Source organism: Rhododendron vialii, chromosome 1a (genome assembly GCF_030253575.1).
Source record: "Rhododendron vialii isolate Sample 1 chromosome 1a, ASM3025357v1".
NCBI classification, from domain to species: domain Eukaryota; kingdom Viridiplantae; phylum Streptophyta; class Magnoliopsida; order Ericales; family Ericaceae; genus Rhododendron; species Rhododendron vialii.
Genome location: NC_080557.1, coordinates 42,396,221 through 42,655,639, shown reverse-complemented (window position 1 = coordinate 42,655,639; position 259,419 = coordinate 42,396,221). Strand labels below are relative to the sequence as shown.

The window sequence follows — 259,419 nt, the reverse complement described above, 5'->3', positions numbered from 1 at the left end:
GGGTTTGTAGGCCCCTGACCAACACGCAATCTGTGTGAAAATGACAGGTGTTGACCATCGCGCGATGAAGTGAGACCATCGCGCGAGGGTCCAGCCAACCCCGCGAGGGTCAATGGTCAAAGCTTTGACTTTGACCACCACCTGGCAAATGAACCATCGCGCGAGGGTTCCAGTATGTCGCGCGACATTCAAACCCAAGGTCCAGGTTCTGATTTAAGGGTTTAAGAGCTAAGGATGGGTTCCTCACATGCCAAGCTCAAGCCATTCCAAGTTCTCGGGACTGTTTCGACCTGACTCATCATCGGGGAATCAAGAAACCGAAGAACAAAATAAAATGATCGGGAAGTCAGATTGGGGTGTCTACAGTAGTCCCTCTTTGACGGCACGCGGAGCACCATTGGCTGGTACGGGTAACGTCAAAGATTTCTAGACACCCATCCAATCCACCCAAAAGCCGATTTAAACAAAAAGTGCTAGCAAGTATATACAAATACCGTGCACCAACGGATCGGTGAGCAGATTGATTGCTGATCCGAATTTGGACGGATGGATCGTCGCTGATTGAAATTGGACGGATGGATCGTCGCTGATTGATAATTGGACGGATGGATCGTCGCTGATTGATAATTGGACGGATAGATCGTCGCTGATTGAAAGTTGGACGGATAGATCGTCGCTGATTGAAAGTTGGACGGATGGATCGTCGCTGATTGATAATTGGACGGATAGATCGTCGCTGATTGAAAGTTGGACGGATAGATCGTCGCTGATTGATCGTCGCTGATTGAAAGTTGGACGGATGGATCGTCGCTGATTGATAATTGGACGGATAGATCGTCGTTGATTGAAAGTTGGACGGATAGATCGTCGCTGATTGAAAGTTGGACGGATGGATCGTCGCTGATTGATAATTGGACGGATAGATCGTCGCTGATTGAAAGTTGGACGGATAGATCGTCGCTGATTGAAAGTTGGACGGATGGATCGTCGCTGATTGATAATTGGACGGATAGATCGTCGCTGATTGAAAGTTGGACGGATGGATCGTCGCTGATTGACACTTGGACGGATGGATCGTCGCTGATTGATAAATGGATCGTCGCTGATTGATAATTGGACGGATGGATCGTCGCTGATTTTGGTTCGGGCAGACCACTGCTGGGGATATATCAATGTGTTTCGGATTTTAAAAAGACATTGACTCGTGATAATCCTCAAAATCGTTGTGGGGCCTAGGCGAAAACCCGTGTGCTTTGAACAGACGGATAAGCAGGATCGGGCTTGTCCAGAAGCTGCATTGGGCCGGGAGGCCCAACCAAACCATCGCGCGACATAGTCATACCATCGCGCGAGGCTTCTTTGTTCAGGCCTGGGTCTGCTAAGAGCCCAGACCCGGCCCGGACCTGCTTTCTCCCATACCATCGACGGGGACGTTACAGAAACTGATATTCAACGGTTTCAAAACTTCGAAAACTCTCAACTTCTCTCAAACTCTCCAAATCCTAACTCTAACCCTTTGATTTCTTCGCGAAAATCGAAAGGAACCCACGTACAAACACTCACCCATGGCAGAACATGGCAATGGTGGCGGTGGAGGAGAGGGAGTTGGTCGTCGAGAGGACGAACCTATGGAGGTCGGTACAAGAGAACAACAGCAGTTAGAGGAGGCCACGAATACTGGCGCAATGGCCACGGGCGGCGGCGATGGCGTTCAGGGCCACGAGGAGGAGGTGGTTGGCGACGAGAATCGTCGCGCGACGCAGTCAGACCGTCGCGCGATGGTTGAGATCGGGGCCGTGAGGGCTGGGGTCGTGCAATTGGACCCGAGCGAGGCCGTGAGTGGTTCGGTGGTGGTTGGTAGCAGTTCCGAGGGTGTAGGCAGTGGAGGTACCGAGGATGGTGGTGCCGAGCCAAGCGAGACTCCGCCAAGGGATCCGGCGAAGGGTAAGGGCGTAGCGAGCGAGGAAGAGGAAGCCACGGAGGCTCCACTGGAGGAGGTACTGTTTCGGCCGGGGGCCACGTCATCGGGCCACAGGCCGATCACAAGACAGGATCTTGCGGAGTTCCTGAGTGACGAGAGGCTAGCCCGGCTGCTTGAGGAGGATCCCATGATTGGGGCCGCCGTTTTGGAGGCTCGAGAGGAGCGAGAGCGGGAGATAGCTGCTTCAGAGGCTACGGCGAGGGCCGAGAGGGCGAGAGCCGCTGAGGAGGAGGTTTTGAGGGACGCGGAGGCCGAGGAGCGGGTTGGAGCGAGGGGGGAGGGACCCAGAGTGACCGCAGTGTCAGAGGCGGAGAGCTTGACTCGTGCTCCGTTTTCAGCGGAGGGATACAGGTCACCAGTTCCACACCTGTTTGTACCGTCAGGATTTGCGGCATACAAGCCACGGCAAGCGGAGTATGACCCCGAGCTCGTTCTGAGAGACCCCGATACCCACATTTCTAGCAGCTGGGCTGAGGTAAATTTCTGAAAATCCCTCATTTACTTTTGTGATAGTCATTTGAATACAATGCATGTGCTTGAAAACTGAGGAACATAGCGCAACCCTTTGAAGTAGATACGAATAGTGAGACTATAGTTTCACATTGAACGCCATGCATGAAACATAATAACTTGAACCAACCACCTACTGCCAAGTTGTATTGATTACCTAGAACTTGAGAATGAAAGCTTTGCATGCTGATATATCCTCTGTTGCTTGTTTCCGTGTCTAATGCAGGAGAGAGCGAGACAGAGGGACATCCGGGGTTTCGGGGGCGCCTGTAGCTCCTTGGCGTTGTACCAGGGCTTGCCGGAGAGGGTGAGGCAATTGGTGGATATGGCAGGCTTTGGGGAGTTCATACAGACCTTGACTCGGGCCAGAAACGACCACGCGGTCTTGGTCGCGCTTGCAGAGAGATGGAGAGATACCACCAACACTTTCCACCTACCGCTCGGGGAGATGACAGTGACGCCTACTGACTTTGCGGCGCTTACCGGTTTGAGGATTGGAGGTGACCCTATCCCGTTTGACTCGGGCATTCAGGAGGACGAGGCGGCCCTGGAGTGGTTCTTGGGAGAGGTGCCCAAGGTTGAGGAGGGGATGGCGAGATATGGCCAGTTCACGAGATACCTTGCAAAGGAGGTGGCGACGGAGCAGGAGGCGGAGCAGATGGCCCGGGCGTACCTGTTGTACCTTTTTGGTGCTACCCTGTATCCGAACAGGCGCAGCAAGGTCCACCTATCGTACTTGCCTGCATTGAGGGATCTGAGGACGGCCTCACGTTTTGACTGGGGAGGAGCTGCGCTTGGCGCGGCCTATGGTTTCATGGGAGACTCGTCGAGGACCGAGATGAGCACAGCTGGATACTGGCGGATTTGGGAGGTATGATCATTATTGAGTAAAGTACATTTCCAATATGCGCTTATCTTTTTGAATACATAAACTGCTCAAGAATATTCCTGCATTGTACTAATGATTTGAACCTTGACAACTGTGCAGCTCTGGGCCTACGAAGTTCTGAACATGTGCCGTCCAGTGACAAAGAGCCTGGACCTGGGGATCCTCCCACGTGCTCATATCTGGAGCAAGAAGAATATGGGAGAGAAAGAGGGCGAGGCGATCTGAACGGCTTCAGGGTATACCTAGACGAGCTCCGACCCTCACAGGTATGTCACGACTTCATCAAATTTAAATATGAGTCCCTTTTATTGCTTTAATGCTGTCGCTGACCGACATTTGCGTTGCTTGCTTGCACAGGTAGAGTGGGATCCTTGGAAAGTGGCAGAGTCAGAGCCCGAGTACTTGGCCAAGAGCAGGGCCGTGACGGCGAGCAGAGTGCTGCTGGAGTCAGCTTTTGGTTGGCAGTGGTACTTGGGTGACCAAGTGACACGCCAGTCGCTGGGCCACGCAGGGTTCCAGGTGCCCGGACCGCTTCCACCACGGGCCTCACACACAGGGGAGTACACGTTGGCCGAGCTAAAGGTCTTCACACGGCCCGACACTGACTTGACACGCTATCTGCGTCCCGGCATGGACTATGTGGTTTACCAGAGAGAGCGCTTGGCGGGGCCGTTGAGAGTACGAGAGTTCAGGGAGGTCCGGAGTCAGGCCCGGGGAGCTGCTGAGGAGAGGAGGGCCGTCGCTGCGAGGCAGAGCAGTGGCGAGAGTCGCGCGAGGCGGGGTCCGAGTGGACCTGTGAGAGGTGGGCCACCAGAGTTGACATGGCGTATAGCCGTGGTGGATTCTCAGGGCAATCCGGCCGAGCTACACCTAGTTCCTGCCATAGTTGAGCCAGCGCCCGTCACTGTGTCGGTAAGGCATTGTACCCTTCATTATTGTACTTCCATAAAGCCTTGAAATATTGCCCTATTACTTCTGCTCAAGTTATTCTTGCAGGTGCCCAATGAGTGGGCGAACGAGGCCGTTCGGCGCATGCTTGCACTGGAGAACGTGATAAGGCGGGCGGCAAGTGGCCTGCCTTTGGACTTGCGCTATCCATCACCGGCAGCTCAGAGATCTCAGGTATATACCCTTCAGAGAAACGATACATTCCTGCATTCAATACTTGACATACGCATGCTTTGCTCGATACATAGTGTACTTTAATTGCCGTCAACTTTGACATAGATTGTACCTGCTTACAAACATACAACATATAGAATGTATACTAAATGTGCAAAATTTTTACAATGCAGACACAGGGACAGGCGGCTCCTAGGAGGAAGAGCGCGAGAGAGCCTCCGCAGAAGAATCTAGCCAGCAGGACTCCTGCTCCTCCACCTACTACTAGACCACAGACGCGGGGCGTACAGCCACCCGTCGCGAGTGAGGAGGCGGCCCGAGAGGCCGTGGCGCGCGCAGAGAAGAGGTATCAATTGAAGATGCGCCAGAGGCCCTCGCAAGATGAGCCGATCCGCAAGAAGCGGCTGATCTTGCCCGAGGATTCTGAGGAAGAAGAGGAAGAGGAGGGAGAAGAAGAAGAGGAGGGCGGGGAGGTGCCTGACAGCAGTGGTTCAGACGATTCAGCCGATGACCCTGGTTTTAGACAGGATCCTAGAGAGGGAGACGACGACGACGACGACGACGACGGGGATGGTGACTGGTTCGGGGAGGACTGAGGGCTACTAAGAAGCCTCACTTGTTTCTCCGCATCTTTGATTTTTGCTTTTGGGCCTGCGTGCCCGCGTAGATAGATGGAAGGCCAGAGTGCCTTAGTTGATACTTGATACATGTTTTTGGGGCCTGTGCGCCTTTTTGATTTGATGGGCGAGTGTGCCCGAGCTGACATGATGACTTTTGACTGGCCGAAGTGCCGCATGCATAGTAGTATTCCTTGCTTTGACATGGATAGATATGGATTAGCTATAAGATTTGCATTTTCAGTTTATTTTACTCTTGTAATGATCTTAGAATAAATAAACGCTTGCCACTAATACCATGCTTGCATTGATAATGTACCGAGACTGTTCACAAACGCACACACACATGCGGACAGAACTAATTTCAGAGAAAAACGAAAATGAACCCCAGGATACGGTTAGGATACGAGGATACGAAATATTGGACATTTAAAAACCAAAACCCAAAATACCCGAACTCGGATAAAAGGGACGCTTCCGTGAGGTCATGAATACACAAAATGACTCAAGAGAGCCGACGGACTCGAGGAATACCTCCCGAAACGCAAAATTGCCCAAAAACCTTACGAAGGACACAAAAGGGACACGAGATGGGAAAACAAGACTCTATTATGTCCCGGACCGAAACCGACACCTCCGTACAGTCACAATAGGTCACCATGACCTGTACGACCTGAGAGAAAAGGACACGACCCTCCGGAACGAGTTTCGACCTTCCGAAACACACATTTGGCCTTGAAACGAGCCACCGAGGGTTCAAAAACCTCGTTAAACGTGATAACTCGAATCCGATGCTTGGATATGGTTGCATATGCTCACATTGACTTGCCAGAACCACCAAAGTTGCAAAAGTACCCTTGGAATAGGACGCGACCAAAATTGGACAGTAGCTGGTGAAATCTGTCAAAATGCAGACTGAACCATCGCGCGAGGATTTGAAAATGTCGCGCGATGGAGTGGATGGTGCTCTGTCGCGCGATGGACTGAGACCATCGTTGAAAATGTCGCGCGATGGAGTGGATGGTGCTCTGTCGCGCGATGGACTGAGACCATCGCGCGATGGTTGGGCCGTGCCAGGCCACCTTTATTTGACCATCTCAGATTTTTGGACGTCCAAGCCTCGTCATCAACCTTTAACTGCTCAGAGTACTTCAGAGGGGGGGGCAGTGCAGAGGTGCCCTCACTTTGAAGAAGAAAATGCCACATGGCATGGATGTTTGCACTGGAAAGGGACGACACTCTATGCATTCTGCCTATAAAGAGGCCAATATTCTGCAAATGAAAGGCATTCCTCCCACAGTTTAAGAGTCCCACGAGAAAGCAGAATGGCAAATAATCTTCCGGCCTTGATTAGCCCTTGGCTTATGGCCTTTGTTGCTGGAGATTGGCTGTCATTCCGATTTCACGGGCTGGCCGCATTCCGTTTCCTTCGCAATGTGAGGGTCCGTCCAGAGCTTCTGAGGGCAGCCCTACAATTCTGGGACCCAGAGGTTCACGTGTTCAGGTTTGGGGTTGACGAGCTGTGCCCAACCGTGGAGGAATTCCAAGCATACCTCCAAGGAGTCGCCTCGAGCGTGATTGTCGTGCCGCCTTATAGGAAGAGCATGCCAAAGCTATTACAGTCAAGTCTTGATATTACTAGAGGGGCGGCCGAAAGTTTGCTAACTGGAGGGCAAATCAACATCATGCGCCTAATGGAGTGGTATGGGCCAGAAGGGGACGCAGAGAATATAGCCGCGCAGGCTCGACGTCGATTTGCCTTGGCAATTGGCGTGCTGGCTGCTTATTTACTGGTATCTCCAAATGGGCAAGTCAACCCCATGCTGGTGAGCGTCGCCGCTCAAATGGGTGCTCGGAGAAATGTGGTACCACTGGTTTTGGCAGAGACACTCATAGGTTTGGATTTGGTTTCTTCAGGCCAAACAGACGTGTTCGGCGGTAGTCCACTACTACTGCAGGTTAGCTTAATTCTCACTCAGCTCTCCTTTTTCTGGCTTTCACACGTTCTGTTTTTACCTCATCTCTCAGCTAAGGCTATATCAAAGCTCCTTACTTGTCTTTTCTCTCAAGCTTTATGTGGCTTCTCACTTGTTTTTTCCACTCATGCAGCTCTGGCTATCTGACAAATTGGGATTGCTCACAGCACCGGAAGCAAATTGGCCTCATCTGCCCGGCCGAATGCACCAGCGGGGTATGATCTATCCGGAAATGTCTGTGAATCAATGGTGCGCATTTATGAGGGAAATGCGGCCGAACGAGATCATATGGCGGCATGAAGCTTTAAACATTCCAGACATGGCGCTGAGTTCTGCAGGATTCGAGAGGGTAGTGATAGCTGGGCTGACTGCTTTCACATTCTACATCCCCGGACGCATCCTTCGTCAACTAGGAATGAGCCAAGGACTCCACCGAGCTGGGACCGAAGGTTTCCAAGTCCCCGCTTTCACTGCCCAGAATCTGAGAGGATATGAGCACGACTGGGGCCTGCGGCAACTCGGAGGAGCTGACCCAGACTTCAGCACGGAACTTACGCACCGATATCAAACATGGCTAAGAAGGGAAATCGCAAGCAGGCAAAACAACAATTGACTTCTGACGAATCCTGATGATCTAGAATAAACCGTGAGCCTGTTAAGGCCTCGTGCACTTTGTTCTGTTTTTATGCTTTAATCTTTTTAAGACTGCTCAGCCTGTGTAATAGAAGTTATAATTTGAATAAAAATGAAGGTTCGAGAGTTGTCCCCTTTTGATCCAGGTGTTGAACCGTCGTGTCAACTAAGTATCGCGCCAACCCCTGGTAATGGGAAACCGTGGATCAAGTTGATGGATTGTGACCGAATCTCACAGAGAGATTGCCTACGTATCCCCTTTCAGGGAATCAGGTCAGCACGTAGTTCAGGCCAAGGTTCACTCGAGTATTTTAACTCTCCTTTTGCGCTCTAAATTTTGCCTAGTGCTGCCACTTCGGGTTTTCAGCCTAGCGAGCTTTGATTGATGCCTATTTATTTTTGCCTAAACCGCCTTCTCAGGTTTTCGGTCTAGCAGGCTTGCTCTAATTTTTGCTTGGAACCGCCCACCCTTGTGGTTTTCGGCCCAACGAGCTTCTCTCAGGGATAGTATCGTTTGAGTTGATCCAGGTTAACCAGAGAGCTGAATTCGTTGCCGTCAAGATCAATGAGCTGAGCTGCTCCCCCAGAAAGGATGGTCTTGATGATGTAAGGTCCGGAACGCTTGGGTCGAAATTTGCCACGGGGGTCAAAAACTGGTGCCCGAATCTCTTTCGTAACCATGTCCCCTTCGACCAAGTCTCTAGACTTCACTTTTTTGTTGAATGCCCGGGCGATTCTCCGCTGATACCCCTGAACATGATACAGGGCCCGAAGCCTCCTTTCATCGAAAAGCATGAGTTCAACAAATCTCCCACTGAGCCATTCAGACTCCGAGAGTTCTGATTCTACCATGATCCTCAAAGACGGCACCTCAAGCTCTATAGGGAGAACTACTTCCATCCCGTAGACCAAGGAATAGGGGGTTGCCCCCGTTGATGTTCGAATCGACGTTCGGTAACCCCAAAGAGCTAAAGGCAGTTGCTCGTGCCAGTCCCTGGCGGACTCTGCAGACTTCTTGATGATTGTCTCGACATTTTTGTTGGCCGCTTCAACCGCACCGTTTGTTTGGGGACGATAGACCGTTGAGTGATGGACTTGGATCTTGAATTCTTCAAAGAGCTCTAGAACCCTGCCTTTGAAATGACTCCCGTTGTCTGATACAAACGCTTGCGGAACCCCATATCGGTAGATGATGTTTTTCCTGATGAAGTGAGCGACTTGAACCGCGGTTAGGGTTTTATAAGATTCGGCCTCCACCTATTTGGTAAAATAATCTATCGCCACGAGGATGAATCTATGGCCATTTGATGCAGACGGTCTAACCATGCCGATGACGTCGATACCCCATACAGAGAAAGGCCAAGGCGAAGCCATGCCAAATAGGTTAGAGGGTGGAACATGCATTAGATTAGCATGAATTTGGCATTTGTGACATCGCCGCACATAATCTACACACTGAGATTCCATAGTAGACCAGAAATAGCCTTGGCGCAAGATTTTCCTAGCCAGCATGACGCCGCTCATGTGTGGGCCACAGACCCCCTCGTGGATCTCTTCCATGATTCTGACGGCCTCGGCCCCGTTGACACAGAGCTTGTGCATTCCGCAATGAGACCTCCTATATAACTTTCCCCCACAAATGATGTACTGGGCGGCTATTCTTCGCAATGCAGTCTGATCCTTCTTAGAGGCCTCAGCCAGATATGTGCCATTCTCGACGAAATTCCATACGTCATGGTACCAGGGTAGGCCATCATCGACATCATCGATGGCGTTGACATATTGATAAGCGGGGCGGTCCCGTTGTTCAATTAAGACTGGGCGGAGTTTGACTCCGAAGGGTAGTTCGACCATGGAAGCCAAAGTCGCGAGGGCATCGGCAAACTGGTTCTTCAAACGGGTGATGTGGGTGAAAGTCACTTTGTTAAAGCGAGGAATTAGCCCCTCCAAATCTTGATGATAAGGTTTTAACCCCTCTTCACGCACCTTCCAGTCCCCATTGTCTTGAGATACAACGAGATTAGAGTCCCCGATGACTTCGAGTCGTTCAACGCCGAGTGTGAGTGCAGCCTCCATACCCACGATACAGGCCTCGTATTCAGCTTGGTTGTTTGTAACATCGAAGTTAAGTTTGAATGCAAGCGGAATATGAGAACCATCGGGGGCGATTAGCAAGACCCCGATCCCAAATCCTTTCTGATTGGCTGCCCCATCGAAGTACAGAGTCCAGACGTCCTCGACAACTGCTAGCACCTCCTCATCTGGGAACGCGAAATCCGCATCTTCCGATCCATCCACAGGGTGATCAGCCAAAAACTCAGCGATGGCTCGCCCCTTTACCGACTTCCTCGTGATGTACTCGAGGTCGAATTCTGCCAGAAGGAGCAACCAGCGTGCTAACTTACCAGTGAGAGCCGGTTTTTCAAATAGATACTTGAGTGGATCCATCCGAGAAATCAATTTCACTGGGTAAGCCAGCATGTAGTGTCTCAACTTCTTAGAAGCCCAAACCAAAGCCCAACACGTTTTCTCCAAGGCGGTGTAGCGCTCTTCAGACCCAACCATTTTCTTACTCAAGTAATAAACGGCCTTCTCAACTCCTTGGTCACCCTCTTGAGCTAGCAAGCATCCCATGGATGTAGAACTCACAGATAAGTATAGAATCAAGGGCTTTCCAGGCACCGGTGGCATTAAGACAGACGGGTTTTGCAGATAGTTCTGAATGGACATGAAGGCAGCCTGACATCTGTCCGACCATACGAACGGGGTGTCCTTCTTGAGTAGACGAAACATCGGCTCGCAAGTTAAGGTTAACTTGGCGATGAATCTGCTGATGAACTGGACCTTCCCCAAAAAGCTTCGCACTCCCTTTTCAGTTTCTGGTGGCTTCATTTCAAGCACCGCTTTGATCTTGGATGGGTCGACTTCAATCCCACGCGAAGTGATCATAAAACCGAGCATCTTACTTGCTGTGACCCCAAAGGTGCATTTCTGTGGATTAAGACGCATGCGGAACTTTCGGAGCCTCTCGAAAAACTTCCTCAATATAGGAACATGCCCTTCCCGAGTTTTTGACTTAGCAATCATGTCGTCCACGTAGACCTCAACTTCTTTGTGCATCATGTCGTGCAGAATGGTCGTAGCGGCTCTCTGGTAGGTGGGACCAGCATTTTTCAAACCAAACGGCATGACCAATTAACAATAAGTCCCCCATTCAGTGATGAAAGTCGTCTTCTCACGGTCTTCGGGCGCCATAAGAATCTGGTTATATCCGGAGAAACCATCCATGAACGAAAGCAGGGCATGGCCTGCCGTATTATCAACCAGTACATCGATATGAGGCAGAGGAAAATCGTCCTTGGGGCTCGCCTTGTTCAAATCCCTGAAGTCCACGCACACTCGAATTTGCCCATTCTTTTTAGGAACTGGAACAATGTTGGCAACCCACGTAGGGTACTGAGAAACCATGAGAAAACCGGCGTCGATCTGCTTAGTGACCTCTTCCTTGATCCTCTGCACCCAATCTGGCCTCATCCGCCTCAACTTCTGCTTCACAGGTTTGGCATTCGGTAGCAAGGGGATTCGATGCTCCACTATCTCTGGGTCGATGCCGGGCATGTCTTGATGAGACCACGCGAAGATGTCGCTGAATTCTGAGAGCAGCTCTTTGAAATCGTGATGTTCCTCTGGAGATAAAGTGGAGCCCACCTGAACCATTCGGGGATCATTCTCGTCTTTCAAGTTTATTAAAACTATTTCTTCTTTTAACGGCTGAGCATGCCTTTCGTCTTCCCTTTCGATGAGGGCACGGATTTCCTTGGGAATGTCCCCATCGAAATCTATCCCTTCATCGTCGGGGTCGACACAGTTTATATAAAGATCATTCAAGTAGTCAGAAGAGGATTCCTTCATTTCATAAGACCCTGCAGGGTTGCCAAGTACAAGGGAATCAAACTCAAAGTAAAAGCCATGACGTGGAGGGCCAAGAGGCTCAAACTCCGACTCAGAGCTAGACTTAGACTCAGAGGACTCAACAGACTCAGTGTCAGACTCTGATACATCATCAATGCAAGTAAGGCGTGGTTTGAAAATGCAATTTTTAAGACTACCCTTTGCTTCTGTGATGAGGGAGAGGGGATCCTTGAGATCGTCGGAACCGAGCATGAACACCTCGGCCTCTTCAGCTTCCTTGGCCAAACCCACCTGGGAGAACTCATAAAATAGCTGCTCCAAGCTCCCTTGATCAAAAGACACCAGCCAATTAGTCTTTAGCTTAGGCTGGCTAAGCTTCCTTTTGAACTCCGCCCTTGCTGGCTCTTCATCACTAGAGGGCCAAGTGTCATCAGCGAAAACCTCAAACCCAGGCAGCAAATCCCCAGTGACTGAATCGACAAAAGGCTCAGGCTATCCGGTGTAGACGTCATTCCCCACTTCGCGCACAAAGTAGCTGTCGGGTTCACCATAGAGAGATCGAGGTTTTCCCGTGCATTTCCTTCTTTTGGCATCCTTGGTAGAGGAAGAGTACCCCAGACCAAAGCGGCCCTCGCAGGAAAGAAAGGCAGGGAACTCCGGGATCCCTTGTTGGTGAATCCCAAGGCCAAGACCAGGCAGATAGGACATCCTCCTCATGATGTCTAAAGCAACAGAGCTTATGATGAAGTCCCCATCCACGTTGATAGCCAAAACCGAACCAGAAGTGTCGAAAGAGAAACCCCTGAGATCAACGTCTTCCTTGCCGTGTGCAATCCCCAGAACAGGTGTGCCATCTTCCTTAAGCAGGCGAATGCCCGAGTCCCCGCAAATAGTCAAAGTTCCAGTAGGCAGTCCCAACATAACCTTTTGGTGAAGAGTAGACGGTACAGCCATGATGTCAAATCGGTGAAGCCACGGCCTTCCAAGCAGAAGATTAAAAGTGGCGGCGACGTCAACCACATGGAACTCAACATCCATCTCAAATCCCTCAGCGTCAAGTTTGAGCACGAGCGTGCCCTCGACCATGCGACGAGTGCTGTCGTATGCCTTAACAGCCAGATTGGAAGGTGCAAAGTCTTTCTTGGTTAGTCCCAAGCGGTAAGCCACTCTCAACGGGCAAACATTGATCGCCGATCCGTTGTCGATCAGAACAGTTGGAATCCAGAGTCCCTTACACTTAACAGTGATGTGCAAGGGGCGATTGTGATCAACCCCTTCAATCGGTAGATCCTTGTCGGTGAAGACCACAGTGTGCTTCGAAGTAGGCAGGAGAATTATGGATATCATAGCTTCAGGCGTGACATCAGGTTGAATCTCAAGGCGAGAGAGAGTATGGCAAAACTTCTGACGATGCTCGCGGGAGGAACAGATTAGCCCCCAGAGTGATATAGCAGCAGGAATCCGCTCCAGCTGCCTCTGAATCAAGTCCTCATTCGGGGAGCTGGGAGGTGCCTCAAACGGTGCGGACCTTGAGAACGCAGAAGGTTCGTTCCTTTTGTTAGAAGGATTGGACGAGCTCCCAGCCTGAAGATTGGAAGGCTGAAAAATTCGTCCACTCCTCGTAACGTTGTGAACGTTCTCTGAAGAGGGTATCGCCTGAAGGTCTTGACGGTCATCCCAAAGATCAGCAGGGACCTCCCCCAATTTGCGTTTTCCTTTGTCAGAAGGCAGTGGGGCTACAGGTGCTTCCATGCCTAGATCGAGGTCTTGAGCTAAATCATTCCACAGCAGCGACTCCCAGAAATCTGGCTCCTTAACAGCTACAGCCTCCCCAACAGGCTCCGTGTTAGCAATAAACGGGACGTCCCAGAGTCCCCCATCGGCAAGAGAGCGGTTGACAGTCCAAACCTCAGACCCAACTTGGATATTAACCACATCATCTACATCCCAGAGATCTGCTGGCGGAACAAGGTTCGTAACCATAATGCTGTGATCTTCCTCGGTCGGATAAGGCGGTGCGGGGCATGAGAGCTCCTCGCTAATGATGTAGAATGTAGGATCGTACTCAGTGTTGGTTACAGAGCCCACCAGCCTGTCAAGAGTAGAAGGGAGAAAGCATTCCCCCAAGACGCGAGTTTCCTCCTGAACGAAACCTTCTTCTATGAATTGAATCTCGTGATCGGGCAGAGCATATCCTTGAGGAGGATTAAGGTCGAATTCTAATGGAAACTGCCACGCGGGCTCGGGATCCCAATAGTACTCCTCCTCAGGCAGAACGGGCTCAGGCTGTTGAAAAAGCATGTTCAAAGAGAATCCATCCAAAGGGTCAAGCATGCCTGCCTCATAATTAGCCATCCAGGCGTCATACCAAGCATGGTTAAATGGGACATATTCGGGGTTCTGGGGGAAACCGTCTAACTCTAGCTCCGTCCATTCATTGATTATGGGGGCCGCATAATCATCATTATCGGCGATAGCCCATCCTACTGCTTGCATATCAACCTGCTGTTCCGGTAGAAAAGGGACGGCAGACCTAAAGCGGCTTATCAAATTCAGAAAGGAGTTTGGATCCGTCACATCAAAATACGGGCTGTCCAAGGAAGAAGCAGAGTTGAGCTGCACGGCAGGAATGGACTGGTGAAACAGCTCGCTGATGGAGGCGTTGAACACAAACGCCCCATTCTGCAAGCGTGCGAGAGGCACATCGGGATTAGACGACTGTCTTTCTTCAAGATGGATGTAGGAAATCTCGGCTTCGGGCTGAGAAGGGATAGGCACGACCGGCCTGGGTTGGTTTGTTGAGGTTATATGGTCAGTGGGGTTGAATATAGTGGAGCTAGGGTTGATATGAGTGGAGCTGATGGATATTTGGTTGATGCGGGGAGCAGCATTGTGCTTTGGCAGGGAGTTGGAGAGGATGTTTGGTTTTTGGGTTGGTGGAGGTGGAGCATGGAGAGTTCCTTCATCTATGAGATCCTGGATCGCATGTCGGAGGCGGAAACAGGAGTCCGTAAGATGTCCAACCCCTTGGTGGTAGGCACAGTAAAGGTTAGCTTTGAAGTTGGGTGAAGGGTTCTTAGGCAAAGGAGTCGGGTCAAGGGGCTTCAGATGCCCTGACTGGATTAACTTCTCCATGACGGATGACAGTGGAGCTTCGAACGCGGAGAAACTGCGGGACTGACCGCGGGGCCGGTTATTTTGTGGGGTTTGCACCTGGTTAATCTCAGCGACGCGATTGGTTGTATTGGAAGAGGAAGCATTAGTGCCGCTAGTTGCTGTGTTGGAAGATGTCCCACTGCCAAACAACGCATTGGTGTTTCCTGAGTAAACCCGAGGCTTTGGTTTCGAAGGGTTAGAAGACTCCCCTCTTGACAGAATCCCGCTTTGTAGTGCATCCTCGATGGCCATTCCAGATTCGAAGAAAGTATCAAAGTTCGAGGAGGCTTGGACAAGAACCAAATGCCTAGCATAATCAGGCTGAAGATTGCGAGAGATGATTCGGAGCTGATCTCTCTCACTCGGGCGATCGGTCATCTGAGCAGCCTTCGTCCTCCATCTTTTGACAAAATCCGCAAAGGATTCCTTAGCTTCCATTTTCGTGGACTCAAGCTCTCGGGTTGTCATCTTGAGCTGGGAGTTGTAACTATACTGCGAAATAAACGCAGCACCGATATCCTCCCACGTCCTCCTTTTAGCGATGTCGAGCGACAAAAACCAGTGAAAAGCGGGTCCTGAGAGAGTCTGAGGGAATAGCTGTGACATGGCTTCGGGTTCAACAGCCAAGAGTTTCATGGCGGCATGGTAGCCATAGAGATGAGTCTTCGGGTCGCCACGTCCATCAAACTTGGCGAGATCAGGCATTTTGAACTTGTCGGGGAGCTTAGCATTAGGATACAAGCAGAGGCGATCTAAATCAATTCCCCCGGCGCTGATCTTTTCAGATTTGGACACAGATTCCTCCAGCTTGACGATCTTTGCCATGAGAGCAGTCATGTTAGGATCCAGAACGGGTCTTGCCACAGCGAGATTCAGATTCGCAACCTCCGGGTGAGCCTCTCTCGGGTTGGGCTGAATTATGATCCGCCCCGCATGGTTAGGGTCTTCAACAAAGATTGGTTCCGCATGGTCGTCCTCATCGACCTCGCCCCCCACTTCTGCAGCTGGTGGAAGATGAGTGTTGATAAGGTCATTAAGCCTGGTGAGATTTGCATCAGTCTGAGCACCCCTTTGCTGCATGGTGGCGATACTGTTCTGGATGTTCATGAGCATGGTTTCAAGACTCAGTGGTTGCGGATGATCTATCATAATGGAAGTCCCGGATGAACTTGATGAGGACGGGGAGGTTGGTAACGCCGGAGATTCAATTTCCTGGAGAGCTGACGGTGATCCTGATCGTAAAGCGGCCAAAAGAGAGCCCGGAGAGTCTTCCGTTGTGACTGACTGAGCTTGCAACCTGACTAGCCTTTGAACGGAATTCTGATGCAGACGTTCCCAAGTGGGTTTGGCTTTCTGCCTCGATACTTTCCTTGGCGGCGCAATGGTTCAGAATTTTGCTTTGCTTTGCTATAAGAAAAGGTTCGATAAGGGCCCTGCAGCAACCTTACTCTAAGCAAAAGACTTTAAAGTGATAATGCAGCCATCGTCGTTAGTGTCGCCCTTAGACTCTAAGACTACAGACGGGTCTGTCTCATGATGTTCGGACGCTGCTAAAATCCTCGGATTTCTTTTCGAGAGTGTATCCTCGTTTGGGTCGAATAATACTAAGAGATGTCGAAAATAGTCTAAGCCTTTGATTTTTTTCGCTCTTGAAGTTCCAACTTTGAACATGGAATAACTCGGGGTGAATGACGTGATACCTTAACTGGGGCGGCGTAGGCAACACAGTGCCATAGCCTGAGCGGTGTACGTGCTGCGCACGGTAACCAGGGTGGTGTGAGCATCACGGCATTCTCTTCGTCGTTCCTTGTTTTCTGTTTGAGACTTCAATCGGGACATGGACAAAGACTTAGAAAGTTTCAATTTCCCGAAGTCTTGTTGATCCTAGGACTTTTGAAAATCTGACAACATGCACCGCGAAGATGCATGACTCTTCATTGGACCTAGCAGCGTCCTAATAAACATAAGACAGACTCGAAAGAGAGACAACCTAGAAGCCGCCCTAAACATGCCCCTACGCAAAACGGTATGTATGTACAGTGCATGCAATAGGAAAAGCAGTAACACATAGACAGTATATGGGGGTTAGATGCAAGTAGATCTTACCCTGCAGGTACCTGTCCTAGTTTGGAGAGTTCTAGTGCTTTGTATATGCAAAAAGGCTGGTTTTGGCTTGTAACGGGTTCCTCGGACTAAAGCCAAGATATACCTCCCACTGCCCGCGTAATCGCAGAGCAACAGTCAAACGGTAGAATGACTCATCATCGTCGAAGGTTGTTGGTCATTCGGGGTCCCCGAGCTCCGGTAAACCGTGCCGGATTGCCAAAACGATCCAACGAGGCTTTATCCCACATTGATGCAAATGAAGATGCTAAAGAAGTTGACTAATGAAAATAGAATCGCAAATTCGCAAACGCCTTTTTCAAATTTGGCTCACTTTATTTAATCAATGCTTAGAAGAAACTACACGAGAGAACAATCGGAAAAGTCCCAGATTGGATTGGCCGGACACGAGGTCCCGTTAAATCACCATTCCAACCTTCGGCAGCGCGAAGCTCACCGTTTTGACAAACTTTTACGGGATTGTTCCTCAAGTGAATTGAAATCTAAACATAGACCAATATTGGTTCGCTTCCCCAGCAGAGTCGCCACTGTGGGCATGCGTGCCCGTTTTCGGAATTTTTGGATTCCGAGACGCGAGGCAAGGGGCCCGGGTCGAGGGAGCGTGAGCGGGGAAAGCAAGCGCTCGCAAAATACAGAGTCGCCACTCGGGTTTTGAAGGTCCGACACCCAAGGAACCGTATTTCGAAGCACTTGCTGCGCTGTTTGATTTGAAAGAGTTAAGGAACTAGTCCGTCATAACCATATCTGGGTTCGGGAGCCAGGTTACGAGAGGGGAAGGGTTTTATAGCACCCCTCTCGCCCAATCCGGAGATCGGTCTCTACTTAGGCATTTACGAAAAATGTTTGTTTGCGATTCTGTTTCATTAATCAATTTTTAGCCAATTAGGGCGGGGGAACAGTTAATCGGGGATTAAAACTGTAACAGTTTGCAGGATGTGATGGATAGCATGCATGAGCGAGATGACGAGTAATAAATAGAACGAAGTTCAAAACATTGATCATACATCAAGACAGCGCTGTGTATGAGTTTGACACGAAGAAATAGCCAGCTTGCATGCGTGAGTTCATCCGCATGCAAGCAAACCGTCGCGCGACATTCCCATACACTCACGCGAGTATTCATGTTTCACCAATGGTTTGAATTTCATTCCCTTCTGGGCTCTGGAAGGACCAGTGCTCACCCAGGTGCAAACCAAGCAGTTTATGGGTACTTGAAAGTAAACAATATTACAGTCAACAGATAGAAATATTATGAAAATGCAACCCCTAAACAGTGGGGGTGTCTAAACAAAGGCCAAGGCCAGGCTGCTCATGCAAGGGCGGTCCCTGGGAGAGAGAGAACCATCGCGCGACAGAATGAGACAGACGCGCGATTGTTCTGACTGGATTTCCAGGAATTGCTTTGCATATTTAGGGCTCTGAGACATGTTCAGGAGCATCCCAAAAGCATTCCAAACCAAGAGGTGTTATAAACTAAGCCTAACAATGATTTTCAACATGCAAAACAGCAAAGCAGTGGGCTAAATCTCCTTTAAAGACTTTTAAAAGAGCTATATGCACAATAATAAACTTAAAGACCAGGGTCCCTTCCCCACGTGGTCCATTCTCACGCAGACAGAATCGTCGCGCGAGGATACGGGACCATCGCGCGAGGGTTTCCCAGCCAACAGCCCTTGAAACTCTGCCGGCTTTAGGGCCAGAACTGGTATCGATTACCAGCCTTGACCCTGCCAGCCCCCCTCAGGGGATCGAACAGTGAGCAGAAAGATATTATACCTTTGCTTTGAGTGTCTTGGAGATGGCTTGAATGATGAGATGGTGAGATTTGGAGGGTGATTATGTGGGTTTGAGTTGTGTGAAGTGTTTGTGCTTGAGTTTTTCTTCTTCTTTCTTGGTGAGAGCTTTTTTTGTAACCCTTTGCAGGGAAGCATGGGGGGGGGGGGTATTTATAGAAAAGAAGGGGTTAGTGGATGGCTAACCAAGCCCTTGTAACCAGCCAACAATGCTGGTTACAAATGCTTGGTGGAGGAGTGGGTGGCAAAGGTGATAGGAGAATGGGGGGTGAGGTGGTGCAAGGGGAGCCCCCCCAGAACGCTGTTCAGCCGAGAAAACGGGGTCACATGGGTCTGTAGGCCCCTGACCAACACGCAATCTGTGTGAAAATGACAGGTGTTGACCATCGCGCGATGAAGTGAGACCATCGCGCGAGGGTCCAGCCAACCCCGCGAGGGTCAATGGTCAAAGCTTTGACTTTGACCACCACCTGGCAAATGAACCATCGCGCGAGGGTTCCAGTATGTCGCGCGACATTCAAACCCAAGGTCCAGGTTCTGATTTAAGGGTTTAAGGGCTAAGGATGGGTTCCTCACATGCCAAGCTCAAGCCATTCCAAGTTCTCGGGACTGTTTCGACCTGACTCATCATCGGGGAATCAAGAAACCGAAGAACAAAATAAAACGATCGGGAAGTCAGATTGGGGTGTCTACAAATATGTTGATTAGTACATAGATATAGTATTTTATGGGTTTATAAACACATGTGCAAGTACATATATGCATTGTTTATTGGATATTCTTCTACCCCTCCATTATCCTTTGGTTAATAACCACAAAGGGAATTATTGTCCATTGGATAAAAGCTCTAATCTTCCTACTAGGTTCAAGGTTTTGTTTAAATAATCAAGATTGGGATTCCCATGTACTTTTATGCATTAAAATATTGGGGTATATCTAAACCCTAGATTTATGAGTACTTTATTTAATAAACTAGTACTAGTACTTTATGATTATTTTAATGGAGAGAATCCTAGCCTATTATTTAATTAGGGTACTTGGTACCACTTATATATTTGAATATTGGGCATTTGTACACATGTATCAAAATCCTAGATTTGTAAAAGTACACTATTTATTAGTTTAATGGAACATGTGTCTAATTGGATTTCTTTAATGGGGGATTTGGATTTGGAAATCTAGTACTTTGTACCTTTATATTATATATGCATATATATATATATATATAAGTGTACTTGAGAGAGAGGGAGAGATTGCCGAGAGAGGGAGAGAGAGAGTGACCCGAGAGAGAGAAAGAGGGAGAGAGAGAGAGAGAGAGAGGAAGAAGGAAAGAAGAAAGATTGGGTTGTACATGCATTGATCACCATAATCTTCTTACATCTTTTCAAATCCTTGGTGATATCTTCTTCCTAGCCAAAAATCTATCCTCTCATTGTCCTTCTATGTTTGTTTAAAGACCAAATCTTGTACAAACTCTCCTTCCATCCGCCAAATCTTCCAAAAATCCCATCCAAGGTACACAATCTAGCCATGCAAGCCTAGGTAGCCCCATGACCCAACCCATCAAGCTTTCAATCAAGTTTGACATTTGAAAGATTGAAATATGGAGAGAGAGAGAGAGGGGGGGGGGGGCCGGCCTTTAGAGAGAGAGAGGGAGCTCAAGTTTTGGCTATAAATAGAGCCACCTCCATGCTATTCAACACACACATTCCATTCTTCAACTTCTCTCTCTAGAAATCCTTTGTTCTTGCATTGTTCTTCTTGTTCTTGAGTTCTTCTTGTGTTCTTCAAGAAACTCATCCAAGGACGCCACTAAACCGCCACCCAACCACCTCTTCGATCCAAAAGTAGTAGTAGTTAGTCAAGAAGAAGTTTCGAGAGAAACCATTCTCTTTCGAAGCTCCCGAAGGCATACCATAGGAAGTTACTCCGTTCGATCACCGACTAACCTTCTGTAGCCGACTACCGCCAAGAAGTAAGGTAGGATTCCTTTATCGTCCACCCCAAGTATAAAGTAGGTTATTCCTATTTACTTTCCATCTCAAGTATAACATATGTTGTTTTGATCTCTAAGAAAGAACGGTTTTCGAAAATTAAAACTTTACTATTTGAATCGAAGTATTCGTATTTTGATATTTCAAGAAGTTGAGGTTGTATACATGAATTGTTTGTTTTGCTTGTGGAATAATATAGAGTTGGATGATCTTATTAGAATGATTCCTGCTTACTTTTGTTCTACCGCGGAGTCTTTGCATGTAAACGAGACACGAGAATCGAGAAAGTAGAAACATGACACCTAGGGTGTGATTAATGAAAGGGAATGTATTCCGAGGAAGGAAATATTTTGAAACTACATAATGACCGGTTTTGGTGGCATTATGTGAGTTGTGTGTGTGTGCCAATGGGAACCCGGTGTGGTGGAACCATTGTGAGGATACTCGGGAACCCGGAACGGCGGAACCGAGGTTGGGTGTGTGGCTTGGTTATCTGCGGAGAGGAGCCAATGCAATTGTGTGCCAATGGGAACCCGGTGCGGCGGAACCATTGTGAGGATACTCGGGAACCCGGAACGGCAGAACTGAGGTTGGGTGTGTTGAACAAAAGATTTTTTGAAAGATTGAACGGTATATGAAAAGGATGACACGGTCTACGACGATGAGTCGCGTAGGAAAAACACGTAAGGACATGGACACCAATGCTAATTAATGAATGTGGATGTGGATGTGTTATTGTTATTTGTTGTCGTTCATGTTTATATCGCTTGTAAGTTTAAGGTTGGTGGGTAAGATTTATCCTATTGAGCGTTGTAGCTCACGGTGTTGCCTTTTTGGTAACCCTGACATATTATATTGGTGGTGACGCCGGTATAATGTGTCAGACCTTATAGACGAACATGGTGAGCTGTACACTCTGGAGGCTTTTGGAGCAGAAGAGCTTGCTAGGATGGAAGAGCAGGCGGAGTAGTATTAGGAAACCTAGATTTCCCTACATTTGTGTAAAAATTGAACTATTGTGGGAGTTTTGATGTAATAACGAGCTAGACTCACTTATTTATGTAATAAAATTCCTATTTAACGTTCCCAAAAATCGGGGCGTTACATTAATCAAATGCAAAACCGAATGAAACGCCGGGAAAATTAAACAACTAACAAAATCAATAAATTTACAGAAACTAAATTGAACAAAAATATAGACTTTAAATGGATCAAGATACACAAACTGAAGTCTGTGACATTTACCTCAGCTGTTTCACAGTAGCAGTCACACCTACTCCGACCAGGTTGGAAGCAAGCCGAAGCCCAAACCATCAAGCTTCTGGGTAGTAGTAGAATAAAGATAAGGGCAAATTTTCGTAGTCATCCCTCTAGTTTCAATTGTGTCAATTTTGTCCTTGTAGTTTGTTTTACGTTCCAAATTGGTAAAATCGTTAACACTGTTAATGAAACTAACAGAAAAATATGATTAAAAAATTAAGTGCTCCAATTTTCAATCCGGTTAAACCGGTGCGAAGATCTTATTTTTTTAATCATTTTATCCTAAATGGTCTTAATGAATTTTTGGCTCTAAGGCCTTTCAACGATCACCCGAAGACTCCTTATTTAGTTTCAGGGCTCTCTTAGGGTGCTCATTGAAAGGCCTTAGAGCCAAAAATCCATTATGACCATTTAATAGAAAATGATCAGAAAAATAAGATTTTTTGCACCGGTTCAAACTCATTGAAAATTGGAACACTTATTGTTTTACACCCTTTATATATTAAAAAATTTAGTGTTCCATCTTTTAATCTGTTTGAACCAGTGCGAAAATCTTATTTTTCTGATCATTTTATCTTAAATGATTATAATGGATTTTTGGCTCTAAAGCCTTTCAATGAGCACCCCAAGAGAGCTCTAAAACTAAATAAGGAGTCTTCGGGTGATCGTTGAAAGGCCTTAAAGCCAAAAATTCATTACGATCATTTAGGATAAAATGATAAAAAAAATAAGATCTTCGCACTGGTTCAACCGGATTGAAAATTGGAGCACTTAAGTTTTTAATCATATTTGTCTGTTAGTTTCATTAACGGTGTTAACGGTTGAACCAATTTGGAACGTGAAACAAACTACAGGGACGGAATTGAGACAATTAGAACTAGAGGGACGAAATTGAGTAACTGTAAAACTAGAGGAACGACTACAAAAATTTGCCCTAAAGATAAGGAACATTTTAGAGTAAAAATCAAAGATAGATTGTCCTTTCGTTTGTTTAAGATCTCGAATATCCATCTCAAGCTTGTATTTTCTTGCAAAGTAGTAAGTTTGAACACAATGCTAAATCCCGAACTTGTTTTTGTAAAATCCCGACTTTTAAAATTCTAGTCATGTGATCCGAATAGAAACTCCACACTCTAATTTAATTCTAATAGTAAGTTAGGCTACGCGAAGCGTATCGTAATCTGAATGAATGTGTGAATTCTGATTTAATTTTGTAAATACTATGGGGCAATAGAGTTACATCTTATACACGGCACGAGTTACGCGACATTGGAATCTTTCTTTAAAATCGGACACCGCCACGATGATTCTCATATCTTTATCAGTCTACGTTGGAATTTCAAATATTTTTTGGAAATTGGAATTCGAAAACGTACGGACAGAAGTTGCGACCAACGGATGCGCCACACTACGTGTCACGGCGTAGTGCTTTGGAATTACAGGTGTGATTCCTTTCACCTGTATCATCGGATCATCCTTATTCCATATATATATATATATATATATATATATATATCTTTTCAGGTCCAGTCGCCCGGATTTTCTTATGGTCCGGATTTCTCATTTCCCAATCTATTTACGATGATCCGAGCCACTCAATGTGTTCATAATGTGATTTTAAGGGTACCCGCAAGAAATCAAAAAAAATAATTGATCGGAAAGGGCTTGATCCAAGCAATTTTTTACTGAACTGTTCAATAAAAAACTATTCGGATCAAGCCCGTCCTGATCATTTTTTTTTTGATTTCTTGCGAGTACCCTTGAAATCACGTTCTGATCACATTGAGAGGCTCGGATCATCAAAAATTGATGGGGAAATGGGAGGTCCGGATGGTCCGAACCTGAAAACAACTGTATGTATGTATATGTGTGTGTGTGTGTGTGTGTGTGTATATATATATCCATTATGGGTAATTATTAATTTAGAAGACAAGACAAAGTAAAAAGAGATAAAAAGAGAATAGTAAAGCAAGAAAGAGACTCTTGTATCTATACTTCATCCGAGATTCACCGCAGGCCATACAGCTCAATCTCACCTGGGAAAATCTACCATTTTGTTTGGTAATCTCTCACTCACTGATTTACTTCCAATAGGTATTATGATATGTACTATGGTTAGATATTAGAGGATGTAGAATTGGGGCAAACCACATACAACACCACGCACAACGCATATAGCATCAAGAAATGGCAGCTATGGCTGCCGGCCTGTCACGCCCTCGTTTTCCAACATAAATAACAATACCATTTGAAATATAAATCCTCACAATAGTACATATAATACCCCAAAATACAGTACTATTCCCAAGTCCTCAAACTTGTCCACAATTACAACGTTTCAAATTTTGGCATTCCAGTACAGTACGATACAATTTATTTTACAAACATATAGGTAGCTCCTGAAAACAACCTTTAAAAAAATGATGCCAGTCATGCACTCCATGCACTTCATATCACTGCCCCTGTATTGTACCTGAAATGATAATAGGTTTGAGCAAACACGCGCCCAGTAGAGAAATCTTTACACGAGCTATATGAAAATGCGATGAAATATGCACCAGAGATGAATGAGTTTTCAATGAACAAACACGAACCACGAAGATTTGCCACAATAGACAAACAGACATCAACTTCAAAGTTCTAAGCATCTTTTCGGGATTCCTATCATGGCACATGTCAAACTAGAAGCTGTACTAAGTTCACATCAAACCAAACAAACCTACAATAGACTCTCAACCATTTCATTTACTTCATGTGCGAACACCACAATCTGTCTCAATTTCACATTACTGAATATCAAATATTTTTCCCTTGAAACTTTCCCTTTGATTGCAAAATGACTTGTGAAAACAAAAGCTGACCAATACGGGTCAAGCTGCATGATTCGAGCTTGAACATCGGAATCTGTTGATTTGTACCCAAATGCCGGAAACCGTTGATTCACTCAAGAATACCGGAGGATTTTTATCAAAATCCTTTAACCAAAACCAAAATCCTCCCATTAACTTCATAAACCAATAACGTATCATTAAGGATCTGAGCCGAAGCTCCTGCCAGGCATTTACTCGATAACGAGCCCTGAAGACAAATGATATGAGCATCTAGCTCCTGCCAAGCATTTACTCATTTAAGAGCCCTGAAAGCATACAATATGAGCATTTAGCTCCCAAGCATTTACTCATTTAAGAGCCCTGAAAGCATACAATATGAGCATTTAGCTCCTGACAGGCATTTACTCATTTAAGAGCCCTGAAAGACCTCTTTGTGTCCATTTAGCAATTACATTCTTTCCACATTCCCATTTCACGAACATCAAATCATTCAATCGAATCCAGGGCCGCTTAATTAATCAATCACAACTTAATCATCCCAAACAGTTCTATCACAACATCGATTAAATTTCAAGTATTCTAAACGATTTACCAATACACCACATTGATTACATTTCAAAACGTTCCAAAATGTCAACCATAGCATGACTCTGGCTAATAAATTAATACACGTCCTTCCCTTTAAGTAGACCATAATACCACACCTTACGTACCAACCCATCACCACCCTACGGCATATCTGTTGCTATTGTTGACACCTAGACCTCATGGGATGAGCACCCAAGGAATTAAAAGAAAACAACAAGACGGATCGTGAGAACATGGATCTCGGTATTACCTTTCTGATCACTAGACGGTCACCCATCTACCCACTCGCACTCTCTACAATGCCTTGCTTAACCTACGACACTCCTAAACAGCCATACAATGTATCATTCGTTTACAACGTTACCCAAGGTTATGTTTTACAAGTATCTCGGGAATAGGAACGATCAATGAGTCACCAAAGGACAAGCCACCAAGCTTAGAGATGGTTTAAGGGTGTTTTAGAAGTGCTAGAAGTAATTAATTATGGTAATTCAAGAAATTGTATTCTATGATATGGGAATGAATGAATCGCGTGATTAATCGTATCGCTTGCGCGTATTGAATTGAAGAAGTCCGCTTGGCTTCGAAGATGTAAAGCAATATTTAGGCAATGCTATGTGTATCCACAAAAAAGTATTCAGAAGACCATATGAGTGTAAAATGAAAATTCAACTTTGACGTAAGTAGAATAAATTAACTCGTGGCCACGCCCAGAATGAATCTAGCTAGCTAGTTCCTATATTTTAACTTCATTTCTAAGTATGGCCGGCATATACTGTATTATATACATCATCATCATCAGCTAGAATGAATTAGGGTCAAAACAATGAAGTTCGGAACAAAACAACAAAAATATGTTTTTAGGCCACTTTGTATCGATACTAGCAATTCTAAAAATATTTAAAGAGACATGATTTGATTTCTCTGAATAAATCAGGTCAATACTACTGTAGCAATGACCAACATGCTGAAAAATATAGCCATGTGATGCCTAAAAAAGCTGGAAATTCAAGTTACCATTGTAAAGTTGTTGACAAGAGCGCTCAGGAGTAGATCAGAGCGCTTGGGAGTGAAGCTCCCGAGCGCTCAGGAATGAGCCAAAATCTGAGTTTTTGAGAATGGGTCTTGAGCGCTTGGAAATGGTCCTGAGCACTCAGGACTCAATTATTTGAATTGAAATTGATTTTTGAAACCTCCAAGAAGCAATGTTCACCATAATTGAGGTACGCGTTGATCGCAAATTCATCATCAGGAGGTCATAAAGCCGCGAATTAAAGGTTTTTAATAGGTTCAAATTGGGGTGTCTATAGGTACATTGGAGGTTTGCGTGAGCAATATCAGATTACGTGGAATATGTTCAATCTATATTCTGTTTCAGATGCCCATCAGAGGGCCTTGCAGTTGGAGAAGCTAGCAAACCACAGGTCTGCTGCACCCGTCTGCGGTGTCACTGCCCGAACAACGCCCGGCCCAGCGCCAGTTTGGCTAGCCTCAGTTCGGTCGGATTTGGTTCGGCCTACGGGCAATTCAGTACCTGTTGTTCCGTAGGCCAATAGAGTGGGTGCTTCGGTGTCTAAGTGCTTCAAGTGTGGAGAGCCTGATCATCGTGCTGTTGAGTGCCGGAAGGGGGATAGACCGGGTAAGGCCTTGTTTATGGATGCTGATGGGATTGTTAGCGAGTAGTATGAGCAGGAAGCGACGTATGACGAATCCCAACAGTCGTCAGATTCGCCGAATGGAGATGTGGAAGAAGTTGTTGGGGATGTTGGGCCATTATTGGTGGTTCGAAGGTCCTACTATGCTCCTCGAGAGGTTGAGGGCGATTCTTGGTTGCGTGGTAATGTCTTCCAGTCCACTTGCACAATAGGTGGAAAGGTGTGTCATTTTGTGATAGACTCGGGTAGCTGTGAGAACGTGGTGTCCGAAGAGGCGGTGTAAAAACTCGGGTTGAAGAAGGAGCCGCACCCCAACCCGTACAAGATGGCGTGGTTGAAAAGGGTAATGAAGTTAAGGTAACCAAGCGCTGTTTGGTTTCATTTTCTGTTGGTTCTAAGTATAAGGATTAGATTTGGTGTGATGTTGTGGGAATGGATGTGTGTCATCTCTTGTTGGGAAGACCATGGCAGTTCGATCGTAAGGTGATGCATAACGGGGGTTCTAACATGTATACCCTTAAGTCCGGGGGTACGGCGATTAAGTTGCTACCTTCTAAGGAGGTTATATCCAAACCACAAAGTGGAGAGGCTACTAACCTTCTAACAAAGGTGCAGTTCGAAGAAGAGATCTTGGCCACAAATTAAAGTTGTGTTTATTGTTTCATGGCAAAGGAGAGTTCACCAGCGATTTTTGAGCAAAAAGTGCCAGTTAAGATTCAGCCCCTTCTTGTTGAGTTTGCGGATGTGTTCTCGACTGAGTTACCCGATGGGTTGCCTCCGTTACAAGATATTCAGCACCAGATTGATCTGGTGTCGAGTTCTAGTTTGCCCAATCGACCCCATTATTGGATGAGTCCAAAGGAGCACGAGGAGTTGCGAAAACAAGTGGAGGAGTTGCTGTCCAAGGGTTTTATCAGGGAGAGTCTTAGCCCTTGTGCAATTCCAGCATTATTGGTTCCCAAGAAAGATGGGTCATGGAGGATGTATGTGGACAGCAGGGCAATTAACAAGATCATAGTGAAGTATCATTTTCCGCTGCCGAGGTTGGATGATTTATTGGATCAGTTGGGGGGTGCTCAGGTTTTTACCGAGCTGGATTTGAAAAGTGGTTACCATCAACTTCGTATCAAACCGGGGGATGAATGGAAGACAGCGTTTAAGACCAGAGAGGGGCTTTACGAATAACTGGTTGTGCCGTTCGGTTTATCCAATGCGCCAAGCACTTTCATGCGAGTGATGAACTAAATGCTACGGCCTTTCATCGGTAAATTTGTTGTCGTTTACTTTGATGATGTTTTGATTTATAGTGTCACTCCTGAGTTACACTTGCAACATTACGTGAGGTTATTACTGTTTTGCGTGCTGAAAATATGTATGGGGCTGTTAAAAAGTGTGTTTATGACGGATTCTGTGCTCTTCTTGGCTATGTTGTGTCCAAGAATGGGATTTCAGTAGATGAGTCTAAGGTTTGGGCAATTCATGACTGGCCACAACCTCGGACTTTGTTCGATATTCGTAGTTTTCATGGGTTGGCTTCTTTTTACCGTTGTTTTATCCCGCACTTTAGCACTATTATGGCTCTTATCACGGATTGTATGAAGGGTGGAAAGTTCTTGTGGAATGAAGCAGCCACCAGGGCATTTCAATTGATCAAGAAAAAGTTAACTTCTGCCCCCGTTCTAATGTTACCGGATTTTTCACAGCCTTTTGAGTTGCATGGTGATGCGTCCAAGGTTGGAATTGGGGCTGTCCTTAGCCAAAGTTCCAAGCCTGTGGCTTATTTTAGCGAGAAGCTGAATGGGGGAAAGCTGAACTATAGCACTTATGATGTGGAATTCTGTGCCTTGGTTCAGTCGTTGAAGTATTGGTATCATTATCTCATACACAGCGACTTTGTTTTATATTATGATCATGATGCATTGAAGCATCTCAACTCGCTGGACAAACTTTCTAGTCGGCATGCTAAATGGGCTGCTTATGTGCAGCAATTCTCTTTTTCTATCAAGCACAAGTCTGGTGCTTTGAATAAGGTTGTTGATGCCCTCAATCGCCGCTGCAACCTGCTCACAGTTATGCGCAGCAAGGTAATCGAATTTGATGCTTTTCGTGAGTTGTTGTTGGTTGACCCAAATTTCTCTACTGTGCATGAGAAGATCGCAAGTGGTGATCAGTCTGACTTTCATGAGCATGGAGGTTTTCTATTTAAAGGGAATGCATTGTGTGTTCCAGAGGGTAGCCTTTGTCTAAAAATTATTAAGGAGCTGCACGATGAGGGGCATGTGGGGCGTGACAAGACCTTTGCGTTGGTGTCTGCTTCTTATTTTTGGCCAACTTTACGGAAGGATGTTTACAAATTTGTGGGAAGCTGCCACATTTGCCAAGTCTCCAAAGGTACGGCTTCTAATGCGGGTTTATACATGCCATTGCCCATCCCATCACAACCTTGGGCTGATGTCAGTATGGACTTTGTCTTGGGATTGTCAAGGTCACAACGAGGAAATGATTCTATCTTTGTGGTGGTGGATCGGTTTTTCAAGATGGCTCACTTCATAGCTTGTAAGAAGACGATCGATGCGGTCAAGGTGGCCCAATTATATTTTTCGGAGATTTATCGCTTGCATGGACTGCCCCAATCCATTGTTTCAGACCGCGACACGCGATTTCTGAGCCATTTTTGGCATTGCTTGTGGAGGATGGCGAACACCAATCTAGCTTTTAGCATGGCTCATCACCCTTAAATAGATGGCCAGACTGAGGTGGTAAACCGTTCTTTGGGCAATTTACTCCGTAGCTTGTATGCGAACCATCGTGGGAATTGGGATCAACACTTATGCTAAGCTGAGTTTGCATTCAACCGTTCTGTCAATCAGAGCACGGGTCTCTCTCCATTCCAGATTGTTTATGGTTTCAATCCATGCGCCTCGATTAATTTGGCTCTTGTTCCTTACTTGAAACGAGCCAGTGTGAAAGCTAAGGAGTTTATGAGAGATCTGCGACAAATTCATAAAGATACTAAGCAGCGTTTGCACAGTGTTACTACGAGATACAAAGAGGCCGCGGACAAAAAGCGCAGGGTTGTGGAGTTTGAGGTTGGTGATTTTGTTTATGCAGTCCTTACAAAGGACCGATTTCCAGATGGGGAGTATAACAAGCTGAAGGCTTACAAGATTGGTCCTGTGGAGGTTATCGAGAAGATCAATCTGAATGCTTACCGTTTGAAGCTTCCGAGCCATGGTCGTACCGCCGATGCGTTTAACGTCAAGCATCTAGTTCCATTTCGGGGTGATAGTTATTCTGATGAGGATGCAAATTCGAGGGCGAATTTCTTTTTAGAAGGGGAGGATGATGCAGTGCGCATAGAGGAGGAATACCATTTAACACATCCAGTGGCATAATCGTAAATAAGTGGCGGCGCAATGGTGGAATTAGGAGTTAGGCCTACCTAGGTTCGAACCGAAACGGCCCAACGGTCAGGACATATGGCCAAAGGCCATGTGCTGTGTGTTTTTTAGCTGTTTTCGGCCGTTTAGGGCTCCGAAAGATCAAATTTGCAGTTTTAGGAAATAATTTTTTTGCTTATAACTTTTAGTAGGAAAATCCAATAAAGTCCGTTCTTGTTGGAAAAGTCTTGTTTTTTCTTATATTTTCAGAATATGTAATAATTTTGAAACTTTCCGAAATTGGTATTTTTTCCTTTTCCTAGTAGGGATAGGGTTTGCTTTGTTTTTAAGGAGTTGTAAGCCTTAGGACTGTATAGTTTTTGATTATTATTGATTGACAAAGTGTCTAGAGAAAGTTTGTCTATATCTATCCCGTTTGTGATTGTCTTTGTTGCACGTTTGTTCTTTGATTCATAGTTCTGCCTGCATCAGCCTTAAAAACCTCCAAATGGATACAGATTTTCTAAGCAATCTCTAAAACTGAGTCCTTCAATATTCCAACTCGGGTCCCCACTAACTTGCTCTCTGCACCTGAAAAATATAAAACACCTGGGTAATATATGCAATACGAGGACAAGAAACGTGACTAACAATAAGATTATGCTCAATAAACGAGGATAGCAAATCAAGTAGCCTCATACCCGGCTCATCTCGGTAACATGCCAAGCATCACCCAAGTCAAACTCTATATTAGGTACATGGGCCCCATAAACATTCTAGACTCCCCGTGAGACAGTCCATCTTACATCTTTCATAACTCTGTGACCCGGTGGGCTTAAACATGTACCAATCTGTTCCATGGGTTTCAGTCAAATACTTTCTGTGTCACGATACAATAAGTGACAATAACTGAATCAATAAGCTTAGACATCAAATGAGTACAAATATAAGAGAATCAAAGAACACTCTTTGCAAAGAGATTTAACTAGGAATGTATTGCACACTACCCGGTACCTCAAATAGTAATAGTTGTCATTCTGATCCAATACGACCGATTGATTCCCATGCTCACTATCAATATTGTCAAGTATTCTTCAAAGCCGAAAGGCTGTCCATGAATGCTAAAGTGTTTTCTCATTTTCTTTATCTTGAAACTCACCTATTTCTTCTTCTAATACACCACGAGACCTCCCTTTATAAATAGAACTTAATTTGTTTTGTTTTTGCCTTCTTTTCTCATATTAATACAGATGTCAAGAGCACATGCTCTTTAAGACATATGGGTACACCTCACTTTCCCTTCTAAAGGTCCACATTTTGCCATCTATACACACACATGCATAATGCCTCCTCTATTTTCTTTCCTTTATTGTTTCTAAAACGGCAAATACACCCTTGCTTGATATAATATTATTGAACTATCTCAAGAGTAATAGTAGTTCTTTTTTTTTTTTATTCGAAATCTAAAAGTAATGATAATTGTAAATACCAAAATATGGGTCGTTACAGTTTTGCAGTCTCAAATTTACGTCGTTGCATTCTAATAGAGACACTAACAGAGTTTGCAATCCAGGTAATGATTTTACTGTTATCCATATCCCATTCAACCACTTTTCAAAGGCATCATCTCTTTGATCATTAGATTTTATGGGATTTGTTTTCTTACCAATGACTGTAATTGAGACCAGCGAATTTGACGGAGATGTTTTAAATAATATCAGATGAGGCCATATTCGTAGGAAAAGACTAATGAAAACAGATATCAGAGCAAGATGCAAGAGTTATACTGATTACCGGGTCTAGACACGTCAAAGAGGGCTTATAAAGCAAAAGCGATGTAGTACTCAGAAGTGAGTCAGAACCAATCAACTAACTGAGATTGGCTTGCACTAGAATAAGAGACAATCAGGAGAGGAAGACAGCAAACGAAACAATGGGCTCTGATACTATGTTTTTTTTTTTTTATCGGCAAAAGAAAATTTTATTAATCTCCGCAAGATTACAAAGATTAAAAGGACAAGAGCAAATGGAAATTAAAATTACTTAAATTCCAAGACTACCCGAGAGTCCGAGACCCAAGCGATGGTCCGAGACCAACAAACCCCAAACACCCAAAAGACAAAAAAAACCCCAAGCCCAAACAGCCGCCCTACCAGAGAAAACTACCGAACCACCGATAGAACCCGGGGAACCCAAGACTTAGCTGCCTCCAGAAACCAAAACGCCACCCAATTAATCCACCACTGATACCATGTAAATTGCAGATTATTGATATATTTTTATGAATATATATATATTTTTATATGTGCAATCGTTTACTTATTGAACTCTATAATCCTATCTAGAGTACAATGATAAGATAGGAACGCGATCCTTCAGGATCTTCTAATAGCTTAGGCAATAAATCTAGACTAGACTACATGATCACACTTGAGCAACAAAGTCAAGACATGTGCACAGGCATATCAAAATATGATATATAGCTAAATACCTCAAAGTCAATAGAAGCTATCCTTCATTTTAGTCTCACACATTCAAACTATTCCTTCCGTTCCATTTCGTTGTGCCTATTTGGACGTCTTGAAAGGTCTAGAGCTCTTAATTTATAATATTTTGTATATTCAATATGGATCTTATTCGATAAATTTTAATTAATTTTTTTAAACAAAGTTTTTTAAATGATAAAAAAATATTATAGATTGTGAGATATAGACAATTTTTTGTGAGATGCAAAAAAGGTAACAACACAACAACAAAGTGGGACGGAGAGAGTATGACGTGGCGAGCTAGCCAAGTAGTTGCGTGCTTGTTCCAAATTCATCTAGTCTTAGGTTCAACTCTTCTAGGTTCAACTCTTCACTAACAAACTAGCATTTCTTGCCTTTACTCCAAAAAAACACACCATGATCTAGCATTATCCATTTCCTCTAAAAAAAACACCAAGATCTAGCTGATGTAGGTCAAGACCTGTGAGGATAGGATAGTCCTGGGATGCCACTCAATCGGGGGTAGCGGATGTCGTTTGACGATACTAATCACGGATGTCACTCAATGCGACCATGCCACCCATTTGATTGTTGGAGGAATCACTCACTCCAAACAAGACGCACTTGCACAATAATTCAATAATCAACTCACATTAAATCCTTTTCATTCATGGCTAAAACTTCAATAGATATCTTGAACATCCCTCCAAGATAGGAATAAAAGCATTACAAAAATGATAGAAAAGAAAAGACAACCAGACTCACGGAAAATGATAGAAAGATTCATAAAAGAAATACAAAAATAACTAGACTCTTTGACCAGAAGCTAAAAAGTTTTCTCAGCATAATTATAATACGTTACTTCCCATAAGCATTAATACGCACCTGCATCACTAGCATTATCCAAGGCATTGCAAACTTTCAAATCTACCGACCGCTAGTGAGTATTGACTCTGTGCTAGCTACAGAGGGAGCTGAAGACTTCACAATGGTTGATGGAAATGACATAACAAAATCAGAATATGCTTCATTACCTAGACCTGTTGTACCAATACTTGTGCTATCGTGAGTTATCTCCGGCAATAGGGCATCTCCATCAAGGTATTGCATCACTTGCCGCATGCTAGGTCTTGTCACTGCATTAGACTTTGAGCAAAGCAAGCCTAGTTTCAAAACCAACTCCATTTCCTCCTCCAAATAATCTCCTCCCAATCTAGGATCACTTGTCACGAGAATCGCTCCCTCTTTCCACTTCTCGAAAACCCAATCAACCAAAATCACCTCGTCAGGCAACTGTTGTAGCTGTACTGGCCTCATTCCACAAGCTACTTCGAGAATGAATGCACCGAAAGCAAACACATCAGTGCTTGTCGTTGCCTTTCCGGTTCTAGTAAGCTCTGGTGCAAGGTACCCAACTGTCCCCACCACATGGGTTGTTTCTGGGTTTTCTCCATGATCGTATAACTTAGCAAGACCGAAATCCCCTAGCCTTCCATTTAGATCAGCATCCAATAGAACATTACTAGCCTTCACGTCTCTGTGAAGAACAACTTGGTCACATTCTTCATGCAGATACAGAAGGGCGGATGCTACTCCTCTGATGATACGATAACGTTGTGCCCAGTTGAGGACCGGCATTTCATTGCTAAATAGGAACTTGTCAAGGCTTCCGTTTGGCATATAATCGTAGACCAAGAGCAGCTCTCCCTTCCGCCGGCTATAGCCAAGGAGCTGCACCAAGTTCCTGTGTCTTAGCCTTCCCATGCTAGCGATTTCGGCCACAAACTCCCTCATCCCTTGTTTTGAATCATGGGAGACTTTCTTGATTGCCACTTGTTCCTTCGAAGATTGAAGTACTCCTCTATAAACCTTTCCAAAACCTCCTGCTCCAAGAAGCTCTTCATCTATGAAACCTTTGGTAGCTTTGAAGAGATCCTTATAGGAAAACCTATGAGGGCCATATTCCCTCTCCCAATCTTCACGTACTTCTTCATAATTTTTCCTCCTTAACACATAAAATGTCCCTGCAATTGTGATAGTCAGCCCAATGACTACTATTGTCACTGACACTATAATTCCTAGACCTATAATTCCTAAACCGGGTTTTCTTTGATGAGGAAGTGAAGGAAGCTTTGAAATTTTGAGGCCCTGTGCTTTCCCACTTTTATTGAAGCTCCAACCAAGAATATAATGGTTCCCTGTAACTAATCCCGTAGCAGCGGAGAAACCAACATACATGGAATCCAATAGAATTGAAGAAAGATTGATGTGTGTTGACAGAAGAGATTGATCTGGTTTTGGGCTTCTAATAGGAGCTAGTGTAACATTGAGTACATTCTCAAACCCATCATAATCTATCCAAACGTGCATTGGACTCCCACTTACAAGATGCAAGCTCCGATTTATCCGTTCCCTATTGGAGTAATACATGACAGTAGCAGATACATTTGATACTAAGCTGTTAATATCAATTCCAACATGGTTTTCATTTGTATCATTGAATTCAGGATTTGTAAGGGTATCGAACTCAATTGCCAATAGATGGTTGGAAGTGAGCCCATTGTTAGAAGTATTGAGGAGCCCAAAATACTGGGTTGCTAGGGCTTGGGTGAAGTCCGTAGATGGTGAGATTGCAAAGGCCATTCCACAACAACTAAGATTTGTTATCTCAGGAACAATGGCAAACACAAAATGGGTGGAAAATGAAAGATCTTGGCGTAACCTGGACGAAGATGTATCAAATCTTATTGGAAGCTGGTAGAAAGCACGACCGATTTGACGCCTTGAAGTGTTGGTTAGCTGCAAAAGACCATTGGAATGGATTTTTGCTCCATCAAGGTGAACATTGGCTCCATCAAAACCATTGTACACGAACTGGTTTTCATCTACAATCATGGCTAGGGGATTCAAGCAAAAAAATAAAAGTATCTGAAAATACACTGATATTGGTGTGGAAGTCATTTTACCAATTTCGAGAAGAGGTTCTTGCTGCAGCAGTGGATGGTTAGTTTTGTTTGCAGATAGATTCTTCTTTGTTATTAAAGATCAGGGTCTCCTTCCAAGGGTAAAACAGGGATTTAAGGAGTTAGCACCGTTGCATAGAGGGCATCAGGTCAACTAAAGAAAACGAGGTTCGTGACTGCATGATAATGACTTCACCGTCAACACCCTTCCATAGTGGGCAGCAGGTTATTATCCTTCGATAGAGAATGGTAATGGAAGACCACACCAGAAAACCATAAGTTAAATGAAGGCTACTTAAGGAACAAACCAGGATCATCTCCATTTCATAGATGGGATTGGGATCACTTCTTGAGCAATGACCCAAATATTGGATTTGTGAATCTTGATTCAGTTTGGTTTGTCACTTTGCAAACTATTATGGGTTTGACGGCAGGGGCTCCAGTATTTGGTGAGGCAAAACCGTAGGATAAACACTTCGCTTTTGCGCAGCATACAACTGTAGTCTCTTGTAAATTTGATAAATAGTGAAAAGCTGGTGTGAATCGTGGATGTAACCTATTAGGCAGTAACTCCTTAAGTCTTTATGCCGTGCTTTCTTCGCCTGTTTTGATTGATTATTCTTCGTGTGGTTGTGTGTACTTTTGGGTCGGATTTCTAAAATAACCACAGTATCAGAGCTCAAAATAAATGGTCGATCTGTTGCTGTCATGTGAATCATGTGCTTGCGATTTTTTTGTTGCATCAGCACGATATGTATTTTCTTGGACTCAATTGTGATTCTGAAAGAGTAAGCAAGTTTTGGGCTAACTAGCTAGATAAAAGTTTATTGAAACAAAGACACTGCAATTAACAACCATGATTCGGCTAAGTAATGACTTTGGGGATTTTTGAATTTTTTTTGTTTCATCTTTATTCAAATTTTTTAAGTGTTTATTCGTTTTGTGAAAACAATTTGTGAACTATTGAAACAATAGTCCACACAAATTTGTTGCGAAATGAACAAACACACAAGGACAAAACAAAAAAAAGCCCAAAAATCTCAACAAAAAAAAAATCCCTTAGGCTCCGTTCAGTTGTCGAGAAAGTTGTGTGGGAAATTGATTCCCAGAAAAAGTGAAGTGAGGTGAAGTAAAAGAAAAAGAAAATTATTTTCCTGTGAGTGTTCATTTGACAAAAGAATTTTGCAAGAATAATTAAGGTTTAGTTGTTCATTTGTCAGGAAAAAGAAACTTTCGGGAAAATTTTGTGAGTGTTCACTCATTTTCCTTTTCCTGCGACGCAAAATCCTGTGTTTTTTGCAGGATCACTTTTGCAAGAAAGTAATTCCTGCAGGAAAACTTAAAAACATGTTTCTCACTACTTTCCTGCCAACTGAACATTACAAAAATCATGGAAAAATTGATTTTCTCATCCTTTCCTGTACTTTCTTGAAAACTGAACGGGGCCTTAGCGAAACTTAGCTTTTACTTAGCAAAAGAAAAGATCTACTCGAAGACTTTTCCAAAAGAAAGGTCATGTACCAAGAATATACAGAATTGTGATGGAGATATCTTAACAGGACATGAAGATTTTTCCAAAAGACATTTGTAATAATGTAATGGGACTTTCTTTTTTTTTTTTTTAGTAAATGAAAAAAAAAATTAATTTTTTTCACTGTATTAAAGATCTCAATGAGATCTATCAAATAAGATCCATATTGATAAGAAAATTATTTGTGTAAGCACATGATTTGTGAGCTTGAAATTGCTTTCTTAAAAAATAAGGAGTTGTGCTATGAGTAATGGGCGCTGAGGAGGGAAATTGTACCAACGGCAGCGTCGGGCCATCTCCGGCCACCGGACGGCCGATCCGAGCCGTAAAAAAATTATACAAAAAAAAAACCGAGGGGGCCTTCGTAAGAATCAACGGCATCCGAGCTGTGTAGGGTGCTTGATCCGAGCACCCCTTTTTCGTGTGAAATCATATACACGAAAAAGAGGTGCTCGGATCAAGCATCCTACACACCTCTTGATTCCTGCTTTGGCCCCCTCGGTTTTTTTTTATAATTTTTGGACGGCTCGGATCAGCCGTCTGGTGGCCGGAGACGGCCTGGCGCGGCCGTCGGTACGATTTCTCTCCCCGGCGCCCATTGGTACCTATATAAATTCTGAAAAAATAAGTACCCTCTTCTTATTTTTTTGGAACAAGCCTTATTATTGAACAAAAAATAAGTTCTTATTTGATTTCTGGAACGGGGCCTGAGGCTATTTGGTGTTGAACACTATAGTAGGGCAGAAATGATTCTCACACAGAGAATTTTGCACATATCTTGCACATATATTTTTATGGGGTCCATATCGGGATCCCACAAAATGATCCGAACCGCTCATCTTTTTCAAAATATTTTTTGGAGGATTCTTGTAAAAAATCAGCTCCAACGAATATCAGTAAGGTCTTTCTCAGAAATCGTAGGGCGAATCATTCTGTTTTGCCCTACGAATTCTGAGAACACCCTTACCGATATCTGTTGGAGCTGATTTTTACAGGAACCCTCCAAAAAATATTTTAAAAAAGATGAACAATTCGGATCATTTCGCGGGACCCCGAAATGAATCCTACAAAAATGCATGTGCAAAATATGTGTAAACTTATCTGTGCAAGTAGCACAATTGATAGTAGGGGTGAGGTTTTAAACGCTATGAAATTCTTTCCATTTTCCTTGAAACGCTATATTAGGCTTTTCCCCTTTCTTGTATCAGTTGTATGCTATTATTGGTCCTCTATCATATCATTATTAAAAGGACGCTATAAAATTATGTTATTAAAAGTCATAATTGTTGAAGTGGTTGGGTCTACAAAAATTCCCTACCTGCTGCCATTAACCATATTTGGTGTGAGCGTAACCGAGGAATTTTCCAACATAACTACCTCAGCTTTGACAAAATAATTTCATTCAATAAAAATTGATAATTTATTTTTAAATCATCGTAAGACGAAATGAAATGTATGTGCGGTATTTCGTCCAATTTACATAGCGAGCCATTTTTTTTTACTTTAATTAATGACATTACGAGAATACGAGTCATGGACTCATGATGTAGCAAGTCAATTTATTTATTAATAACATTAAAATTATTATCTGTATTTTTGTGTTGTGCCGTGCCCGTCCACGTGCCCACTTTAACCGTGTCGTGTCGTGCCGTGCCGTGTCAAGACTACGACCGTGCCTGTGTCGTGTCGTGCCACATTTAAACGTCTCATGCCCATGCCGTGTCGTGCCGGCCTGGCCCACTTGACGAGCAGGCCCTACCCAGTGTACCCAACCCTCGAAACACATCTGTTTTGGTTCATTTTTCCTGTGCTATACCTTGTGAAATTATACTAAGCACTAAAAGAGTCCTAGAGGAGGTGAATAGGACGATCAATTAAAAATTCATGCAACCTCCTATTTTAATCCATTAACCAAGTACCATGTTATTCTATCAATTCAACAACTAAAGACAATAGCAATAAAACTAAAGAACTCGAATGCAAGGATATACGTGGAAACTACTTAGGGTAAACTCACCCTAAGCATAAAACCACGGCCTAATCTACCAAAATACTATAAATCAAAAGGTTTACAAAGAGAATACAAATTAGGAATTACCCACAAGCCTCTTGTGACACCTAACTCCGCTCTTTGATATAGCTCTCCGAGCCCCTTCTTGATTCCATAGCCACCACGAGTTCACCGGCCACCTCGATCTCCGGGTCAAGCCGGCTCCGGAATCATCCGGCCATGTAGAGTCATAGGCAACAATGTATGGATTTAAAAAGAGATGAAGTTTTTTGTGAAAAACAAATCAACCTAGAAAGAATACATTGAATATTAGAGTATTTCTCTAGGATGACAAAGGATGATCAAATACTCAATTTAGATCATCTCAAATGCATAAGGACACAAGGGATATGAGTGAAAATGTTTTTCTCTCTCTAAAGTGGCTGATGCAAAAATGGGTTACCCTAAAAGAGTGAAAATTCGGAATATATATGTGCTGAACCGAAACCTAGAGCTAGCCAACGAGAAACAGACATGATGGGCGCTAGCGCGCTGCTGGGGCGCTCTTAGCACGTGAGCTGGAGCTAGCGCGCTGCTAGAGCGCTCCGCGAGCACCATTCAAATTCTGGCATTTAAAATTAAATCAAAAATCAAGAACACTTTGAATGGCGCCACCGGAGAGCCCTAGCACTCTTGGGCCGCATACAAGAGCTAGTGTGCAGCTGGGGTGCTCCGCTAGCACAGCGTTCTGTTCCCTTTTTGCCTTAGAAAATTTTTCTTGTTTCAAACCAAAGCCAGCCAACACTGTATGCCTTAGAAAATTTTCCCATCACCCACCAATGCAAACAAAGAAAACTAATGCCATGGAATTAAAAAGCGTGGTTACTGTATTAAAATTTATGCATAAAACTTAGAAGTGATGCATGGAAAATATTACACTAAATGCATATGAATGCATATACCTCTTTCGAACATAATCTGAGCATCCTTCAAGGCAAGAGCTTCTCAATATTTCTTCATTCACCGGGCGGAGTATCTAGACAAGATAAAATAAAAGAACCACCTCCCAAACCCAAATGAGAAAAGAACAATACAGACTCTAATGGTTTTGACATAATCCGGAAAATGCCAATAATACTAACACCTTGTGCTCACTTCTAGAGGCCGGGGCACCCATGATGTGTGTGCAAGTCAAATAACGCCTCTCTTCTTTACTCCATTCGTCCCATTTTGATAGTCTCTTACGAAAAGACATGTAATTTTTGGATAAAAAAATAAAGTAGTTCATTTTTTTTTTTGCTTTTTGTTTTGCACCAAATTAAAAGCTTATTGATAATATATTACTTACTTACTAAAGGAAACTAAATCGTTTAATAAAAATATACAATTTAAATTTCAAAATGTTTTGATGACCGTATATTTTTGTTTTGGATGGACGGAGTATTCTACGCGAGAAACATAGTCATTTTCAATCGGTAATTGCCAAAGGATATGCATATACATGTGTGTTTATGTATACACACGCATATGCACTATTTTTACTCTTAACTCGATATCAATTACACTAATAGCTAGCCGTCGTTCTTTTAAATTTTTGAAGTCATTTATAATTGAATCTACGGTAACATCACGGCAACATTCTTTGCAATGAATAACATCAAAATATCTGTAATTAATTCATACTTCAATTTGTTGGAAAGCCTAGTCTATAAATATTCAACGTTAAAAAAATTTGTTATGTTGTATCAATATTTGCAGAAACTAAAAGCATAAGAGCGTGCACCATATTGCGCTCCCCTTTCAACATTCTTTATCAAGTAAAAAATAAAAACCCAAAAAGTAATGCAAAATCATTAATTTAAACAGGAGTGAAACACACTACAAATTTGAGTTTCAGATATTAATTTAATGACTATATTTTTAAATCAAATAAATCTAAATAGTATATTTTCTTTCGGACACCCCCTGTAAGCAAAAAGGGGGGGAAAAATCCCATTTGTTGTTCTGTGTGAAAGAAGAACCTAGAGGCCCCATCCTCTCCCTAGAAAGGTGCGAATTCTATGGCTTTTTAAACACTAAGAGCAAGTTTATTAATAATTAGGTAAAAAAACTTGTGAACAGTGCATATTTTTTATTTTACCTACTCATATTTCTTTCAACACTACACCAACACTATCTATTTAACTTATCTTCTATTAAAATATACCTTTTTCTTTCTCAAAAAGTACAACAAAGGACAATTTAAAAAAAAAAGAAAAAAGAAACAGGGAGAGAGAGGACGCTGAGAGGAGAGAGAAAATAATTTTTTTTCCTTACCTGATGAACAGTTGCTAGGTAAAAATGCCGAAGCACTGTTCACAAATTCATTTTAGCTCTTTGTTTACCTAATCTAGTGTAGGACTACTTTTCCTCTTTTGATGAGTTAAAATAGCTACAAAGCTATTTTAGCTTTGCTGGTAAAGTTGCTCTAATCCCTTTTTTTTGGCTAGTAAAGGACCGAAGGAGTGATAAATGGAGCAAGGTGTTGGGGACTTGTGCTGAAATTAACGGGCTGAGCTGTTGCTACGTGTTAATCAATGAGTTGCCTTTATTTGGATTTTTTTTTGCATTTTGTTAGTTTTGCGTCTAATGTTCTTGAAAAGCATTTTTTTTTAATTTCATCCAAATATTTTAAAAAATACCACTTTTTAGCAAAATAAGTGAAATAAATTGATTTATTTTGATAAAAAGTGGTTATAGGCCTTTAGTTTGGTTCTTTTTGCTTTTTTCTTCTTCAAGTAAATTCAGGACCACAGATTTTTAGGGATGGCAATCCCAGCCACCCCACCCCGCCCCGCCCTATTCCCGGAGGTGGGGGGGCTGCTGTCCCGGGGTTTCGGGCCCACTCCGGTCTCGCTTCGATGATCGAAAACGTTCACTTTGTAGAGCTCGTCGAGTAGAATAACTATGCAAAAAATCAGCTTAATTGGATATCATTAAGTACTTGATTGAAACCTTTTTATCTTAAAAAGAATGGATCCGAAACACTGGATCAAATCCACTGTAACCCATGGACCGAGAGTTATATGGGCTCCGATCAGGTACTTAATGATATCCAATTAAGCTAATTTTTTGCATAGTTATTTTACTCGACGAGCTCTACAAAGTGAACGTTTCCGATTATCGGAGCAAGACTGGAGTGGGCCCGGAACCCCGGGACAGCAGCACACTGCTGCCCCCTTGGGACAGCAGCCCCCCCGCCTCCCCCCATTCCCCACCCCAAATGGATTGGGAATTCGGGGATTTTTCGGAGATCGGGTAGGGGATGAGGATAATTTTTTAAAAAAAAATGGGGAACGGGTAGGGGATGAGTATGAGTCTGTCCCCGCCCCGCCCTGTTTGTGTATATATATAAAATAAATAAGTTATATACATAAATGAAAATTATATAGGAGTACTATATATACATAAGTGAGGAAGAAAGAAAGAAACTAATTTCACTGTCAATTAACATAGAAGTAATTGAAATTCACTTACCACGGATAGAAGATTAGTAGAAAAAAGAGCTCAAATCGATAGTTCTAGTCAGATAAATATTGTTCACGTCTGATAAATATTGTTCACGTCGGAAACTCATGAAATAACGTCGTGTTGAGAGATTAAGAAACGAAGCTTTAAAGAGCTTTGCGTGTGTTGTTTGTTCTTGGTGTCTTGCTGCAGGAAGGATACCGGATTAAGAATACCGATTTTGCCTGTGGTTCCAGTTGGATCCCCGATTTCTCACGGGGATCCCCATTCCCCGTTTGGGGAGGGGATGAAGGGTAAAAATAATTCCCCGGTGGGGATCGGAGAGGGGATGGGGATGGATTTGGATTCGGGGATCAGGGACAGGGATAGTGGTATTCACCCCCTACCCGCCCCATTGCCAACCCTATAGATTTTGCATAGAGTACTGCTATTGGTACCGATGGTACCGTAGAGAAAATGCACCGATGGCCACCGGACAGCCGATCCGAGCCGTCCAAAAATTTAAAAAAACAAAACCGAGTGGGTTGCATGAGAATCAACAGCATCCGAAGTATGTAGGGTACTTGATCTGAGAACCCCTTTTCGTGTATATACACATATATACATATATAGACGAAAAAGGGGTGCTCGGATCAAGTACCCTAAACACCTCGGATGCCGTTGATTCTCCCGTAAACCCACTCGGTTTTGTTTTTTAAAATTTTGGACGGCTCGGATCGGCCGTCCGGTGGCCGTCGGTGCATTTTCCGGACGGTACCATCGGTACCAATAGAATTTTCGTTTTGCATATCTACGTACATGTTTTGCATATCAAGTAAAAATATTTTTTCCCTTTTATTGTCTTTTCTTATTATCCAAGATTTTCCAAGAAAGGCTCAATTATCTTGCTTTTACTATGATCAAGAACCGTAACAACCTTGCCGGTAAAAAATATGTATATTACTACCTCTATCCCATTTTGATAGTTCTCTACGAAAATCATTTTTCGAATATCTTCGGACCAAATTAAACATCTCAATTAATCTTTTAATTTGGTGCGGAAAAAAACCCAACAAATTTGAATTACTTTATCTTCGGGGAATTGATTTGCCACTTCCCTTTTTGTTAATGCCACTCTACTTCTTTCACAAAACAAATCATCTAATCAAGACTCAAAGGGGAGTGACATTAACAAAAAGAAGAGTGGCAAAATCACTCCCCTATTTTTTTATCCAAAAATTGCATGTCTTTTTGCAAGGGACTATCAAAATGGGACGAATGGAGTAAAGAAGAGAGACGTTTATTTAACTTGCACACACATCGTGGATGCCCTAGCCTCTAGTCCCCATTCTATTGATTAGTTATAGGTCCTTCTTTGTGAATTACAGTTTCTTTTCAAAAAAATTAAAATTAGTGTTGTGCCCGCTCGATATACAAAATAAAAAAAATAAATGTAAACTTTTTTTGTTGTCGTATGCATAGAACATGTATCGATTGTCGAAAAGACCAATGTTATTTTTTTATCCCGCGCATAGAACGGGTACGTTTGATACACGGGGTCTAAAAGACCAATGTTATTTTTTATTCCGTGCATAGAACGGGTACGTTCGATACACGGGTTTGAAAAAAACCAATGGTTGTTTTTTAATCCCGTGCGTAGAACGAGTACGTTCGATACACGGGGTTGAAAAAAACCAAAGTTGTTTTTTAATTCCGTGCATAAAACCGATAGAAGCGCTAGTTCCACATAAAAAAGAGTAAAGTTTTTTGCTGAGTATTAAAAAAAGGGAATTGATTTTGCCACTTTCATTTTTGTTAATGTCACTTCACTTCTCTGACAAAACAAATCATTATATATAGACACAAATGGGTGTGACATTAACAAAAAGGGAAAAAAAAAAGTAATAAATTTACTTATGTTTAAGAGAGAAAAGTAAAAGTACTATTACTTATGTTCGCTGTGTTTGGTTGGCCTTTTTGAGAGTAACTTTCAACTCTCGACACAGTTTTCAATAAATCTTTCTCTCTATCTCTCTCTACTCATTACCACTCCAACTCTCAAAAATAACTTTCTAAAAGCTCAACCAAACAAAGTGGTTGTATCCCAGCCATTAAATCAATGTGATTGAATCCAAGCCATTTAGATCAACGTGAATGGATCAAAAAAGAAAACATTTGTTGGTATTGAATCAAAATTCCTCTCAGATCTAAACCCAACCACCCACCACCGACTTCTCAATCTCTCTCTCTCTCTCTCCCTCTCCGTCGAGCACCCAGTGACAGAGTCACTCTTCTCCCTCTCTCTCTCCACGTACCCACACCCACCTATAACCACCGCCCCCCAAATTCCACAAATCCACAACCCAATCGATCACCGCCGGTGCCCCCGTTCTCTCTCGTCCATCTTCATCTTCTCCAATCACAGTAGAGGAAATGCAGCCATTTCCGTCACTTAATGGATCTGCGCTAAAATGGAACCTTCGGTTCGGCTATGGCGGAGAAACCCAACCCCAAACGACGCCCACGAAGCCGGCGCCTGTCCGGCCTCCACCGTTGCCGCCGTCGAACCTACTCTTTCTCATGTGAGTTCTTTCAAATCTAGCATTCGATTTTTTTAGTAAATACTCATATTTCCCCCATGATTTCTGCACAATCTTAGAAGAGAGTGAGAAATAGAGTAAAAAACAGAGTGAGAGATATATAGCACACCTCATTGAATCCGTAGAGGATTATTATTCAGATTTCTGTAGATTCTTTCATTACTCTCCTGACCAAACAGATTCTGTTTGGGGAAGGCGAACAAAATCCAGCCATGATTTTACCAAAGCAACCCCACACAAAAACCCAAACCGAAAACTGAAGTAAGCAAAAAAGGACATGGAAGGAAAACATTGAAAGTCCAAAAACCCATTAAAGTAAAAGTAAAAGTAAAATAACCAAGGTCTGCACACCCAAACACCAATCGGAGGCTGCAAAACTACCAAACAATCCTCAGCAACACTACCCAACCATACACACTCACGGCATGCACACAAGGGTATTTGGGTACTTCAACAAAATGGCTTCGTCCGTCCTTCCAAACATGCCAATCCACTTTAAGGAAAGCAAGAAGGGATGAGAGAAAAGCCACCCAACCCCACGTCTCTCTTGTTAATGATATGTAGTCCCACATTGCTTGGGAGTGGAATGGACGATCACTTAATAACATTCGGGACCTCTCCACTCATTGCCAATTGGTGTTTTGAGATGGACATAAAGTTACCACAGGGAGGCGATGGCCCTTCGTGAAGGAAGTTCTCAAACATAGATGAACGCGATCCTTCAGGATCTTCTAATAGCTAAGGCGATAAATCTAGACTAGACTACATGAGCACACTTGAGCAACAAAGTCAAGACATGTACACAAGTATATCAAAATATGATATAATAGCTAAATATACCTGAAAGTCGAAGAAAGCTATAGAAGCTGCAGAATTCAACATTCATATGCTTCTGTATATACAAAAATATCAGAAATACTCCTCTATCTTCCCAACCGAAATTTGAAGTAATTATGTCACCTTCACCCAATAGAATCTATCCTTCCTTTTAGTCTCACACATTAAAACTATGAACTTTTGAGCTAGCCCAAGTGGTTGCATGCTTGTTCCAAATTCATTTAGTCTTAGCTTCAACTCTTCTAACTCCCACTACCTAACTAGCATTTCTTGCATTTCCTCCGGGAAAAAAAAAAGATGTAGCATTATCCAAGGCACTGGAAACTTTCAAATTTACCGACCGCTATTGAGTATTGACTCTGTGCTAGATATGGAGGGAACAGAAGACTTCACAATGGATGACGGAAATGACATGACAAATTCAGAAGATGCTTCATTACGAAGACCTATTGTACCAAAACTTGTGCTGTTATGAATTATCTCCAGCAACAGGACATCTTCATCAAGGTATTGCATCACTTGCTTAATGCTAGGTCTTGTCGTTGCATCGGACTTTGAGCAAAGCAGGCCTAGTTTCAATACCAACTCCATTTCCACCTCCAAATAATCTCCTCCCAATCTAGGATCACTTGTCTCTAGAATCACTCCCTCTTTCCATTTCTCGAAAACCCAATCAACCAAAACCACCTCGTCAGGCGACTGTTGTAGTTGTATGGGCTTCCTTCCGCAAGCTACTTCAAGTATGAATGCACCGAAAGAAAACACATCAGTGCTTGTGGTTGCCTTTCCGGTTCTAGAAAGCTCTAGTGCAAGGTAGCCAATTGTCCCCACCACATGTTTGGAGGTTTGCTCCATGATCGTATAATCTAGCAAGACCGAAATCCCGTAGCCTTCCATTTAGATCAGAGTCCAATAGAACATTACTAGCCTTCATGTCTCTGTGAAGAACAACTTGGTCCCATTCTTCATGTAGATACAGAAGGGCGGATGCTACTCTGATGATGATAGGCCTGTCAATGGACCTGAAACGATCCGAATCCGATAACGTCGATCTGATAATCCGAATCCGATAATCCAAATACTGATCGGATTGAATTTGGATCGGATCGGATTAAATCCGTTATAAGTCCGATCCAAACTTTATTTTTTTATTCTTTAAAAAAAAAATGTCTAAGAAGTTTTTTTTTTATTTTAAAATTTTTATTTAAACTTGTATTTTTATTTAAAATTTCTTTTTTGGGAAAATAATTTTTTTTGCTGAAAATTTTGAAGTAAAATAGTTTTCAGATCGGATTCGGATTTTTGGATCAGATCCGATTTTTTCGGATTCGGATTACCACTATCGGATTCGAGTCTTATTGGATTCGGATAGGATTCGAGTCTTATCGGATTCGGATCGAATCCGGTTCATTGACAAGCCTTGATGATGATACAATAACGTTGTGCCCAGTTGAGGATTGGCTTTTCATTGCTAAATAGGAACTTGTCAAAGATTCTGTTGGCATATAATCATAGACCAAGACCAGCTCTCCGTTCCGCCGGCTATGGCCAAGGTGCTACACCAAGTTCCGGTGCCTTAGCCTTCCCATGCTAGCGATTTCGGCCACAAACTCCTTCATCCCTTGTTTTGAATCATGGGAGACATTCTTGACTGCAACTTGTTCCTTTGAAGATTGAAGTATTCCTCTATAAACCTTTCCGAAACCCCCTGCTCCAAGAAGCTCTTCGTCCATGAAACCTCTGGTAGCTTTGAAGAGATCCTTATAGGAAAACCTATGAGGGCCATATTCCCTCTCCCAATCTTCACGTGTTTCTTCATACTTTTTCCTCTTAACACGTAAAATGTCCCTGCAATTTTGATAGTCAGCCCAATGACTACTATTGTCGCTGACACTGTAATTCCTTAACCAGGTTTTTTTTGACGAGGAAGTGAAGGAAGCTGTGAAATTTCGAGGCCCTGTGCTTTCCCACTTTTATTGAAGCTCCAACCAAGAACATAGTGGTTCCCTGTAACTAATCCCGTAGAAGCAGAGAAACCAACATGCATGGAATTCAACAAAATTGAAGAAAGATTGATGTGTGTTGACAGAAGAGACACATCTGGTTTGGGGCTTGTAATAGGAGCTAGTGTAACATTGAGTACATTCTTAAACCCATCATACTTCTATCCAAACGTGCATTGGATTCCCAGTTACAAGCTGCAAGCTCTGATTTTTTCGTTCCATATTGGAGTTATACGTGACGGTAGCAGATACATTTGAAAATAAGCTGTTAATATCAATTCCAACATGGTTATCATTTGTGTCATTGAATTCAAGATTTGTGAGGGTATCGAGCTCCATTGCCAAAAGATGGTTGGAAGGGATCCCATTGGTAGAAGTATTGAAGAGCCCAAAATGCTGGTTTCCTACGGCTTGGGTGAAGTCTGTGGATGGGGAGATCGCAAAGGCCATTCCACAACAACTGAGATTTGTTATCTCAGGAACAATGGCAAACACAAAATGGGTGGAAAACTCCCTGGATCATGCGTTGCAGACTGGATTGGTATAGTAAAGTGAAAACTAAGATTTGTGAAGTACAGTAAATAGTTGGGGTAAAATCAATTTTAATCATTAACTTGTGGGCAAAATAGTAATGAAAACAATGAACACTAAACTGATTTATTAATTAAATGCAAAACCGAATGAAACGCTGGGAAAATTAAACAACTAACAAAATCAATAAATTTACAGAAACTAAATTGATCAAAAATATAGACTGTAAATGAATCAAGATAAGCAAACCGAAGTCTGTGGCGTCTGCCTCAGCGGTTTCACAGTAGCAGTTACACCACACTGTACTCCAACCAGGTTGGAAGCAAGCCAAAGCCCAAACCATCAAGCTTCTAGATAGTACTCCCTCCGTCCCTTTTTTAAAATCCAGTATTTCATTTTGGGCTGTTCCTTAATAAGTGTCCATTTTTGTAAAATTAGTGGGTAAAAGTTTGTACTTTTTTCCATTATGCCCCTAAAAGTAGATCCCATTTTGAAAAAGTTAGTAAGTAAAAATGTAATGATAATGTCTCTATAGATGGTAAGTAGGGAAATTGGAGGTAAAAGTTGATGTGAACGGTGTAATGATGATGTTTTCTTAATAAGTTGGAGTTACGAAGCGAAACACTTAAAAATGGACAGAGGGAGTAGTAGAATAAAGATAATGGACATTTCAGAGTAAAAATCAAAGACAGATTGTCCTTTCGTTTGTTTAAGATCTCGAATATCCATTTTAAGCTTGTATTTTCTTGCAAAGTAGTAAGTTTGAACACAACGCTAAATCCCGAACTTGTTTTGCAGTCTCAAATTTTCGTAGTTGCATTCTAATAGAGACACTAACAGAGTTTGCAACCCAGGTAATGATTTTACTGTTATCCATATCCCATTCATCCACTTTTCAAAGGCATCATCCCTGTGATCATTCAATTTTATTGGATTCGTTTTCTTACCAATGACTGTAATTGAGACCAGCGAATTTGACGGAGATGTTTTAAACAATATCAGATGAGGCCTTATTCGTCGGAAAAGACTAATGGAAACAGATATCAGAGCTAGGATGCAAGAGTTATACTAATTACCGGGTCTAGACATGTCAAAGAGGGCTTATCAAGGAAAACCGATGTAGTACTCAGAAGTGAGTCAGAACTAATCAACCTACCGAGATTGGCTTGCACTAGAACAAGAGACAATCAGGAGAGGAAGACAACATACAAAACAATGGGCTTTGATACCATGTAAATTACAAATTATCGATATATTTTTATGAATAATTTTTTTTATAAGTGCAATATCAATATCGATTACTTATTGAACTCTATAATCCAATCTAGAGTACAATGATAGGACAGGAACGTGATCCTTCAGGATCTTCTAATTGCTAAGGCAATAAATCTAGACTAGCCTACATGAGCACACTTGAGCAACAAAGTCAAGACATGCACACAGGTATATCAAAATATGATATATAGCTAAATACCTCAAAGTCAATAGTAGCTATCCTTCTTTAGTGTCACACATTCAACTAGTCCCTCCGTCCCATTTCGTTGTGTCTGTTTCCTTTTTCGGACGTCTCGAAAGGTCTATAACTCTTAATTTATAATATTTTATATATTCAATATGGATCTTGTTTGATAAATTTTAATTAATTTTTTTAAACAAAGTTTTTTAAATGATAAAAAATATTATATATTATAGATTGTGAGATATAAATAATTTTTTGTGAGGTGCCAAAAGGGAAATAGGCACAACAACAAAGTGGGACGGAGAGAGTATGAAGTGGCAAGCTAGCGAAGTAGTTGCATGCTTGTTCCAAATTCATCTAGTCTTAGGTTCAACTCTTGTAAGTTCTAACTCCCACTAACAAACTAGCATTTCTTGCCTTTCTCCAAAAAAAACACCATGATCTAGCATTATCCATTTATTCTGGAAAAAAACACCAAGATCTTGCTGATGTAGGCCGAGACCCGCGAGGTTAGGATAGTCTCGGGATGCCACTCAATTGGGGGTAGCGGTTGTCATTCGACGCTTCTAATCACGGATGTCACTCAATGCGACCATGCCACCCACTTGATTTTGGAGGAATCACTCACTCCAAGCAAGACGCACTTGCACAATAATTCAATAAGCAACTCAAAACTCCTTTTCATTCATGGCTAAAGCCTTCAATAGATATCTTGAACATCCCTCCTAGAATAGGAATAAAAGCAATTACATTTTCAAGACTCTAAATAAACGGTAAACAAGACTTTGACTCCAAACTACTAGGATGACTCGTAGAGAAAAGAAAAGACAGCCAGACTCACGGAAAATGATAGAAAGATTCATAAAAGAAATACAAAAATAACTAGACTCTTTGACCAGAAGCTAAAAAGTTTTCTTAGCATAATAATAATACGTTATTTCCCATAAGCATTAATATGCACTTGCATCACTAGCATTATCCAAGGCACTGGAAACTTTCAAACTTACCGACCGCTACTGAGTAATGACTCTGTGCTAGCTACAGAGGGAGCAGAAGACTTCACAATTGGTGATGGACATGACATAACAAAATCAGAATATGCTTCATTACCAAGACCAGTTGTACCGATACTTGTGCTATTGTGAATTATCTCTGGCAATAGGGCATCTCCACCAAGGTATTGCATCACTTGCCGCATGCTAGGTCTTGTCACTGCATCGGACTTTGAGCAAAGCAGGCCTAGTTTCAAAACCAACTCCATTTCCTCCTCCAAATAATCTTCTCCCAATCTAGGATCACTTGTCTTGAGAATCGCTCCCTCTTTCCATTTCTCGAAAACCCAATCAACCAAAACCACCTCATCAGGGGACTGTTGTGGCTGTATGGGCCTCCTTCCGCAAGCTACTTCAAGTAGGAATGCACCGAAAGAAAACACATCAGTGCTTGTGGTTGCCTTTCCGGTTCTACAAAGCTCTGGTGCAAGGTAACCAATTGTCCCCACCATATGGGTAGTTTGGAGGTTTACTCCATGATCGTATAATCTAGCAAGGCCGAAATCCCCTAGCCTTCCGTTTAGTTTAGAGTCCAATAGAACATTACTAGCCTTCACATCTCTGTGAAGAACAACTTGGTCCCATTCTTCATGCAAATACAGAAGGGCAGATGCTACTCCTCTGATGATAAGATAACGTTGTGCCCAGTCGAGGATTGGCCTTTCATTGTTAAATAGGAACTTGTCAAGGCTTCCATTGGGCATATAATCATAGACCAAGAGTAGCTCTCCCTTCCGCCGGCTATAGCCAAGGAGCTGCACCAAGTTCATGTGCCTTAGCCTTCCCAGGCTTACAATTTCGGCCACGAACTCCCTCATCCCTTGTTTTGAATCATGGGAGACTTTCTTGATTGCAACTTGTTCCTTTGAAGATTTATGTACTCCTCTATAAACCTTCCCAAAACCTCCTGCTCCAAGAAGCTCTTCGTCTATGAAACCTATGGTAGCTTTGATGAGATCCTTATAGGAAAACCTATGAGGGCCATATTCCCTCTCCCAATCTTCACGTACTTCTTGATACTTTTTCCTCCACAACACATAAAATGTCCATGCAATTGTGATAGTTAGCCCAATGACTACTATTGTCACTGACACTATAATTCCTAGACCGGGTCTTCTTTGATGAGGAAGTGAAGGAAGCTTTGAAATTTCGAGGCCCTGCGCTTTCCCACTTTTATTGAAGCTCCAACCAAGAATATAGTTGTTCCCTGTAGCTATTCCCGTAGCAGCGGAGAAACCAACATACATGGAATCCAACAGAATTGAAGAAAGATTGATGTGTGTTGACAAAAGAGACTGATCTGGTTTTGGGCTTGTAATAGGAGCTAGTGTAACATTGAGTACATTCTCAGACCCATCATAATCTATCCAAACGTGCATTGGACTCCCACTTATAAGCTGCAAGCTCCGATTTATTCATTCCCTATTGGAGTAATACATGACGGTAGCAGATACTTCTGATACTAAGCTGTTAATATCAATTCCAACATGGTTATCATTTGTTTCATTGAATTCAGGAGTTGTTAAGGTATCGAGCTCAATTGCCAATAGATGGTTGGAAGGGAGCCCATTGGTAGAAGTATTGAAGAGCCCCAAATACTGGGTTCCTAGGGCGTGGGTGAAGTCCGTAGATGGTGAGATCGCAAAGGCCATTCCACAACAACTAGCATTTGTTATCTTAGGAACAATGGCAAACACAAAATGGGTGGAAAATGAAAGATCTTGGTCTAACCTGGACGAAGATGTATCAAATCTTATTGGAACCTGTTGGAAAGCATGACCGACTTGTTGCTTTGAACTGTTGGTTAGGTGCAAAAGACCATTGGATTGGATTTTTGCAACCCCATCAAGGTGAATAGGGGCTCCGTTGAAGCCATTGTACACGAATTTGTTTTCATCTACAGCCATGGCTAGGGGACTCAGGCAAAAAAATAAAAGTATCAGAAAATAAACTGATACTGGTGTGGAAGTCATTTTGCCAATTTTGGGAAGAGCTTCTTGCTGCAGCAGTGGATGGTTAGTTTTGTTAGGAGATAGATTCTTCTTTGTTTATAACGGGGATTTGGGGAGTCAACAACCTTGCATAGAAGGCAGCAAGTCAACTAAAGAAACCAAAGTTTGTGAGTCATTGACAATAACTTCACTGTGATTCCAATGTATTAGTCACCATGTCATTCTCCTCATAGTTATCCTTTGATAGAGAATGGAAGACCACACAAACAAACCATAAGTTAAATTTGATATGCAACATACGACTAAAATCTCATTTAAATTTGATACACAGTGAAAAGCTGTTGTGAATCATGGATGTACAAAATTGGGGAACTCTGCAAGTCTTTATGCTGTGCTTTCTTTATGGGTTTTGATTTATTATTCTTACGTGTGGCCGTGTGTACTTTTGGGTCGGATTTCTTTCACAACCACATTATCGGAGCTCAATATAAATGATCTATGTCATGTGAGTCATGTCCCTTGCAAATTTTATTTTTTCTAGTATCACATGATGTATTTTCTTGGACTCTATTGTTATTCTGAAAGAGTTTCAAGGTTCCGTTTTACTTGATTTAGAGAGGCGGCTTGTGGAAAAAAAAAAGACAGCTTTTTGTGGCCATGGATATTTTTCCATGACAGTATATAAGCACTTGACAAAGCACTACAAACACAGCAGTGAATAGACAGACCAAAGGAATGTGAGATATCATAATAAGACATGAAGATTTTTCCCAAACAATTGTCATGGTACTGAAAACAGCTTTGCTAGAGGTACATATGCATAGGTACGTACATTGCTTATATGAGCATTTTTCACCCATCTCGGGTCCCAAAAAATTGATCCGAGCCGTTCATTTTGTTCAAAATGGGTTGTTTAGGGTCCTTTTAGAAAATAAACTCTATTTGAAATCGGTAAAGGCATATATGAAACATTAAACTTTTCTTCACAAACAAAGCCTGAATTATGAAGCAAGGTTAGATGTTTTGAAAACATGTTTACCGACGTTGGATTGAGTTTATTTTGTTTTAGGAACCCTAAATAATCCATTTTGAATAAAATAAGCGGCTCGGATCAATTTTTTGGGACCCGATATTGGTCCAAAACGCGTATGTACGCGATGTATGTACCTATGCGTATGTACTCAATAGACTTTTCCGTAGTGAAAATGAGAGAGAGCTTAATTAGGTCTTGAAGACTTTTCCAAGAGAAAGGTCACGCACCAAGAAATATACAGAATTTCGACCATCGAGATTCAACTTATATTTTTGAGTTATCCCTGAAAATAAAATAATGTGGACTAGATTCATTCCTTGACTTATGTTTGCGTCAATATTTTGCATACGTGCGTGTGCGAGAGAGAGGGGAACAATTTTTTGGAGGGTCTGAGACGTGAACAAACCGGAAGGAAGGGAGGGGGGGCGGGGTGGTGGGGATGGGTGTGGTGTGGGTGCTCTTGCAACGCGACCACAAGTAGTGGTCCACAAGAAGGCTGCGTTTTTCTATGAGGGAAACGACGCACAATCAACCCCAAGGCCAACCCACAACAACCTCCAATTAAAGGGCAAAATTGAAAAAATCAGACAAAAAATGACAATCTCTTTTACTTTAAAAGAAATAAAGGTGAGGATAATAAAATCAAAATCAGTTAACTGAGATGGGCTTGCACTAGAACAAGAGAAGACACCAAACGAAACAATGGGCTCTGATACAACGTAAATTGCAAAATATCAATCTTTTTTTATTAGCATATCATCTAGTCTTAGGTTCAACTCTTCTAATTCCCACTAACAAACATACATTTCTTGCCTTTCCTCAAAAAAAAAAAAAAAAACATGATCTAGCATTATGCAAGGCACCGGAAACTTTCAAATTTACCGACCGCAAGTGATTATTGACTCTGTGCTAGATATGGAGATAGCAGAAGACATCAAAATGGATGACGGAAATGGCATTACAAATTCAGATGATGCTTCATTACCAAGACCTGTTGTGTCACGAATTATCTCCGGCAACAGGACACCTCCATCAAGGTATTGCATCACTTGCCGCATGCTAGGTCTTGTCGCTGCGTCGGGCTTTGAGCAAAGGAGGCCTAGTTTCAAAACCAACTCCATTTCCTCCTCCAAATAATCTCCTCCCAATCTAGGATCACTTGTATCGAGAATCGCTCCCTCTTTCAATTTCTCGGAAACCCAATCAACTAAAACCACCTTGTCAGGGGACTGTTGTGGCTGTATGGGCCTCCTTCCACAAGCTACTTCGAGTAGGAATGCACGGAAAGAAAACACATCAGTGCTTGTGGTTGCCTTTCCGGTTCTACAAAGCTCTGGTGCAAGGTAACCAATTGTCCCCACCATTTGGGTAGTTTCGAGGTTTGCTCCATGATCGTATAATCTAGCAAGACTGAAATCCCCTAGCCTTCCGTTTAGTTCAGAGTCCAATAGAACATTACTAGCCTTCACGTCTCTGTGAAGAACAACTTGGTCCCATTCTTCGTGCAGATACAGAAGGGTGGATGCTACTCCTCTGATGATACGATAACGTTGTGCCCAATTGAGGATTGGCCTTTCGTTGCTAAACAGGAACTTGTCAAGGCTTCCGTTGGGCATATAATCATAGACCAAGAGGAGCTCTCCCTTCTGTTGGCTATAGCCAAGGAGCTGCACCAAGTTCCTATGCCTTAGCCTTCCCATGCTAGCGATTTCGGCCACAAACTCCTTCATCCCTTGTTTTGAATCATGGGAGACTTTCTTAACTGCAACTTGTTCCTTCGAAGAGGGAATTACTCCTCTATAAACCTTTCTGAAACCTCCTGCTTCAAGAAGCTCTTCGTCTATGAAACCTCTGGTAGCTTTGAAGAGATCCTTATAGGAAAACCTACGAGGGCCATATTCCCTTTCCCAATCTCCACGTAATTCTTTGTACTTTTTCCTCCTCAACACTTAAAATGTCCCTGCAATTGTGATAGTCAGCTCAATGACTACTATTGTCACTAACACTGTAATTCCTCGACCTGTAATTCCTAGACTGTGTTTTCTGTGATAAGGAAGTGGAGGAAGCTTTGAAATTTTGAGGCCCTGTGCTTTCCCACTTTTATTGAAACTCCAACCAAGAACATAGTGATTCCCTGTAAGCAATGCCGTAGAAGCGGAGAAACCAACATGCATGGAATTCAACAAAATTGAACAAAGATTGATGTGTGTTGACAGAAGAGACACATTTGGTTTTGGGCTCATAATAGGAGCTATTGTAACATTGAGTACATTCTTAGACCCATCATACTCTATCCAAACTTGCATTGGACTCCCACTTATAAGCAGCAAGCTCTGATTTATTCGTTCCCTATTGGAGTAATGGTGGTGGTGGTGATGGAGTGATAGGGGAGTGGTGGTGGTGGTGGTGATGTAGTGGTGGTGGTGGAGGAGTGGTGGTGAAGTAGTGGTGGTGGTGGTGGTGGTGGGAGTCATGGTGGTGGTGGTAGTGGTGGTGGTGGTGGTGGTTGTGGTGGTGGTATGGTGATTAAATGCAAGTATACAAGAATTCAGCAAAAATTAAGTAGCTCAAAGCTACTTAATTTTTTTTAACTTTTTAGCCTACATTTTAAGTAGCACTTAATTTGTTAAGCAATGTATAATATCGTTATCAAACCTACTGAATTACTTATTATTTAATTGATTCAATTTTAAGTGCTGAATTTTAGGTTATCAAACAAGCCCTAAGTGATGACCGGTTAGAGAGGGTGCCCTTTTTTTAAATTAAAAAATAGAACGGTTAAGATTAGATTATCTCAAATCCAAGGGAATATATAGAAGGTGCGTACGGTACACACTTATTAAGGGATGTGTACCATAGGTCTACCCTTTTCTTGGACTTGATTGTTATTCTGAAAAGAGTGTTTCAAAGGTTCCGTTTTACTTGACTTAGAGAGAGGCGGCTTGTGGAAAAAAAAAAAGACAGCTTCTTGTGGCCATGGATATTTTTCCATTACAGTAAGCACTTGACAAGGCAGTACAAACACAGCACTGAATAGACAGACCAATGGAATCTCGTGGGTAGAATGCATGTGAGATATCTTAATGAGAAAAACTTATTCACCGTGAGTAAGTTTTTATGGAGCGTGATCTCGGCCATCCGTCTCGGCTTCGGACCGTCCAAAGCCGAAACTGACGCACGAGGGTGAGCGGCTCGGTGAATGGGATGTTTACGGAGGCTCCGTGAATAAGTTTCTCTCTATCTTCACAAGACATGAAGATTTTTCCCAAACAATTGTCATGGTACTGAAAGCGAGAGATAGCTTAATAAGGTCTTGATGAAGACTTTACCAAGAGAAAGTGGTCACCCACCAAAAAATATACAGAATTTCGACCATCGAATTCAACTTATTTTTTTGACTTATGTTCCAGTGCGCCCTTGACTTATGTTTGCTAGTCTTAAATTATGTTCTAACATGCATAAAACTATTTCCATCATTAACTAGTGCTTTTCGTCAATATTTTTGAAAATTTTAGATCACATTTGAACGGCCGCTGGTCCCGCATCTTTTCCTCTCTAGGGATGATAAACTAGCCAAACGAGCCAAGCAGGTATTTGATCATGTTTGGTTTGAAAATTTAATGAGTTTTAAAAATATGTTCGAGCTAATTAACTTGTTTATGAGACAAGCTGATCTCAAACGAGTTTTAATCAAGCCAAACACTAGTGAAATTAGAGTAGCTTGTATTTTTTACACAATAATCCAAACAAGCCAAATAGTAGCTTGTTCAAGCTTGGTTTGAAATCTTAAGGAACTTAAAAAAAAAATGTTTAATCTTTGTTTGTTTATGCAACCAACCAATTTTGAACAAGCTTTTAACGATCAAACGCGAGTTCAAACTCAAGTAGCTTGTTTCGTCCAGCAGCCCTATTCCTTTTCCTCTTTCTCTCTCTCTAAAACCTAACGAGTTGGATTACCTCTCCCTCTCCCTCTTCCTCTGCGTGTGTGTGTGTGTGTGTGTGTGTGTGTGTGTGAGAGAGAGAGAGAGAGAGAGAGAGAGAGAGAGAGAGAGAGAGAGAGAGAGAGACGAACAAATTTTTGGAGGGTCTGAGAGTCTGAGACGGGACCAAACCGGAAAACACCAAACGAAACGATGGGCTCCGATACCATGTAAATTGCAGAATATCAAACTTTTTTTACAAATAATTTTTTTTTATAAGTGCAATATCAATCACTTGTATTGAACTCTATAATCCAATTTTTAGTACAATGATAGGATAGGAACACAATCGTTCAGGTTCTTGTAATAGCTAAAGCAATAAATCTAGACTTAGACTACATGAGCTGATGAGCACACTTAAGCAAACAAAGTGAAGACATGTACACAAGTATATCAAATTTATGATATAATAGCTAAATACCTGAATGTCAAAGAAAGATATAGAAGCTGAAGAATTTAACAACCGAAATTTGAAGTACTTATGTCTCATTCACCCAATAGAAGCTATCCTTCGTTTTAGTCTCACACATTCAAACTGATGAACTTTCGAGCTAGTCCAAGTGGTTGCATAGTTCTTCCAAATTCATCGAGTCTTAGGTTCAAATATTCTAACTCACACTAACAGACTAACATTTCTTGCATTTCCTCTAGGAAAAAAAAAAACAGAACATGATCTAGCATTATCCAAGGCACTGGAAACTTTCAAATTTACCGACCAGTAGTGAGTATTGACTCTGTGCTAGATATGGAGTAAGCAGAAGACTTCACAATGGATGAAGGAAAGGACATGACAAATTCTGATGATGCTTCATTGCCAAGACCTATTGTACCAATACTTGTTCTGTCATGAATTATCTCCGGCAACAGGACATCTCCATCAAGGTATTGCATCACTTGCCGCATGCTAGGTCTTGTCGCTGCATCAGACTTTGAGCAAAGCAGGCCTAGTTTCAAAACCAACTCCATTTCTTCCTCCATATAATCTCCTCCCAATCTAGGATCACTTGTCTCGAGTATCGCTCCCTCTTTCAATTTTTCGAAAACCCAATCAACCAAAACCTCCTCGTCAGGCGACTGTTGTGGCTCTATGGGCCTCCTTCCACAAGCTACTTCCAGTATGAATGCACCGAAAGCAAACACGTCAGTGCTTGTCGTTGCCTTTCCGTTTCTTGAAAGCTCTGGTGCAAGATACCCAATTGTCCCCACCACATGGGTAGCTTCGATGGTTGCTCCATGATCGTATAATCTAGCAAGACCGAAATCCCCTAGCCTTCCATTTAGATCAGCGTCCAATAGAACATTACTAGCCTTCACATCTCTGTGAAGAACAACTTGGTCCCATTCTTCATGCAAATACAGAAGGGCGGATGCTACTCCTCTGATGATACAATAACGTTGTGCCCAGTCGAGGATTGGCTTTTCATTGCTAAATAGGAACTTGTCAAGGCTTCCGTTAGGCATATAATCATAGACCAAGAGCAGCTCTCTCTTCCGCCGGCTATAGCCAAGGAGCTGCACCAAGTTCCTGTGCCTTAACCTTCCAATGCTAGCAATTTCAGCCACAAACTCCTTCATCCCTTGTTTTGAATCATGGGAGACTTTCTTGACTGCAACTTGTTCCTTCGAAGAGGGAAGTATTCCTCTATAAACCTTACCGAAACCTCCAGCTCCAAGAAGTTCTTCGTCTATGAAACCTCTGGTAGCTTTGAAGAGATCCTTATAGGAAAACCTATGAGGGCCATATTCCCTTTCCCAATCTTCACATATTTCTTCATACTTTTTCCTCCTCAACACGTAAAATATGCCTCCAATTGTGATAGTCAGCCCAATGACTACTATTGTCACTGACATTGTAATTCCTAGACCTACAGATCCTAGACCGGGTTTTCTTCGATGAGGAAGTGGAGGAAGCTTTGAAATTTCTAGGCCCTGTGCTTTCCCACTTTTATTGAAGCTCCAACCAAGAATATAGTGGTTCCCTGTAAGTAATCCTGTAGAAGCGGAGAAACCAACATACATGGAATCCAACAGAATTGAAGAAAGATTTATGTGTGTTGACAGAAGAGACTGATCTGGTTTTGGGCTTCTAATAGGAGCTAGTGTAACATTGAGTACATTCTCATACCCATCATACTCTATCCAAACGTGCATTGGACTCCCACTTACAAGCTGCAAGCTCCGATTTATTCGTTCCCAATTGGAGTAATACGTTACGGTAGCAGATGCATTTGATACTAAGCTGTTAACATCAATTCCAACATGGTTATCATTTGTATCATTGAATTCAGGATTCATTTGGGTATCGAACTCAATTGCCAACAGATGGTTGGAAGTGAGTCCATTGTTAGAAGAATTGAGGAGCCCAAGATACTGGCTTCCTACGGCATGGGTGAAGTCCATAGATGGTGAGATGACAAAGGCCATTCCATTCCAACTAAGATTTGTCATCTCAGGAACGATGGCAAACACAAAATGGGTGGAAAATGAATGATCTTGCTGTAACGTGGATGAAGATGTATCGAATCCTATAGGATGCTGGTAGAAAGCACGACCGATTTGACGCCTTGAAGTGTTGGTTAGCTGCAAAAGGCCATTGGAATGGATTTTTGCAGCCCCATCAAGGTGAATACGGGTTTCGTTGAAGCCATTGTACACGAACTGGTTTTCTTCTACCGCCATGGCTAGGGGATTCAAGCAAACATATACAAATATCAGAAAAAAAACTGATATGGGTGTGGAAGTCATTTACCGATGTTGGGAAGAGCTTTTTGCTTGCAGCAAAATGGATGCTTAGTTCTTGGTTGGAGATAGATTCTTCTTTGTGTATTAAACATCAGGGTCTCCTTCCAAGGGTAAAACAGGGATATGAGGAGTCAACACCTTTGCATAGAGGGCAGCAGGTCAGCTAAAGAAAACAAAGTTCGTGACTGGACGATAATGACTTCACTGTCAACAGACTCAACACTGTTGCATAGTGGGCAGCAAATATCCTTTGCTAGAGAATGGAAATGGAAGACCACACCAAAAAACCATAAGTTAAATGAAGACTACCAAAGGAACGAACCAGGATCATCTCCATTTCGTAGATGGGATTGGGATCACTTCTTGAGCAATGACTCAAATATAGGATTTGTGAAGCCTGATTCAGTTTGGTTTGTCACTTTGCAAACTATGACAGGTTTTGACAACAGGGGCTCCAGAAATTGGTGAGGCAAAACCACAGGATGGACACTTCGCTTTTGCACAGCATACAAACTATACTCTCTTTTAAATTCGCTATATAGTAAAAAGCTGGTGTGAATCGTGGACGTAACCCAATTAGGCAACTCCTTAAGTCTTTATGCCGTGCTTTCTTCGCATGTTTTGATTGATTATTCTTTGTGTGGTTGTGTGTACTTTTGGGTGGGATTTCTAAAATAACCACAGTATCAGAGCTCCAAATAAATGGTTTGTTGCTGTCATGTGAATCATGTGCTTGCGATTTTTTGTTGCATCAGCACGTTATGTCTATTTTCTTGGACTCAATTGTGATGCTGAAAGAGTTAGCAAGTTTCGTTCAGGAATGGCTAACTAGATCATTTCTGACATTTCAGTGTGCTTTTAATGTTTCAACATGAAAATTTTGGGAAAAAGCTTATTGAAACAAAAAATAAAAGTTGCACCTGATTCTTCTTTTAAGGTTTCACTTTACTTGACTGAGAGAGAGGCACGTGGGAGAAAAAAGAGCTAGGTGTGTCCACCACATTAAATACTTGACACAGGCACTGCACCTACCATGATTCGGCTAAGTAATGACTTTGGGGATTTTTGAAATTTTTTTTGTCTTTATTTAAAATTTTTAAGTGTTTATTCGTTTTGCGAAAAAAATTTGTGAACTATTGAAACAATAGTCCACAAAAATTTGTTGTAAAATGAAAAACACGCAAGGACAAAACAAAAAAAGCCCAAAAATCTCAACAAAAAAAAAAAACCCTTAGTGAAACTTAGCTTTTACTTAGCAAAAGAAAAGATCTACTTGAAGACTTTTCCAAGAGAAAGGTCATGTACCAAGAATATACAGAATTGTGATGGAGATATCTTAACAGGACATGAAGATTTTTCCAAGACAGCTGTAATGGGACCTTCTTCTTTTTTCTTTTTTGGTACACTGGAAAATATGTAATGGGACCTTATGGTACTGAAAGACAGTTGATGTGAAAGGTGTATTCGTGGATCGCGAGGATTTCAAAAGTTTTTTAAATGGAATTCAATTGTTAAAGTTGTAATCCTTTGGGGTGTGCATCATCCGACTTCCTGTTGGATGATTTGGTTTCCTTTTCTCTTTTGAGTTGAGCTATTTTAGTCCTTAGCTTTTCCCCTCAATGTACCCCTTCGAGTTTAAATAAAATTTTCTTTTGCGGAGGAAAAAGAAGACAGTTGTAATGGGACCTTATGGTACTGAAAATGTGAGACAGCTTGATTAGTCTTGGGACAGTTGTAAGGGGACCTTATGGTACTGATCAAAATGTGGGACAGCTTTGATTAGTCTTGAAGACATTTCCAAGAGAAAGGTCGCATACCAAAAATATAGTACCAAACTTCGCCCATCCAATTCAGCTTATTTTTTTAAATATAAACCCGGAAAGTAAAATATTTGGAGCAATTGAAAGATCTTCTTTAATTTGGTGCAAAGAAATTGCAAAAATTTGCACAGAAGTAAATTACTTTGATGACACATTTTTTTTCCTAAGGTACACTTAAAAGGAACGGATGGAGTATTTTTTCCTCATCGATGCACAACCTTTAGTGTGAAAATTGGATTAAAAGAGTATGTCTGAATGATAGGTGAAGTTTTAAAGTTCTCTAATTTTTTATTTTTTTTATTAATATCAAGTGGAAAACCAATAGAGGGAAAGCGAATAGTAATGGCCAAGGTGGATTTTCATGAGATTTTCTAAATTTTTTTTAAAAAAAGGAGGATGTACCATGCATCATTCAAGTGTTCAACATATAGCAGATGAGAGAGGCTCCACACAATCTCAGCCGTCTGTTTCGGCAATTAATGGTCCGGATTTAAAAATGAACTCTTCTAGCGAAGAATTAAACTCTCCTAACGAATAGTTTTTCTAAAATCCAGACAATCCAAAACACTTTTGAACGAGCGCGATTGAGCGCCGTAAAATATATTCAAAAAAATTTATCTCATAGCAGATATATAAATTCTCCACTTGGATTAGTGGTCAAAGCTAAAACCTGCATCCATCCTCATCAAATATGACGATCCACTTATGTAGTAGACCGTATTATATCTGGGAGCACAAAAAATAATAAACTACTGGAGTATATTATGTTTAGTGATATTTATCCCTTATCGATGCACTAGTTAACCATTAATGTGAAAACTACACTAAAAGGGGAAGTGTTTTTGCTTTTAGTTGTCGTGAGTGGAAAGCAATAGAGGGAGAGTGAATACTATAATTTTTTCCAGGTGATATACATCGGGGGTTAGTAAGGGATGTTAGGGTTAGCACAGGGGATCCCACCCCTCGTGAGACTCAAACCTTGGTCACCATTGGGAGGAGGGAGATGAGTTACCAACTTCACTAGAAGTAATTCTCAGAGAGTGAATACTATTGGCCGAGGTGGATTTTTGTGGGAGTTTCTTATTGACGCAAGGAATTTATGATAGTTAGCGTATTGATCCAAACGAGATAAGCACTCGAATCCATGAGTAGTTCTTGAATCCACAAGAAGAGAGTAAACTCTGAGAATATTACTAAGCAAACAATAAGGTAACTTCTTAGAGTGGAAACCAAGCGGAACAATTGCTTGGAAACCAAAACTACAAGGAAAAGGGAATAATATCTTAAAAAAATAGAAAATAGGAAAATTAGAAACGTGCAACACATTTAGCACAAATAAGATTTCCTAATATTATTTCTGATTAAAATCCTAATTCTTGTAGACCAAGAAATATTTTTAAATAAATAGAAAAATAGAATAAAGATACATAAGTCTAAAGCTAAAAGGAAAATTCCTACTCAAGATCTAATTCTATAATCATAAAAGTAAGAATATAAAATCTTTCAAAAGCTTGTCCAACATCACTTATTTTTTGTTTAAAAACAGAGAATGTGTCGCGGATGACTCACGTGCTCAGTATCTGGTATAGATAGATTCGGCCACCATGAAAGAATTACAGGAGACACGGTGTGCTTGCGATGGAGAAAAAAAAAAATTTCAGCAAACTTCCTTTCTCATGGTAGGAATGTGTGGAAAATACTATCCTGGTCTATCCAGCAGAAGTAAACACAAGAATGATTACCCATGACTTGACTTGAAGCTTCTCAAGGGGAATCACCTTAGTAAAATAATTCTTTCAAAATATCATGCGCTCTAACTCTCTATCAGTGGCGACTCCAGAAATCGTGACAAATGGTGTCATTCTATAACTTCTTAACACCACTTCTAAGATCCATCATCACGTTTCTAGTCGGAATCTTCTGTTTCCCACCAGTCGAATCCTTCTTCGAAGCGTTCTTCCAAATCCATTTTGTCTTCTAGTTCCTGGAGTTAGGCTCTTATCTTTTCCAAGGCCATTCTTTCTTCTTGGAGGTCGGCTTTTTCCAAGAACAATCCTATTTTTTCTTCGAGTAAGGAAATTAGTTTCTCATATTCGAATAAGTCGCTTTGTTCCCCCGAAAGAGGTCGTAATAGAAATATAATATTTAGGACATCTCCACTTATTACTAATTGGTTTTGAAATAGATATTCCCTCCGTCCCAATTTAATTGTTCTTTTTGGGAGTTAGCGCCACTTTTTAATTGATTATATCTTGTAATTTATAATGTTTTAGGTGATTTCGAAAATATTGTATTATAGAACTAATTAAAATCTATCAAACATGATCTATATTCGATATGAAATTCATTACGGATTTAAAGATATAACCAGTTAAAATATAATGAGAGACAATTAAATTGGGACGGGAGGAGTATAAAGTTTTCACATGGTATTGGAGCACGGCCAATTCCACCCCATATTTAAAAAATAAATAAAAAAATTCACAATCCACGCCCCGTGATGACCGACCAACAAAAATGCTGCATGTGAGGGGGATGTTAAGTATATATCGCGGGATGTGAATTGTGAATTTTTTAAAATATGGAATGAAATGGGTCCCGCTTTGATATCATATGAAAACTTTAATTTAGACAGTCAATGATAGTTTATTCTTAGCTCACATATACTCGAATTCCAAAAGATAATTCAAGCTTCTAGAGAAAATACATCACTACGACATCGATTGATTTAACAGGTGCAAAATATCTTAAATCATTGATTATAAAGTTAGTGGTGGATGTGATACTCTAAATTTCTTTTCACTTGCTAAAAAAAATCTTAACTCTCTTTTAAGTAAATCTAGTTCTAATTGAAATCAGCAAATCTTTATTCTTCCATTAATTTAGAAATCGATTTCTAGAGTTGAACTAATTCTTGTCCACGTGGATCACCTTGCACATTTTAAGGGTTATTCATCTTGATTTTGACATGATGAGAGCCCCTGCCGTCAAACCCCGTTATAGTTTGCAAAGTGACAAACCAAACTGAATTAGGCTTCACAAATCCAACATGAGAATTATTGCTCACAAAGTGTCCTTAATCCATCTATGAAACGGAGATGATCCTGGTTTGTTCCTTAAGTAGTCTTCCTCTAACTTATGGTTTGTTTGTGTGGTGTTCCATTCTCTACCGAAGGATAATCATGAGGAGAATGACATGGCGACTGTTAACATTGGAATCACAGTGAAGTTATTCAGTCACAAACTTAGGTTTCTTTTGCTGACGTGCTGCCCTCTATGCAACGGTGTTAGACTCCCCAAATCCCCGTTTTACCCTTGGAAGGAGACCCTTATGTTTAATAACAAAGAAGAATTTATCTCCAACCAAGAACTAACCATCCATTGCTGCAAGCAAGAAGCTCTTCCTGAAATTGGTAAATGACTTCCACACCGGTATCAGTTTATTTTCTTATACTTTTATATGTTTGCTTGAACCCCCTAGCCATGGCTGTAGATGAAAACCAGTTTGCGTACAATGGCTTCAAGGGAGCCAATATTAGCCTTGATGGGGTTGCAAAAATCCATTCCAATGGTCTTTTGCAGCTAACCAATTTTTCAAAGCATCAAATCGGTCGTGCTTTCTACCAGCATCCTATAGGATTCAATGCATCTTCATCCACGTTACCACAAGCTCTTTCATTTTCCACCAATTTTGTGTTTGCCATTGTTCCTGAGATAGCTAATCTGAGAGCTCATGGAATAGCCTTCGCCATCTCACCATCTATGGATTTCAACCAAGCCTTAGGAAGCCAATATTTTGGGCTCCTCAATTTTTCTAACAATGGGCTCCCTTCCAACCATCTATTGGCAATTGAGTTCGATTCCATTTTAAATCCTGAATTCAATGATACAAATGATAACCATGTTGGAATTGATGTTAACAGCTTAGTATCAAATGTATCTGCTACCGTCATGTATTACTCCAACAAGGAACGGATAAACCAGAGCTTGCAACTTGTAAGCGGGAGTCCAATGCATGTTTGGATTGAGTATGATGGGTTTGAGAATGTACTCAATGTAACACTTGCTCCTCTTACAAGCCCCAAACCGGATCAGTCTCTCCTGTCAACATACATCAATCTTTCTTCAATTCTGTTGGATTCAATGTATGTTGGTTTCTCTGCTGCTACCGGAGCAGTTTCAGGGAACCACTATATTCTTGGTTGGAGCTTCAATAAAAGTGGGAAAGCACGGGGCCTAGAAACTTCAGAGCTTCCTTCACTTCCTCATCGAAGAAAACCCGGTCTAGGAATTACGGGTCTTGGAATTATAGTGTCAGTGACAATAGTAGTCATTGGGCTGACTATCACAATTGCAGGAACATTTTACGTGTTGAGGAGGAAAAAGTATGAAGAAATACGTGAAGAATGGGAAAGGGAATATGGCCCTCATAGGTTTTCCTATAAGGATCTCTTCAAAGCTACCAGAGGTTTCAAAGACGAAGAACTTCTTGGAGCAGGAGGTTTCGGCAAGGTTTACAGAGGAGTACTTCCCTCTTCGAAGGAACAAGTTGCAGTCAAGAAAGTCTCCAATGATTCAAAACAAGGGATGAAGGAGTTTGTAGCTGAAATTGCTAGCATGGGAAGGCTAAGGCATAGGAATTTGGTGCAGCTCCTCGGCTATAGCCGGCGGAAGGGAGAGCTGCTCTTGGTCTATGATTATATGCCTAATGGAAGCCTTGACAAGTTCTTATTTAGCAATGAAAAGCCAATCCTCGACTGGGTACACCGTAATCGTATCATTAGAGGAGTAGCATCCGCCCTTTTGTATCTGCATGAAGAATGGGACCAAGTTGTTCTTCACAGAGACGTGAAGGCTAGTAATGTTCTATTGGATGCTGATCTAAACGGAAGGCTAGGGGATTTTGGTCTTGCTAGATTATACGATCATGGAGCAAACTTCAAAACTACCCATGTGGTGGGGACAATTGGGTACCTTGCACCAGAGCTTTCTAGAAAAGGAAAGGCAACGCCAAGCACTGATGTGTTTGCTTTTGGTGCATTCATACTTGAAGTAGCTTGCGGAAGGAAGCCCATACAGCTACAACAGTCGCCTGACCAGGAGGTTTTGGTTGATTGGGTTTTTGAGAAATGGAAAGAGGGAGCGATTCTCGAGACAAGTGATCCTAGATTGGGAGGAGATTATTTGGAGGAGGAAATGGAGTTGGTTTTGAAACTAGGCCTGCTTTGCTCAATGTCTGATGCAGCGGCAAGACCCAGCATGCGGCAAGTGATGCAATACCTTGATGGAGATGTCCTGTTGCCAGAGATAATTCATGACAGCACAAGTTTTGGTACCATAGGTCTTGGTAATGAAGCATCATCAGAATTTGTCATGTCATTTCCGTCATCCGTTGTGAAGTCTTCTGCTCACTCCATATCTAGCACAGAGTCAATACTCACTACTGGTCGGTAAATTTGAAAGGTTCCAGTACCTTGGATAATGCTAGATTATTTTTTTTTCCCCTGGAGGAAATGCAAGAAATGTTAGTTTGTTAGTGTGAGTTAGAAAAGTTAAACCTTAAGACTAGATGAATTTGGAACAAGCATGCAACCACTTGGGCTAGCTCAGAAGTTCATAGTTTGAATGTGTGAGACTAAAAGAATGATAGCTGCTATTGGGTGAAGGAGACATAAGTACTTCAAATTTCGCTTAGGAAGATAGTATATACTGAAGCATATGAATGTTAAATTCTGCAGCTTCTATAGCTTTCTTTCTGTCTTTCAGGTATTTAGCTATATCATATTTTGATATACTTGTGTAGATGTCTGGACTTTGTTGCTCAAGTGTGCTCATGTAGTCTAGTCTAGAATTATTGCCTTAGCTATTAGAAGATCCTGAAGGATCATGTTCCTATCCTATCATTGTACTATAAATTGGAATATAGAGTTCAATACAAGTAAGTGATCGATATTGCACTTATAAAAAAAATTGTTCATAAAAAAAAGATTGATATTCTGCAATTACATGGTATCAGAGCCCATTGTTTCGTTTGGTGTCTTCCTCTCCTGATTGTCTCTTGTTCTAGTGCAAGTCAATCTCAGTTAGTTGATTGGTTCTGACTCACTTCTGAGTACTACTTTGGTTTACCTTGATAAGCCCTCTTTGATGTGTCTAGACCCGATAATCAGTATAACTCTTGCAGCCTTGCTTTGATATCTGTTTTCATTAGTCTTTTCCTACGAATATGGCTGCATCCAATATTATTTAAAACATCTCCGTCAAATTCCCTGGTCTTAATTACAGCCATTGGTCTCATCTCATGCGTAGTTTCCTGAAAGGAAAAGGCAAGTTGATGTATGTCACTGGTAAGAAAACGAATCCCATAAAATCGAATGATCAAAGGGATGATGCCTTTGAAAAGTTGATGAATGGGATATGGATAACTGTACAACCATTACCTGGATTGCAAACTCTGTTAGTGTCTTTATTAGAATGCAACTAGGTAAAATTGGGACTGCAAAACAAGTTCGGGATTTAACATTTTGTTCAAACTTACTTTGCAAGAAAATTCAGGCTTGAGATGGATATTCGAGATGTTAGACAAAAGAAAGGACATTCTGTCTCTGATTTTTTACTCTGTAATGTTCATTATCTTTATTCTACTACCCAAAAGCTTGATCGTATGGGCTTGGGTTTGCTTCCAACTCGGTTGGAGACTTGGAGTACAGTGTGGTGTGACTGCTCCTGTGAAACTGTTGAGGCAGACGCAAAGGATTTCGGTTTGCGTATCTTGATCCATTGGTTTATTTTTGTTCAATTTAGTTTGTGTAACTTTATTGATTTTGTTAGTTCTTTAATTTAGTTCGGGATTTAGCATTATCTTCGAACTTACAGCATTATCTTCGAACTTACTTTGCAAGAAAATACAGGCTTGACATGGATATTCGAGATCTTAAATTAAAGAAAGGACAGATTGTCTCTGATTTTTTCTCTGAAATGTCCATTATCTTTATTCTACTACCCCAAAGCTTGATGGTTTGGGCTTGGGTTTGCTTCCAACTCGGTTGGAGTACGGTGTGGTGTGACTGCTACTGTGAAACCGCTGAAGCAGATGCCACGGATTTCTGTTTGCGTATCTTGATCCTTTTACAGATTATTTTTGTTCAATTTAGTTTATGTAACTTTATTGATTTTGTTAGTTGTTTAATTTTCCCTACGTTTCATTCTGTTCTGCAAAGAAAAGCCTATCCTCAACTGGGCACAACGTTATAATAGTATTATCAGAGGAGTAGCTAGCATCCGCTCTTCTGTATCTGCACGAAGAATGGGAACAAGTTGTTCTTCACAGAGAAGTGAAAGCTAGTAATGTTCTATTGTACGCTGATCTAAACGGAAGGCTAGGGGATTTCGTTCTTGCTAGATTATACAATCATGGAGCAAAGCCAGAAACACAACAAAATCACTAGACATGCATCCACTGAGCAGGAAAATATGGACAATAAAGTTCCTGCAGGGTGAAATTAATATGAATGAAAACCAGCTTGTTGTTTTATTATCACTCTTACTGTTTCTGTAATGATATTGTAGGAGATCGAGTGCAACTTGAGCGGGTAGTTACACGCAGACTTGATGCTTTTTAGTTAATTCTGTAAAATGTGTTTGTGTACATTGGAATTCGAGATTACATTTCTAATCATTTTTCCTGTAGATTCAAAGTTTTGATTAACTTGGCACAAGCTTAACTCGTGGAACTCAGCTTCTATTGTTGCTTAATTGGCGATCCTGAAAAGGCTAGACATGGTTGGACTTCCAAAATTCTTAGTAAGCCTTTCTAGTTGCATTCAAAAGGGGTGATCTGGAATAAGGAAAGACACAAGGTGTCACCGCAACACATCGCATACTTCCTTGTTACGCTGAAGTGGAAAGAGGCTACTGCTGTATTATTCTGGTCTTCGCAAATGGCAGCAAGACATTAAGTTTATTCTTGACCCATGTTTTGGTAAACAAATGATGTTGTATGATGAATTGATAACTCTATTAAACCTTGTTCTTCTTCAATAAGCTGAAAGTTAATCATCAGACAGCAGTTGTTGAATGCTGACTATTGCATGTTCTTATTCCTCGGCTTTCTTTCTAGTACGGTATTTCTTTTCCTGGTTTTTTTTGTTCCCTTAACAACTACGTACCAGCATTACGTCTTCAACATTTGGTCATAAATGCGAAGTATTTCGTTTTGTTTTGATTCCAGTACCATTTTCACGGTGGAATGTGGTTTCTGGGCATATTAATTATTTCTGGTCTGCTAGATCTCAAGACTTCAAAGTGTACATCCTTTGAGCCGCTCTTGAACTAATGCAAGCTGGTATTAATACATTACTGAACTCTTTTTTGAAATTGCAGCGTCTATTTCTTGATGCAGTGATTGAGTAAGTCAAAATTCATGTGCGGGTGTGGAAGCGCAAGCGCAAGCGTGAAAAGATGAGAGAAAAGCCACCCCACTCCGCCGCGGACAACCTCAGTGTCCCAAATTAAGCTTGAATTTGCGAGGCAAAATTAATCATCCATGTTAAGGGTTGTGACCCCAAGGATATTCCGCTCAAGCAGGAAGGAGTTCCCTCTCATTCTTATAATCATCATGATCTGTTTGAACAACACAAATTACATGTTAGTCATATGTACTACGCCTAGCTAGTAATTTAATAGCCTGATGACATGAAATTAATTTTTTTATCGGCAAAAACATTTATTAAATCAAAATAGAAATTGAAGTACAAAGCATCGAGGCTACAGAGGCACAACCAAAAAAAAAAAATGGCAAATACCACCTAGCAAAACATGAGCTTAATTAGCTAACAACCAAAGTGGAAAGTTTGTGTAAGATGAACCCAGTGGCCTCCAAGATTTTACATTTTACTGGGTGTTAATCTTCTCCTTTTGAGAACCTCTACCTACTACATGTCACCACTGAAGAAGACATTTTCAAACCGGGAAATTTGGTAAACTAGATCCAAAGGCTGTCAATCAAAGGTAGGTGCTAAGTGCAAAGAAAATGGGCAAAGAAAAGACCCTTAAAGTGTACATGAACGGCTCAGATTAACTACACAGTGAATCTGAGCCGTTCATGGTGTAGTTAATCTGAGCCGTTCATGTACACTTTAAGGGTCTTTTCTTTGCCCATTTTATTTGTCCCTAGCACTCCTCTTTTCCAAACAAGATCCAAAGGCTGTCAGTGTCATATAGCCATCTCATGTTTGAAAAGATGAGAGAAAAGCCACCCCACCCCGACCCACGTCTCTCTTGTTAATGGTATGTAGTCCCACATTACTTGGGAGTGGAATTGGCGATCACTTAATAACATTTGGGACCTCTCCACTCATTGATGAGGAACAAGGTTTAATAGGGTTATACTGATTACTGGGTCTAGACACGTCAAAGAGGGCTTATCAAGGAAAACCAAAGTAGTACTCAGAAGTGAGTCAGAACCAATCAACTAACTGAGATTGGCTTGCACTAGAACAAGAGACAGTCAGGAGAGGAAGACACCAAACAAAACAATGGGCTCTGATACCATGCAAATTGCAGAATATCAATCTTTTTTTTATGAATAATTTTTTTTATAAGTACAACAATCACTTGTATTGAACTCTATGATCCAATTTCCAGTCCAAGGAACGTGATCCTTCAGGATCTTCTAATAGCTAAGGCAATAAATCTAGACTAGACTACATGAGCACACTTGGGCAACAAAGTCTAGACATGTACCCAAGTATGTCAAAGAAAGCAATAGAAGCTGCAGAATTTAACATTCATATGCTTTTGTACATACAAATATCAGTAATTAATATTCAACTATATTCCTAACGAAATTTGAAGTACTTATGTCTCCTTCACCCAATAGCAGCTATCCTTCTTTTTAGTCTCACACATTCAAACTATGAACTTGCAAACGCAAGTGGTTGCATGCTTGTTCCAAATTCATCTTGTATTGGGTTCGACTCTTCAAACTCCCACTAACAAACAAACATTTTTTGCTTTTCCTCTGGAAGAAAAAAAAAAAAAACCCATGAACTAGCATTATCCAAGGCATTGGAAACTTTCATATTTACCGACCGCTCGTGAGTATCGACTCTATGCTAGATATGGAGGGAGCAGAAGACTTCAAAATGGATGATGGAAATGGCATGACAAATTCAGATGATGCTTCATTGCCAAGACCTATTGGTACAATACTTGTACTGTCATGAATTATCGCTGGCAACAGGACATCTCCATCAAGGTATTGCATCACTTGCCACATGCTAGGTCTTGTCGCTGCATCGGACTTTGAGCAAAGTGTAGGGGTCGCTTTCTTCGTGATCTTTCCTGTGTGCCTTTCTTCGTTTGCTGGGCCGTAGAAGACGGCGTTAAACTTGGTGCAACTGCAGAATCGGAGGGGGGTGTTCCTCCGGGAAGAAGCTCCGACGAACTTGTCAGTAAGTGGAGAAGACAAGAAAAAGTTTAGTAAGAAATATGCTAGTAGAGAGGAGAGAGTGCTGTTGTGAAGGAGTTCAGAGAGAGTTTCTTAGTGATAATGCCCCTCTATTTATAGGCGAAGGGGTAGAGTGCTGAGCAAGTTGGCTTTGCTTTCCACGCATCGAGTAATGCTCGGATGACGTCATGTTGCAGGGCCATTTAATGTGCGCCACTTCCCAGATCTTACAGAGTCACATGGGTCGATGTCAGAAAGGTCACATTGCTCAGAGATGTCACTTCGAATATCATAAAAGACAGCTTACTTATCAACATATACTTCTGGAAGGTTCCATAAACGATGATACTCTGTGGAACTCCCTCTTGATGGACGAAACTTCTCTGAGCATTTGATGTGCTATCCGAAGAACAACTTCGCCGAACGAGAGGACATCCCCGGGCAAAAGATAAAATCACCGAGCGAACTCGAGTTTATGTGCGTTCGGATAAGCGTACAACGTTCGGAGAAGCACCTGGGGATCCATCTATCCTTCGGAAGATTAATGACACATCACGCCTAAGCTCACCTTTATTTAGAGATGAACTGAGACAACTGGACGATGGGTCAAATAGCGTGTGAACCTGTTCCCCCCATTGGACCTTGTGAACCCTATGAACCTTCGGATATTTCGGCCCCCTACACAAAGCAGGCCAAGTTTCAAAACCAACTCCATTTCCTCCTCCAAATAATCTCTCCCCAATTTAGGAATCACTTGTCTCGAGAATCGCTCCCTCTTTCCATTTCTTGAAAACCCAATCAACCAAAACTACTGCGTCAGACGACTATTGTAGCTGTATGGGCCTCCTTCCGCAAGCTACTTCGAGTATGAATGCACCAAAAGCAAGCTCTGGTGCAAGGTTTGTGGTTGCCTTTCTGGTTTTAGAAAGCTCTGGTGCAAGGTACCCAATTGTCCCTACCACATGGGTAGTTTTGAGGTTTGCTCCATGATCGTATAATCTAGCAAGACCGAAATCCCCTAGCCTTCCATTTAGATCAGCGTCCAATAGAACATTACTAGCCTTCACGTCTCTGTGAAGAACAACTTGGTTCCATTCTTTGTGCAGATACAGAAGGGCAAATGCTACCCTTCTTATGATACGATAACGTTGTACCCAGTTGAGGACTGGCTTTTCATTGCCAAATAGAAACTTGTCAAGGCTTCTGTTTAACATATAATCATAGACCAAGAGCAGCTCTCCCTTCTACCGGCTATAGCCAAGGAGCTGAACCAAGTTCCTATGTCTTAGCCTTCCCATGCTAGCGATTTCGGCCACAAACTCCCTCATCCTTTGTTTTGAATCATGGGATACTTTCTTGACTGCCACTTGTTCCTTCGAAGATTGAAGTACTCCTCTATAAACCTTTCCAAAACCTCCTGCTCCAAGAAGTTCTTCATCTATGAAACCTCTTGTAGCTTTAAAGAGATCCTTATAGGAAAACCTATGAGGGCCATATTTCCTTTCCCAATTTTCACGTATTTCTTCATTCTTTTTCCTCCTCAACATATATAATGTCCCTGAAACTGTGATAGTCAGCCCAATGGCAACTATTGTCACCGACACTGTTGTAACGAACGCTATGAATGCAAGCTAAGAACGAGAAATTGAAAACTAAACAAGAAATCACAAAGACACAAGATATACGTGGTTCCCCAAGATGGGTACGTCCACGGGCGAGGAGAGAGAGGATTCACTAACCAACGTGAAGAAGAGATACAAAGAGCCGGCTATAATCCGTAACTCTAGAAAGGCCACAATATGAAAGCCCAAAAGATAATTCCTAGAAGTCCCCCAAAAGCCCTATTTATAATAGGCTACAAAACGGGAACAACATAATTAACCAATGTGGGACTAAAGAATACAAGGCATTCCTAACAATTCTCCACCTTGACTTGAATTCCACTGAACCAAATCACCAAATATAGCTATCCCCTTCTAACCTCTCACTCGCCAAATGCCCCCGAGGGGCGATCAACTGCAAATACCAAGCAAGCCCAAGCAATGCTTGAACTTGGCAACCGGAACCGGTTTAGTCAACATATCTGCTGGGTTATCTGCCGTACCCACTTTCTTCACCTCAACTTGCTTCTGTGAGATGATATCCCGAACGAAGTGATACCTGACATCGATATGCTTAGTCCTTTCATGATACATCAGATTTTTAGTCAAATGTATAGCACTCTGCGAATCACAAAATACTGAACTCACACCCTGTGCAAGACCAAGCTCACAAAGCAAACCTCTCATCCACAATGCCTCCTTCACAGCTTCAGCAATGGCCATATACTCCGCTTCTGTTGTAGACAGCGCAACTGTAGCCTGTAAAGTAGCTTTCCAACTAATGGCACTTCCGGACAGAGTAAAGACATAACCTGTCAGAGACCTCCTCTTATCGTGGTCACCGGCAAAATCCGAATCAACATAACCAACAGCATGATCACCAGAATTGACAATCCCAAACAATAGACCAACACCTGCAGTTCCGCACAAATACCGTAGTATCCATTTCACAGCCTCCCAATGTGCCTTTCCTGGACGCCCCATATAACGACTAACGACACTAACTGCATGTGAAATATCAGGACGAGTACATACCATGGCGTACATAAGGCTCCCAACTGCGCACGAATATGGAACCTGAGACATATACTTCTCCTCATCCTCCGACTGTGGTGACAACTCAGCTGAAAGTCGAAAGTGTGCTGCCAAAGGGGTACTGACTGGCTTCGAGTTCTGCATGGCAAAGCGCTCAAGCACTTTAAGAACATAAGACTTCTGATTCAAAAATAGTTTGCCAGCTACTCGATCTCTGCAAATCTCCATACCCAAAATACGTTTTGCTGCACCCAAATCTTTCATCTCAAATTCACCACCTAACTGTTGTTTCAACCTGTTGATTTCTGATACACTCTTGGCAGCAATAAGCATATCATCAACATACAACAGTAGATAAACAAATGAACCATCTGGAAGTTTTCGAAAATACACACAACTGTCATACTCACTCCTAGAATATGACTGGCTTATCATAAAAGTATCAAACCGCTTATACCACTGCCTAGGGGATTGTTTGAGGCCATACAAAGACTTACGAAGTAAACAAACGTGATCCTCCTTACCAGAAACAACAAATCCCTCAGGCTGACGCATATAAATCTGTTCCTCAAGCTCGCCATGCAAAAACGCAGTTTTGACATCAAGTTGCTCTAACTCAAGATCATAACATGCAACAATAGTAAGTAAAGTGCGAATGGAACTATGTTTTACAACTGGTGAAAATACCTCATTGTAGTCAACACCTTCCTTCTGGCTGTATCCTTTCGCCACTAGCCGAGCTTTAAACCGAGCGTCTTCTACCCCTGGAATACCTGGTTTGCGCTTGAAGATCCACTTGCATCCAACAATCCTCTTCCCTTTCAGCTGTTCTACTAACTCCCATGTCTGATTCTTCTGAAGAGACTCAATCTCCTCATTCATAGCAACAAACCACTGTGCAGACTCAGTGCTCGAAATAGCTTCCGTATAGCTGGAAGGCTCTTCATACTCAACTGTCTCAGCAACTGATAAAGCATAGGCCACCATCTCAGAATAAGCCGAATACCTTTCAGGAGGCCGAATCTCCCTCCTTGGCCTATCTTTAGCAATAGTGCGTGGTTGCTCAACTAATGCATCAACCTCTGTGTCTGAACTCTTGAACTCCTCTTCAATTGGCTTCTCAATGTGCTTCTTCCCTGAGTCGGAAGCTTCACCCAAAAACTCCACCTGCTTTGGAACACTATGTTCCTGAACTGTATCATCAACCTGTACCCTTTGACACCTGCTGCATAACCCAAGAAAATACACTTCTTGGCCCGTGGCTCCAGTTTACCTTCATTCACATGAGCGTAAGCTGGACACCCAAAAACACGCAACACAGAATAATCAGCCGGATGACCTGACCATACCTCAAACGGAGTCTTACACTCAATAGCAGTCGACGGAGACCTGTTCACCAAATAGCATGTTGTGGAAACGGCTTCAGCCCAAAATTCTTTGCCCAATCCGGAATTGGACAACATACAACGTGCCTTCTCCAAAAGAGTCCTGTTCATTCGTTCAGCCACACCATTTTGCTGAGGGGTTTTTCTCACTGTGTGATGCCTCACAATGCCCTCATCACTGCAAAATCTATCAAACTCGCCAAGACAAAACTCCATACCATTATCAGTTCTCAAACGTTTTATTTTCTTACCAGTCTGATTCTCAATCAAAGTTTTAAACTGTTTGAATGTATTAAAAGCGTCACTCTTATGTTTCAACATATACACCCAAACCTTACGAGAGAAATCATCTATAATACTCATAAAATATCGAAAACCACCTTTAGAAGTTACCTCTGCGGGACCCCAAAGATCCGAGTGAAAATAATCCACCGTGCCTTTGGTGCGATGAACAGCTGTACTGAATTTTACCCTGCACTGCTTGCCGTAGACACAATGCTCACAGAAATCCAGTTTCTCAATTTTCTGGCCACATAGCAAACCCTGTTTGCTCAAAACTGTCATCCCCCTCTCGCTCATATGCCCAAGGCGCATATGCCACAAACGAGTCAAGTCTGAATCTGAAACCTTGGATGAAGCAACCGTTGCTGCAGCACCTAAAACTGTGCTGCCCTGGAGTGTATAAAGGTTACCACGCTTTTGACCCTTCATCAGTACTAATGCACCCTTTGAGACTTTCAAAACTCCACCTTCACCGAGGAATTTGCAACCATGAGAATCAAGAGCACCCAGGGATATAAGATTTTTCTTCAAATCCGGAACATGTCGAACCTCAGATAAAGTCCTAACAATACCGTCATGCATCCTAAGCTGAATCGTTCCTGAACCAACAGTCTTACAGGCCATGTTGTTGCCCATCAAAACTGTACCACCATTGACCGCCTCATAAGTAGAAAACCACTCTCTATGCGGACACATATGGTATGAACATCCAGAATCTAGAACCCACTCGGTATTAGAGCGAGAATCGCCCTCTGTAACTGATAACACATTATCTGACTCATCTGAACTTTCAGCAATTCCAGCAATTACTTTACCCCTTTTCTGGTCTTCTTTTTCCTTCTCCTTGAGTTTTAAACAGTCACTTTTCCAGTGCCCGGGTTTCTTGCAATAATTGCACTTTCCCTTCTTCTTACCTGATGATCTGGATCTTCCCCTATTACTTGACTCCACCCTTTCTGTTGTTCTTCCCCTAACAAACAAACCCTCCGCATGTGCATCACCCTCACCTGACACTTTTTTCCTCAATTCTTTCGAATATAGGCTGGCCTTAACATCCTCCATGGATATCGTGTCTTTACCATACAATAGGGTTGTAACAAAGTGCTCATACGAAAGTGGTAAAGAACATAGCAAAATTAGGGCTTGGTCCTCATCCTCAATTTTACTATCAATATTTTTCAGATCCATAATAATACGGTTGAACTCGTCTAAATGATCTTTAACAGGTATACCTTCTCGCATACGAAACGTATAAAGACGTTGTTTGAGATATAACCTGTTGGTGAGCGACTTCGTCATATATATGCCTTCCAACTTCAGCCAAATTCCTGCTGCTGAAGTTTCTTCTTCCACCTCGCGAAGAACGTCATCTGCCAGACTCAACTGAATAGAACTCAGAGCTTTGGCATCCGTATCATCCCAATCTTCCTCTTTGATTCCAGAACTAGTCTTGCCTAACAAAACCTTGTGCAATCCTTGTTGGGTTAGCAGAGCCTTCATCTTTACTCTCCAAAGACTGAAACTGCTGCTCTGCCCATCAAACTTCGCAATCTCAAATTTAGCCGCCATAGCCACAATCGGAAACGAAACCCTAGTTTTTGCAACCTAAGGCTCTGATACCAGTTTGTTGTAACGAACGCTATGAATCCAAGCTAAGAACGAGAAATTAAAAACTAAACAAGAAATCACAAAGACACAAGATATACGTGGTTCCCCAAGATGGGTACGTCCACGGGCGAGGAGAGAGAGGATTCACTAACCAACGTGAAGAAGAGATACAAAGAGCCGGCTATAATCCGTAACTCTAGAAAGGCCACAATATGAAAGCCCAAAAGATAATTCCTAGAAGTCCCCCAAAAGCCCTATTTATAATAGGCTACAAAACGGGAACAACATAATTAACCAATGTGGGACTAAAGAATACAAGGCATTCCTAACAGACACAATAATTCCTAGACGGGGTTTTCTTCGATGAGGAAGTGAAGGACGTTGTGAAATTTCGAGGCCCTGTGCTTTTCCACTTTTATTGAAGCTCCAACCAAGAATATAGTAGTTCCCTGTAGTCAATGCTGTAGAAGCGGAGAAACCAACATACATGGAATCCAACAGAATTGAGGAAAGATTGATGTGTGTTGACAGAAGAGACACATCTGGTTTTGGGCTCGTAATAAGAGCTAGTGTAACATTGAGTACACTCTCAAATCCATCATACTCTATCCAAACATGCATTGGACTCCCACTTACAAGCTGCAAGCTGTGATTTAATCGTTCCCTATTCGAGTAATAAGTGACAGTAGCAGATACATTTGATATTAAGCTGTTAATATCAATTCCAACATGGTTATCATTTGTATCATTGAATTCAGGATTTGTAATGGTATCGAGCTCAATTGCCAAAAGATGGTTGGAAGGGAGCCCATTGTTAGTAGGATTGAGGAGCCCAAAATACTAGTTTCCTACGGCATGGGTGAAGTCCATAGATGGGGAGATCGCAAAGGCCATCCCACAACAACTAAGATTTGTTATCTCAGGAACAATGGCAAAAACAAAATGGGTGGAAAATGAAAGATCTTGGTTTAATGTAGATGAAGATGTTTGAAATCTGACCGGAAGCTTGTAGAAAGCGCAACCGATTTGATGCTTTGAGCTGTTGGTTAGCTGCAAAAGACCATTGGAATGGATTTTTGCACCCCCATCAAGCTGAATATGGGCTCCATCGAAGCCATTGTACATGAACTGGTTTTCATCTACAGCATTGGCTAGGGGATTCAAGCAAACACATAAAAGTATCAGAAAATAAACTGATACTGGTGTGGAAGTCATTTTACTAATTTCTGGAAGAGCTTCTTGCTGCAGCAATGGATGGTTAGTTTTGTTAGGAGATAGACTCTTCTTTGTTTATAACAGGGATTTGAGGAGTCAACACCGTTGCATAGACGGCAGCAAGTCAGCTAAACAAACCTAATTTTGTGACTCAATGACAATAACTTAACTGTGATTCCAATGTATTAGTCACCATTTTATTCTCCTCATAGCTATCCATTGATAAAGAATGGAAAGACCACACCAACAAACCATAAGTTAAATGAAGACTACTTGAGGAACAAACTGGGATCTTCTCCATTTCATAGATGGAATTGGCCGGGACCACTTGTTGAGCAATGATTCCAATATTGGATCTGTGAAGCCTGATTCTGTTTTGGTTGTCACTTTGCAAACTATGACGGGGTTTGACGGCAGGGCTCGATGGTAGCACCCCGAGGTATTGCATTAATCGGTGATGTAAGACCCTGGGAAAGATACTTTACTTTACGCAGCATACGACTATACTCTCTTTTAAATTCGATACACAGTGAAAAGCTTTTGTGAATCGTGGATGTACCAAATTGGGGAACTCCGCAAGTCTTTATGCCGTGCTTTCTTTATGCGTTTTGATTTCTTATTCTTATAATGTGTGGCCGTGTGTACTTTTGGATCGGATTTCTTACACAACCACATTATCGGAGCTCAATATAAATTATCTCTGTCATGCGAGTCATGTCCCTTGCAACTTTTTTTTTTCTTGTGTCGCATGATGTATTTTCTTGGACTCGATTGTTATTCTGAAAGAGTGTTTGAAGGTTCCGTTTTACTTGACTTAGAGAGACGCGGCTTGTGGAAAAATAATAAAAAAGACAGCTTGTCGTGGCCATGGATATTTTTCCATGACAGTAATTAAGGACTTGACAAGGCACTACAAACAGAGCAGTGAATAGACAGACCAATGGAATTGTGAATATATAATGTTGTTTGGGTATTTTATGTTAAGGGTAGTCTAGTCATTATAGTTTTAGGGTTTTTTCCTTGTGTATTTATCGTTGTTCTTTTTCATTGTAAATGCTAGAAGTTGTATTTGAAATGTTTCAACAGACGCGTAACAATAGGTAATTGAAAAAGAAGTAACACGATTCCTTCGGTCGTTCGTTCTCAAAAAAAAAAAGGTCCAAAAACTATAATGACTAAACTACCCTTAACATAAAATAAGATTACAAAAGCAATAAAGATATTGGTACTGACCACCACCATCCCGAAATCGTACTAACAGCCTAGCCGGGCCCACTCTGGCCACCGGATCGGCCATCCAAAAATTCTAAAAAAAAAAACCGAGGGGGCCCACTCGGGAATCAACGGCACATACTCATATATGCGAAATGGGGTGTTTGGATCGAGCACCCTACACACATTGGATGTCAATGATTCCTGAGTGGGCACCCTTGGTTTTTTTTTTTTTATAGAATTTTTGGACGGCTTGGATCGGCCGTCCGGTGGCCGGAGTGGGCCCGGCGAGGTCGTCGGTATGATTTCGGGATGGTGGTGATAGGTACGTATAGCACTACTCTTACAAAAGAACCCAAACAACATTATATATTCACAGGAGTCTCGTGGGTAGAATGCATGCATGTGAGATATCTCGGTCATCCATTTCGGCGTTGGATCGTCTAAAGCCAAAATTGATGTGCAAGAATGAGTGGCTCCGGGAATAGGATGTTTACGGAGGTTCCATGAATAAGATTCTCTCTATTTTCATAATACGTGAAGATTTTTCCCAAACAATTAATTTTCATGATACTGAAAGCAAGAGATAGCTTAATTAGGTCTTGAAGACTTTTCCAAGAGAAAGGTCACGCACCAAGAAAATATACAGAATTTCGACCATCTAGATTCAACTTATATTTTTTACTTACGTTTGCTTGTCTTAAATTATGTTCCAACACGCATAAAACTATTTCCATCATTGACTAGTGCTTTGCGTCAATATTTTTGAAAATTTTAGATCGCTTTTGATTTGCCGCTGGTCCCGCATCTCTTCCTATTTAGGGATGATAAACGAGCCAAACGAGTCAAGTAGGTAGTTGATCAAGTTTGGTTTGAAAATTTAATGAGTTTCAAAAATATGTTCGAGCTAATTAGCTTGTTTATTATGAGACAAGCCCATCTCAAATGAGCTTTAAGAGCATCTCCAGCCTTCGCCCATATTTTTCCTTAAATTTGAGTCAAATTTTGGATAAAAACCCATTTTGGGTAGACACATCTCCAACCATCAAACCCAAATTTTACACATCTCCCTCTTTCTCTCTCTCTAACTAGCCGTTAGAGAAATGGGTCAAGGCAAAAGTTGTCTCAGATTTGGACAAAAAATGGGTAAAACCCAAAATAGGGAAGGATTTGGGTCAAAGATTGGAGAGAGATTTTTGTGATTTTTGCCTCATTTTTAAATTTGAGTCTTAAAATGGGTCAAGGCTGGAGATGCTCTAATCAAGCCAAACACTAGACAAGCTTGAGGAGCTTGAATTTTTTACACATAATAATCCGAAACGAGCCATGTAGCTAGTAGCTTGTTCAAGCTTGGTTTGAAATCTTAACGAGCTTAAAAAAAATGTCTAATTTTGGTTTGTTTATGTAACAAACCAATCTTGAACAAGCCTTTTCAGCGAACAAATGCGAGCTCAAACTCGAATAGTTTGGTTCGTTTAACAACCTTATTCCTCTCCCTCTTTCTCTCTCTCTACAACCTAACGAGCTGGATTGCCTCTCCCTCTTCCTTTGCGTATGTGCGTGTGCGAGGGGAGAGAGAGAGAGAGAGGGGAACAATTTTTGGAGGGTCTGAGACGTGAACAAACCGGAGAGGGGGAGTTTCTCTTGCAACGTGACCACAAGTGGTCCACAAGAAGGCTGAGTTTTTTCCATGAGCGAAACTACGCAATTGCCCCCATGGCCAACCCACAACAACCTCCAATTAAAGGGTAAAATTGAAAAAATCAGACCAAAATTGGCAAGTCACCAATATGATCATCTTAACGTTCTTTTACTTTAAAGGTGAGGATAATAAAAATGAACGCTTTTTCCATAAAATCAAAATCAGTTAACTGAGATTGGCTTGCACTAGAACGAGAAGACAATCAGGAGAGGAAGACACCAAACGAAATAACGGGCTCTGATACCATGTAAATTGCAAAATATCAATCATTTTTTACGAATAATTTTTTTATAAATGCAATATCAATCACTTACTTGTATTGAACTCTATATATAATCCAATTTATAGTACAATGAAAGGATAGGCCATGGAACGCGATCGTTCAGGATCTTGTTATGGCTAAGGCAATAAATCTAGACTAGACTACATGAGCACACTCGAGAAAACAAAGTGAAGACATGTACACAAGTATATCAAAATATGATATAATAGCTAAATACCTGAATGTCAAAGAAAGCTATAGAAGCTGCAGAATTTCACAACCGAAATTTGAAGTACTTTGTCTCCTTCACCCGATAGAAGCTATCCTTCGTTTTAGCCTCACACATTCAAACTGATGAACTTGCGAGCTAGCCCAAGTGGTTGCATGCTTGTTCCAAATTCATCGAGTCTTGGGTTCAAATAGAAAGAGAAAAAGAACATGATCTAGCATTATCTAAGGCACTGGAAACTTTCAAATTTACCGACCGCTAGTTAGTATTGACTCTGTGCTAGATATGGAGGGAGCAGAAGACTTCGCAATCGATGACGGAAATGACATGACAAATTCAGATAATGCTTCATTACAAAAACCTATTGTACCAATACTTGTGCTGTCAAGAATTATCTCCGGCAACCGGACATCTCCATCAAGGTATTGCATCACTTGCCACATGCTGGGTCTTGTCGCTGAATCGGACTTTGAGCAAAGCAGGCCTAGTTTCAAAACCAACTCCATTTCCTCCTCCAAATAATCTCCTCCCAATCTAGGATCACTAGTCTCGAGTATAGCTCCCTCTTTCAATTTCTCGAAAACCCAATCAACCACAACCACCTTGTCAGGCGACTGTTGTGGCTCTATGGGCCTCCTTCCGCAAGCTACTTCGAGTATGAATGCACCGAAAGCAAACACATCAGTGCTTGTCGTTGCCTTTCCGGTTCTTGAAAGCTCTGGTGCAAGATACCCAATTGTCCCCACCACATGGGTAGTTTCGAGGGTTGCTCCATGATCGTATAATCTAGCAAGACCGAAATCCCCTAGCCTTCCATTTAGATCAGCGTCCAATAGAACATTACTAGCCTTCACATCTCTGTGAAGAACAACTTGGTCCCATTCTTCATGCAGATACAGAAGGGCAGATGCTACTCCTCTGATGATACGATAACGTTGTGCCCAGTCGAGGATTGGCTTTTCATTGCTAAATAGGAACTTGTCAAGGCTTCCATTAGGCATATAATCATAGACCAAGAGCAGCTCTCTCTTTCGCCGGCTGTAGCCAAGGAGCTGCACCAAGTTCCTGTGCCGTAGCCTTCCAATGCTAGCAATTTCAGCCACAAACTCCTTCATCCCTTGTTTTGAATCATGGGAGACTTTCTTAACTGCAACTTGTTCCTTCAAAGAGGGAAGTATTCCTCTATAAACCTTACCGAAACCTCCAGCTCCAAGAAGTTCTTCGTCTATGAAACCTCTGGTAGCTTTGAAGAGATCCTTATATGAAAACCTATGAGGGCCATATTCCCTTTCCCAATCTTCACGTATTTCTTCGTACTTTTTCCTCCTCAACACGTAAAATGTCCCTGCAATTGTGATAGTCAGCCCAATGACTACTATTGTCATTGACACTGTAATTCCTAGACCTGTAGATCCTAGAAAGGGTTTTCTTTGATGAGGAAGTGAAGGAAGCTCTGAAATTTCTAGGCCTTGTGCTTTACCACTTTTATTGAAGCTCCAACCAAGAATATAGTGGTTCCCTGTAAATAATCCTGTAGAAGCGGAGAAACCAACATACATGGAATCCAACAGAATTGAAGAAAGATTGATGTGTGTTGACAGAAGAGACTGATTTGGTTTTGGGCTTGTAATAGGAGCTAGTGTAACATTGAGTACATTCTCAAACCCATCATACTCTATCCAAACGTGCATTGGACTCCCACTGACAAGCTGCAAGCTCTGGTTAATTTGTTCCCTATTAGAGTAATACATGGCAGTAGCAGATACATTTGATGCTAAGCTATTAACATCAATTCCAACATGGTTATCATTTATATCGTAGAATTCAGGATTCATTAGGGTATCCAGCTCAATTGCCAACAGATGGTTGGAAAGGAGGCCATTATCAGAAGAATTGAGGAGCCCAAGATACTGGCTTCCTAGGGCATGGGTGAAGTCCATAGATGGTGAGATGACAAAGGCCATTCCATTCCAACTATGATTTTTTCTCTCAGGAACTATGGCAAACACAAAATGGGTGGAAAATGAATGATCTTGCGGTAACGTGGATGAAGATGTATTGAATCCTATGGGATGTTGGTAGAAAGCACGACCGATTTGACCCCTTGAAGTGTTGGTTAGCTGCAAAAGACCATTGGAATGGATTTTTGCAGCCCCATCAAGGTGAATACGGGTTCCATTGAAGCCATTGTACACGAACTGGTTTTCATCTTCTGCCATGGCTACGGGATTGAAGCAAACATATACAAGTATCAGAAAAAAAACTGATACGGGTGTGGAAGTCATTTACAGATGTTGGGAAGAGCTTCTTGCTTGCAGCAATGGATGGTTAGTTTTGTTTGGAGATAGATTCTTCTTTGTTGTTAAACATCAGGGTCTCCTTCCAAGGGTAAAACAGGGATTTGAGGAGTCAACACCGTTGCATAGAGTGCAGCAGGTCAGCTAAAGAAAACGAAGTTCGTGACTGCATGATAATGACTTTACCGTCAACACCGTTCCAGAGTGGGCAGCAGGTTATTCTCCTGTGATAGAGAATGGCAATGGAAGAACACACCAGAAAACCATAAGGTAAATGAAGGCTACGTAAGGAACAAACCAGGATCATCTCCATTTCATAGATGGGATTGGGATCGCTTCTTGAGCAATGACTCAAAGATTGGATTTGTAAAGCCTGATTCAGTTTGGTTTGTCACTTTGCAAACTATGACCGGTTTTGACGGTAGGGGCTCCAGTAATTGGTGAGGCAAAACTGCAGGATAGACATTTCGCTTTTGTGCAGCATACAAACTGTACTCTCTTTTAAATTCGGTATATAGTAAAAAGCTGGTGTGAATTGTGGATGTAACCTATAATTAAGTAGTAACTCCTTAAGTCTTTATGCCGTGCTTTCTTGCGTGTTTTGATTGGTTATTCTTCGTGTGGTTGTGTGTACTTTTGGGTCGGATTTCTAAAATAACCACAGTATCAGAGCTCAAAATAAATGGTCTGTTGCTGTCATGTGAATTATGTCCTTGCGATTTTTTGTTGCATCAGCACGTTATGTATTTTGTTGGACTCAATTGTGATTCTGAAAGAGTGAGCAAGTTTTGTTCAGGAATGGCTAACTAGATCATTTCTGACATTTCAGTGTGCTTTTAATGTTTCAACATGATAATTTTGGGAAAAAGCTTATTGAAACAAAAAATAAAAGTTGCATTTGATTCTGCTTTTAAGGTTTCACTTGACTTGACTGAGAGAGAGGCACGTGGGAGAAAAAAGAGCTAGGTGTGTCCATGACATTAAATACTTGACAAAGGCACTGCAACTACTTGATTCGGCTAAGTTCCAGTAAGTGCTTTTTTGGAATTTTTTGTTTTGTCTTTATTCAAATTTTTTTTGTGTTTGTTCGTTTTGCGACAAATTTTTGTGGATTATTGTTTCGTCTCAACGAGGGGAATCAGAAAAGTAAAAGTATGACTTTTACTTAAATATTTTTAGAAATATCTAAGCTAAAGCCAAAAAAGCCGGCTTTTGGGACTTTATCCTAGGTATTTCAAAAAATATTAGGGTTAAAAGGAAAAAAATTTACTTTTTTGATTCGTCTTGTCGAAACGAATCAATAATCTATAAAAATTTATCGCAAAACGAACAAAACGCAAGAACATAACAAAAAAAAAAAACCCAAAAATCTAAAAAAAAAAAAACCCATAGCAAAACTTAGCTTTTACGGTACTTGGCAAAAGAAAGGACTACTTGAAGACTTTTCCAAGAGAAAGGTCATGTACAAAGAATATACAGAATTGTGCTGGAGATATCTTAACAGGACATTGTGTTTAAAGGGTTCATTCTACCTCTTTCTAGTCAGCAATTGTCTTGGTGAGTTGGTAGGTAAAATTACTCTCTTGCCCTCTCTCAAAAAAATATCTTAACAGGACATGAAGATTTTTCCACGACAGTTGTAACAATGGGACCTTATTTTTTTTGGTACACTGGAAAATATGTAATGGGACCTTATGGTACTGAAAATGTGACACGGCTTTGATTAGTCTTGGGACAGTTGTAATGGGACCTTATGGTACTGAAAATGTGACACGGCTTTGATTAGTCTTGGGACAGTTGTAATGGGACCTCATGGTACTGAAAATGAGACACAGCTTTGATTAGTCTTGGGACAGTTGTAATGGGACCTTATGGTACTGAAAATGAGACACAGCTTTGATTAGTCTTGGGACAGTTGTAATGGGACTTTATGGTACTGAAAATGTGAGACAGCTTGACTAGCTTTGAAGACATTTTCAAGAAAAAGGTCGCATACCTAAAATATAGTACCAAACTTCGCCCATCCAAATCCAATTCACCTTATTGTTGAAGACGTTATGTATGAAGTATAAAAATCGTGCAACCTCAGTCATCCGTTTTGTCAATCAATGGTCCAGATTTTAAAAAAAAAACTCTTTCAGCGAAGAGTTAAACTCTCCTAGCGAATAGATTTTTAAAATCCAAACGATCCAAAACACTTTTGAAAGTGTGCGATTGAGCGCCATAATATATTATGTTTCATGATATTTATCCCTCATCGATGCACTAGTTAACCATTAATGTGAAAACTACACTAAAAGGGGAAGTGTTTTTGCTTTTAGTTGTCGTGAGTGGAAAGTTGATAGAGAGAGATTAGTTAATGTACTAATTCAAACGAGATTGGTACTCGAATCCACGAGTAATTCTTGAATCCACAAGAGAGTAAACTCTGAGAATATTACTAAGCAAACAATAAGGTAACTACTTAGAGTGGAAACCAAGCGGAACAATTACTTGGAAACCAAAACTACAAGGAAAAAGAAATAATATCTTAAAAAACTAGAAAATAGGAAAATTAGAAACGTGCAAAATAGGTAGCACTAATAAGATTTCCTAATATTATTCCTAATTAAAATCATAATTCTTGTAGACCAAGAAATATTCCTAAATAAATAGAAAAATAGAATTAACTCAAATAAAGAAACATAATTCTGAAGCTAAAAAGAAAATTCCTACTCAAGATCTAATTCTATAATCATAAAAGTAACAATATAAAAAATCTTTCAAAAGCTTGTCCAACATCACTTATTTTTGTTTAAAAACAGAGCATGTGTCGTGTGTGACTCACGTGCTCGGTATCTGGTATTGATAGATTCGGCCGCCATGAAAGAATTACAGGAGACACGGTGTGCTTGCGATGGGGGAAAAAAAAAATTCAGCAAACTTCCTTTCTCATGGTAGGAATGTGAGGAAAATACTATCATGCACTCTAAAGGGGAATCACCTTAGTAAAATAATTCTTTCAAAATATCATGCACTCTAACTCTCTATCAGTGGCAACTCCAGAAATCGTGACAACTGGTGTCATTCTATAACTTCTTAACACCACTTCTAAGATCCATCATCACGTTTCTAAGTCGGAATCTTATGTTTCCCACAAGTCGAATCCTTCTTCGAAGCGTTCTTCCAAATCCATTTTGTCTTTTAGTTCTTGGAGGTAGGCTTTTACCTTTTCCAAGGCCATTTTTTCTTCTTGGAGGTCGGCTTTTTCCGAGAACAAGCCCATTTTTTCTTCGAGTAAGGAAATCAGCTTCTCATATTTGAATAAGTCACTTTGTTCGCCCAAAAGAGGTCGTAATAGAAATATAATATTTAGGACATCCTCACTTATTACTAATTGGTTTTGAGATAGATACTCTCTCCGTCCCAATTTAATTGTCCTTTTTGGGAGTTAGTGCCACTTTGTAATTGATTATATCTAGTAATTTATAATGTTTTAGTTGATTTCGAAAATATTTTATTATAGAATTAATCAAAATCTATCAAACATGATCTATGTTCGATATGAAATTCATTACGGATTTAAAGATATAACTAGTTTTTTAGCCGGTTAGAATAGAATGAGAGACAATTAAATTGAGACGGAAGAAGTATAAAGTCTCCACATGGTATCGGAGCATGGCCAATTCCACCCCATATTGGACAAAAAAATTCACAATCCACACCCTGCGATGACAGACCAGCAAAAAGGTTGCACATGAGGGGGATGTTAAGGATATATTGTGGGGTGTGAATTTTGAATTTTTTAAAATATGGGATGAAATGGGTCCCGCTTTGATATTATGTGAAAACTTTATAAATACAATTGTTTTCATACTACCAAGTATATGATAAGTTAAAAATGTAGAGTTTAGTGTTAATTTAGCGTGGACAATCAATAATGGTTTATTCTTAGCTCACATATACTCGAATTCCAAAAGATAATTCAAGCTTCTAGAGAAAATACATCACTACAACATCGATTGATTTAACAGGTGCAAAATATCTTAAATCATCGATTATAAAGTTAGTGGTGGACCTGATACCCTAAATTTCTTTTCACTTGCTAAATTTTTTTCTAAACTCTCTTTTAAGTAAATCTCGTTATACTTGAAATCGGCAAATCTTTATTCTTCCATTAATTTAGAAATCGATGTCTAGAGTTGAACTAATTCTTGTCCACGTGGATCGAAACCCGTACTACCACTTTTCACATTTTACGGGTTATATTTTTCATGATGAGAGCCTCTGGAGTGCAATTTTGTTCACCCTCCTTAAAAGATGGTGAATATTACCCTCATTCTTATTGGTTGAAATGATGTGGATCCCACTACAAAATGATGTCATGCTTATCATGCAATACACTTTTTGGTAAGTATGACATCACTTTGTGATGGGGACCACACTATTTTAACCAATAAAGAGGAAGGTAATGTTCACCCTCTTAAATGGAGGGTGAACAAAACTCAACTCGAGCCTCTGCCGTCAAACCCCGTTATAGTTTGTAAAGTGAAAAACCAAACTGAATCAGGCTTCACAAATCCAACATGAGAATTATTGCTCACAAAGTGATCCTTAATCCATCTATGAAACGGAGATGATCCTGGTTTGTCCTTAAGTAGTCTTCATCTAACTTATGGTTTGTTTGTGTGGTGTTCCATTCTCTACCAAAGGATAACCATGAGGAGAATGACATGTTGCAAGTTACATTGGAATCACAGTGAAGTTATTATCATTCAGTCACAAACTTTGGTCTCTTTAGCTGACCTGCTCTGCTGCCCTCTATGCAAAGGTGTTGACTCCCCAAATCCCCTTTTTACCCGTGGAGGGAGACCCTTATGTATAACAAAGAAGAATCTATCTCCAAACAAAGGACTAACCATCCATTGCTGCAAGTAAGAAGCTCTTCCTGAAATTGGTAATGCCTTATTCTCTTCACTTTTCAAAAAGAATTTTTTAAAAAATTCCCCCTAGATTCTCCCTACTTTCAACATTTCTCTCCCTATCACTCTCCAATTATTACCCCTACTATTTTTCAAAAATAAAAAATAAAAACCCAATCCAAACATAGCATTAAATGACTTCCACACCAGTATCAGTTTATTTTCTTATACTTTTGTATGTTTGCTTGAATCCCCTAGCCATGGCTGTAGATGAAAACCAGTTCGTGTACAATGGCTTCAATGGAGCCAATATTCACCTTGGTGGGATTGCAAAAATCCACTCCAATGGTCTTTTGCAGCTAACCAATTTTTCAAAGTATCAAATAGGTCGTGCTTTCTACAAGCATCCTATAGGATTCGATACATCTTCGTCCATGTTACCGCAAGCTCTTTCATTTTCCACCCATTTTGTGTTTGCCATTGTTCCTGAGATAACAAATCTGAGAGCAAATGGAATAGCCTTCGCCATCTCACCATCCATGGATTTCAACCAAGCCTTAGGAGGCCAATATTTTGGGCTCCTTAATTTTTCTAACAATAGGCTCCCTTCCAACCATCTTTTGGCAATCGAGTTCGATTCCCTTTTAAATGTTGAATTCAATGATACAAATGATAACCATGTTGGAATTGATGTTAACAGCTTAGTATCAAATGTATCTGCTACCGTCATGTATTACTCCAACAGGGAACGGATAAACCAGAGCTTGCAACTTGTAAGCGGGAGTCCAATGCACGTTTGGATTGAGTATGATGGGTTTGAGAATGTACTCAATGTAACACTTGCTCCTCTTACAAGCCCCAAACCGGATCAGTCTCTCCTGTCAACACGAATCAATCTTTCTTCAATTCTATTGGATTCAATGTATGTTGGTTTCTCTGCTGCTACAGGAGCAGTTTCAGGGAACCACTATATTCTTGGTTGGAGCTTCAATAAAAGTGGGAAAGCACAGGGTCTCGAAATTTCAAAGCTTCCTTCACTTCCTCATCGAAGAAAACCCGGTCTAGGAATTATAGGTCTAGGAGTTATAGTGCCAGTGACAATAGTAGCCATTGGGCTCACTATCACAATTGCAGGGACATTTTACGTGTTGAGGAGGAAAAAGTATGAAGAAATACGTGAAGATTGGGAAAGCGAATATGGCCCTCATAGGTTTTCCTATAAGGATCTCTTCAAAGCTACCAGAGGTTTCATAGACGAAGAACTTCTTGGAGCAGGAGGTTTCGGTAAGGTTTATAGAGGAGTACTTCCCTCTTCGAAGGAACAAGTTGCAGTCAAGAAAGTCTCCAATGATTCTAATCAAGGGATGAAGGAGTTTGTGGCTGAAATTGCTAGCATGGGAAGGCTAAGGCACAGGAACTTGGTGCAGCTCCTCGGCTATAGCCGGCGGAAGGGAGAGCTGCTCTTGGTCTATGATTATATGCCTAACGGAAGCCTTGACAAGTTCCTATTTAGCAATGAAAAGCCAATCCTCGACTGGGCACAACGTTATCGTATCATCAGAGGAGTAGCATCTGCCCTTTTGTATCTACATGAAGGATGGGACCAAGTTGTTCTTCACAGAGACGTGAAGGCTAGTAATGTTCTATTGGACACTGATCTAAATGGAAGGCTAGGGGATTTTGGTCTTGCTAGATTATACGATCATGGAGCAAACTTCAAAACTACCCATGTGGTGGGGACAATTGGGTACCTTGCACCAGAGCTTTCCAGAACCGGAAAGCCAACGCCAAGCACTGATGTGTTTGCTTTCGGTGCATTCATACTTGAAGTAGCTTGCGGAAGGAAGCCTATACAGCTACAACAGTCGCCTGACGAGGTGGTTTTGGTTGATTGGGTTTTCGAGAAATGGAAAGAGGGAGCGATTCTCGAGACAAGTGATCCTAGATTGGGAGGAGATTATTTGGAGGAGGAAATGGAGTTGGTTTTGAAACTAGGCCTGCTTTGCTCAAAGTCCGATGCAGCGACAAGACCCAGCATGCGGCAAGTGATGCAATACCTTGATGGAGATGTCCTGTTGCCGGAGATAATTCATGATAGCACAAGTATTGGTACAATAGGTCTTGGTAATGAAGCATCATCAGAATTTGTCATGTCATTTCCGTCATCCATTCTGAAGTCTTCTGCTCACTCCATATCTAGCACAGAGTCAATACTCACTAGCGGTCGGTAAATTTGAAAGTTTCCAGTGTCTTGGATAATGCTAGTTCATGTTCTTTTTTCATTTTTTTCCCCTGAGGAAATGCAAGAAATGTTAGTTTGTTAGTGTGAGTTAGAAGATTTGAACCTAGGACTAGATGAATTTGGAACAGGCATGCAACCACTTGGGCTAGCTGGCAAGTTCATAGTTTGAATGTGTGAGACTAAAAAGAAGGATAGCTGATATTGGGTGAAGGAGACATAAGTACTTCAAATTTCGGTTAGGAAGACGATTGAGTATTACTGATATTTTGTATATACAGAAGCATACGAATGTTAAATTCTGCAGCTTCTACAGCTTTCTTTGATTTTTGCAGGTATTTTGCTATATCATATTTTGATATACTTGTGTGCATGTCTTGACTTTGTTGCTCAAGTGTGCTTATGTAGTATAGTCTCGATTATTGCCTTAGCTATTAGAGGATCCTGAAGGATAACGTTCCTTGGACTAGATATTGGATTATAGAGTTCAATACAAGTAAGGGATTGGTATTGCACTTATGAAAAAGAAATATTCGTATAAAAAAAGAGAGATTGATAATCTGCAATTTACAAGGTATCAGAGCCCATTGTTTTGTTTGGTGTCTTCCTCTCCTGATTGTCTCTTGTTCTAGTGCAAGCCAATCTTTGTTAGTTGATTGGTTCTGACTCACTTCTGAGTACTACTTCGGTTTTTCTTGATAAGCCCTCTTTGGCGTGTCTAGACCCGGTAATCAGTATAGCTCTTGCATCCTTGCTCTGATATCTATTTTCATTAGTCTTTTCCAACGAATATGGCCTCATCCGATATTATTTAAAACATCTCCGTCAAATTCACTGGTCTCAATTACAGCCATTGGTCTCATATCATGAGTAGTTTTCCTGAAAGGAAAAGGCATGCATGTTGATGTATGTCACCGGAAAGAAAACGAATCCCATAAAATCGAATGATCAAAGGAGTGATGCCTTTGAAAAGTGGATGAATGGGATATGGATAACAGTAAAATTACTCTGTTGGTGTCTCTATTAGAATGCAACTCGGTAAAATTGAGACTGCAAAACAAGTTCGGGATTTAGCGTTATGTTCAAACTTACTTGGCAAGAAAATTCAGTCTTGAGATGGATATTCGAGATCTTAAACAAAAGAAAGGACAATCTGTCTCCGATTTTTTACTCTGTAACGTCCATTATCTTTATTCTACTACACAAAAGCTTGATGGTTTGGGCTTGGGTTTGCTTCTAACTCGGTTGAAGTACAGTGTGGTGTGACTGCTACTGTGAAACCACTGAGGCAGATGCCACAGAATTTGGTTTGCATATCTTGATCCTTTTACAGATTAATTTTGTTCAAAAGAGTTTATTTAACTTTATTGATTTTGTTAGTTGTTTAATTTTCCCAGCATTTCATTCTGTTCTGCAATGAAAAGCATTGACAAGTTCCTATATGGACAATAAAGTTCCTGCAGGGTGAAATTAATATGAATGAAAACCAGTTTGTTGTTTTATTATCACTCTTACAGTTTCTGTAATGATATTGTAGGAGATCGAGTGCAACTTGAGCGAGTAGTTACACGCAGACTTGATGCTTTTTAGTTAATTCTGTAAAATGTGTTAGCGTACATTGGAATTCGAGATTACATTTCTAATCATATTTCCTGTAGATTCAAAGGTTTGATAAAGTTGGCACAAGCTTAACTCGTGGAACTCAGCTTCTATTGTTGCTTAATTGGTGATCCTTAAAAGGCTAGACATGGTTGGACTTCCAAAATTCTTAGTAAGCCTTTCGAGTTGCATTCAAAAGGGGTTGTCTGGAATAAGGAAAGACACAAGGTGTCACCGCAACACATCGCATACTTTCTTGTTACGCTGAAGGGGAAAGAGGCTACTGCTGTATTATTCTGGTCTTCACAAATGGCAGCAAGACATTAAGTTTATTCTTGACCCATGTTTTGGTTGACAAATGATGTTGTATGATGAATTGATAACTCTATTAAACCTGGTTCGTCATCAATAAGCGGAAAGTTAATCATCAGACAGCAGTTGTTGAATGCTGACTATTGCATGTTCTTATTCCTCGGCTTTCTTTCTAGTACGGTATTTCTTTTCCTGGTTTTTTTTGTTCCCTTAACAACTACCAGCATTACGTCTTCAACATTTGGTCATACATGCGAAGTACTTCGTTTTGTTTTGATTCCAGTACCATTTTCGCTCGTGGTGGAATGTCGTTTCTGGGCATATTAATTATTTCTGGTCTGCTAGATCTCACAGCTTCAAAGTGTACATCCTTTGACCCTTTCTTGAATTAATGCGAGCTGGTATTAATACATTACCGAACTCTTTTTGCAAAACTTGCAGCGTGTATTTCTTGATGCAGTGATTGAGTAAGTCATAATTCGTGTGCGGGTGCAGAAGCGCAAGCGCAAGCGTGAAAAGATGAGAGAAAAGCCACCCCACCCCACCGCGGACAACCTCATTGTCCCAAATTAAGCTTGAATTTGTGAGACAAAATTAATCATCCATGTTAAGGTTTGTGACCCCAAGGATATTCTGCTCGAGCAGGAAGGAGTTCCCTCTCAATCTTATAATCGTCATGATCTGTTTGAACAACACAAATTACATGTTAGTCATATGTACAATGCTTAGCTAGTAATTTAATGCCCTGACATGAAATTAATTTTTTTATCTGTAAAAACATTTATTAACTCAAAATACAAATTAAAGTACAAAGCATCAAGGCTACAGAGGCACAACCAAAGAGGAAATTTTGTGTAAGATGAACCCAGTGGCCTCCAAGATTTTACATTTTACTGGGTATTAATCTTCTCCTTTTGATAACCTCTACCTACTACATGTCACCACTGAAGAAGACATTTTCAAACCGGGAAATTTGGTAAACTAGATCCAAAGGCTGTCAATCAAAGGTAGATTTTCCAAACAAAATCCAAAGGCTGTCATATGCCCATCTCATGTTTGAAAAGATGAGAGAAAAGCCACCCCGCCCCGCCCCACGTCTCTCTTCTTAATGATATGTAGTCTCACATGACTAGGGAGTGGAATTGGCAATCACTAAATAACATTTAGTTGGGTACAATAACAATCACTTACTTGTATTGAACTCTAAAATCCAATTTCTAGTCCAAGGAACGTGATCCTTCAGGATCTTCTAATAGCTAAGGCAATAAATCTAGACTAGACTACATGAACACACTAGAGCAACAAAGTCAAGACATGTACACAAGTATAAAAAAATACGACATATAGCTAAATACCTGAATGTCAAAGAAAGCAATAGAAGCTGCAGAATTTAACCTTCATATGCTTCTGTACATACAAATATCAGTAATATTCAACTACCATCCTAACGAAATTTGAAGTACTTATGTCTCCTTAACCCAATGGCAGCTATCCTTCTTTTTAGTCTCACATTCAAACTATAAACTTGCGACGTAACGCAAGTGGTTGCCTGCTTGTTTCAAATTCATCCAGTCTTGGGTTCAACTCTTCAAACTCCGACTAACAAACAAACATTTTTTGCCTTTCCTCCAGAAGGAAAAAAAAAAAAAAAAAACCCCCATGATCTAGCATTATCCAAGGCACTGGAAACTTTCAAATTTACCTACCGCTAGTGAGTATTGAATCTGTGCTAGATATTGAGGGAGCAGAAGACTTCACAATGGATGACGTAAATGACATGACAAATTCATATGGGGGGCTTCATTACCAAGACCTATTGGTACAATACTTCTGCTGTCACGAATTATCTCCGGCAACAGGACATCTCCATCAAGGTATTGAATCACTTTCCGCATGCTAGGTCTTGTCACTGCAACGGACTTTGAGCAAAGCAGGCCTACTTTCAAAACCAACTCCATTTCCTCCTCCAAATAATCTCCTCCCAATCTAGGATCACTTGTCTCGAGAATCGCTCCCTCTTTCCATTTCTTGAAAACCCAATCAACCAAAACTACCGCATCAGGCGACTGTTGTAACTGTATGGGCTCCCTTCCGCAAGTTAAATGAAGACTACTTGAGGAACAAACCAGGATCATCTCCGTTTCATAGATGGATTATGGATCACTTTGTGAGAAATCATGCTCGTGTTGGATTTTTTAAGCCTCATTTAGTTTGGTCTGTCACTTTGCAAACTATGACGGGGTTTGACGGTAGGGGCTCTCATCGTGTCAAAATCGAGATGAACATAACCCGTAAAATGCGCAAAATGGAATTTGGTAGTAAAGCGGTAGTACGGGTTTCGATCCACAGGAGCAAGAATTAATTCAACTCTAGAAATTGATTTCTAAATTAATTGAAGAATAAAGACATGCTGATTTCAATTATTATAACTGAATTTACTTAAAAGTGGGTCAAGATTTTTAAAGCAAGTGAAAAGAAATTCATGTGGATGGTTTAGTTCGCCGTTTGAAATAGGGATTACTGATTTTGACTTGGGAGTTCAGTGTTTGCTTCTTTGGGGAATTATTCAGACAAATGAGGACCAGCTCCCTTCTATCTTTTTCCATTTTCCCTGGAAGATAGGTAGTCTTTTTTTTTTTTCCTGCTTCGACTGCCCTTTGGAGACTTATGTAAAAAATTTATTTTATTTTTCTTTGTTTTTTCTCCCCAGGAGAGCCCCCTTTCTCGCCTTGAGAAGTTTTTGGGTGCAAATAAGGTATGGGATACGTGGTGCCCGACGCACATTCAAGCCATTCAAACGTGTTTTGAATGGCCAGGATTTGAGAGAGAGAAAGAGGAGAGAGAGTGTTTGGCTGAGAAGGAGAGAGGGTGTTTGAGTCCGGGCTGTCCAAAACACGTTTGGACGGCTCGAAGGTGTTGCACTGGTACCACGTGGTACCCGATTTGCAACCAAAAATTTCTCAAAAGTATCTGATGTAAGATACCTTTTGAAATCTAAATCATTAAAAGCACTTGTAGATGGCTCGGATCGTGCACCATACCTCTATAGTGCATTCATGCACTACAAGGTCTCCTGTTCGTAGAATCTTTGTGCCACAGAAGGCCCGAAAGGGAATCACTACGTCAAAAAAAATACACGCTGCAGTCATACCGAAACAGAAAGAGTTCTGTACTTGTATTAACAGTCAGTCCCACATTACTAGCTCGCATTAGTTGAAGAAAGGATCAAAGGATGTACACTTTGAAGTCGTGAGATCTAATAGACCAGAAACACTACCAGTACTTCTCTGTACGACAAAACATTGAAGACGTAATGCAAGTAGTTGTAAAGGAAACACGAACTAAAAAGAAAGCCGAGATGATTAACTTCCAGCTTAGTGATGAAACATCATCATTTGTTAATCAAAACATGGGTCAAGAATATATTTCCTGACTTGCTGCTATTTGCAAAGACCAGAAACAATACAACAGTACTCAAAGAAAGCTATAAAAGCTGCAGAATTTGACATTCATATGCTTCTGTATATACAAATATCAGTAATATTCAACTATCTTCCTAACCGAAATTTGAAGTACGTATGTCTCCTTCACCCAATAGCAGCAATCCTTCTTTTAAGTCTCAAACATTCAAACTATGAACTTGCGAGCTAGTCAAAGTGGTTGCATGCTTGTTCCAAATTCATGTAGTCTTAGGTTCAATTCTTCTAACTCCCGTTAACAAACTAACATTTCTTGCATTTCCTCCACACACACACACACAAAAATAATTTTAAAAAACCATGTTCGAGCATTATCCAAGGCACTGGAAACTTTCAAATTTACCGTCCGCTATTGAGTATCGACTCTGTGCTAGATATGGAGGGAACAGAAGACTTCACAATGGATGACGGAAATGACATGACAAATTCAGAAGATGCTTCATTACCAAGACCTATTGTACCCATACTTGTGCTATCATGAACTATCTCCGGCAACAGGACATCTCCATCAAGGTATTGCATCACTTGCCGCATGCTAGGTCTTATCGCTGCATTAGACTTTGAGCAAAGCAGACCTACTTTCAAAACCAACTCTATTTCCTCCTCCATATAATCTCCTCCCAATCTAGGATCACTTGTCTCAAGAATCGCTCCCTCTTTCCATTTCTCGAAAACCCAATCAACCAAAACCACCGCGTCAGGAGACTGTTGTAGCTGTATGGGCCTCCTTCCGCAAGTTACTTCGAGTATGAATGCACCGAAAGAGAACACATCAGTGCTTGTGGTTGCCTTTCCGGTTCTACAAAGCTCTGGTGCAAGGTACCCAATTGTCCCCACCAAATGGGTAGTTTCGAGGTTTGCTCCATGATCGTATAATCTAGCAAGTCCGAAATCCCCTAGCCTTCCGTTTAGATCAGAGTCCAATAGAACATTACTAGCCTTCACGTCTCTGTGAAGAACAACTTGGTCCCATTCTTCATGCAGATACAGAAGGGCGGATGCTACTCCTCTGATGATACAATAACGTTGTGCCCAGTTGAGGATTGGTTTTTCATTGCTAAATAGGAACTTGTCAAGGCTTCCATTGGGCATATAATCATAGACCAAGAGCAGCTCTCCCTTCCGCCGGCTATAGCCAAGGAGCTGCACCAAGTTCCTGTGCCTTAGCCTTCCCATGCTAGCAATTTCAGCCACAAACTCCCTCATCCCTTGTTTTGAATCATGGGAGATTTTCTTGACAGCAACTTGTTCCTTCGAAGAGGGAAGTACTCCTCTGTAAACCTTGCCGAAACCTCCTGCTCCGAGAAGCTCTTTGTCTATGAAACCTCTGGTAGCTTTGAAGAGATCCTTATAGGAAAACCTACGAGGGCCATATTCCCTTTCCCAATCTTCACGTATTTCTTCATACTTTTTCCTCCTCAACACGTAAAATATCCCTGCAATTGTGATAGTCAACTCAATGACTCCTATTGTCACTGACAATGTAATTACTAGACCTATAATTTCTAGACTGGGTTTTCTTTGATGAGGAAGTGAAGGAAGCTTTGAAATTTCGAGGTCTTGTGCTTTCCCACTTTTATTGAAGCTCCAACCAAGAATATAGTGGTTCCCTGTAACTAATCCCGTAGACGCGGAGAAACCAACATACATGGAATCCAACAAAATTGAAGAAAAATTGATGTGTGTTGACAGAAGAGACTGATCTGGTTTGGGGCTTGTAATAGGAGCTAGTGTTACATTGAGTACATTCTCAAACCCATCATACTCTATCCAAACGTGCATTGGACTCCCACTTACAAGCTGCATGCTCCTATTTATTCGTTCCCTATTGGAGTAATACGTGACCGTAGCAGATACATTTGATACTAAGCTGTTAATATCAATTCCAACATGGTTATCATTTGTGTCATTGAATTCAGAATTTGCAAGGGTATCGAGATCAATTGCCAATAGATGGTTGGAAGGGAGCCCATTTTTAGAAGAATTGAGGAGCCCAAAATACTGGCTTCCTACGGCTTGGGTGAAGTTCATAGATGGTGAGATGGCAAAGGCCATTCCACAACAACAAATATTTGTTACCTCTGGAACATTGGCAAACACAAAATGGGTGGAAAATGAAAGAGCTTGCGGTAATGTGGACGAAGATGTATCAAATCCTATAGGATGCTGGTAGAAAGCACGACCGATTTGATGCTTTGAAAAATTTGTTAGCTGCAAAAGACCATTGGAATGGATTTTCGCAACCCCTTCAAGGCTAATATTGGCTCCTTTGAAGCCTTTGTACACGAACTCATTTTCATCTACAGCCATGGCTAGGGGATTCAAGCAAGCATATAAAAGTATCAGAAAATAAACTGATACCGGTGTGGAAGTCATTTACCAATTTCAGGAAGAGCTTCTTGCTTGCTGCAATGGATGGTTAGTTCTTGGTTTGGAGATAGATTCGTCTTTGTTATTAAACATAAGGGTCTCCTTCCAAGGGTAAAACGGGGATTTGGGGAGTCAACACCGTTGCATAGAGGGCAGCATGTCATCAAAAGAAACCTAAGTTTGTGACTGAACGATTATAACTTCATGTGACTCCAATGTAACAGTCACCATGTCATTCTCCTCACGGTTATACTTTGATAGAGAATGGAAGACCACACAAACAAACCATAAGTTAAATGAAGACTACTTAAGGAACAAACCAGGATAATCTCCATTTCATAGATGGATTAAGGACCACTTTGTGAGCAAAGATGCTCGTGTTGGATTTGTGAAGCCTCGTTCAGTTCGGTTGTCACTTTGCAAACTATGACGGCATTTGACGGCAGGGGCTCTCATCATGTCAAGAATCAATTCAACTCTAGAAATTGATTCCTAAATTAATTGAAGAATAAAGATTTGCTGATTTCAATTATAACTGAATTTACTTAAAAGTGAGTTAAGATTTTTTTTAGCAATTGAAAAGAAATTCACGTGGATGGTTTAGTTCGCCGTTTGAAATGGGAAATACTGATTTTGACTTGGGAGTTCAGTGTTTGCTTCTTTGGGGAATTATTCAGAAAATGAGAAACAGCTCCCTTCTGTCTTTTTCCATTTTCCCTGAAAGATAGTTAGTCTTTTTTTCCTGCTTGGACTGCCCTTTGGAGACTTATGGTAGAATTTTATTATTTTTTCTTTGCTTTTTTCTCCCCAGGAGAGCCCAGCTTCTAGCCTTTCTTTGGTTTTGATGGTCTAAGTGTCCAGGCCAGTTTACACTTACCCCAACTAATCCCCTATCCGATCTAGTCAAAGCCAGGTCATTCCCACTGTGATTAGAAAATTCACAAAAAAATATTTTTTTCGGCCTGACTTGACGAAACTAACCCTTGGTGCTCCCTTTTGTTGCCTTCTATGTATGCAATTTATATGGTGTATCAAGGACCACTGTCTCACCACATGATGCATTTTATAGGTCGAAGAATGGAAGTTGTAAATTTTGACACTCCGGGCATCTTGTCCACAGTGCAGTACCCCTGATCTGGGGTGATAGTCTAGTTGGTCAAGGCTTACTCCGTTGGGTTTGCGTGAGGTAGGAGGAACCAAGTTTGAGTTGTGCCAGCGGCATCCCTCGAATTTGATCCTTCTCTTTTGTCTGGCTTTGGCCTGTTAGCCCTTGGTGGAGCGGTAGTTGCTATGGCTCTTTGGTCTCTCTCGGGATCCGCCACAGGTTTGGAGTCCCTATGGTCACATTCAGAAGAGGGTGCCCGGTCGCCTCCTCCTCCACCCTTTTTAGCTTAGCAAAAAAAAAAAAAAAAAGAAACTACTCAACAGTGAATAGACCAAATTAATCTGGTGGGTCGAATGTGAAATGCATGTTCCAATAATAAGACACTAGAGGCTGGGGCACACGCGATGCGTATGCAAGTTGGATTTTCACAACATTTGTGAAAATTTGATCAAACAATAAGTGGGAAGTATTTTTACAAAAATATTGTGAAAATCCGACTTGCACACGCATCGCGTGTGTCCCGGCCTCTAGTATTTGTTATTAGCAAATATGCACGTTAGGTAGAAGGCATCATTCCAAAGTAAGAACAAGTTCAATAATTTAAAGATTGTACACTGATGTTTTGCCTTCATTAAACAACGGTTTTGCCTTAATTATCATGTCTTGTAATTAGCTTTTATTATTATGCACAGGCGAAACTAACATAATCTATCAACATAACTAAAAAAAAAACATACATAATGGTAGCAATAAATATGGAAAAAAAAAAATCCAAACTGAACAGTAACAAAAAAAGAAACAACTCTTGGTACGATAATGCTAAATTTTGAAAATGAGTTATGATAACAGTCTCATACTCTGATACTCATATCTAAACTATTAAAGCACGATGAACTCCTAGAACAAAATAAATGAACTCCTAAAACAAAATAAATTGACAAATTCAAATAATTGGATACATGCAACTCCAAATGTTGTGGAGCTATAGTTCATCAAATTCCAATCTTCGCTTCGCTACCTGCAAAAGGAACACATGAGAACATTTAATCATTTGTTAGTGTATGATTTGTATTGAAGTAAAAATTAACTGAATGGGTAACAAACAATTTTTTCTTTAAAAAAAATATATTATTACCGTTTGTCGGGGTTTTTTTCCCTACTTCTCCTCTTGTTTTGTAAATTGTTGCTCCACTTCGTCCAAAGCTTCCGAACATATGATATCAGTCTTGATCTCCTCAAGCATAGCTCCCAATGCTCTCATATCCATGAAATTTAGTTTCAAGTTTTTGAAGATTGTTGCTTTATAGGCCATGTGGGCGGAAGGTTATTAACTATAGCCTAAACCAAATTCTTAATGTTTGGCTTGCAGCCTTTTTTCCTTAGACTATGAAATTGATTTTCTTTATTTAGAATGTGCGCTCTCACAATTGAGTTTGGCATCATTGGCCCTTGCTCAAACTCCATCCACAAATAGTGGACATTATGCTCGTCTTCCATCAAAGCATTCATCAAATGTGTAGCATTTTCTATAACATGTCTTTGAAATATTGGTCGCTTCACATGCATTCAGCTTGGTGATAGAAGGCCTACTATTTTTCCTATAGGTATTGTTCACTTATATTTTCTCCAACATTTTGCAAGGCTCGACATGCCTCTATTTTCGTCGAACACAATTTTCAACTGGTAAGCCCTCCCTCTGACATTTAGATTCAAAATCGTATACTGCATTCAACATATCTAAGTGATCATCACGACGCAAACATGGAGGAGGCCTCATGAAAACCTGCATAAAATGTTATATATACAATCATTTGAACCTAAAAGTTCTCAAGCAAAACAATTTACGACCTATGTAAGTTTCAAAACTTATTTAGAATCTCTGTAGGGGTAAAAAAGAAGGTGTTCATAATCACATACTAGTTCAGGCTCTCCATAAATAGTATCTTTCATCTCAAGATTTAAAAAAAAAGAATAACACCAACTTGCATGCGTATATAACAAATTATCTTTAAAATGTGGAAGGGAAAGAAAATAGAAGTTATAAGCAACATATTTTGTTTTTTTTTTTTCCATTGAAACCACTTGGCTGCTCGTTTTCCTTGCCCTTTGTGGTTGCTCTTTGTCTTTGTTGTGCTCCTCCTTTATATATTAGAATAGATAAAGATGTTTCCAATTCCACGACAATTGCCATGGTACTGAAAATGTTGAGGAGCTTATTTAGGTCTTGAAGACTTTCCAAGAGAAAGGTCACGTACCAAAAATTTACAAATTTTCGCCAACAAATTCAGCTTATTTTTTAAAAGGTAAATTTTACAAATGGTCCTTCTAGTTTGCATAAATTTTTATTTTCGTCCCTCTAGTATCAATTGTATCACTTTTAGCCCTATTGTTTGCATTTTGTCTCAATTTTGTCCCTCTCACTAACGGCGTTAATGAAACAAACGAAATTGGAGGACAAAATTGTCATTTCTCCTCAAAGAGGGACTAAATTGAGATTTCATGCAAACTAGAGGGACTATTTCTATAATTTTATTTTTTTACTTTTGTTTTTGTAAATAAATTTAAAATGCATCATATGTAATATATTTGTCATCTCATTTTATATTGAATAATCAAAATATGTTGAAATTTTTTAAAGTTTGTATTATATATATATATATATATATATATATATATATCACAAAAAATATGAGAAAATTTGTATTATATATATATATATATATATATATATATATATATATATATATATATATCACAAAAAATATGAGAAAATTTGAAAAGCAACCCCTATGTTAAATGTCTTGGTATTGTATTTTTTTTTTCAATTGAATTTTCACTCTCGTTATTTTCGTTGTCACATGATTAAAAAGAAAAAGTTGTTCAGTAGTATTTAGAAATCTTGTAATTGTGTTTAACTATGGAATATTAAGAGATCAAATACATTAAAATATGGGTATAAGTGTATTTATTTTGGGACTTACTCATAAGATCACTCATATAACAAATAAACACGAATTTTGAACATTTTTTTATCGGGTGAAAAAATAAGGAGATTATAAGAACATGATACAAAGACATTAGTTAAAGGGTTGATTTGTGCATTTTCCAATATTTTTGTAATGTGTAATGAAATATAAAAAATTTCAATATAGTTTGACTACCCAATAAAAATAATTTAGTTGTCAAATACATTACTTATGGTCTTTTTTATTTTATTTGCAAAATACGAAAGTAAAATGTAAAATTTTAAAAATAGTCCCTTTGGTTTAGATAAAATCTCAATTTAGTCCCTCTATGAGAGAAAATGACAATTTTGCCCTTCAATTCTATTTGTTTCATTGACGGCGTTAGGGAGAGGGACGAAATTGAGATGGAATGAAAACTATAGGGTTAAAATTGATACAATTAATATTAGAGGGACAAAAATGAGAACTCGTGCAAAATAGAGGGACCATTTATAAAAATTTCCCTTTTTTAAATAAACCCGGAAAGTAAGATATTTGGACCGAATGAAAGTTTTTCTTTAATTTGGTGCAAAGAAATTGAGAAATCCACGGAAGTATTTTATTTTATCCTCCAAAAATTTGACGTCTTTTTTGAGGGGACACTAATTAAAACATAAGAGATGAGTGGGGAGTGATTTATCAATGTACTATTTAATCTTGGGGAGTGATTTTGTCACTCCCCTTTTTGTTGTTGTCACTCCCATTTGTGTTTATATAAGATGATTTATTTTGTGAGAGAAGGGAAGCGGCATTAACAAAAAGGGGAATGGCAAAATCAATTCCCTTAATCTTTTGCATGAAAATCGTATTAAAGAGAAAGTTTGAATGTGAGGTCAAGTTTGAAAGATTTTTTTGGGTTATTAAGTGGAAAACAAATAGAGGGAGATAGAATATTTGGGGCCGAGATGGATTTTTGTGAGACTTACCATTTATTTTGTGAGAATGTACCATGTGTCTTACACGTGTACTTAGCATATATTGAAGATATACAGGTTCTCCACTTGGATGAATTGTCAAGCAAAAACCGTAACTACATCCATCCCTATGAAGCATACGACAATCCTCTCATCTGGTTCAATCGGCCGGGATGGACCGCTTGTCTCTTTCACCATAACATTATTCCACAAGAAGAGCGGTACCCATACTATAAGAAGAGCGGTACCCATACTATATGGTAGTACAAAAAAAATTTATTACTTTTAATACAATATTTATCCCTCATCGATGCACTATTTAACCTTTAGGTTGAAAATTGTATAAAAAGAGAGAGTTGAATGTTAGAGGAAGTTTGAAAGATTTTTTTCCAGTTGTTAAGTGGAAAACAATAGAGGAAGAAAAAATATTAGTGGCCGAGGCGGATTTTTGTGGGAGTTTTTAAGTCTTTGTTTAGAAAGGAAGAACAAACGTGCAGTGTGTTACTCACTTACTTAGTAGATAGTATAGATAGATTTCGCCATAAAATTAAAGTGTGGTTGCGATGAAAATGGTAGGAATTGTGGGATTGATAGTAGCACTAATACTGTCCAGTAGAAGTAAACACAAGAATGATTACACCATGACTTAGACTTCAAGCTTATCGATACAAAGAATAGAACCCCTGCACTAAAGGGGTGTAGTGCACGATTCGTACCGTTAAATGTATTTTTAATGGTTTACATTTCAAAAGGTATCTTACATGGATACCTTTTACACACATGGATACTTTTACACACACCATTAAAAGGTATCTGACGTAAGATGCCTTTTGAAATCTAAATCATTTAAAACACTTTTAGATGGCTTGAATCGTGCACCATACCTTTGTCGTGCACCCATGCACTCCAAGGTCTCCAGTTCCTAGAATCTCTGTGATAGAAGGCCAGAAAGGGAATCACTGCATCAAAAAAATACACACCGCAACTTTTTCTCAGATTTCATACCGAAACAGAAAGAGTTCTGTACTTGTATTAACAGTATGTCCCACATTACCAGCTCGCATTAGTTGAAGAACGGATCAAAGGATGTACACTTTGAAGTTGTGAGATCTAGTAGACCAGAAATAGTATGCCAGGAATCACATTCCCCTGCTGAAATACTATCGGGATCAAAACATTGTTGGAAAATAGAATTTAACCAAAGAGAATTTGGTAGGACCCACACGTGAGGTGGGCCGAACAGCCGTGATCAAATCCCATTTAGAGATGAATGAGAAATTTCTCATAATAGGAATTGGAAAACCCAAGGGATGCGCGCGCGCTCGCCGTCGCCGAACATCTAGTTGAGACTTAGGCTGGGGCCGAGACTTAGGATTTGTAGGCCCGGGACCTGTTGTCTATGGTCTAATCTAGATTGGTTTGGAATTGATTGTGCTTTATTGGGTTTGTACCATTCGCGTTTGGATGGTCCAATTCCAAAATCAATTGTGCGTGATTAACATTGGGTTGAATGCCTAGAATAAAACCCATAATTTGATTATGGAATCAATTGTTGGATTAATGGCTGTAGCAGTTTTCTACAGAAATTGAATTCCCCGTATTCAATTTCCTATATTCAATATGAAATATTGAATTGACCCTATTGAATGGGCAGGCTTCCTCTATTGAATTCTTGTATTCAATGAGAAGGCTCTTCCTCTTTTTTATAAAGGAGTTCGGCTCCTTTGTTTCAACACCAAGAAATCCAAAAGTTTTTCCTTCTTCTAGAGAGAGTACAAACACAATTTGGTTCGACGGGCTGTCTGCGGCAGTGCTCCAGTGGCTGAGTGGGAACCGAGTCAATCTTAGGAGACAAACACCGACTCAACCTCCAGTACCGGTGAGGCGGCGAATTTGTTTTAAGGGCACCGTTGTACAAAACAGGTCTCGGTTTGCAAATTCTTGTTCCCTACTTACAGTTTATGTTTCATATTTTGTAATTCCAATTCATGTAATAGGAGTATTCTGTTCAACTGTAAATTTTCAGAAATTAGTAAAACCGATTACTGTTTTTCCGCGCTTGTTTTTCCTACAACCTTAAGACAAATTCCTTGGAAAATCAGTTTCGGCTATTTTGAAAACAGTTTCTGGATTTCCCATTATGAACAGGTTTTGGAAAAAGGAAAACAAATGTTTCCCTGTTCTCGTAACAGGTTTACCGTACTTATACTTACACGGTCTGGGAAATCTCCCACTGGCTTTTATGATCACGAACAGATTTCGGTTTTGAGAAAACATACTGCTCGGAGAAAAGGTTTTTGAGGAGACAAGTTGTAGTGCAAACTTGGTGTAATTCTTGAATTGGCTTTGCATGTTAAACTTTTAATGACATGGATCGGTGGACTTTTGATATGCTATAAAAACCAACTGTTGATACTTCTGTGCTTTTATGGGTATTTAGAGTTGACTGCTCTGCTTGGGTTCCATAGTAGCTGCTAACTTTCCACTAAATGATTCTGTACTCTTAATATGGAAAACTGCTATGATTCCATTGTGGTAGAGTCATGAAAACAGATAGGACTGTTGGAATTCGTATTGATGCGGCACTTAGTGATGCATTAACAGATTACATTAGAAATTGGTTATGCTAAGTAATATGGCTATTTGGACTACCGTCTTATTCTAGGGGCAGTGGATTCCTAGTTCATGATTATGTTTGGTTTATATCTATTCACATGAGTTATGAGGCAGGAAGTATAGCCAGGTTCGGTCTTTTTTATGGGAAAAAAAAAAAAAAACAGTTTAGAGAGTGATTGGTCTCGAACAGTTTACTGTTTTGGGAGGTGGAAAAAAAAAAATTGGAATCCGCTTTTTGCTTAATATGATCGGAATCTGTTTGTTTTAAAATCTAATTGGTTGGGGAAAAAAAAAAAACAGATTTGGTTTTATGCCATACTGGTGTTGGTTAACAGTTTTGCTATTGGGTTGACAATTACTGTTGCATCTTTATATTAAGATCCGGCTGCTAAGTTGTGTTTGATCTTAATTTTAGTGATCGGAAAACAACATGTAGTTTAAGTGTTATAATTGTTAATTTTAGTGATCGGCGTTTGCTCGGAGCAAAAGGAGAAGTCGTGTGGGTTCGGCCTCGATCAGTCGTGCGCGACTGGGCCTCGAATCAGTTTTGTGATAAACTGTTGGGCTATGACCTCGGTTAGTCATGCGCTACTCAATCTTGGATTGGCTTTGTCGTAAAATTGTTTGGCTTCGGTCTCGATCAGTCGTGCGTGACTCGACCACAAATTATTGATAAATTGTTCAGCCTTAGCCATGGTTAGTTGTGTGCAACTCGGCCTAGGATCACAGATCGTTCGGCCTCTGGAGTGGTCTACTTGGCTTCAGCCTTGACACTGCTCGGCCTCGGATCATGGATCGTTCAGCCTCTGGAGTAGTCTACTTGGCTTTGGCCTTGACACTGCTCGGCCTCGGTCTTGTGTTTGATCTGCTAGGTGTAGACATTTTCTGTACTCGGCTCCGTTGGGCCAAGTGTTTTCAAAAATATGTCTAAATAAGGGAATACTTGTGTTCGTATTTTCCTAAATGGTTTGACCGTAACTATTTGGTGCGCCGACAATGGTTCCTGCGGGAACAAGTTCCTCTCATTTAAGGAATGGGCAGGATAGGCAAGTGATTGCCTTGTGAGTAGGGTTATAAACGAATCGAGCAGCTCACGAGCTCGGCTCGGCTCGGCTCGTTTGCTAAACGAACCAAGCTCGAGCGTGAATTTTCTGCTCGTTTACTAAACGAGTCGAGTAGAGCTCGGCTCGTTAAGGGAGGCTCGACTCGATTAAATAGGCTCGTTTAGTAAATGACTAAGTTTGGCTCGTTAAGGCTCGAGCTCAAGTTTTTGGCTCGTTTAGTAACGAGCCGAGCTCGAGCTTGCCGAAGCTCGGCTCGTTTACACCCCTGCTTATGAGGGTCCAAGTGATAGAGACTTCTTATCAATGAGTTGAAAGAAGTACTGAACTATTGGATTTAATCCACACTGAGGTGTGTGATTTACAGTTACCTTCGAATGTGGGGGCGTCTCATAAAGGTAGCTATACCTTCACCTAAAAAGGAGAAGATAGGGCCGAGGACTGTTGATTGTGTGTTTATTGGTTAAGCACATAACAGTACTACCTATCGATTTCTTGTGTATGAATCTGTGATACTGGATATTCACAAGCACCATCATGGAATCTAGGAATAGGACGTTCTTTGAACACACATTTCCATAAAGATCTATAGAAGAGTCGAGTTACGTTAAGTGAACTTTGCAGATTGCATGTGAAAGCAGTCAAGACCAAGAGAAAGAATGTGATGTTGAGCCAAGACAAAGCAAACGGGCTAAAACATCAGCATCCTTTGGTCCAGAATTCCTAACGTATCTGTTAGAAAGTGAGCCTTAGACATTCAAGGAAGCTGTGAGCTCTCTTGATGGTCTTTTGTGGAAAGAAGCTATTAAAAGTGAAATTGATTTCATTCTGCAAAATCATACATAGGAACTTGTGGATATTCCTCCAAGCAGTAGTGCTTTTGGGCTACAAGTGGATCTTCAAGAGGAAGATGAAGGCAAATAGATCAATAGATAAGTATAAAGCTAGGCTTGTCATTAAAGGATATAGACAAGGCCTAGACTATTTTGATACTTATTCTCCTGTCACTAGGATTACATCCATTTTGAATGATAATCGCAATAACGGCTTTGCGAAATTTTGAGATACATCAAATGGATGTGAAGACAACTTTCCTAAATGGCAATTTAGATGAGGAAATCTATATGGAACAATCCGAGGGCTTTTTCACGCCAGGTCAAGAAAGGAAAGTGTGCAGACTTGTTAGATCTTTGTAAGGTCTAAAACAAGCACCCAAACAATGGCATGAGAAATTTGACAATGTTATGATGTCAAGTGGTTTCACGATCAACGAGTGTGACAAATGTGTATATGTCAGAAACACAGATGAAGGGTACGTCATCTTGTGTCGCTAGGTTGATGACATGCTCATTGTTGGTAGTAACGATAAGATTATCAAACCTACCAAGAAGATGTTGAACTCGAAGTTTGACATGAAAAATATGGGCCTTGCAGATGTAATACTAGGTGTTAAAATCTCTAGAACATCTGATGAATTTGCACTGTCTCATCTCATTATATTGATAAGATTCTTGAGAAGTTCAGCAAGTCTGATAGCAAGGAGTACTCATGTGGATGTAAATCTCCACTTATTCAAGAATGTGGGGGAAGGAGAATCCCAATTTGAGTATTCTTAGATAATTGGGAGTCAAATGTACCTAATGAGTTGTACAAGGCCCAACATAGCCTATTCAGTTAGCAGACTGAGTAGATACACGAGTAATCTAGGGGATGACCACTGGAAGGCGATAGTGAGAGTACTACGCTATTTTAGCAAACTCGTGATTTGGGACTACACTACCTGGAAAACTTCAAAACATACATGTATTACACGGTCTATGATAGAATATGAATTCATTGCTTTAGATAAGGCAACTAAAGAAGCAGAATAGCTATGCCAGTTTCTAGAAGATGTTCCAAAATGGTTGAAACCTGTGCCAGCAATTTACGTTTATTACGATAGTCAATTAGCAATTAGAAGGGCAGAGTGTAATATGTATAATGGTAAGTCTAGGCATATGTCGTAGAAATAATACCATTAGACAACTGCTCTCAATTGTGGTTGTTACTATTGACTATGTGAAGTCAAAGGACAATATTGCAGATCCGCTAACAAATGGTTAAACAAAGAGCTAGTTAAGAAAGCATCGAAGGGAATGGGGCTAAAGTCTACTACGCTCGTGTTACTGTGAAGAAAACCCAGCCTAGATGACTGAAGATCCCAAGATCTAGGTTCAATGGGACAACCTACTTGCGAGAAACGGAAAACGATCACTGTGGAGACATGCTCTCCTGCTCATTCCTATGGTGCGAAACAGTGATACCTGTAAAATGAAAATAGGTTAAGCGTTGCTTTTAATGACTCTTATGCGCTGGAATGCCAAGCAGGGTATAGCAAGATACCCTTTAGGATAAGATCACCGATGTGAGTATGAAGTGGGGCTGCTTCTTTGAGAATTTAGAAAGGCAAAATTCTCAAGAAAATACTTGAAGAACCAGGAAGGGGTGTCATGGCCAAAACGAACCCAACAGTGAGAACTAAACTGTAGAGACCCGTAATTTCATCATTTAATTTTTGGTATTTATAATGCAATTGGTCTATAAAATATATATATATATATATATATATATATATATACACACACACACACACACACACACAGTCGGGTTCCGGTGAGGGATCCCGCATTTTTTTAAAATGCGGGACTCCCCTTCCCGATTGAATTTCGATGATTCGAGCCGCTCAAAGTGATCAGAACGTGATTTTAAGGGTCCCCGGGAGAAATCAACAAAAAAAATGACCGGGAAGGGCTTCATCCGAGCAGTTTTCATTGAACGGTTCAAAAAAAACTGCTCCGATAAAGCCCTTCCTGGTCATTTTTTTCGCTGATTTCTCGCGGGGACCCTTAAAATCACATTCTGCACACATTGAACGGTTCGGATTTTCAAAATTTGATCGGGAAATGAAAGTCTCACATTTTAACAAAGTGAGGGATCCCTCACTTGATAATTTGTGTATATATATATATATATATATATATGAATTTAAGTTTTGAACAAAATGTTGTTGTTAATGTGTGAGGGTGTATGAGTTGAGAGTTATAATGTGATGTTTGTTGAATAGAGGGGTGTTAGTGCATTAGGGCTATATGTATCAACACACACCAAGAGAACACTTCACTTTCCCCTTTTCTTTTTTTAACGCAAGCTCTCTCGCTCCTCTCCCTTTCTCTCGGTCTCCTCTCTCTCACTCCCTCAACCAAATTCTTGCTACTCCACCATCAATCCTTGAAAACCCACGCACATCTTCATCCTCGGCCCTCGGATCGCGCGTGGGAAGAGCTCGGTGGAGGCATATTTCGGATTTGGAGGCTAGGGTTTGGTTTGAGCTCAAAGCTTCGTCTTGATACTTGAGGTAGGGATCTCCAGCCTTCTTTATATGTGTTAAGTGTTGGTTTGATGTGCAAGGATTAAGTTTGATCATCTATTTTGAGTCTTGAATAAATCTAGTGTATGCTGAAAATTTCGTGGGTTCTGGTAATCTGTCTTTTTGGGGCCCTTCTGCTAGGAATCAATTTTTCGTGTCTTCATAACTATTAAAGTTCGTTTCAATACGAAGATTTCGGTACCAAGATCATGGGAAACCTATAATCACACAATTAGTTATGATTTTTTTGAATACTGGCTGGTTGTTGAATGGGCGAATCTGTGCGTGGCTGTCTTCTTTTAACTTTCTGGGCATGATGAACACTTTGGGTGGCTTTGGGTCTTTTACAGGAGCTGCATATTTAAGTTAATAAGGGATTGGCGTTGGAATCAAGTAATTTGGTTAAGTATACAATTTTTGGTGAATTTCTAAAGCAGGGATGGTTGACTGGGGCGAAAATGGTTGCGAATCGGTTTTTCTTTTGATTGTTGGGTTAACCTCCTCTCGTTTCTGAACCTGGGATTTTAACTGAGTGTAGGGCTTGTAGTGGTGCAACTTTTGGTGTTGGTTTCAATATTTTTGGGTTTAAGATGAAAAGAGTTATGATTTTTCAATCAATTTTACTTATTCCCGCGTAGAATCTGACAGCACCGACGGACTTTGGTATAATGGCCATAACTCCTAGCTCGGGACTCGAAATGACTCACTGTTTGTTTTGTTAGAAACTAGACACATAGAGCTTTCCAACGATACATCCCATGCATCATGGGTATGTCCGAGCGATAACAGATTGGCATCCAAAGTTGACCTAAATTCTGCCTTTGCACCAGTTTTTACTGTTATGTTGAAGCTATAATCGCAAGGCCGTAGTTAGGTTACCCGAACTCTGTTTTTGATGTATGACCTTTGGATTCAAAGAAGAAGTCTACTTTTCAATGGTTTAAGTGTCGCCCTGGAATTCATGTTGTTTAATTGGATATGGTCAAATGTAAATGATTAATTTTGCCAGTTTGATATGTGGGGATAGGATGAGTTGATCTAGGTGACTAAGTGTTGGTTAAAGAGAACTGGTAAGTATAAAAGTTGATGTTATCATTTGAGATATGATGATGTGGTAGGATATATGGATTTCAAGGAAAGGTGTGGGAATAAAATGGAATATGAGTAGTGAAATAAATGGTCTGCTTAGGTTTGATTGTTTTGACTTACTTCCATGAGATTGAGATCTTATAGGATTGATTGACATGTTGGGGTACGTATTGACTAATGATTAGTTTGTTAATGAAATAGAAAATGAGAAGTGCTATGTAGATAAGTATATTGAAACAAGAATACGTGAGAACTTGTGGTGTATAAGGGATATACAATATTGGTGTATGGATATGCGAGAAAATGATCTGATTTTGATGTTAATCGGTACTCAGAGAAAAATGAACAAATTTTCCTCTTTATGGGTTGTATCCATGGGTTGGTTTATTATGTGTCTTTGCTATGTGTGGGAAGTGGAGAAATGTTGGATAATGAAATTACTTGCTCAATGAGAATATGTGACATCATATGAGTGGCATGGTGGATAATTGAATGGTAACAAGAAAGTCACGGATCCACTAAAAGGTGAGATGCCGGAATGAATATTGGGCGCACGGGGTCCTTAATGCCCGGAAGTGCACAAGAAAGCCACGGATCCACCGAAAGGCAAGATGCCGGAATGAATATTGGGCGCATGGGGTCCTTAATGCCCGGAAGTGCACAATAAAGCCACGGATCTACCAAAAGGTGTGATGCCGAAATGAACATAGGACGCACGGGGTCCTTAATGCCCGGAAATAAAATCGAAACGCGTGACATGGTGAAAACGGAAAATCTTGTTATTATTTATTATCATACTAAGATTGAAAATGTCAGTTTGAGTTGGTAACTTGGAACGTCTAATGTGTCAATACATGTTTTCTTTTATTTTTCCCTTTAGACCACCAAATCATTGTGGCTTGTTCTCCTGATGTGTGATAGGTAGTTTTGTGTGAATGTATAATTGGTACCTCGTGGTGTGATGCATTGTGAGAGTTTCATGTATGGTATTTGCTTGTCAGACTTATAAGGGAAATCTTAATGTGAAGGAGTTTTGCTAGATGTTGAGATTTGAAGTTTGATTTGGGATTGACGGGTGAGTTTCCTTGTTGAGGTGCGGTATTGTTCGACTTGTCATTGCTTACCTTATGTTCTAGCTCTACATGCCTAGTGTGTATATTTTTGGTGAGAGGTTGGTTGGTTGTATGAGAAAAGGAAGTGAAAACATTTTGTTAAAGAACTCAGACTAATCTTTAGATCATTGAAATGGAAATGAAAAAGCAGGGATTGGGTTGGGTAACGCCGTAGCGGTAAGCTGAGATTTTTAAGAATATTGGTGTGTGTGGGGGAGAGTGTTGGTGTTTGAGAAATGGAGTTAAATATTTTCCAGCGTGAGTATGACATTTTGAGCTTCACTTTTGACAAAACAAGTATGCTTTTGGAAAATGTTTTCCCTTGTGATCTGTCTTCACTTCTGCATGTAATTTAGGTATGGATATCTCTACGAGCTAGTGTAGCTCACCCTATCCTTTTAGGTACTCACCATGGCACTTAGCTTGGATTGCATGGAGTGCACATTGAGACGTCTCTTGAGAGCTTCATTGGAATTATTAAGGAGTTGTTTATCATCTAGTCTAATTCATGTTGTGTACTTCACCTGCAATTGAATGTAGTATCTTTTGGTTTGAATATATGTAAAGCTATGTATAAACTCATCTCTTTGATTATTGTGAAGCCCTTTTAATGGAAGACGTTTTGGAGACTTTACGTAAATAAAAAAAAAATTTAGAGAGAATAAGAAGAGACTTTGATTCTTTATTTGGATTGGCATGACAGTTAAGGGTAAATATAGTTTGAGAGGAAGACTTTTGTTGTGGAAAATATATTATTATTTTAGCTGAAAATCGAGGGCGTGACATAAACTGTGTTTGGAGAAGTTCCGTGTGAGGCCTATTGTCTCAGTTTACACAAACGCCAGAACAGTTCAAGACATCATGTTCACTAGTCAGCCAGTAAATCCGATAGGTCTTCACAAGGGAATATTCAAGGCCAAAAGCTACCTATCCTATGCGGGATTTTTCCGTTGTACTCTCTCTCGTGTCAACTTTGTCTTTCAAGTCGGTTTTCGCCAATTATTTCATTCATGCGGGGGATTGTTGGAAAATGGAATTTAACCAAAGAGAATTTGGTAGGACACACACCGCGTGAGGTGGGCCCAACAACGGTGATCAAATTCCATTTAGAGATGAATGAGAAATTGTCTCATTACGGTAATTGGAAAAGCCAAGGGACGCGCGCACTCATTGTCGCCGAACATCTAGATGAGACTTGGGCCAGGGCCGGGACTCAGGATTCGTGGGCCCACGACTTGTGGTTCGAGGTCTGTGGTCTATGGTCTAATCTAGATTGGTTTGGAATTGATTGTGCTTTATTGGGTTTGTACCATTCGCGTTTGGATTATATAAAGGAGTTCGGCTTCTTTGTTTCAACACCAAGAAATCCAAGAGTTTCTCCTCCTTGAAATCCTTCTTTTTCTAGAGAGAGTACAGACATAAGTTGGTTCGACGGGCAGCCAACAGCAGTACTCTGGCGGCTGAGTGGGAACCGAGTCAACCCTGTGAGACAAATACCGACACAACCTCCAGCACCGATGAGGCAGCGAATTTGTCTTAAGGGCACTGTTGTACAAAACAGGTCTTGGTTTGCAAATTCTTGTTCCCTACTTACAGTTTATGTTTATAAAGACTACTTAAGGAACAAACCAGGATCATCTCCGTTTCATAGATGGATTAAGGATCACTTTGTGAGTAATGATTCTTATGTTGGATTTATGAAGCATGATTCATTTTGGTTTGTCACTTTGCAAACTATGACGGGATTTGATGGTAGCGGCTCTCATCGTGTCAAAATCGAGATGAATATAACCCATAAAATTCACAAAATGGAATTTGGTGATAAAGTGGTAGTTCAGGGTTTCGATCCACAAGGACAAGAATTAATTCAACTCTAGAAATTGATTTCTAAATAAATTGAAGAATAAAGATTGGTTGATTTCAATTATAACTAAATTTACTTAAAAGAGAGTTGAGATTTTTTTAGCAAGTGAAAATAAATTTAGGGTATCACATCCACCGCTAACTTTATAATCAATGGCTTAAGATTTTTTGCACTAATCTTGTTAAATCAATCAATATGTTAGTGATGTATTTTCACTAGAAGCCAAAATGCTATCTTTTGGAATTCGAGTATATGTGAGCAAAGAATAAACCATCATTGATAGGCATGGACTGTCTACGCTAAATTAACACTAAACTAGATCATTTTTAACTTACCATATACTTGGTAGTATGAAAACAATTGTATAACCTTTGTAGTTATACTCGGAAAACAAATACACCTACATATATACACCGTAAATTGAGTTCATTCTCAAACCCGTCATACTTCTATCCAAACGTGCATTGGACTCCCACTTGCAAGCTGCAAGCTCCAGTTTATTTGTTCCCTATTGGAGTAATACGTGACGATAGCAGATAAATTAATTCCAACATGGTTATCATTTGTGTCATTGAATTCAGGATTTGTAAGGGTATCGAGCTCAATTGCCAAAAGATGGTTGGAAGGGAGCCCATTGTTAGAAGAATTGAGGAGCCCAAAATACTGGTTTCCCACGGCTTGGGTGAAGTTCATAGATGGTGAGATGGCAAAGGTCATTCCCCAACAACTAAGATTGGTTATCTCAGGAACAATGGCAGACAAAAAATGGGTGAAAAATGAAAGATCTTGGCGTAACCTGGACGAAAATGTATTAGTACATCTTATTAGAAGCTGGTAGAAAGCATGACCGATTTGTTCCTTTGAAGTGTTGGTTAGCTGCAAAAGACCATTGGAATGGGTTTTTGCCCCATCAAGCTTTATATGGGCTACATCGAAGCCATTATACACAAACTGGTTTTCATCTTCAGCCATGGCTAGGAGATTCAAGCCAAAAAAAAAAAAAAAAAGAAGTATCAGAAAATATTGTGATACTTGTAACTTGTATGGAAGGGCTTCTTGCTTGCAGCAATGGATGTTTTTAAGCTAGATTCTTCTTTGTCACTAAACATCAGGGTCTCCCTCCAAGGGTAAAACGGGCATTTGAGGAGTCAACACCATTCCATAGAGGGCACTAGGTCAGCTAAAGAAAATGAAGTTTGGACTGGATGATAATGACTTCACTGTCGAGAGTTTTGCATAGTAGGCAACAGGTCATTCTACATGTCTCCTCAATGTTATCCTTTGATAGAGAATGGTAATGGAAGACCACAAAAAAAAAAAAAAAAACCATAAGTTAAATGAAGACTACTTTAACTGAGATTGGCTTGTACTAGAACAAGAGACAATCAGGAGAGGAAGAACAAAAGAAATAAAGAGCTAGGTGTGTACATATTAATTGATGTGAAATTTTAATGTACTCACAAAGGCACGAATCGTACCAATAGTATAGTTATGCAAGTGCGAGGTCGAATCTACAGGGACTTGTGATTTTTTTATAGGAAAACTAAATAAACTTAAATCGATTATACCCTAACCTAGTTGACAAAAGTATGATTGGTTTTTAAACTAAAGATTAAATAAAGCAATGACAAAATAATAATTAAACTAGCACAGAAAAATAGTGAGATTGCCGGTTGAGAAAAGTAATTAAGGTTTTGGAATTCACACCCACAAATATTTAGCAACTAATCTTATGCAATGGTTTTTCCTATAATTTCTACACAATGATTTAGAAGCTAATCTTAATCATCATGGATAATATGTCGTTAAGCCCATTTTATTTATAACAAAAATATGTTCCTCCTCTGCTTCGCAAGTTTAAGTCAAAATCCACGTAAAACAAATCATAGTAGATATCCCGTACTTAAATACTCCCTCCGTCCCTTTTTAAGTGTCCTGTTTCGTAATTCTAACTTATTAAAAAGACATCATCATTATACCTTTCACATCAACTTTTTCCTCCACTTTCCCTACTTACCCTTCATCATTACACTTTTACTCACTTATTTTTTAAAATAGAATCTACTTTTAGGGACAAAATAGACAATTCACTAACTTTTACCCACTAACTTTACAAAATTGACACTTATTAAGGGACAGCCCAAAATGGAATACCGGACTATAAATAAGGGACGGAGGGAGTATTAACAATGACAAACCAAGCAATTCGATTAATATGGTGCTATCAAATCATGGAAAAAACCCATTCCGATTGAATCCATATCCGAGTTTCAACCAAATTAATTAATGAGTTCAGAACAATAAACTATGAAAGCACGTAGAAAAAATCAAGTGCATAAAACCAATCAATAAAATTCATGGGGTTTCATCCCCCTAGTTGAGGATTTTAGCCTCTCATGGATGAAAACAAATCAAGCTTTTGACTAGAATCCATAAAAATAATACGCTTACAATAATTTCTTTTGCTCCTCTATTTTTTCTCTCTCCGAGCCGTGCTCACTCGAGATCTCTGAGATGATGAAGCTGCTGCTGCTGCTGCGTGGTGCTCTGCTCTCGCTAAACTCCCCCCTCCAAAAGACTCTGTTGCCTTCTTTAAATAGGCTGCCGAGAATTCTCATGCAAATGGAATTCCCTTCCCTAATCAAATCCTATATTTAAGGCAATGACTTAGATTGCCTAATCAGGCTCCAATTTTCCTTGGCCTCTGATCCTTATAACACTTCTTATAAAATCCAATTGGCCATAGTGAATAAAGGCAACGGGTAAGCTGGCCCCATGACTTGGAACTATTTCGACCATCATTTGCCTTGAAATTATATACGTCAAGCTCCAATGCCAACAATGTACTCTATTTCCGGACCGTTCGATACTTGTAATTTCAACAGCTGTAAAAGTTATTATTCTCATATTTTCCTGCACATTAAACAATATAACATAATTATCAGAAAGATAATAGAAGTACTCAACTAAGCACATTAAATACTTGATATTGGGGCCTGTAAGTGTCAATATTATGTGCTCATCATTAATGATTGGAATATGACAATTAATATATTTTAAAATAGCTATTCAAGACTTTTCGATGACATTAAATACTTGACAAAGGCACTACAACTACTCAGCAATGAATGGACAAAAAAAAGAATGGACCAAATGAAATATTTGGACCAAATGAAATAGTATCTTCTTTGATTTGGTGCAGGGGAATTGAAAAAATTTGCACGGAAGTACTTTATTTTATGATCCAAAAACTTGATGAATTTTTTTAGGAGACTCTTAAAACAGAATAGAGGGAGTATTTTTTGCCCTCATCAATGTACTATTCAACCTTTTTGTGTGAAAGGTTATTAAATAAGAGAAACGTCATTTTTTAATGTAACTAACCACACCAGTTGCACTCAATCTCCTACAATATCATTTCAGCAATGAGAAGACTGATTTATGAAACGATTATCTGGTTTTCATTCATATAAATCCCACACTGCATGAACTTTGTTGTCCTCAGTGTCCATCGGTAGAGGTAGTATGGATCGTAAATTTGTTGTATTTATCGCCTTTCACATCACTCCAGAAAATAAGAACCACTTTCTAGTGTACGACGATTGAGAACCTTCAGGTATTACCAAAAATTGACACAATGAAATGGCCCAGAAGATGTTATATCCCAAAAGACTTGGAACTAAGGAGGAAGAAAGGAACAGATAAAATGAGAGATTGTGAACCTAAGCAAAGGGAGACAAACGAAGAAATTAAGAAACTCTAGGGGATAGTCAAGAACAGTGATTTAGTGTGGTTGAACAACACAATAAGCTGACAGCTCAGATATCTTAGGGCTTCATCAGAAGCACATAGGAATGCCTTGCTCAAAATCCTCAATGAAGCCCATGTCGCCTTCATTATTTCCCTTGAAAAGTCTAAACATCTAGTGGACAAGTCTCGGCCACAAAGGTTAACACGTTAGGACGAAACAACTCATGGTACTTTTCAGACTTCATCTTCCATAAAACGAAACTCCATTCCCAATTTTACAGCTATTAAACATGACGGGCCTACTCACTGCATACTATCTATCCAAAACATGCACCAATCATTATATACTGCATATGAGGAAGAGAATAAAACAGAAACTTCTACAAAAGAACAGCAGTGTACTTACATACTGCATGCACCTAGCATGAGTGAATCAGCTCATTAAGCAAAGGGCTGCATAGCCTAGCTCAAGCTCTGGTCATCTTGCCACTTCCAGGATGTTCCTCCCAAGATTGGGTATAGCTCACTCATTCACAGTTTAGTGAGATGAAACCAAGCTTTACTCGAGATTAAACAGTATGCATATGCATCAACGTAAATGAATTTATTACTGAAACAAACCACAAGTACCACCTGTCAATCCGTCTCATAAATCTTGACCAAAAATTGTCAGAGACAGATTGTCCTTTCTTTTATTAAAGATCTCGAATATCCATCTCAAGCCTGTATTTTTCTTGCAAAGTAAGTTTGAACATAGCGCCATGCAAGAAAATCCCAAACTTGTTTTGCGGGCTCAAATTTACCCAGTTGTGTGCTAATAGAGAAACTAACAGAGTTTTTAATCCAGGTAATGATTTTACGGTTATTGGTATCCCATTCATCCAATGCCTATTCAAAGGCATCATCCTTTTGATCATTCGGTTTTATGGGATTCGTTTTCTTACCAGTGACATACATCGACATGACTTTTCCTTTCAGGAAACTACGCATGAGATGAGACCAATGGCTGTAATTGAGACCATCAAATTTGATGAGATGTTTTAAACATCAGATGAGGCCATATTCGTAGGAAAAGACTAATGAAGACAGATATCAGAGCAAAGATGCAAGAGTTATACTGATTACCAGGTCTAGACACGTCAAAGAGGGCTTATCAAGGTAAACCAATGTAGTACTCAGAAGTGAGTCAGAACCAATCAACTAACTGAGATTAACTTGCACTAGAACAAGAGACAATCAGCAGAGGAAGACACTAAACGAAACAATGGGCTCTGATACCACGTAAATTGCAGAATATCAATCTTTTTTTTCTGAGCAATATTTTTTATAAGTGCAATATTGATCACTTACTTGTATTGAACTCTATAATCCAATTTATAGTACAATGAGAGGACAGGAACGCGATCCTTCAGGATCTTCTAATAGCTAAGGCAATAAACTAGACTAGACTACATGAGCAAAAAAGTCAAGACAAGTACACAAGTATATAAAAATTTGATATAGCTAAATACCTGAAAATCAAAGAAAGCTATAGAAGCTGCAGAATTTAACATTCATATGCTTCTGTACATACAAATATCAGTAACCGAAATTTGACGTACTTATGTAGTTATGTCTCCTTCACACAATAGCAGCTATCCTTCTTTTTAGTCTCACACATTCAAACTATGAACTTGCGAGCTAGCTCAAGTGGTTGCATGCTTGTTCAAAATTCATCTAGTCTCGGGTTCAACACTTCTACTCCCACTAACAAAAAAACATTTCTTGCCTTTCCTCCAGAAAAAAAAGAAAAAGAAAACATGATCTAGCATTGTCCAAGGCACTGGAAACTTTCAAATTTACTGACCGCTAGTGAGTGTAGACTCTATGCTAGATATGGAGAGAGCAGAAGACTTCACATTGGATGACGGAAATGACGTGACAAATCCAAATGAAGCTTCATTACCTGGACCTATTGTACCAATACTTGTGCTGTCATGAATTATCTCCGGCAACAGAACATCTCCATCAAGGTATTGCATCACTTGCCGCATGCTGGGTCTTGTCGCTGCATCGGACTTTGTGCAAAGCAGGCCTAGTTTCAAAACCAACACCATTGCCTCCTCCAAATAATCTCCTCCCAATCTAGGATCACTAGTCTCGAGAATCGCTCCCGCTTTCCATTTCTTGAAAACCCAATCAACCAAAACCACCGCGTCAGGCGACTGTTGTAGCTCTATGGGCCTCCTTCCGCAAGCTATTTCGAGTATGAATGCACCGAAAGAAAACACATCAGTGCTCGTGGTCGCCTTTCCGGTTCTAGAAAGCTCTGGTGCAAGGTACCCAATTGTCCCCACCACACGGGTAGTTTCGAGGTTTGCTCCATGATTGTGTAATCTAGCAAGACCAAAATCCCCTAGCCTTCCGTTTAGATCATCATCCAATAGAACATTACTAGCCTTCACGTCTCTGTGAAGAACAACTTGTTCCCATTCTTCATGCAAATACAAAAGGGCGGATGCTACTCCTCTAATAATACGAAAACGTTGTGGCCAGTCGAGGACTGGCTTTTCATTACTAAATAGGAACTTGTCAAGGCTTCCGTTTGGCATATAATCATAGACCAAGAGCAGCTCTCCCTTCCGCCGGCTATAGCCAAGGAGCTGCACCAAGTTCCGGTGCCTTAGCCTTCCCATGCTAACAATTTCAGCCACAAACTCCTTCATCCCTTGTTTTGAATCATGGGAAACTTTCTTGACTGCAACTTGTTCCTTCGAAGAGGGAAGTACTCCTCTATAAACCTTACCAAAACCTCCTGCTCCAAGAAGTTCTTCATCTATGAAACCTCTGGTAGCTTTGAAGAGATCCTTATAGGAAAACCTATGAGGGCCATATTCCCTTTCCCAATCTTCACGTATTTCTTCGTACTTTTTCCTCCTCCACATATAAAATGTCCCTGCAATTATGATAGTCAGCCCAAAGAATACTGTTGTCACTGACACTGTAATTTCTAGACTACTTTTCAGCCTTGGTTTTCTTTGATGAGGAAGTGAAGGCAGCTCTGAAATATCTAGGCCCTGTGCTTTCCCACTTCTATTGAAACTCCAACCAAGAATATAGTGGTTCCCTAAAATTGGTCCTGTAGCTGCAGAGAAACCAACATACATTGAATCCAACAGAATTGAAGAAAGGTTGATGCGTGTTGACATGAGAGACTGATCTGGTTTGGGGCTTTTAATAGGAGCTAGTGTTACATTGAGTGCATTCTCAAACCCATCATACTCTATCCAAACTTGCAATGGACTCCCACTTACAAGCTCCAAGCTCCGATTAATCCGTTCCCTATTGGAGTAATATGTGACGTTAGCAGATACATTTGATAATAAGCTGTTAACATCAATTCCAACATGGTTATCGCTTATATCATTGAATTCAGGATTCATTTGGGTATCAAGCTCAATTGCCAACAAATGGTTGGAAGGGTTCCCATTGTCAGAAGAATTGAGGAGCCCAAAATACTGGTTTCCTACGGCTTGGTTGAAATGCATAGATGGTGAGATGGTGAAGGCCATTCCATCAGAACTCTGTTTTGTTTTCTCAGGAACAATGGCAAACACAAAATGGGTGGAAAATGAAAGAGCTTGCGGTAAGGTGGACGAAGATGTATTGAATCTTATAGGATGCTTGTAGAAAGCACGACCGATTTGATGCTCTGAAAAATTGGTTAGCTGCAAAAGACCATTGGAATGGATTTTTGCAACCCCTTCAAGGCTAATGTTGGCTCCATTGAAGCCTTTGTACATGAACTCGTTTTCATCTACAGCCATGGCTAGGGGATTCAAGCAAGCAAATAAAAGTATCAGAAAATAAACTGATACCGGTGTGGAAGTCATTTACCAATTTCAGGAAGAGCTTCTTGCTTGCTGCAATGGATGGTTAGTTCTTGGTTTGGAGATAGATTCTTCTTTGTTATTAAACATAAGGGTCTCCTTCCAAGGGTAAAACGGGGATTTGTTAGAGCAGGTCAGCTAACAGTCAACATGTCATTCTCCTCATGGTTATCCTTTGGTAGAGAATGGAACACCACGCAAACAAACCATATGTTAGATGAAGACTACTTAAGGAACAAATTAAACCAGGATCATCTCCGTTCCATAGATGGATTATGGATCACTTTGTGAGCAATGATTCTCGTGTTGGATTTGTGTAGCCTTGTTCAGTTTGGTCTATCACTTTTCAAACTATGAAGGGGGGTTTGACAGCAGGGGCTCTCATCGTGTCAAAACCAAGATGAATATAACCCGTAAAATGCGCAAAATGGAACTTGGTAGTAAAATTGTATTATGGGTTTCGATCCACAGGGAAAATAATTAACTCAACTCTAGAAATTGTTTTCTAAATTAATTGAAGAGTAAAGATTTTCTGATTTCAGTGATAACTAAATTTACTTAAAAGAGAGTTAAGATTTTTTTTAGCTAGTGAAAATAAATTTATGCGGATGGTTTAGTTCGCCGTGTTTGGTATGGGGAATACTGGTTTTGACTTGAGAGTTCAGTGTTTGCTTCTTAATTTGGGGAATTACTCAGTCAGATGTGGAGCAGCTCCCTTCTGTCTTTTTCCATTTTCCCTGGAAGATAGGCAGTCTTATTTTCCTGCTTTGGACTGCCCTTTGGAGACTTATGGAAGAATTTTATTTTATTTTGGTTCCTTTCCTTTTTGTCCCCAGGAGAGCCCCCTTTCTTGCCTTTCTTTGTTTTTGACAGTCCGAATGTCCGGGTCAGTTTATGCGCACATCAACTAATCCCTTATCCGATCAAGTCAAAGGCAGGTCATTCACGCCATGACTAGAAAATTCATAAGAAATTACTTTCTTGCAACCTGACTCTTAGAATCGAATCCTAGTCAATTGTGAGGGGAACAAACCCACCTACCACCAAACTAACCCTTGATGCTCCCCCTTTCTTGCCTTCCATTTATGCAATTTATATGGTGGATCAACGACCATATACAATTTATATGGTGCAATTTTATGTAAAATTTGACACTCTGGGCCTCTGTTCTTAGTGCACCACGGTTAATATAGTGAATTCCAATTAACTCTCCCTTTGCTTCATTTCTTGTCACTTTCCTATTTTAAGCAAACTTTTTGTAGAACCTGCCAAGCGCGCGCGCGCACGCACATGCAAAAAAAAAACGAAAATTTTTGTTGTATCACATTATGTAGTTTGTTGGACTGAAGGAGTAATCAAGTTTCTGAAGCAAAACAGGTGAGGAACTCTAGTTTTTGCCCGATAGAGTCGTAACATGCCTTGCCTTATCCGGTGACAAGCACCGCTAGCTAGACCGGTTGAAAGAGCATGCCGTTTTCGCTCTTTTTTCGAGCATTACCTACGGGACGTGAAAGCAATACCAATTGAAGCAAAACGGGGGAGGAAATCTAGTTTTTTGCTCGATAGCGTTGTGTCATGCCTTGCTTTGCCCGGTGACAAGCAAGCAATCCGCTTGCCATGCCTTGACTAGACCGGTTGAAAGTGCATGCCGTTTTCGGCGAGTAAGCAAGTTTCTGTCGTGGAATGGCTAACTAGATCATTTCTACCATTTCGGTGTGCTTAATGTTTCAACATGACAATTTTGGAAAAACTTTTTATTCAAAAAATAAAATAAAAACTCCCACCTGATTCTGCTTTGAAGGTTTAACTTTACTTGACTGAGAGGGAGGCACGCATGTAGGAAAAAAACAGAGCTAGGTGCGTCCCCACATATTAATGATTGGAATATGACAGTTAAGATATTTTGAAATAGTTATTCAAGACTTTTCGATGACATTAAATATACTTGACGAAGACACTACTCAGACCGTAGTGCCCGTAGGGCCTGTTAGTTATTCAAAAAATTAATGAGCATGCCCTACAACTACTCAGCAGTGAATAGAGCAAATTGTTTTTCCAGTCGAGAGCTGGCCAGCGTGTCAGCTTGGGTTGCTGTTTCCAGCTGTTGTTTTCATCTGTGTTACCCGTTTATGGTTTGAGCAAGGGTTCCCTTAAGATTCTCTTCTGCTTCGGCAATGCGTGTCTTTGAGCCTGTTGGTCTGGTGTGCTTTTCGCAATAGCTCGTATCTTAAATTTAGTAGTTTTGGTTCATTCTTGTTTATTGTGATGGAATCTTTTGTCTTCGGATGTTTGAATGAAATGAATTGCTTGTTGTTTGATTAAATAAAAAATAAAAAAGAATTCTCGAGGGTCGAATGTGAGATGTCTTGATAAATAGTACTTGGCCAAAAATCCTCCATATCATTTTTTGTCCTCCAGGACATACCTCCAGCTGACGACCATTCAAGCCAGAGGCGGCTCTATGTAGCCCATTCAATGGTCAACAGAGCACCCGAACAAATTTTTTTTGCTTAGAATATAAATTATGGTCTAGTCTTTTTTCGAACACCCAACGTAAATATCAATAAACACCTAATTCTAAAAGTCTTGAACACCTAACTCAAAACTAATTGAAAACTCAATTACAACCCAATTACAGCCCATCAATCCAAGTACGGAGTAATTCATATTTGAACATCTAACACATTATCTCAAATAAAACTCATAATCATAATAATAAAAAATTGTAAAAAGAAGGTGAAAAGAAGATTTTATTGGTGTAAGTATTATTCTCTATGTTCTCTCTCCATCTTTATTGTTGATGAAGGTCTAAATGTGTTAATTCACATTCATGATAATAACTTCTTTTTTTGTCTAGTTAGCTTATAAAATTATGAACCAAACTTCATAAAAATTCAACTACATTGCAAAGTCCATTAACTTGAATCATATTCCTTCGAATTTAAGACTACGATATAAAATCTCATCATGTCATCCGAACAACAGATTTTCGAGAAGGTCAACCTCAACATACTCGCTACAATTTCTTTCAAAAGGGTTTTAAAAGATTAATTCGATGGTTAAACGTTGGCACAAAATATGAAAACTCATCTAAGACAACTATAAAAAAAATTTACCCTCTCCATTCTTGAAACACTGTCTACTATATACGAAATGCAACAACTTACCTTAACTCTACTAGCCGAGGTAGAATGAAACAGTTATCCTTACTTTCTAATTAACCTCTTCACTGATGATGAAAATTTGAAGAAAACGTTCAGTGATAGTGTAATGATATTTAGTAGCTTGTAAACTACAGTATTAAAGAAAACTTGAACTTGGATACATATTTTTATACTTTTTAAAATTTAAAATTTATCTCGTCAGTAACTCCCGACGATCTCCTTGGTCACAATTCCGGCCATGATCTCTCGACTTCAGCGACTTTAAGTGGTCGGAATTGCGGGACAGAGTTGAAGACGGTTTTTGAGAAATCTCAAGGGGTTCGAGGGATCAAACGTAGGTTTCTGGTCTTCTTTATATTCTCTGGTCTTTTTCATAATACTCCCTCCGTCTCAAATTGTTTGTTCAGTCCGCAAAACGATAACTTACAAATAATGCAATGTTTTTAAGAAAAAATTCAAACTTTTTTGACAAATTAAAAATACTCAATTGATATCTAAGTAAGTTGTTGAAAAATTGTACTATTTTTAACACTCCATTTTGCGGACCGGACAAACATTGTGCATGGGACGGAAGGAGCATGAACTAGAGTGTATCGCTTTGTTTTCCAGATATCGGAGAGTGTGGCCATTGCGAAGCTAAGGAGGTTAGTGAATGCACACTAACTTTCGTATCGCTTTTTTTTTTTTTTTTTTTTGAACACCGGCGTGAAAATTGTATTGAAGAGAGTTTGAATGTGAGGTGAAGTTCAAAAGAATTTTTTTGGTTAGTAAGGGGAAAACAAATAGAGGGAGAGAGAATATTCGAGGCCGAGATGGATTTTCGTGAGATTTTTTATTTATTTCGTAAGAATGTACCGTGTGTCTTACATGTGTTTAGCATATAGCGTAGATATACAGGTTCTCCAATTGGATGAATTGTCAAGCTAAGATCGCAACTGTATCCATTCCCATCAAACATACGACAATTCTCTCATCTGGTTCAATCGAGATGGACAGTTTGTCTCTTTGACCATAATATTATTCCACAAATAAGCGTGGTACCCGTACTATATGGTAGTACAAAAACAAATTATTACGTTTACTACAATTTATCCCTCATCGATGCACTATTTAACCTTTAAGTTTAAAATTTTATTAAAAGAGAAAGTTGAATGTTAGGGGAAGTTTGAAAGATTTTTTTCCAAGTTGTTAAGTGGAAAACGATAGAGGGAGAGAGAATATTAGTGGCCGAGGCGGATTTTTGTGGGAGTTTTAATTCTTTGTTTAAAAGGAAAGAATGAATGTGCAGTGTGTTTACTCACTTACTTAGTATATAGTATAGATAGGTTTCGCCATAAAAGAATTGCAGGAGCAATGGTGTGGTTCCGATGAAATTGGTAGGAATGTGTGGGATTGATTGTAGAAGTAAAAACAAGAATGATTACACCATGACTTTGACTTCAAGCTTATCGATACGAAGAATATAACCCCTGCACTAAAGGGGTGTAGTGCAGGGTACCCGGTTCCTAGAGTTTTTGTGCGACAGAAGGCCCGAAAGGGAATCACTGCATCAAAAAATACACGCTGCAACTTTTGCTCAGGATTCATACTGAAATAGAAAGTGTTCTGTACTTGTATTAACAGTAAGTCGCAAATTACTAGCTAGCATTAGTTGAAGAACGGATCAAAGGATGTACACTTTGAAGTCGTGAGATCTAGTAGACTAGAAATAGTATGCCAGGAACCCCATTCACTTGCTGAAACACTATCGGGATCAAAACATAACGTTGAAGACGTAAGGCAAGTAGTTGTAAAGGAAACAAAGAACTTAAACCCAGAAAAGAAACACGAACTAAAAAGAAAGCTGAGGAAAAACAAGGTTTAATAGAGTTATCACTTCACCATGTAACATCATCATTTGTTAATCAAAACATGGGTCAAGAATATATTTTCCAACTTGCTGCTATTTGCGAAGACCAGAAACAACACAGCAGTAGCCTCGTTCCACTTTAGCACAACACCGAAGTATGCGCTGTGTCGCAGTGACACCTTGCGTCTTTTCCTTATTCCATAGTAACCCCTTTCGATACAACTCTAAAGGCTTCCAAGAATTTTGGAAGTCCACCCATGTCTACAATTTTCAGGATGAGGCTGAGTTCAGCAAGTTAAGCTTGTACCAAGTTTATCAAACCTTCGAATCTACAGAAAAATGATTAAAAATGTAATCTCGAATTCCTATGCAAACACAATGTAGATAAATAACAAAAGGCTATTAAATAAGAGAAACGTCATTTTTGAATGAAACTAACCGCACCAGTTGCACTCAATCCCCTACAATATCATTTCAGCAATGACAAGACTGATTTATGAAACGATTATCTGGTTTTCATTCATATAAATCCCACACTGCATGAACTTTGTTGTCCTCAGTGTCCATCGGTAGAGGTAGTATGGATCGTAAATTTGTTGTATTTATTGCCTTTCACATCACTCTTGAAATAGAACCACTTTCTAGTGTACAACGATTGAGAACCTTCAGGTATTACCAAAAATTGACAGAATGAAATGGCCCGGAAGATGTTATATCCCAAAAGACTTGGAACTAAGGAGGAAGAAAGGAACCGATAAAATGAGAGATAGTGAACCTAAGCAAATGGAGACAAACGAAGAAATTAAGAAACTCTAGGGGATAGTCAAGAACAGTGATTTAGTGTGGTTGAACAACACAATAAGCTGACAGCTCAGATATCTTAGGGCTCCATATGGCATCAGAAGCACATGGGAATGCCTTGCTTAAAATCCTCAATGAAGCCCATGTCGCCTCCATTATTTCCCTTCAAAAGTCTAAACATCTAGTGGACAAGTCTCGGCCACAAAGGTAATCACTTTACCGAGGACGAAACAACTCATGGTACTTGTCAGACTTCGTATTCCAAAAAACAACACTCCATTCCCAATTTTACAGCTATTAAACATGACATGTCTACTCTCAGCATAATATCTATCCAAAACATGCACCAATCAACATTTACTGCATATGAGGAAGAGAATAAAACAGAAACTTCCACGAAAGAACAGCAGTGTACTTACATACTGCATGCACCTAGCATAAGTGGATCAGTTCATTAAGCAAAGGGCTGCATAGCCTAGCTCAAGCTCTGGTCGTCTTGCCACTTCCAGGATGTTCCTCCCAAGATTGGTTATAGCTCACTCGTTCACAGTTCAGTGAGATGAAACCAAGCTTTACTCGAAATAAAACAGTATGCGTATGCATAAACGTAAATGAATTTATTACTGAAACAAACCACAAGTACCATCTGTCAAATCCGTCTCATGGATCTTGACCACAAAATTGTCAGAGACAGATTGTCCTTTCTTTTATTAAAGATCTCGAATATCCATCTCAAGCCTGTATTTTTCTTGCGAAGTAAATTCGAACATAGCGCCTTGCAAGAAAATCCCAAACTTGTTTTGCGGGCTCAAATTTACTTAGTTGCATGCTAATAGAGATCGAAACTAACAGTTTTTAATCCAGGTAATGATTTTATGGTTATCCATATCCCCCATTCATCCAATGCCTATTCAAAGGCATCATCCTTTTGATCATTCGATTTTATGGGATTCGTTTTCTTACCAGTGACATACATCAACATACCTTTTCCTTTCAGGAAACTACGCATGAGATGAGACCAATGGCTGTAATTGAGACCATCAAATTTGATGGAGATATTTCAAACAACATCAATGTGGCCATATTCGTAGGAAAAGACTAATGAAGACAGATATCAGCACAGAGATGCAAGAATTATACTGATTACCAGGTCTAGACACGTGAAAGAGGGCTTTTCAAGGAAAACCAATGTAGTAGTCAGAAGTGAGTCAAAACCAATCAACTAACTGAGATGAACTTGCATTAGAACAAGAGACAATCAGGAGAGGAAGACACTAAACAAAACAATGGGCTCTGATAACACGTAAATTGCAGAATATCAGTCTTTTTTTTATGAGCAATATTTTTTATAAGTGCAATATCAATCACTTAATTGTATTGAACTCTATAATCCAATTTATAGTACAACGATAGGACAGGAATGTGATCCTTCAGGATCTTCTGATATCTAAGGGAATAAACTAGACATGACTGCATGAGCAACAAAGTCAAGACATGTACACATGTATATCAAAATATGATATAGCTAAATACCTGAAAGACAGAAAGAAAGCTATAGAAGCTATCCTTCAGAAAAAAAGAAAAGAAAAAGAAACCATGATCTAGCTTCTGTATATACAAATATCAGTAACCGAAATTTGACGTACTTATGTCTCGTTCACCCAATAGCAGCTATCCTTCTTTTTAGTCTCAAACATTCAAACTATGAACTTGCGAGCTAGCTCAAGTGGTTGCACGCTTGTTCCAAATTATTCTAGTCTTGGGTTCAACTCTTCTACTCCCACTAGCAAACTAACATTTCTTGCCTTTCCTCCAGAAAAAAGAAAAGAAAAAGAAAACATGATCTAGCATTGTCCAAGGCACTGGAAACTTTCAAATTTACCGACTGCTAGTGAGTGTAGACTCTGTGCTAGATATGGAGAGAGCAGAAGACTTCACAATGGATGACGGAAATGACGTGACAAATTCAAATGAAGCTTCATTACCAGGACCTAATGTACCAATACTTGTGCAGTCATGAATTATCTCTGGCAACAGGACATCTCCATCAAGGTATTGCATCACTTGCCGCATGCTGGGTCTTGTCGCTGCATCGGACTTTGAGCAAACCAGGCCTAGTTTCAAAACCAACACCATTTCCTCCTCCAAATAATCTCCTCCCAATCTAGGATCACTTGTCTCGAGAATCGCTCCCTCTTTCCATTTCTCGAAAACCCAATCAACCAAAACCACCGCATTAGGCGACTGTTGTAGCTGTATGGGCCTCCTTCCGCAAGCTACTTCGAGTATGAATGCACCGAAAGAAAACACATCAGTGCTTGTGGTCGCCTTTCCGGTTCTAGAAAGCTCTGGTGCAAGGTACCCAATTGTCCCCACCACACTGGTAGTTTCGAGGTTTGCTCCATGATTGTATAATCTAGCAAGACCGAAATCTCCTAGCCTTCCGTTTAGATCAGCATCCAATAGAACATTACTAGCCTTCACGTCTCTGTGAAGAACAACTTGGTCCCATTCTTCATGCAAATACAGAAGGGCGGATGCTACTCCTTTGATGATACGATAACGTTGTGGCCAGTCGAGGACTGGCTTTTCATTACTAAATAGGAACTTGTCAAGGCTTCCGTTTGGCATATAATTATAGACCAAGAGCAGCTCTCCTTTCCGACGGCTATAGCCAAGGAGCTGCACCAAGTTCCTGTGCCTTAGCCTTCCCATGCTGGCAATTTCAGCCACAAACTCCTTTATCCCTTGTTTTGAGTCATGGGAGACTTTCTTGACTGCAACTTGTTCCTTCGAAGACGGAAGTACTCCTCTATAAACCTTACCGAAACCTCCTGCTCCAAGAAGTTCTTCGTTTATGAAACCTCTGGTTGCTTTGAAGAGATCCTTATAGGAAAACCTATGAGGGCCATATTCCCTTTCCCAATCTTCACGTATTTCTTCATACTTTTTCCTCCTCAACATATAAAATGTCCCTGCAATTATGATAGTCAGCCCAAGGAATACTGTTGTCACTGACACTGTAATTTCTAGAACATTTTTCAGTCTTGGTTTTCTTTGATGAGGAAGTGGAGGAAGTGAAGGAAGCTCTGAAATATCTAGGCCTTGTGCTTTCCCACTTTTATTGAAACTCCAACCAAGAATATAGTGTTTCGCTGAAAGTGGTCCCGTTGCTGCAGAGAAACCAACATACATTGAATCCGACAGAATTGAAGAAAGGTTGATGCGTGTTGACATGAGAGACTGATCTGGTTTGGGGCTTTTAATAGGAGCTAGTGTTACATTGAGTACATTCTCAAACCCATCATACTCTATCCAAACGTGAAATGGACTCCCACTTGCAAGCTCCAAGCTCCAATTAATCCGTTCCCTATTGGAGTAATAAGTGACATTAGCAGATACATTTGATAATAAGCTGTTAACATCAATTCCAACATGGTTATCGTTTATATCATTGAATTCAGGATTCATTTGGGTATCAAGCTCAATTGCCAACAAATGGTTGGAAGGGTTCCCATTGTTAGAAGAATTGAGGAGCCCAAAATACTGGTTTCCTATGGCTTGGTTGAAATCCATAGATGGTGAGATGGCGAAGGCCATTCCATCAGAACTCTGTTTTGTTTTCTCAGGAACAATGGCAAACACAAAATGGGTGGAAAATGAAAGAGCTTGCGGTAAGGTGGACGAAGATGTATTGAATCTTATAGGATGCTTGTAGAAAGCACGACCGATTTGATGCTCTGAAAAATTGGTTAGCTGCAAAAGACCATTGGAATGGATTTTTGCAACCCCTTCAAGGCTAATATTGGATCCATTGAAGCCTTTGTACACGAACTCGTTTTCATCTACAGCCATGGCTAGGGGATTCAAGCAAGCATATAAAAGTATCAGAAAAAAAACTGATCCTGGTGCTGAAGTCATTTACCAATTTAGGGAAGAGATTCTTGCTTTCAGCAATGGATAGTTAGTTCTTGGTTTGGAGATAAATTCTTCTTTGTTATTAAACATAAGGATCTCCTTCCAAGGGTAAAACGGGGATTTGGGGAGTCAACACCTTTGCATAGAGGGCAGCAGAGCAGGTCAGCTAAAGAGACCAAAGTTTGTGACTGAATGATGATAACTTCACTGTGATTCCAATGTAACTGTCAACATGTCATTCTCCTCATGGTTATCCTTTGGTAGAGAATGGAACACCACACAAACAAACCATAAGTTATAGAATTAACTCAACTCTAGAAATTGTTCTCTAAATTAATTGAAGAGTAAAGATTTGCTGATTTCAGTGATAACTAAATTTACTTAACAGAGAGTTAAGATTTTTTTTAGCAAGTGAAAAGAAATCTCTGTGGATGAATAAGTTCGCCGTGTTTGGTATGGGGAATACTGGTTTTGACTTGAGAGTTCAGTGTTTGCTTCTTAATTTGGGGAATTATTCAGTCAGATGAGGAGCAGCCCCTTCTGTCTTTTTCCATTTTCCCTGGAAGATAGGCAGTCTTTTTTTCCTGCTTTGCACTACCCTTTTGAGACTTATGCAGGAATTTTATTTTATTTTTCCGTTGCTTTTTGTCCCCAGGAGAGCCCCCTTTCTTGCCTTTCTTTGTTTTTGACGGTCCGAAAGTCCGGGTCAGTTTATGCACACCTCAACTAATCCCCTATCCGATCAAGTCAAAGGCAGGTCATTCACGCCATTACTAGAAAATTCACAAGAAATTACTTTCTTGCGGCGTGACTCTAAGAATCGAACCCTAATCAATTGTGTAGAGAACAAACCCGCCTACCACCAATTATAGTGAATTCCAATTACCTCTCCCTTTGCTTCATTTCTTTTCTTTCCCATTTTTAAGCAAACTTTTTGTAGAACCTGCCAAGCGCGCGCGCACACACCCAAAAAAAACGCAAATTTTTGTTGTGTCACATTATGTAGTTTGTTGGACTGAAGGAGTAAGCAAGTTTCTGAAGCAAAACGGGGGAGGAACTCTAGTTTTTGCCCGATAGAGTCGTGACATGCCTTGTCTTGTCTGGTGACAAGCAATCCGCTAGCTAGACCAGTTGAAAGAGCATGCCGTTTTCGGTCTTTTGGAGCATTACCTACGGGACATGAAAGCACGACCAATTGAAGCAAAACGGGGGAGGAAATCTAGATTTTGCTCGATAGCGTTGTGTCATGCCTTGCTTTGCCCGGTGACAAGCAAGCAATCCGCTTGCCATGCCTTGACTAGACCGGTTGAAAGAGCATGCCGTTTTCGGTGAGTAAGCAAGTTTCTTTTGTGGAATGGCTAACTAGATCATTTCTACCATTTCAGTGTGCTTAATGTTTCAACTGCAAAGTCAAGAGAGCTAACAACTCAGTCGGTTACAGGCTCCCCACTACCCTTAGTTGGTTGTAATTTGCTGAGCTGGAATGTAATTAGTTAGATTGAGATTCAGTCGGTTATTGATGAAGGGTTTTGTATTTATTTTGTGAGAATGTACCAGGTGTCTTACCTGTGTCTAGCATATAGTGTAGATATACAGGTTCTCCACTTGGATGAATTGTCAAGCTAAGACTGCAACTGCATCCATCCCCATCAAACATACAACAATCCTCTCATCTGGTTCAATCGGATTGGGCCTTTTTGTCTCTTTTACCGTAACATTATTCCACAACAAGCGCGGTACCCCTACTATATGATAGTACAAAATAAAAAAATTTCGTTTAATACTATTTAACCTTTAAGTTGAAAATTGTATTAAAAGAGAGTTGAATGTGAGGGAAGCTGGGAAGGTTGTTTTCAATTTGTTAAGTGGAAAACAATAGAGGGAGAGAGAATATTAGTGGCCAAGGCGGATTTTTGTGGGAGTTTTTAATTCTTTGTTTAAAAAGGAAGAACGAATGTGCAGTGTGTTACTCACTTGCTTAGTATATAGTATGGATAAATTTTGCCATAAAAGAATTACAGGAGACACGGTGTGGTTGCGATAGGGCGAAAATCGTAGGAATGTGTGGGATTGATAGTAGCACTGATACTGTCCAGCAGAAGTAAACACAAGAATGATTACACCATGACTTAGACTTCAAGCTTATCAATACGAAGAATAGAACCCCCGCACTTAAAGGGGTGTAGTGCAAGATTCGGACCGTTAAATGTATTTTTAATGGTTCACATTTCAAAAGGTATTTTACAGGAATACTTTTACACACACCATTAAAAAGTATCTAATGTACGATACCTTTTGAAATCAAAATCATTAAAAACACTTTTAGATGGCTCGGATCGTGCACCCATGCACTGCAAGGTAGGCCCGAAAGGGAATCACTGCATCAAAAAATAAACGCTGCAACTTTTGCTCAGATTTCATACCGAAACAGGAAGGGTTCTGTACTTGTATTAACAGTAAGTCTCAAATTACTAGCTCACATTAGTTGAAGAACGGATCAAAGGATGTACACTTTGAAGTCGGGAGATCTAATAGACCAGAAATAATATGCCAGGGACCGCATTCCCCTGCTGAAACACTACCGGAATCAAAACATAAACGAAGTACTTCTCTTATGACAAAACGTTGAAGACGTAATGCAAGTAGTTGTAAAGGAAACAAAGAACTTAAACCCGGAAAAGAAACACGAACTAGAAAGAAAGCCGAGAAACAAGAACATGCAATGCTCAGTATTCAACAACTGCTGTCTGACGATTAACTTCCAGCTTAATGATGAAAAAAAAGGTTTAATAGAGCTATCATTTCACCATGTAACATCGTCATTTGTTGATCAAAACAGGGGCCAAGAATATATTTTCTGACTTGCTGCTATTTGCGTAGACCAGAAACAATACAGTAGTAGCCTCGTTCCCCTTCAGCATAACACAGAAGTATGCGCTGTGTCACAATCACACCTTGTGTCTTTTCCTTATTCCATAGTAACCCCTTTTTATACAACTCTAAAGGCTTCCAAGAATTTTGGAAGTCCACCCATGTCTAGCATTTTCGGGATGAGGCTGAGTTCAGCAAGTTAAGCTTGTACCAAGTTTATCAAACCTCGAATCTACAGCAAAATGATTAAAAATGTAATCTCGAATTCCTATGCAAACACAGTGTAGATAAATAACAAAAAAGGCTATTAAATAAGAGAAACGTCAGTTTTGAATGTAAGTAACCGCACCAGTTGCACTCAATCCCCTACAATATCATTTCAGCAATGACAAGACTGATAATGAAACGATGATCTGGTTTTCATTCATATAAATCTCACACTGTATGAACTTTGTTGTCCTCAGTGTCCATCAGTAGAGGTGGTATGGATGGTAAATTTTTTGTATTTATTGCCTTTCACATCACTCTTGAAAGTAAGAACCACTTTCTAGTGTACGACAATTGAGAACCTTCAGGTATTACCAGAAATTGACGGAATGAAATGGACTGGAAGATGTTATATCCCAAAAGGCTTGGAACTAAGAAGGAAGAAAGGAAACGATAAAATGAGAGATAGTGAACCGAAGCAAAGGGAGACAAACGAAGAAATTAAGGAACTCTAGAGGATCATCAAGAATAGTGATTTAGTGTGGTTGAACAACACAATAAGCTGACATCTCAGATATCTTAGGCCTCCATATGGAATCAGAAGCACATAGGAATGCCTTGCTAAAAATCCTCAATCAAGCCCATGTCGCCTCCGGTATTTCCCTTCAAAAGTCTAAACATCTGGTGGACAAGTCTCTGCCACAAAGGTTAATCAATTTAGGACGAAACAACTCATGGTACTTTTCATACTTCGTCTTCCATAAAAAAAAACCTCCAATCCCAATTTTACAGCTATTAAACATGACGTGCCTACTCACTGCATAATATCTATCAAAAACATGCACCATCATCATACTGCATATGAGGAAGAGAATAAAACAGAAACTACTAAGCTATACAATAGAACAGCGATGTACTTCCATACTGCATGCGCCTAGCATAAGTGGATAAGTTTATTAAGCAAAGGGCTGCATAGCTTGCTAGAACTTGACGTAGCCTAGCTCAAAGTCTTGTCATCTTGCCAATTCCAGGCTGTTCCACCCAAGATTGGGTATAGCTCACTCGTTTGCAGTTTAGTGAGATGAAACCAAGCTTTACTCGAGATTAAACAATATGCATATGCATAAACGTAAATGAATTTATTACTTAAACAAACCACAAGTACCATCTGTCAAATCCGTCTCATGGATCTTGACCACAAAATTGTCAGAGACTGATTGTCCTTTCTTTTATTAAAGATCTCGAATATCCATCTCAAGCCTGTATTTTCTTGCAAAGTTAGTTTGAACATAGCGCCTTGCAAGCAAGAAAATCCTAAACTTTTTTGGGGACTCAAATTTTCCTAGTTGCATGCTAATAGAGAAACAAACAGAGTTTTTAATCCAAGTAATGATTTTACGGCTATCCGTATCCCATTCATCCAATTCCTATTCATAGGCAACATCCTTTTGACCATTCAATTTTATGGGATTCGTTTTCTTACCTGACATACATCAACATGCCTTTTACTTTCAGGAAACTACGCATGAGATGAGACCAATGGCTGAAATTGAGACCATCAAATTTGACGGTGATGTTATAAACAACATCAGATGAGGCCATATTCGTAGGAAAAGACTAATGAAAGCAGATATCAAAGCAAGGATGCAAGAGTTATACTGATGACCGGGTCTAGACACGTCAAAGAGGTCTTATTAAGGAAAACCAAAGTAGTACTCAGAAGTGAGTCAGAACCAATCAACTAACTGAGATTAACTTGCACTAGAACAAGAGACAATCAGGAGAGGAAGACACCAAATGAAACAATGGGCTCTGATACAATGTAAATTGCAGAATATCAATCTTTTCTTATGACCAATTTTTTTTATAAGTGCAATATTGATCATGTAAAATCCTAACTTTGGAAATTTTAGTCGTGTGGTCCGAATTGGAACTGACACTTTAATTTAATTCGAATAGTAAGGCAGACTACGCGAAGTGTATCGTGATACAAAAACAAAATGTGAATTGCAATTTATTTCATAAAAGTATGGGACAATTAAGTTACATCTGATACACGATACAAATTACGTGAATCTTACGTTTAATATCAAACACCGCTGTGATAATCCTCATATTTTTATTAATCTATGTTGAATTTTTGGGATTTTTTGGAGACTAGAATTCGGACGCGTTCGGACAGAGTTCGCGTTAACCGAACGCGAACTATTACGTGTCAATAAGAGAAGGTAATAGGTGTACTTTTTTTTTACCTGTTTCACCTATATCTCCACCGCTATATATATATATATATATATATATATATATATCGGGGTGGTTCCGGGAACACCCAAAAAAACACATAAAAAAATACCTCATAGTTTCCGATCAAATTTTGATGATCCGAGCCGCTCAATGTGATCAGAACGTGATTTTAAGAGTACCCGTGAGAAATCAGCAAAAAAAAATGACCAGGAAGGGCTTGATCCGAACAGTTCGAACAGTTTTTTATTGAACGGTTCAAATAAAAACTGCTCAAATCAAGCCTTTTCCGATCATTTTTTTTGTTAATTTCTCGCGGGCACCTTTAAAATCACATTCTACACATATTGAACGGTTCGGATCATAAAAGTTTGATCGGAAACTATGAGTTTGAGATTTGAGATTTTTTTTAGGTGTTTTTTTGGGTGTCCCTTGAACCATCCCGTATATATATATATATATATATATATACCATCAAGAGTAATTAGCAACGTAAAAGACAAACAAAGCTAAAGAATAAAAAGGAAATGGTAAAGAGAGACCACCGCTTTCTGTACCTAGACTCCCATCTGAGACCACCGCTTGCCGTTCCGGTCAATTTCATGGGGGGAAATCTACTGTCTTTCTTGGTAATCTCTCTCACTCACTAATTTATATATATATATATATTACCATCAGGAGTAATTAGCAACGTAAAAGACAAACAAAGCTAAAGAATAAAAAGGAAATGGTAAAGAGAGACCACCGCTTTCTGTACCTAGACTCCCATCTGAGACCACCGCTTGCCGTTCCGGTCAATTTCATGGGGGAAAATCTACTGTCTTTCTTGGTAATCTCTCTCACTCACTAATTTATTTGCAATCGATATTATAATATGTATAGTACTTATATCAAAGAAAGTAGAATTGGGGCAATCACATACAACCCACATATGTACAGGACATTCATGCACATGACACACCTCATCGAGAAACAGTGTAGGTGGACAAATTCAATTAGTGCTCTGAACAGCACTGGATTGTAACGGCTTCTCGTGCCTCTTGACCGAAACCCTAATTCGTCAACGAAACCCTTGACCTGCAAAACAGACAAGGAGTGAGTGCACCTTTGCCTCTCGTGGCAAAGGCCCTCCGATGCCTTTGTTAGTATTTCGTACTAAAGAAACCCTATTTATCAGTAGGAAAATATCGAATAATGCAATGTATTGCGTACCTTTCACCTCTAGGTTTACTTCATATTTATAGATTTATGGATGCTTGCTGCCCAAGTATCCATATTGCCCTAGGTTTCCTACCTCGTATAGGAAAACTAGGATCTCTTGGATTCTCGTTCCCTTATCAGTTTATTTCCTTAATCCTTGTAGGACTCTTTTCCATAACAAGCCGAACATCCCATTCCCGTTGGGTATCTTTTACAGATCCTACATTCTCGGGATCTTACTCTTTAATGAAAAACCACTGTTTCTGGACTCTTCCACAGTGTTCCCTCTGATAGGACTTCTCTCTTTGTTCGGCCATCTCATGGCCGAACAGACGGCCTGGACCAGTTACAGGCCAGTTACTTCACATGTAACTGGTCCTTTATCAATGATTTGGACCATTTCCTTTCTAAGGAGCTCTCCTCCTATTCAGCTCTCTCTTTGCCGAACAAGTTACCTGAACAGTGGCATCACATGTCACTTTCCTTGTATTTGGTCCAATAACGTCTCGTGTTTTACTGAACCAAGATTCGTACAACCTCTCTGGACCCACGACTTCTCATGTCACTGGTCCATAGCGCGTTGACCTTTTCTTTCACCGTGCTCGGGCTCTTCTTGGGCCTGTTCGGAAATACCTCCCTACAAATGGCAGCCATGGTTGCCGGCCAACTCGACACCACTCCGGCCACTCCCTCTCACCCCTCCACCGTATCTCTTTCTCTTCTTCTGTTCGCCGCACCCTAACCCCTGGAATTTTCACGCAAGCGAGAACTCCTTCTGGCAAAGAGTTCGAATTCGAGACTCACGCAAGCGAGAACTCCTTCTGGCAAAGAGTTCGAATTCGAGACTCGCCGCCGTAATGGAATCAGCCCTAAAAGTAGGATCTTAAAAGCCTAATTTGAAATTTCCGTTTGTTGTTGACTGACTTAGGTTAATTACATACTATTACTTCCATATTAGAACTATAAAAATAGCCCACAATTTATGAGTTTTACTCTAAGTTGAGTTACATGAATTATGTTTCGATCTGAGTACTAATGATGATACTAATCTAACTTTAATTAGATTAAAAATAAGAGTAAATTTGTGAGTAACTGTCCATATTTTTATGTTAGGTGTAAGCTTTCCAGAAAAGTTTAATCTCATGACAAGTTAGCTAGACGCAACATTAAGGTGAGTTGTGCATACCTTAGTTACATGTCTTTTCTAAATTTTTGGAATAAAATGCCATTGCTTGAATATGCAAAAAAAATGTGGGATTTGAGCTTCTTTCTTGGTTTAATTACTGTTGTTAAATAGAAATACTTGCGATGGCTTGTTTATAAATCTTATGTGTTATGGTTAAAGACTAGACCATGGCAATATGTTTTTGGAAACTGGAATTGTTACTAGTACATGCTTGTGATAATATGATTCATTCAAACGGTGTCCCGAGCGCTACGGGATGGGTAAAGATAGTAGTGGCATGAAGTAATAAGGTAGGAGATGCAGCCAGGCATCACCGGGTAATGATATCTTACCAATCTTCAATGGGGTCGCTCCCCAACCGACTGGCAAAAATACCGTTGAATGCTATTATTGCTTAAAAGTGCAAAAGTTGAAAGAGAAATGAAATGAAAAGGGTCCATCTCTTGGACTGAAGAAATGAGCTTACGGACAAAAATGCATGTACTGGATGGTCAATGAAATATTTGAATTGTAGATGAAAACTGTTTTATAATTAATGTGGGGTATTTCTATGGTCAAACTTGTAAATTTGGTATACGTTTCTCACCCGAGCTTCGGCTTATGAAAACCTTTTCCAATTTTTCAGGTTAAGGTAGATAGCAAGTTGTGGGCTGAATGGGGTGCTAGAATAACCGTGGTGAATCATGTGCAGTCTAATGGTTTGTAATTATTATACTTGTACACCTAGAAGCTTTGGGATTATGTTATTTATTCTATGCTTCCGCATACTTGAATTCTATTGTTTAAAATGACACCGATGTTAGAAATCCCTAAACTAGAATATGAGCATGCCTTCGGCGACTTAACACCCGCTTGGCTGGTCACGACTTCCAGGGTCGATTTTGGGTCGTGACAGATCACCTACTTGTATTGAACTCTATAATCCAATTTATAGTCCAATTATAGGATAGGAACGTGATCCTTCAGGATCTTCTAATAGCTAAGGCAATAAATCTAGACTACACTATATGAGCACACTAGAGCAACAAAGTCAAGACATGCACACAGGTATGTCAAAATATGATATAATAGTTAAATAGCTAAAAATCAAAGAAAGCTATTGGAGCTGCAGAATTTGACATTCAATTCATATGCTTCTGTATATACAAATATCAGTAATATTCCACTATCTTCCTAACTGAAATTTGAAGTACTTATGTCTCCTTCACCCAATAGAAGCAATCCTTCTTTTTAGTCTAACTATGAACTTGCGAGCTAGCCCAAGTGGTTGCATGCTTGTTCCAAATTCATCTAGTCTTAGGTTCAACCCTTCTAACTCTCACTAACAAACAAACATTTCTTGCCTTTCCTCCAACAACAACAAAAAACCCATGATCTAGCAACATTCAAGGCACTGGAAATTTTCAAATTTACCGCCTGCTAGTGAGTATAGACTGTGCTAGATATGGAGGGAGCAAAAGACTTTACAATGGATGACGGAAATAACATGACAAATTCAGATGATGCTTCAGTACCAAGACCTGTTGTACCAGTACTTGTGTTGTCACGAATTATCTCCAGCAACCGGACATCTCCATCAAGGTATTGCATGCGAATTATCTCCAGCAACCGGACATCTCCATCAAGGTATTGAATCACTTGCCGCATGCTAGGTCTTGTAGCTGCGTCGGACTTTGAGCAAAGCAGCCCTAGTTTCAAAAATAACTCCATTTCCTCCTCCAAATAATCTCCGACCCGAAAATTACTACACAGCCCTGACCCGGACCCCAACCCGACCCCGACCGGATATTTTTTTGGGTATCCCTATTCCCGCCCCGCCAGGTAAGAAATTAAAAAAATTTGGTAATCAAAAAGCAAAATAAAAGAAAAATTTGGTAATCAGTTTTTAAGAATAATGATAACAATATTAGGGTAAAAATGTTAAATTTTAAGTATAATGATAATTAAATTAAGATAAAAGTATAATTATATATATAAATATATGTCAGGGCGGGTTCAGGGTGGGTATTTCAGGGCAGGATACTTCCACCCCGAACCCTACCTGAACCCGGTCAAGTTTTGGAATTTTAATCCCGACCCCGAGCCTATACCCAAAATGAGTTGGAAAACCCACCCCGTTCGGGGCGGGCATGGGCGGGGGTCCGATTGCCATCCCTAATCCAAACGTGCATTGGACTCCCACTTGCAAGCTGCAAGCTCCGATTTTTTTGTTCCCTATTGGAGTAGTACGTGACGGTAGCAGATACATTTGATACTAAGATGTTAATATCAATTCAAACATGGTTATCATTTGTATCATTGAATTCAGAACTTGTAAGCGTATGGAGCTCAATTGCCAAAAGATGGTTGGAAGGGAGCCCATTGTTAGAAGAATTGAGGAAGTTCATAGATGGTGAGATGGCAAAGGCCATTCCACAAAAACTAAGATTTGTTACGTCTGGAACAATGGCAAACACAAAATGGGTGGAAAATGAAAGAGCTTGCAATAACGTGGACGAAGATGTATCAAATCCTATAGGATGCTGGTAGAAAGCACGACGGATTTGATGCTTTGAAAAATTGGTTACCTGCAAAAGACCATTGGAATGGATTTTTGCAATGTTAAAATTAATGCTTTGCTATTATCTTTTTTTGTAATTGGGTCAAGTGTTATGTTTGTGTTTGGGCCAAATGTTATTTTGTAATGGGCTGCTTTGTTTTCTTTTGTTTAGTGGGCCCAAGTATTTGGGAAGGCCCGTATCCATTTTGTATGTAAGAATCCTAGTAGTATTTAAAGTGAAATGTAAGGAATGTAGGGTAAGAGAGAAAACTGCCCCCATTTCGTGAGATACAGTGCCTTACATCTCTCCTCCCCTGTTCTTCTTTCCTACGGCTGCTGCTACTGTTTTTTCGGCCAGCCAGCCATTATTTGCCCCCATTTTTGCTATTCTCTCCACTAAAATTCAAGGCTAGGCTAGGAAAATGCCAAGCATAGGTTGATCAAATCAACTTGGGAGTGAAGATTTTTGGAAGGGGAAACAAAACCCTTGAAAGTCTACAACAATGGCAAGTTCAAGCAATCAAAACATGGGAGCTCTACCACTTTCTTTTCCACTTCTCAATGGAGAAAACTATGATTTTTGGTATGTGAAGATGAAGACCCAACTCATGTCAAATGATGTTTGGGAATATGTTCAAGATGGGTTTGAAGATTATGAAGGTGTGGAGGTGGCTTTGTCAAATGAGCAAAAGAAACAATTGAATGTGGATAATAGGATGAATGCAAAAGCTCTCTCCATGATTCAACAAGGTATTTCCGACAACCTATTTCCTAGAATCATCAATGAAACCAAAGCCAAGAAAGCATGGGATATTCTTTACAATGAATATAGAGGCAATTTGAAGGTTAAAACCATCAAACTTCAATCTTTGAGAAGAGATTATGAGAATTTGAAAATGAAGGATAGTGAATTGTTGAATGATTATTTTTCTAGACTTATGGATGTTGTGAATCAAATGAAAACATATGGGGAAGATGTTGCTACTCAAAAAATTGTTGAGAAAATCTTGATTAATTTGCCAAAGAAGTATGATTCCATTGTTGCCGTTATTGAAAATACTCAAGATTTAGCCACTTTAAGTGTCGAAGAATTGATGGGTTCCCTTAAGACATTTGAGCAAAGATTGAATAGGCAATCCGAAAAGTCAATTGAGAGTGCCTTTCAATCTAAGTTTAATGTTAGTACCCCAAAGCCCCATAGGAAAGGATCTTCTTCAAGTCATAATCAATCTAGAGGGCAATTTTCAAGTGGTGGAAATTTTGAACGAGGAAGAGGTGGAAATGATAGAGGAAGAGGAAGAGGAATGAACAATTTTCAAAGTGGAAACAATTTTCAAAGGGGAAACAATTTTCAAGCAAGGGGGAGTGACGAGTCCACTCAACCAAGGTGTGGAATTTGAAAAAGGGGTAGTCATGTTGATAAAGATTGTTGGTTTCGAGGGAAGCCACAATATTACAATTGCAACAAATTTGGGTATGTCAAAAAGGATTACCGAGTCACAAACAATCAACAAGCTAATTACTCCGAAGAGCAAGAAGGTGGAGGGTGCATGTTTTATGCTTGTCAAGTGGCTTCCGAGCAAAAGAATGATGTGTGGTTCCTTGATAGTGGTTGTAGTAACCACATGACAGGAGATGAGAGTATCTTTGTGAAGATTGATACTTCCTCCAATTCTCAAGTAAAGATGGGGAATGGTGCTTTAGTCCAAGCAAAGGGAAATGGTACTATTGCCGTGGAGACAAAGAAGGGTACAAGGAATATCTCGGATGTGCTACTTGTTCCGGACTTAGAGCAAAACTTGTTGAGTGTTGGGCAACTTATAGAGCATGGGTACACCGTTCAATTTGAAGGAGACTCTTGCAAGATTTATGACAAAGGGGGGAGAAATCAAATTGTAGCAAAAGTCAAGATGGAGAAAAATAGAAGCTTTCCTCTCACTTTTCGCTACTCCAAAAATGTGGTCTTGAAGGTGGATGTGCTTGATGACTCATGGATTTGGCATAGAAGATTTGGGCACTTGAATTTCCAAAGCTTGAAGAACTTACAACAAAAGAACATGGTGTATGGCTTGCCAACTATTCATGAAGTTAAGCAAGTTTGTGAAGGTTGTGCACTTGGAATGTAGACACTCGTATTTTCGGAAAAATCGTTTAAAGGTTTTATTAATATTAGAATTTTGAATAAATGTGAAATTTGTTGGATTTATTTGATTTGGAGCTTAAGTGATAAGGATTGAAAGTGGAGGGAGTGCAAGTGTGATTAATGTGTGTGTCCTAGTATATATATGTGTGTGTGTGTGGGGGGGGGGGGGGGTGTAGGGGATTAAAATCTCCAACCCACTCTCTCTCTACTCTCCCGATCTCTCTCCCCTCTCTCGGTTCCTCTCCCCCTTTCACTCCTCCACCCAAATTTCACCAAAACAACTTGAAACCCAAGACAACCAACCTCTGATCCATCATCTACGTGCGTATTGGAGCTCATACATCGTCGGCTAGCTCTCGGTGAAGGTGTATTGCTCTCGGTGTTGATTTTGGAAGCTAGGGCTCGATCTCTCGTGGGGTTCGGCTTTGATGCTCAAGGTAGGGATTTCTATCTTTCTCTATATGTTTATGAGTAGATTCAATGTCTAAAACTTGCCTTGGATTGTTATTTGGAGGCCTTGTGTTTGCCCTTGAAAGCTGTCAAAATCGTGCTGAAAAACCCAAGTGCTACATGTACCAGTATTTACCCCGGTACATATAGCAAACCCAGATTTCTTTGATTTTTCGTTCATTAGCTACATGTAGCACCCTTACTCTGCTACATGTACCAAATTCATATTCTATCTTTTGTTCGCTGGCTACATGTAGCACCCTTAACTGCTACGTGTACCAAACTCAAATTATACCTTCTGTTCGCTGGGTACATGTAGCACCCTTAATCCTGCTACATGTACCAAACTGGAAAATTTTGAAAAGTTTCCTCTTCCATGGTTTGGACCTCCGATCACTTTTAATACCTCCTCGACACTTCCAAACCACTTCTTAACACGGTTACTTGTATCTCAATGATTGCTTGAGTTACTCTCGTGTCTTCGGACCCTTGTTCTTGGGAATTCAAAATAGGAGATTAACTTGAAATAGTGTCAAATGGTGTTTATGCATTAGAGTGATTATGGGAGCTTTAAGACATGTTTATATGATGATGCAAGTCTGATGTATATATTTTCTAGTGTGATATTGAGATTTATGAATTGAAGAATATAATGGGATGACGAATTAGACGTTATGGACTTGTTAAACGCCGAGGTTGATTGCTAAATAGAAAGTTGGATAAATCACGAATGAAATATGATTAGTTTACACTTGATGCCATGTAGTGCGAGGGATCAACTTAGATAACGAGTTTTTGAACAATACGGAAGTAGGAGTTAATATGTGAACCATCTGTTTAACATCGATATCTCTTATTTACATACTTCAAGTTAGAGTCTTGGAAATACATAGGATGAAAAGCGATACGAATGATGTGATGTGGATGCATGGGGTCCCGAATGCCCGGACATAAATAAAAGGTTCTTAGTGGATGCACGGGGTCCTGAATGCCCGGACATGAACGAAATGGTTTTGGAGGACGCACGGGGTCCCGAATGCCCGGACAGAAATAAAAGGTTTCCAGTGGACGCCCGGGGTCCCAAATGCCCGGACATAAATGAAAGGTTTCTAGCGGACGCACGGGGTCCTGAATGCTTGGACATAAATGAAAGGTTTCTGGTGGACGCACGGGGTCCCGAATGCCCGGACATAAACGAAAGGTTTCTCGTGGACGCACGGGATCCCAAATGCCCGATATTGTATTGAAAGGGAAAATGGTTAATACTTGAGAAATACAAGACAAATTGATTATGTTCTAAAAGAGAATTCAGTGTTATGTTCGTATTATTCTACAGGGAGATATATTCATTGTCATTAGTTCATTTGTATTCGTTGTACATATTTATTGTTGCTCTTGTATTACGGTTAGTGCATGATCATCATATATACTTATAGATTGAGGCATAATGGGTAACATATGAGAATTTAAATTTGCGTAGTGTTGGACAAGTGATGGTTGAGGACAAGCAGTGGTTTAGTTAGAATGATTTGAGTAGGTTTCTACCATTAGTTGACGTGTGAGTTGTTGAGGATACTCTTATAAGATTTTTTTTTTTTTTTTTTTGTTGTAAAGTGCTCCTTCGTGGTGGAAGACTCATATTACTATTTTTTTTTTTTTTTTGATATTCTGCTGTATTCATTCACCCTTGGTGCATGTTTCTTCGCATTTTCATATAGTTTAAGTATAGAACTCTCTACTGGGCTAGTGTAGCTCAACCTATTATTTTCAGGTACACCACAAGGACACGGTCATGGAGGGAGTGAAGTGCCTGCAGATATCACAGGCTAAAGCTAGTTTATGAAGTGTAGGTGGACAAATTCTAGAAGCACTATAATCAGCACTAGAATGTATCGGCTACTCGTGCCTCTTGACCGTAACCCTAATTTGTAGTCGGAACCTTTGATCTGCAAAACAAACAAGGAGTGAGCGCACCTTTGCCTCTCGTGTCAAAGGCCCTCCGATGCCTTAGTTAGTATCACGTACTGGTAATGAACCCTAAATATCAATAGGAAATCATGTATGAGTGCAATGTATTGCGTACCTTTTACCTCTAAGTTTACCTTATATTTATAAATTCATGGATGCTTGCTGCCCAAGTATCCATATTGCCCTAGGTTTCCTACCTCGTATAGGAAAACCAGGATATCTTGGATTCTCGTTCCCTTATCAGTTCATTACCTTTATCCTTGTAGGACTCTTTTCCATAACAAGCCGAACATCCCATTCCCGTTGGGTATCTTATACAGATCCTATATTCTCGGGATCTCACTCTTTAACGGAATACCACTGTTTCTGGACTTTTCCAGAGTGTTTCCTCTATTTCAACATCTGATAGGACTTCTCTCCTTGTTCGGCCATCCCATGGCCGAACAGACTGTCTATACCAGTCACTTCACATGTAACTGGTCCTTTATCAATTTTTTGGACCATTTCCTTCTTAAGAGCTCTCCTCTTGTTCGGCTTTCTCATTGCCGAACAAGTTATTTGAACAGTGGCTTCACATGTCACTTTCCTTTTATTTGGTCCAATAACTTCTCATGTTTTACTGAACCAAGACTCGTACAGCTTTTCTGGACCAATGACTTCTCATGTCACTGGTCCATAGCGCGATGACTTTCCTTCACAACGTGTTCGGACCCTCTTTGGACCTGTTCAGGATTACCTCCCTACAATTACTCCCCAGCTTTACTCGTTTATGTTTTACTCAGATGATGAGTAAAGCTCTTAATTTACCGAGCAAATTTATTCTGTTCCTGCACCTTATTTCATATATCGGTGCAATTTTCATCATTTAGCCAAGGCAAAAAACATCTCTTCATTTGGCAAGGACAGGCTTTTAGTCCTAAGCTTTACACGTGTCGATCATTGTATTGCTTACATTAAATGAGGACAGACGTATTTTGGGGAACGGAACACTCAAACGGCGTCTGGGATGACGTTTCACATACGCCACCCCACTTTTTGGGGTATTTTTGGGTTTCCGTCCCATTTTCAAAACCCCATTCTCTCTCTTAGACTCCCTCTGCAGAAAGAAAGTTTGAGCTTACCCGCCATTGAAGCTCTATTCACCATCTCGAGGCCTCTTCTTTTAGGGATTCCATCTACCAATTCGTAAGTCACCATTCTTCTCTCTGCTCCATTTTCTCTCGTTTGATTGCTTACAATCGTTTTTAGGGTTTCGTCGTCCCCCTTTCTCTTTATTCAAAGAACCAAAAATTTTCTGGTTATGGAGAGATTTCGGAGGCATTGGAATACTCCTCAGACCATGTCAAGTTTCAGATCTCGTTACGAGATTCCTGATAACGTGGCTACTGTTTTGGCTCCTGAGGATGCCATCCGTGAAAGTTTTGATTTTGACACCCTTCACATTCCTGTAGTAGCCGTCGTTGAGGGCGGAGTTAGGTTTCCCTTAGCTCCCCTACTTCGTCAGGTCCTGGTGTACTATAGGCTTTCCCCAATGTAGGTTTTAGCCAATTTCTTTCGAGTGGTTATGGGTATAAATGCCCTAAATCAAATGTGAGGGACTTCTTTAGGTTTATACGACATCCACCATTTATACAGCATCTCCAGAACCGGGGATGCCCTCACATATTATTTAAAAAGTAGGGATTCTAGAAAGAAACTTGTCCTTGAACTCCCTGATTCTGCTCGAGGGGATGATGATGACTTTCTGATTGTTACGGGCAACTTCGAACCCAGAGATGAGGACGGCCAAGTGATTGGTTTTCATGCTCCTCACATATTCGGGAGCCCACGTTAGTTCTTTCCTCTTAATCCATATGTTCTTCTTTTTTAGAAAAAAGACTTCTCATCCTTCTATTTATTTGTGCATTATGTTATGTTTCAACTCCAAACATCAATCAAGGTCATAACATCATAACCCCACAAGTTCGTGTAGCAGATATCAAACGTGCACTTGCTTTCAATGGTGAAGGCACATACCTTTCAGGCCGGGCAAGAGCAGCTCAAGTTCTGCTTAGTTATAAAGCTTCATATGATGGTTTCATTGATCGGCGTACCCGTGCAACCGACAATCCTGTTTTAGCTGGTCCTTCAAGACCATTCCCCGAGCAAGATGAAAGACGTTCTCGAACACCTCCAATTCCTGACGAGCCAATTCCTCTCGCCGAAGAGGCTTCCAGTTCCACATCCAGCTCTTCATCTAGCGATTACACCCCTTCTCCTCCAGAAATGAACCGACCAATTGACCTAGGGAGCCTTCTTACCATTCCTGGTCGGGGTCGTAACGCTGCTCGGAGCCAAAGTGGTTCTCAAGGTCATGGTCGCCGTGCCCAGATTCAAACTGATGCTCCTCCAGGATTCTCCCTAGAAGAAATTGAAGCCCTCCACCGAGACAAACGTCAGCGAGTGGAGGAATCTCAGGAAAGGCCCCCACAATCCTCTTCATCTCCAGCTCCTACATGGGCTCCTTTTTTTACTCACGAAAATCGGGCTACTACTGCTCGGGATAGTGTTGAGTCTGAAGGTACTGCTCTTGCTCTATCTCAAGCCTTTCTGCTGCCTGGAGATATGCAGAAAGAAGTGGCAAGCTCTCCTGACAACCTTCTGAGCTCGTTCATGTCCCATAATGCCAAGGTAAAATTTCCCGTTGTAAACCATATCCTTTGGTATTTGTGTTTAACTATTTGGATGTTTCAGGTAATGCAAAAGATGGTGGCTATGGCCCAGAAGCTCAGCCAGTCCGAACCCCAACGTGCCAAGCTTGTAAGTGAAAATACCAAACTTCAACGCACTTTTATTAGGCTCGAGAAGGAGAGGAACCAAGCCCTGGGGATAGCTGATGGGCTAAAAGGCAAGCTGAAGGGGGCTGAAGATAGTCTGAACCAATCCTTAAAAGAACTAGAGGCGAGCCAGAACGAAGCCAAAGCTGCATTCGAGTGGGGATACAATGAAGGAATTAAAGTAGCTACGGAAAGCTACAAGAACCAAATGCCTGGGATACAAGATCAGATTTGGGTTGCCTCCTGGACAGCTTGTCTTGCAAAAGCTGGGATACCTGAATCATCTCCCCTCTGGACCAACATTGAACTACCAAGTTCAGCTGCTGGTCCTGAGGAAGACATTACGGAGGAGGGAGATGAAGAGCAAGATGTTCACACGTCCGAACAACCTGCCGCTGATGTTGAACCAGGTGATGACGTGACCAACCCTGGCCAGAAGGAAGTCAGTGGTGGTCATCCTGGAGGAGAGAATGCCACGGAGGATACTACTGCACCAGCGGCTCCTGCAACCGTTCAAGATCTTACTGAAGATGAATGAGTACAATCTCCTTTGTTGACAGACAAATCTTAGCCATCTAAATAGTTTGAATTTTCATGGCACAAGTTCCAAACTTGGTTTATCATAGGTGTTTTGGCCATATGTGGCCTTGTATGGCTTTTGAATACTGTTTGTGTGTTTGATACCCCGTCTTCTTTCCTGGGTGCAAATTTAGCTAAGTATTTCGTACTTTATTTTAAGTTTCTCGTACTTGTTTTAAGTTTCTCGTACTTGTATGTATGCCAAGTATTTCGTACTTGAACTATATTTGCATTCTCTCGTATGCATCCCTTTAAGTTTCTCGTACTTGTATGTATGCCAAGTATTTCGTACTTGAACTATATTTGCATTCTCTCGTATGCATCCCAAGATTTTATTTCGTGCTTGGATATACGCCTACGTGTATTCGTACTTTAAGCTATCCTGCTACATTTCTCGTATGCACTGGTGCTTGGATTTAAGTTTATTCGTACTTTAAGCAATCAAGCTGCATTTCTCGTATGTAAAGAAAGCAAAGAAAACGTAGAAACGTATGGGACCATTCCCTACTCCCCAATATGAAGGATGTTTGAAAAAGAAGTGGCAGACTTCATATTATAGTACCCAGAATAAAAATTTAAAGAAGAACATTCCATTATGCAGAGTTGTTTTTTTTTTTAAAAAATTCAAAACTTAAGGGGGCGTTACTCGTACCCCTTGCAACTAATAAAACACAAGAGAGTTTTGTTTGTAACTCTCACACAATCACGATGTGCATAAAGAAAAAAATATACTCAAACATATTCATATAAAGAACTTTCTCAAATTGTGGACATTCCAAGGCCTTGGCACCGGGTTCCCGTCCAGGTCTGCCAATCGATAAGCCCCAATGCCCACAATCTCAATAACTCGATATGGGCCTTCCCAATTGGCTCCTAACTTTCCCTCATTGGCCACCTTAGTGTTGCCGAGCACCTTCCGAAGCACAAGGTCTCCAACACCGAACTCTCGTGGATGTACATTTTTGTTGTAGCTTTTTATTAGCTGCTCTTGATATGAGGCCAAATACACCAGGGCCCGCTCTCGTCGTTCCTCGGCAAGGTCTAATTCAATTTCTAGGGCTCTGTCATTTCCTCCACTTTCAACCAAAGTGGTCCTGTTGGTCGGCAGACCTATTTCCAATAGAATAATGGCCTCCGTTCCATATGCTAATGAATAGGGGGTCTCTCCCGTAGACCTCCTAGGCGTTGTTCGGTATGCCCATAAAACTAACGGCAATTCGTCAGGCCACTTCCCTTTTGCTTTATCCAACCTTTTCTTGATCCCGTCAAGAATTGTTTTGTTAGAAGCTTCTGCCTATCCGCTACTTTGAGGGTAGGCTGGGGTCGAGTAGTAGTTCCTTATTCCATACTGGGCACAGAGTGCTTTGAACTTTTTCTGAAATTAGGATCCATTATCTGTAATCAATGAATAAGGGACCCCATATCGAGTAATTATGCTTTTCCATACAAACCTCTCTATCATAGGTTCAGTTATTTTAGCCAAAGGTTCCACCTCAATCCACTTGGTGAAATAATCCGTTGCTACCAACAAAAATCTCTTATTTCCTGTTGCTTTGTGGAGTGGACCTATGATATCCATGCCCCATTGGGCAAATGGTCAAGGACTTGTTAGTGGTACCAAATCTTCTGCTGGCATTCGTATCATTGGTGAGAACTTCTAACACTTCTCACAAATTTTTACGTATACCTTTGCATCTTCTTGCATATATGGCCACTAGTATCCTTCGGTGATTGCTCGATGGGCTATGGACCTGCCCCTAGCATGGCTTCCACATGTTCCCTCGTGAATCTCGTGGAGGAACTTTTGCACCATTTCAGGGTGCACACAAAGCAAATAGGGACCTGTAAAAGACTTTTTATACAATTTTCCTTCTGGGGACAACCAAAACCTAGCAGATTTGGTCCTTATCTTGTGAGCCTCCTTTTTGTCTGAAGGGAGTATTTCGTCTCATAAAAACTCCACAATTGGGTCCATCCAACTTGGTCCCTGATTCACGTCCAAGACCATCTCCACGCTTCTCCCAATGCTCGGTTCAGTCAGATACTCTACTTCTACCTTTCTTTTAAACTCAGTTGGTAGAGCTGCAGCTAACCATGCTAACGAATCTGCATGAGCATTCTTCCCAGAACTTATCTGCTCAATATACACCCTTTCGAAGGTATCAAGCAGATCTCTGGTTGCCTGTACATAGGCCGCCATCTTCTCGCTCCGGGTTTCATATTGCCCGGACAGTTGATGGACTAGAAGCTGTGAATCACAATATACCCTAACCCGTTCTGCTTTTAGGGTTTTTGCACTTCTCAAGCTAGCTAAGAGTGCCTCGTACTCTGCCACGTTATTTGATGCATTGAACCCTAGCCGAACAGATAGTTCTAACATTGACCCTTCAGGGGGTAAAAGCACAACCCCGATTCCTGATCCAGTGTTACAAACCGACCCATCAACGAACAGCTTCCATTCCTGGGGATCTTGTTCGGCTGGGGCCTGTTTCTCCTTTAGGGGTAGTTTTGTTTCATGCTCCTTTCTCGTAGGAGGCAAAGGTGTTACTGTGGGTGAGAATTCTGCCACAAAATCAGCAAACACTTGGCCTTTAATTGCTGTGCGCGGCTGATAATCGATGTCATATTGGCTCAACTCAACGGACCAAGTTGTGATCCTTCCCGAGAAGTCTGCTTTTCGTAGCAGTGATTTCAATGGGAACTCAGTATAAACTACAACTTTATGGCTCTAGAAATAATGTGGCAATTTTCTAGTTGTTGTTCTTAATGCCAGGACTAATTTCTCGAGGGGCAAATATCTTATTTCTGCATCTAATAACGTTTTTCTCACATAATAAATAGGGATTTGCTCGGATCCCTTATTCCTTAAGAGGACTGCACTCACAGCTAGGGCTGCAAACGATCCGAGCTGCTCGCGAGCGGCTCGGAGCTCGGCTCGATAACGGCTCGGCTCGGCTCGGTTCAAGACAAAAACGAGCCGAGCTCGAGCTCGAGTCCTGGGCTCGTTTCATAAACGAGCCGAGCTCGAGCTAGTCGAAACTCGGCTCGAATTGGCTCGCGAGCTCGATTATATAATATATTTATATATATATTTATATATATATTTATATATATATTTATATATATATATATATATATTTTTACATATTTATATTTATTTATATATATATTTATATATATTTGTTTCATAAACGAGCCGAACGAGCCGAGCTCGAGCTCCGTAAATACCTATCGAGCCGAGCTCGAGCTCGAGTTCTGCAACTCGTCACGAGCTCGAGCCGAGCTCGAGCCAACTAAATTTTTGCCGAGCCGAGCTCGAACACTCTAAAACTCGGCTCGACTCGGCTCGATTGCAGCCCTACTCACAGCATGCTCAGAAATAGCTAAATACAAAACTAGGAACTCACCTGGTTCTGGAGTCGAAAGAAGTGGTGCAGAGGCCAAATACCCTTTCAAATCCTGGAAGGCTTGTTTGCATTCTGCTCCCCACTTGAATCCTTCCCTTTTCTTTAACAGCTGAAAGAAGGGTCTGCACTTGTCACTTAACCAGCTAATAAATCGATTAAGAGCTGCTGCCATCCCAGTCAACCGTTGGACTTCTTTCGTTGTCCGAGGACTCTGCAGATTTTGTAGGGCCTTTGTCTGGTCGGGGTTCGCCTCAATCCCTCTTATGGTTACAAGGTGGCCCAAAAACTTTCCAGAACCGACTCCAAACGCACATTTTGAGGCGTTGAGTCTCAGTTTGTACTTCCTCAAGATTTCAAAAACCTCTTTCAAATCTGCTATATGGCCTTGCCCAGTTTTACTCTTTACCACCATGTCGTCTATGTAAACCTCCATAGTTTTGCCGAGCAGTTTTTTGAACATGATGGTTGCCAATCTTTGATATGTTGCCCCTGCATTCTTCAATCCAAAAGGCATGACATTGTAACAGTATAGCCCTCGTGGTGTAATAAAAGAGGTCTTCTCTCGATCAGGCCCGAACATGACAATTTAATGATATCCTCGATATGCATCGAGGGAACTCATTCGTTCGTATCCTGCAGTTGCATCAACTAACTGGTCTATCCTTGGAAGAGAGAAACTGTCCTTTGGGCATGACTTGTTTAAATCTATGAAGTCCACACAAACACGCCACTTTCCATTCTTCTTCTTGACAACAATAGTATTGGATAGCCATTCTGGATAGTAAACTTCCCTTATTGCTTTGGCTTCCAACAAACGGTCTACTTCTTCAATTACAGTGTCAATGTGCTGTACGGCTGCCCTTCTTTTCTTTTGAATGACTAGCTTATGCTGTGCATCTACATTCAAATGATGACAGATAACATCTGCATCCACCCCAGGCATTTCCTCTGGTGTCCAGGCAAATACGTCGACGTAAGTCTTTAGGAAACTTATCGATTTGGCCTCTTCCTCTGCTGGCAACGATTTCCCCATTAAAAAATACCTATCAGGATCAGTCTCGTTGATCTGTATTTTCTTCAAACTCTCAACTACCCTCTCGGCTGGGTCCTTTCCAATATCCTCGATGGTTGGCTGATCTGGGATTTCCACTGTATTGACATGGTGGGCATTATGGATTCTTTTTATGATGGATACTAAACATTGTTGAGCTACCTTTTGGTTACCCTTGATCTTTTCAATCCCATTGGATCCTGGGAATTTTACCATCTGATGGAAAGTAGAAGAGACTGCCCTCATCTTGTGTAACCATGTTCTCCCTATAATCACGTTATAGGAGGATGGTACATCCACCACCAGGAAGTCAGTTCGTAGTACCACTGTCCCAGCCCGAACAGGTAAAGTTACTTTTCCTAATGGCCAAACTGCTCCTGTTCCAAATCCAACCAAGGGGGTTACTGATTGTACTAAATCTTCTTGAGTTAGTCCCAACTTCTTGAATGCATCGTAATATAGCACCTCGGTGCAACTCCCTGAGTCCACCAGGATTCTTTCCATATCATATTCCCTAACCCGTAGGGTTATGACTAAAGCATCGTTGTGAGGTACCTGGACTCCTCCCAGATCTTCATCTGTAAACATTATGCCCTCGTTGCATGCTTCTTCGTTACGCCCTCTTTTCTTTCCCAACTGCATCACATGTTGGTCATGTTTGATCTGTTTCTGAAGTAATCTCACCTCATTTCTCGTATAAGGTTCAGCTAATCCATGTATCATATGGATCACTCCCTTTGGATTGTGCTCATAATCCATTTCCATTGCTTTTTCTTTATCCTTGGGATCTTCTTGGATAAATTCTTTGAGATAACCTCGCGAGACCAAATCATCAAGATGCCTTTTAAACATCTCACAATCCTCAGTCATATGGCCCCAATCCTTATGGTAGCTGCAGTGCTGATTCGTAGCACGTTTTGCATCTTTACTCCCACCTAGACTTGGAGGCCATTTGAAATAAGGTTGATTCTTTATTCGATAAAGAATCCTGTGGATGGGTTCTTTCCAGACTGTGTTTATTGAGAAGAATGACTTGGGATCCGGAGCTTGTTTGTCCTTGTACGGCTCTTTCTTTGCCTGCCCATAATCTTTCCTTTTACGATAAGTTTTAGGTTCTGGCTTGTCTACTTTCTTTACAGGCCCCTTTACTTGCTCAGCCGCCACCTTACCATCCTCCCGAAGTATGTCATCCTTGTTCCTGGCGTGCTGCTCAATTTGCTCCATCAACTTGGCTAGTGTCTGCACTGGACTCATGTTTAGGGATTTACGCAGTTCCCCCCGAACAGGTAAACCTGTTTTGAACGTGGCTATCGCATATTCCTCGCTGCAACCTTCAATCTCGTTGAAGGTTTCCCAGTACTTTTTTGCATAGTTCCTGATTGGCTCGTCCTCGCCTTGTTTCATAAAGGAAAGGCTCTCAAAAGTTTTTGGAGCTTTTCTGCTTGTCAAAAACCGTGCAGTGAATTCTTCGGCCAACTGCACCCATGTTCGGATGGAGCGTGAACCCAACCTATGAAACCAAGACAAAGCTACCTTCCCTAAACTTGACGGGAACATCTTGCACATAATTGCATCATCTCCTTCATGCATAAACATTGCCTGCTGGTAATGTTGTATATGTGCCACGGGATTAGCATCTGTCTTGTAGAGGATGAACGTTCCGTGTTTCACTCTGGTTGGCAACTTAGCCTCCTGTAACTTTCTTGCAAAAGGGGAGGATGCTATATTCTTAAGTGCTTTCCGTGCTGCCTCTCGTGCAGTCATGGTTTTATCCTCTGGTCCTTTAGTTTTGTTGGGTCTAGTTCTTTCCCAATCGGAATCAGGTCTTTCGTACCTGTCCCTATGATGTTTCCTATTCCCTTTCTCCTCAGGGGTAGAACTTTGACCTCTGCTTCTCCTCCTTCTTGGAGAAACCCTCCTTCGTTCCAGTGTTCGACTTTTGCTCTTCTCTTTTCGTGGAGAAGCTTTGTGTCGCCTTGCGGTTGGACTTCTGCTTCTTCTCCTTCTTCCTCGTGAAGGAGCTTTTCTGTATTTTATCATAGCATACTCATTGTCTCTAGAATTTCTTCGAGACAGTCCGGAATCCTCCGGATGTTCCCTGATTCCCTCTAGTTCTCCGATCTCATGCTCTCATTTTTTAATCAGACGAGCATACTCCTCGATTTCTTGCCTCTTTTTATCAAGAACGTCTTCGCTTCGGTGCACACTCTTAGAATGTGCGATCGATTCATCCCTTCGACGGGATTTACTCCTTCTCATGGATCTCGAAGCCGTTTCTCCTTCTCTATTTTTGGAGTCATCGTGAATAGTAAGGGGTGGTCTTTACTCGTGGTCCTCCTATGTCCGCCTTCAGGCTTTTTCGGGCTTTTTTGGGTCGTGTGGTGTTGCCGGATCTACTTCCACCATGGTCATATTTCAAAGGGAACTCTTTCGTTTCCCACAGACGGTGCCAATTGTAGGTGGACAAATTCTAGAAGCGCTATAATCAGCACTAGAATGTATCGGCTACTCGTGCCTCTTGACCGTAACCCTAATTTGTAGTCGGAACCCTTGATCTGCAAAACAAACAAGGAGTGAGCGCACCTTTGCCTCTCGTGGCAAAGGCCCTCCGATGCCTTAGTTAGTATCACGTACTCGTAATGAACCCTAAATATCAATAGGAAATCATGTATGAGTGCAATGTATTGCGTACCTTTTACCTCAAAGTTTACCTTATATTTATAAATTCATGGATGCTTGCTGCCCAAGTATCCATATTGCCCTAGGTTTCCTACCTCGTATAGGAAAACCAGGATATCTTGGATTCTCGTTCCCTTATCAGTTCATTACCTTTATCCTTGTAGGACTCTTTTCCATAACAAGCCGAACATCCCATTCCCGTTGGGTATCTTATACAGATCCTATATTCTCGGGATATCACTCTTTAACGGAATACCACTGTTTTTGGACTTTTCCATAGTGTTTCCTCTATTTCAACATCTGATAGGACTTCTCTCCTTGTTCGGCCATCCCATGGCCGAACAGACGATCTATACCAGTCACTTCACATGTAACTGGTCCTTTATCAATTATTTGGACCATTTCCTTCTTAAGAGCTCTCCTCTTGTTCGGCTTTCTCATTGCCGAACAAGTTATTTGAACAGTGGCTTCACATGTCAATTTCCTTTTATTTGGTCTAATAACTTCTCATGTTTTACTGAACCAAGTCTCGTACAACTTTTCTGGACCAATGACTTCTCATGTCACTGGTCCATAGCGTGATGACTTTCCTTCACAACGTGTTCGGACCCTCTTTGGACCTGTTCAGGATTACCTCCCTACATGAAGTACTCGTCTTTCATCGTAAAATCAAACTACATTGTACTATTTCCTCTATTTTTGGAACACTGTATCAATTTGGCAGATTTGTGAGATTCGGGAACTGTATTGTAATTTGGGGTATATTGTGAGGATTTGTATTTAAAATGGTATTGTTATTTATGTTGAAAATTGAGGGCGTGACATGGAAAGCATCACCGGGAATCATTTCCAAAAGACAAGGCATGGAGGGCTAGAGCACCATTGGAACTTGTTCATACCGAAGTGTGCGGGCCTATGGATACGCCATCTCATGGAGGTAACAAGTACTTTATCATTTTTATTGATGATTTTTCTAGAATGACATGGGTATATTTCATGAGACAAAAATCCGATGTTTTCTCAATCTTTAAAAAGTTTCAAAGTCTTGTAGAGAGGCAAAGTGGACATCAAATGAAAGTGTTGAGAAGTGATAGGGGTGGTGAGTACACTTCAAATGAATTCCATAAATTTTGTGAAGACATTGGCATGGAAAGGCAACTAACGATTGGGTACACTCCACAACAAAATGGAGTGGCGGAGAGGAAGAATAGAACCATAGAAGAGATGTCAAAATCAATGCTACATGAGAAGGGATTGCCCAAGACTTTTTGGGGTGAAGCCATTTATACGGCGGTCTACTTGATGAATCGATGTCCAACAAAGGCCGTTGAAAATATTTCTCCATTTCAAGCTTGGAGTGGGAGAAAGCCATCCGTGAATCACTTGAAGGTTTTTGGATCCATTTGTTATGCTCATGTTCCAAAAGTAAAAAGGAGCAAGCTTGATGAAACTAGTCAAAAGTGTGTCTTTGTGGGTTATAGCTCCCAATCAAAGGGCTATAGACTCTTCAATTTGACCACAAACAATATAATCATTTCTAGAGATGTTCTCTTTGATGAGAAGGCATATTGGGATTGGAAGGGGAATGTGGTGCAAAACCAAGTCTCTTTCAATTATGAAGAACCGGAGAGTCAAGAAGATGAAGAATGTGATGATCTTGAAGCTCCAAATCAAACTCCTCCAACTTCTCCATCAAGCTCAAGTTCCTCATCTCTAAGTTCAACTCCAAGAAGAATGAAAAGCCTTAGTGATGTGTATGCGAGTTATAATTTTTGTGTTGTTGGACCAGAGACCTTTGAAGAAGCAATCAAGGAGGAAGCTTGGAAGAAAGCTATGGAAGAGGAAATTCATGTCATCGAGAAGAACAAAACTTGGGAGTTGGTGGAAAGGTCAAAAGACAAAGAAGTTATTGGTGTGAAGTGGATTTTCAAAACAAAGCTCAACCCCGATGATTCCATTCAAAAGCACAAAGCAAGACTTGTTGCAAAAGGGAATTCTCAACAACCCGGAATCGATTTTCAAGAGACATTTGCACCGGTGGCTCGACGTGACACAATTAGATCTCTTGTTGCCTTAGCGGCATCGAAGAGATGGTTCTTGTATCAACTTGATGTGAAATCGGCCTTCTTAAATGGTGTCTTGGAGGAAGAAGTGTTTGTTGATCAACCTCAAGGCTTCATTGTCAAAGGCAAGGAACAAAAAGTGTATAAGTTGAAGAAGGCTTTATATGGGCTAAAGCAAGCTGTAACGGCCCTGATTTTCGGTAAATAAAAATTTCGTTCAATATTTGAATTTTATTTGAATTACTTATTTTTACTTTCAGTAATCCGTCGTAATTAGATTCTAGTCCTTCGGGGCCAATCGAATTAGATTCCAACCGACTACTTGGAGGAACTGAGCAACCAAACTCACCTAGTTACTAGATGAACCTTTTGAACCTTTTGCCTTTACCCATTGGTCAATAGATGTTAGGAAAATCTTTGCCCATTGGACAATAGCTTTTCTATTATTATATCTTGATAAGTACATGTATATATGCATATGTGTATTTGCCACATGCAAAAGGACATGTAGTCTTTTTATAAGGCTTAGTTTATTATTTAAAGTACTTGTCCTTTATTACCCATTGGATATTAACCATAAGGGGAATTATTACCCATTGGGTAATAGCCTTAATCTTCCAACAAAGTACAAGCTAGGCTTTGTTTAATAATCAAGATTTAGATTCCCATGTACTTTTATGCATTAAAATATTGGGGTATATCTAAACCCTAGATTTCTAAAGTACTTTATTGAATAAACTAATACAAGTACTTTATTATTATTTTAATGGGAAGAATCCTAGCCTTTTATTTAATTGGGGTACTTGGTACCACATCTATATTTAAATATAGGGCATTTGTACACATGTATCAAAACCCTAGATTTGTTTAGTACAAGATATATTTGTTTAATCAAAACATGTGCCTAATTGTAATTCTTTAATAGGGTATTTGGATTTGAAAATCTTGTACTTTTGTACTTTTATGTTATTATATGTGTATATGTATATATATGTAGTGTACTTGAGAGAGAGAGAGAGAGAGAGAGAGAGAGAGAGAGAGAGAGAGAAATGCCGAGAGAGAGAGGGAGAGGGAAGCCGAGAGAGAGAGAGAGAGAGAGAGAGGAAGAAGAAAAGAAGGAGATTTGGTTGTACCTTGACTTGATTCACCATGATCTTCTTACATCTTTCAAATCCTTGGGTGAATCTTCTTTCTAGCCAAACCTAACTCTCCATTGTACTTTTATGATTGTTTAAAACCAAAATCATGTACAATTATCTTTTCCCTCCATCAAATCTTCCAAAAATCTTCCATAATCCAATCCAAGGTACAAATCCTAGCCATGCAAGCCTAGGGTTGGCCTTTGATCTTTCAAAGATTTCATGACAAGTGTCAAAAATTGAGGTATGGAGAGAGAGGGGGGGCGGCCTTAGAGAGAGAGAGGGAGCTCAAGTTTTGGCTATAAATAGAGCCATTCCCATGCCATTCAACTCACACCTTCCCATTCTTCAACTTTCTCTCTCTAGAAATCCTTTGTTCTTTCTTTGTTCTTCTTGTTCTTGAGTTCTTCTTGTGTTCTTCAAGAAACTCATCCAAAGCCGCCACTCGACCACCCTCCGATCAAAAAAGCTTAAATAGTTTAGTCAAGATTAGGTTTCGAGAGAGACCTTTCTCTTTCGAAGCTACCGGAAGCTCCCGTAGGAAGTTACTCCGTCCGACCGCCGATTACCGTCCGTAAGCCGTTACTACCGCCTAGAAGAACGGTAAGGAAATCCTTACTTACTTCCTACTTACTCAAGTATGACGTTGTTGTTTTGAATTGCTAAGAAAGAACGGTTTTCGAAAAATTAAAACTTTACTATTTGGATCGAAGTATTCGTATTTTGATATTTCAAGGAGTATGAGCTTGCATACATGAATCGATTGTGTTACTTGTGATATATTATAGAGTTGGATGATCTTCTTAGAATGTTTCATGCTTACTTTTGTCCTACCGCGGAGTCTTTGTATGAAAATGAGACACGAGAACCGAGAAAGTAGAAACATGGCACCTAGGGTGTGGTTAATGAAAGGAAATGTATTCTGAGGAAGGAAATATTTTTGAAACTACATTATGACCAGTTTTGGTGCATAATGTGAGTTGGGTGTGTGTGTTCCAATGGGAATCCAGAATAGCGGAATCATTGTGAGGTTATGTGTGTTCCAATGGGAATCCGGAATAGCGGAATCATTGTGAGGTTATGTGTGTTCCAATGGGAATCCGGAATAGCGGAACCATTGTAAGGTTGTGTACGTTCCCATGGGAACCCGGAGCAGCGGAACCATGGTGAGGTATGGCTTGGTTATCTGCGGTAATGAGCCAATGCAATTGTGTGCCAATGGGAACCCGGCGCGGCAGAACCATTGTGAGGATACTCGGGAGACCGGCACGGCGGAACCGAGGTTGGGTGTGTAGCTTGGTTATCCGCGGTACCGAGCCAATGCAATTGTGTGCCAATGGGAACCCGGTGCGGCGGAACCATTGTGAGGATACTCGGGAACCCGGTGCGGCGGAACCGAGGTTGGGTGTGTTAAACAAATGATTTTGAAAGTTAGATTGGTATGTGAAAATGTTGACATGGTCTACGATGAGTCGCGTACGAGAAACTCAGAAAATCTTAGACATCAACGATAGTTGATTAACGAGTATGGATGTGTCATTGTTAGCTGTGTATACATGTATCATGTGGAAATCGATGATTGTATAACCTGTTGTTTGTAAGTTATGGGTTAGCGGGTATGGGATTGTTCTGCTGAGCTTTTGTAGCTCATGGTGTTACCTTTGGTGACCCTGACATATTATATCGGTGGCGACGCTGGTATAATGTGTCAGACCTTGTAGATGTTTAAGACGAACAGTTCACCGTGGAAGCTTTTGGAGCAGAGGAGCTTGCTAGGATGGAAGAGCAAGCAGAGTAGTATTAGGAACCCTAGTTTCCTTCCTTGTTGAATAAATGTACCATTTACTTATGATGTATTTATGATGTAATAATGAGCCAGACTCTCTTTATTATGTAATAAATGCCTCATTAACGTACCCAAAATTTGGGGACGTTACACAAGCACCCCGGGCATGGTATAGTGAGATTGACTCTTACTTCAATGAGAGAGGATTTCAAAGAAGCAAAAGTGAGCCAACCTTGTACATCAAGAGGCAAGGTAACACCGGTATTCTTATTGTTTCTATCTATGTTGATGATTTGGTTTTTACCGGTAGCAATGTGAAAATGATTGAGGATTTTAAAAGAGACATGATGAGGAAGTATGAAATGAGTGATTTGGATCTCTTGCATTATTTCTTGGGCATTGAAATTTATCAAAGTAAAAATGATATTTTCATTTGTCAAAGAAAGTATGCAAAAACTCTTCTTGAGAAGTTCAAGATGAGAGAATGCAAGTCGGTTGCAACTCCCTTGATTGTGAATGAGAAATTGTCAAAAGAAGATGGAAGCAAAAAGGTGGATGAATCTCTTTATAGAAGCTTGGTTGGAAGCTTGTTGTACTTGACTATCACAAGGCCGGATATCATGTATGCTACAAGCATGTTATACCGATTCATGCACAATGCAAGCAAAACTCATTTTGGAGTCGCTTAGAGGGTCTTGAGATACTTACAAGGTACACTTGATTATGGCATTTTGTATGAGAAGAATGTTGATGCAAAATTGCTAGGATTTTGTGATAGTGATTGGGCCGGATCTGTTGATGATATGAAGAGCACTTCCGGATATGCTTTTTCTCTTGGCTCGGGTGTCTTCTCATGGGCATCTAAGAAGCAACAAACCGTGGCACAATCTACCGCCGAGGCCGAGTACGTGTCGGCATCATTGGCAACTTCTCAAGCAATATGGCTAAGGAGGATTTTGGAGGATGTTGGTGAAAAGCAAGGAGAGGCTACTCCAATTTTGTGTGACAACAAATCCGCAATTGCAATGACAAAGAATCCGGTCTACCATAGCCACACCAAACACATTGCCATCAAGCATCACTTCATTCGGGAGGCCGTGGAAGATGAAGAGATTCAACTCAAGTATTGTGCAACCGAAGATCAAATGGCAGACATCTTCACCAAAGCTCTCTCAAAGGAAAAGTTTCAATATTTTAGAGAAATGTTGGGTGTTACAACAAAGCATTACGGGGGAGTGTTAAAATTAATGCTTTGCTATTATCTTTTTTTGTAATTGGGTCAAGTGTTAAGTTTGTGTTTGGGCCAAATGTTATTTTGTAATGGGCTGCTTTGTTTTCTTTTGTTTAGTGGGCCCAAGTGTTTGGGAAGTCCTGTATCCATTTTGTATGTAAGAATCCTAGTAGTATTTAAAGTGAAATGTAAGGAATGTAGGGTAAGAGAGAAAGCTGCCCCCATTTCGTGAGATACAGTGCCTTACATCTCTCCTCCCCTGTCCTTCTTTCCTACGGTTGCTGCTACTATTTTTTCGGCCAGCCAGCCATTATTTGCCCCCATTTTTGCTATTCTCTCCACTAAAATTCAAGGCTGGGCTAGGAAAATGCCAACATGCAACCCCATCAACATGGATATTGGCTCCATTGAAGCCATTGTACGCGAACTGGTTTTCATCTACAGCCATGGCTAGGGGATTCAAGCAAAAATATAAAAGTATCAAAAAAAAAAAAAAACTGATACTGGTGCGGAAGTCATTTACTAATTTTGGGAAGAGCTTTTTGCTTGCAGCAATGGATGGTCAGTTCTTGGTTGGAGATAGATTCTTCTTTGTTATTAAACACAAGGGTCTCCTTCCAAGGGTGAAACAGGGATTTGGGGAATCAACACCGTTGCATAGAGGGCAGCAGGTCAGCTAAAGAAACCTAAGTTTGTGACTGATCAATGATAATAAGTAATAACTTCACTGTGATTCCAATGTAACAGTCACCATGTCATTCTCCTCATGGTTATACTTTGATAAATGGAAGACCTCACAAACAAACCATAAGTTAAATGAAGACTACTTGAGGAACAAACCAGGATCATCTCCGTTTCACTTTGTGAGCAATGATGCTCGTGTTGGATTTTTAGTTTGGTCTGTCACTTTGCAAACTATGACGGAGTTTGACGGTAGGGGCTCTCATCGTGTCAAAACCAAGATGAATATAACCTGTAAAATGCGCAAAATGGAATTTGATAGTAAAGTGGTAGTATGGGTTTCGATCCACAGGGAAAAGAATTAATTCAACTCCAGAAATTGATTTCTAAATTAATTTAAGAGTAAAGATTTGCTGATTTCAATGATAACTAATAAATTTACTTAATAGAGACTACAGAGTTAAGATTTTTTTAGCAAGTGAAAAGAATTTTATGTGGATGGTTTAGTTCACCGTGTTTGAAATGGGGAATACTGATTTTGACTTGAGAGTTCAATGTTTGCTTCTTTGGGGAATTATTCAGACAAATGAGGAGCAGCTCCCTTCTGTCTTTTTGCATTTTCCCTAGAAGATAAGCAGTCTTTTTTTCCTGCTTGGACTGCCCTTTGGAGACTTATGGAAGAATTTTATTATTTTTTGTTTGCTTTTTGTCCCCAGGAGAGCCCCCTTTCTTGCCTTTCTTAGTTTTTGACGGTCCGAGCATCTTCAACTAATTCCTTAACCGATCTAGTCAAAGGCAGGCTATTCACGCCGAGACTAGAAAATTCACAAGAAATTACATTCTTGCGGCCTGACTCTAAGAATCAAACTCTAGTCAATTGTGTGGGGAACAAACCCACCTACCACCAAACTAACCCTTGGTGCTCCGCCTTTCTTGCCTTCCATGTATGCAATTTATATGGTGGATCAAGGACCACCATGTCTCACCACATGATGCTTTTTAATTGGTCGAAGAATGAAACTTGTAAAATTTGACTCTGTTTACACCCATTTTTGACCAAAATTCAGAAAATCAAATTGTCAGTCAGAAGGTGGCCTTGAATGTTAGTCTCAGGCTTTGGGAGGCCTTATAAATCGGTAACCTGCAGAATTGGGCTAATTTGAATGCAAAAGGGCCAATTGAGTTTGCAAAGACCTGGGACAAACTAATACCCAAAATATCATTTTCACAAATTCGGGCTCAGGACTTGCCAAGGTCTTGGGTTGACCCACTAGGTCTAAGCGTTTTATCCAGGCCTAGGCCAGTTCTTAGAAACAATAAGGCCTTCTAGTAGGTCCAAATCAATTAAAGCCTGGGTTTTTCTGACCATTTCCTGGTGAGTTCTCGATTGATTATGTTCATTGTTTGAACTTTCTTTGTTGCAGTGGTAGTTGAGAACTAGGGTTTTTGGAGACACCTGGTTGAACAATGCACGCTGGTAGAGTTTGGATTAAACCTTAGCTTTTCATGATTCAAATGTTTGACTTGTTTGATGTATGTGATCAATTTTTGGACGAGTCAGTCCACATTTTTGATTTGTTTGTTTATTTTTGTGTGATTTGAAGTCAAGTTGTTTGATATTGCGATGCTTATTTTTTTTGGTGAAAAAAAAAACAGTTGATGAACACAAATGGATAAAGGGTGGATAAGTCTTCCTAGGTTGCATCCAGCATACATTCAAGGAGTGAAGGATTTTGTAAAGTATGCATGTGGAATCAATCCTAATTCAAATGAAATCATGTGTCCGTGTAAGAAGTGCAGGAACGTCAAATTAGTGAAAAAGGAGGTACTAGGTGAACATTTAATGATAGATGGGTTTCTACCTAGTTACACGTGTTGGATCTTTCATGGCGAATTTGTAGCATCTCCTGTAGCTCGTACTGAGGATAAAGGGCAGAGTGACTCATACGAGGGTGATGAAATGCATGACCTGCTTTATGATGCCTTTGGAATTCCCCCATTTGTTCCTCCTACAAATGACACGACAGGTTCTAATAGTAACTACGGTCCAGATGAGAAAACCAAAAAATTCTTTAGTTTGTTGAAGGAAGCTGAAAGAGAGTTGTATCCAGGGTGTTCAAAGTTTTCAACCTTGTCATTCATTGTTCGGCTTCTTCATATAAAGACCCTTTCTGGTTGGACTGACAAGTCTTTCACAATGTTGCTTGAGCTACTGAAGGAGGCATTCCCTGAGGGTGACACATTACCCAAGTCGTTTTACGCAACTAGAGTTCTCCTTAAGGACTTGGGTCTCGATTACCACAAGGTAGATGCATGTCCAAAAGATTGTTCATTATATTGGAAAGATACCACTGATAGGGATAATTGCATAGTGTGTCATCATCCTAGATACAAACAGTTTGAGAAAGAGGAGATTGAAGCTAAGAAGGACCAAAAAAAGATCCCACACAAGATTGTTAGATACTTCCCGTTGATTCCAAGCCTTCAAAGATTGTTCATGACATCTGAAACAGCTTCATTGATGAAATGGCATGCAGCTAGCCGAACTAATGACAGAAAAATGAGACATCCTGCTGACACTCCTGTTTGGAAACACTATGATAATCTATATCCAGACTTTGCTTGTGAGCCTCGCAATGTTAGACTTGGTTTAGCAAGTGATGGATTCAATCCGTTCAAGTCAATGGGTATATCTTATAGTGTTTGGCCAGTGATTCTAATGCCATACAACTTACCACCGTGGTTGTGCATGAAGCAACCGTATATGTTTCTGACCTTGCTCATTGATGAACCTAATGGGCCTGGAGATAAAATTGATACATATTTGCGCCTTGTGGTAGATGAGCTAAAGCTATTGTGGGAAATTGGTGTGGACACCTATGATGCAAAAAGTAACCAAATGTTTCATGAAGCAACCGTATATGTTTCTGACCTTGCTCATTGATGAACCTAATGGGCCTGGAGATAAAATTGATACATATTTGCGCCTTGTGGTAGATGAGCTAAAGCTATTGTGGGAAATTGGTGTGGACACCTATGATGCAAAAAGTAACCAAATGTTTCGGATGCGTGCATTATTCCTATGGACAATGAATGATTTTCCTGCACTTGCAATGTTGTCAGGATGGAGCACAAAAGGTGCTCTAGCTTGTCCTCCTTGTAATGTACAAACTCGGCATCGGTACTTGCGTAATAGTCGAAAGATGTGTTACATGGGGCATCGACGATGGTTGAGTATGGAACACAAATTTCGAAAAGATGCCGCATCTTTTGATGGAACTATCGAATATGACTCATTTCCTACTCAACTATCAGGGACTGATGTTTTGAAACAATTGGGATCTAGGTTCGATAACAAATTGGTGGAGAACGATGTGTCTCAAAAATCTACTAAGAGGCGAAGAACTGAAAAAGGGGATGACAAAGTGGCTGATAATTGGAAGAAGAAGAGTATTTTCTTTGAATTGGTTACTTGGGAGTTTAACTTGATTCGCCATAATATTGATGTAATGCATAATGAGAAGAATGTTTGTGATAATATATTGTGGACAATATTGGACATGGATGGAAAGGGAAAGGACCATTTAAATGCTCGACGTGACATGGTAGACATTGGAATGCGAAAGGCACTTCACCCTATAATTGCTGGTAATAATAAGTTTTATCTGCCACATGCATGCTTTGCCATGGATAGTAGAGAGAAAACTTTGTTCTTAACGATGTTGAAGAACCTCAAAGTGCCAGATGGTTATGCATCCAATATTTCACGTTGTGTCAATCTCAAAAAAGGCACCCTCTTCGGGTTGAAAAGTCATGATAGTCATATACTAATGCAACAACTACTTCCGGTGGCGGTGAGAAATCTTTTGCCTAAACATGTGGCAAAACCTCTGATTGATTTGAGCAATTTTTATAGCCGAATTTGCTCAAAAACACTAGAAGTGGAGGAACTCGACAGTCTACAATCCCAAATTGCACTTACACTTTGCCAACTTGAGAGAATTTTCCCTCTGTGGGGGCGTGATTTCTTCGTGCTCCTTCTGGTGTGGCCGGTCTTGATGTACCTGCAAAACCGGAGGGGGTTGTTCCTCCGGGAAGAAACTCCGATGATCAAGTCAGTAGATGGGAAGAAGAAGTTTAGTAAGAACAATATGTAGGAGAGAGAAGTGTTCTTTTTACTAGATTTTTTTATATCTTTCTCAGTGGTCATGCTTCTCTATTTATAGGCAAAGAGGTGAAGTGCTGAGCAAGTTGGCCACACTTTCCACGTGTCACGTTCTGCTCGGTTGGCGCCTTTCTAGCAGGGCCAGTTAATGAACACCCCTTCCCTAGTCTTTCAGAGCCACATGGGCTGATGTCAGGAGGGTCACATCGTTCAGAGATGTCACTTCGAATGTAAGAAAGGACAGCCTAAATATCAGTAGATATTTCTGGAAGGTTCCACAATCGTCTAGGTTCGGCGGGACCCACGTCCAGCATACGAATTATCCGAGCGTATGATATCCCGGCCGAGGCACACCCTGGCCGAACAAACGGAAGTTCGTATCCGTGCGCTTGATAAAGCCCCGAGCGAACTTATGTGTCGTACGTTCGGATGTTGCTTATAATTGTTCGGTGAAGTACTCGTGGTTCTGTCTATCTTTCGGCCCAGCCGACGTCCAGACTTATTTGAAGGCGAACCGTGATAGCTTGGATGATGGGTCAAACAACGTGTGAACCCTCATCGCCCCTTTTTGACCTGGTGAACCTTCGGATATTTCGGCCCCCTACACCCTCCATCCTTTTTTGACATTATGGAGCACTTACCCATTAATTTGGTTGAGGAGGCCAAGATTGCGGGCCCAGTGCAGTACCGGTGGATGTACTTTGTAGAGAGGTTCTATCCTAAACTATTTTTTTTTGTCTTTCATGTCATATCAATGCTTTATCTTGAATGAGTTTGTCTATTTACTTGTAGGTATCTTAGGACACTTAAGTCCTATGGGCGTAGTAAAAGCAATCCAGAAGGTTCTATTGCTCAAGGATACTTGGTCGAAGAATGTATGACATTTTGCGCGAGGTACTTGCATGGTGTTGAGTCAAAGTTGCATCGACCATTAAGGAATTATGATGTGAGTGATAACCCGGAGGTCTTAATGGGTCGTGGTTTAGGAAAAGGAAAAGGATTTGTGCTGAATACCACAACACGAGTACAAGCTCATCGATATGTGTTGTCCAACTCAATTGCAATTGTCCCTTATCGGGAGTAAGTGCCTCTATACCCCAATTTAATTGTCTCTTTCTTTTTCCGATCCAATTGTAATGCTAATGCACTTTAAACTTACGTTGATTGTCTAGGGAACATCGTAAATTAATTAGAAGGACACATCGTCGTCTCAAAGATTATGATGTTGATCGCTACCATAACGAGGAATTTCCCAAATGGTTCAAATCTCATGTATGTTACACGTATTATAGGATTCTTTGGAATTTCCAAAATGATTTAGCTAACGTTAAAATTTGTTACTCTTTTAACAAACAGGTTGAACAATTGGTCATTGCTGGTATAGAGTTATCTGACGAGATTAAAACTTTGGCTATGGGACCTAGTGATAAGGCCAATAGATATAGCGGGTACCTGATTAATGGCGTCAAGTATCATACAAAGAGTCGCGAGCTTAGAAGAAAAACTCAAAATAGTGGGATTATGGTGAAAGCAAATACATGTAGCTATGCAAGTGCTAAGGACATGAATTCTGTGGAGGGTGAGGTGACGTACTACGGATACGTGACGGATATTGTTGAATTGTACTATTCATATGATCGTAGGTATGTGTTATTCAAGTGCAATTGGATTGATAATAACAAGGGACTCAAGCATGATGATTTTGGCTAAATAAGGGAGTTCTAATTTGCTGGGCTAAATAATGGATTTTGGGCCCAGATTTTGTGGGCTTTTTTAAAACTTGATTCCGGCGTTTTTGGCAAAAAAACGTTGGCGTACTACGTCATAATGATGTCACTGTAACGGACGGACGGACGCCGAATGTTAACGGCTGAACCTTTTAGACGGCATTTTTAAAAACGCCGGCAGAACTTCTACCCCGGCGTTCTTAAGCGCCGGAAATATAAGCCGACGGCCACGTCCCCGACGTTTGGTATAAAACGCCGGTGAATATTTGGCGGCGTTTAACGGATCTTTAATGGCGTTATTCAAGCGCCGGCAAATGTATTATTCCTTGTAGTGTCCTCTCCAAATCCCCTAGGATAGAGTAAATTAAGATTAACAAATGCCAAAAATATAAAAGTATCAGAAAAAAAAAAAAAAACTGATACTAGTGTGGAAGTCATTTACCAATTTCGGGAGGAGCTTTTTGCTTGCAGCAATGGATGGTTAGTTCTTGGTTGGAGATAGATTCGTCTTTGTTATTAAACATAAGGGTCTCCTTCCAAGGGAGAAACAGGGATGTGGGGAATCAACACCGTTGCACAGAGGGCAGCCGGTCAGCTAAAGAAACCTAAGTTTTTGACCGATCAATGATAATAACTTCCCTGTGATTCCAATGTTACAGTCACCATGTCATTCTCCTCATGGTTATACCAAAAAATTCAACGGACACATGCAATAAAGTTTTCTTCAACCCAATAAAGCCTATCTGTTCAAAAAATCATTTTTCTTTACTGAAAAGAACAAATTGTATTGATTTCTTCCCAAAAATTACGTTGTTTATGACGCAGGAGCAAAATAATGATAATCGGAAAAACGAAGGGTTATCTTAATTAGTTCAAAGTGTATTTTAGTTTCTAGTCAATGTCTTTTAATTTCTGGTCTAAAAATATGTGTTTTGTCTATCTAGTAAGTTGTGTCTTTGGTTAATAGTTGTTTAGGTATTTGAAAGGTCTATGTTGGAAATTGTCTAGTCTTGATGAGTCATATTTTGTAATGCCTATTTATATGAGTTCTAATGAAATGAAAAGTAGAGAGTTTGAGTTTATGAAAAATATTGTGCAAGTGTTTTCTTGCTTGAGAGTGAGTGAATCCTCCGACAATCAAGTGTGTGACTTGGTCGCGTGAGTGTCTTCCGTTGCCTCCGGTGAGTGGCTTCTCGGGACTATCCCATCCTTCCCGGGTTTCGGCTTGGACTGCCCTTTTCAGACTTATGGAAGAATTTTATTATTTTTTCTTTGCTTTTTGTCCCCAGGAGAGCCCCCTTTCTTGCCTTTCTTTGTTTTTGACGGTCCGAGCGTCCGTCAACTATATCCTTATCCGATCTAGTCAAAGGCAGGCTATTCACTCCGGAACTAAAAAATTCACAAGAAAGTACATTCTTGTGGCTTGACTCTACCCACCTACTACCAAACTAACTCTTGGTGCTCCGCCTTTCTTGCCTTCCATGTATGCAATTTATATGGTCGACGAATGAAACTTGTAAAATTTGATTCTTCGATCCGGGCATCTCGTCCACAGTGCACCACGGTCAATATAGTGAATTCCAATGAGCTCTCCTTTTGCTTCATTTGTTTTTAGCAAACTTTTGTAGAACCTGCGAAGTGCCAAAAAAAAAAAAATGCAACTTTTTGTTGTATCACATTTGAGACGTTTCCAATTCCACGACAATTGTCGTGGTACTGAAAAATGTTGAGATATAGCTTATTAGGTCTTGAAGACTTTTCCAAAGGTCACGCACCAAAAATTTACCAAATTTCGCCAATCAAATTCAGCTTATTTTTGCAAGTGGAATGCAGTTGGTGCCTCCCTTATACTCATATACACTTGGGCAGGGTTCAATTCCCATAAGCACACATCCTCCTCCCCAAATCCCCTAGGATAGAGTAAATTATGATTAACAAATGGCAAAAAAAAAAAATTCAGCTTATTTTTGGATTAAACCCGAAAAGTAAAATATTTGGACCAAATGAAATATCTTCTTTGATTTGGTGCAGAGAAACTTGACGTCTTTTTTTAGGGTACTCTTAGAACATAATAGAGGGAGTATTTTTTGCCCTCCTCTATGTATTATTTAACCTTTTGCGTGAAAATTGTATTAAAGAGAAAGTTTGAATCTGAGGTGAATTAAGTTTGAAAGGGTTTTTTTTGGTTATTAAGTGGAAAACAAATAGAGGGAGAGAAAATATTCGGGGCCGAGATGGATTTTTGTGAGATTTTCTATTAATTTCGTGCATATGTACCATGTTCCTTACACATGTTTAGCATATAGTGTAGGTATACAGGTTCTCCATGTTAAGGAAATAGAATTCCACATTGTTTAGGAGTTGAATGGGTGATCGCTTAATAACATTTGGGACCTCTTCACTCATTGCCAATTGGTTTTGAGATAGATATAAAGTTTCCACATGGTATCAGAGCAGGGCCCGTTCCATCCCACATTTTAAAAATTAACAATCCACACCCCACGATGACAGACCAGCAAAAAGGCTGCACGATGATAGGACCCAGAAGTGGCCACACGTGACAGATCTCAAATGCTGCACGTGAGGGGGGATGTTAAGGAAATAGAATCCCATATTGCTTGGGAGTGGAATGGGTGATCACTTAATAACATCTGGGACCTCTCCATTCATTGCCAATTAGTTTTGAGATGGATATAAAGTTTTCACACTCCACTTGGATGAATTTTCAAGCTAAGACCGCAACACATACGACAATCCTCTCATCTGGTTCAATCGGGATGAACCGTTTGTCTCTTTCACCTCACTGTAATATTATTCCACAAGAAGACCAGTACACGTGCTATATGGTCGTACAAAAAAAAATTTATTACGTTTAATACTATTTATCCCTCATCGATGCACTTTTTAATCTTTAAATGGATCAAGATAGGTCTCCCTCTCAAGTAGGAAAAATTTTCAGTGCCGGATGGGTACAACGTGGTGCCCGGTCAAGCCTGTATTTTCTTGCAAAGTAAGTTTGAACATAACGCTAAATCCGGAACTTGTTTTGCAGTCTCAATTTTACCTAGTTGCATTTCAATAGAGACCCAAACAGAGTTTGCAATCCAGGTTATGATTTTACTGTTATCCATATCCCATTCATCCACTTTTCAAAGGCATCATCCCTTTGATCATTCGATTTTATGGGATTCGTTTTTGTAGAGACCCATGATTATTTTCTCAAATTTTAAATTTTTAATATGTATTTCGATTATCAAAGTGTGTATAACAATGTGGATATGAGTTGGGTCAATGTGAGATGACTTGTAAGTTGTGGGAGTTGACGTGATACAATAGGAGTGAAAGGGTGAAAGTGTTATTTGTGCTATATAAGTCAAAAAAAAAAAGGGAGCAAGAGATTATTTTTTGCGCACCGCTATTCGCAGCCCTTTATTTTCTCTCATAGCCCACTACATTTCGGTAAATGGTTGTTGAAAATCATAAATAACATTTCGGTAAATTACTGTTGAAAACAAGATTATATTTCGGTAATTACATGTCGAAAATATGTTCAACTTTCGGTAAACAACTGCCGAACATACATTTTCGGTAAATATCTGTTGAAAAAAATATTATATTTCGGTAATTGGATGCTGAAAATATATCTCAATTTCGGTAACTAATTGTCGAGTATAATTGAAAATTTTTAACGGGCTATGGGAGAAAATAGAGGGCTGCGAATAGCGGCGCCCTATTTTTTTTTCTCTCTTTCCTTTTTCTTTCTTTTCTTCTTCCCGGCGTCTCTCTCGGCTCTCACCTCTCTCACCTTCTCTCTTCGATTTCATCGACCACGAGTGAGACTTTTGAAAAGTCCCAAGTACTAAAGTTGTTCTACGCGACGAGAGCTTCCTATCCATCGAAGAAAATTCACGATCGGAGCACTTCGAAGTTTCCTCCATGTTCGGGCTTGCTTCTAACCCTCGAGGTAGGGATCTCTTGCCTTCTTCACATGTTCAAGTGTTGGTTTAATGTACGAGAATCAAGTTTGATCATTTATTTTGAGTCTTGAACAAATCTGGTATATGCTGAAAATTTCGTGGGTTTTGGAAATCTGTCTTTTGGGGGCCCTTCTGCTAGGAATCAATTTTTGGTGTCTTCATAACAGTTAAATTACGTTTCAATACGAAGATTTCGGTACCAAGATCATGAAAAAACGATAATCACACAATTAGTTATGAATTTTTGAATACCGGCTGTTTCCTGGATACGCGAATCTGTGCGTGGCTGTCTTCTTTTAATTTTCTGGGCATGATGAACATTTTGGGTGGCTTTGGGTCTTTTACAGGAGGTGCATATTTAAGTTAAGAAGAGACTGGCGTTGGAATCAATTAATTTGGTTGAGTATACAATTTTTGGTGAATTTCTAAAGCTGGGTTGGTTGATAGGTGCGAAAATGGTTGCGAAACTATTTTTCTTTTGATTGTTGGGTTAATCTCATCTCGTTTCTGAACCTGGGATTTTTACTGAGTGTAGGGCTTGTCGTGGTGCAACTTTTGGCTTTGGTTTCACTATTTTTGGGTTTAAGATGAAAGAGTTATAATTTTTCAATCAATTTTACTTATTCCCGCGTAGAATCTGACAGCACTGGCGGACTTAGGTAAAATGGCCATAACTCCTAGCTCGGGACTCGAAACGACACACCGTTTGTTTTGGTAGAAACTAGACACAGAGAGCTTTCCAACGATACATCCCATGCATCGTGGGTATGTCCGAGCGATAACAGATTCGCATCCAAAATTGACCTAAATTCTGCCTTTGTACCAGTTTTTACTGTTATGTTGGAGCTATAATTGGAAGGCCGTAGTTAAGTTACCCGAACTCTGTTTTTGATGTATGATCTATGGATTCAAAGGAGAAGTCTACTTTTCAATGGTTTAAGGGTCGTCCTTGAATTCATGTTGTTTAATTGGATATGGTCAAATGTAAATGATTAATTTCGCCAATTTGATATGAGGGGGATACGATGAGTTGATCTTGGTGACTAATTGTTGGTTAAAGAGAACTAGAAAGGATAAAAGTTGATGTTTTCAGTTGAGATATGATGATGTGGTAGGATATATGGATTCAAGGAAAGGTTTGGGAATAAAATGGAATATGAATAGTGAAATGAATGGTCCGCTTAGGCTTTGATTGTTTGACTTGCTTCCATGAGAATGAGGTCTTATAGCATTGATTAACACGTCGGGTTACGTATTGACTAATGATTAGTTTGTAAATGAAATAGAAAATGAGAAGTGTAACAGTTGCTATGTGGATAAGTATACTGAAACAAGAATACGTGAGAACTTGTGGTGTATAAGGGATTGGCGTATTGATATGCGAGAAAATGACTTGACTTTGATGTTAATTGATACTTACAGAAAAATGAACAGTTTTCCCTCTTTATGTGTTGTATCCATGGGTTGGTTTAGTTTGCGTCTTTTGTTATGTGTTGGAAGTAGAGAAATGTTGAATAATGAAATTGCTCGCTCAACGAGAATATGTGACACTATATGAGTGGCATGGTGGATAATTAAATGGTAATAAGGAAGCCACGGATCCACCATAAGGTGAGATGCCGGAATGAAAGTCAGGGATCCACCATAAGGTGAGATACCTAAATGAAAGCCACGGATCTACCGAAAGGTGTGATGCCGGAATGAATATGGGACGCACGGGGTCCCTAATGCCCGGAAGTGCACAATAAAAGCCACGGATCTACCGAAAGGTGTGATGCCGGAATGAATATGGGACGCACGGGGTCTCTAATGCCCGGAAGTGCACAAGAAAGCCACGGATCTACCGAAAGGTGTGATGCCGGAATGAAATCGAAACGTGTGACATGGTGAAAACAGAGAATCTTGTTATTATTTAGTATCATACTAAGATCGAAAATGTCAGTTTGAGTTGGTAACTTGGAACGTCTAATGTGTCAATACATGTTTTCTTTTATTTTTCCCTTTAGACCTCCCTCCAAATCATTGTGGCTTGTTCTCCTGATGTGTGATAGGCATCTTGTTCTGTGTGAATGTATAATTGGTACCTCGTGGTGTGATGCAGTGTGAGAGTTTCATATATGGTATTTGCTTGTCAGATTTATAAGGGAAATCTTAATGTGGAGGAGTTTTGCTAGATGTTGAGATTTGAAGTTTGATATGGGATTGACGGGAGAGTTTCCTTGTTGTTGAGGTGCGATATTGTTCGACTTGTCATTGCTTACCTTATGTTCTAGCTCTACATGCCTAGTGTGAATATTTTTGGTGAGAGGTTGGTTAGTTGTATGAGAAAAGAAAGTAAAACATTTTGTTAAAGAACTCAGACTAATCTTTAGGTCTTTGAAATGGAAATGAAAGAGCAGGGATTGGGTTGGGTAATGCCGTAGCGGTAAGCTGAGATTTTTAAGAATATGTGTGTGTGTGGTTGAGAGTGTTGGTGTTTGAGAAATGGAGTTAAATGTTTTCCAGCGTGAGTATGACATTTTGAGCTTCACTTTTGACAAAACACGTATGTTTTTGGAAAATGTTTTCCGTTGTGATCTGTCTTCACTTCTGCATGTAATTTAGGTATGGATATCTCTACGAGCTAGTGTAGCTCACCCTATCCTTTCAGGTACTCGCCATGGCACTTAGCTTGGATTGCATGGAGTGCACATTGAGACGTCTCTTGGGGGCTTCATTGGAATTATTAAGGAGTTGTTTATCATCTAGTCTAATTCATGTTGTGTACTTCACCTGCGATTGAATGTAGTATCTTTTGGTTTGAACATATGTAAAGCTATGTATAAACTCATCTCTTTGATTATTGTGAAACCCATTTAATTGTAAATGTTTGGGAGACTTTATGTAAAAAAAAAAAAAAAATAGAGATAAGAAGAAGCGACTTGATTGGCTGTTTGGATTTACACGACATTTAAAGGAAGATATAGTTGAGAAAAAGACTTTTGTTTGTAGAAAACATATTATTATTTTAGTTGAAAATCGAGGGCGTGACAGTTTTCTTACCAATGACTGTAATTGAGACCAGCGAATTTGACGGAGATGTTTTAAACAATATCAGATGCGACCATATTCGTCGGAAAAGACTAATGAAAACAGATAATAGAGCAAGGATGCAAGAGTTATAGTGATTACCGGGTCTAGACACGTCAAAAAGGGCTTATCAAGGAAAACCAAAGTGACACACAGAAGTGATTCAGAACCAATAAACTAAATGAGATTGCCTTGCACTAGTACAAGAGACAATCATGCGAGGAAGACAGCAAACAAAACAATGGGCTCTGATACCATGTAAATTGCAGTATATGAACGTGATCCTTCAGGATCTTAATAAATCTCGACTAGAGTACATGAGCATACTTGAGCAACAAAGTCAAGACATGCACACAAGTAAATGAAAATATGATATAGCAAAATACCTGAAAATCAAAGAAAGCTATAGAAGCTGCAGAATTTAACATTCATATGCGTCTGTATATACAAATATCAGTAATATTCCATTATCTTCCTAACCGAAACTTGAACTACTTATGTCTCCTTCACCCAATAGCAGCTATCCTTGTTTTTAAGTCTTAACACATTCAAACTAACGAACTTGCAAGCTAGACCAAGGGGTTGCATGCTTGTTCCAAATTCATCTAGTCTTGGGTTCAACTCTTCTAACTCCCACTAACAAACAAACATTTCTTGCCTTTCCTCCACAAAAAAATAAAAAAATAAAAACCATGACCTAACATTATCCAAGGCATTGGAAACTTTCACATTTACCGACCGGTAGTGAGTATCGACTCTGTGCTAGATATGGAGGGAGCAGAAGACTTCACATTGGATGATGGAAATGACATGACAAATTCAGATAATGCTTCATTACCAAGACCTATTGTACCAATACTTGTGCTGTCATGAATTATCTCTGGCAACAGGACATCTCCCTCAAGGTATTGAATCACTTGCCGCATGTTGGGTCTTGTCACTGCATTGGACTTTGAGCAAAGCAGGCCTAGTTCCAAAACCAACTCCATTTCCTCCTGCAAATAATCTCCTCCCAATCTAGGATCACTTGTCTCGAGAATTGCTCCCTCTTTGAATTTCTTGAATACCCAACCAACCAAAACAACCTCGTCAGGGGACTGTTGTGGCTGTGCGGGTCTCCTTCCGCAAGCTACTTCGAGTAGGAATACACCGAAAGAAAACACATCAGTGCTTGTGGTTGCCTTTCCGGTTCTAGAAAGCTCTGGTGCAAGGTACCCAATTGTCCCCATCACACGGGAAGTTTCGAGGTTTGCTCCATGATCGTATAATCTAGCAAGACCAAAATCCCCTAGCCTTCCATTTAGATCAGCATCCAATAGAACATTACTAGCCTTCACGTCTCTGTGAAGAACAACTTGGTCCCATTCTTCGTGCAGATACAGAAGGGCGGATGCTACCCCTCTGATGATACGATAACGTTGTGCCCAGTCGAGGATTGGCTTTTCATTGCTAAATAGGAACTTGTCAAGGCTTCCGTTTGGCATATAATCGTAGACCAAGAGTAGCTCTCCCTTCCGCCGGCTATAGCCAAGGAGATGCACCAAGTTCCTGTGTCTAAGCCTTCCCATGCTAGCGATTTCGACCACAAACTCCCTCATCCCTTGTTTTGAATCATGGGAGACTTTCTTGACTGCCACTTGTTCCTTCGAAGATTGAAGTACTCCTCTATAAACCTTTCCAAAGCCTCCTGCTCCAAGATGTTCTTCAGCTATGAAACCTCTGGTAGCTTTAAAGAGATCCTTATAGGAAAACCTATGAGGGCCATATTCCCTTTCCCAATCTTCACGTATTTCTTCGTACTTTTTCCTCCTCAACATATAAAATGTCCCTCCCATTGTGATAGCCAACCCAATGGCTACTATTGTCACTGACACTATAACTCCTAGACCTGTAATTCCTAGACCGGGTTTTCTTCGATGAGGAAGTGAAGGAAGCTGTGAAATTTCGAGGCCTTGTGCTTTCCCGCTTTTATTGAAGCTCCAACCAAGAATATAGAAGGTCCCTGTAGTCAATGCCGTTTGATGAGCATAAAATATCGACACATAGAAGCCCTATATCATATCATGTTAGTTCTTAATTATGCTTAATTGGTTATTATTATTCTCCTTTTGGAAACTTATATTGATTTATTAACTTGCAGAGGAAAAAATGATATACAACTTATATTTTGGCCGTTGGATTCAAACAACCTCATGGTGCCGGCTGAGTTATTTTAACTGGTGGGTCCGAGATCAAGAGCAAACAAGGAAATTAATTTGCTATTGTACATTTCCTATTTGTCACCATACAACTTTTTTGGTAAGCATTACAAGAGGTCAAGGTCTAGCAACGTGGGAAGAAATCAAGGCCTCAGTGTATTAGGAAAGTTTGAAAACCAAAAAAATGATTCTCTTTCCATTAACAGAATTACTCGAACACATTATAAAGAAAACAAAAGGCTTCGGCTAGACACTACGGATCAGAGAATTGGGATTTTGAAGATTGCAAGGCAGCAGTTTCGGCACGTACAGGAGCAGCGGCAGAGAAGAGTCTAGGGAAGAAAAAAATAACTACTTTAATTTTGTAAGCTTTCATGGAGTTCTTTTATGATATGATTATGTGTTTTAACTTCATGAGTGGCTAAACTCTTCAACTAGGGTTGAGGATGAAGCCCCATTAACGATTATTATTTATATATTTATGAGATTTGATTTTATCCAAATATGTGATTTCGATTATGATTAAATTGCTCTTACTCCAAATCAACTGTTAGGGATAAATTTTGGATATGAGTTCAATCATATTTTTCTCATGATTTGGAATTGTCTTTAACATTGGATGCTGTTTTGTTCATCATTAACTATAAAACTGGATATTTATTGTGATTTGTTAAAAGCGGATACAATTAATGATTTGGTTTTATACTTACGAGCGGAGAGGAACAAACATTAGACTTTTTGATGAATTTTCACGATGATATTTTCCATGGTAACAGAATTAGCTTTCAGATTATCATGAAGAAATTTTGGGTAAAGTCAATGATCGTGAATATATAATGATACTAGTTAATGGGTGTGGATTCCGAAACCCTAGTATTTTCTCCTTTGATTAAAAAGAAATTTCAGTTTCCTCGTCTTTGATAATTTAGTTTATTGTTTTTACTTTTCACTTTTAGTTTAAAAATCAATCTCAAACTTCTGTCAACTAGGTTAGGGTTGGATCATTTTAAAATTATTTAGTTTTCCTATAAAAATCACAAAGTCCCTGTGGGTTCGACCTCGCTCTCGCCATACTATATTACAATACGATTCGTGCGCTTGCGAGTACATTAAAATTTCACATCACCGTTGAAGCAGAGAAACCAACATACATGGAATTTAACAGAATTGAAGAAAGATTAACGTGTGTTGACAGAAGAGACACATCTGGTTTTGGGCTCATAATAGGAGCTATTGTAACATTGAGTACATTCTCAAACCCATCATACTCTATCCAAACGTGCATTGGACTCCCACTTAAAAGCTGTAAGCTCCGATTTAATCGTTCCCTATTGGAGTAATAAGTGACGGTAGCAGATACATTTGATATTAAACTGTTAATATCAATTCCAACATGGTTATCATCTATATCATTGAGGTCAGGTTCTGGAACTGTATCAAGCTCAATTGCCAAAAGATGGTTGGAAGGGAGCCCATTGTTAGTAATATTGAGGAGCCCAAAATACTGGTTTCCCATGGCATGGGTGAAGTCCGTAGATGGGGTGATCGCAAAGGCCATCCCACAACAACTATGATTTGTTATCTTAGGAACAATGGCAAAAACAAAATGGGTGGAAAATGAAAGATCTTGGTTTAACGTGGACGAAGATGTATGAAATCTAACCGGAAGTTGGTAGAAAGCACGACCAATTTGATACTGTGAACTGTTGGTTAGCTGCAAAAGACCATTGGAACGGATTTTGGCACCCCCATCAAGCTGAATATGGGCTCCATCAAAGCCATTGTACACGAACTGGTTTTCATCTACAGCCATGGCTAGGGGATTCAAGCAAACATATAAAAGTATCAGAAAATAAACTGATATTGGTGTGGAAGTCATTTTACCAATTTCGGGAAGAGCTTCTTGCTACAGCAATGGATGGTGAGTTTCTTTAGGAGATAGATTCTTCTTTGTTTATAAAGGGATTTGGAGAGTCAACGCCGTTGCATAGAAGGCATCAAGTCAGCTAAAGAAACCTAGTCAATGACAATAACTTAACTGTGATTCCAATGTATTAGTCACCATGTCATTCTCCTCATAGCTATCCATTAATAGAGAACGGAAAGACCACACAAACAAACAATAAGTTAAATGAAGACTAATTGAGGAACAAACTGGGATCATCGCTATGTCATAGATGGAATTGGGTTCACTTCGTGAGCAATGATTCCAATATTGGATTTGTGAAGTCTGATTCTGTTTTGATTGTCACTTTGCAAACTATGCCGGGGTTTGACGGTAGGGCTCAATGGTAGCACCCCGAGGTATTGCAGTAATCGGTGATGTAAGACCCTGGGACAGATACTTTGGTTTACGCAACATATGACTAAAATCTCATTTAAATTCGAGACACAGTGAAAAGCTGTTGGGAATCGTGGATGTACGAAATTGGGGAACTCTGCAAGTCTTTATGCCGTGCTTTCTTTATGCGTTTTGATTTATTATTCTTTACGTGTGGCCGTGTGGACTTTTGGGTTGCAAATTTTATTTTTTCTCGTATTTTCTTGGACTCCATTGACTTAGAGAGAGGCGGCTTGTGGAAAAAAAAAAGACAGCTTTTTGTGGCCATGTATATTTTTCCATGACAGTAAGCACTTGACATGGCACTACAAACACAGCAGTGAATATACAGACCAAAGGGATCTCGTGGAATTTCCGAAGTACCAAACAAAAAAAAAAAGGATCTCGTGGGTAGAATGTGAGATATCTTAATAAGACATGAAGATTATGGTACTGAAAACAGCTTTGCTAGAGGTACATATACATAGGTACGTACATCGCTTATATACACATTTTTGATCCATCTCGGGTCCCAAAAAATTAATCCGAGCCGCTCATTTTGTTTAGGATCGCTATAGAAAATAAACTCTATCTGAAATCGGTAAAGGCATATAGGAAACATCAAACTTGTCTTCACAAACGAAGCCTGAATTATGAAGCAAGGTTAGATGTTTTGTAAACATTTTTACCGACATTGGATTGAGTTTATTTTCTTCAGGAACCCTAAACAATCCATTTTGAATAAAATGAGCGGCTCAAATCATTTTTTTTGGGACCCAATATTGATTCAAAACGCGTATGTACGCGATGTATGTACCTATGTGTATGTGCAAGAGAAAGGTCACGCACCAAGAAAATATAAAGAATTTCGACCATCAAATTCAACTTCTTCTTTTTTTAGGAGTTATCCCTGGATATAAAATAATGTGGACTAGATTCATTCCTTGACTTATGTTTCAGTGCAACCTTGACTTATATATGTTTGCTTGTCTTGTATTATGTTCCAACAGGCATAAAACTATTTCCAACATTAACAAGTGCTTTGCGTCAATATTCTGCGTATGTGCGTGTACGAGAGAGAGAGAGACGGGAACAATTTTTTGGAGGGTCTGAGAGTCTGAGACGTGAACAAACCGGAGAGGGGGGGTTTCTCTTGCAACGTGACCACAAGTGGTCCACAAGAAGGCAGAGTTTTTTTCTAAGCAAAACGACGCGCAATCAACCCCAAGGCCAACCCACAACAACCTCCAATTAAAGGGCAAAACTGAAAAAATCAGACCAAAATTGGCAAGCCACCAATTTCATCTTAACTTTCTTTTACTTTAAAAAAATAAAATAAAATAAAGGTGAGGATAATAAAATCAAAATCAGTTAACTGAGATGGGCCTACACTAGAACAAGAGAAAGACACCAAACGAAACAAGGGGCTGTAATACAATGTAAATTACAGAATATCAATCTTTTTTTATTTTTTTTATTAACTCCTTAAGCTAGTCTCTTTTGCGCAGCATACAACTGCAGTGACTCCTTAAGTCTTTATGCCGTGTTTTCTTCGCGTGTTTTGATTGATTATTCTTCGTGTGATTATGTGTACTTTTGTGATTATGTGTACATTTGTGAGCTATTGAAACAATAGTCCACAAAATTTTTTAGCAAAATCAACAAACACGTAAGGACAAAACAAAAAAGGAAGTCCAAAAATCTCAACCAAAACAAAGAAAAAAAAAAACCCATAGCAAAACTTAGCTTTTACTTAGCAAAAGAAAGATCTACTTGAAGACTTTTCCAAGAGAAAGGTCATGTAACAAGTATATACAGAATTGTGATGGAGATATCTTAATAGGACATGAAGATTTTTCCAAGACAGTTTTAATGGGACCTTCTTCTTTTCTCTTTTTTTTTGGTACACTGGAAAATATGTAATGGGACCTTATGGCACTGATAGACAGTTGATATTAAGGTATATTCGGTGGAGGATTTCAAAAGGTTTTTGGATGGTATTCAATTGTTAAAGCTGTAATCTTTTGGGGCGTGCATCATCCAACTTCGTGCTGGATGATTTGTTTTCCTTCTCTCTTTCGAGTTGAGCTATTTTGCTCCTTAGCTTTTCCTCTCGATGTACCCCTTCGAGTTTAAATAAAATTTCCTTTTGCCGAGAAAAAAAAAAAGAAGAGTCAGTTGTATTGGAACCTTTTGGTACTGAAAATGTGAGACAATCCAAAACACTTTTGAATGTGAGACAATAAAAAAAAAAAAAAGATTTTTTTTCAAGTTGTTAAGTGGAAAACGATAGAGGGAGAGAGAATATTAGTGGCCGAGGCAGATTTTTTTTCAAGTTGGTATCTTTTCTGACCAAATTAATCTTGTGGGTAGAATGTGATGAGGTATCTTTTCTGACCAAATTAATCTTGTGCGTAGAATGTGAGATATCTTGATACGACATCACTGAAAATGAAAGATAGCTTAATTAGGTCTTGAAGACTTTTCCAAGAGAGAGGTCCCGTACCAAAAAATGCAAAGAATTTTGCCCATCGAGTTTAAATAAAATTTCCTCTCGATGTACCCCTTCTAGCGAAGAGTTAAAACTCTCCTAACAAATAGTTTTTCTAAAATCCGGACAATCCAAAACACTTTTGAATGAGCGCGATTAAGCGCCGTAAAATATATTCAAAAAAGTTTATCTCATAGTAGATATATAAATTCTCCACTTGGATTAGTGGTCAAAGCTAAAACCTGCATCCATCCTCATCAAATATATGACGATCCTCTTATGTAGTAGTTCAATTGGGACCGTATTATATCTGGGAGCACAAAAAATAATATACTACTGGAGTATATTATGTCTAATGATATTTATCCCTGATCGATGCACTAGTTAACCATTAATGTGAAAACTACACTAAAAGGGGAAGTGTTTTTGCTTTTAGTTGTCATGGGTGGAAAGCCGATAAAGGGAGAGTGTGAATACTATAATTTTTTTCGGGCAATATACATCAGCGGGGATAGTAAGGGGTGTTAGGATTAGTATAGGGATCCCGCCCCTCATGAGATTCAAACCTTAGTCACCACAGGAGGGAGGGAGATGAATTACCAATTTCACTAGAAGTGGTTCTCAAAGAGTGAATACTATTGGCCAAGGTGGATTTTTGTGGGAGTTTCTTATTGACACAAAGAATTCAACTCTTCTAAGTTCTAACTCCCACTACAAACTAGCATTTCCTGACTTTCCTCCTTAAAAAAACCACCATGATCTAGCATTAGCCATTTCCTCTGGAAAAAACACCAAGATCAAGCTGATGTAGGTCAAGACCCGCGAGGTTTGGATAGTCCTGGGATGCTACTCAATCGGGGGTAGCGGTTGTCATTCAACGCTACTAATCGCGGATGTCTTTCAATGCGACCATGCCACTCACTTAATTGTTGGTGGAATCACTCACTCCAAGAAAGACGCACTTGCACAATAATTCAATAATCAACTCAAACTCCTTTTCATTCATGGCTAAAGCTTTCAATAGATATCTTGAACATCCCTCCAAGAATAGGAATAAAAGCAATTACATTTTCAAGACTCTAAATAAACGGAAAACAAAACTTTGACTCCAAACTACTAGGAAGACACGTTGAGAAAAGAAAAAACAACCAGACTCACAAAAAATGATAGAAAGATTCATAAAAGAAATACAAAAATAACTAGACTCTTTGACCAAAAGCTAAAAAGTTTTCTCAGCATAATAAAAATTCATTATTTCCCATAAGCATTAATACGCACCTGCATCACTAGCATTATCCAAGGCACTGGAAACTTTCAAATTTACAGACCGCTAGTGAATATTGACTCTGTGCTAGCTCCAGAGGAAGCAGAAGACTTCACAATGGTCGATGGGAATGACATAACAAAATCAGAATATGCTTCATTACCTAGACCTGTTGTACCAATACTTGTGCTATCGTGAATTATCTTCGGCAATAGGGCATCTCCATCGAGGTATTGCATCACTTGCCGCATGCTAGGACTTGTCACTGCATTAGACTTTGAGCAAAGAAGGCCTAGTTTCAAAACCATCTTCATTTCCTCCACCAAGTAATTAATCTCCTCCCAATCTAGGATCACTTGTCACTAGAATCGCTCCCTCCTCCCATTTCTCGAAAACCCAATCAACCAAAATCACCTCGTCAGGCAACTGTTGTACGTAGCTGTATCGGCCTCCTTCCACAAGCTACTTCGAGAATGAATGCACCGAAAGCAAACACATTAGTGCTTGTCGTTGCCTTTCCAGTTCTATTAAGCTCTGGTGCAAGGTACCCAACTGTCCCCACCACATGGGTTGTTTCTGGGTTTGCTCCATGATAATATAATCTAGCAAGACCAAAATCCCTTAGCCTTCCGTTTAGATTAGCGTCCAATAGAACATTACTAGCCTTCACGTCTCTGTGAAGAACAACTTGGTCCCATTCTTCATGCAGATACAGAAGGGCATATGCTACTCCTCTGATGATACGATAACGTTGTGCCCAGTTGAGGACCGGCTTTTCATTGCTAAATAGGAACTTGTCAAGGCTTCCGTTTAAATTGTAGACCAAGAGCAGCTCTCCCTTCCGCCAGCTATAGCCAAGGAGCTGCACCAAGTTCCTGTGTCTTAGCCTTCCCATGCTAGCGATTTCGGCCACAAACTCCCTCATCTCTTGTTTTGAATCATGGGAGACTTTCTTGACTGCCACTTGTTCCTTCGAAGATTATAGTACTCCTCTATAAATCTTTCCGAAACCTCCCGCTCCAAGAAGCTCTTCGTCTATGAAACCTTTGGTAGCTTTGAAGAGATCCTTATAGGAAAACCTATGAGGGCCATATTCCCTTTCCCAATCTTCACGTATTTCTTCATACTTTTTCCTCCTCAACATGTAAAATGTCCCTGCAATTGTGATAGTCAGCCCAATGAATACCGTAGTCACTGAAATCGTGATTCCTAGACCTGTAATTCCAAGACCGGGTTTTCTTTGATGAGGTTGTGAAGGAAGCTTTGAAATTTCTAGGCCATGTGCTTTCCCACTTTTATTGAAGCTCCAACCAAGAACGTAGTGGTTCCCTGAAACTGCTCATGTAGTAGCGGTGAAACCAATATACATGAAATCCAATAGAATTGAAGAAAGGTTGATGTGTGTTGACAGGAGAGACTGATCTGGTTTCGAGCTCTTAATAGGTGCTAGTGTTACATTGAGTACATTCTCAAACCCATCATATTCATTCCAAACGTGCATTAATTGAACTTCTGCTTGCAAGTTCCAAGCTCCGATTTATCCATTCCCTGTGTGGGCTACCACAGACCCGGGTGGATCGGGGCGGCCCGAAAAACATGTTTGATTCGAAAAATTGAGGAGTCGCCACCCGGATTTATGGTTTGCCACCCGAGAAATCGTTTTAATTGAAAATGATTGTTTGAATTTGAAAACCAAAGATTCGTTTGAGGGTTCGGGAGCCGTGCATGTTACGAGGGGAGAAGGGTTTTACGGCACCCCCTCGCCCGATTCGAAATCGGTCTCTACTAAACATTTATGGGATTTTTGAAAACACTTTTTTGTTGCATTGTCTATTTCAAGCATTTAGCACGTATTGACGAATATAGAAAGTAGGGCAGTGTATGCTTGTGCTGGTGAATAATGCGTGCCAATGAAATAATGCAAGATGCAAGGTAAGGTATGAAAATAAAAATCCAGCTTCTGGAAATCACTCCCGAGCGCTCGGGACTGCACTCCTGAGCGCTCAAAAGCACTGCTTCAATTCACTGTCCTGCAAATTCTGGTTAGACGATCGACAACATGTAGAGTATATTATCAAGCAATGCTCAGCAAAAGGGCTTACATATCCCGGAACTGAGCCAAGCCACTTAAACTTTGCCTCCTTGCATTTAAGATATTAAAACACTGGACAAAATTTCTGGAAATACTAAAATGTATTGTGGAAGATGAGTTCCAAGGGAAATGTGGTTTCTTGACCATACTGCTTTCAACGGATCATACCCTTTTTGTCTTCTGAAAATAGAAAATCTCCGAAAATCTTTAAGAATCTGAAGTTTCAACAATGAAATTTGAAAACAGCAAGTACCAGATCCGTTAAAACCTTCATTTTCCTTAAATACCCATATGAAAAATGAGGAATGTGGATTGAACCACTCCTGAGCGCTCGGGAGTGCTACGGAGTGTGTTTGAAAAATCTTGCTCTTGATCATTTGGCCTTTGCTTTGTGTTAAGGCAATGCAGCCATACATCCAGTATGAAAAACTGAAGTAGGCTAAATAGTCTCCCTCAGAAGGATAATAGCTTGCTTGATTAAAAGGAGAAAGGAAATTCTACCTTTTCAAGGGGACTTGCTCCTTGACTGGATTTTGCAGATGGAGAAAAATGAGAAAGCACCAGAGGCCAAGAATGAAGGTGATACTCAGGCTTTTAGAATTTTCCTAGAAGCAATTGAACCCATTTTGATTTTTTTGACAAGACTAGAAATAGTGATTTTCTTTGCAAAGTGAATTTTCTTTGAGAATTAGTGTGAGAGTACAGAATTTCATGGTCACTTCAAGTCCCCCTAAATGCAGCATGAGAGCCACTATTTATAGGCCAAGAGAAATTGAAATTTGAAATTTAATTATAAAATAATAAAAAAATAATTTATAAGGGACATGATTTGATCTTTCTGAATAATTCAGGTCAAAGCTACGGTAGAAATGACCAACGTGCTGAAAAACATAGCCATGTGATGGCTGGAAAAGCTGGAAAAATTCAAAAATTGATGGAAAAGGATTTGACCTAAGCGCTCGAGAGCGAAACTCCTGAGCGCTCAGGAGTGAGCCGAATCTGGGGTTTTTGGAATTGAGTTCTGAGCGCTTGGATACGGTCTTGAGCTCTTGGGACCCATGTTTTTGAATTGAAATTGATTTTTTTGACCATTCAAGAAGCAAGGTTTCACCGCAAGCGAGGCATGTATCATTCCAAATTCGTCATCGGGAAGCCACAAAGCCGCGAACCAAGGAATTTTGATCGGTTCAAATTGGGGTGTCTGCACCCTATTGGAGTAATACGTGACAGTTGCAGATACATTTGATTCTAAGCTGTTAACATCAATTCCAACATGGTTATCATTTATATCATTGAATTCAGGATTTGCAAGGGTATCGAACTCAATTGACAACAGATGGTTAGAAGGGAGCCCATTGTCAGAAGAATTGAGGAGCCCAAAATACTGGCTTCCTACAGCTTTGTTGAAATCCATAGATGGTGAGATGAAGAAGACCATTCCATGACCACTCAGATTTGTTATCACAAGAACAATGGCAATAACAAAATGGGTGGAAAATGAAATAACTTTGGTTAATGTGGACGAAGATGTATAAAATCTTACAGGATTTTGGTAGAAAGACGACCGACTTGTTGCTTTGAACTGTTGGTTAGCTGCAAAAGACCATTGTAATGGATTTTTGCAACCCCATCAAGGTGAATAGGGGCTCCATTGAAGCCATTGTACACGAATTGGTTTTCATCTACAGTCATGTTGGTATTATGCCAGGTAATCCCACCCGCAACGGAAGCGCAACAAACAAAAACAAATCACACAAGAGAACAACACAACTAAAATACGTGGTTCTCCAAACTCGAGTACGTCCACGGGAGAGAGAGATATCTTCCACTATATAAAAATAGACGATTACAATGTGAGATGTAAAACCCTCCCATGAGCTCCTAACACATAGCTCTATACAATGTTTTACATTCACCCCCAACTCTATTTTTCCTCTCAACTATTCTCTCTCTCACACAAAACCTTTCACGGTGGGGGAAACCCCCAATGGGGCTCCCAATCTTTCTGTCTCTATGCTCTCTATACACAACACACACTGCACATCTCACAAGCCCCTTTTATACACTCATGACATTGGCCAACAAAAAAATTCTTCAACTGCCCAAGAAGAATCTAGAGCCCAATGCCACAATTGCTCTTAATGCACAGCCGGCCACCAACTCAATCCAATTACAAATTTACTTCTTCAGCCAACTAATTCCATTAAAATCTCTTTTTCTTTTTCAAACTGCATTTAATGTGGGAAAAACCCAACAAGCCATGGCTATCAGAAAATAAACTGATACTAGTGTGGAAGTCATTTACCAAATTTCGGAAAGAGCTTCTAGCTTGCAGCAATGAATGGTTGGAGATAGGTTCTTCTTTGATGTTAAACATAAGGGTCTCCTGCCTAGGGTACAATGGGGATTTGGGGAGTCAACACCGTTGCATAGAGGGTAGCAGAGCAGGTCAGCCAAAGAAGCCTAAGTTTGTGACTGAATGATAATAACTTCACGCGCGGTGATTCCAATGTATCAGTCAATATGTCATTCTCCTCATGGTTATCCTTTGATAGAAAATGGAAGACCACACAAACAAACCATAAGTTAAATGAAGACTACTTAAGCATCAAACTTGGATCATCTCCGTTTCATAGATGGATTAAGGATCACTTTGTGAGCAATGATTCTCATGTTGGATTTGTGAAGCTTGATTCATTTTGGTTTGTCACTTTGCAAACTATGACGGGGTTTGATGGCAGCGGCTCTCATTGTTTCAAAATCGAGAAGAATATAACCCATAAAATGCGCAAAATGGAATTTGGTGATAAAGTGGTCGTATGGGTTTCGATCCACAAGGACATGAATTAATTCAACTCCGGAAATTGATTTTTAAATAAATTGAAGAATAATGATTTGCTGATTGCAATTATTACTAAATTTACTTAAAAGAGAGTTGAGATTTTTTTAGCAAGTGAAAATAAATTTAGGGTATCACATCCACCACTAACTTTATAATCAATGGTTTAAGATTTTTTGCACTAATCCTGTTAAATCAATCAATATGTTAGTGATGTATTTTCACGAGAAGCCAAAATGCTATCTTTTCGAATTTGAGTATATGTGAGCAAAGAATAAACCATCGTTGATAGGCATGGACTGTCTACGCTAAATTAACACTAAATTAGATCATTTTAAATTTACCATATACTTGGTAGTATGAAAACAATTGTATAACCTTTGTATTTTTACTCGGAAAACAAATACACCTACATATATACACCCCGTAATTGAGTTCATTCTCAAACCCGTCATACGTCTATCCAAACGTGCATTGGACTCCCACTTACAAGCTGCAAGCTCCGGTTTATTCATTCCCTATTGGAGTAATACGTGACGATAGCAGTGTAAAATCCTGACTTATCTTTAAAAACAAAAAACAAAAAAAAAAAAAGGGTAGTAGTTTAATCACGTGGTCTGAATAGGAACCCAGCACACTGTATGAGTTTCACAATGTTGGGATTTTATCTTAAAAATCCGACACCGCCGCGATGACCCTTAAATTATTATTAGTCTGTGTTGAATTTTTGGAATTTTTCGAAGACCGAAATCTGAACGCGTTCGGACATAATTTGTGATGATCGGACGCGGGGTGCTATGTGTTGCAATGGGACGACAAGGAACCACAGGTGTCCTTTGCAAAGAAAATATGGTGCTGACTCCCCATTTGACCACCGAAGTATATATGTATATAATTCTTAGGTGCTAATCAAACCTTGCATTAGAAAAAAACAAAATTAGAAAGGAAAGGCAAAAGAAAAACGTTATGACTGTAACAGTAGTTCCTCGTTGAGTCACCGCTCGCCGTTCCGACCAACGTTGCTGGAAAATTTTATAATTCTCTCCTGGTATCTTTCACCTCACTCCCTAATTTATGTAGCCAGAAAAATTATTACTTGTATAATTATTGGAGTAATTAGTCACAACATGCACATTCACCACGAAAAAAAATAATAATAATAAAACCACACACGCATACTGCACAACGGGTCGGAAAGCGGTGGCCACGGCTACCAGCCCCTCGAGCCATCCCGATTAGTCGTAGTTTGGTTTAGAGCTTTCTTTTTAAGAAGAAATTCAAGGAATGGATTTTTAAGGAAACAAAGAGTAGTCCAAATAAATTTGGTGTCAGTACTTAGTTAATACCAAAATATGGTGGAGGTCACCAAGAAAACATCAGAGCCATAACTGGCCTTGCAAACCATATTGAGACGTCCAGACTAAAAAAAAAAGGGGGACCATATTGAGACTTCACAAATAAAGAGCTCACGCACCGCTTTGTTTGCACAGTCGGACCAACAATTAAATCAGTTTGAACTTCTCCATTCCGTGGATTCTTAGCTGATACCAGTATATATTACGTGTTTAGGTGCAAAGTACTCTGAAGTGAAGTGACGCGTGTAAAGTGACCGCTACCTTTTTGTGAGTTGCATATACCTTGGTTACATGTATTTTTCTGAATTTTGGGATGAAATGTCATTGCTTGTTTTTGCTGAAAAGTGTGGAATTCGATCCTCTTACTTGATTTAATTGGTGACGTTAAATAAAATACATGCGATGGCCTATTTATTAAATTTTTAGTGTTACAGTTAATCTGGACCATGGCAATATGTTTTGGGAACTTGAGTTTTACTTCTTGTTAGTACATGCTTGTGATAATATGAATCATTCGAACGGTGTCTCGAGCGCTAGGGGACATGTAAAGAAACTAGTGGCATGAAGTAATAAGGTAGGAGATGCAGCCAGGCATCACTGGGTAACGATATCTTACCACTCTTCAATGGGGTCGCTCCCCAACCGACTGGCAAAAATACCATTGAATGTTATTATCGCTCGAATGTGCAAAAGTGAAAGGGAAGAAGAAAAGTGTCCATCTTTTGGACCAAAAAATTGAATTTATGGATCGAAATACTTGTTATTGGAAAATTTGATGAGAATACTTGAAACGTTGCTTGGTACTTGAATTGTTTTATTAAGTAAGGTATTTCCATGGTCAAACTTGTAATTTTGGTATACGTTTCTCACCCGAGCTTTGGCTTATGAAAACCTTTTCTAATTTTCCAGGTTATTGTAGATAGCAAGTTGAGGGCTGGATGCGTTTTTTTTGGTTAGCTCTTGTAAATAACACGTCTGTAAAAAGGAGCAGGAACGTTGTGTAGTTTTGAGACAAGTGGTATTGTAAATTAAGCTTAACTATGTTGTATAGACACTCTGGAGTTGTATGAATAGTCGCTTCCGCTGTTTTTCCTTTTATGTTATTTAGTGTGCTCTGAATGGAAAAAGTGTTGGAGGCCTTGGTGATTCCGTCACCGGCCGGTCACGTGACCCGTATTGGAGTTGGGACGTGACAAGCAGATACATTAATTCCAACATGGTTTATCATTTGTATCATTGAATTCAGGATTTGTAAGGGTTTCGAGCTCAATTGCCAAAAGATGGTTGGAAGGGAGCCCATTGTTAGAAGAATTGAGGAGCCCAAAATACTAGTTTCCCACGGCTTGGGTGAAGTTCATAGATGGTGAGATGACAAAGGTCAATCCCCAACAACTAATATTGGTTATCTCAGGAACAATGGCAAACACAAAATGGGTGGAAAATGAAAGATCTTGGTGTAACCTAGATGAAAATGTATTAGTAAATCTTATTAGAAGCTGGTAGAAAGCATGACCGATTTGTTGCTTTGAAGTGATGGTTAGCAGTAAAAGACCATTGGAATGGGTTTTTGCCCCATCAAGCTTTATATGGGCTCCATCGAAGCCATTATATACAAACTGGTTTTCATCTTCAGCCATGGCTCGGAGATTCAAGCAAAAAAAAAAAATAATAGAAGTATCAGAAAATATTGTGATACTTGTAACTTGTAGGGAAGAGCTTCTTGCTTGCGGCAATGGATGTTTTGAAGCTAGATTCTTCTTTGTCATTAAACATCAGGGTCTCCCTCCAAGGGTAAAACGGCCATTTGAGGAGTAAACACCATTGCATAGGGGGCACCAGGTCAGCTAAAGAAAATGAAGTTTGTGACTGGATGATAATGACTTCACTGTCAAGACTTTTCCATAGTAGGCAACAGGTCATTCTCCATTTCTCCTCAATGTTATCCTTTGATAGAGAATGGTAATGGAAGACCACAAAAAAAAAAGTTAAATGAAGACTACTTTAACTGAGATTGGCTTGTACTAGAACAAGAGACAATCAGGAGAGGAAAGAAAGAACAAAAAAAAAAGAGCTAGGTGTGTCCATATTAATGATTGGAATATGACAGTTAATATATTTTAAAATAGCTATTCCAGACTTTTCGATGACATTAAATACTTGACAAAGGCACTACAACTACTCAGCAGTGAATGGACCAAAAAAGAACGAATGGACCAAATGAAATATTTGGACCAAATGAAATAGTATCTTCTTTGATTTGGTGCAGGGGAATTGAAAAAATTTGCACGGAAGTGCTTTACTTTATGATCCAAAAACTTGATGTCTTTTTAGGAGACTCTTAAAACAGAATAGAGGGAGTATTTTTTGCCCTCATCGATGTACTATTGAACCTTTTTGCGTGATTTTTTTTCTTGAACACGGCGTGAAAATTGTATTGAAGAGAGTTTGAATGTGAGGTGAAGTTCGAAAGATTTTTTTTGGTTATTAAGTGGAAAACAAATAGAGGGAGAGAGAATATTCGGGGCCTAGATGGATTTTCGTGAGATTTTTTATTTATTTCGTAAGAATGTACCGTGTGTCTTACGTGTGTTTAGCATATAGCATAGATATACAAGTTCTCCAATTGGTTGAATTGTCAAGCTAACATCGCAACTGCATCCATTCCCATAAAACATACGACAATCCTCTCATCTGGTTCAATTGAGACGGACCGTTTGTCTCTTTGATCATAATATTATTCCACAATAAGCGTGGTACCCGTACTATATGGTATTACAAAAACAAATTATTACGTTTACTACAATTTATCCCTCATCGATGTACTATTTAACCTTTAAGTTGAAAATTGGAGTATTAAAAGAGAAAGTTGAGTGTTAGGGGAAGTTTGAAAGATTTTTTTTTCAAGTTGTTAAGTGGAAAACGATAGAGGGAGAGAGAATATTAGTGGCCGAGGCAGATTTTTTTTCAAGTTGGTATCTTTTCTGACCAAATTAATCTTGCGGGTAGAATGTGATGAGGTATCTTTTCTGACCAAATTAATCTTGCGCGTAGAATGTGAGACATCTTGATACGACATCACTGAAAATGAAAGATAGCTTAATTAGGTCTTGAAAACTTTTCCAAGAGAGAGGTCCCGTACCAAAAAATGCAAATAATTTTGCCCATCGAATTCAACTTGTTTTTGGAATGAACCAGGTATTAAAATGTGCGAACTAGATTCGTTTCGGTGGCGTGGTTCTGAAGGATTTGCTCTCTCGTGCTTTGTGTCAATATTTTGAAAAAAATTTAGTCCTTTTTCGTTCTTGTTGTAAAACTCCTTGAATCAGGCGTTGCAGACTTGATTGGTATGGTAAAGTGAAAACTGAGATTCGTGAAGTACAGAAACAGCTGGGGTAAAAAGTTGATTATCAACTTATAGTAATGAAAACAATGAACACTAAACTGATTTATTGATCAAATGCAGAACAGAATGGAACGCTGGGAAAAAATTAGACAACAAAATCAATAAAGTTAAAGAAACTAAATTGAACAAAAATGTAAACTGTAAATGGATCAAGATACGCAAACCGAAGTCCGTGGCGTCTGCCTCAGCAGTTTTCACAATAGCAGTCACACCACACTGTACTCCATTCGGGTTGGAAGCAATCCGAAGCCTAAACCATCAAGCTTCTGGGTAGTAGAATAAAGATAATGGACATTTCAGAGTAAAAATCAGAAACAGATTGTCCTTTCTTTTGTTTAAGATCTCGAATATCCATCTCAAGCCTGTATTTTCTTGCAAAGTAAGTTTGAACACAATGCTAAATCCTGAACTTGTTTTGCAGTCTCAATTTTACCTAGTTGCATTTTAATTGAGACACTAAGGCCCCGTTCCAAAAACCTTCTTAAAAAATAAGCAGTTTATTTCACATTTTCAAACTCAAAAATAAAGTAAATGAAAAATATTTTTTCAATTTTTTTTGCATCATATAAAAGATCTCATCTAGATCTTCCAAACAAGATCCATATTGCATATTTTTAGATTTCAATAAACCCATAGTTTTTGAGCTTGAAATTGCCTTCTTAAAAAATGAGGATTTATTTTCGGTTCCGGAACGGAGCCTAACAGAGTTTGCAATCCAGGTAATGATTTTAGTGTTATCCCTAGCCCATTCATCCACTTTCCAAAGGCATCATCCCTTTGATAGGACAGGAATGTGATCCTTCAGGATCTTCTGATATCTAAGGCAATAAACTAGACATGACTGCATGAGCAACAAAGTCAAGACATGTACACATGTATATCAAAATATGATATAGCTAAATACCTGAAAGACAGAAAGAAAGCTATAGAAGGTATCCTTCAGAAAAAAAAAAAAAAAGAAAAAGAAACCATGATCTAGCTTCTGTATATACAAATATCAGTAACCGAAATTTGACGTACTTATGTCTCCTTCGCCCAATAGCAGCTATCCTTCTTTTTAGTCTCAAACATTCAAACTATGAACTTGCGAGCTAGCTCAAGTGGTTGCACGCTTGTTCCAAATTAATCTAGTCTTGGGTTCAACTCTTCTACTCCCACTAGCAAACTAACATTTCTTGCCTTTCCTCCAGAAAAAAGAAAAGAAAAAGAAACCATGATCTAGCATTGTCCAAGGCACTGGAAACTTTCACATTTACCGACTGCTAGTGAGTGTAGACTCTTTGCTAGATATGGAGAGAGCAGAAGACTTCACAATGGATGACGGAAATGACGTGACAAATTCAAATGAAGCTTCATTACCAAGACCTAATGTACCAATACTTGTGCTGTCATGAATTATCTCTGGCAACAGGACATCTCCATCAAGGTATTGCATCACTTGCCGCATGCTGGGTCTTGTCGTTGCATCGGACTTTGAGCAAAGCAGGCCTAGTTTCAAAACCAACACCATTTCCTCCTGCAAATAATCTCCTCCCAATCTAGGATCACTTGTCTCGAGAATCGCTCCCTCTTTCCATTTCTCGAAAACCCAATCAACCAAAACCACCGCATTAGGCGACTGTTGTAGCTGTATGGGCCTCCTTCCGCAAGCTACTTCGAGTATGAATGCACCGAAAGAAAACACATCAGTGCTTGTGGTCGCCTTTCCGGTTCTAGAAAGCTCTGGTGCAAGGTACCCAATTGTCCCCACCACACGGGTAGTTTCGAGGTTTGCTCCATGATTGTATAATCTAGCAAGACCGAAATCCCCTAGCCTTCCGTTTAGATCAGCATCCAATAGAACATTACTAGCCTTCACGTCTCTGTGAAGAACAACTTGGTCCCATTCTTCATGCAGATACAGAAGGGCTGATGCTACTCCTTTGATGATACGATAACGTTGTGGCCAGTCAAGGACTGGCTTTTCATTACTAAATAGGAACTTGTCAAGGCTTCCGTTTGGCATATAATTATAGACCAAGAGCAGCTCTCCTTTCCGACGGCTATAGCCAAGGAGCTGCACCAAGTTCCTGTGCCTTAGCCTTCCCATGCTGGCAATTTCAGCCACAAACTCCTTCATCCCTTGTTTTGAGTCATGGGAGACTTTCTTGACTGCAACTTGTTCCTTCGAAGATGGAAGTACTCCTCTATAAACCTTACCGAAACCTCCTGCTCCAAGAAGTTCTTCGTTTATGAAACCTCTGGTTGCTTTGAAGAGATCCTTATAGGAAAACCTATGAGGGCCATATTCCCTTTCCCAATCTTCACGTATTTCTTCATACTTTTTCCTCCTCAACATATAAAATGTCCCTGCAATTATGATAGTCAGCCCAAGGAATACTGTTGTCACTGACACTGTAATTTCTAGACCATTTTTCAGTCTTGGTTTTCTTTGATGAGGAAGTGAAGGAAGCTCTGAAATATCTAGGCCCTGTGCTTTCCCACTTTTATTGAAACTCCAACCAAGAATATAGTGTTTCGCTGAAAGTGGTCCCGTTGCTGCAGAGAAACCAATATACATTGAATCCGACAGAATTGAAGAAAGGTTGATGCGTGTTGACATGAGAGACTGATCTGGTTTGGGGCTTTTAATAGGAGCTAGTGTTACATTGAGTACATTCTCATACCCATCATACTCTATCCAAACGTGAAATGGACTCCCACTTGCAAGCTTGAAGCTCCGATTAATCTGTTCCGTATTGGAGTAATAAGTGACATTAGCAGATACATTTGATAATAAGCTGTTAACATCAATTCCAACATGGTTATCGTTTATATCATTGAATTCAGGATTCAATTGGGTATCAAGCTCAATTGCCAACAAATGGTTGGAAGGGTTCCCATTGTTAGAAGAATTGAGGAGCCCAAAATACTGGTTTCCTACGGCTTGGTTGAAATCCATAGATGGTGAGATGGCGAAGGCCATTCCATCAGAACTCTGTTTTGTTTTCTCAGGAACAATGGCAAACACAAAATGGGTGGAAAATGAAAGAGCTTGCGGTAAGGTGGACGAAGATGTATTGAATCTTATAGGATGCTTGTAGAAAGCACGACCGATTTGATGCTCTGAAAAATTGGTTAGCTGCAAAAGACCATTGGAATGGATTTTTGCAACCCCTTCAAGCCTAATATTGGATCCATTGAAGCCTTTGTACACGAACTCGTTTTCATCTACAGCCATGGCTAGGGGATTCAAGAAAGCATATAAAAGTATCAGAAAAAAAACTGATCCTGGTGCTGAAGTCATTTACCAATTTCGGGAAGAGATTCTTGCTTTCAGCAATGGATAGTTAGTTCTTGGTTTGGAGATAGATTCTTCTTTGTTATTAAACATAAGGATCTCCTTCCAAGGGTAAAACGGGGATTTGGGGAGTCAACACCTTTGCATAGAGGGCAGCAGAGCAGGTCAGCTAAAGAGACCAAAGTTTGTGACTGAATGATAATAACTTCACTGTGATTCCAATGTAACTGTCAACATGTCATTCTCCTCATGGTTATCCTTGGTAGAGAATGGAACACCACACAAACAAACCATAAGTTATAGAATTAACTCAACTCTAGAAATTATTCTCTAAATTAATTGAAGAGTAAAGATTTGCTGATTTCAGTGATAACTAAATTTACTTAACAGAGAGTTAAGATTTTTTTTAGCAAGTGAAAAGAAATCTCTGTGGATGGATAAGTTCGCCGTGTTTGGTATGGGGAATACTGGTTTTGACTTGAGAGTTCAGTGTTTGCTTCTTAATTTGGGGAATTATTCAGTCAGATGAGGAGCAGCCCCTTCTGTCTTTTTCCATTTTCCCTGGAAGATAGGCAGTCTTTTTTTCCTGCTTTGGACTGCCCTTTTGAGACTTATGCAGGAATTTTATTTTATTTTTCAGTTGCTTTTTGTCCCCAGGAGAGCCCCCTTTCTTGCCTTTCTTTGTTTTTGACGGTCCGAAAGTCCGGGTCAGTTTATGCACACCTCAACTAATCCCCTATCCAATCAAGTCAAAGGCAGGTCATTCACGCCATTACTAGAAAATTCTCAAGAAATTACTTTCTTGCGGCCTGACTCTAAGAATCGAATCCTAGTCAATTGTGTAGAGAACAAACCCGCCTACCACCAAACTATCCCTTGATGCTCCGCCTTTCTTGCCTTCCATGTATGCAATTTATGTAAAATTTGACACTCCGGGGCTCTCGTTCATAGTGCACCACGGTTAATATAGTGAATTCCAATTACCTCTCCCTTCGCTTCATTTCTTTTCTTTCCCATTTTTAAGCAAACTTTTTGTAGAACCTGCCAAGCGCGTGCGCACACACCCAAAAAAAACGCAAATTTTTGTTGTGTCACATTATGTAGTTTGTTGGACTGAAGGAGTAAGAAAGTTTCTGAAGCAAAACGGGGGAGGAACTCTAGTTTTTGCCCGATAGAGTCGTGCCATGCCTTGTCTTGTCCGGTGACAAGCAATCCGCTAGCTAGACCAGTTGAAAGAGCATGCCGTTTTCGGTCTTTTGGAGCATTACCTACGGGACATGAAAGCACGACCAATTGAAGCAAAACGGGGGAGGAAATCTAGTTTTTGCTCGATAGCGTTGTGTCATGCCTTGCTTTGCCCGGTGACAAGCAAGCAATCCGCTTGCCATGCCTTGACTAGACCGGTTGAAATAGCATGCCGTTTTCGGTGAGTAAGCAAGTTTCTTTTGTGGAATGGCTAACTAGATCATTTCTACCATTTCAGTGTGCTTAATGTTTCAACTGCAAAGTCAAGAGAGCTAACAACTCAGTCGGTTACAGGCTCCCCGGCCACTACCCTTAGTTGGTTGTAATTTGCTGAGCTGGAATGTAATTAGTTAGATTGAGATTCAGTCGGTTACTCCCTTGTATTAGACTTAGTATAAGTATTCGTAATCCTTTTCCTTGGAAATGTAATCAAGATTATTCTGAGAGAAATAAAATTCGTTCTCATCTTGAAAAGCTTTTATGGTATCAGAGCGGGGCCCGTTCCACCCCACATTTTTATAAAAAAAAAATCACAATCCACACCCCACGATGACAGACTATCGAAAAGGTTGCACAATGATAAGACCCAAAAAGTGGTCACACGTGACAGACCTCAAACGCGGCTGCACGTGAGGAGGGATGATAAGGAAATAGAGTTACACATTGCTTGATAGTGGAATGAGATAATCACTTAATAACATTTGGAACCTCTCCACTCATTGCCAATTGATTTTGAGATGGATATAAAGTTTCTACACAAAAACAGCCAAAGCATACCCAAAAGTTTAGTGCGAATTCACTCACTTTCAAAGTAAAGCTAAGAAGTGTAGTGAGTGCAGGCTAACGTTCATAAGTACAAAAAAAGGCAAGGCCATGCCCAAAAGTTTAGTGAGCATTCACTAATTTTCAAAGCAAAGCTAAGAAGATAAAAAATTATTGGAGACCATACGCAGAGAGAAAAGTTTGAGTCTAGCGTCTCAAAATGAACAAGCTCTAACTTTCAAAGCTAAGAAGGTTAGTGAATGAACACTCATTTTGTAGAAATTTTATATTCATCTTAAAATTTATTGGCAATGAGTGGAGAAGTCCCAAATATTATTAAGTGATCACCTATTCTACTCGCAAGCAATGTGAGACTCTATTTTCTTAACATCCCTCCTCACGTGTAGCCACGTATGAGGTTTGTCACGTGTGGCCATTTTTTGGGTCCTATAATCTTGCAGCCTTTTTGTTGGTCTGTCATCATAGGGTGTGGATTGTAAAAACGTTTCCAAGAGAAAGGCAAAATTTTACCAAATTTCACCTATTAAATTCAGCTTATTTTTGGAATAAACCCAGAAAGTAAAATTTTGAACCAAATGAAATATCTTCTTTGATTTGGTGCCGAGAAATTGAAAAAATATACACGAAAGTACTTTATTATATGATCCGAAAACTTGACAACTTTTTTAGTGGACTCTTAAAACAGAAAAGAGGGAGTGTTTTTTGACATCATCGGTGTACTATTTAACCTTTTTGCGTGAAAATTGTATTAAATAGAAAATTTGAATGTGAGGTGAAGTTTGAAAGATTTTTTTTGGTTATTAAGTGGAAAACAAATATAGAGAGAGAGAATATTCGGGCCAGGATGGATTTTCGTAAGGTTTTGTATTTATTTTGTGAGAATGTACCAGGTGTCTTACATGTGTCTAGCGGGAAAGTCTACAATACACACCCTTTAAAAGGATGTACCATATGCACCTATTTTGTGGTTCATTCATAACATTTTAGAGTGTTTTGTAACTTTTGTTCTAGAATTCATAACTTTTCAGCAATACGATTCGTAACGTTTTCATTGTGATTCATAACATTTTGGTGTATCTCGTAACCTTTATATGATTCGTAACTTTTTAGCAATACAATTCGTAACATTTTATCTATAATTCATAACATTTTGAGGGGTGCATATGATACACACCCAAATAAGGGGTGTGTATTGTAGTCTTTCCCGTGTCTAGCATATAGTGTAGATATATAGGTTCTCCACTTGGATGAATTGTCAAGCTAAGACTGCAACTGCATCCATCCCCATCAAACATACGACAATCCTTTCATCTGGTTCAATCGGATTGGGCCTTTTTGTCTCTTTTACCATAACATTATTCCACAAGCAGCGCGGTACCCCTACTATATGATAGTACAAAATAAAAAAATTCGTTTAATACTATTTATCCCTCGTCGATGCACTATTTAACCTTTAAGTTGAAAATTGTATTAAAAGAGAGTTGAATGTGAGGGAAGCTGGGAAGGTTTTTTTCAATTTGTTAAGTGGAAAACAATAGAGGGAGAGAGAATATTAGTGGCCAAGGCGGATTTTTGTGGGAGTTTTTAATTCTTTGTTTAAAAAGGAAGAACGAATTATGTGCAGTGTGTTACTCACTTGCTTAGTATATAGTATGGATAAATTTTGCCATAAAAGAATTACATGCAGGAGACACGGTATGGTTGCGATAGACGAAAATCTTAGGAATGTGTGGGATTGATAGTAGCGCTGATAATGTCCAACAGAAGTAAACACAAGAATGATTACACCATGACTTAGATTTCAAGCTTATCAATACGAAGAATAGAACCCCTGCACTTAAAAGGGGTGTAGTGCACGATTCCACTTTCTTCCTAACCGAAATTTGAAGTACTTATGTCTCCTTCACCCAATAGAAGCTATCCTTCTTTTTAGTCTCACACATTCTAACTATGAACTTGCGAGCTAGCCCAAGTGGTTGCATGCTTGTTCCAAATTCATCTAGTCTTAGGTTCAACGCTTCTAACTTCCACTAACAAACAAACATTTCTTGTCTTTCCTCCAAAAAAAAAAACCCATGATCTAGCATTATTCAAGGCACTGGAAATTTTCAAAGTTACCGACCGCTAGTGAGTATAGACTCTGTGCTAGATATGGAGGGAGCAGAAGACTTTACAATGGATGACGGAAATGACATGACAAATTCAGATGATGTTTCAGTACCAAGACCTGTTGTACCAGTACTTGTACTGTCACGAATTATCTCCGGCAACCGGACATCTCCATCAAGGTATTGCATCACTTGCCGCATGCTAGGTCTTGTAGCTGCGTCGGACTTTGACCAAAGCAGGCCTAGTTTCAAAACAAACTCCATTTCCTCCTCCAAATAATCTCCGACCCGAAAATTACTGCACGGCCCCGACCCTGACCCAACCCCGACGGATATTTTTTTGGGTATCCCCGTTCCCGCCCGCCCCGTAAGAAATTAAAAAAATTTGGCAATCAAAAAGCAAAATAAAAGAAAATAGTTATAAAAAAAGTGGTAGTTTAGTATAATGGTGAAAATGTAAAGTTAAGAATAAGGTTTTTTAGAATAATGATAACAATATTAGGGTAAAAATGTTAAATTTTAAGTATAATGATAGTTAAATTAGGATAAAAGTATAATTATATATATAAATATATGTCAGGGCGGGTTTAGGACGGGTAATATCAGGGCGGGTATTTCGGGGCGGGGTACTTCCTTCCCGAATCTAGTCGGGTTTTGGAATTTTAACCCCGACCCCGACCCTATACCCAAAATGAGTTGGAAACCCTGCCCTGTTCGGGGCGGGCGCGGGCGGGGGTCGGATTGCCATCCCTAAGATTCCAACGTGCATTGGACTCCCACTTACAAGCTGCAAGCTCCGATTTATTTGTTCCCTATTGGAGTAGTACATGACCGTAGCAGATACATTCGATACTAAGATGTTAATATCAATTCAAACACGGTTATCATTTGTATCATTGAATTCAGAACTTGTAAGCGTATGGAGCTCAATTGCCAAAAGATGGTTGGAAGGGAGCCCATTGTTAGAAGAATTGAGAAAGTTCATAGATGGTGAGATGGCAAAGGCCATTCCACAAAAACTAAGATTTGTTACGTCTGGAACGATGGCAAACACAAAATGGGTGGAAAATGAAAGAGCTTGCGGTAACGTGGACGAAGATGTATCAAATAGGATGCTGGTAGAAAGCACGACCGATTTGATGCTTTGAAAAATTTATTAGCTGCAAAAGACCATTGGAATGGCTTTTTGCAATCCCATCAACATGGATATTGGCTCCATTGAAGCCATTGTACGCGAACTGTTTTTCATCTACAGCCATGGCTAGGGGATTCAAGCAAAAATATAAAAGTATCAGGAAAAAAAAAAACTGATACTGGTGTGGAAGTCATTTATCTTGGCTGGAGATAGATTCTTCTTTGTTATTAAACATAAGGGTCTCCTTCCAAGGGTGAAACAGGGAGTCAACACCGTTGCATAGAGGGCAGCAGGTCAGCTAAAGAAACCTAAGTTTGTGACTGATCAATGATAATAACTTCCCTGTGATTCCAATGTTACAATCACCATGTCATTCTCCTCATGGTTATACTTTGATGGAGAATGGAAGACCTCACAAACAAACCATAAGTTAAATGAAGACTACTTGAGGAACAAACCAGGATCATCTCCGTTTCACTTTGTGAGCAATGATGCTCGTGTTGGATTTTCAGTTTGGTCTGTCACTTTGCACTATGACGGAGTTTGACGGCAGGGGCTCTCATCGTGTCGAAACCAAGATGAATATAACCTGTAAAATGCGCAAAATGAAATTTGGTAGTAAAGTGGTAGTACGGGTTTCGATCCACAGGGACAAGAATTAATTCAACTCCAGAAATTGATTTCTAAATTAATTGAAGAGTAAAGATTTGCTGATTTCCATGATAACTACTAAATCTACTTAATAGAGACTAGAGAGATGAGAATTTTTTAGCAAGTGAAAAGAAATTTATGTGGATGGTTTAGTTCGCCGTGTTTGAAATGGGGAATACTGATTTTGACTTGAGAGTTCAGTGTTTGCTTCTTTGGGGAATTATTCAGACAAATGAGGAGCAGCTCCCTTCTCTCTTTTTCCATTTTCCCTAGAAGATAGGCAGTCTTTTTTTCCTGCTTGGACTGCCCTTTGGAGACTTATGGAAGAATTTTATTTTTTTTTCTTTGCTTTTTGTGCCCAGGAGAGCCCCCTTTCTTGTCTTTCTTTGTTTTTGACGGTCCGAGCGTCTGTCAACTAATTCCTTATCCGATCTGATCAAAGGCAGGCTATCCACGTCAGGACTAGAAAACTCACAAGAAAGTACATTCTTGCGGCCTGACTCTAAGAATCAAACTCTAGTCAGTTGTGTGGGAAACAAACCCACCTACCACCAAACTAACCCTAAGAATCGATGTACTATTTAACCTTTTGCGTGAAAATTGTATTAAAGAGAAAGTTTGAATGTGAGGTGAATTAAGTTTGCAAGGGTTTTTTTGGTTAACAAATAGAGGGAGAGAAAATATTCGGGGCCGAGATGGATTTTTGTGAGATTTTCTATTAATTTCGTGCGAATGTACCATGTGCCTTACACTTGTTTAGCATATAGTGCAGGTATACAGGTTCAAGCTAAGACCGCAACACATATGACAATCCTCTCATCAGGTTCAATCGGGATGAACCGTTTGTCTCTTTCACCTCACTGTAACATTATTCCACAAGAAGACCAGTACACGTACTATATGGTCGTACAAAAAAAAATTATTACGTTTAATATTATTTATCCCTCATCGATGCACTCGTTAATCTTTAAATGGATCAAGATACGTCTCCCTCTCAAGTAGGAAAAATTTTCAGTGCCGGATGGGTACAACGTCGTGCCCGCTCGAGCCTGTATTTTCTTGCAAAGTAAGTTTGAACATAACGCTAAATCCGGAAGTTGTTTTGCAGTCTCAATTTTGCCTAGTTGCATTTTAATAGAGACCCAAACAGAGTTTGCAATCCAGGTTATGATTTTACTGTTATCCATATCCCATTCATCCACTTTTCAAAGGCATCATCCCTTTGATCATTCGATTTTATGGGATTCATTTTCTTACCAATGGCTGTAATTGAGACCAGCGAATTTGATGGAGATGTTTTAAACAATATCAGATGAGGCCATATTCATCGGAAAAGACTAATGAAAACAGATATTAGAGTAAGGATGCAAGAGTTATAGTGATTACCTGGTCTAGACACGTCAAAGAGGGCTTATCAAGGAAAACCAAAGCAGTACACAGAAGTGATTCAGAACCAATCAACTAAAAGAGATTGCCTTGCACTAGAACAAGAGACAATCAGGCGAGGAAGACAGCAAACGAAACAATGGGCTCTGATAACATCTAATTGCAAGATAGGAACGTGATCGTTCAGGATCTTCTAACAGCTAAGGCAATAAATCTAGACTAGACTACATGAGCACACTTAGGCAACAAAGTCACACACGAGTATATCAAAAGATGGTATTAGCTAATGATACTGTACATGAAATTCAAAGAAAGTGGGCTACAGAAGCTGTAGAATTTAACCAGAATTTGAAGTACTTATGTATCCTTCACCCAAGAGCAGTTATCCTTCTTTTTAAGTCTCACACATTCAAACTAATGGACTTGCGAGCTACCCCCCAAGTGGTTGCATGCTTGTTCCAAATTCCTCTAGTCTTAGGTTCAAATCTTCTTACTCCCACTAACATTTCATGCCTTTCCTCCACACACACACACAAAAAAAACATAATCTAACATTATCCAAGGCACTGGAAACTTTCACATTTACCGACCGCTAGTGAGTATTGACTCTGTGCTAGATATGGAGGGAACAGAAGACTTCACAATGGATGATGGAAATGACAGGACAAATTCAGATGATCCTTCATTACCAAGACCTATTGTACCAATACTTGTGCTGTCATGAATTATCTCCGGCAACAGGACATCTCCCTCAAGGTATTGAATCACTTGCCGCATGCTGGGTCTTGTCGCTGCATCGGACTTGGAGCAAAGCAGGCCTAGTTTCAAAACCAACTCCATTTCCTCCTCCAAATAATCTCCTCCCAATCTAGGATCACTTGACTCGAGAATCACTCCCTCTTTCCATTTCTTGAAAACCCAATCAACCAAAACCACGTCGTCAGGCGACTGTTGTAGCTGTATGGGCCTCCTTCCACAAGCTACTTCAAGTATGAATGCACCGAAAGAAAACACATCAGTGCTTGGCGTTGCCTTTCCGGTTCTAGAAAGCTCTGGTGCAAGGTACCCAATTGTCCCCACCACATGGGTAGTTTCGAGGTTTGCTCCATGATCGTGTAATCTAGCAAGACCGAAATCCCCAAGCCTTCCGTTTAGATCAGAGTCCAATAGAACATTACTAGACTTCACGTCTCTGTGAAGAACAACTTGTTCCCATTCTTCGTGCAGATACAGAAGGGCGGATGCTACTCCTCTGATGATACGATAACGTTGTGCCCAGTCGAGGATTGGCTTTTCATTGCTAAATAGGAACTTGTCAAGGCTTCCATTCGGCATATAATCATAGACCAAGAGCAGCTCTCCCTTCCGCCGGCTATAGCCAAGGAGCTGCACCAAATTCCTGTGCCTTAGCCTTCCCATGCTAGCAATTTCAGCCACAAACTCCTTCATTCCTTGTTTTGAATCATGGGAGATTTTCTTGACTGCAACTTGTTCCTTCGAGGAGGGAAGAATTCCTCTATAAACCTTGCCGAAACCTCCTGCTCCAAGAAGCTCTTCATCTATGAAACCTCTGGTAGCTTTGAAGAGATCCTTATAGGAAAACCTATGAGGGCCATATTCCCTTTCCCAATATTCACGTATTTCTTCATACTTTTTCCTCCTCAACATATAAAATGTCCCTGCAATTGTGATAGTCAGCCCAATGAATACTATTGTTACTGACACTGTAATTTCTAGTCCGGGTTTCAGTATTGGTTTTCTTTGATGAGGAAGTGGAGGAAGTGAAGGAAGCTTTGAAATTTCTAGGCCCTGTGCTTTCCCACTTTTATTGAAGCTCCAACCAAGAATGTAGTGGTTCCCTGAAACTGCTCCTCCCGTAGCAGCAGAGAAACCAACATACATTGAATCCAACAGAATTGAAGAAAGGTTGATTTGTGTTGACATGAGAGACTGATCTGGTTTGGGGCTTGAAATAGGAGCTAGTGTTACATTGAGTACATTCTCAAACCCATCGTACTCTATCCAAATGTGCAATGGACTCCCACTTACAAGCTCCAAGCGCCGATTAATTTGTTCCCTGTTGGAGTAATAAGCGACGGTAGCAGATACATTTGATACTAAGCTGTTAACATCAATTCCAACATGGTTACCGTTTATATCATTGAATTCAGGATTCTCAATGGTATCGAGCTCAATTGCCAATAGATGATTGGAAGGGAGCCCAATGTTAGAAGAATTGAGGAGCCCAAAATACTGGTTTCCTATGGCTTGGGTGAAGTCTGTAGATGGTGAGATCACAAAGGCCATTCCATTACTACTAATATTTGGTGTCTCGGGAACAATGGCAAACACAAAATGGGTGGAAAATGATAGAGCCTGGGGTAATGTGGAGGAAGATGCGTTGAACCTTATGGGAAGCTGGTAGAAAGCATGACCGGTTACGTTGTTTGAACTGTTGGTTAGCTGCAAAAGACCATTGGAATGGATTTTTGCAACCCCATCAAGGTGAATATTGGCTCCATTGAAGCCATTGTATGCGAACTGGTTTTCATCTACAGCCATGACTTGGGGATTCAAGCAAACATATAAAAGTATGAGAAAATAAACTGATACAGGTATGGAAGTCATTTACCAATTTAGGGAAGAGCTTCTTTTTTTGGGGGTGGTGGTAATTAGGGAAGAGCTTCTTGCTTGTAGCAAGCCAACAATGGATGGTTTGTCTTGTTTGAAAATAGATTCTTCTCTGTTATAAAACATCAGGGTCTCCTTCCAAGGGTAAAACGGGGATTTGGGGAGTCAACACCGTTGCATAGAGGGCAGCAGGTTAGCTAAAGAAACCTAAGTTTGTTACTGAATGAGAATAACTTCACTGTGATTCCAATTTGGCAGTCACCATGTCATTCTCGTTATGGTTATCCTTTGATAGAATGGAAGACCACACAAACAAACCATAATTTAAATGAAGACTACTTAAGGAACAAACTAGGATCATCTCCATTTGATAGAAGGATAAAGGATCACTTCGTGAGCAATGATTTTCATGTTGGGTTTGTGAAGCCTGATTCTGTTTGGTTTGTCACTTTACAAACTATGGTGGGGTTTGACAGCAGGGGCTTCCATCGTGCCAAAATCAAGATGAATATAACCCGTAAAATACGCAAAATGGAATTTGGTAGTGACGTGGTAGTAGGGGTATCGATCCACAGGGACAAGAATTACTTCAACCCTAGAAATTGATTTCCAAATTAGTTCAAGAATAAAGAATTGCTGATTTCAATTGTAACTAAATTCACTAAAAAGAGAATTTAGATTTCTTTAGGAAGTTGAAGGAAACGTAGGATATCAGATCCACCAACTCTATAATGAATGGTTCGAGATATTTTGCACTAATCTCGTTAAATCAATTAATGTATTTCCGCTATAAGCCTAAATGCTATCTTTTAGAAATTCGATTTTGGGTGAGCTAAGAATAAACCATCTTTGATAGCACAGACTGCTTATGCTGAATTAACACTAAACTAGGCCGTAGTCGTCTTATTCTAAGCATGGCTTATCTTTGACTTACCATATACTCGGTAGTATGACTGCTGTATTTATTATATTCACAGAAAATAAATGCAACATGGCTTATTTTTTATTTACCATATAATCGGGAGTATGACTGCTGTATTTATTATATTCACAGAAAGTAAATGCAACAAACACCGTATATTGGAATGAGATTTATTTGAAACAAAAGTCAGGATTATAAAATCACCACATTTCATTGATCTAATCGCAAAATAGAATTACAAAGTAAAACAAACCAAAGTTACAAAGCTGGGGCTTACCTATACCTTAATTGGATGGTTTAGTTCGCCGTTTGAAATGGGGAAGACTGATTTTCACTTGAGAGTTCAGTGTTTGCTCCTTTGGGGAATTATTCAGAAAATGAGGAGGAGCTCCCTTCTGTCTTTTTCCATTTCCCCTGAAAGACTGGGTAGTCCTTTTTTCCTTCTTGGACGGCCCTTGGGAGGCTTATGGAAGAGTTGTATTTTTCTTTGCTTTTTTTCCCCAGGAGAGCTCCCCCTTCTTGCCTTTCATGCATGCAATTTGCAAGAGTAATATCTAAATCAAGTCATAAATACTCTCCATACACAAGGAGGATGACTGAAACAAATGTTTTGCTTCCAAATAATTCGTTGGCAGTTAGCTAATGCACGGAACTTTATTTTTATGTTATTTTTATACCTCTTCTGGTGTTTGTGGGGTTGGAAGACTACAAAGATGCCATTTTCCATGGTGTGAGTAACTTCTTGCATTGTTATGATATAAAGTTTCTTTGTTGATGAAAGAATTCGAGAAAAAAAGATACTAGTTTATTTTTTTTACTGCAATTACTAGAAGTTAAAGCTACCAAGATGCAAGAAGTTAACAACTAGCAGTTAGATGATGTTAACAATGTTGTTTTGTGTTTATTATTGGATTGGGGTTGTGCACTACTCTATTAAGCCTTCTGGGTATGAAGATTTGATTTGAACACGCAACTCTAATTTTCTTGTCAAGCCATTAGGCTTAAATCCCTCCCAGCAGTAGATGATGCTGCCAATGTTGCTACAACTCTATTTTAACTTTCTTGGTGAGAAGACTTGTTTTGAACAGAAGTCTCATTTTCTTGTCAAGCAATTCAACTTGGACTCAATTTGAACAAAAAATGAAGCCAATTTTTTCTGGGACGAAGTGTTTTTGTCTGCAACATGATGGAGAGTTGTGCATTTTGTTCATTGTTTGCCCACTGAACACTAAACACAAGATTAGATCTACCAAAATAAAACTGTTTCTTCACATAGCACAGACAAAACAGCATCAACTGATGGAAGGAGAGAGCGATGGTGTGTGGAAGCTCTAACTGCCTTGAATTCATCTTTGAGGGTGATTAAAAATGAACACAGCGAGTTTCTTCTCTGAACTTGAAGTAGTATAATTCAGTATCCACTGTCCACTTTGGTTCCATGAGTGTCAATTCATCCCAATTGATGGACATTTCAGAGTGAAAATCAGAGACAGATTGTCCTCTCTTTTGTTTCAGATCTCGAATATCAATCTCAAGCTTGTATTTTCTTGAAAAGTTAGTTTGAACATAGAGCCATGCGAGAAAATCCCAAACTTGTTTTGCAGTCTCAAACTTACCTAGTTGCATGCTAATAGAGACACTAACAGATTTTTCAATCCAGGTAAAGATTTTACGGTTATCCCATTCATCCAATTCCTAGACAAAGGCATCATCCTTTTGATCGTTGGATTTAAAGGGATATGTTTTCTTACCAGTGACACACTTCCACGTGCCTTTTCCTTTCAGAAAACTAAGCATGAGACCAATGGCTGTAATTGCGACCGTCTAATTTGACAGAGATGGTTTGAACAACATCAGATGAGGCCATATTGGTAGGAAAAGACTAATGCAAACAGATATCAGGGCAAGGATGCAAGAGTTATACTGATTACCGGGTCTAGACACATCAAAGAGGGCTTATCAAGGAAAAACAAAGTAGTACTCAGAAGCAATCAACTAACTGAGATTGACTACCCCTAGAATGAGAGACAACCAGGAGAGGAAGACACCAAACAGAACAATGGGCTCTGATACCATGTAAATTAAAGAAGTGCAATATCAATAAATAACCTTTTTTTAAAATGCAATATCAATCACTTACTTGTATTAAACTCAATAATCCAGTTTATAGTACAATGACAGATAGGAACGTGATCCTTCAGGATCTTCTAATAGCTAAGGCAATAAATCTAGACTAGACTACATGAGCACACTTAGGCAACACAGTCACACACGAGTATATCAAAAGACGATATTTGCTAATGATACTGTACATGAAATTCAAAGAAAGTGGGCTACAGAAGCTGTAGAATTTAACATACACGTGCTTCTGTATATACCAATATCTGTAATATCCAACTCACTATCTTCCTAAGCAGAATTTGAAGTACTTATGTCTTCTTCACACAATAGCAGTTATCCTTCTTTTTAATCTCACTCATTCAAGCTTTTAACTTGCGAGCTAGCCCAAGTGGTTTCATGCTTGTTCAAAGTTCATCTAGTGCTAGGTTCAACTCTTCTAACATCCTAACACTCCTTGCCTTTCCTCCCAAAAAAAAACAACAAGATCTAGCATATACAAGGCACCGAAAACTTTCAAATTTACCGACCGCTGTTGAATATTGACTCTGTGCTAAACATCGAGTGAGCAGAAGACTTCACAATGGATGACGGCAATGACGTGACACACTCAGAAGATGCTTCATTACCTAGACTTTTTGTACCAATACTTGTGCTATCATGAATTATCTCCGGCAACAGGACATCTCCATCAAAGTACTGCATCACTTGCCGCATGCTAGGTCTTGTCGCTGCATTAGACTTTGAGCAAAGCAGGCCAAGTTTCAAAACAAACTCCATTTCCTCCTGCAAATAATCTCCTCCCAATCTAGGATCACTTGTCTCGAGAATCGCTCCCTCTTTCCAATTCTCAAAAACCCAATCGACCAAAATCACCTCTTTAGGCGACCGTTGTGGCTGTATGGGCCTCCTTCCACAAGCTACTTCAAGTATGAATGCACCGAAAGAAAACACATCAGTGCTTGTGGTTGCCTTTCCGGTTCTAGTAAGCTCTGGTGCAAGGTACCCAATTGTCCCAACCACATGGGTAGTTTCGGGGTTTGCTCCGTGATCGTATAATCTAGCAAGACCGAAATCCCCAAGCCTTCCATTTAGATCAGCATCCAATAGAACATTACTAGCCTTCAAGTCTCTGTGAAGAACAACTTGGTCCCATTCTTCGTGCAGATACAGAAGGGCGGATGCTACTCCTCTGATGATACGATAACGTTGTTCCCAGACGAGGATTGGCTTTTCATTGCTAAATAGGAACTTGTCAAGGCTTCCATTCGGCATATAATCATAGACCAAGAGCAGTTCTCCCTTCCGCCGGCTATAGCCAAGGAGCTGCACCAAGTTCCTGTGCCTTAGCCTTCCCATGCTAGCAATTTCAGCCACAAACTCCTTCATCCCTTGTTTTGAATCATGGGAGACTTTCTTGACTGCAACTTGTTCCTTCGAAGAGGGAAGTACTCCTCTATAAACCTTTCCGAAACCTCCTGCTCCAAGAAGCTCTTCATCTATGAAACCTCTAGTAGCTTTGAAGAGATCCTTATAGGAAAACCTATGAGGGCCATATTCCCTTTCCCAATCTTCACGTATTTCTTCATAATTCTTCCTCCTCAACATGTAAAATGTCCCTGCAATTGCGATAGTCAGCCCAATGAACACTGTTGCTACTGACATTGTAATTCCTAGACCGGGTTTCAGTATTGGTTTTCTTTGATGAGGAAGTGGAGGAAGTGAAGGAAGCTTTGAAATTTCTAGGCCCTGTGCTTTCCCACTTTTATTGAAGCTCCAACCAAGAATATAGTGGTTCCCTGAAATTGCACCCGTAGCAGCAGAGAAACCAACATACATTGAATCCAACAGAATTGAAGAAAGATTGATGTGTGTTGACAGGAGAGACTGATCCGGTTTGGGACTTGTAATAGGAGCTAGTGTTACATTGAGTACATTCTCAAACCCATCATACTCAATCCAAACATGCATTGGACTCCCACTTACAAGTTCCAAGGTCCGGTTTATCCGTTTCCTGTTGGAGTAATATGTGACGGTTGCAGATACATTTGATACTAAGCTGTTAACATCAATTCCAACATGGTTATCATTTGTATCATGGAATTCAGGATTTACAAGGGAATCGAACTCAATTGCCAACAGATGGTTGGAAGGGAGCCCATTGTTAGAAGAATTGAGGAGCCCAAAATACTGGTTTCCTATGGCTTGGGTGAAGTCCGTAGATGGTGAGATGGCGAAGGCCATTCCATGACCACTCACATTTGTTATCTCAGGAACAATGGCAAACACAAAATGGGTGGAAAATGATAGAGCCTGGGGTAACGTGGACGAAGATGTATTGAATCCTATAGGATGCTGGTAGAAAGCACGACCGATTTGATGCTTTGAAAAATTGGTTAGCTGCAAAAGACCATTGGAATGGATTTTTGCAACCCCTTCAAGGCTAATATTGGCTCCATTGAAGCCATTGTACGCGAATTGGTTTTCATCTACACCCATGGCTAGGGGAATCAAGCAAACATGTAAAAGTATCAGAAAATAAACTGATACTAGTGTGGAAGTCATTTACCAAATTTCGGGAAGAGCTTCTTGCTTGCAGCAATGGATGGTCAGTTTTGGTTGGAGATAGATTATTCTTTGTTATTATGCATAAGGGTCTCCTGCCAAGGGTTAAAACGGGCATTTGGGTAGTCAACACCGTTGCATAGAGGGCAGCAGGTCAGCTAATTAAAGAAACCTAATTTTGTGACTGAATGATAATAACTTCACTGTGGTTCCAATCTAACAGTCACCATGTCATTCTCCTCATAGTTATACTTTAATAGAGAATGGAAGACCACACAAACAAACCATAATTTAAGTGAAGACTACTTATGGAACAAACCAGGATCATCTCTTTTCAGAGATGGATTAAGGATCATTTTGTGAGTAATGATTCTCATGTTGGATTTGTGAAGCCTGGTTCAGTTTGGTTTGTCACTTTGCAAACTATGACAGGGTTTGACGGGAGGGGCTCTCATCATGTCAAAATCGAGATGAATATAACCCGTAAATGCGCAAAATGGAATTTGGTAGTAAAGTGTTAGTACGGGTTTCGATCTACAGGAAGAAGAATTAATTCAATTCTAGAAATTTATTTCTAAATTAATTAAAGATTAAAGATTTGCTTATAACTAAATTTACTTAAAAGAGAGTTAAGATTTTTTTAGCAAGTGAAAAGAAATTTATGTGGATGGTTTAGTTCACCGTTTGGAATGGGGAATACTGATTTTGACTGGAGAGTTTAGTGTTTGCTTCTTTGGGGAATTATTCAGAGATGAAGATAGGTAGTCTTTTTTTCCTGCTTGGACTGCCCTTTGGAGTCTTATGGAAGCCTTTCTTTGTCTTTTACGGTCCGAGTGACAGGGCCAGTTTACGCACACTTCAACTAATCTCCTTTCCGATCCGGTGAAAGACAAGTCATTCACACCGGAACTAGAAAATTCACAAAAAAATTACTTTCTTGTAGCCTGACTCTAAGAATCGAAATCTAGTCAATTGTGTAAGGAACAAACCCACCGACCAAACTAACCCTTAGTGCTCTCCCTTTCTTGCCTTCCATGTATGCAATTTATTCTCCTCTTTTTTTATTGGTCGAAGAATGCATCTTGTCCACAGTGCACCAGGGTTAATATAGTTTCATGTTTCATTAATTAAAATAAGTACTAATTTTTTAAATTAAACTTGATGTATTGTGAGAGAATAACATATCTCATAAAGACAAAAATAAGTACTTAAAAAATAAATAAATAACCCTTACCGGTACGGGACTTGAATTCCAATTAGCTCTCTCTTGGCTTCATTTCTTTTCACTCTCCTATTTTTAAGCAAACTTTTGTAGAACCTGCCACGCACTTTAAAAAAAAAACCGCAAATTTTTGTTGTATCACATTATGTATAGTTTGTTGGACTCAATTGCGATTCTGAAAGAGTAATCAAGTTTCTGTTGTGGAATGGCTAACTAGATCATTTCTACCATTTCAGTGTGCTTAAAGGTTTCACTTTACATAGAATTATTCTATAAAAATGGGATTATCTTGTTCGAAAAAAAAAGGTTTCACTTTACTTTTTGACCAGCGAGAAAATACATATATTATATATAAGAAAACAGTACATTAAAAACGGACACTACCAGTCTGAAATATATAAACAACAAATAAACACAATAAAATAAAAAAAGAAAAGCCGCCTAGAAACACGACGCTGGAGCCGGACCCGTCGAACACACTCATAAAGAGGGGTTAGAGAGGTCGAAGATAAGAGGCCAAATTTAAACACAGAACAGACCCTTCTGGATGACCCGCCGACCGAGGAAAAAAAGAGCTAGGTGTCCACTGTCCACGTATTAATGATTTGAATATGACAATTAGTAAGATATTTTAAAATAGCTATTCAAGACTTTTCGATGACTACTTGAGAAAGGCAGTACAACTACTCAGGAGTGAATAGACCAAATGCTTGTTTTGGCTCATTAAATTAAGTGGTTTATATTTTTGTTTTTGTTTTTATTTAATTTTTTTTGCATTTATTTTACGTCAAACTTTTGTGACTTATTGATTCGTGTCAAACGAGAGGAATCGGAAAAGTAAAAAATTATTATCGCAACTCATATTTTTTGAATAAAAACTAAAATAAGCCAAAAAGACTGGATTTTTTTATTTTTTTGTTGTCTTTATTCAAAAAATTGTGAGTTTTGATCATAATTTTTTACTTTTTCGATTCTTCTCAACAAGATGAATCAATGAGTCATAAAAGTTTGACGCAAAATTAACAAATGCTAATTTTTTTGAATAAAGACAAAAAAAAAAATAGTGATTTTAACTTATCCCAAAACAATAATAAGACATGAAGATGTTTCCAATTCCACGACAAATTGTCATGGTACTGAAAATGTTGAAATAGCTTATCAGGTCTTGAAGACTTCTCCAATAGAAAGGTCACGCACAAAAAATTTAATAAATTTCGCCCATCAAATTCGGCTTATTTTTGGAATAAACCAGGAAAGTAAAATATTTTGACCAAATGAAATATCTTCTTTGATTTGGTGCAGAGAAATTGAAAAAATATGCACGCAAGTATTTTATTTTATGATCAGAAAACTTGACCTCTTTGTTTAGGGGACTTTTAAAAGAGAACAGATGGAGTATTTTTTTTGCCCTCATTGATGTACTATTCAACCTTTTTGCGTGGAAATTGTATTAAAGAGAAAGTTTGAATGTATGGTGAAGTTCGAAAGATTTTTTTGGGTTATTAAGTGGAAAACAAATAGATCGAGGAGAGAATATTCGGGGCCGAGATGGATTTTCGTGAGATTTTTCTATTTATTTCATGAGAATTTAACGTATATCTTACACGTGTTTAGCATATAGTTTAGATATACAGGTTCTCCACTTAGATGAATTGTCAAGCTAAGACGGCATCTGCATCTAGGAGTGATATCAGTTCGGTCGGTTTTTTGGAATTTTAGCAACCGAAATATCAGTTCGGTTTTCCATATTCACCTACCGAAACCGACCGAAAGGGATATCGATTTTTTCAGTTTCGCTTCATTCGGTTTTCGGTTTTAAGTTATGGGCCTCTTTTGGGCCTCAAAAAATAGAATAAAATAATGATTCACACATATATTGGGCCCATTTGGGCTAAAAATGCAAGATTTATATATCTTAACACACTACAAAATCATTTGGGCCAAAATACATAAACAAATTTCATACTTTTAAAGCTTCATTTGGGCCAGTAAATTACAAACAAAAAAAAATTATGATCCAAACTGTGGTAGGGTATGTATAATTCGGTTCGGTTCGGTTTTTTCGGTTGAAACCTCAGTAAAATCGAAAACTGAACCAAAAAAATAAATTTCTATAAACAAAAACCGAACCGAACCGAATTTCTCCCCCAAACCGAACCGATTACTTCGGTCGCTTTTTTCGGTTTTTCGTATCACCCCTATCTGCATTCATCCCCATCATACCTACGAACAATCCTCTCATCTAGTCCATTGGGATCGACTGTTTGTCTCTTTCACCATAACATTATTTAACAAGAATCGCAGTACCTATACTACTCCGTATATGGTAGTACCAAAAAAAAATTATGCAGTACCCATACTAAATGGTAGTACAAAAAAATTTATTACGTTTAATACTACTTAACCCTCATCGATGCACTATTTAAGCTTTAAGTTGAAAATTGTATTAAAAGAGAGTTGAACGTGAGAGAGGAAGTTTGAAAGATTTTTTTCAAGTTGTTCAAACTTCAAAGGAAACCGATAGAGGGAGAGAGAATATTAGCGGCCGAGGCGGATTAGGAATGTGTGGGATTGATAGTAGCACTAATACTGTCCTAAACACAAGAATGATTACACCATGACTTAGACTTCAAGCTTATCGATACGAAGAATAGAACCTCTGCATTCAAATGTATTTTTAATGGTTCACATTTCAAAAATTATCTTACAGGATACTATTACACACCATTAAAAAGTATCTGACTAATCCATTAAAAACACTTTAAGATGGCTCGGATCGTGTACCATACCTCTACAATGCACCAAGACATTACAAGGTCTCTGACTCCTAGAATCTCTGTGCGACATAAGGCCCGATGGGGAATCACTGCATCAAAAAATACACGCTGCAACTTTTGCTCAGATTTCATATCGAAACAGAAAGAGTTCTGTACTTGTATTAACAGTAAGTCTCAAATTACTAGCTCGCATTAGTTGAGATCTAATAGACCAGAAATAATGTCAGGAACCACATTCCCCTGCTGAAACACTGCCGGAATCAAAACGTAAACGAAGTACTTCTCTGTACAACAAAACTTTGAAGACGTAATGCAAGTAGTTGTAAAGGAAACAAATCAAACCCGGAAAAGAAACACGAACTAGAAAGAAAGCCGAGGAACAAGAACATGTAATGCTCAGTATTCAACAACTGCCGTCTGTTGATTAACTTCCAGCTTATTGATGAAAAACTAGGTTTAATAGAGTTATCACTTCACCATGTAACATCATCATTTGTAAATCAAAACATGGGTCAAGAATATATTTTCTGACTTGCTGCTATTTGCAAAGACCAGAAACAACACAGCAGTAGCCTCGTTCCACTTCAGCATAACACGGAAGTATGCGCTGTGTCGCAGTGACACCTTGTGTCTTTTCCTTATTCCATAGTAACCCCTTTTGATACAACTCAAAAGGCTTCCTAGAATTTTGGAAGTCCACCCGTGTCTAGCATTTTCAGGATGAGGTTGAGTTCAGCGAGGTAAGCTTGTACCAAGTTTATCAAACCTTCGAATCTACAGAAAAATGATTAAAAATGTAATCTCAAATTCCTATGCAAACACAGTGTAGATAAATAACAAAAAAGGCTATTAAATAGGAGAAATGTCATTTTTAAATGTAACTAACAGCACCAGTTGCACTCAATCCCCTACAATATCATTTCAGCAATGACAAGACTGATAATGAAACAATGATCTGGTTTTCATTCATATAAATCCCACGCTGTACGAACTTTGTTGTCCTCAGTGTCCATCGGTAGAGGTAGTATGGATAGTAAATTTGCTGTATTTATCGCCTTTCACGTCACTCTTGGAAATAAGAACCACTTTCTAGTGTACAACAATTGAGAACCTTCAGGTATTACCAGAAATTGACGGAATGAAATGGCCCGGAAGATGTTATACCCCAAAAGGCTTGAAACTAAGAAGGAAGAAAGGAAACGATAAAATGAGAGATAGTGAACCTAAGCAAAGGGAGACAAATGAAGAAATTAAGGAACTCAAGAGGATCGTCAAGAATAGTGATTTAGTGTGGTTGAACAACACAATAAGATGATAGCTCAGATATCTTAGGGCTCCATATGGTATCAGAAGCACATGGGAATGCCTTGCTTAAAATCCTCGCAATGAAGCCCATGTCGCCCCCATTATTTCCCTTGAAAAGTCTAAACATCTAGTGGACAAGTCTCGGCCACAAAGGTTATCACTTTACCGAGGATGAAACAACTCATGGTACTTGTCAGACTTCATCTTCCATAAAAAAAAAAACTCCATTCCCAATTTTACAGCTATTAAACCTAATGTGTCTACTCACTGCATAATATCCATCCAAAACATGCACCAATCATCCTACCGCATATGAGGAAGAGAATAAAACAGAAACTTCTACGAAAGAACAACGGTGTACTTACATACTGCATGCACCTAGCATAAGTGGATCAGTTTATTAAGCAAAGGGCTGCATAGCCTAGCTAGAGCTTGACATAGCCTAGCTCAAGCGGTGGTCATCTTGCCACTTCCAAGCTGTTCCACCCACGATTGGGTATAGCTCACTCGTTTGCAGTTTATTTAGATGAAACCAAGCTTTACTCGAGATTAAACAGTATGCATATGCATAAACGTAAATGAATTTATTACCGAAAGCGTGCACAAACCACAAGTACCATCTCTCAAATCCGTCTCATGGATCTTGACCACAAAATTGGAAATGTGAAAAAAGATCCCCTAATCTTGGAGAGCAAGTGGATATAACATAAGATTATAGAAGTAATCTTACTTAACCTAAAAGATTAACACATAAAACAATGATGCCAATGAATACATACGAATAATCAAAATTTCGAACATTAGGAAAGAAGCATCATTAAAGCTGACAAAAATCCCAAAAAGGACCTGTATGTCTAATCCAATTAGCTAAGAATTACATAAGCAACACATTTCCAAGTACTGCATAGCGTCATACTTTAAGCTAGAGGACCAATTCAGGAAACGATTCAATGATCAACAGAACTTGAGGGGGGAACCAGCATTTCTTTCTACAAGTCACTCCAACTAACAAAATACAGATTTTTCATAATTAATTAGCAAAGATTATATACAATTGAGCAGCGCAAATATCAAGTTCAATGGAAAATCAACAGGAACCCGGCTCTAAGCAATCTAGCTCAAGTAAAAGATCTAAATAAATCTCAGTTGTGATTCACAAATCACAATGCAACCACATTTGGGTCAAGTATCAATTCTGCATAATGAATTTCCATCAGTAAACTAAGGCAGCAAGAAACAACAATTAAAGCAAGATTGATAACACGACCAAATAATAGACAAATAAAGTATCCAATTGACCAAGAAACTCACCTCTCCTTCAAAGTTATTGTTACTTATCATTAGGAGTAACATGTTGATAGGATGCAAATGAGCCAAACTTATTTCCAGACCAGTCCCTCTGCGGCACCATACTATATGGATGTGACTCAAACCCGTGATAAGAACCAGGTGTGGCCAGATTACCCATAGGCATCCCCAGATGGCCATTACCGTGGGCCATGCCAAACACTGGCATATGCATCATCTGCGGTGGGTAAGGCATTGGAATCGGAACCTGGACTTGCCCATTCCCATGCCCCTGTACACTTCCTCCGGACCTGAGATATAAGAAGTCGTTAATACTCTTGCAAATTACTCTCCGAAGAAAAAGAGACACATATAGAGCGAAAGCAATACTAAAGTTTTTCCCAATTGATTTCCTTAACCTTTTGTGTACGAGAAGAAAGACATACTCCACATAAATCTGTGGAGAGCTTTAACAAGCGGAAATGGAAGAAAACTAAAAGAAAACCAAAACAATTTTGTTCAAGCCGTCCCCAAGTTTTTTGGGGCCCAAAGAGAGTTTGGGGCCCTATGTATAACCGCAACATGATATTATTTTATTAATTGGAATATATATGTGTTATATTTCTATTGATACAATGGTAACGCAGATTCATCCTCAATAATTTTGACATATAAAATCTGTCAAGATTCAAACCATCCCCCTGCTTCTTCTTCAAATCCTTCTAAAAGGTCAGCTTTCGACAGTAAACCAACAATACATAATACGTTTATAACTTTTACTAATTGGGGGCCTAGTTTCCGGTAATATTTTTGGGGCCCCAAGCAACCACCTTGCTCACCTTGCCTATGGGACAGCCATGATATTGTTACAAATTTTATAAGTACTTTTTACATCTTAGTTAACGAAATAATACTCTCCAATGTTCATATTGTGGCATAAACACATTACCACGTCCCCGTTTACCATAGTTACCCTCTTTATTTCCTCAAACATTTTAAAAATCTGAACAGAGAGAAGTTTTAGAAGGAAGATACAAAATAACAAGAGCAATGCCACAAACACAAGAATTCCAACAACATTGTGAACAATGTTGATTCATCGGGGAATTGAAAATTACCAATCTCACAATTACTACCAATGAATCAGTGCCACATTGACATGTTAAACACAATGTTGGGCATATTTTTGTGCTTTTAGACTTTGTCAAATAAAAAGGCCTTTAAAGTGTGTAAACATATGAGAAGCTAAGCTTGTCAAGTTGGTTTTCTCATCTGCCTCCTAGTGGAGGCATGAGTTCGAGCCCCACGGGGGGCGCGACTGGTGTCCAGGGCTATTGATAGCCTCTGAACCCCTTGTGAACTACTCCTTCCGTCCGGATTTAATAGTCTTTTTTTGGAGTTCGTGTCATTTTTCAATCGATTATATCTTCTATCGAGATCTATCAAACAAAATCCATATTCGATATGAAATTCATTACGGATTCAAAAATATAACCTATATTTTAACCGGTTAGAATAGAACTAGGGACAATTAAATCCGGACAGAGGGAGTAACATACTAACTAACTAACCCTCTGCTGATGTATAAAGGTGACAAAAATAAAAATTTGTGTAAACATATGTATTTAATTAGAAACAAAATACTCTAACACTCTTACTTACCACGTCCCCGCATCCCTTCTTCTCGTTTCCGGTACCATAGCTCCGGACTCATGTAAGCTCTGAGGCACAGGGGTTGACGCAAACAGAGGGTCCGATGCTGACGGACCCTCACTCGATAACCCCTGCATCCTCTTCAGATACAGCCTATACTTCTGCAAGTGACTCGCCACGTTTTCTCTCGTCAATCCCTCCACGTTCATCAGCTGCATAATCGTCTTCGGCACCGCGTTCTTTATCCCTAAATGCGCCACCACCTCCACGAACCTCTTGTGCAGCTGCGGCGTCCACACGAGCCGCGGCCGCTTCATCGCCGCTGCCGCCCGTGCCGCCGCATCGTCGTTTCCGTTTTCCGCCGCGTCATCCTCTGTAGCACCACCTCCTGCTGGTCAAAGTTGTTAATAATTTAATATTATTATATTAACATGAATTATTATTCTTGCACACCATTTTTTATAGATTCACCCCAAAATTAATACTCCATCAGTCCCCCAAAATGATAGTATCCTATGAAAAGAAGGGCACTTTTTTTTAAAAAAGAAAGCACTTCCGTTCATAATTTTTTGTTCAGAAATTTACTTTAATTTGGTGCAAAAAATTCAAAAAATTATGAACGTAAGTGCTTTCCTTTTTGGTCCGAAAATTGATATCTTTAATTTGGTGCGAAAAAATCATAAAATTATGAACGAAAGTTCTTTCTTTTTAGTCTAAAATTGAACGTCTTTTCCCAGGTTACCGTCAAAAACTCAAAATGGGACGGAGGTAGTAAAAAATGCATAGTGCAAGCAACAATGCATTTATAAAAAAGTGGAATTCAAAATCATTTTCCTATTAAAGTATACAAAACATCCAGCACCTTCAATCCTCCTCAACTTCCTCGGATCCGACCCGTCCATCGTCGGATCCGCCTCCTCGTCGTTGAACGACTTGAAGTTAACATTGCCCGACGAGGACAGCGCGTGCAGCTGCCCCCGGATACTCGAGAGCGTGTCCTGCGACGCGCGGTGGACGTCGATCGCGCTCCGGCGAGGCTCCGGCGAGATGCTGAACGCCGTCGCCAGTTCCCGCGGGATCAACGGCTGAGACAACGGCGTCAGGTCCTCGGCGCTCGGCAGCCCCACCTCCCACTCCATAACTCTCTCATCGCAATCAGCCATACTCTCTTCTTCGTCCATCTTCAGAGATTCAACTCAATTACAAACACCAGATTACAACAACATCTACGGCCTTTATTCTCCGATGATTCACCACAACAGCTGCGGTTTCGGATCAGAAGTGAGAGAAAATTGTGCGGGGTGTGAGAAGACGAAGTTAGAGAGAGAAAGAGGAGAGAGAGAGAGAGAGAGAGAGAGATGTGGGGTTTTGGGAGGAAAGGGGAAGGGGTAATTAAATGCGGGGGTCGCTATTGTTATTTGTGCTTTTTCTGAATTAATAAAGTGAAAGGGTGTGGAAAAAGTGCAGAATCCGAATCCAGATCGGTACTTTACGGGTGCCAACGTGGAGGCCTTAGCTAGATATTTTAGATCCTCTGTAAATATCTCGCCCTTTTGGAGTGAAATTACGAAAATGGTCGAGCGAGACGGGAAGATATGGGAGGGCTTTTCCGGAATTTGGTACTAAAGTAGTAGTGCGGTGCCGGTTGGCCCTTGAGAGTTGAGAAAAGGCCCAATGTGAGGGGGTTTAAGGATTTGGTGAAAGGGGGGGGGTGTACGTGGACGAATGGGAGTGGAGAGTGTTGGTGGACAGCTGGGACGTGGGACGTGGAGGATTTTTAGTGGCAAAGCTCGGAAAGAATTCGTGTATAGGTACGGCAGAGAGAGCGGAAGCGCAAACGCGAGCGTAAAAGTGTTTTTGAAAACACATTTCAGATTGCTTAAACTCGCCAAGAGCGAGAATTGAAAAACGTGAACGCAGTGCGAGGATTGAGAGCGGGAGCTAGAGCATTTTTTAAGGATTATTTAATTAAAGCACATGACGGTGGATTCGAGCGAGCAGTTCTGCTTATCGAAGCGATATCCGGTGTGAGCCTCACACAAAATAGGTAATATTCACCTACTTCGTAAAACGGATAAATAAAATTGCACCCAAAGTGTTCACGTGGATCGAATGCAAGTTTAATCTAATGCTCAACGATAGGGCATTGCCATCATGGTGAGTTTCCCAAAATACAATAGGTTGGGCTAAACTTTATTGACATTAGCCATTTTGTCTCTTAAAAAAAACTTCTTTAGTCCCAAAAATTGACATATGTAACAAGAATGATTTGTCTCGAAATCTATGTTTCTTTAGCATGTTTAGGGAACTCACCCTCAATTATGAAAGAGATACCGTAGAAACCTTGTGCAATAGGGAAAAGGCATTGGACATCATCTCTCAAAGAGATTACTCCATGACGCACTAATTATGGTGTGATGTGCCCTTGGAACATTGTTCCGGCCTTCTAAAAGAGTGTGAAGTCCACAGAAATGTGTAGTTGGAACTGTCGTCCCTGCAATGTATGGTAGGAACTGCTCCAGTAGTATACAATAATTTGTCCATCTTCTTCATGCTTAGATAGCTCTCGTTGTTCCACTGCATCTTCTTTATAACAAAAGTTGTGATTCGATGAACCCACCACACTGACTTTGGGCCCAAAGCTTTAGGAATTGAAGGAATATCTGTACCATCCATGCCTTTAAAGTGTACCCTTATATGGGTAAACTGATCAAAACGTCTGAGTTATCAAAAAAAAGTATACCCTCAAATTAAAGAGAGTATCTTTTCAGGTACTGTCATGACGTACTGTGATCCCTCGTGTTAACATCAAACCCCTCGTCTTAACATCAAATAAATTCCCCGATTTCATTTGAATATGGATGTCTAAGTAGTTCTATTTAGGTTGTCAAATTGAACGGTGAGTCATATTTTGTGTCAAATGAGGAGCTTGATACCCCCATAAAAGCCATGGATTGCTTTTAGAGAGGTCTTCTCCCACCCTATAACAAATTTTTTTACAGGGAAGTCCCCCCATCACCTTCATCTGGTCCTAGAGCTAGCTCTTACATGACTTTATTGCATATTTGCATTGTAGACTCCTCATACTCTTGTGAAAGGAAAGGTATAGTAGTAGTTGATTTCAACTATTCCCTGCACAAATTTGGGTGACATTGTAAAAGCATCCTAAATGCAAACCCTCTTTGGTTAAAAATTTCTGAGCACGTCCGGCTTGTATCAGCTCTTGGAGAGGGATTCGTGCATCTACCCAAAATCACTCCATTGTGGCATCTTGGAGAATTCCCATAAATGTTTTTCCCCATAGTGTTTTGGGGTAGTAGTTGTGGCTGTTTGTTTTAGTTGCTGTGTGTTTGCCACCCAAAAATAAATTCAAACCCCGACTAACCAATGGATATCTACAGTTTCGAGTTGCCAGGATTCCAGATTTTCATAGGACAAATGACAGCCCAATGAACTAGACCAACAATAGGAGAGGAGTGGAATGCACAATATACAGAACAAAATAACAATATCAAGAAGCAAACCGATAAAGAGGCCAGAAAACAAGCTACTCGGCCATGTACAGAAATCGTCAAATACCTTACATACGAAAACTTTCCAGCCTCACATAAACATCCTCTCTCCACATGAACATTTTGTACAGTCACGCCTAAACATAACTTACATCTCAGATTTCTCATTTTTTACACCCTTAAAAACATGTATCCTGATTTATATCTCCTGAAATACGAGCCTCAGCTTAACCTGATTCTATATATAAACCACCTTAAAACTACACAATGTACAGGTTTCCTAGTACAAGCAACAACTTTATTTTCAATCTGCTCTTACCTTCCGAAAGATAGGCCGAGCCACAACACTAGATACAGGGGAGAGAGAAAGAGGTAGCTCAAACTAGCCTCGGTTAGCTGTACAACAACGTTCTACCCTATGGCGTCTTAAGCAGGCTGCATAAACTGCGCAGAAATTCTCCTTTCTGCAAACAATCAAAATAAATTATTAAAGACAGCTAGTTGTCAAATGAAAGAATCGTGCTTGACAACGGAAATGAGATCTAAAGCAGAGGAGATTAATTTTATGTAAAGCTAGGTTAATTGTTTCAGTCATGAAATTGTACAGCTAGAAGAATGGGATTAGATTTACTTAGGACTAATTGGTAGTTAATCATAGGCAGCGTTTTCGAATATTTTACACAGTGTGTCTAAAACCCAAAAAGAATGAGTTCAAGTGTGAAAATGTGCTTTCAGACTTTCAGTAAATCCAAGAGGTGCCCAAGCATGTGCAAAGTAAAGAGGTTTAGAAATAATTACCACCAGCCACGACAAGCTTCTCTACACGAGCAACAATGTGCTTTCCATAGGTGTATTTTTTCAGTGCATTCAGATGAACCTTAATTCGCGTCAGGATCAGCTCACGTTGCTGATCATCACAAGTTTCTAGTACTTTTTGTACAACATAATTTGCAAACTGATCTTTCATCATTGCCTGGATAGAAAACATGTTAACAACAATTAAAAAGTTGGTATGAATGCACATGAATATTAATCAGAAAAATTACTACACACTAGCCAAGCAGATCTTTTTTCAGACATAGGTTCGGCTATGTGATCCTGCTTCTCCAATTGTGGGACCAATGCAAAACCATATCCCTGTATAGTCGAACGAAATCACAATTTTGAATGGGTGAGCTAACTGTTTATGTTCCAAATTACCAAACCGTCTAAATTGGCTTTCCTTTTTTCAAATTCATTAGCGCAACCCCTGAACTCCAACCCTTATAATCGTTCCTCATCCAATCCTTTACGCATAAATTCAATCGTCAATCTCATAATTCCAGATCAGTACAAAAAGAATCTCATAATGCCAGTTAGACAAATAATTCTGTACATTGAGGGATTTACCGGCTGGTCCAGATAAATGGCCCATATTCCCAAGAATTCCGGCCCAATCTAGAAAATGCACCAACAAGGAGCGGCCCACACTTTAGTACCTAGACATGTTCGTAAATAAAAAGAGCCATACTCCTAAATGGGAATTAGGGGCAGTTATTTGGACTGGCCCGTAATTTTCTGGCAAACTTTTGTGGGTATTAATAAATAAATAAATACATAACTTAAGTTGAAACTAGATGATTGCTCTGAGAAAGATCATACATAACTAGCCACTAAAGCAAATAATGTGATACAAACAGACCACGCCAACTTGATAGCTTCTGTCTGATGCAAATCAATTCAGAAAATTACAAGAGACACAAGGAAAGGAGGGATGAAAAAGATAACAATGCAGTTACTAGTCCCTCCAGGCAAGGATTTCGCTGAAAGTAATAATCCAAAGCAATCAGAGATATAACCAACCTGAAGAGGCTCATTTTCATCAGTAGAGCCAAGCATCTCATTCACCAGGAGCTGGCGTTCAGCGGGACCGCCAAAAGTTAAACATTTCTCCACAACATTTGATGCAAACTTCTGCTGGCTCATTTGGACAATCCTACCGGCTAATTCCTTGATTATAGTGGAACGCTCATGAGGCTTTCCATGCTCCAGTACATGCTGTTCAAATAAAAATGAGGCTATCAATGGAAACCAAAAAAAGTGTTACGTATCCCATTTAAAAGCAGGTTTTGGATTAAACCTAATCAGTAACTTATCACAGCACTTAAAGAAAAGGGCATATATATGTTCGATATAGTGGATTTCCAGAACAAGGTTAAGTACCTGAACAACATAATTGCCATACTGATCTTGTGCTAACATGCTAACAGATCCCAAAACTTCATCCATCACTTTACTCTGGGTATTTGGGTCTTCACAATGCTCCAATATTCTCTGTTGACATAAAACGTAAATTCATGACAGATCAACTCGCTTTAATGGAATGCACCACCATCTTAACCTACAAGATAGGGAATACGTCAAAATTTTGTATACCTGTATCACACGACACCCATATGGATGGGTGGAAAGTGACACAACTTGACCAAAAAATGTGGAAACTATGAACTGAATATGTTCTTCAGGAACACATTCAATACACTTCTGGATCACATGGTTCCCATTCTGATCACGCACACAGCGTATGATATGACCATCGAGCTCTTCAACCATTTTAATCTTTTGGTCCAGATCAACAACTTCAATTGCCTGCACACATAAACACAGACAACTGCCGCTCAAAAAAAAAAAAACAATTGTTAAGAATTGCTGAATCAGTAACTGTAAAACAGATAAAGAGTAGCATCCAGTAGTTAAGAATTAATCTATTGTTTGTTGGGATGGTATTATGTACTCAAAACCAGAATTTTGCTTCGTTCTAGCCCTTCGGACATCTAGATAAGCGGAAGCATTTTAAGCAGTTCCAGAAATGAAAGGAAGTTGAAAAAATTTCTTAAATGCATCAAGGGCGTGGACACAAAGTAAAACATAGTACTAAACCAAACAATTGATAGAGATGCATTAGGAAAATACATCCATCCATGAAAGGCGAAAGTTGGATGGACGAAAATGCAAAAGAAGAGTGAACAAGTAAAGAGCAATAGAGATTGAAGAATTTGTTGTATTAGTTTAAAAAGGTGTAATTAAACTGTATAAGGATTTCAAAAGAGAAGTTGGCATTATGCTTGTACACTGTGCTCATAAGTCTGACGGAAGTAGAAACTTCAAATTACACTAACATCCATAATTTGGAAAATTATCTCAATAATTATACCCTGCTTCTGTTAGTGAAGCAAATGAATTTAAGGCTGTCAAGTTTTGAATATATACTTTACCCTTGATAGAACCGGTCCAAGTCAAGATCATTGAAGTAACAAAAAGATGCAATAAGCCAATGAAATTAAGGCTGTCAAGTTTTGAATATATACTTTACCCTTGATAGAACCGGTCAAAGTCAAGATCATTGACGTAACAAAAAGATGCAATAAGCCAATGAATTTAAGGCTGTCAAGTTTTGAATATATACTTTACCCTTGATAGAACCGGTCAAAGTCAAGATCATTGAAGTAACAAAAAGATGCAATTATTGCATGTGTCACTGCGAGTCACAGCATCCTCCACCAGCTCTCCTCACCCTTCTTAAACTCTTTCTCTATACCTATGCATCAACAACAATAACTCCACCAGCAGACTACCCCTACGTCCCCTAACTACCAACACTACAAAATGACCACCCTATGAATCCGCATAACCATCTTCATTACCTTCTACTCCTCCCTCTACCAACCCAACCACCATTAGAACCACTCTCTCTCCTATTACCCAAGCACAATCTGATCTTTTTGTCGTAACCCAGACCAGACTCCAAAGTCCAAACTCACTCTCTCTCTCTCTCTCTCTCTCTCTCTCTCTCTCTCTCTCTCTCTCTCTATATATATATATATATATATATATGTATGTATATGTATGTATATGTATATGTATGTATGTATGTATTTATGTATAGATACACGATTACCACGACCATCGTCACCATATCCCATAGTTATAGAGCCACCCATCCATGATTGGTAAATCTGCAATCCACCATTTTTCTCACCATGAGTACTTAACATGACACTTGCCGCCACCTCCACACCGCTCTATTTCCAAGAGAATCTAAACAGAGAGCACAGCGGAGTAATTTAATTGGAGGTCGAGGGTTTTTGGTCGTTTGAAGACAAAGAACATAAGAATGAAGTGGAAAGATTATGAGATACATAAACAACATATATCTTGTTGTCAAATACCTTGGTCATCAAAACTTCTTGACCGATACGGGGAGTGCTAATCGAGCCAAACAAGCCAAGCACAACATTGTTCAAGCTTGGCTCGACTCCTTGTTACATGTGTTCAAGCTTGGCTTGAGCTTAAAAACTTTTTGAGACTAATTGTTCAAGCTTGGCTCGAGCTTGAAATTTTGTGTTCGTGATAAGCTTGGCTTGGCTTGGGAAATATGCAAGCCAATCTTGAGCGAGCTAAATTTCGTGAAGTTTCAAGCTTTCAAGCTTGAGCTTAAGCTCATTAAGTTATAAAATGAAATTGACTAATTTAAAGCCATAAAGAAGAATCAGCATCATTAATCTAGGGCAAAAAAATTTATAAACATAAAATTCAGTTCCTCAAAGTCAAACTTGTCTTAAAATCATTTTAAGTAAAATAAAGAAAACAACCTCTTAATTGCCTCCTAACTACGTCTAAAGAATATGACGAAGTTCTATGCTTCATAATCAAAAAATAAATAATAATAAGGCTTCTTCAATGATTCCTATTTGGATGCAGTAGTATTGTAAAATTGGTGAAAGAATCTATATGAAAGGCAAATTCATAAATCCTATTTTGGGATATTTATTAATTTACCATTATATTTTTAGTATCTACGGAATGACCCATTTGTTCACGAGCCTATCGAGCCAAACACCTATATGATCAAGCTTGGCTTGAATTCATAAACAAACAAAAAAACATGATTGAGCTTGGCTTATATTTCTAATAAACAAGTTAGAACAAGCCAAAAGTCGAGCTGAGCTCGAGCTGTTTGGTTCATTTAGCAGCCAATACCAAGGGAATTCTAACAATATAACCAAAAGGTATGATCCCAAACATGCCAAAGCCACATAAATAGTTTCAAGAAGATCTATTGTGTGTTAAACGAAAAGGATCAATATATGAAATTAATCATGAACGACATTTAGCAACATGAAAACCAGTTTGACATTAAATGATACCTTCTGGATCACTCGACAACCATACATTTGAAGGCTAAGTGTCAGCACATTCCCAAAAAGCTTGCCAGCCAGTTCTCTCCTATGGGATACCATTCCGTGCTCAAAAAACTGAAATTATACAACAGTCACTTGTCTAAAATCTACCAAAGAGCTTAAAACCACAACTATGTCTGATTCGTGTGTACAGCAGTCTGTGCAATTTATGTGTTATTGTGTGTTATCAGAGTAATAAAGCTGGTATTTTGAGTACCTTTTGCACTACATAATTACCAAACACATCAGTCATCAAAGTAAGAGCGTGGGCATTGATTTCCTCAAAAACCATGGTTTTCTCGTCTTCAGTAGCTGTTTCGAGCTTTTGTTGAATGAATCGGCTTCCATATTGATCCGCACTGTTTTTACAAAATGTTTAATCACCACCACCATGATCAAATAGTATTCAAGCCCCAAAAAAAGACAAATAGAACATACCTGAACTCAACAACATGACCTGCAATTTCCGAAAGTTCAAAACATTTAGCTTTATTGCCCTTAAACTCTTCCAGCAAAGATGATGCAAAGCTATCTTCCACATTAGAACCAGTCTGTAAGTGCCAAGGTCCCATCACACCCCCACCTAAGTTTCTCATGCCAGTAGGGTATCGCATATTTAGTCCAACAGGAGAGTTCGGAATGACAGGACTAGGCAAGGGACTCCCAGGATATGACAAACCAACACCATATGCAGGAGTTCCATAGTAACCGTGGTGATTAGAACCACCAGATTTGATGCCAATGGGACCACCATACTGTGATTTCTGAGGTGACATCATAGAACCCAGATAAGCTTTCTGGAGTAAATCCATGTAAGAATTCCCCAAGTAATTTGTATCCAGGTAGGGATCATGAACATGTGCAGCTTGTCCTGCCGCATACTCTGCCGTCCTCAAGTACTGAAGATACGCAGGATCCACCAGTGGTCCCACCTGGTTCCCAATTCTGCTGAAATGATGTGATTCTGATGCTCCAGGGCTCACATTTGATCCAAAAGGCAAACCTCCGCCTAACATCCTAGAGTCCATTCCAGGGGACACCATAGGTGATGCCGCAGCAACAGTTTCGAATAAAGGTGGCATATTAGAAGTGCCTGTGTTTACAGAGTACCCGCCTAAACCGTAGTTCAGAAACGAAGAATTGGCAGCATCCATATGCTGATAGTGAGAAGATAAGCTTCCCTTATTGTTATGTGTAGAAGTAGGAGATCCTTTCAGGTACGATTTATTGGAAGAAGCAGTGGTTCTATGCAGAGCCCCATTGCTCGTGCGCGAATCTGGATACGACGTTTTTGCTGACTGCTCGGCAAAAGACATATGAAAATGCCCAGATTCAGATTTGTTTGCGTACGGATGTTGCTGCGTAACATTATTCTGACTGCTTTGCAAATTGAAGGGATAGGTATTGGGATCATCTGCATCATGTTCAATCTGTGGTGGTAAATGCTTCTGTACATCTATCATACCATTTGAAAGGGTCAAGCCAGATAAAGCGGTGACCAGATCAGCAGACTCTGTGGCCGAAGCTGAGACACTGTTGAATGAGATTGGACTATTAATGCTTCTCTTTTCAGACATGCTTACTCTCTCTCCACCAATAGGAGCAAGGCAAGGGCTAGGAGCCCTAGCAATGAGTTGGGGATCGGGGGTGGTGCTTCGGGACAAGGAACCACCCAAAATTGCAGCATACGAATATGATACAGGTGGGCCAACATTTTTCCCATCAGATAAGCTCTGAACATTTACACTGGATTGGATAAGATTTGGAGATGCCAATTCTCTACGCAAATGAGCCAACTCAGCTTCAGAAGAATCTACGGTCTCACTGTTTTCAAAAGCATTACGGCTGGCAGTGCGCGAAGGATTCCTAGAGCCAGGAGTTGCACGCCCCAAATCATCCTGCATGTAGATATCAAAGTTCAAATTCCACCAACATAATCATGGAGGAAACCCTCTACAATCAAATTGCCTATTAGTGCGGCTGCCTACAACCAATCATGTTCAATGGCAACAGAAAGAAGAGGGTCAAAAAATATTTCATTGTACCAATAAAAAAAGGCAAGGGCCGAGGGTCAAATTTAGAAGAATATATTCTTTAAAATCACAAGTTATAGTCACTAAACTAATGGAGCCACAACCAACACACGGCTCACCTGAGAAAAGCACGAGTTTTGTCTCCGCAAAGACACAGCACTAGAACATGAAATGGCTCCCACAGCGAAATTAAAAAAAAACACTACGGAATTGCAGTTCTCATCAACACAAAGGGATCATTAGGCTCTTTCATGCTCGATGTTGGATTACTAGATCCCCAAAACTACAAATTTAGCCAACCTGACCAGGAATTGCTAGAATCTTTGAAAGCATTAGGGTTAATCCCAGGGATATAATTTCCAAGGCCGCGATTAAATAATGATGGCGCTGCCTATCTACTGCAAGCCCTCCCCCACTCACTGAGCTAGGATCCAGTTGTGTAAAGGATGAGAGTTCCAACAAAACAAAAGTATTGAAGCTTACAGTGAACAAACTTAAACATTACGCCAAAAGAAGAAATAAACACATTGACTCTTCTTTAAAATGAGCATAAGATGGCACATTTTGTTGAGGAGAAAAAATAAAAATAAGAATGCGTTTGAATCTAAGGCCAGGTTTGTTACATTCGGCATGTTTAGTCTACGTGTAAAATCTGCAGGGAAAAACGACTGACACTCAGACTATTGAAGGGACAATAAATCCTTCACACACAAACTATCATCAGCTGAAAAGCAAACAACCTTATTTATCAACACACTACTACAGGCTGGATTAAACAGACAAAATAGAAGTGCAAGTATGTATGTAACAAAGCACAAGCATATGAGAAAATCACCTGAAATATTTCAGCAAGGCTCTTCTGTTTCCCACCGGGTCCTAAACCAGGTAACCCAATCAGTACATCACCACCCCACTCCGATGAACCACGGACTTTATCCAACTCACTCTCACTCTCTCCTTTCTTAGAGCCAAACCCCGGGGGCATCGAAAACTGAGATATTCCCCCACCAACGCTATCGTTCCGGCTCAATTTCCTCCTATCTCCAATCCCACCCACCGCAGAACTCCCTCCCTGCAACCGCTGCGCGGACCGCCAATCCTCTTTCGACAGTGAAGGCGGAGGAAGCCTTGGGTTTAGGTTCACATTGGAATAGTAGTAAGATAAATAAGCAGGATCAGACCTAAGCTCTTCCTCAGACATAAACCCACCACCACCATGATTGAACAGACCCCCAACTGCACTCAGTGAACCCTCAACCGTGGGAGGAGCTGACCCACTTCTGTACAAATTCAACTCCTTTTCACGATCAACATCGGCTTCTTGTTGCCTAAGCAACAAGCTGACTTCTTTCTCCAATTCGTCCCCATATGATCCTTCTTTTCCCAATTCAGACGGCATGTTTACACCTTCCAAACAACTTACACTAGAAAAAGCTACAAAATTCCAACTTTATAATCTAAAGTACCTAAAACCTACTTACCCAGAAAAAAATACCAAAAACCCATCTGTTTAAAACCCTCGAATCGCCTGGCTCAACCCATAAAAATCCAATCTTTGATCATCAAAACTCCAAGGGAGTCGGTTTAGATGATCAAAGTAAGGAGAATAGATTATATACAGAGATAAAGCTATGATTTTTACATTTGACTGGAGATGCAGCAGAGAGAGGGAAACAAAGAAAGCTATGATTTCTACAGATGAAGCTGAAGAAAAGGTTAGTGAGAGTGGGGGGCGGTGAGGTCGACGGTTCTGATCAAACAGGGCGGCGAATTGGTTCTTACAAAGAACCCCTTTTAGGGTTTTGGTTTTCAACTATACGTACATGGTTAAATACGGTGGCTAAATTAGCTTCCTGCTTTATAAAACGAAATAAATTATTGATTTGATTGCTTTTTCTTCCTGTTTATTGGGAAATTAAAATTGGGTGAGGAAATAGTGGTGTTTCCGAATTTGACCCCGATGATGTAGTGGGAGTAGTTTGGGGTGGATAATGATATATACAAAGCCAGATATATAGAGAGAGAAAATTGAGGGGAGAGAGAGAGAGAGATGACGATGTTTGTTTTCCTCGTGTTCCGACGGAAGAAACTCTGGGCGCCACGTAGACACTTTAGATTCGGTGGTTCGAAGTAGGAAATTTCGGGACTACCCTTTAATAAACCAAGTTTTATTCGAATATTAACCTTAGAAATATTTTTTCCCAGGGGATTTTTCATTTTGCGGTTTTACCTTTCTTCAGCAAGATATTAGGCTTATAATCTTTCAAAATGTCCCGGGCTATTGCTTTTAATCCTCAAATTTCGCCCATTCTTTTAATCATCACTCTTACAAATTTTTATAATTTAAAATGTATGGAGATGCTTTTATGCTCCCTCTCACACACGTGTATACAAATTATGTGACTTATGGCTTGTTTGATAATCTAAGGGCTTGTTTGATAACCTAAATTCAGCACTTAAAACTGAATCAATTAAGTAATACGTGATTCAGTAAGTTTGATAACGACCTTATACATTACTTAACAAATTAAGTGCTACTACTAAAATGTAAGCTAAAAAGTTGGAAAAAAATAAGTAGCTTTGAGCTACTTAATTCTGGCTGAATTCTTGTATACTTGCATTTAATCACCATACCACCACCACCACCACTCCTACAACCACTCCACCACCACTTCGCCATCATCACCACCACTCCACCATAGGGATGGCATTCGGGGCAAACGGGGCGGATATTGGGTATTCCGTACCCGATACCCGAAACCGAAGTACCACCCATATCCGCCCCGATAACCGAACGGGGAGGAAACTGGGTAACCATAACCGAACCGAACGGATATCGCGTAGTAACCGAACCGAACGGATAACCGAAATCAAGCAAAAATACTGAATCTTTTTAATGAAGAAAAAACCTAATCCTACCAAGTTTATAGTGAATAACACCTTTTAATCAAGCAAAAATAACCTTGTAAACGAATAATTGACCTTTTCTTGACAAAAATCAAAAGACTAATACACCGTTGACAAAAATCAACTAAAATATTTCATTTTAGTTGGTTTTTCCACCAGTGAACCATTTTATACTCCAACATTCTCAATAGATAATAGCTACCAACATTCACAACAAAACACCAACTACATGCTGCCTGATATCAGTCCACAAAACAAATACAAAGCAAAGTAAAACTAATACAAAGCTCAGTCAATCCAGTAATTCCAGTCACCACATGCACACCAATCAGTCCAGCCAAAGTTGAAATAATACAAAGTTCAGACACCACATCGCACTACATCACAAATCTTGAAATAATACAAAGTTCCATTTGCAGAATTAAGAGATAGAAAAATAGAATCAATTTTGATTTCCATCTTGAAATGCCAACTTCCATTTGTCGAGTTCATAACTGTTAAATTGAAGGGCAAAAAAAATGAATTAATATCAACAAAAAAAATTCAATTAATATGAGCAATATGTAATGTTAAAACCACGAGAGATGTAAGAGAAATGCCAATTACCTCCCGAGTCACGCACGAATCCCCCGTTTCCGCATCATCTAATATAGTGGCGTACCCTGATGTTGATTCACCTAACAAATATAAAGTAAAAAATTCATAAGTACTAGTTTTAGTTTACTAAAGTAGAAAAATGCAAGATACTAAATTCATTACCTTTCATTTCGGCAGCCCACAACCAACTTTGAGCACACATCAAGGCTTCCATCGTGTCGGGATGAAGTCTACTACGATGTGGACTCACCAACCTACCACTCGTGCTAAATGCAGACTCAGAAGCAACCGTCGATACCGGAATAGCTAACAGATCCCTAGCCATGGCTTGCAAAATTGGATACTTGGGTTGATGTGATTTCCACCAATTCAAGACATCAAATCCCATGGATTTTGGCAAGACATCTTCCGACAAATAATGATCCAACTCCAATTTTGCAGTATCGATTGTCCTACTTCTCTTCGACTCCCTAAGCATGTAGACATCATACTTTGATAGTAACTCTTCATCAATGGAACTTGATTGGGAAGAAGAGTCACCAATACCCTCCATCATTGAACTAGGACATTGATACTCCTTAAGCAATTTATAACAAAGTGCACGAACTTTCTCAACTTCTTCCTTATAACTTGTTGGAAACAATAATTTAAAGTAGAATTCCAACACGTTGATCTTATACCTAGGATCCAACACAGCAGAAACCCCCACAACACCATTTACCACAGACCAATACTTGTCAAATTTTTCCACCATTCTTTTGGCCATTTCCCTAATCACCTGATTCTCAGAACGGAGCCAATCTCTTAATTCAAGTCTAATCTCACATATATTTGGAAAGCATTGATTAGTAGTGGGGTATTTAGTTCCAGAAAACAACTCTGTCACCTTAAAAAAAAATTTGAGCTTCTGACAAACATCTTTAGCAAACCCCCACTCACGTTCACTCGGTAAGGAATTATATTGAGCATCCCGTTTGCTTAAGCGAATGAACACATCCTTATAAAGTAGGGCTGTTTGAAGCATCAAGAATGTTGAATTCCACCTAGTTGCACAATCAAGTCCTAATTTCTTAGTACTAGTCACATTCAATTGGCGTACTGTTTCTTCAAATTTTTCGTCTCTTTTTTGTGATGCTGTCCAATAAGCTACGCTGTCCCGAATTTTCTCAATACCCACCTTGATAACATCCAACCCATCTTTAACAATAAGATTAAGAATGTGCGCACAACAACGCATATGAAATAAATCCCCACCCAACATGAGCGACGCACTATCAAGTTTGTCCCACAAAAGATCAATCATGGCATCATTGGTAGAGCAATTATCAACCGTTATACTTGAAATCTTCCTATCAATGTTCCAATCCATCAAACAATTCAACAATTGGTCACATAGAACTTCTTTTGTATGTGGACATGGCACATATATGAACCTAACATGCAACATTGATATTTAATTAAAAATAGAAAAATGAAGATTTACATTGCATAAAGGAATAAATATAGCGATATAAGTTAGAAATACCTCAAAATGCGACTTTGCAAAGTCCAAGAATCATCAATAAAATGCGCTGTGACAGCCATGAAGCCTTTCTTTTGATTACTTGAAGTCCACATGTCCGTTGTGATAGCTAATCTACTTGCATTACTCACCACCAAACTCATTGTCTTCCCCCTCTGGTACTCATAAATCTTAAATATTTCAGCTTTCATTGTGTTTCTACACGGCACCTTAAATAAAGGTTGAAGAGCATTTGAATACCTCCTAAATCCAACATGGTCCACAATTGAAAGGGGATACTCATGCATGATTATAGCACTTGCAAGTTCTTTCCGTGCTGTCTCATGATCAAAACTATATGAAGTTAGTAGCGGAGGACGGTCTTTGTTCATAAAATTGTTTGTTAGAACTTGTTGCCTCATGTTATCCTTCTTTTGGTGTTTCCTTAAATAATGTTCTTTCAAATGCGAAGTTCCATTCCTTGTTTCTCCAGAAATTTTTGTTCCACAATACTTGCAAATGGCCTTGAAAACCCCGTTAATTTTCACCCTATTATAGTGAGCCCAATAAGGACTCCTTAACCTTTTTCCACCATCATCATCATCATCGGATTTTCCTGATACAACTTCAACTTCATCAGTAGGATTGTCACTTGGATGAGTAGGATTGTCACTTGCATGGTTATCAAGAGGGGATGATGATGGTGCGGGGCTACCACTTGGTTGTGATGGTCCAGAACCATCAACCGGATTTGTTGACTGAGCACTCGAACCGATAGGTGATTCAGACATAATTAATCTAATCCTAAGAAAACACCAGCAGATTTAGACATGATTCAAGCTACAATTACAGATTTAAGCTGCAATTATAATTCAAGCTACAATCAGATCACAAACTAGTTAAGCAGACTAGAGGGGCTATGCCGCCGCCTCGTTCTCAACACAATTCTATGGGGTTATGCCACCGCCACGTTATATAACTAAAAGCAATAAAAGGCAATTGATGCTCAATTTAGCTTCGTTACACCTCAAGTCGAATTGGAGGCTCAGTTAGAGGTATCCGCTAAATTGAGTTCAATGTACGCAAAGGGAGCCATAATCAAACAAAGGGAGCACAAACAATGACTATTCATAAGAGAAAAAAAATAATCTTGATTCATCAGAAGTTGAACAGGTAAGCAAATTTATGCTCTCCTAGTACAAGGATCAAAGCTTCTATTTCTATTAGCATCCTGTCCCGTGAAAGATCATGAGCTACCCAAAATCTGACTAAAATCCTAAACCCCAATATTATCCAAACCCCAACTTCCATTTTTACTTCCAGCCAACACAATTGACACTAATTTCACAACCATATACCCATTAGCATTTTGGTGCACGTTGGACTATCTTACATTAACACATAAACTAAGAAACACTTCCACCACAAAATGACACAAAAAATTAATAAATAAAGTGATCATGTTTTCCTTGATAAGTGGCAAACAAAGTCATAATGTTAACACATCTCTCATATTCTACATAGCTCATTACATTGAACCATCCCCTTGAATATATCCTCATATACGAATACACACACAAAAAACCCCCTACAAAATTGTCTTCTTTTGTTTCCTTACTTGGAGGCCTTAGCCTGGGGAGGACAAGATTCAAAATTGCCTTTAACACAAAATAAATACACCTTCCAACCTCAATACTGCATCACTCAAACAGTTTGCTCTCACCCGTAGGTGAAAACAGTTTGCTCTCACCCGCAAACAAAGCCTATATGCCTAACTGACTTACACTACCAACTGGAGATGTAATTCCATGAAGTATGTGGCAAGGAAACAACTAATTTTGCTAATTGCTGTTCGCTATGAAATGGAATGTGATGAGAGTTAAATTTAGAGATACTATACATATTAGGTCATACAATGGTAAAAAGAATCAGTGTACCCTGCACAAGGGAATCATCCAGAATAAGGAACCTTCGGCTAAAGGCAGTAAGCAGATTACACAAAAAAAAAAACCTGTGTGGCAATTGAGCCCCACAGAGTACTCATAGTCAATGAAATTGCATACTGGACGGTATGCATGTGTTAGTAATACAAATTCCGGTGTATGTGAAGGGAATTTTCTTCCCAAGGCATCAATTATTGAAGAGGGTCAAAAGACCCCACCCAGGCAACCGGGCAAAATGATCTGTTTTTCCCCCCTTGCCCCCCCTTTTGTGGGTAGCTTCTCACAAATCAGAATATTAGTCAACCCTTCAAATTGGCAATCACTCCTTTGTTTAGATTTTTTTAGATATTTAATTGGTACTTAGTTAATACACTAATCAACCAAGACACTTATTTGTTTTTCTTTTGTTGTTAACGGAACGTTGGGAAAAAAGAAAAACCTTCAACTCAGGGGTGATCGGGGATGAATGATGATCAACCACCCTGTATAATAAAAAACCATATACATATATGTTTTTTTTTTTGCATATGTAACAGTCCCATTTCAGAGGCCAAAATAGTCGATCACCGAGGTAAATTCATAATAGTATTGAGTCCGATCAAGCTTATTTTTTGTGCATATATACTTTGCAGTTATGAAAATTCTAATCACATATATACCTCTAAAACACACTTTTCAAGCATATATACTTTGCAGTTATGTGACTTTCACAACCTGTGTGGTTTACATGTCCACAACAACTGGGAGGTAAAACAGAGCAATATGAAAAAATAATCTAGTGACATCGGACCAAAAGACTGTTGCAGTAAATTCAAGCATATAGATTTGAAGCAGATTATATTTTCGAGCACGAGAGAGAGAGAGAGAGATAAACCAATGATAACAGTCGACTGCGTCAACTGGGCTCCGAAGACTGGCGACTGCGGAGTGCGGACTATCCGACTGCTGCAATTGATTTCCTGAAAAAACCGAGAGTTGAGAGACAAGATCGAGAGAGAGAGATAGACAGAGAGAGAGAGAGAGAGAGAGAGAGAGAGAGAGAGAGAGAGAGATCTCACGATCAAGTTACAGTCGGCTGAGTCAATAGATCGTCGTAGCCTGCAAAAATAGAGTTACAGAGACATGAGAGTGTGCAATAGAGATTAGAGAGTCCAGATTGAGAGAGAGACTAAGAGAGATCGAGCGAGAGAGAGAGAGAGATCTCACGGAGTAGTCGTTGCTCTGGAGCTGTGGAGTCGAGTCTGGTCTGGAAAGGTTCGAGAGGAATCAGGAGTGGCCGAGTGAATAGAGATTAGAGAGAGAGAGTCCAGATTGAGGGAGAGACTAAGAGAGAGAGAGAAAGATCGAACAGAGCAGTCGCTGCTCTGGTGGAGCTCTGGAGGTGGAGGCGAGTCTGGCCTCTGGAGAGTGGAGACTGCCGAGTGAAATGAAAACCCTAAGTGGGAACTGGGAAGTGTGTATATATATATACAAGGGTATTTTTGTAAATACACTGTTTCGGTTCGGTTCGGGGAACGGTTCGGTTCGGGGAACGGTTCGGTTATTAGCTCCACCGTAACCGAACCGAACCCGTTCGGTTATCTTCCAACCTCCACCATATCCGCACCAACGGGGAATTTTTCGGTTATGGTTCGGGGAAAAAAAGCGGTTTCGATTCGGGTACCCATCGGTTCGGCCGAGATTGCCATCCCTACTCCACCACCACCACCACCACTCCCCTATCACTCCATCACCACCACCACTACCACTACCACATCGTCGCCGTCGCCACCACCACAATGCCACCATTGTACAACTATCACTCCACCGACACCACTCACTGTCACCATTACACCATCACTCCACCGCCACCATCACCATTACACCACCACCACTCACTGCCACAGTTACATCACCATCACTCCACCACCACCACCATTACACCATTATCGCTAGCACTCCAACACCGCCGCCGCCGCCGCCACTCCATCACCACCACCACGACAATCACCATTCCACCATTATTATAAGTACATTGTGACCGTTAGTAAATTAAAAAAGAATTAGAACAACAATTAATTTATCTTTTTTTAATTCAGTACTTAATATATTTGTCAAACAACTTTTCAGCTTAAAAAATTTAGCATTCAACTTTCAGTACTTAATTTTTCAGCATTCAGTTTCAATTTTCAGTTTTATCAAACATGCCCTAAATTCAGCACTTAAAACTGAATCAATTAAGTAATAAGTGATTCAGTAGGTTTGATAATGACTTTATACATTACTTAACAAATTAAGTGCTACTTAAAATGTAGGTTAAAAAGTTAAAAAAAAGTAGCTTTGAGCTACTTAATTATGGCTGAATTCTTGTGTACTTGTATTTAATCACCATACCGCCACCATCACTACCACCACCACCGCCACGTCGCCTTCACCGCCACCACAACCACCACTCTCACCACCACCACCACTCCTCCTCCACAACCACCACCACTCCACTATCACCACCACCACCACCATTACCACATTGCCACCAACACTACCACACCGTTGCCGCCGCCGCCACCACAATTGCACAACTATCACTCCACTGACACTATTCACTGTCACCATTACACCATCACTCCACTGCCGCCACCACCATTACATCACCACTCACTGCCACCGTTACATCACCATCACTCCACCACGACCATTACACCACTATCGCCAACACTCCAACACCACCATCACCACCACCACTGTCGCCACCACTCCATCACCACCACCACACCAGCACAATCGTCATTCCACCATTATTATAAGTACATTGTGACCATTATTAAATTAAGAGAGAATCAGAACTAAATTAACTTATCTTTTTTTTAATTCAGTATTTAATATGTTTACCAAACAGTTTTTCAACTTAAAAAAATTCAGCATTCAGCTTTCAATTCTTAATTTTTCAGCATTCAGTTTCAGTTTTCAATTTTATCAAACAAGCTAGTACTAGGTAATAACATGACTAGATAACAACACAAATAGTCAGAAATGGCAGTGATTCAATTTCACCTAATCATGGACTCAACAAGTGTACGGGGTCTCGGTAGGGCTCTATCCAAGGGCGAACACTCATCGTGTACAGCGTGGACTACTTGTGTATCTAATTCCTTGCTCTCCATGTTCTCTTGCACTCCAGGGTCGATAGGGACCCTAAGAGCTTCTAAAGACTGATCAAGAAAACCGAGTCGACAAAATGGGTCAACTGTATCTTTTTTTTAGTATCTTTTCTTGATAAGTAAGTCAATCATTCTTGTTGTGTTGTCTCAGACGAGTCGTCTTAGCCGTGAGATCAGAACAAGAATCAGATATAAGTTGGATTTGTCTCATTGTTTTATTATGTTTAAGAAAACATGTTAAAATTTTGAAGATTTAATTATTTTTTATATTATGTGCACTTTAATCACCATCGCATTTGTCAACATAATCACATGTCACAACCATTAATCTCTCTTTAATGGTTCCCATTAGGGTATGTTGTGGTAAAGAATCATGATGATAATGGACAAGTGTCATGTATTATTTTGATGTACAAGTTTGTGTTTTATGTAAATAAGATGTGTTTCACTAACTAAAATAAGTACTTATTTGTAAGAATTAATTTTTTAAATTAAATGTAATGTATTGTGATAGAATAACATATCTCGTAAAGCAATAAATAAATACACAAAAAATAAAAATCTTAATGGAACTGGGGCCTTAAATGTCTTATAATCGTATGTTTGTCATTATACACCAATTTTGAAGATTTGCTTTCTTAAAATTTGACATACAATAATTGTGACTGTCCACAGCTAACGAGTGTAGGGTACTTTGTTTGGTAATTCATTTATTCCTTTCTTATCTCTAGCCTGACAATATTTAAGGATGTGCAAGTCCCTCTCATGGCAGCTTGCCTTGCCTATAAGTGGGACACTTCGCTCTTGGATGCGGGCACTTACCTAGTGCAAGTCCAACGTTAAAGAGTGACTTTCGTTTGGGTTTGATGCCAGCCTCCTAAAATTAGCAAAAAATTGCTCCCAATTCTTTAATTTCTTTAGAGATCCCATCTTTCATTCGAACAAGCGCCACGTGCACAGTACAAGAGCATTACCTGTGCCTGGAGGCATCGACCGAGAAGAAAACCAACCCACCCATCTACCGACTACAAACCGGGGCAGTTACGCCAACGGTTGTGTAGCTGTATGATCGTGTCGTTTCCGTATCAAAAATAATTAATAAAACAGAATAATTATTACTATCTAAAAGATAGTAGTAAGTACTCCGAGTATCATTCTCAGGGATTACGAAGGCTAAATTGCGATTGCTTTAATTGATTTCTAACTTAATTCGAAAAGAGATTTGATTGTTAATTTCTAAAATATTTAAAGCTGAATAAAAATAAGCAATAAAAAGTGAGAGTTTATGAGAGAAAAGATCTAGGGTTTCGAATCCACTCGACCCGTTGTAACAATCTCTATACGATGATAAAGAAAGGTCTATTATTCGAATCAATCCAGATATCGTTAGGGTTCGCGGGTCCTCACGGTATCGCTAAAAGATTTTTATGAATCACTGAATAGCATGAGGTATCGCTGCCTAGCACGAACCGTCTTACTAGTACGATCCGTCTCTATGGCACGGATCGTCTAATAGCACGACGCGTCTTACAGAGCATAACCCATCTTACCCAGCTATCACAGAACAATTAAGAACTGTTGCATGAACGTGCATAAAAATCTAAAAAATTATACACAAGATTTGATAGAGAAAATTAATACCGCAAATAAATCCTTATATCATATAACCACGATTCGAATAATAAAACACTAAATCAAAATATAAACATTATTACTCAGAGATCGAATTTCATCTATACCCTAGAAACGAGTTTAGCCGGACATCGGAGAGGAGAACATCGCGTTGATCTTTCTGTTGATGGCCGTGACTGACTGCTGCGGTACTTTTGATGTGTATATGCGAAGCCCTCTGTTCTTTTCTCCAGTGATACGTGCGTCCAAAAGTCCGAAACCCCGTTCTCTGATCGTGCGTGATGATGTCTGCTGTTGTGTGTAGCCTCCTTTTATATGCTTCCAGCCATGAATGCCAATTACGCCAATTGTTGAAAAAAACCTTGGGCCCCATTCTTAGTCACAATAACAAATATTCCAATTATAAGGCCCAGTAGAATACCAAAGTCCAAGTCCAATTGTGGATTAATTAAGTCCGGCTTTGAACTCTTGACTCCATATTGCGATTCCGACCTGTCACTTGACTGAATTCAAACAACCCAATTTCGAACACCTTTCCATATTTCAATTTTGCTCTTTTTGTATCAAAACCTCCAAATACCTATAACACAAAATAAAAGCATTAAACTTCAAGTAACAATATAAATAAACTTAGCAAGGATAAATTAGGGGACGCTTATGTGAACATTTAAGCGCTTATCACTGTACTTACCAACTACACGCACATGATTCGCATTGTACTTTGATGGGCCATAGTTACGTCCCAAACATTCAGGCCTGTTAGGCATACAGTCCACTGGACAATAGACGAACCTTAGCCCTTTCAAGACCAGAATAATGGGCCTTCTCATTTTTTGGGCCCGTAACCATCGTTTTCTCATTTTTTGGGCATAAGTAATTTGATCGATTACACGCAAGGGTAAAAAACAAACACACCGTGCGCGTTATTAAAACGATAAAATTAATAAAGTTCAATTATTGCATACGAAGACAGTGCGGTCAAAATATACAGAATGTCGCTTTCGGATTAATATACCGGTGAACGACGAGAGGACGGGAATCGCGATTGAGATACGTACGCATGCGATCAATCTAACGATACAGAGTAATAAACTGCAAACAGTTATTTTTTTACTAGCGAGATAATCTCCAAACAGAAATGTTAATGTGACCAACCAAACTTTGAGCCCATTTTTTTTTCTCTCATCCATAGGACCATAGAAAAAGAGAGAAAGAGAGAAAGGAGACTATATTTCCGAAACCACGTAATTTGGTGGCTTTCATTGTCTTCAACACATAAAAAGTGCGACAAATACATTTCTTTTTATAGAAAAAAAAATACCATCACCATATGCTTCAACTTAAAAGACATATGGGCAGGGGCGGAGGTAGCATGGGGGCGGGGTGGCACGTGCCACTCCCGTTTCCTTCGAAAAGGGAGGCTTAATTATCCATCCTCAAATCTCATCCAACTTAAGTATTCATCCTCCATTTTTTGAACAGTTATGATTTCATCCATGTTTTTTTTTTATACCAAAAGTGCCCCTAATATATATATATATATACCAGAAAATGAGACCAAAACATAATCTTTTCCATCCCGTCCCACGATTTCCGTTCAATCCCTAAATTATGGATCCCAAAAATTCGGGTGGGATTATATATAAGTAAGCATCTCTCTCTCTCTCTCTCTCTCTCTCTCTCTCTCTCTCTCTCTCTCTCTCCAAAGTCCTCCATTCGTCCTCCATAAACAGCCGCCGCCATTCACACGTCCTCTGGTGGGCGGCGATCCACTCGTCGTCCGACGTCTTCCGCTCTATCGCCGCCGTTTCCCTCCTCCCTCTCGCCGATCAATCATCCTCCGTCGTCATCAATGAAGCCGACAGAAATCTCCCTTCAGTACCGTTGCTGTCAACCGATTCCCTCCTCCCTTTCGCCAATCAATCATCTTCTATCGTCAATGAAGTTTAATGGAGAAGTGGGCGTTATCGTTGTCGCCGGAGCAAATCTTCAAGATGTAGTGATTTGAAGTTTTTTTTTGTTTATATGGTTTGGGTATTCATGGTTTATTAACCATGAATCGGCGATTGAATATTCATGTTTTTTTCTCGTCTTATTCGTTGATTTTTTTTTATTTATGGCTTGTTTGGGTATTCTTACCATGATTATTAATGAAGGTTTCCATGACGATACACAGATTGAATGGTTTTTTGTTTATTTGAACCATTTACCATGAAATATTTGTTCGAATCATGGGATATTAATCGTGTCCACGTAGTAATCGTCATGGTAATTTAACCATGTAACGATTTGAATATGTCATGTTATATATATTTTTACGGTAATTTAGCCATGTTCCATGTAATAAGATCAATGAAAAATATGACTTTCTGTTATTTGGTTGGCCAACTCGAAGAATGAAGAAAAAATGCAAATATGTGGTCAACTTATCATGTTATATTCCTAAAAATAAGTAATCAATCATATTGAAATTTACCAAATTCCATTGAATTAGAAAAATAATCCAATCCAATCACACTAAATTGGAAAAACAATCAAATCCAATCCCACTAAATTAGGAAAACAATATAACATTGAATTAGGAAAATAATCCAATCCAATTTCACTAAATTGGGAAAACAATCAAATCAAATCCCACTAAATTAGGAAAGCAATATAACATAATATATGTATATCATAGTGAAAAGGCTAAGAAAGGTAATTCATACACTAATAGGATGAAAACATAAGTATGAAAAAAGGGCGGGATGAATTCTTACATGACATGAATAATGAGGATGAATATTTAAATATTCCTTTCGAAAATACCCATACACAAAAAAAACAAAAACAAATAACAAGGTTAAATAATATATATGCATAACATTTTGCACAAGAAATTGCTTTGACAAAGCGGTTAGCAGTCTTAAATTGAAGCTTGACAGCTGGGGTTTGAATCCCCTTGGCTCTACTTTTTTTATTCATGTTTTTAATTGAATCCTAGCTATTGGATTCTACTACTATTTGAGTTTTGGCCTAAATTCCAACAAGATTTGTAATTTTTTCTACTAATTTCAAAGGAACTTCGAACACATATTTTCTTTATAGACTAACATGGTAGATGGTACGACTAGGTATTTACGAGTATGCGGAAAAAAAATAATACTTCGTACAAATACTATAAAAATTGCAATTTAGAGAATGGTCTCTTCGGATCAAGAAAAGTTAGAATCGTAATATATTGCATTTGGATAATTTGCATATCATTAGGGAGTTGAAGCAAAGCCTTTGGTTTTTTTTTTTTTTTTAAGTCCACAACAGAACCTAATTATATGACATTATACTTATTTGTTTTCCATATTTTTTCGCACAACATGTAGCTAGATTTTCATTGAACGGTGTCACCCCCGCATCCGAATCCTGGCTCCACCTCTACATATCTGAAACTACCTCTTAACCTCGAACGATTAACGATAACTTGTCAACAACTTATTTTTCAAAATTTATTTCCTACCGGAAACACTCGAGTGGAGTAAATTTTTATTGGATCACTATTACTTAACGATTTCGGGCATTTTAGTTGTCAACTTCATATCACAGTATTATAAAATAAAAAAATAAAACCTTCATATCGCAGCTGATGAGTGATGCATAGTTCCCGAATTATTCGGTCCGACCATCAAACAATACATTCGCCGTGGCTATTTCTGTACAACTGGTGTGTGTAGTACAACCTTGTGAAAGTCAAACATGTACTGCAAACCAGAACCAACGGGAGGATACACATCTGCACAAATAAAAAATATATACTGGCATCGTCCATTCGAAGGTCTGAAGCAACATTTAGAGAGCCCGAGATTCTCTGTGTCGAAAAATAATGCGTGTTCCTGTGTTGAGTGCATTTTCGATTGTTGGATCGCACAAAAAAAAATTACTCCTATAACATAAGAGAAAAATAAAACTCACACATTAATCTAACGGTCCAAATACACTCGGCACACACCATTTTTTGGCACAAAGGATCGATCTCGGGCCTAGAACTATACCCGTTCCAAAAACGAAAAATATGTACTTATTTTCTAAGAAGATAATTTCAAACTCAAAAATATGAATTTTGTTTGATAGATCTCATTGAGATCTTTTGAACGGTGCAAAAGAAATCAAAAAATTATTTTCCATTTATATTATTTTTTAGTTTGAAAATGTGAAATAAATACTTATTTTTTAAGAATGTGTTCTAGAACATAATTGTTACAAACTTAGAGAAAGTCAAATCTGTACTGCAAATGAGAATGAAAGAGAGGATACTCATATCTACAGAATTATTTTTTTATTCAGAACATCTCAGGTCTTAAGCAACTTCTTCTTATTATTATTATTGGCTTAAGCAGTATTTATAGTTTAATGTTTGGTTGGTCACGTTTCTGTTAAATTTTGAATTATACATATATTATCATGTTATAATGCGATGTGGAGTTCATAAAATGGGTATTCATGGTGTTGCGTCATGCGAAAATGATCCTAAGATGTGGTTGCCATAATCCATATTACGTACATGATTGCAGTTTTTGGTAATCTGAAACCGATCCCACCATTGAATCCCCTTTCATAGTTACTTCGCACACAACTTTCACTTGTCACTAAATAATAATATTGTTCTTGGTGAGTGTGGGTTTCACCACAAATTTATGGCTCTCACGCACACATATGTGATGGAGAAGGGCCGTCGTCTAGGAGCACTTATTAATAATTTTCTTTGAGACCTGGCATTTCATATGTCCACCGTGTACATAATTCAACAATGTACGTTATATGCGAAATGCTTCAACACATACTCCTATTCGATGTATTTGACGTGCACAATATGTAGCTGCTTGAATTGCCTTAAATTCATGATTGTATGCAACTTCATAACATTAGATTTAAAGTTCAAAATATCAATACAAAACTCAAAACAATTGAATTGAATTTAACATTAATGTTTATGATTTTAGATATAAATTGCCATAAAAAATTGAATTCAAGAATGGTGTCATAAATTTTTACAATAAATGTTATGAACTCAAGCAGTTTCAGTTCAGTGGTGACAAAAACATAAAGGAATTTTTTGTATACAAAGGTTTGAAATTTTTTATTATGTCTGAAAATGAACTGTGCTTAATTTATTTTATTTTGTTAAATTATATTATCTACATACTCACAAATTTAAGTTAATTTTTTTTACTTTGATTACTCATAAACAATTCAGTGCCGATAATATAAAAATTTATGAAAGAAAAATCAAATCATATGAAAAAAAAATACGAAATTTTCGTGCATTTTTTAAGTCAGGCAAACCCTTCAAACACAGGTGAAGCCGCCCCTGAACTCAAGACGATCCAAATGGTTGCATATTGTACCAACTCAGATAAAAGAGTGTACTGTCGCATTTTTCTACTATGACATTTTATATCATTCTTTTTTAGTTTTGTCAAACAAACGCATTTCTAATAATATTATTTTACTTTCCAATGAGCTATAGGTGCATACATATATGTGTCTACAGAGGCTCATATGTATCAACCAGGAAAGAGAGAGTTCTCTTCTTCCCATCAAAGCCTTCATACATGGCTTCCATGAAACCTCTCAAGTCAACCTTCCTCCTCATCTCCACCCTCCTCCTATCCCTCCACCTCTCCCAAACCACCGCCGACGAAGACCAAATCAGCACCGTGGATTTGCACTCGAGAGGCTTAATCCTAGTAAAAATCTACTGCCTCATAATCCTCTTCACAACCACATTCGCCGGCGGAGTCTCCCCGTACTTCTGCCGGTGGAACGAGAGCTTCCTCCTGCTCGGCACCCAGTTCGCCGGCGGCGTGTTCCTGGGTACTTCGCTCATGCACTTCTTGAGCGACTCGGTTCAAACCTTCGGTGATTTGACCACCAAATCGTACCCTTTCTCGTACATGTTGGCCGCGGCGGGGTACCTCCTCACCATGTTTGGTGATTGTGTTGTGGTTCTTGTTACGACGAGGGGCGGTGAGAAGGAGGCGAAGGTGGAGGTGGAAGGCGGAGGGGGGAGAGATGTGGAGGCGGAGGAAGATTCACACCACCGGCCGGTTTTCGGGGCGACCACGTCGTTAGGGGACGCTATACTTCTTATTCTTGCTTTGTGCTTTCATTCTGTTTTTGAGGGTATTGCTGTTGGAGTAGCAGGTATGTGTTACTACATTTTTATTTACAAACCATGTTTTTCATAATCTTTTTTGGTAGATTTGAATAGGTGTGACAAAGAAGAAACCCGCCTCTAAAATTATGGAGTAAATACCATTACGTCGGTCCTCGATTCTTTTTTTTTTTTTTGAACAGCGAAGAAAGAATTCTATTAATCACATGTAACGGGTACAATGATTAAAATTAAAGGAGCAAATTAATGAAAGGAAAAGAAAATTTCATGAAAATACTTTTGCCTTATTCCGTGAAAATTTCTGATGATTTTTCTTAATACGATCAAATGTAAGTATATGAAAATTAATCTAATTACTAAACGAAAAGGGAAAAAAAACAAAAAAAAACAAAATTACATTATTAAGTACTATATATATATATATATATATATATATATATATATATATATATATATATATATATATATATATATATATATATATATATATATATATATATATATATATATATATATATATATCCATAGCAGGATGTTACAAAGGGGGTGTATTTTTGTCGATTAAAAGTGCTTTAGCTTCATCAGATTCATACCTACCCAGGAAGATAAAGTGCATCAAATTTTTGAATGATTAACAAGTAAACATGCACAATCCTCATGATCATGCTTAATTAAGCTCATTTCATAAACGGGTGCTAATTTTAGGGTATCAGAATTAGTCAGGGTGCATACGAAGTGGTTCAGACATCTTGTCTTGAAGAAAGCTTGTTAAATTGAAATTAATTGGCGGATAAAAAAAAATTGAAATTAATTGATAAGCTGTTAGTAACCAACAACCCTAGCTGAAACAAGCAAAACATGATCAGTACCTTTAGAGCATCTCCAACATAGAGCCAAAGTGGCAGTCAAAATCATATTTTGTCCTGAAGGTAAAAAAACCTAGCTCCAACGGGGAGCCAAAATGGTAGCTAAAAATTGGCTCAGCCATTTCTTTGGCCGAATTTGGCAGCATAAATGGCTAGGGCCACTTGTGCCGCATCAGATTTTCCACCAATTTCTACAACCAAAAATCCAAATCAAACAATTGGAAGAACTTAAAATTCTCCATGAACTCAATAACACAGATTTTGCACACAAACAAATTCTTTGATGGTGTTGACAAATATATAAACATATGTTGGAAAATATATTCCTAAAATTCACAATTTCTGATCAAATTTTGTCAAATCTAAGAAGATAAAAATAAATAGGAGAAATAAGAACACGGGCAGCAAGATCCCACACAAAATCTTAACTTTTGATTGTAATTTTATTCACTTGTATGCATTGTATTTTTACTATGAATTTCAATTCAAACGAAAGAGTCTTTATTAAAACCTCGACTAAAAATATTATAACTACTACTACCTCCGCAAGGTGAGTTCGATAGCAATGCGATTAAAATACAGAGAACACAACTTTACAGATAACTTTATTTGTTACCAGTATGAATGAAATACATAGAACAAAACTTCAAACATAAACTTATGATCTTTTAACAGTACGCATAAAATACAAAGAAAAGAACTCCATAAATAACTTAATCTGTTAACGGTATGAATGAACAATCAAGAACACAGACCTCAGAGATAACGTTTTGTGTTATTGGAACAATAGAAAGATAGAAGAGTAAGAGTATTATGAAATGCATGAAACTGAAAGTTGGTGCATTCCTGAAAATACTAGCTAGTAAAATCTTGGTTAGAATGTGGTTAAGAGATAGTTAAAATATATAAAAATTAGTTGGTAATTCAAAAGTTTGTTCAGAAAAGGATAGTTTGATGTTCGTTGAGGAAGCATGCAGCTAGGAAGGTATAGCTAAATTTTAGCTTTGCCACCATTGGAGAAGTTCGGCCAAATCATTACCATGTATGGTTGCTTAGCGAGGGCAGAGTTGTCTTGGTCGTCTCTTGGTTGCATGTCATTTAAAATGGGCTAACTCTGGCCAAATCATTACCATGTATGGTTGCTTAGCAAGAGCAGAGTTGTCTTGGTCTCTTGGTTGCATGTCATTTAAAATGGGCTAACTCCAAGTATGAAGTGTTCGATCTTATTTGCCCGTAATATCTGAATTCTATTGCTTGGTATTAGTTAATTCTGTTAAAATGAAAACTATGTATTTACGTGTACAAATTATGATCATATGTATATAGCACCAATTATGTAGTACTACCAAAACTATTATTGTAGACATATTCGACCCAAGTATTCCTAAAAATAACACTATCTTCTCTCATAACTATTGGTTATATTGCAGGTGCTGGATTGTTTAAAATAATATCGGGCAGGCGAACATATATGTTTTTTTTAACATATTTGATATAAAAACTAGCTACTATAATTCCAGTAGAAAATCAAAAAGTGGATATAGGGTGGTCGCCCTGGTTCATCTGCCACAGGCCGTCTTTGTTCCGATTTCTTTATTACCTGCATTCGTGTTCCCTTAATCCTACATTAAGATTAAACCGCAACAGACTTGTGTAATTCATCATTTGTTTTTTTTTTTTTTACGTACTTTCGTCTCCTTAAACCTGTATGTTCAGCTACCAAGGGAGAGGCATGGAAAAACCTGTGGACTATCTCCCTGCACAAGATATTTGCAGCCATTTCGATGGGGATAGCACTGCTGAGAATGTTACCAAAGAGGCCATTCCTGACGACCGCAGCGTATTCTTTTGCCTTTGCCATTTCCAGCCCTCTTGGAGTGGGTATAGGCATAGCCATTGATGCAACGACACAAGGACCTGGAGCTGATTGGACCTATGCCATCTCCATGGGCCTTGCCTGTGGTGTTTTCATCTATGTTGCCATCAACCATCTGATTGCAAAAGGGTTCAAACCACAGGGTCCATGTTATTTTGACACCCCATATTTCAAGTTTATTGCAGTGTTTCTTGGTGTGGGGATTATAGCCGTCGTGATGACCTGGGATACCTAGCAAAAATACTCCGGCCGATTTGAATTGCATTTGGAAAACACGGATTCATAGGCCGATTTGGTTTCATTTGAATTGCATTTGAAATTGAGATTTTGTTTTTTGTGTGTACGTATTTGGTGTAACAGACAAAGTTTACTTACGGGACACGACGATTTGGCACTGCATGATTGTCAACTGGATAGATAAATGTTTTGCAATCGCCAATCATGGATTGTCCAATCAACATGTTGTGCAAATTGTTGAATACATTGTTGTGTCAGTGGACTTGCTCGGTGAAATATGCTGTCAACGATTGTGAAACAGAATAAGATTGTGCAGAAGTACGTGTGTCAAATCTTTTGTTAATTTGCTTCTTCCCCCCTGGCAATTTTTACGATTTTAAGAGCTGGTTGCGTTTTTGCTACATCCCTAGCTACTAGGGAATTAGGAAGAAGATGTCCTCGGCTTGGAAATATTTTGTTCTTTAGACTTTAGTATCTCCTGTCTACTTTCAGCCATCTCCCCCCTCCCCCCAAGTTTAGGATTGTTTCATTGATAGGAAAAGAAAACAGTATATCAAGAAGGACAAGCATCTCCATAAAAGGGAAATACAAACCATTGCATTATGGGCCGGTTGCGCCAAGTGCCACAAAGTTGTCACTATTTTGAAAACTCGTTATCATCACATCATAACACTCCATACAGCCCCAAAAGGGCCATGGCTAACTTGTATCGTTTTTCGTGAATTCTCTTTCTTATGCAACAATTCATATTTAGCCGCAAGCAATCCAGCCAGCACCCGTTTAAGCACCTCCATTGGTGTAATTTCTTACTATTTTTTAATGATTTCCGTAAGTCATCAAGACATATAGAATCCATGTCCTAGGAGTGCGGTACCGATACGAATGACTGCATTCCACAACTTTCGGTTCTGTTTCCTTTCTAGTATCCAAACCATTTTCATTGTATTTTGCTTGTTAGTGATCAGTTTCCGAGAAAGTCCCGCGACGGGTAAGAAAAGCCTGCAAACAAGTAGGACAAACCAAAGAAAATCGACCTCTCACTGAGTCACTGGAGGTCAAACAAAATAAGAAGAACAATCCTCCAAATGGACGCAGAAAGCTACCATCTGAAAAAGAAAATAAGAAACAACTAGTCAATAACTGGTAACAAGTCACCCGAGTAGTCCACTGAGTCACACCAAGTTACATCGAGTAAAGGATGAACCACACCATCACAGACCATCCTAAGGCCAAGGCTCTGTCTCCGTCAAGACCTCAGCGACCTTGACCTCAAAATCCACCTCTGGCAACCACAAGCCCCACAACAAATAACCACCGGCAACCACAACGGCGAAAATGATCAGTTGTGACAAACCGCCAAACAAGTAGAATCGTTGGAGGAGGAGTGGCAGAGAAAGGCAACTGGCCGGTGTTGGTGGTATGGAGAGGAGGAGGATCGAGGTGATGAAGGAAAAGAGAGAAAACTCCTGGATCTAGGATCAGGAGAGTCAGATCACCTGCGAGGGGCCGGGAGAAGCCCCACCCCAGCTCCCCTCCTGCCACTGCCTAAGGGTTTAAAACCCTAGGGGCCCAGGAGGGGAAGGAGAGAGAGAGAGATTCAAAGGAGTGATATGGCATGCATGGTGCATCTATTTCACTTATGATTAGATTCAAAGGAGTGATAAGGCATGCATGGTGCATTTATTTCACTTATCATCTAACCATCCACCAGAATACAGCATCGTTGTGTGCAGCGTGCCTGATCAATAACATGGATAAAGGGGGATGATGTTGGCACATCACCACATAAAATTTCTAGAATGTTAGGTAGTCCCATCTATATTTTTTTGTCCCTAACTAATCAGATGTCTAAACTACTTGCGTGTAATTCGATTAATCTTAGAATTTTGTAATTAATGACTGAACAATCTTCCAGTCAGAGGTGATGCCAATGTAGAAGCCATGAGGTCGCCGGACACCATGGGAAAAATTGTTACTACTACGGCTAGTAGTGTATAATTCCTGTTTGTCCATCATTTGACAGTTGATCACACCATTAACATGCATTGAATAGGACCCCAGGCCCAACTCATGAGGTAGCAGTAGCATTAGATAATTTTACTAACTTTAAGGTTGCTGAACACACGTGTTGATTTTAGAATGAGAAAATTTTCTTTGCGGATCAGAGGTGCTGTAAACAAGTGTTTATAGCACTCAATCGTGACCTGTCATAATTAAAAACGAATATCAGCCATTGATTACGCAAATAGACGGCTGTGATTGGTTGGTGCTGTTTATAGCACCTCCGTAAATAATACAGTCTCTTTTATAATTTCATTTACTCACTTGAAAGCAAGGATTAATTTATGGTTTTGAATGGGAGAATTATATAGTTCAGAAGCTTTATTTTCCCTTAGAATTAAAGGATTATTCGTTCATTAATGTGAAGTAGTTTCTCTATAGAAAATTACAAATTAGATCGATATGTGAATGACCCCATCTATAATAATTCCTGAAGTCGCCACTACTTCCGTGGCTCAATAATTAGAATGTTTGGCCTTTTTTTTTTTGAAAGGTAAATTTTATTATTATTATTTGAAATTGTTACAAAGACTAACAGGAACAATGAGAACGGCATCATATATCTAAACTAAATAAGAACAATTTTGTGCCCAATCCGAGACCCAAATCCTCGATTGGCAAGAAACCAACCAAAGAAACCAAATGGGACAAGCCCACACGTAAAGGGCCAAAGCCCAAGACACCTATTTGTGCAAGTCCAACCAAAAAGAAAACCTATATATCCCTAATTACAGCAACCAAAACCTTCGCTCCTCCCAAACACGGCAGCCACAACCCACGCCAATGCCTCCAATGACAGCAGCCACCAACGGACCTCCGCCATGCCGTTAGACCAAATCCGATAATACCCAAGAGTGAGACCAATAGGAGATCCACCTCCGAACAAAACCACTCGAACCAAAGCCCCGACCGTTGTCAGTTCCCCATGGAATGTTTGGGCTTCGTCATTAGATTTGAC

General features: G+C 39.9%; 16 protein-coding genes, 1 long non-coding RNA gene and 6 pseudogenes across 32 annotated transcripts; 7 read left to right on the top strand and 16 right to left on the bottom strand.

Moving 5' to 3' along the window:
* Window positions 1-33,546: 33,546 nt before the first annotated feature.
* LOC131316552 (L-type lectin-domain containing receptor kinase SIT2-like) lies at window positions 33,547-35,907 on the bottom strand. Its single transcript, XM_058345966.1, has one exon. The coding sequence runs from the start codon at window positions 35,866-35,868 to the stop codon at window positions 33,835-33,837; it is 2,034 nt and encodes a 677-aa protein (XP_058201949.1). The 5' UTR covers window positions 35,869-35,907; the 3' UTR covers window positions 33,547-33,834.
* A 9,588-nt stretch (window positions 35,908-45,495) lies between these two features.
* On the bottom strand, window positions 45,496-48,767 carry LOC131316674 (L-type lectin-domain containing receptor kinase SIT2-like; annotated as a pseudogene).
* A 2,246-nt stretch (window positions 48,768-51,013) lies between these two features.
* Window positions 51,014-53,932, bottom strand: LOC131316557 (L-type lectin-domain containing receptor kinase SIT2-like; annotated as a pseudogene).
* Window positions 53,933-54,793: 861 nt separating this feature from the next.
* Window positions 54,794-61,781, bottom strand: LOC131331827 (L-type lectin-domain containing receptor kinase IV.2-like; annotated as a pseudogene).
* A 4,169-nt stretch (window positions 61,782-65,950) lies between these two features.
* Window positions 65,951-68,830, top strand: LOC131316593 (L-type lectin-domain containing receptor kinase SIT2-like). 2 transcript variants are annotated; one of them, XM_058346023.1, is made up of 2 exons: window positions 65,951-66,299; window positions 67,244-68,830. In XM_058346023.1, exons 1-2 carry the CDS (start codon window positions 66,083-66,085, stop codon window positions 68,338-68,340), a joined length of 1,314 nt encoding a protein of 437 aa, XP_058202006.1. In that variant the 5' UTR covers window positions 65,951-66,082; the 3' UTR covers window positions 68,341-68,830. The 2 variants fall into 2 exon arrangements, with proteins under 2 accessions (XP_058202006.1, XP_058201999.1); XM_058346016.1 differs by having other exon boundaries at window positions 66,006-68,830.
* Window positions 68,831-74,076: 5,246 nt separating this feature from the next.
* LOC131331819 (L-type lectin-domain containing receptor kinase SIT2-like) lies at window positions 74,077-80,910 on the bottom strand (annotated as a pseudogene).
* Window positions 80,911-83,837: 2,927 nt separating this feature from the next.
* LOC131316605 (L-type lectin-domain containing receptor kinase SIT2-like) lies at window positions 83,838-86,948 on the bottom strand. Its single transcript, XM_058346034.1, has one exon. The coding sequence runs from the start codon at window positions 86,150-86,152 to the stop codon at window positions 84,116-84,118; it is 2,037 nt and encodes a 678-aa protein (XP_058202017.1). The 5' UTR covers window positions 86,153-86,948; the 3' UTR covers window positions 83,838-84,115.
* Window positions 86,949-90,690: 3,742 nt separating this feature from the next.
* LOC131316579 (L-type lectin-domain containing receptor kinase SIT2-like) lies at window positions 90,691-93,638 on the top strand. 2 transcript variants are annotated; one of them, XM_058346007.1, is made up of 2 exons: window positions 90,691-91,100; window positions 91,811-93,638. In XM_058346007.1, exon 2 carries the CDS (start codon window positions 91,854-91,856, stop codon window positions 93,294-93,296), a length of 1,443 nt encoding a protein of 480 aa, XP_058201990.1. In that variant the 5' UTR covers window positions 90,691-91,100; window positions 91,811-91,853; the 3' UTR covers window positions 93,297-93,638. The 2 variants fall into 2 exon arrangements, with proteins under 2 accessions (XP_058201990.1, XP_058201982.1); XM_058345999.1 differs by having other exon boundaries at window positions 90,691-93,638.
* Window positions 93,639-98,794: 5,156 nt separating this feature from the next.
* Window positions 98,795-101,469, bottom strand: LOC131316533 (L-type lectin-domain containing receptor kinase SIT2-like). The gene has a single exon (XM_058345939.1). It carries the CDS (start codon window positions 101,068-101,070, stop codon window positions 99,034-99,036), a length of 2,037 nt encoding a protein of 678 aa, XP_058201922.1. The 5' UTR covers window positions 101,071-101,469; the 3' UTR covers window positions 98,795-99,033.
* Window positions 101,470-112,923: 11,454 nt separating this feature from the next.
* On the top strand, window positions 112,924-115,990 carry LOC131316683 (uncharacterized). The gene is made up of 2 exons (XR_009197228.1): window positions 112,924-113,159; window positions 115,775-115,990. It is a non-coding gene; the product is annotated as an uncharacterized LOC131316683 (long non-coding RNA).
* A 2,135-nt stretch (window positions 115,991-118,125) lies between these two features.
* On the bottom strand, window positions 118,126-124,973 carry LOC131316540 (L-type lectin-domain containing receptor kinase SIT2-like). Of its 3 annotated transcripts, none has more exons than XR_009197168.1 (3): window positions 122,932-124,973; window positions 119,688-120,149; window positions 118,126-118,515 (listed from the first exon to the last, which is right to left on the bottom strand). XR_009197168.1 is itself a non-coding variant. In XM_058345951.1 (2 exons), exons 1-2 carry the CDS (start codon window positions 124,856-124,858, stop codon window positions 120,115-120,117), a joined length of 1,962 nt encoding a protein of 653 aa, XP_058201934.1. In that variant the 5' UTR covers window positions 124,859-124,973; the 3' UTR covers window positions 119,555-120,114. The 3 variants fall into 3 exon arrangements, 1 of the variants encoding a protein (XP_058201934.1); XR_009197169.1 differs by lacking the exon at window positions 122,932-124,973 and adding an exon at window positions 121,393-122,031; XM_058345951.1 differs by lacking the exon at window positions 118,126-118,515 and having other exon boundaries at window positions 119,555-120,149.
* Window positions 124,974-129,988: 5,015 nt separating this feature from the next.
* On the bottom strand, window positions 129,989-226,190 carry LOC131316627 (transcription factor PCL1-like). Of its 5 annotated transcripts, none has more exons than XM_058346073.1 (4): window positions 225,655-226,141; window positions 224,802-225,183; window positions 223,164-223,450; window positions 129,989-130,197 (listed from the first exon to the last, which is right to left on the bottom strand). In XM_058346073.1, the coding sequence occupies exons 1-3, from the start codon at window positions 225,971-225,973 to the stop codon at window positions 223,183-223,185; spliced, it is 969 nt and encodes a 322-aa protein (XP_058202056.1). In that variant the 5' UTR covers window positions 225,974-226,141; the 3' UTR covers window positions 129,989-130,197; window positions 223,164-223,182. The 5 variants fall into 5 exon arrangements, with proteins under 5 accessions (XP_058202056.1, XP_058202062.1, XP_058202069.1 ...); XM_058346079.1 differs by lacking the exon at window positions 129,989-130,197 and adding an exon at window positions 220,621-220,636; XM_058346086.1 differs by lacking the exon at window positions 129,989-130,197 and adding an exon at window positions 220,914-221,321 and having other exon boundaries at window positions 224,802-225,180; window positions 225,655-226,190.
* LOC131316566 (L-type lectin-domain containing receptor kinase SIT2-like) lies at window positions 131,999-181,774 on the bottom strand. 2 transcript variants are annotated; one of them, XM_058345987.1, is made up of 2 exons: window positions 181,651-181,774; window positions 131,999-133,689 (listed from the first exon to the last, which is right to left on the bottom strand). In XM_058345987.1, exon 2 carries the CDS (start codon window positions 133,631-133,633, stop codon window positions 132,548-132,550), a length of 1,086 nt encoding a protein of 361 aa, XP_058201970.1. In that variant the 5' UTR covers window positions 133,634-133,689; window positions 181,651-181,774; the 3' UTR covers window positions 131,999-132,547. The 2 variants fall into 2 exon arrangements, with proteins under 2 accessions (XP_058201970.1, XP_058201964.1); XM_058345981.1 differs by lacking the exon at window positions 181,651-181,774 and having other exon boundaries at window positions 131,999-134,881.
* LOC131316610 (L-type lectin-domain containing receptor kinase SIT2-like) lies at window positions 143,241-212,258 on the bottom strand. Of its 4 annotated transcripts, none has more exons than XR_009197201.1 (3): window positions 212,143-212,258; window positions 180,072-181,590; window positions 143,241-143,290 (listed from the first exon to the last, which is right to left on the bottom strand). XR_009197201.1 is itself a non-coding variant. In XM_058346054.1 (2 exons), the coding sequence occupies exons 1-2, from the start codon at window positions 183,837-183,839 to the stop codon at window positions 180,494-180,496; spliced, it is 2,073 nt and encodes a 690-aa protein (XP_058202037.1). In that variant the 5' UTR covers window positions 183,840-184,444; the 3' UTR covers window positions 180,024-180,493. The 4 variants fall into 4 exon arrangements, 1 of the variants encoding a protein (XP_058202037.1); XR_009197199.1 differs by lacking the exon at window positions 212,143-212,258 and having other exon boundaries at window positions 180,072-180,266; window positions 180,309-181,734; XR_009197198.1 differs by lacking the exon at window positions 212,143-212,258 and having other exon boundaries at window positions 180,072-180,420; window positions 180,454-181,734.
* Window positions 145,335-146,460, top strand: LOC131331807 (uncharacterized). Its single transcript, XM_058365745.1, has 2 exons — window positions 145,335-146,218; window positions 146,319-146,460. The coding sequence occupies exons 1-2, from the start codon at window positions 145,335-145,337 to the stop codon at window positions 146,458-146,460; spliced, it is 1,026 nt and encodes a 341-aa protein (XP_058221728.1).
* LOC131331792 (uncharacterized) lies at window positions 168,494-169,768 on the top strand. Its single transcript, XM_058365723.1, has one exon. It carries the CDS (start codon window positions 168,494-168,496, stop codon window positions 169,766-169,768), a length of 1,275 nt encoding a protein of 424 aa, XP_058221706.1.
* Window positions 171,602-173,878, top strand: LOC131331786 (uncharacterized). The gene is made up of 5 exons (XM_058365712.1): window positions 171,602-171,700; window positions 171,782-172,069; window positions 172,162-172,261; window positions 172,346-172,632; window positions 173,692-173,878. The coding sequence occupies exons 1-5, from the start codon at window positions 171,618-171,620 to the stop codon at window positions 173,876-173,878; spliced, it is 945 nt and encodes a 314-aa protein (XP_058221695.1). The 5' UTR covers window positions 171,602-171,617.
* On the bottom strand, window positions 187,745-192,170 carry LOC131316658 (putative L-type lectin-domain containing receptor kinase I.11; annotated as a pseudogene).
* On the bottom strand, window positions 187,745-206,591 carry LOC131331778 (uncharacterized; annotated as a pseudogene).
* LOC131316467 (L-type lectin-domain containing receptor kinase SIT2-like) lies at window positions 208,855-212,281 on the bottom strand. Of its 3 annotated transcripts, none has more exons than XM_058345864.1 (2): window positions 212,149-212,281; window positions 208,855-209,991 (listed from the first exon to the last, which is right to left on the bottom strand). In XM_058345864.1, exon 2 carries the CDS (start codon window positions 209,978-209,980, stop codon window positions 208,895-208,897), a length of 1,086 nt encoding a protein of 361 aa, XP_058201847.1. In that variant the 5' UTR covers window positions 209,981-209,991; window positions 212,149-212,281; the 3' UTR covers window positions 208,855-208,894. The 3 variants fall into 3 exon arrangements, with proteins under 3 accessions (XP_058201847.1, XP_058201838.1, XP_058201831.1); XM_058345855.1 differs by having other exon boundaries at window positions 212,143-212,279; XM_058345848.1 differs by lacking the exon at window positions 212,149-212,281 and having other exon boundaries at window positions 208,855-211,398.
* On the bottom strand, window positions 214,008-216,772 carry LOC131316485 (L-type lectin-domain containing receptor kinase SIT2-like). 2 transcript variants are annotated; one of them, XM_058345879.1, is made up of 2 exons: window positions 216,553-216,772; window positions 214,008-215,602 (listed from the first exon to the last, which is right to left on the bottom strand). In XM_058345879.1, the coding sequence occupies exon 2, from the start codon at window positions 215,589-215,591 to the stop codon at window positions 214,506-214,508; it is 1,086 nt and encodes a 361-aa protein (XP_058201862.1). In that variant the 5' UTR covers window positions 215,592-215,602; window positions 216,553-216,772; the 3' UTR covers window positions 214,008-214,505. The 2 variants fall into 2 exon arrangements, with proteins under 2 accessions (XP_058201862.1, XP_058201858.1); XM_058345875.1 differs by having other exon boundaries at window positions 214,011-216,765.
* Window positions 226,191-228,352: 2,162 nt separating the features above from the next.
* LOC131316373 (pumilio homolog 2-like) lies at window positions 228,353-237,505 on the bottom strand. Its single transcript, XM_058345724.1, has 9 exons — window positions 236,392-237,505; window positions 233,962-235,421; window positions 233,741-233,882; window positions 233,491-233,598; window positions 230,720-230,932; window positions 230,507-230,617; window positions 230,147-230,341; window positions 229,103-229,277; window positions 228,353-228,768 (listed from the first exon to the last, which is right to left on the bottom strand). Exons 1-9 carry the CDS (start codon window positions 236,953-236,955, stop codon window positions 228,731-228,733), a joined length of 3,006 nt encoding a protein of 1,001 aa, XP_058201707.1. The 5' UTR covers window positions 236,956-237,505; the 3' UTR covers window positions 228,353-228,730.
* Window positions 237,506-252,815: 15,310 nt separating this feature from the next.
* Window positions 252,816-256,732, top strand: LOC131323747 (zinc transporter 1). The gene is made up of 2 exons (XM_058355594.1): window positions 252,816-253,450; window positions 256,004-256,732. The coding sequence occupies exons 1-2, from the start codon at window positions 252,859-252,861 to the stop codon at window positions 256,396-256,398; spliced, it is 987 nt and encodes a 328-aa protein (XP_058211577.1). The 5' UTR covers window positions 252,816-252,858; the 3' UTR covers window positions 256,399-256,732.
* The last annotated feature ends 2,687 nt before the right edge of the window (window positions 256,733-259,419 follow it).

What these genes read in the sequence shown, in the direction of transcription:
- LOC131316552 (XM_058345966.1), bottom strand. Translation starts at nt 35,868, where the DNA reads ATGACTTCCACACCAATATCAGTGTATTTTCAGATACTTTTATTTTTT.
- LOC131316593 (XM_058346016.1), top strand. Translation starts at nt 66,304, where the DNA reads ATGACTTCCACACCGGTATCAGTTTATTTTCTTATACTTTTATATGTT.
- LOC131316605 (XM_058346034.1), bottom strand. Translation starts at nt 86,152, where the DNA reads ATGACTTCCACACCCGTATCAGTTTTTTTTCTGATACTTGTATATGTT.
- LOC131316579 (XM_058345999.1), top strand. Translation starts at nt 91,260, where the DNA reads ATGACTTCCACACCAGTATCAGTTTATTTTCTTATACTTTTGTATGTT.
- LOC131316533 (XM_058345939.1), bottom strand. Translation starts at nt 101,070, where the DNA reads ATGACTTCCACACCGGTATCAGTTTATTTTCTGATACTTTTATATGCT.
- LOC131316540 (XM_058345951.1), bottom strand. Translation starts at nt 124,858, where the DNA reads ATGACTTCCACACCGGTATCAGTTTATTTTCTGATACTTTTATTTGCT. An exon ending in TATTGGTACAATAGGTCCAG is followed by an intron (nt 120,150 to 122,931) that starts GTAATGAAGCTT and finishes TTTAATGTGCAG; the next exon opens with GAAAATATGAGAATAATAAC.
- LOC131316566 (XM_058345981.1), bottom strand. Translation starts at nt 134,590, where the DNA reads ATGACTTCAGCACCAGGATCAGTTTTTTTTCTGATACTTTTATATGCT.
- LOC131331807 (XM_058365745.1), top strand. Translation starts at nt 145,335, where the DNA reads ATGGCAAGTTCAAGCAATCAAAACATGGGAGCTCTACCACTTTCTTTT. An exon ending in GACGAGTCCACTCAACCAAG is followed by an intron (nt 146,219 to 146,318) that starts GTGTGGAATTTG and finishes TATGTCAAAAAG; the next exon opens with GATTACCGAGTCACAAACAA.
- LOC131331792 (XM_058365723.1), top strand. Translation starts at nt 168,494, where the DNA reads ATGGATAAAGGGTGGATAAGTCTTCCTAGGTTGCATCCAGCATACATT.
- LOC131331786 (XM_058365712.1), top strand. Translation starts at nt 171,618, where the DNA reads ATGGAGCACTTACCCATTAATTTGGTTGAGGAGGCCAAGATTGCGGGC. An exon ending in GCAATTGTCCCTTATCGGGA is followed by an intron (nt 172,070 to 172,161) that starts GTAAGTGCCTCT and finishes TTGATTGTCTAG; the next exon opens with GGAACATCGTAAATTAATTA. An exon ending in TACTATTCATATGATCGTAG is followed by an intron (nt 172,633 to 173,691) that starts GTATGTGTTATT and finishes ATAGTTGTTTAG; the next exon opens with GTATTTGAAAGGTCTATGTT.
- LOC131316610 (XM_058346054.1), bottom strand. Translation starts at nt 183,839, where the DNA reads ATGACTTCCACACCAATATCAGTTTATTTTCTGATACTTTTATATGTT. An exon ending in TTGGTTTCTCTGCTTCAACG is followed by an intron (nt 181,814 to 183,086) that starts GTGATGTGAAAT and finishes GATATGATATAG; the next exon opens with GGCTTCTATGTGTCGATATT.
- LOC131316467 (XM_058345848.1), bottom strand. Translation starts at nt 210,940, where the DNA reads ATGACTTCCATACCTGTATCAGTTTATTTTCTCATACTTTTATATGTT.
- LOC131316485 (XM_058345875.1), bottom strand. Translation starts at nt 216,548, where the DNA reads ATGACTTCCACACTAGTATCAGTTTATTTTCTGATACTTTTACATGTT.
- LOC131316627 (XM_058346073.1), bottom strand. Translation starts at nt 225,973, where the DNA reads ATGGACGAAGAAGAGAGTATGGCTGATTGCGATGAGAGAGTTATGGAG. An exon ending in GAAGTTGAGGAGGATTGAAG is followed by an intron (nt 225,184 to 225,654) that starts GTGCTGGATGTT and finishes AACTTTGACCAG; the next exon opens with CAGGAGGTGGTGCTACAGAG. An exon ending in AGAAGGGATGCGGGGACGTG is followed by an intron (nt 223,451 to 224,801) that starts GTAAGTAAGAGT and finishes CTTATATCTCAG; the next exon opens with GTCCGGAGGAAGTGTACAGG.
- LOC131316373 (XM_058345724.1), bottom strand. Translation starts at nt 236,955, where the DNA reads ATGCCGTCTGAATTGGGAAAAGAAGGATCATATGGGGACGAATTGGAG. An exon ending in ATGAAAATGAGCCTCTTCAG is followed by an intron (nt 229,278 to 230,146) that starts GTTGGTTATATC and finishes TTTTCTATCCAG; the next exon opens with GCAATGATGAAAGATCAGTT. An exon ending in GAAGCTTGTCGTGGCTGGTG is followed by an intron (nt 228,769 to 229,102) that starts GTAATTATTTCT and finishes GATTGTTTGCAG; the next exon opens with AAAGGAGAATTTCTGCGCAG.
- LOC131323747 (XM_058355594.1), top strand. Translation starts at nt 252,859, where the DNA reads ATGGCTTCCATGAAACCTCTCAAGTCAACCTTCCTCCTCATCTCCACC. An exon ending in TATTGCTGTTGGAGTAGCAG is followed by an intron (nt 253,451 to 256,003) that starts GTATGTGTTACT and finishes CTGTATGTTCAG; the next exon opens with CTACCAAGGGAGAGGCATGG.